We start from the raw sequence: 288,358 nt of genomic DNA on the forward strand, positions 1-288,358 counted from the left end.
GATGCCGCTACGTTGGATGGGTATATTGTTTCATCTGGGATGAGACCCATGGAAATAAAGGTAGTGCAGAGATAGGTACTTGCCTTTTGAAATACCTCAAAAGCTTACCTGATACAGTTTGCCACGTTGCATCATTTTCAGATACCTGTAGCGACCAAAACAGTAATAAAAATGTTGCGGCCGCAATGTTATGTGCAGTAAGTCACATCAACCACCTAAAAATTGTTGACCTGACGTTCATGGAGTCGGGACATTCCTATCTGGAGGCCGAATCAATGCATGCCACGATTGAACGAGCTAAGCGCCATAAAAAAATTTACTCAACTCGCGAGTGGTGTCTGCTAGTTCCGGCCTCTAGAATAAGACCAAATTGTGGAAAACATGAAATTTAATGATTTTTTTGATTTACAAAACCTGGTAAATAATTATGTTTTCAACACAACCATGAACACAAAAAAAAGAAAAAGTGAATTGGCTAAATATTAAATGCTTAAGATTTGACAAAGAGAAAGCATCTATAATACAATATAAATACTGTTTATCTCAAGAAAATTTTGAAGAAATAGAAGTAAATTGTAAGGGAAATGCTGGAAGAAAAAGAACAAGCACAAACCTTGAACTAAACCAAAAGTGTTTGACAAGACTACCAGTTTCACATAAAAAGAAAAAAGATTTGGAATATCTTTTAAATTCTAAAGTTATTCCCGAATATAACTCCCAGTTTATAAAAGACATTCCAGTGTCAACCAACAATATTCCAAGTCGAAATGAAGAGTCTGACATTTCAGATTAGACAATTCTCTATAAATATCCGATAAAAATATTAGTTTATAATTTTTTACTTTGCCTTTGATAGAGTATTATTTTTTGTATTTGTGTCAATAAAAATGATTATTTTTTTCAATGTGGTATTAACTTCCTTAAAAAAATTTTTGGTACTACAAAGGTGTTAAGTAACAGCAACAATTATTATTATTTCGGGACCCGCTAACATTTTAAGGCTCTTTAGAACTTACAAAAGGTCTTCAGATGTCACAAAATATGTGAGCAATTATTAATAGGTACATGATAAAAACTATAATTTTAATGAGATTTAAAAGCTTAATTTTCAATTATTGGAAAACCAACAAATTAGCACTTAGCACATTTGCACGCTAGGCCATCGACGGTGTGTTCTGACTCTACAAAAGTAATCCGGTTATTTTAAGTGAGCCGGAACACGTGACCCGAATCTCAAAATTTTCTTCACAACCTAAAGGCGGTGAAGGGGTAGGAAGGGGCGACATGAAATGACAATAATGACAATTGACAAATGACATTGACATTTGACATTCTCAATATAAAAAGAAGCCATAGTGAACTCTGAGTGAAAGGTGAAAGAAGCTCAATGCTTTTGTTTATTTGATTCTTTAGCTTATCATTTATCATTGTTTTTTTATTTTATAACAAGTAAAGAGGGAACGGGAATTTGTTCTTTTTTGAGGTTATTTTACAGTATTTTATAATTATTTCAAGATAAAGATATTACTGAAAGATATAAAATCATGTTTATTGGGAATGAAGTAAAACAAGAAGATGCTGAACTGACTTGCAAAAGGGAAATAGCTAATGAAGTAGATGAAATTACAGAGGATTCTTTGAAGATTGAAATTAAAGAGGAAGCTGTCTGGGAAGATACAACTGACACATTTGATTATTTAGATGTTAAGAAATGTTCTATAAAAGCTGAAATAGAACCAGATGATGGTAAGTAAATAAAAAGTTCTTCTTTTGGCATCATAACCCTGGATGAGTCTTTGCATGTCTGGATATGTCCTTCCATTCAGAGCTCTCTTGTGTCCCTCTCCTCCATTGTCTTACTTCATGGTTTTCAAGTCGTCTTCCATGTCATCCAACCATCTCGTCCTGAGCCTTCCCTTTTTTCACCTTCCTACCGGCTTCCACTGTAATATCTATTTTGTCGTTTTCGTATCTTCTTGTCGCTGAACATGTCCCAGCCATGACAGTCTTTGACAAAAAGTAGTGTAGGCTTTTATCTTCTGTTGTCTAGGGTTGATTAATTAATTAGCCACAGGTCGATTTGAGGATACAGCAAACACTTTATTGTAGAACTTGAACTTGTAAATTACAATGATAATATAACTAAACGGTAATTAACACTTGAAATCTAAAACGGTTTTATAGCAAGAATATGCAGTCGTATTTCATCATACATCGTTATAAAGATGAAAAAGGCCATCTGCCCCTGTCATCCACCATCTTACTGTCAACTCAACTCTACTCTGACTGACTGACTACTGTCACTTGGCAATGATATGCTCAACCTAGATCTATCGGGTTTTTTTGATTATTTGGCAAACACCACTTAACACATTCTCGGTCATGACTGCATATGAAGTCGTTTACTCCATAAGAATACGTGTATAAAATGACAGCATGTCCGCGAATGTGTTAACTGGCTTTCGGCTCGCGTTTATGATAAATAAAATAACTTAAGAGTTCGTAATGGAAAATATAAAGTATTGGTTAATGAATGCAATCCTACACTAGTTATGTACATTTTACCCATTTTGTGCGGGTGATGCATTTACGTAGCACCTTAAATAATATTTTTTTTATTTGGCATAACCCCCTCACGAGGATAATTCAAGTGGTTTTCACAAAATAAGGTTTACCATTAACTAAAAACGAATAAAGTTTATAATTTTTTAAAAATATGTTTAGAATATATTTTCATAAAAATGGAACTTTTGAACATGTGAAATTCAAATAAGCATAATTTATTCTGTAAAATAGATAAGTAGTTTTTTTGCTTTTACTTACTCCACAAGATGTTAAAGGTGATGTGTTTCATATAAATAAGTATAAATATACAAGAAGTGACTTTTTTCTAATCAATTTCAAATTTATGTGTTGTGTAAACTCATCACTGGTCAAATAGTAATATAAGGGGGAACGAAATTTTTAAGGCTAGACCTGCAAATCTGTTATGTTCTGGTTGGCATTTACCGCCATAATCTAAATATTTACTGTGAGTTTCCGATTGGTGTATTCAACTCAAATATGAGAAGGTATGAGTAAAGTTGCCAGTCAGTCATGCTGCTTGTAAAAATGGAAATTTCACAAAGAAAAAAAATAGCAAATCTATCATCAAATCTACCATGTGGAATCCAAGTATGCCACAATAGTACCTACTCACACACCAAAGAAGACAGAAGTATGAAGATGTCAAATTTGTCAGTCAGACAATAGGGAACTTGCACATTTTTTTATTACATAATAATGTTCAGATTTTTATAAGAATGAGATTTCCAAAATTTCACGCTTCAAAAACTCAATAACTTAGAAGTACAAATTTAAAGTCTTCTGTATTTTAAAATAGATCAAACGGCCTGTGACCTCACATAGTTTTACTAGATTGTTATGTTTATGGATATATTTAGTTATATTCTTCTTCTCCTTCTTTAGTTTATTGGCCTCCACCTACTTGGGTATTTGGCCAGTTCATCGTTGTGAAATAAGGGGAAAATACTTAATATTCTAATGGCAATTATCATATGTCATTGTAATAATATAATATACCAGTTTGTTGAGATTGGAGTTTTATACAGTTTTTGAATAGGTCTGGATCCCACGTATGAAAAAGAAGTTGATTAATAGCAAGCTGAAAATTTGTTAATATCCTAACAGTGTCTAGTCGGACAAACTTTGATATATGGGAACACTGGAACAGGGGCAGTTTTAATTGTGGAACAGGTTAAAAATTTGGAACTGTCAGACCACGAAAACGGCACATTTATTTTGTCCGACAGAACAGACTTAAACTCTCTGAACAGAGATTAAACTCTCATGCAAAAATCAGACTGCTATTTATCACCTGTTATAATTCCTGTCATTTGACATATTCTACATGTTCCACTCATTAAAACGCTCATTTGGTGAAAAATAGCAGTCTGATTTTTGCATGAGAGTTTAATCTCTGTTCGGAGAGTTTAAGTCTGTTCTGTCGGACAAAATAAATGTGCCGTTTTCGTGGTCTGACCGTTCCAAATTTTTAACCTGTTCCACAATTAAAACTTCCCCTGTTCCAGTGTTCCCATATATCAAAGTTTGTCTGACTAGACACCCTTAAGCTATTAACAAATTTTCAGCTTGCTATTAATCAACTTTTTTTTTCATACACGGGATCCAGACCTAGAAGGAAATGAAAGAAGGTACTATGGAAAATAAAACCATTTTGTAAAAGTACAAGTTTTCTATGAATAGTTCAAACGATCAAAAACACTTGTAATGTCACATAACTGTATTTTCTACTGATGTTTATAATGTCTAATTTAAAATTATATACAATTTTGTTTACTTTGTTTTTGCAATGTAAACATATAAACATATATTATAACCCAATGACATCACGACCCGTTTTGGGCTGGCTGGTATAATTTGAATTTTTAATCGTCTTAAGGGGCCAAACAAAACTTTTTTTTTCTTTGATACATATTTTAAATTATGTTCTGGTGTGATTTATAACATTTTTTCGAATGTAAAATTTTATGCAAGTTCCCTATTGAAGGCACGAGTAGATGAAGGTGCTATGTTACAAAGTTCAGATTTTGAGAAAATTAAGGTTAAAGTTTTTGTTTGTAAACTTTTCTCAAATGTACTGTTATTACATAAAAACTTCTTTTTGTCATTACTAATGTATGAAATGTGATTTAAGAAAAAAAAATCAACAAAAAAATTGTGTCTCAACGAAATTAAAAAAAAAGGTACATAATACCATCATCCACTATAAAATTCCAGAGAAATTAAAACAACTATTCTTTTATGAAAAATCATGTATTAAAAAAACTGATATAACTAGCTAACCAGATTTTATTGCCATAAGATAATAAGAGTAGTTTATGCCTGGTTGCACTAACAGATCTTAAGTTCCAGATTAGCTAAGCTCTACTTATAAATAGGGCCTCCTTGAGTATCACTTACGTTGCACCATAATTTTAGATTCTTACCTTATTATCAATTGTATCTATTATTATATTATGGTATTTTTATTGTAATATATTATAACTATATTATATTAATTCTTATGATATTCTCGACTTAAGCTTAAGATCTGTTGGTGCAACCGGGCATTAATAACACATTTTTTTAAGATTGGTTCATAGAAATATTGATATTCTGGCTTTACAAACTTAAGCTGTTCTTGGAGATTATCTTTTTTAATAAATGTTGGTTTTGCTTGTTTTCGATTCAGAGGGATGCACTCCCGCTGGACAGGCTGTTTCTACCATTGCAGGCGTCATCAGCAGTGTTCGTTAGCGTGCACTCCTCTGAATCGAAAAACAGCTGGACCATCAATTTAAAGGGAATCTGAAAGATAATTCAAAATCCCCATTAGGACGCGATACAGCGACATCTCTTAACAAATTGAAGAGTCTCAGATGCAGAATCCACCAAAAATGGTAAATATATATATATAGTGACTGTACACCCCGATATGGGGCTAAGTCGCGTAAGCTTTCTAGATCCTATTTCTTAGGGAGGATCAGTCCCTTTTGCTTATGTTATCTTCTTAACGATTTCTCTCCATTTTTTCCTATCTCTAGTTTTTCCCCGCCATTCTCTGACTCCTGCGTTTTTTAAGTCTTCTTCAACTTCTTGCAACCACTTTGATCTTGGTCTTCCTCTTTTCTTTCTTCCTCCTGGATTCCATTCTATCATAGCATATGTCACTGCTTCATCTCCTGCCCGCCAGATGTGACCTAACCATCTAACTCTGCATTGCTTTATTTTGGTCACGATATCTTCTTTTAGTACTTTCTTAATCTCTGCATTTGTTCGGCTTCGATATTCATTTTGCTCTGTTCTGATTGGTCCCAGTATGGTTCTCATGATCTTTCTCTCCACTATTCTTAAGTTTTCTTCATCTTTTTTAGTCATCGTCATTGTTTCTGCTGCGTATAATAATATTGGTCTAATTATGGTGTTATACATTCTCATCTTGGTTTTAATAGACAGTATTTTGCTTTTAAGTAGTGTTTTATTTGCAAAATAAGCTTTATTCGCTGCCAATATTTTTTCTTTTATTTCTGGTATTCTTTCACCCGTTTTGCTTATTGTCACTCCTAGGTATTTGAAATGTTCTACATCTTCAAACTCTGAATTTCCTATTTTGGTTTTTCCTTTTATTGCTGGTTTCCCTAGTCTTAATATTTTCGTCTTTTCTTCATTTAATGTGAGTCCCATTGTCTCCCCTTTCTCTTTTATTTCTTCTAGCATTTCTTTCATTATGTTTCTATTTTTTGCAATAATAACAATGTCGTCTGCATATGCAATTATTTGTCCACCTCTTGTTCTTAGGTTTCCTTTGTTTATATTTCGTAGTACATATTCTAAAGCTAGATTAAACAGTGTCGTGGATAAGGCATCCCCTTGTTTCACTCCTTTATTTATAATGAATTCATCTGTCTCGCCTCTTTGCGTCTTTATGCTAATTTTGGTAGTTCTCATTGTCATATTTATTAATTTTCTGAGTTTATGTGGGATTTTTAATTTTTCCAGGGCAATCATTAGTTGTTTTCTCTTAATCGAATCAAATGCCTGTTTGAAATCGATGAATAGCATTTCTAATTGCAGTTTGTATTCATTTGCTTTTTCCATTATTTGTTTTATTGTGTGTATAGCATCTATTGTTGATCTTCCTTCTGTGAATCCACATTGGTACTGTCCCACTCTCTTCTTCGTGATCTTTGACAATCTTTTTCTTATTATCGAAGTCAATATTTTATATGTTGTGCTTAGTAGTGTTATTCCTCTATAATTTTCACAAATTTGTTGGTCTCCCTTTTTATGTATTGTTATTACCTGCCCTATCTCCCAGTCCTCTGGCATCTTCTCTTCCTTCCATATATTTTTCAATAGTGATAGTATTTTTTCCTTCAGTTCCTTTCCTCCATATTTTATAAGTTCCATGTTAATTTCGTCTTTTCCTGGAGCTTTTCCATTTTTGCTCTTCTGTATTATTTCCTCGAGTTCATCTATTGTTGGCTCTTTTGAGACTGCAATGTGTATTTCGTCTGCTTCTTCGTCCACCGTTTCCTCTTCTTCGTACATTTCTTCTCCAGTGTATTCCTCCGTCAAGAGTTCTCTGTAGTGATCTGCCCATACCTGCCTATATTCATTGTCTTCTACAATGACTATTCCCTCTTTATTTTTTACTCCGTTTGTTTTACCTTTGTATTTTTTGGTTTGTTCTTTAATATTTTTATAGAAATGTTTCGTGTTTCTATTTGTTCTTTCCTGTTCTATTTCTTGCATCTTTTCATCTGCCCATCTTCTTTTATTTTGTCTTATAATTTTCTTAGCGTCCTTTCTTAATTTTTCATAACTTTCTCTGTCTTCCTCTTTATCCGTTCTCAGCCATTTAATTCTTGCTTGTACCTTTTGTGCTGTTAGTTCTTTACATTCGTTGTTATACCATTCGTTTTTTGTTTTCTTCTGGTGTTTGCCTACCTGCTTTTTTGCAGCTTCTTCTATTGACTTTTTGATCATGTCCCATTCTGATTTGATGTCCTCTGCTTTATATTTCTCTCTTCTTTGCACTGTTACTTCTTCTTCATATTTTTTTCTAATATCTGCATTCTGCAATTTATTGACATTCCATTTTTTCTGTTGATTTTTCTGTTTAGTTTGGATTTTAACTTTTTGTCTTATGGTGGCTGCGACCATATAGTGGTCTGAATCCGCACACGCACCTCTGAAAGTTCTCACGTCCTTCATTGAAGATTGTTTTCTTTTGTTTATTAGTATGTGATCAATTTGGCTATACGTTTTCTGATCAGGTGACCTCCATGTTACTTTATGCATTTTAGGGTGTTCAAATTTTGTTGAGCTTATTATCATGTTTGTTCTTGTTGCTAGGTTACATAGTCTTAGACCATTATCATTAGTGTTTTTGTGTACGGTGTGTTTTCCTGCAATTTGCTGTAAAAAATCTTCTTTTCCAATCTGGGCATTGAGGTCTCCTAGTATAATTATAACATCTTCTTTGGGTATTTTTTCCATCTCTTCTTCTATCTTATCATAAAAATTGTCTTTATCGTCTGTGTTGCTTGTTTCTGTAGGTGCGTATAGGTTTAATAGTGATATATTGAATGGTTTATTATTTATTCTTACATACGCAATTCTTTCACATATCGGTTTAAAGTTTATGACTTTTTCTCTTAGCTGTCCTAGAATCATGAATCCCACTCCTTTTTGTCCTTGCTTCTTTCCTCCTGAGTATAATAGTGTAAAGTCTTGTTTATCAATCTGTCCTTGTCCCTCCCACCGTATCTCTTGCAGTGCTGCAATATCTATTTTATACTTTGCTAGTTCTTTGCTTATTTCTAGCATTTTTCCTGGTGCCAACATCGTTCTTATATTCCATGTGCTTATTTTCAGTTCTTTATGTTTTTTATTTTTTTGTTTTCGTCTTGTATTTTTGTTTCCTTGTCTGCTCTTATTTATTTCTTTTTTGTGATACATCAATTTATCTGCACTCATTTCCTTTTTATTTGCCTCGTCCGTCGCCAAATAAGTATTGTCTTGTATTCTCTCATCAGTTGCTAGTTTTTTGAAACGTTTTGAAAAACCTCATCCAACTGATTCTGGTTCTTATTCCATTTCCTCTCCCGTCCATCTATTATCAATTTGTTGTGCTTAATTTGGACGCGTTTTCCTTTCTTTATTTCATCATTTGCTATTTTGACTATTTCTTTTTGTATTTGTAATTCCTCTTTCGTTAAATCATTGTTTATATATATTCTTTCTTCTTTTACTTCTTTAAGTTTTCTTTTATTTTCCATTACTTTTATTTTTTCCTCTTTGTTTGGCAATCTGACTAAACATGTTTTGTTTCCTAATTTCACAGCTTCTTCTATCTTTATATTAATATCTAGTTCTTTTTTCATAAAGTTCTCCATTGTTTCTTTTAGTAATCTTCTATCTCCCGTATCTATTGTCATTCCCTGTACTATAACATTATTTTCTTTTCTTGCTCTATCGAGTCTTTCAAGGCGCACTTTTACATCTTCCAGTTCCTTTTTCATATGTTCATTTTCTCTTCGCACTTCACCATTCTCTGTCTTAATTCTTCTAATTCAACTCGGAGTTCCCTCATTTCTTCTCTGTATTGCCTTTGCTCCTCTTTAATTTCTTTTACGTGAATTTTCAGATCTTGTGTCTCTTTCGTTAAGTTTGCCATCATATTTAATATTTGGTCTAGTTTGTCTTCCTCTGTGTTCCTTTTATCTGGGGTTCTTGATACTTTTTTGCTTTTCGAAAAAGACTGCTCTTCATTTTCTCTATATCTTTTCCGATTATCGTCGGATGTGTAATCGTCGGGGTTCATTTTCTTACCGAAATTACTCGCGATAAAATCACCCTCCCCACCTATCGCGCCGGAGGAAGATGATTTTCTCAAGCAATATGTTTCTCTTTCGAATGTGTTACCCCTAAATTGAATTAAATTAAACTAAATTATTTTACGTTATTTTGGAGCAGTTCGATTCAACAGTTCCCACCTTTAACTTTCAAAATTCCAGTTTCTGGATCTTGTAATCAACGTTCTAATGATCTACTTTTTTGGCTTGATGTTGAATTAAATTGTATTTGTTGTTTTAAGTTTATGTATTGTATTTAATATTATTGTACTTACAGTCTGTTTCAAAAGTTTATTTCTATAACTTCACTTAACACTAATCGTCTTTGACACACTGTAACTAAAATCACTTTAGAAACTATTTCTTATTCGCCAAAAAATTGAATTTTTAGAGAGCCTGATTTTTCACGTGTTGATCTGCCCACACTAGAGATGGGAATCAAATGGTAAATAGTTATTTAAATCTGAGACTATTCGTTTTGAAAGTTCTTTCTGGTACATCCTTAATCTGCGACTTTTTCAATTAATAAGACCGCAGACGACAAATATAGAAAACGAAAAGGAAACAATCACATTCTGCTTTCATTCATCTAGGAAAAAAGTACAGAAGAGGAACTTTCAGTACTCAAATCCGAGTAAAGATAGAAAAATAATAAATGATGGTTTTGCTTGTTTTCGATACAGAGGGATGCACACCCGCTGGACAGGCTGTTTCTACCATTGCAGGCGTCATCAGCAGCGTTCGTTAGCGTGCACTCCTCTGAATCGAAAAACAGCTGGACCATCAATTTAAAGGGAATCTGAAAGATAATTCAAAATCCCCTTTAGGACGCGATACAGCGACATTTCTTAACAAATTGAAGAGTCTCAGATGCAGAATCCACCAAAATTGGTAAATAGTATCTTTCAGATTCCCTTTAAATTGATGGTCCAGCTGTTTTTCGATTCAGAGGAGTGCACGCTAACGAACGCTGCTGATGACGCCTGCAATGGTAGAAACAGCCTGTCCAGCGGGTGTGCATCCCTCTGAATCGAAAACAAGCAAAACCATCATTTATTATTTTTCTGTCTTTACTCGGATTTGAGTACTGAAAGTTCCTCTTCTGTCCTTTTTTCCTAGACGAATGAAAGCGGAATGTGATCGTTTTCTATATTCGTCGTCTGCGGTCTTATTAATTGAAAAAGTCGCAGATTAAGGATGTACCAGAAAGAACTTTCAAAACGAATAGTCTCCGATTTAAATAACTATTTACAATTTTTGGTGGAATCTGCATCTGAGATTCTTCAATTTATTATCTTTTTTCTTCAGAGATAGTTCCATATTTTTCCCAAATTCTTTCAATAATGTTTTTGTAGCACAAATTAATATACTTCGTATTTTGCACTATCTAAAGCTGCTTTCTGTTTCTTCCAGGTAATTGGATCTCGTTTTCGTTTTTTGAAAACTTTTGCTGTAGTAGCAAAGATCTCTTGCTTTCTTTTTTTTAATTCCCTTGGTCAACCTCTTTAATCCTGTTAAAAGGATTATTATAGGCTTTTGAATAATCCTGCTCTACTATATGTCTCCAGAAATGAATGTAATTTCCACAAGGTTTTTACATAACCGCTCAGGTTTCTTCATTCTTTGTGTCATTCATTCCTGAGGAACTGCTTAATTCAGTGTTTGGAAAGTATTCAGCATCTCCACCGCTGTCTGACAAGAATGGTTGTGTACTGCTCCTGCACTATCTTTAACATTTGTTTACCCTTGGAACCAATTTTAAATGTTAACTAGCATTAATATTACGATATACCTGTAAAATACTGTAATAATGACAGAACACGTCCGCGCAATACTGACTCACCAAGTAAGACTAAGTGGCCAGTGAGTCGATGAAGGGGTTATGTGTGTCACTTAACACATTCTTCAGTGGATAAAGGGGTTATGTGTATCACATAACACCTTCTTCCACTGTTCAGTGGAAAATAATGTAAAATAACTCCTCCATTCAAAGAATGTGTGTGTACTTTGTACGCACGTAAGAAGTTATTCTTCTGTTATATAATTTTAACGAAGTAAATATACTTAACAGGTTATTTGTATTCTATTTAAATATTAAACTAATTGAACATGTGTCAAAAAATAGTTCCAGCAGTGGGTATGCTTGGAAGAATTGCAAAATTTATAAGTATCCCACAGCGTAAAATGATCTATCACTCTTTAATAAATTCACATTTGTCATATCTAACTATCCTTTGGGGTAATACAAATCAAAAACAGCTACATCCTCTCATGGTGTTACAGAACAAGGCTGTGAAATATATATTTCAACTGTCAAGACTTCATCCAACTGACGACCTGTACTATCAGAGAGGAATTCTAAACATTGAGTCGCTATACATTTTACAAGTTTGTATATTCATTTATCAAATTAAGCTTTCTCAAACACTTACAAATATTACTCTAAGACGTATAGAAGATGTGCATGACCATAATACCAGACAGGGAGGTAGTTTTCAAACCGTAAGAATGCGAACTACTGGTGCACAAAGAAGTATATACTCAAGTGGTCTAATTTTGTATAATAAGTTACCCACAAATATCAAAGACTGCAGGCTAGAAAGATTTAAAACTGAATTAAAAGAGTTACTTCTTACTAACTACTACAACAGATAGCTTTAATTGAATATAATTCTATAATAATTTAATAATAAATAATATTTTTAATCATTTAATTTAATACAATTCTTAAATGAATTTATATAGGAAAACTTGGCTAAAGGTTCTAAACCAAGGCCAGAATCAAACAAAAAAAAATATAGGAAAACTTAACCTTCAGTGTAAAATAGTCTAAAAAGTTTTTTGTTATGTAATCTGTTATTATTATATTTATGTTTATTATGTTACCACAAAACCAGCATAGCTACGGCTCTTAGTTTTTTTAATGTATTTTTTTGTATATTGTTATTATGTATTTTAATAAATGGAATAATAAAAAAAAAACTAACTTTCTTATCTACCACTTTCAAAATTGTTTTATTAAAACAGCCAAAAATAAAAAAATGAATCGTCCAGGATTGGAACCCGGGACCTTTCGATCTCTGACCGAACGCTCAACAACTAGACCACCGAATCTCCTGTAATTGACACGTAAGTTTCGGATATAATTACACAACACAGTGAGAAATAGATTAAGTGGTATCGTGATACAAATGTTATACCTACATATTTTATTATCTTACTACAGAAGAAGAGAAATTCAAAGACACAAAAATTATAATAAATAATACATTTACTAAAAACACTAATATATTCTTTTAATGACTTATTTGCGCTGATACAGATACTATCTTGAAAGATTAGAAACGAACTACATACTGTCTGTGTGCGCATGCGCGCAGATTTATGAAAAATTTTACTCTCAATCGCGCCTAAAGAAGAATAACTTCAAAAACCTAGACTTCTGTTACGAATCTTAGAATTTTAATGGAACTACGTGATAAATAGCTACATAATACCTTCATCAATACAAAAAAAACTGTTTTTAGAAAAATGTTACATAGCACCTTCATCCACTCGTGTCTTCAATTTATTAATGCAAAAAATGTAACAACAATCTTTTGGTACAATGTTACCACAAAATCGTTTTACTTATTTTTGGTACCACCTGAAATACCTATCAAATTAGGTAACACAATTAAATACAAATATGCTGGATTTTGGCTGTGTTTTGTGTACCATCACAAATAATGATATATACCACCAGTGGTACATGTACCACAGATTGAGAACCCCTGCTCTAGATGGTATAATTGTGTTAATCTTCTCAGTGAAGATTATTTCTGGTGTCATCATATCTGAGTTCATCATAAATATTGATTTCTTAAGTATAGTCCCAGTAGTGTGTGTGGCCATTCAATACATAATTCGGCCTACAAGTATTGTTTGCCTTGAGTCTCAGCATTTTTCATCTTCTAATATGACCTTTAGTAGCATTTCATTGATTTAATAGACAATTGTAATTTTAGGTTTCTCTTGTAAATATATGAAACCTGATGCCAGTAGCCTATTAACAAATCATGAAAGAAGTGGCTGTAATTTCAATCAATATGTAACTTCCACTACCAAAGTCAAGACTGAAGAACAACATTTTATATGTATCATTTGCAAGAAATCAGTGTCAAACAGTGATCGTTTAGAACATATGTGTATACAGACTGAGAAAAAATCCTTTGCATGTAAAGTTTGCACCAAACAATTTTCAACTAAGAAATATTTAAGAAGGCATATGAAAGCTCATACTGATCAAAATCTATTCAAATGTGAAATTTGCAATAAGCAGCTTTCAACGAAACAAGTTCTACAACGGCATAATATGAGAGTGCATACTGATAAAAAATTTAAATGTGAAATTTGCACCAAAGAGTTTTTAACGAAAGGGTCTCTAAAAACACATATGAGAGTGCATGGTGGTGAAAAACCATTTGAATGTGAAATTTGCACCAGGCAGTTTTCATTAAAGGGTTATTTAAGAAAACACATGAAGTTGCATTCTGATCAAAAACCGTTTGAATGTGAAATTTGTAACAAAAAGTTTTCATTAAAGGATTATTTAATAAAACATATGCAATTGCATTCTGATGAAAAATCATTTAAATGTGAAATTTGCACTAAAAAGTTTTTATTAAAGGATTATTTAAGAAAACATATGCAATTGCATTCTGATGAAAAATCATTTAAATGTGAAATTTGCACCAAACCGTTTCTAGAGAAACGGTACTTAGAAACACATATGAGAGTGCATACTGGAGAAAAACCATTTAAATGTGAAATTTGCGTCAAACATTTTTCAACGAAACTATATTTAAAAACACATATGATAGTGCATACTGGAGAAAAACAGATTGAATGTAAAATTTGCGTCAAACAGTTCTCAACGAAACAAGTTTTAAAATTGCATATGAGAGTGCATACTGGTGAAAAACCATTTGAATGTGATATTTGCACCAAAAAATTTTCAACAAAGGGCAACTTAATGTTGCATAAGAAATTGCATACTGATGAAAAATTTAAATGTGAAATTTGCAACAAACAGTTTTTAATTAAACAAAGTTTAAAAACGCATGCGAGAGTGCATACTGGTGAAAAACCATTTAAATGTGGAATTTGCACCAAACCGTTTTCAACCCAACGAAATTTAAAAACGCATATGACAGTGCATACTGGTGATAAACCATTTGAATGCAAGAAACCGTTTGAATGTGAAATTTGCGTCAAACAGTTTTCAACGAAACAAGTTTTAAAATTGCATATGAGAGTGCATACTGGTGAAAAACCATTTGAATGTGATATTTGCACCAAAAAATTTTCAACAAAGAGTTATTTAAATTTACATAAGAAATTGCATACTGATGAAAAATTTAAATGTGAAATTTGCAACAAACAGTTTTCAATAAAACAAAACTTAAAAACGCATATGAGAGTGCATACTGGTGAAAAACCATTTAAATGTGGAATTTGCACCAAACGGTTTTCAACCAAACAAAATTTAAAAACGCATATGAGAGTGCATACTGGTGAAAAACCATTTGAATGTGATATTTGTACCAAAAAATGTTCAACAAAGAGTTATTTAAATTTACATAAGAAATTGCATACTGATGAAAAATTTTAATGTGAAATTTACACCAAACAGTTTGCAATGCAACTACACTTGAGAGCAAAACAATTGACTCACTTGCTGAATTGTACAGGTTAGATGTCTTGAATTTCCTAAACCTATTGTCCGATTTGAGTGATTATTTTAGTATGTTGTAGCCTTATTATTTAGGAAAATCGATGTAATAATATTGTTGCCAGACAGGTAAATGTCATTTTATACGGGGTGTAACAATCATACTGTGTTTTTTCTTAAAGTTGGGAACACCCTGTGGAATAATCTAGCATAATATATAAAATATTTAAATTACAACTCAATTTTAGCCTTAGGCTTTGTTAAGGGGGGGGGGGATGGTTTGAAATATTTAATTTTTTTATTATTTCAAATAAAAGTGCATACTTTCAAGAATACTCTTTGAAAGTTTCGAATTGATCGGAGTAAAATTACCAGAGATACAGCGTGTTGAATATCCCTAATTTCGACTCGCTTTGCCGCGGCTTCGCGCCAGCACGTTTCAGCGTAGTGAGAAACGTTAAACAACTGTTCGCCTTCTCTTTTGAAGATTACTCCGCGATTCAAAAAACATATTCCAATGTGCACCACTTTATGATTTGGCAGACAAATAAGAAGATGAAGATGCAGTTGTCAAAACTTTAAACGCATTTTTCTCAAAACTACATTTTCAAATGCGGTGGACATTGTAACTGAAAAACTACTTGACCGATCTACCTGAAATTTTGCATAGATTTTCTTTAGACATTTCATGAGGTAACAACGTCGAGATATTTTTCGTTTTGCGCTTATTTTTTGTTCAACCATAATAAATCTGTCGATTTTCACAAAATTTTTACCAAAAATTTCGTATTTTTGACTTCTGAGTGTTACCAAAAATTCAAAAATCATCGAATTAAAATAAACTCGACGTTGTTACCTCGTGAAACTTGTGAAGCTAATTAAATCTTTTTTAATTTTTTGTTTGTTATGATCCAGTGACGAGTTCTGATGTCCACCGCAAAACCCATTTTTTTGTGAGCTGCCTGTCAAAATTTGTCACCGATGGCTTATTTTTCAATATTTTGGATTGATTTTTTTTAAATATTCTTTGAATTGTACTTAATATGGTTGTCTAATTTAAAAATAAAATAATTCTACCATAGCTTCGAAAAAAATTCACAAAAATGTGCTTGATATGTTGATTTCAAACCATACCTCCCCCTTAACATTTTGTTTTTTGATTAATTCGCTTATGTTCGATAATCAGGGCCGTGCCGTGCTATGATGCGGCGAGGCAGTCGCATCAGGCGGCATCACAAGGGCATAATCAGTAAAATAAAAAAAATTGTCAAATTGTGTAAAAATGTTGTCAGAAACTATAGAAAAAATGAAAAGTTACAGACAATATGGCTAACGACCAAATGAAAATTTAATGAAATTGCAGAAAATTTTGATATAAGTTCCGAATTTCCAGCTGAAAATGAAATTCGAGCCAGGAGAAAAAAGCGTTTATTTGACTACGAAAAATCTGTGGACGAGCTCTTAACAGATGAAGCTAAAGGACATCGCACACATCTTATGGAAAATATAATGTCACTCAAATTCAATAAAATTTATATGAATATATTCGTTTCAATTTAACGATCAATTCTTATCATTGCGCCAACTCTTAATTTTCAATAATAAGAGCAGAAATTGATATAAATCAATCTGAAATCAAATGGGTAGGTACATAAGTTAGAGAGAGAAAAAATATTTTAAAATACCCAAAATATAGTTAGTTCATAAATCTTCTCGAGCTCTTAAGCATCTTATTATAATAGTTTCACTAATCCGCTTAGGCCCAGCGGGGTTTAAGCTGTTTTGAATAGCACCCAGAGCAATAGTGATTATAACTGACACGTTTATAGACTCCAAAAATGTGATTTCGATAAACTTTAATTGCAATTTGCGCCGTAATTAATCATAATTAAGAGTTGGCGCAATGATAAGAATTGACAGTTAATTTAAAACGAATCTATTCGTATAAATTTTATTGAATTTGAGTGACATTATATTTTCCATAAGATGTGTGCGATGTCCTTTAAAATAAATTTGTTCATCTATATTATAGACATTGCGTTAATTATTCTAGATCGAGATTGATCGATTTTCGCTTCTAGAAACTCATAATTTAAAATTTTTATATGATATTTTTAAATTGAGGGAAATAGATGATGAAACACTAGAAAAATATTGTATGAATCTTCATTCAATACTTTCAATAGAAAAAGAAAAAAATCTGATTGATATAATGATCTTCTAGAATCTAGAAGAATTGCGTGATATATTTCAAATGATACCATAGTCCATGAAACCTTTAGAGGTTTTGAACTATTTGTGCGAAATAATGACCTAATTTCTTTATACTCAAATATAGTTGTAAACTAAGAAATGTATTAACACTCCCTGTCTGGGTAGCTAGTGGGGAAAGAAGTTTTTCAAAATTAAAATTTATTTACGAAGGTCCATAAGACAAACAAAACTAAAAAATTCAGCACTTATTTCAATAGAGTTCTTACTAGCTGCTACACCTATCTATCTATCCCCACTAGATACACCAATCTGATTGACGAGTTTGCCAAAATTAAAGTCAGAAGGGTAAAATTATCATTTTTGTAAATGTTACTTAAGAGCATAAGCGCAAAATTTGCTTGCAATGCTTTTTAAATTCATTCACTTGTTTTCGAATCCTGAAAAAACTAATAAATATTTTTGAAAAATTTAAACGCAGATTGAAAGGTTGCATTATTAACGAGGGCCGAAAGTTCCTTAGATTAAACGAAAGGTTTCGTTCGAATAAGATATTTGAAATTAAAAATTACACTCAATTTTCTCTTTTTTTTTTCAGCCTGTAACTTATTCAAATACACATTATAGAGATTTTTAGGGACTTTCGGCCCTCGGTAATAATGTAATATTTTATTCTGCATTTAAATTTTTCAAAAATACTAATTAGTTTTCTCAGGATTCGGAAAACAAAATGAATGCATTTAAAAAGCATTGCAAGCAAATTTTGCGCCTACCCACTTAATTTAGGGTTAATATATATTTCATTTAATTTAAAGTATGTTTTGTTTTTGAAATAAAAGTTTTCGTTATTTTGTGTAGTTTCTTTTAATAAAAATAAAAGTCAAATTTCAATAATATTTTAAGGAGCGGCATTTCGAAGACTTGCATCATATTGAAAAGATGTACCGCACGGCTCTGTCGATAATAAACGAGATATATACTTTTATTCGCGGTGTGCAAGTACTTAGAGGGGATACGAGAAAGGATCGTGCGCGAATAGCGGAGAAATCTTGCAACTTTCTTAAATAATTCAATGTCAATTGAAATTGACGAATATTTCATACCTACTGTCATTGCAGAAGAAAAATTGTATATTGCTCCACAATATTGATATGATATGCAATTATTATACAGGGTGTTTCATTGGGAAACGGAAATACTTGAATGGTGAATAGAGGTCACTGAGGCGGTTTTAAATATACCACATTTATTGCCTTACCGATTTTTTATAACTAAGTTACAGGGTGTTTTGTTGATTTTGCCCATAACTTTAGAACCACCCTGTATATTTTTTTGATATATGGTACACATATGTCTCATTTAAAACACAAACCATCCAACTAATCACAAAAAAAATCCAGGTCCGGACTAAAAAAAAATATAAATTCTTTGTGACCTTGAAACAACACCCTGTATGTTGAAATTTTTAAAATCCTTTTACATATTTGAAAAAAGCGCAAAAAACAAAGTTTAATGGTTTGCTTAAATTTTTCGGCCAGACAATTTAATGACTTTAATTTTGAAATTATATTGAACTTTTAAATAACTCTTAGATTAAAAAGCAGGTATTAATAACTTTTAATAATAAATTATTAAAATTAATGAACAAATACTCATTTTAAAAGCAATCAATACTTATTTGCTACATTCGAACGATCCATTTACTAATCATAAGAAAAATCCAGGTCCGGATTAACAAAAAAACATAAAGTAATTGTGACCTTGAAACAACACCCCGTATATTGAAAATTTCCAAATTGGTTTGCACATTTGAAAAGAGCACAAAAAACTGAGTTTATAGGTTCGTTTTAATTTTTTGCAGAGAAAATTTAATAAATATAATGTTGAAATTAAATCTATTGAAATTTTTTATAACTTTGAGACTAAAAATCAGGTATTACTGGTATTATTAACTTTTAATAATAAGTTAATAACTAAATACTCATTTTAAACGTATCATCAGTAATCATTTACTACATTGGAATGACCCATTTACTAACCACAAGAAAAATCCAGGTCCGGATTAACCAAAAAATTATAATGTAATAGTGACCTTGAAAAACCACCCTGCATATTGAAATTTTCAAAATCCGTTTAAACATTTGAAAAGAGTACAAAAAACTAAGTTTAATGGCTCGCTTTAATTTTTTGCGCAGACAATTCAATGAAATTACTTTTGAAATTATATCGAAATTTTTGTTAGAGTTCTTAAGGTGATACAGTAGCGATCAACAGGTAGCAAAAACGCGTTCCAAGATTGCGGCTGTAATTTTGAATATTTTTTCGAGATATTTGGCACACGTATTCGTAATATAATAAAAAATGGCGGTACAAAGCCCAATTTGAAAAATATATTAATATGTGGAAATTACTCTGTAATTAAATACAATATTAAAAAAACGAGCCTGCACCGCCATTAAGAAGAACAAAAAAATACACTTTCTGCAAATAAACTTTTTTATCCGATGCCTAGATTTTGTGCCATTTTGGAACTACTAAAATTTTTTATTTCATTAGTAGTTCCAAAATGACACAAAATCTAGGCATCGGATAAAAAAGTTTATTTAAAGAAAGTGTATTTTTTTGTTCTTCTTAATGGCGGTACAGGCTCGTTTTTTTAATATTGTATTTAATTACAGAGTAATTTCCACATATTAATATATTTTTTAAATTGGGCTCTGTACCGCCATTCTTTATTATATTACGAACACGTGTGCCAAATATCTCGAAAAAATATTCAAAATTACAGCCGCAATCTTGGAACGCGTTTTCGCTACCTGTTGATCGCTACTGTTTCCTCTTAAACATTTCGGCATAATTTCAAAATTAAAGTCATTAAATTGTCTGCACAAAAAATGGAAGCGAACCATTAAACTTAGTTTTTGTGTTCTTTTCAAATGTTCAAACGGACTTTCAAAATTTCAATATACAGAGTGTTTTTCCAAGATCACTATTACTTAACTTTTTTGGGTTAAACCGGCCCTGGATTTTTGTTGTGATTAGAATGTGGCTCGTTCCGATGTAATAAATAAGTATTAATTATTTCTTAATAGCCCGTTGGGCTATGACTCTGTCCCACTCATAAATGACCGTTTTGGAGTGTAATTTCTAGGGGCAACTCCGAATTGCATGAAAATTTGGATTTAGCTTCTACTTACCCTCCACTTCAAAGTTGAATTTGTGCCGTTGGTTGCTTTTACTTGGGGGGTGACATTTACCCTTTCTCGGTGGGTGAAAAACGCGTGTTTAAAATAAGGCCGGAAATGGATAAATTGACTTATTTTAAGCACCTTTTGTTCCATAAAGTTTTTTACGTAAGTCCATACTTTTCGAGTTATTCGCGATTTAAAATGTTGATTTTTCGACAAAAAAACTACGTTTTCAGACCGTTTTTTCCAAATAACTCAAAAAGTAAATATTTTATCGAAAAAAATATTTTTAGCAAAAGTGTAGCCTATAAAAAAACGAAAAAGTGTACCAGAAAAGTCTACGAATTGAGTAGAAGCAAAGTTGTAGCTCATGAAAAATACGTTCTTATTCGTCTAATTCCAAATCGAATAATTCAACTCGAAATCACCGAACAAAGAAGCGTTGAATTTGTGCCGTTGGTTGCTTTTACTTGGGGGGTGACATTTACCCTTTCTCGGTGGGTGAAAAACGCGTGTTTAAAATAAGGCCGGAAATGGATAAATTGACTTATTTTAAGCACCTTTTGTTCTATAAAGTTTTTTACGTAAGTCCATACTTTTCGAGTTATTCGCGATTTAAAATGTTGATTTTTCGACAAAAAAACTACGTTTTCAGACCGTTTTTTCCAAATAACTCAAAAAGTAAATATTTTATGGAAAAAAATATTTTTAGCAAAAGTGTAGCCTATAAAAAAACGAAAAAAATGGTGTACCAGAAAAGTCTACGAATTGAGTAGAAGCAAAGTTGTAGCTCATGAAAAATACGTTCTTATTCGTCTAATTCCAAATCGAATAATTCAACTCGAAATCACCATACAAAGAAGCGTTTTTCGGGAAAACCGTATTAACATTTTTAAAGTATCGAAAAAAAGCTTATTATTTGTTTTTACAAAAGTTTACAGCATCAAAAATAAACGAGTTACACTGAAAAAAAGTTGGCCCCTTTTTTTGGTAAAAAAAAATCGTGAAAACCTCCCTCTATTTAGCACCCTAAATGAAATTAATCGTTTGGATTTACCATCTATTTTAACTGTATGTGTATTGTTTATATGATCTGTAAGTTTGATTGGTTCGAAATGCTTATTTTTGAAAATATTTGGTTTTATATTAAAAAAAAAATTCTAAAAATTTTTGAACAATTTCATTTTTTCAAAATAACTTAAAACTTATTATTGATAAGAAAAATCTTAAAGAGTAAAAAATGTAGGTTTTGCTATTATAAATATGCTAGTTTCATTTTGTCTCTCCGTAAGACAAAAATTGGTTAAGATATGGCTGTTCAAAATTTGCATACACTCGTGATTAGTGACCCATTCAAGCTTTCTCAATTATAACCCTTTCAAAAATAAACACTTTAAACCGGTGAGACTGATAGATCATATAAAAAATAGATACATAGGTAAGTAAATTGTTTGTAAAGTGGTAGCGATTAATTTCATTTGGGGAGCTAAACACGGCGAGATTTTCATGATTTTTTACAAAAAAAAGAGGGCCAACTTTATTTTGAGCATAACTCGCTTATTTTTAATGCTAAAACTTTTGTTAACGATTAAAACAAATCTTTTTATAAACACAGAAGTTTAAATGGGTTTTTCCCGAAAAGTGCTTAATTTTTCGGTGATTTCACCTTGAAATAGTCGATTTGGAATTAGACGAATAAGAACGTATATTTCATGAGCTAAAACTTTGTTTTTATTTGATTGATAGACTTTACTGATACACCATTTTTTGGGTTTTTTATAAGCTACACTTTTGCTAAGGATATTTTTTTCGATAAAATATTTACTTTTTCAGTTATTTGCGAAAAACCGTCTGAAAACGTAGTTTTTTTGTCGAAAAATCAACATTTTCAACGGCAAATAACTCGAAAAGTATTGACTTACGTAAAAAATTCTATAGAACAAAAGTTGCTTAAAATTAGTCAATTTTTCCATTTCCGGTCTTATCTCGAACGTATATTTTTTCACCCCCGAGAAGGGGTGACTGTCACCCCCCAAGTAAAAGCAACCAATGGCACAATTTCAACTTTGAAGTGGAGGGTAAGTAGAACCTAAATCCAAATTTTCATGCAATTCGGAGTTGCCCCTGAAAATTACACGGTATCGCCGAATTTCCCGTTCATTTACTGGGCTATAAATACGTATTTAGTCATTAACTTTATTAATTTATGATTAACAGTTACTAATACCTGCTTTTTAATCTGAGTTCTAAAAAATTTCAATAGATTTAATTTCAAAATTAAAGTCATTAAATTTTCTGCGCAAAAAGTTAAAGCGAAGCTAGACACTCAGTTTTTTGTGCTCTTTTCAAATGTGCAAACCAATTTGGAAAATTTCAATATACAGGGTGTTGTTTCAAGGTCACAATTACTTTGTTTTTTTTAATCCGGACCTGGATTTTTCTTGTGATGAGTAAATGGATCGTTCTAATGTAGTAAATAAGTATTGATTATTTTTAGAATGAGTATTTGTTCATTGACTTTAATAATTTATTAATAAAAGTTAACAATACCTGCTTTTTAATCTAAGAGTTCTTAAAAACTTCAATATAATTTCAAAATTAAAGTCATTAAATTGTCTGGCCGAAAAATTTAAGCGAACCAATAAACTTTGTTTTTTGCGCTCTTTTCAAATATGTAAACGGATTTTAAAAATTTCAATATACAGGGTTCAATATTCAAGGTCACAAAGAATTTATAATTTTTTGTTAGTCCGGACCTTTGTTATTTGCACATGCTACTTGATCATCGGCAAATTGGAGGGTATGCAAACAAGTGTCATCGTCCACCTGTATGCCCATTCCTTTGCATTTCGATTTCCACTGGTGGAGAGCTTTACCAATATAGATTTTAAAAAGTGTCGGTGATATGCAGCACCCCTGTCGTAGGCCTTTATTGACTCTGAATGGTTCTGATATTCTGTTGCGTAATTTTATCTGGGTTTCCATGTTGTTGTATATATTCTGAACAGCCTTTATGAGTGTATAATTGATTCAAGTTTCCTGGAGTACCTGCCATAGTTTCGAGATAGGTATGTTATCATATGCTTTTTCTAAATCTATGAATGTAAGGTGTGTTGATCTATTCCGTGCTAGTTTCTTCTCTATAATTTGTTTCAAGCAGAACACTTCGTCTGTGCAAGATCTACCATCTCGAAACCCGCTCTGCTCCTCTTCCTTTTGGTTTTTGTATTCGTCTTCGATCATATCTCTGATTATTCTTCCATAATATATCCTACTCACCGTGCTCGTTACTGATGGCCCTCGGTAGTTATTGCAGTCTAATTTGTTACCTTTTTTATATATCGAGGTTATGAAAGCTGTTTTCCATTTCTCTGGGATGCTTTCTCCATTGACGTACTTTGTGAAATGTAAGAGATTTAAACAATTTCTGCGTTCCGTTTTTTATCATTTCTGCTGATATTCCTCCGGCGCCGGGGGATTTTCCATTTTTAAGCTGCTTTACTGCTTTAGTCACTACTGCTACATCAATTAGTACTTGTTCGCCTTCTATATTTATTTCATTTTGTGCTTGATCTTTGTATTCTGTTCTTTCTTCGGTAAGTAGATTCTTATAATGATCTATCCATTTTTTTGTTGGTATTAGCTGTATTGGGTTGTACGATTTTTTATCGACTTTCACATTGTTAATGAATTTCCATGCTTCACTGCATTGTCTACCTCCGATATAAGCATCTATTTCTTTGCACTTTTTATTCCATGTTTCTCTTTTTCCTTGCATGATCTTTCGCCTTGTGTCTTTTTTCTTTTCTTTGTATTTTCTGAGATCTTCATCTTGTTTTGTGTTTAGCCATTTTAGATATAGCTCATTCTTTCCTCTAACCAGTTCTTCAGTTTCAGTGAAAAAATCATTTGAATGAGAAAAACCATGAATGTGAACTTTGCATCAAACAGTTTTCAACGAAACAAAATTTAACAACGCATATGAGAGTGAATATTGGTGAAAAACCATTTGAATGTGATATTTGCTCCAAGCCATTTTTCACAAAAGCTACATTAAAATCACATATTATTATAACACAGCATAGTGATATAAAATACGCTCAAACATCATTCTTAGTAGACTAACCCCTTATACTAAAAATGTCCTAGGAGAATATCAAGCCGGTTTTTACGCTCAGATCAACATTATATCAACCATTGACGCTGAGACAGCTTCTAGAAAAGGGATGGGAGTATAACGGACTCATACACAATCTCTTCATAGACTTTCGACAGGCATATGATAGTGTAGAAAGAAGCCAAGTATGGAATGCCATGGCGGAATTCTCAATACCAAAGAAACTCATTCGGATGACTCAAGTCTGTATGGAGGGTGGAATATCCAAAGCTGTCTGGCAGCTTTGAAATTAATAGTGGACAGCAGTGGTGGATCCAAGGGGGGTGTCACGGCGGTCGTGATCTCTCCAGACGAAAGTAAATATTAATTCAATAATTGTATGTTGAACACAAGAACACAGTTGTATGTTGACTTGGGTTGTAAGATTGATTATAGTTACATGTTTGTCCAAAGACTCTTGATCCAATATTATGGGCAGTTAGATCCATCAGTAAACCATATTAAGTCTCCATTAATATGGTGTATTCCATGAATATACGACTGTTTTGGATTATCGCGACAACGAATATTTTAGTGTGCAACATACATAAGAAGTACGAAAGTATTTTGCTCTAATAATTACTTCATTAAACAACAATATAATTTGCAATTTACTTTCGTTCTTCATATTTTGCACAGTAAAATTTTCGTTGTCGCGATAATCCAAGAGGGTCGTATATTCGTGGAATGGGTATATTTGGGACCTTTTGTTCTCTAGATGGTATAATTGCGTTAATCTTCTCAGTGACGATTAGTTCTGGTGTCATCATATCTGAGTTCATCATTGAAACGAGTATGCGATGGACTACCCCAGCTAATTGAAATAATATTCGAAAATATTACCTCAATCAACTAAGATAGCCATCGTTACACCCTTAGCTTAGCTCAGTCACTCAGGTGTGTGTTCGTCTTGTCCTAACCTCAGATATGAACTATGAAAATTGGAATGGAAGCAAACAAAACAACAATTTTAACTAATCATGTTTATTGTTCATAAAGATATAATAAATAAAATGACTTACTAAATTGCATTAACAAATGTATTCAAATTCTTGCCAAAAACTAACAATTCTGGATTATACTTATGGCTTTTGGTATTCGGCTCGATGGTAACTTCTTGATGTCGTATGGTACTGCTGTCGACTTGTAGACCTGGGCAGGTGTTATGGCCCTAGGTCGCTGCAGCTACGGTCTTGGTGGTGTCTGAGATGTTGGCTGGTGTTGTCTGTCTAGAGATGCATAATTGTTTAGGTTGTCAGCCATCTGGTGCATCGCCGGGGATGGGCTTCATGCTCCCGAAAGGAGAAAGTGGATTTTATTCCCAAAAACTATAAGATAAAGACACATATCAATTATCAAGAAGAAAACCAAATTGCACCTTTGCCAAATAGTATTCAGAAATAGTAAATGGCAAGGTTAAATTACATGGAATTTAGATGAGGAGAATAGTTAAAATTTTGATTATTAAACGTGCATATTAATAGATGAAAAGAAATATAGAAACCAAACACATGGTTGAACATTTGAAGGTTAGGTAAAAATATTAGAAAAAATGTTATAAGAAACTAGGTATGGATGGAATATAATGACTGTAAGAAATTATTAAAAAAAAACTATATGTAACTCACCCCAAGAGGAAGATGATTTGTTGAAATAAAATGATTTATTTTTGAAGCTGCTCTGCCTTTTAAAACATTTCCACCTCCATTTTGAGAATGAGATACGGGGGTTGTCACTGTCATTAAAATGACATAACAACGAACCTTGGACCGAAATTTGAAATAACGAACATGGAACACAAGAGATGATACAATGTAAATAGGGTTGCCTATTATAGAACGGGCGCCAACCGATTTTTAAAGGGGAAATGGGTAAACCAAATAGAAGAAGATAATTATTAATGAAATATTAAAGGAAATAAGGTAAAATAATTATTTAAAAATAAAATATCCAAGATGTGATGTTTGTAACGTTACATCATAAACATTGATTTCTCTAGTCCCAGTAGTGTTTGTGTTGCTATTCAATACATAATTTGGCCTACAAGTGTTGCTTGCTTTGAGTCTCAGGTTTTTTCCTAATATGACCTACACAAACATATCCCTTCAACTCGGTCTATATTGGCCTTCTCCAATTATTATACATTACTTATTTCTCATTTAGTAGCATTTTATTCATTTAATAGATGATTGTAATTTTAGGTTTCCCTTGTAAAGATGTGAAAACTGATGCCAGTAGCCTATTAACAAATCATGATAGAAGTGGCGGTAATTTCAATCAACACATGACTTTCACCACCAAAGTGAAGACTGAAGAGCAACATTTTATATGTATCATTTGCAAGAAATCATTGTCAAACAATGATCGTTTAGAACATATGTGTATACAAACTGAGGAAAAATCCTTTGCATGTGAGATTTGCACCAAACAATTTTCAACAAAGAACTATTTAAAAAGGCATATGAAAGCACATACTGATGAAAAACCGTTTGAATGTGAAATTTGCACCAAACAGTTTTCATTAAAGGCTTATTTAAGAAAACACATGAAATTGCATTCTGATGAAAAATCATTTAAATGTGAAATTTGCACCAAACAGTTTCCAAAGAAACGGTACTTAGAAACACACATAAGAATGCATAGTGGTAAAAAATCATTTAAATGTGAAATTTGCACCAAACCGTTTCCAGAGAAACGGTACTTAGAAACACATATGAGAGTGCATACTGGTGAAAAACCATTTGAATGTGAAATTTGCACCAAGAAATTTTCATCAAAGCCTCATTTAACAGTGCATAAGAAATTGCATTCTGATGAAAAATCATTTAAATGTGAAATTTGCACCAAACCGTTTTCAGAGAAACGGTACTTACAAGCACATATGAGAGTGCATACTGGTGAAAAACCATTTCAATGTGAAATTTGCACCAAACAGTTTTCATTGAAACATACTTTAAAAGCGCATATGAGTGTGCATATTGGTCAAAAACCACTTGATTGTGAAAAAACATTTGAATGTGAAATTTGCACCAAAAAATTTTCAACAAAAGTACTTCTCAAATCGCATATGAGTGTGCATACTGGTGAAAAACCGTTTGAATGTGAAATTTGCGTCAAACAGTTTTCAACAAAACAAGTTTTAAAATTGCATATGAGAGTGCATACTGGTGAAAAACCATTTGAATGTTATATTTGCACCAAACAGTTTTCAACAAAACAAGTTTTAAAATTGCATATGAGAGTGCATACTGGTGAAAAACCATTTGAATGTAAAATTTGCAACAAACAGTTTTCAGCAAAGAGTTCTTTCAGAATACATGTGCAATTGCATTCTAATAAAAAATCATTTAGATGTGAAATTTGCACCAAACAGTTTGCAATATATTTATATTTAAAAGCGCATATGAGAGTGCATACGGGTGAAAAATTGTTCGAATGTGAAATTTGTAATAAAAGGTTTTTTTGGAAACAACTTTTAATTGCACATATGAGAGTGCATACTGGTGAGAAACCATTTGAATGTGAAATTTGCAACAAAAAGTTTTCAACGAAAGGGTATTTAAAAACACATATGAGAGTGCATACTTGTGAAAAACCATTTGAATGTGAAATTTGCAACAAAAAATGTTTAACAAGGGGTCATTTAACAATCCATAAAAAATTGCATAGTGGTGAAAGACCATTTAAATGTGGAATTTGCACTAAACAGTTTTCAATCAAACAAAATTTAAAAACGCATATGAGAGTGCATACTGGTGATAAACCATTTGAATGCAAGAAACCATTTGAATGTGAAATTTGCGTCAAACAGTTTTCAACGAAACAAGTTTTAAAATTGCATATGAGAGTGCATACTGGTGAAAAACCATTTGAATGTGATATTTGCACCAAAAAATTTTCAACAAAGAGTCACTTAATGTTGCATAAAAAATTGCATACTGATGAAAAATTTAAATGTGAAATTTGCAACAAACAGTTTTCAATAAAACAAAATTTAAAAACGCATATGAGAGTGCATACTGGTGAAAGACCATTTGAATGTGAAATTTGTAACAAAAAGTTTTCAACGAAACAAGTTTTAAAATTACATAATATGAGAGTGCATACTGGGGAAAAAGCATTTGAGTGAAATTTGCACCAAACAGTTTTCAATGAAAGGGTCTTTAAAAACACATATGAAAGTGCATACTGGTGAAAAATCATTTAGATGTGAAATTTGTAATAAAAAGTTTTCAACGAAACAAGTTTTAAAATGACATGAGAGTGCATACTGTGCGCTTATTTTTGAATCGAGAGAAGATTTTACTCCCTACTAAGCTAACTCGCTTTTCTACTCCTTAATTTCTCTCGACTTTAAAAAACTGTATTCTTGAACAGGGGGAGTAGAAAGTGAGAAGGGAAACTGCGAACAGTGTTGCCGGCTGTTTGTCGAAAATCTCAACCGATCACAAGAGTTAATTTTTAGCAAGTGACATTGACATAGTATTGAGATCCATCTAATTTTCACTTTCGCTTCTTAAAAAACAAAACACTTCTCTCAGCTTTTTTTAAGGTTATTTATTGTTATTTTCGTTCCCATTTCCCAATTTCTCTTACATACTATCAATAGAAATTGTTACTCCTTTGAGAAGGCACATTTCTCTCAAAGATTAAAAGAATTTTTTCAAGAATACAGCATTTTCAGTCTTAGTAAGCCAAGCACTTACTGTACCATTCTACCATTTTAACTTAAAGTAACATAAGTCACTTTCTCTTACCATTTCTACTCCCTGAAATTCAAGAATAAGGCCTAAGCATATTTGTATTAAACAGTTTTCAACGAAACAAATTTTAAAATCACATATGAGTGCATTTGAATGTGATATCTGCACCAAAAAATGTTCGACAAATTGTTATTTAACATTCCATAAGAAATTGCATACTGATGAAAAACCATTTGAATGTGATATCCGCTCCAAGCAATTTTTCACAAAAACTACATTAAAGTCACATATAACACAGCATAGTGATGAGAAACAAAATGCGCGAATTATAGAGAAATTTGACTCCTAAACACGGCATATAAAATCCTCTCAAACATCATTCTTAGTAGACTAAATCCTTATACTAAAAGTGTCTTAAGAGAATATCAAGTGGGTTTTCACGCTCAGATCAACATTATATCAACTATTCACGCTGAGACAGCTTCTAGAAAAGGGATGGGAGTATAACGGACCCATACACAATCTCTTCATAGACTTTCGACAGGCATATGACAGCGTAGAAAGAAGCCAAGTATGGAATGTCATGGCGGAATTCTCAATACCAAAGAAACTCATTCGGATGACTAAAGTCTGTATGGAGGGTGGAATATCTAAAGTTCGTGTAAATAATAAACTGTCTGACAGCTTTGAAATCAATAGTGGACTGCAGTGGTGGATCCAAGGGGGTGTCACGGCGGTCATAAATTCCAGACGAAAGTAAATATCAATTTAATATGTAATTGTATGTTGAACACAGGAACACAGTTGTATGTTGACCTGGGTTGTAAGATTTATTATAGTTACATGTTTGCCCAAAGACTCTTGATCCAATACCATGGGCAGTTAAATGCATCAGTAAACCATATTAAGTCTCCATTAATATTTGGGACGTTTTGTTCTCTAGACGGTATAATTGCGTTAATCTTCTCAGTGAAGATTAGTTCTGGTGTGATCATATCTGAGTTCATCATAAAGATTGATTTCTCAAGTATACCCCCAGTAGTGTTTATGTGGCCATTCCATAAATAATTCGGCCTACAAGTATTGTTTGCCTTCAGTCTCAGGACTTTTCATCTTCTAATATGACCTACACAAACATATGTTTTCAACTTAGTCTAGATTGGACTTCCTCCAATTATTATATATTATTTATTTCTCGTTTAGTAGCATTTCTTTGATTTAATAGACGATTGTAATTTTAGGTTTCCCTTGTAAAGATGTGAAAACTGATGCCAGTAGCCTTTTAACAAATCATGATCGAAGTGGCAGTACTTTCAATCAACACATAACTTCCACTACCAAAGTGAAGACTGAAGAACAACATTTTATATGTATCATTTGCAAGAAATCAGTGTCAAACAATGATCGTTTAGAACATATGTGTATACAGACTGAGGAAAAATCCTTTACATGTGAGATTTGCACCAAACAATTTTCAACAAAGAAATATTTAAGAAGGCATATGAAAGCGCATACTGATCAAAAACAGTTTGAATGTGAAATTTGTAATAAAAAGTTTTCATCAAAGCCTCATTTAACATTGCATAACAAATTGCATTCTGATGAAAAATCATTTAAATGTGAAATTTGTAACAAAAAGTTTTCAACAAAGGGTTATTTAAGAAGTCACAAAAAATGGCATTTTGATGAAAAATCATTAAAATGTGAAATTTGCACCAAACCCTTTCCCGAGAAACGGTACTTAGAAACACATATGAGAGTACATACTGGTGAAAAACCATTTGAATGTGAAATTTGTAACAAAAAGTTTTCAACAAAGGGTTATTTAAGAAAACACAAAAAATGGCATTTTGATGAAAAATCATTAAAATGTGAAATTTGCACCAAACCCTTTCCCGAGAAACGGTACTTAGAAACACATATGAGAGTGCATACTGGTGAAAAACCATTTGAATGTGAAATTTGTAACAAAAAGTTTTCATCAAAGCCTCATTTAACATTGCATAACAAATTGCATTCTGATGAAAAATTTAAATGTGAAATTTGTAACAAAAAGTTTTCAACAAAGGGTTATTTAAGAAAACACAAAAAATGGCATTTTGATGAAAAATCATTAAAATGTGAAATTTGCACCAAACCCTTTCCAGATAAACGGTGCTTAGAAACACATATGAGAGTGCATACTGGTGAAAAACCATTTGAATGTGAAATTTGTAACAAAAAGTATACATCAAAGCCTCATTTAACATTGCATAACAAATTGCATTCTGATGAAAAATCATTTAAATGTGAAATTTGCACCAAACCGTTTTCAGAGAAACGGTACTTACAAGAACATATGAGAGTGCATACTGGTGAAAAACCGTTTGAATGTGAAATTTGCACTAAACAGTTTTCATTGAAACCTAATTTAAAAAAGCATATACGTGTGCATATTGGTGAAAAACCATTTGAATGTGAGATTTGTAACAAAAAGTTTTCATTCAAACAAGTTTTAAAAGATCATATGAGAGTGCATACTGGTGAAAAATTTAAATGTGAAATTTGCACCAAAAAGTTTTCAATCAAACAAAATTTAAAAACGCATATGAGAGTGCATACTGATAAAAAACCGTTTGAATGTGAAAAACTATGAATATGAAATTTGCATCAAACAGTTTTCAACGAAACAAAATTTAACAACGCAAATGAGAGTGCATATTGGTGAAAAACCATTTGAATGTGATATTTGCTCAAAGCAATTTTTCACAAAAGCTACATTAAAATCACATCTAACACAACATAATGATAAGAAACAAAATGCGCACATTATAGAGAAATTTCACTCTTAAACACGGCATATAAACTCCTCTCAAACATCATTCTTAGTAGACTAAACCCTTATACTAAAAATCTCCTAGGAGAATATCAAGCTGGTTTTCACGCTCAGATCCACAATATATTAATCATTCACGCTGAGACAGTTTCTAGAAAAGGGATGGGAGTATAACGGACCCATACACAATCTCTTCATAGACTTTCGATATGCATATGATATAATAGTAGAAAGAAGCCAAGTATGGAATGCCATGGCGGAATTCTCAATACCAAAGAAACTCATTAGGATGACTAAAGTCTGTATGGAGGGTGGAATATCTAAAGTTCTTGTAAATAATAAACTGTTTGGCAGCTTTGAAATCAATAGTGGACTGCAGTGGTGGATCCAAGGGGGGGCCACGGAGGTCGTGACTTCTCCAGACGAAAGTAAATATCAATTCAATAATTGTATGTTGAACACAGCTGTATGTTGAACTGGGTTGTAAGATTTATTATAGTTACATGTTTGCCCAACGACTCTTGATCCAATATCATGTGCAGTTAGATCCATTAGTAAATCATATTAAGTCTCCATTAATATTTGGGACCTTTTGTTCTCGAGATGGTATAATTGCGTTAATCTTCTCAGTGAAGATTAGTTCTGGTGTGATCATATCTGAGTTGATCATAAAGATTGATTTCTTAAGTATATTCCCAGTAGTGTTTATACGGTTATTCAATACATAATTCGGCCTACAAGTATTGTTTGCCTTGAGTCTCAGGACTTTTCAACTTCTAATGAACCTACACAAACATATGTCTTCAACTCGGTCTAGATTGGACTTCCACAATTATTATACATTACTTATTTCTCATTTAGTAGCGTTTTATTGATTTAACAGAGGATTGTAGGTTTCTCTTGTGAAGATATGAAAACTGATGCCAGTAGCCTTTTAACAAATCATGATCGAAGTGGTAGTACTTTCAATCAATACGTAACTTCCACTACCAAAGTGAAAACTCAAGAACAACATTTTATATGTATCATTTGCAAGAAATCAGTGTCAAACAATGATCGTTTAGAACATAATATATGTATACAGACTGAGGAAAAATCCTTTGCATGTGAAGTTTTGAAACAAGTTTTGAAATCGCATATGAGAGTGCATACTGGTGAAAAACCACTTGAATGTGATATTTGCACCAAAAAATGTTCAACAAAGGGTTATTTAACATTCCATAAGAAATTGCATACTGATAAAAAATTTAAATGTGGAATTTGCACCAGTTTTCAATCGAACAAAATTTAAAAACGCATGAGGGTGCATACTGTTAAAAAACCAGTTGAATGTGAAATTTGTAACAAAAAATTTGCAATGAAACTATATTTAAAATCACATATGAGAGTGCATACTGGTGAAAAACCATTTGAGTGTAAGAAATCATACACGTGCGAAATTTGCACCAAACAATTTTCAAGAAAAGTACTTCTAAAATCGCATATGAGTGTGCATACTGGTGAAAAACCATTTGAATGTGAAATTTGCATTAACCCTTAAACGCCGAAGGGTGGGTAATATTCCCGTGTAACATATTTATTATGTGGGTGTTCCAAAATTTTTAAAAAATTATTTATTATTAAAAAGACAGCCCTTTATCGAATGTTAATTTGGTTCTATCGGATATTTTGATATGTTTTTATTAACACTGATATAATATTTTGAGTTAAATATGGATGGACACAAAATGTCCACCTTTTGTAAAGGTTTCTATATGATTTCTCGTTGGCAGGAACATAATCCACATAATTATTGATGTATAATTACATAATCGACATAATTATCCGCCACACTAATGAGGAGGCTTAAGGAAAGAATGTGGAGAAAGTCGACATATCTGAAATACTGACTTTTACTAATATATTAATTTTGATGTAAGTACTTCGTAATTTTGTTGAAGGCTTGTACATCGTTTATATTATTATTTTAGCAAATGCTGTGTTTATTAAGCATAAGATTCTTAAGTTTAAGCCTATTCTAACATTTGTAACAACTCTCTGTAAAAATATGTTAGCTATTTTCGAGGTGGACCTTTTTTACCCACCGTTTTGCATACATTGAACCTACATAAGGTTGGGCGTTTAAGGGTTAAACAATTTTCAATGCAAATCAGTTTTGCATCAAACAATTTTTGGTGCAAAATTACATATAACACCAGTTAACACCTATAGCATCCAGAAAACTTCTCGATCGAAAGTTTTGATCAGACAAACGAAAAGGGTAGGTATAAACTTTGAAGAGTGCTGTATAGTTGAACTCTTTCGAATATTTTTCATAAGCCGCTCTAAGTTGAAGCCTAATCCATCAATCTGTGTAGTATACGTTTTTTTATTAAATTTAATAAAAATATATTTCTTCACTTCTCTTTGCTTGTTTGAAATCGTACCGTTTCATTGAATCACCCCTTATAAGAGACGATTTGAATCAATCAGTTTAGTTATAAATTTGATGTTACGCGCGGCAAATAACTTGTAATTAAATAAAAAAATTAGATGTGTTAGCAACAATGGTGTTAGTTTTTAGTATATGTATAGTATTGTATACTGTGATTTATAAATTCTTGTAAATAAATAAAATATAAATTAACTGTATTTTTTTAAATAAAGTGTTAAAAATACTTTTAAAGATAAAAATAATTTTAAATAATTTAATGATTGATATAGTACTGCCAACACAAAGATCTAGTCATAACGAATACTTGCTATAAGCTACCACCCAGCAGGCTTTACACATGGAGGTCGCATTTAGACCGACATCGGGGCATTATAAGGAATCAAATAGATTACGTCACAATTAATAGAAGGTACAGGAATGCTATTACTAACGTCTCTGCATTACCTGGAGCAGACATAGGATCCGGCCACAATCTCTTAGTAGCAAATATTAAACTGCGGCTCGCTACAGCTAAAAGAAAAAACCAGCAGGCATCAGTAAACATTATAGAAAACTCAAAAACAATGATACAAGAGAAGCGTACACCGAAGAAATAAACAATAGGTTTTCTAATATGACAACTGAGAATGGTGTTGAAAAGTCATGGACCACCATAAAATAATTGACGATCTGAACAACACTTTTTTTTACGAAAATAAAAGAACTACAATAGAACTCGTTAAATACGGGGTGTTGATTAACTGGAGGTGAATGTTGGTTTTATAAAACACTACTTGTGCATACTTATTTATTGAACACAACTAAATATATTAGTAACGAGTTGGTGTGCTTACGATATAACCATCTGATGATGTATTTGCTTTACGAATGATAATAATTATTGATAACACATCCAATTAGAATAGAATCACGCTTCTTTAGCTGGATGTATAAGTAAAGTGTAAGGTGTTGTTTTGAATGCTGATACAGCGTGACCGTGAATTACAATAATATTGACTAGCTGACCAAGCGTTATTGCCGATTAGTGTACTTGTGTTGAGAAATCTGTGTCACCTACTTAATTGAAAACAAAAGTGGTGTTTGTTTTTCTAGGACATTTAAAAATTAAAAGAATATGTCTTGCTCTTATTTTTGGATGCTGATAATCCTGATACACTACCAAGAATGAGTGATGACAGAAGAAATATTAAAGTTTATGGAACAACGCAGGCAGTGTAAGATTAGACAGAACCAAAGTAGGATACCGAAATATACACAGTCAAATTCGTAAAGAAATCATAGCGGCGAAGGATATTTGGATGACAACACTTTGCACCGAGGCTGAAAACCTATGTAAACTCGGCGAAAGCTTCAATCTTCAGAAGAATATTAAGGAAATTGCGGGTATCTTCAAGAAAAAACAATACACTGATATACATAATGACCAAAATTAACTAATAACGGTTAACGGACCCTAGCGACATACTTAACGATAAGGGGTTAGATGTAAGAACAGACGTATGTTGACTGCTAAAGCTTATTTATAAAAATATATTGTTAGGTAACATACGAACTGAATCGCCCCAAATTTATTTTCTGTTACTTTTGTGTCTTTTTTTTTTGAAGATATTAATAAAGACCTTATCCAGATTTAGCCATACTGCTCACACTCCCTCTAAGAGGAAAATGGACTCATCCCAGATACCTACGGTACCTTTACTATTATTATTAAGACTTTTTCCAGATTTAGCCATACGGCTCACACTCACACTCCCTTTAAGGGGAAAATGGACTCATCCCAGATACCTACGGTACTTTACTATTTTTATAAGGACCTTTTCCAGATTTAGCCATACGGCTCACACTTTCTCTAAGGTGAAAATTGACTCATCCCAGATACCTACGGTACCTTTACTATTATTAAGACCTTTTCCAGATTTAGCCACACGGCTCACACTGCCTCTAAGGGGAAAATTGACTCATCCCAGATACCTAAGGTATCAAAAGGATTGAGCTCTGGTGGGACTTTTTCCATGTTATCGAGCCCTAGGTGACTTGGTATGCAGGTGTATCTCCCAAAAATTTTCGTACACTTCTGGCCGTCGCGAGTAGTACAGCTTTCTGGATGGTCTTATAAAGATTCATTGAGACCCAGCTTTTTTATGCTTTCGAAGAGGGTCTTCGGAATGACTCCAGTAGTAGACATAATAATCGGTATTATCTGGGTACTTTGCATTCTCCATTGTCTCCGTATTTGAATTTCCATATCTCTGTACTTGACAGAGTACTCTCCCACATATAACAATTTCATGTTCTTAGTAGATTCATAGAACATGTATATAGAACTCAGTATATACTGAGAATATGCGTAATTACCATTACGAGTGTGCAGAGCATATACTACATTATAGTACTTAAACGTTCTATGTATATACCCAGAATGTATTACCGCACTGCTTTTCAGTATACCAAGAATATACTTTTTAGAACATTCCAAGCAAGTGCTATAAACCTTCTATTTATATACTTAGAATATACTACCGCACATCTTTTTAGTATGTGTGAAGAATATACTTTTAAAAATATATATTAAGTATGTTTTCAGTTTTCAGCATCACCTAATCTCATCCTAGGCTCTACCAAGTATCATATTTACATATTCAAATTGCATACGAGAATGTAATTAGTACATTTTACAATATTACCTACTTAAAAAGTAAATAGGTACATATAAATTTTAGTTATTTGTATAAATATTATATAGGTAAGTATATATTATATTTTGGTATTATGTGCATATCAAAATAAACATGCTGAATATATAAACATAATACCTAGATATAAATATTATATATTTAGTGAAACTAAACTATAACTAAAATTTATATATTTTGTAATTACCTACTATATATTTAAGTAATATTGAGTTACCAAAATCAATTCAATATTTTCAAGCACTACAAACAAAATAAACAGATTATGTATGTTTCTAGTCCTAGTTTCTAGTATACTTTGTCGTTAGTCTTCCTCCTAACACAGAATTCAAGCATAGATTGGATACAAATGCCTGTACACTGTGCCTGTTTAGTGTTAGCGTTTTTATTTTCATAAAACCTTTGTTAATTCCTATGCAGGTAGAATGAGAAGGGTCATTTCCGTTATTCCGTTTGCATTATTTCGATCTTTTACGATCTGGTAATGGTGTATTCTTTTATAAACAGCAATTGCATGTATATCTAACAAATTCCAGCGATGTAAAAATACTCGTGGTAAAATCTAAATGGTAAATTCATTTCAATTATGAAAACGAAATTTTTTTCTTTAACCTTTAACTACACGCGCTGGCGTATTTTGTACGCCAGATATAAGAATTCTACTGCAAATATATTTAAAAATTTAATTTTTGACCTTGTTTATGTCTCTAACCTATCACTGGAATGTGCTTTACAATTTGGTTTTAGTTTCACTTTAATCGGCGTTCTGGGAAGATCGTAATTTACAGTTTATTGTTTGTCGTTTCGGGTGGTGGACAATATGCGCCACGATTATATTAATATAAGTAGTAATATAAGTACATATTTCAATTGTTTTTTAGTCATTATGACACAAAATATATTTTTCCTTATAAACAATACTTTTTTCTCCCGTAAAAATCTCATTTCAAAAAATTTTTTATTAGCAGTTTTATTTATCATGGAATCCAGTTATTCCGTGATTCCAGTTATAAATCCTAATTGGCTTACTGAGAAGGAACTCCAAGTATTCACTGATGCCGAATAAGGTTTGTAACAAACAATTAAGTGTATTTTTTCACAAAAAAAATAACAAATCCGCTGTTATTGTGTATTTTCTTGTGGCGTATAAAGTACGCCACGCGTGTAGTTATATGTCATAACTTGATGCGCGGGTAGTTAAAGGTTAAGACAAATTAACTTTTAAACTTTTTTACCATACCTACAATTAAAACAATTTTAAGAAATGAATTCGTCCGGGATACCTACATACATAAATTTTATTAATTATTCTAAAAATAGTAAGTTGATAATCTATAAGGCTAACATTATTCTTCCTATACATACATATTCTTTTTAAGATATTTTAAAAGTACATACGTACAAGTATGTGTTAAGCACATACTTTTAATGTATATTCGATGAAAGTATATTCCAATAATATACATTTACGAATTTTCTGAGATACTACGTACACGAATGTGCTCAGTATATTCGGTACGAGAATATTCTTTAAAGTATATGTAAAGAACATGAAATTTAGAATGTTTTTTAGGGTACATGCTATGCTTGTACTACGCATGTACTAAAAAGAATATACTCTGTCGAATGTTGGTAGTATATGCTTTGAAGATGATGCGAACATCATTGTTATGTGGGATGTATTTAAGACCTTTATTATTACATATTATTACTTAATACTAGAAAAATATACACAGCCAATTTGTTTAAGAAGCAGAAGATAGAAGCCACCGCAACTGGGAGACCATTTGTATGGCCCAAGAATCTTGAAGGCTGAGGTTGTACACGCGATCAAACTATTAAAAAATAAAATCCCTGGACCAGAAGATATGTATGCAGAAACAATCAAGTTACTTAGGGCTGTTTTATCGGTGCACCAAAACCTAGGGACAGTGTTTTCTCTGTTATTTAGCGATAAAATATCTCGCAATTTGGACAGGTTATTCGAGATTAGGTTGCATTTAAAATGATGGTTTTACTTTTTTTAAATTCTGTTGAAAAATTGGATTATACTGTTTAACGTGCTATTATAACCAAACTTTTTACGCCATCACTTGGAAGATTTTTTTTTCTGTAATCGTTGATTTTTTTTTTTCACCTTTATGTGTCCAGTAATAATCGAGAAAAGCGTGTTCCAACTTTAAAGAAAATTGCTAAAAATACTGAAATCTAATAGTGAAACGTGTTACTCATCATTGGCGCTTAATTTCATCGTTATCACCTTCGTGACGTTAAATCTCATGAACGTACGGTCAGTTCGCTTGAATCAGAATCCATTTTCAGTTATTCGTTCTTGTATTTTCTTCATCAACTTGCTTAGTGTTTACAGTACCTATTCATAGTTATTTTGAAAACATTAAAGTTCTTTAGTTTACGGGTATTATTAAGTAATATATTATTAGTTTAGTGGTAAGTTACAAGTTCTTTACTTTAAGCGTATTTTTAAGTATTACATTAGTTTAGTGATAAAGTTATACGTGACAAGATAAGAAATGAGTCCCAGTAAACGTCCTAGGCCAAGGAAAAGGAGAGGAATTGCACTACAGTAAGTATTTATTATTTATACAGAGGGAGTCTGTAATTTGGAATAAATTCAATATCTCAAATACTGATTGTTTTTTTGAAAAATGCTCACACCCGTCGATTAGTATTTCAAATTGTCCTTTTTGACATACAATAATAATGTATACAGGGTGCCCCAATTTTTAAATGGCAACAGTGTCATTTTGATAGCTATTTTCATAGAGTGTGTAAACATACCTTCAAAATATCAAATTTTTATTCCCTACCCTTTACAAGATAATAAAAAATAACAAAGTTATGTATGTAATTTGGAATAAATTTAATAATTCAAATACTAATTGTTTTTTTGAAAAATGCTCAGACCCGTCGATTAGTATTTTAAATTGTCATTTTTGACATACAATAATAATGTATACATGGTGTCCCAATTTAGAGATATGACGTCATCGTTGATTTTCTTAAAAGGCAACACTATCATTTTGATAGCTATTTTGATAGGGTGTGTAAAGTTATACATAGCTGCAAAAATTTGAAATTAATTTTGTTCTAAGAGCTACGATACACGGTGTAAAGCTGCAGCGATATCATTCAATGAAAGAGAGCATTACTTTAGTGACCTACATAAGAAAATGACCATGAAAAGTCCAGGAAAATATACAAACAAATACATAGAACAATTCAAAAGAGTAGGGAACAAAAGAAGACTGTGTAGAGAATTACACCCAGTAATAAAGAAAAAAAAAAAAGAAAAATTGCACCAGCTGAATAAAAATTACGGTGCATTAGATATAGAAATAACAACAAGAGAGAAAGTTTTGGAATCCTTACAAAAAAGTAATGAGGAGATTGCAAAAATAGAACAATCTACCAGGGGCCAATCTACAAATTTTTTGTGGAAAGAATACAGACAGAATCGTTTGACAGCCTCTAAGTTTGGAATTGTATGCAAATTGAGGAAATCTACAAACCCTGCAAACACTACAAAAAAATATTGTTTTCAGATTTTCACGGATCTGCTGCTACAAGGTGGGGACAAGACCATGAGGCAATAATTGCAAAACTGGAATTTGAAGCAAAATATAATTTAAAAGTACGCGAATGTGGATTATTCATTTCTGCAGAAAATCCGTTTCTTGCAGAGAGTCCGGATGGCATTATTGATGACGATCATATCGTAGAAGTAAAATGCCCTTATTCGGCTTGTAAGTTGTCCCCAGAAGAAGCTGTCAAATTAAAAAAAATTAAATACGTTCAAGGACAGCTAGCAATAGCTCAGAAAAAATATTGCTACTTTATTGTTTGGACACCTGGGTTTGTTTTGTATTGTTTGTTATGGGTTTCATTGTTGATAAGGTACATATTTATATTAGTTTATAAATGTATTAGAAACTTTTTTTTTCATGTCAGAATTTTTAAAATATTCAAACAATATTTTTATGATTACTATTATTATTATTATTTATGTATCATTATTTATCGGACACTTAATGCTGATACCTGCACATACTAAACTACACAAACTAATTTAAATATTTTCTAATTACAGATAAAAGCCGAGCCGGAATTCTGGAATCAAATACAGGCAAATTGTTATATTGAAAATATGTTAACACATATTTTAAGTACATAGTACAAAAGTATTTTCAGATTACTTTCTTCTAATAAAATACAAAACAGGATGTTTTAAAATAAGACAGAAAATTATACTACTATCCACGATTTGTGTTTTATTCATCAATTTGATACTTTTCTTATGTAACTGCACCCTATAAATATATTAAAATAATGTCTATTCCATTCAGAGGACTTTTTCCTCACAGTGCGTCGCCTAGGAATACTTGCTAGATAAATACATTTACTATTATGATGGTTTGGCAGGTACCAATTTTTTATAGATAAATGAAAATACTTTTGAAGATATTCTTCTTTAGCGGCGAATCGATTGAGGGTAAAATTTGATTGATCCCCGCGCATGCGCACACCGACAGTATGGTATTAGTGGTTATACGGGCTCTGATTGGGTGTTGAAATTTTGAAATGATCTGTCAATAATTGTTCAATATGGAGATTATCGGTAAACAAAAATATTGTATATTAGTTTTTATTGATGTGTGGACAGAAATAAAATCAAATTTATAATTATAGTGACTTTTTAAATAGTTTTGAAAGGCCGCAGGTACGTAATTCTAAATGTTTCAGTTGGAAATACCTAATAGTTTCAATACCTATCTATTTGGAAAATGTAAACAAAATAATGTAGTTACCTATTAGTAGGCAATGCTTTAATTTACATAATCTGATTACGAACAAACTTTCTACAAATCTTCATCTCATATATTGTTTTCTTACTCTATATTTTGTTGTATTTTATTTCGACAAAAATCAAACTAATAATTTTATTAAATTCATATAAATTTATGGTGTAAACGTTTAGTTTGTGTATATTCCCACATGACGTACACGCGAATGTGGTCTAGTTTGAAATGCCGTCAGCTTTCGTACGGCGCGGTAGACGTGAAGTGGGTTCAAGCCCCAAGCAAGTTATTATTTTTTTATTTTTTTTTATAGATTTTATGATTGTAAGTATATTATTATATAATTTTTGAAGATATTCTTCTTTTTTGAAAGTGGTAGATAAGAAAGTTAGTTTGATTTTTAAATAAAATAAGTACAAATAACCTTTTAAGTATATTTACTTCGTTTAAATTACCTATTATATAATAGAAGAATATCTTCTTACGTGCGTACAAAGTACACACACATTCTTTTTTTCTTTAATTTTTACTAGGCTAATATCAGTTTTCTCTAACAAATAAATAACTTCTTGGGATCATTTTCAAGCTATAACTGCGAAATTGTTTATTTGTTTGTGACAACAAATTGTAATTTTTTTATAATAATACACTGCGGTACAAAAAAATCGATCCACTAAAAATTTGGTCATTTTTGAAGTTTCGAATTTCCTAAACCTGTTGTCCGATTTAAGTGATTTTTTACCACGTTATAGCCTTATTCATTGACAATATCGCTGTAATAATATTGTTGCTAGACAGTCAAACTGTCATTGTATACCGGGTGTACGAATCAAACTGTGTTTTTTCTCAAAGTTCGCATCACCATGTGGATTATTCTAGCATTTATAAAATACTGAAATTAAAACACAACTATAGCCTCAGATTTTCTTAACATTTTTTCTTTCGATTCATTCGCTTATGTTGGATAATAAAAAAGTTAGGTACTTTAAAAACTGGCCATGTTCGTCATCAGTATAGGGTGTTTTCTAAATAAGTGCGACAAATTTTAAGGGGTAATTCTACATGAGAAAATAATGACAATTTGCTTTATAATCATATGCCCGCAAACGCTTCGTTTCCGAGATACGGGATGTTCAATTTTTTTTTACTAACTGACGATTTATTTATTGCTTTAAAACCATTTAAGATATGCAAATGAAATTTGATGGGTTTTAAGACGTAGTTATTGCACATTTTTTAACATACAATTAAAGATTGTATATTCACCATTGGCGTGCGTACGGGTAATATTATCGGTCATAATACCCGTTTGCGCGCCAATGGTGAATATTAAATTCTTAATTGTATGTCAAAAAATGTGCAATAACTACGTCTTAAAACCCACCAAATTTGATTTGTATATCTCAACTGGTTTTAAAGCAATAAATAAATCGTCAGTTTGTACAAAAGAATTGAACATCCCGTATCTCGGAAACAAAGCGTTTGCGGACATATGATTATAAAGCAACTTGTCATTATTTTGTCATGTAAAATTACCCCTTAAAGTTTGTCGCACTTATTTAGAAACACCCTGTACTGATGACGAACATGGCCAGTTGTTACAGTACGTAACTTTTTATTATCCAACATAAGCGAATGAATCGAAAGACAAAATGTTAAGAAAACCTGAGGCTATAGTTGGGTTTTAATTTCAGTATTTTATAAATGCTAGAATAATCCACAGGGCGATGCGAACTTTGAACAAAAAACACAGTTTGATTCGTACACCCGGTATACAATGACAGTATATCTGTCTAACAACAATATTATTACAGCGACATTGTCAGTGAGTAAGAATATAACGTGGTAAAAAATCACTTAAATCGGACAACAGGTTTAGGAAATTCGTAACGTCAAAAATGACCAAATTTTTAGTGGATCGATTTTTTTCATTGCAGTGTATTTTTATGTCAATTTAAATTTATTATAAATAAACACCATGATGTTTTTGCAGTCACGTTTCACAAATTTTTATTCAATACTATATTTAGCTAAGACATATAAATTAAAAATGTGATAATTTTTTTTAAAACATTATCTACTATAATCAATCTAAAAAGGTATTCCCGACAAAACTAATTTGAATGGAGAATAAAGCATTTGTTGTCATTAAACTACCCGTCCGCCGGCGCCACTGAGTAAAGATCGAATCAAGGTAACACTGTAGATTTCGATTTCAAATCAATTTCAAATCGAGCTGCAAGGCAACTAAAAGAAACACTTAGAAGACTTAAAAATAAATCATTCACAGAATATCTACAAAACTTATCACCCTCAGCCGATACTAACTATAGTCTCTGGAAAGCCACAAAACACCTAAAACAGCCACGAGATCAAATCCCACCAATTGGAAAATCTGATGGGACCTGGGCAAAAACAGATGGAGAAAAGGTAGAAGTTTTCGGTAGATATTTGGAGGAAGTATTTCAACCGTTACCATCTGCAAACGGAATTAATGACGACGAAATATATGCATTCCTTGAGGAAAACGAGCAACAAATGGAGCCTATTAAAAACTTCACAATGCAAGAAACTTACGACGTTATAAAAAATCACCTAGACCCCAAGAAGGCACCTGGCTATGACCTGGTTACCGGCCAAATATTAAACGAACTTCCTAGAAAAGCGGTCGTTATGTTGACGCAACTCTTCAACGCAGTTCTAAGACTGAAGTACTTCCCTGCACAATGGAAGGTAGCAGAAATCATATTAATTCATAAACAGGGAAAACAGCCAAATGAACCTAGCTTCTATCGACCAATCAGTTTACTACAAGTCTTGTCAAAAATAATGGAAAAGTTACTGATGAAGAGACTGATGGAAACTGTCGCAGCAAAAAGCTTAATCCCAGACTATCAATTTGGGTTTCGTCAGAAACACTCGACAGTAGAACAAGTGCATCGTGTTGTTAACACAATCATCAAAGCATTCGAAGATAAAAGTTACTGTGAATCAGCTTTTTTGGATGTGAGCAAAGCCTTTGACAAGGTGTGGCATGAGGGACTCACTTTACAAATTAAAAAAGCAGCTACCAACAACAATATATTTGATTCTAAAATCCTACTTAGAAGAACGATACTTCAGAGTCAGATACGAAAATGAAGTAACTAAACTACGCATCATCAAATCAGGAGTCCCACAAGGGAGTGTCTTAGGCCCAGTCTTATACCTACTCTTCACGGCTGATCTGCCATGTACTGATGACACAGTCACCTCTACGTTTGCTGATGACACAGCTATATTAGCAGTAAACAGAAATCCTGAAGTAGCAGCGACAACACTACAAATAAGTCTCAACAATATAGCAACGTGGGCAAGGAAATGGCGAATTACAATAAATGAAAGTAAATCTGCACACATAACATTCACAAAATGACATGGTGAAACGCCAAGCATCACATTCAACAATGAACGAATATCTAAAACAGACAGCGTAAAATATTTGGGGATACACCTGGACAAACATCTAACCTGGCGTACCCACATATGGAAAAAAAGAAAGCAGCTGGGTACTAAATGGAAAAAGCTGTACTGGCCCTTGGCAGAAAATCACAATTATCATTGCGGAACAAATTACTAGCTTACAATACCGTTCTCAAACCAGTATGGACCTATGGTATCCAGTTATGGGGAACAGCATCTAAATCGAACATTGCTATCATCGAGAGATTCCAGTCAAAAGCCCTGCGCAGTATAGTAGATGCTCCTTGGTTCGTAACAAACCGAGACATTTATAATGATCTAGAGATGCCAACGGTTACTGCAGTGACTAAACAGCTTAGCACAAACTACCTAGCAACATCCAAACACACTGGCAATTAATCTGCTTGACAACAGTGAAGAAACCCGAAGGCTGAAAATAAGAACACCCTTGGATCTACCACTCCAACAGCAATAATTGTATATATGAAATTAATTTTAAATTGTGATAGTTTTATTTTATTTTTTAATATCAATGTAATAATGTAAAGTTACAAATTTTTATTGTTTTTAACATAAATGTAAGAATGTAAAAGTGCATACAGAGAGTGGATCATTGGACAAACTCTCTTTCACGACATTGTACCAATCAACATGTATGCTTATTGTTATTGTATGACGTAACAGATTGCAAAATAAACATTAAACAAAAAAAATCAATTTCAAGTAGGGAGTTACGTAGGTCTGACGTACGCAGTGTAGAAAAGTAAGTGATACGCCCATTTCAAATCGCAGTGTGCTTCAACTGATAAAACAGCCTTAATGAAGAAAACCTAGACATTATTGTGTGAAGATCTTTAACGACATCTACGATATGGGCCAGTTTCCAAAAGATTGGCTTTGCTCTACATTTATCGCCCTTCCCAAAACACCACGTGGAAACTTTTGCAAGGACCCTTGACTAAAAAGCCTAATGAGTCACTTTTTAAAACTTTTCTTGAGAATTGGAGAATATTATAGACTAGACGATTTAAGAAATGTGAAGAGATCAGAGGCTGGAGCCAGTTTGGTTTCAAAACTGGACTTCGCACGAGAGAAGCGATCTTTAGTATGCAAACATAAATACAGAATTGTTTAGATCAAAGAAATGACGTTTTAATCTGTTTCATCGATTATCAATAGAAGAAGGTAGAGCTCCAGGACCAGACGGAGTCCAATCTGAATTTCTTAAACTTCTTGATGATGAATCTTTACGAATACTATGTAAAATCTTCAATAATATCTATGACACAGGCAATATCCCAAAATATTGGCTAGTTTCAGAATTTCAGAAAGGGAGCAAAAAAGTGCGGAGAATATAGGCTAATAAGTCTAATGAGCCATACACTTAAAATTATACATCGTAGAATATACAAGCTATGCGAAGAGAGAATACAAGACACACAGTTTGGATTCATGAAAGGCGTAGGTACAAGAGATGCACTGTTTAGTCTACAGGTTTTATTTCAAAGATGCAGAGATATGGCTTGCGATATTTACACCTGCTTTGTGGACTACCAAAAAGCATTTGATACAGTTCAACACCGAAAAATGATGGATATTCTAACAAAAGCCGAAGTGGATGATAAGACCGACGTATAATTCAAAATTTATACTGGAACCAATCGGCCATAATAAGAACGAATCCTGGTTCGGTGAACCAACGGAAGCGATCCAAATTCTACGAGACGTTAGACAAGGTTGTACATTTTCACCTATATTATTTAACCTATATTCAGAGGAAATATTTAGTGAAGCCTTGGAAAATTGCGAACAAGGAATACTTCTAAATGGAGAACGCCTAAACAACATCCGCTATGCAGACGACACCGTTATTTTTGCAGAGAGTTTGAACAGTTTACAGTAACTAATAAACAAAGTAAATGAAGTAAGTGAAAGATTTGGACTTCAGGTAAATATATCAAAAACTAAATTTATGATCATCAGCAAAAATAAAATTAGAGACGCCCAACTACTTATCAATAATACACCAGTGTATCGAGTAAAACAGTATAACTATCTTGGAACAATAGTAAACGAACAATGGGATCACTCACAAGAAATAAAATGTAGAATAGAGAAGGCTAGGAATGCATTCAGTAACATGGCCAAACTCTTTAAGGGCCGACTGTTCAATTGGAGATTATCTTCAGATTAAAAATAATCTTCAATTAAACTTAATATTGCATTGTTCAATACAAGTTTAACACTTAACCATCTGTTAACAAGAGATTATCTTAATCGCTCAGAAACGAAGGATTAACTTAACTAAAGATTTGTAACCTTACTTTCTGGTTTTAAATTAAATATTTTCAAGAAAATTCCAAATTTGAACAACCATAGTTATTGCACTAGCTAGATATGTATGTATTTTGAATTGTTCTTTCTATAAATTTTCATTCGTAGATAAGATTTGCAGTAATAATCTATTACAATTTCGTGTCTCTAATAATATAGGCTATTTCTCTTTTATTTTGATGACAGAGATATGACAGAGGACGAATATTTCTTAGCTGTTTTTAATATAATTTTTTTGACTTCAAAAAATGTGTTTCTTAAAAAATTTATATTATTATAACCCAGTGATATGCACATATAGCTAGAACAAAAATAAATTAGATCTCTCAGTGTATAGTACTTATGCTTTCTACAAATTTATGCATGATAATTATTATTAATTATTTATAAATGCATATTTCCAGAAGTTTCGCTTTTTTTCATTATGTTTAAAAATCAGGTAAAAACAAATTGGAAAAACTTTTAATGAAACTTTTGTGAAGGAATATGAATTATTTTTATAAGCTAAAAAATTAACATTACTATTTAAACAGGTTTTTTTACGCAAAGTTAGCAGTTGTACTTTTAATACTTTCTTCCATTTTAAATATGTTTAATAATGTAAATTAAAATCTCTGTCAGTAGTAGTTGACATGTACTAAACAATACATGTCAAAAATCATTAACTTAATAACACAGAACACATTTTTATGTACAATTTTCATTATAAAGTTTGTTCCAAGTCGTTAATTAATAACTGGCAACGTTGTCGCCGCTTCAGTACTCGGGTTTAATAAATCCGAAAGTTAACTAACATTGAACAACTTCTTAAAAAATAATCTTTGGATTAAATTTAATTACGGTTTACTTAATCCATGAGTTAACTACTGATTGAACAACTGGCCCTATAAGCCACAACCTTAATCTGGAGATAAAAATAAGGCTCCTACGATGTTATATCTTCTCAATATTGTATTATGGAGTTGAATCCTGGACACTCACTGAAGCAATGGAGAAAGAACTTGGAAGCCTTCGAGATGTGGCTATACAGGCAAATCCTAAGGATATCATGGACGGACAAGATAACCAACGAGACCGTATTACGAAGAGTGGGTAAAGAAAGAGAGGTAATGTATACCATTAAAAAAAATGTCAAATAAGAATGTCAAAAAATGTCACTTATAAATGTTTAAATTGTGAAAATTATGGTAAAAATGGATAAAACACCTTAAAAAAATCATTATAATTCTCATAGAAAACGAAGTTCGTCAGAAGAATCCCATCAGAAATTGTTTGCAATCCATTCTTGAATATTAAGGAGATTTTCGGAGGTCCCATAAACAAAATTTAACAGTAACTGAATTAGGCGAGAAGAGGAGCCCAAATTTGAAGTCAGATGATCGAAAAAGACTATATTTTATTCCTTTTTGTTAACCTATAAGATAAATTAATGTTATTTAATATGCTTAATCAAAATTTAACCCTCACACACAAGTTGTAGTCTATGTGACTAACAACTTCAGTGAGAAACTGGGTTTATTTATTATGTTGTTAGTTGCTACAAATAAACTCTATTATTATTATTATTATTATTAAAAAAAGGAGAAAGTTAGAATATCTCGGACACATATTGAGAAACGGCACTAAATACAGATTACTGAAGGTAATCCTTCAAGATAAAGTATTCGGAAAGCGAGTAATTGGGAGAAGAATATCATGGTTAGTTAAAGAACCTGAGGAAATGGTTCTTCACAACAACAACTAATCTATTGAAAGCATCAGTTAATAAAATATTTATAGCCAGAATGATCGCCAATATTCGAAACGAATAGGCACTAAAAGAAGAAGAAGAATCGATTATCAGAAAGCATTCCATAATGTAAAACACGAACTGATGATAAAATACAAACAAGAGTTGGGACTGGATGCCAAGCATTTACCAGCTATTTTTATTCCATTAAGTGGTTTCCATATTTTCTAATTTCATAATATAACCCTGTATTTTTCATAATAAAGTCTACATGATATAGTTAGTTGAAATCAAGTTGTTACGCAGCTTTTAAAAATATAAAAATATACATTGTGTTCCATTAAAAATAAAGGTTATGGATTATGCTAGACTTGCGTGAATCACCCTGTACATTTAAATTGATGTTTTAACAACGTACATTTACATATAAAAATCGACGGGTCTCAGCGTTTTTTTATAATTTTTAACACGATGACAGATATAATTTTATTCCATAAGTGCCTTCCACACTGTATAACATGACATTTTTCAGAAACACCATATATGTAGCCGTTTTGCAGCATTTTAAAAAATAAAAGACAGTTAGATTGAAAGTATATTTCAACTTATCTTTCTTATAAATTACAAAATTATCTTTGGCTAAAAGTAGTACGCTCAAAAACGCAACATTTCTTCTTTACATATAAAGTAGTCGGAATTCTAAATAAGTGTTAATTTTTTGTTCCTAATCTATTAATAGCTTTTATTATCCAAATAGGGTTTTTTTTACTTTTGCCTTTTCCTCTGCTTCCACTTTTTGTCTCTTACGCTTCTCGTATCCTAAAACATAAGAAAATATAAAGTAATGGACTTTTCACTTTTCCGATGTGTGTATATTATGATACAGGCGTCTTTCCGAAAGAATGGCTTGTAATGATATGATGCCGCAGCGGGCGATGGGTCGGTCGACCAGAGACGACCGTAGGAGTGTTCGTGTTGGCGCATCCCCTCTTCATAACTCCGCTGGGCTAAACCGGAGGAGAAGTGGCATCGAGAGCATATTTAAGACGAGCCTGGAGAATCATAAAATCAGTTGTTGCTAACGTATTGAATTAGCAATAGCTCGATGGCAGAGATGCACCGGATTTGAGGTGGTACTATGCCTAGGTAGGCACCAAAGTATTGACGTGGCGTTCAACCGTAACCGTTACCGCAGTGAGCGGTAGTAACGATGGACGGGTGACTGTGTGTCACTGTTCAATATTATCGCATTGAATTGAAATGCGATGTCTGGGGCTGAATATGTAGATTGTTGATTCCGCGTAGTGAGATAGTTATTGTATATAAACAGGGAACTTGCACATTTTTTTATTACATAATAATGTTCAGTTTTGTTTAAAAATGAGATTTCCAAAATTTCACGCTTCAAAAACTCGTAATAACTTAGAAATACATATTTAAAGTCTTCTGCGGTATAAAATAGTTCAAACGACCCGTGACGTCACATAGTTTTACATTAGTTATTATTATGGTTATATTTCGCTGTGTCTAGGTACACGCTAACGTGTACGCAAATAAAAAAGTTAGGTACACGCGAATTAAACTTCATCAAGCCAGTGACGTCATTATTTAGTGTGCGTAGTGACTGTATATTTTGGTACATGCTATTTTGATATGTTTAGTGTTTGTTTGATAGAAAAATATTTGTTAAGGGAAGGGAAGCAGAACTATTCAGATGTTTCAAACTTAATTGTAATAAATCAATGTATGTATATATAAAAGTATATATTTAGGTTAGCAAAATAAATATATGTATTTAGTTGACATGACACATACAAAATATTGTTAAAATAATTATACGTAAGTTAATTATTATAATCAACTATTCTAAATGGGAAATAAGACACAATTTAACTAAAAAAATGATTTTATTAACGTTTCGACGTCCAAATCAGATGTCATTGTCAAAATACAAATTTAGTCAGATTAGATAAATTATTAGAAAAAAATTTTTACTAAGCAACAACATTTTTGTTTAATTTAATATTTTGTATTTTGACAACGGCGTCCGATTTAGACGTCGAAACGTTAATAAAATCATTTTTTTAGTTAAATTGTGGCTTACTTCCCATTCAGAATAGTTGATTACAAAAATGCCACAAGGAAATAGCTTCAGAACAAGTTAATTATTATTGTGAAAGCTTTAGGTCTTTCTTTTATTTTAATTTTAGACGGTAATACTATTTCACTTATAACTAAAAAAATATATAATAATTTATAGTCTCTTAACTTTTTCATACTGTTTTAAAATGTTGTTAAACTCATTAAAACAACTAAATAATTGTCCACACTGCATAGTTAATTTAAAAACAAACACTAAACAAAGAAAAAATAAGAAATCTCTTTACTAATCAATATTAAAATTAAAGTGTAAACACAACGCGATTAAACAAATTCCAATACTCTGACACTCTAACTTTTTTATTTGCGTACACGTTAGCGTGTACCTAGACACAGCGTTATATTTAGGTATATTCTTCTTCTCCTTCTTTAGTTTATTTGCCTCCACCTACTTGGGTATTTGGCCAGCTCGTCGTCGGGGAATAAAGGAAAAATATTTATATTCTAATGACATTTATCGGATGTCGTTGTAATAATATTTACCAGTTTGTTGACATTGGAGATTGATACAGTTTTTGAAGGAAAAGAAAGAAGGTTTACTATTGAAAATAAAACCATTTTGTAAAAGTACAAATTTTCTATGAATAGTTCAAGCGATCAAAAACACTTTTAACGTCACATAACTGTATTTTTTACTGACGTTTATAATGTCTAATTTAAAATTATATATACAATTGGTGTAGAATGTAAACATACACCGGTGTGACGTCACGACGCGTTTTGGGGTGGCTGGTATAAGTTGAATTTTTAGTCGTCTTTAGGGGCCAAACGAAAGACAAACAAAACTTTTTTATCTTTGATAGAGGTTCTAAATTATGTTCTGTTGTGATTTATAACATTTTTTTCGAATTTAAAATTTTATGCAAGTTCCCTATTGTGTGGTGTATTGTATCGTTTTAATATTTCTACTTGTTCGAATGACAGTAATAAGCATAATGTTATTTTTTTCTTTGCAGAAGATAGAATTATATTTTTTAATTTATTTACTTTTAACTGTATATAATTACAGTACAACCTGCCATATCCGGACCTCCCCATATCCGGACGGTTCTGCCGTCCGGATCTACCGAGAAAGATAGTCCTGCTGTTGGACAACGCACCCTCTCATCCTGACCTAAAAGAACTAAAAGATGGCGAAATAATGTATTATAGAATCTATAAAACGTATCTATCGACGAAAGTTATTGACGGTGTTGATCACTGGAATGTATGAAGGAGAAAACGCTTCAGAGACTATAAAAGAAGTGGTCACATAAGTGGTCTTGATATCCGGATTTTTTCATATCCGGATCGGTCTGTCGCCACATTGATCCGGATATGGCAGGTTTTACTGTATCTTAAATATCCTCTCCTCCTCCTCAGTCGTTTCCTCATTGCTAAGTGTCGTGATTCCCTATAATACGAGCAACTATCTCCTTCCATCGGCTTCTGTCCTGAGCTTCCCTCATGGATTCAGATAATGTTTTTCCACTGGCTTTCTGTACTTGATCCGTCCACCGAGTAGGTGAGCGACCTCTACTTACCGACTTCTTAAATACCGCCATTCCATTTGTCGAGTGCTTTTCTCATTATATATTCCCCATAGAAATTAAAAAGACTTGGAAATAGAATACATCCTTGTCGGACTCCTCTACCTATTTTAAAAGGATCAGACTTATGGTTTTCAATTCTTATTCTGGTTTCACTGTTCTCATATAGGCTTTATTTTAAATATATTTACTTTGTTTTTAACCTGTGTTTTACTGCGTCTTAAGTCGACATTCGTAACTTTACCAAAAAAGCTAACGATAGAGCATGCTGTGACCACCGAGCCATTAGCTTAATAAGCCACATTCTAAAGATATTCTTGAAAATTATACATCAAAGCATTTTCCGAAATCTGGAGCAAAATATTAGTAACACTCAGTAACGGGTTCAAGAGTGACCTTGTTGGCCCTTAATGTAACGCCGCACAGATGTATAGATGTTAACCAACCTCTTTAAATCTGTTTCCTTGATTACAACAAGGCATTTGACAAAGTTCTACTTCTACTTCAAGATAAAATTTGGATATGAAAGATAGAATAATATCAAATCTTTACTTTAATCAAGTTGCATCTGTAAAGGTTAGCAACGAACTATCAGAAGAAATAGAAACACAACGAGGGGTAAGGCAGGGATGCATACTTTGCCCGCTGCTCCTTAACCCAAATGTATTCATAAAAGTGAGTTCAGAAAGCATCAAAGGAGACATCAAGAGAAGTTAAAGTCAACGGAGAATATTTACATAACATCAGATACGGGTTACGCCAATGATACGTTAGGAATCGCAAAGTTAGGAATCCTTATTTTAGTACAAAGTATATAATATATAATAGTATAAAGTATGTACTATTTTAAGGCACGGATGTAAAAGTTTCGCTTCGCTCATTCTGCAATTCACATGAGTGCCTTAAAAATGTACTTTTTAACACGTATATGATACAATATTTCTTCTACAAATGTCTTATATATCAACAATTATAATCTATTCATCCTCAATTACAGGACAACACCTACAAAAACTTTTACTTGAACTTGACTGACATTCCATTTTTATATTTTTGTTGACATTACATCAAAACTGTTAAAAATGCAATAATACAGTTTAAATTATATTTTAAAAAATCTTTTAAACCACCCTTTTCAAATTGCGCAAGTTGTACTAATAATATTAATGTTAATAAATGAAATATAAATATTTTGACGTTTGACAATTTGACAATTCACTTTTAACTGCGGTGCCTTAAAATTTTTAAAGCACTAGTGCTTTAAAGTAGCATTTTTAACGCTCCTATGGAGTGCTAAAAATTGCATTTTTAACAGGGTTGCACAGAAAATATATTAATAGAAAGATTAACTTACTGTGACAAATATTTTATATGGATTACTCTGTATTTAGACCGCTATATATTTTCAATTGTTATTATTAATAATTCAGAAAATAAGTGAGCCTAATTTATACACCACAATACACAAAAAAATGAAAAATAGATCTCAAAATGTAAAAACAATTCTGATTAATAAATCTTACGGCTTATTTATAAAATAAAGTAGTCTAATTTTAAATATTTAAGAATCTTTATATAACTCATTTTATGTATTTGTATATAGACGAGATTTAACAATTTGGTTGTAGAAGCCTTAAATTAACGACATTCACGCCTTTAGAAAGCGCTATACTTGACTTTTATGTGTAATAAACGTGTTTAATAAATATTTTTTACAATGATATTGGTTGTTTATCTTCAAAAATAATTTCTTGTAATAGCAAAAAATATCTTAGAAGAAAGTTTATTGTGCATCAATTCACTTTTTATAAAATAGCTAATACCGAAATACCGGTATTTTTATTATAAATACCGGTATCGAATACCGGACAAAAATCGTCCGGGATCCCGGAATTCCGGTATTGTAAGCCCTATCCTTAACGATAAGGCACCAAAAGATCTGCGAAATAACAAATACACCATTCGTGAATCTTTGTGGAAGTACTTTTAATATAGGTACTCTATCATTGTTTAAAAATGCTTACCTAATATTTTGTTTTCATTTTGTTTATACTGTTCGATAATTTCATCTAACGTCTTGTCTGCATCCAATACTAATACAGGAATGGTGTTGAATCTTTCGTCGTCAGACATTAGCCACCTTTCATGACTGTCGTGTAGTTCCTTAAGATACTCCAATGAAAGACTGTTTTCTTCAGGTCTCTTCCTCGCTTTTACTCGTTCATAAACTGTTTCAGGACTACTTCGAAGATATACTACAATATAAACTTATAATATTAACATCATCATCTCGACAATTACTTTATTATTTATTATTTGATAAAGGTATTGGAAACATAATGGACAGAAACAACAAAATAATAATTGATAGTGCAGAGAAAATAAATAGATGGTAAGAATCTACTGGGTGTCCAGAAACTCTACCGACAAACGAAGACAGGATAGTCCTCAGATAATTTTAAGACATTTTAACCCAATTTATCTAGTCCGAAAATGCTTCCTAAGGGAGCTAGAGATCTTTGAAGATGGCGTCGCGTAATTAGTTTTTCTTAAATACCTCGAGAAGTCTTCCATTTAGAAAAACGAAAATTGGTACGCATATTTATCTTCCAGAGATAAATCGATTTCATCTATTGCGAATTTATAATACCGGTCATATGTGTCCGTTTTGGGTAGGGGAACGGTTATTTTATCGCATAACTTTTATGTCTTCAACTTTGAAGCATTTTTGATACTGGATTATTAAATTGTGAGATATTCTGGTAATAAAAGGTACTCTTGCTTTAAGTCACTACGAGACTTTAATTACTATTTTTGCTAAATTTTTAATAACTTTTCTCAAAACGAAATAACATTAGTCATTTAAAATTCACATTTAATATACAAACCATATGCTAACAAGGGCCGTTAAGTTTAAGAAACGAAATGTATCCCTAAGCAGATTGTATAAAATTAATGTTTTTTTCAAGGAAACACTAATAGATTTCGAGGCCAGATTGCCACGCTCTTTATGTCAACTTCTTAAAATACAGAAAGGTGCTCATCTTTTTAAAACGCAGATGTAATTTATTGCTTTTCTAGCCATATTGTAAAACCGCAAGCATGGTGACATAATAGAGTGTCGTGGTCTCGCAGTATCGACACAGCAGGCGCGCGGTTCAGACACACCCTCTAGTCCAAGTAATGAAGCTTAAAATAGGACAAAACCTCGCAATTTTTACAGAATGGATCAATTTGCTTCAAAATTTTGAGAATAAGTAGTGGATAGTCCAAGGATCAAAATATATATGATGCCGAAAGGCGCTTTTACCATGGGGGTGGTTGCTACCCCATCTCGGGGGTGGAAATTTTTTATTATATTTTAATCGCAAAAGTTGGTAAAATCGTTCATTCTAAGTAAAAAACGTTCTATACATTTTTTTGATAAACTTGATAGTTTTCGATTTATTCGCTATCGAAAGTATTAATTTTATATCGAAAAAATCAATGTTTTTAATAAGTTTTCTGTTAATAACTCCAAAAGTTTTCGTTTTATCAAAACAACTTTACTTAACAAAAATGTACCTTTTGAAAGCATAAACAAAACCGTGCTTTTAAATTTTCTTTAAGACAAACAGTAATCGAGCTATACTTTATTATATGATGGCTCTTCTTCGTCAAATGCTAAATATTGTAGTTTCAAAGTCAAAAGACAGGAAAACTATGCATTTTCGAGAACAACTTGTTCAAACTAATTTAAAGTACTTAAAAATATCTATCTCCAGAAGTAAAAGAAAAGTCTCTAGCTTAAAAATTAAGTGACTTATAATGAAAAAAATGTCAGTCCCTATTTTTTTCAGCGAAAAAGTGATCACAAGCTATCCCCTAACCACCACCCTAATTATAATTAGTCATTGACCTTATTTGGTCTTTTTCATTTATGTATTATTAATAGGTCCTAGAAGTTTAACTGGCTTATAATGATTAGTTTTTAAAAAACTGGAGTTAAAATTGAATGACGAATTTTTGTAGTTTGAAAAAAGCCTATTTAATAGCTTATTTAATTCTTCAGAACATGGTTTGCAAAATTTTTTTCTAGGATAAAAATTGAGTGAGCTATTAACAATTAAATCTTGTAATAACATGCAAAAACCACCTTTACCAACCCTTTCAAAGTCACCTATTTTTGTGACTGAGGATTTTAAAAAGATTTAATATTAATAGTCTTATAGACGTTGTAAATACCTATCAAACTATTTTTACCAAACTTTCTAAGATAAAAAATAAAAAAAGTTACGGTAAAAAATCAATATATTTTTTTGAAAAAAAAAGGAGAAATCCAATTGGAAGCATAATAATGTAAGTTAACGGTGTTTTTAGTCATTGGCCTTATTCGTTCTTATTTATTTATGTATTAATAGATTCTAGAAGTTTGACTGAAATAGAATGATTAATTTTTAAAAAACTGGTGTTAAAAGCGAATAGCAAATTTTTGTAGTTGGGTAAAAAATGCCATTTTCTTCAGAATAGAAAGATTAGCATCAGAGATAGGAAAAAATGTTTCAATATAAAATTGTAGGCTATTTAATTATCAAGAACTTGGTTTTAAAAAAAATTTTCTACGGCGCAAAAATTGAGTGAATCATAAATGAGTAAGTATATCGAAACACATTGATTTTTTCTATACACAACTAACATTTTCGATAGTGAATAAATCGAAAACTATTAATTTTATCAAAAAAATGTATAGAACATTTTTTGCTTAGAATGAATGATTTTGTCAACTTTTGCGGTCAAAATATAATAAAAAATTTCCACCCCGAGATGGGGTGGCAACCACCCCCATGGTAAAAGCGCCTTTCGGCATCATATAGATTTTGATCGTTGGACTATCCACTACTTATTCTTAAATTTTCAAGCAAATCGATCCATTCTGTAAAAATTGCGAGGTGAAAAGCTTCGGTTCCTGGCCTACTCGCTAAAACAACAACAAAACCCTTACGAGATAATAAACGAAGCACGCTTGTTTTCCCAAAAATAAATAAGTATATTATTGACAATTGTTTGCGTTTTAATTAATATTATTTTATATAACTGTTTCCGTCAACACACCCACCAACGGAATATTTTCTAGAAAAATCGATTTGAAAATTTTTCTTTTTTCGAATTTCTAAAAAAAAAAGTACTTTGTACGCACGTAAGAAGATATTCTTCTATTATATAGGTAATTTATTAAGTATTATTGAGTAATATTATTAAAATTAAACTAACTTTCTTATCTACCACTTTCAAAAAATTTTTATTAAAACAACCAAAAATAAAAAAAATATATGAATCGCCTAGGATTTGAACCCGCGTCATTCCAATCACGGAGCTAACGCCCTACCAACTACACCAGCGAGGCCCTTTAATTGACATGTAAGTTTCGGATATAATTACACAACACGGCGACAAGTAGTGTAAAAATGTTATATAGTGTAAAATAATTATTTTACTACAGAGAAACACAAATCCAAAAACACAAGAATTATAATAAATAATACATTTACTAAAAACACAATATATTCTTTTAATGACTTATTTGCACGGATACAGATACATAAATACCAATCTTGAAAGATTAGCAAGGAACTACATACTGTCTATGTGCGCAGGCGCGCAGATTTATGTACAATTTTACCCTCAATCGAATCGCGCCTAAAGAAGAATATCTTCAAAAACCATTTAGATAAACGAAAACTGGTACGTTTATTTATATTCCAGAAATAAATCGATTTCATTAATTGCGAATTTCTAGTACCTGTCATGCGTCCGTTTCAGGTAGGTCAACGGTTATTTTATCGCATAACTTTTTTGTCTTTAATTTTTAAGGAATTTTGGCTCCAGATTATTAAATTATGAGGTAATTTAGTCCTAAAAGTTACTCTTGCTTTAAGTTTGTAAAATTCATCGTATTCTTTTGAAAAATTTTTCCATTTTTTTTTCAAATTCAATAAACGAAAAATTTTTAAATCGATTTTTCTAAGAAACGGTTTGTCCCACCGACTTAAATCAAGAGTACACAAAAAGATACGATCTATATATTTTTATATTCACACATATTGATGGAATACCCTCTATACTCAACGTTAATTGCAACTATGTAAAATAAAGTTTATTATAATATACTTAGCAGTTTTAATTAATGTTGTTATCAGTAACATATAATTAATTTTGCTGTACTTATAAAATGTGTTTTTTTCTTTATCACCTAATTGGTCAAATTAATTAATTCAAATTAATTCGTGCACTGTTAAGTGCACGGCATACACCATTCCAAGCATTTCTCGTCAAGTTTCTATCTTTATATATTTCTATTGTGTTGTCCCAAAGAACAGGTCTCGCTTCAATTAATGTTATTAATATTTCACTATCAATCTGAGACATCATAATATAAAATATATGCACCTACTTCAAACAGCCACAAAGTGTAAATGAAATAACAAACAAAGAACTACCTTCGTGCGACTGAACGACAGTATCATATGAAAGGATGCATTAACTCCTCTATGCTACGGGGTGCGTAAAGACGGCACGGCTGCCGTCTGTTGTTGTAAGCGAGGAACGGCATAAACACGGCGACTTCACCGAACGTTCTAGTGAGAAAGGCTCCATATGATTACATGCGCCACCACTGGAATGTCGTCGTGCGTTCTAACACTCGCACGTTTAAATTCTTATAATGTGAAACAGCACGAAGAATGGTTTTCTACTCAGCAACACTCACAGTGATAAAAGTTAACTATAATATGTACAAATATTAGGACTAACCTAAAAGTAACTATAAATGATAAAAGATGACCTACCTATCAAATCTAAGGCAATATCTTCATTGGCTCTTATCCACCTGTACCACTGATCTATAACAGCATAATCGGCACCGTGGATATACCCGCTCCTGTAAGCTTGCTCCAGAAAACAATATCGATTATTCTGTATCGATCTTTCGAACATTTGTACTGTTGTCGATGATGAGCTTGGTTTGGACGTTTGGATTTTAAGGCGAGTAAGCTGCACATAGGTCTGGAAAACTCGTAACCATTCGTGAACATCTGAATACATTAGGTCTAAGAGATTGTGTCCATCCACGTTCCGCCACCATTCTAGAGGTTCCTGTAAAAAGAAACAATGAAAATTGATGGCACAAAGGTAGCCAATTTAATCATATTTTTATTTGAACAAAGTGATATCTATCACAAATCTGTCTTGGTCGTTCAACATCTAATGAGGTCAAAGCTTATCTCAAGACGTGCCAAAATCCAAATGTACAAAACCATATAGTCCTTGGGCCCACATATATAAAATTATTATTTATGACCACACCTTCGAAACTTTTTGTACTTGTTTTTTGGGTGGAATCGGACAAATTTGGAGCTTGGCGCATTATGGTAGTGGGGCGTTTGTCTGTCAAGCTGTCACGAAGTTGTTAATTTTATGCAAGAAAAAAATGTATAACCACATTGGTCATTTTATTGTAATCAATGGTTTTTATCATATAAACAGCGAAAACAATTTTGTCGGACAAAAATATTGGACCATATGACGCGTCGGACACGCTAAATATGTCAAATTTATGAAAATAATAAATTTATTACCGCATGGCTAATTTTAACACAATCTACCATAAAACATTTTTACAATAATGTGGTAAATCTTGTCGGACAATTTTCACGGGGCTTATGCGCAGTCGAATGCGCCGAAGATGTCAATTTCCTGAATGTTTTTATTTGCAACCATTTTTCCGACAAAAATAGTAGGTTATAAGTAATTATATTCTAAATAAAAAAATCTAAGTGTCCGACAAAAATGTTGGGGTAAATCAACAGTCGGACAAAAAAATTTAATTTTTATTAGTAAACTATACTTTTAAACTATGCTGGGTTCGTGCATGCCTTATCCTCACAACCATTTTTCCGACAAAAGTAGTAGGTTACAAATAAATATACTTAAACCAAAAATGTAATTGTCTGACAAAAATGTTGGGGCAAACGAACAGAAAACTTAATTCTTTTAGGTTATCGACGCCCTTTTTTTCACGGTTATTTTTGAATCGATTTAGTTAACAATTGGTACACACACTAAGTACAACATTGAAAAGGGTGTGACGTATTGTTGTACCCAAAATTTTCCAAAAAATTTTCCGACAAGAGGGAAAATTTTGGAAAAATTTTGATCTGAAAATTTGTGTACATACTCTTTAAACAATGACAAACATCGTTCTGTAGTTTCTTTTCTCGAATTTTCAAAAAAAATTCCGACAAGAGTGAAAATTTCGGAAAGTTTTTTTGAAAATTTTGGACCCATTATTTTTGTCCGACAACTAATCCAATATGCATTACACATGTAAAAAACAGTACAAAATAAAAATGACATCTGTGGTACTAAATAAAAAAATTCCTGGAAATTGACATCTTCGGCGCATCAGACTGCGCATATGCCCCGTGAAAATTGTCCGACAAGGTTACCACATTATTGTAAAAATGTTTTATTGTAGATTCTGTTAAAATCGGCCATGTGGTAATAAATTTATTATTTTCATAAATTTGACATATTTAGCGTGTCAGACGCGTCATATGGCCCAATATTTTTGTCCGACAAAATTGTTTTCGCTGTTTATATGATAAAAACCATTCATTAAAATAAAATGACCAATGTGGGTATAAGAAAATGAATTAACTCGACCCCCAACGCTAGAGGAGGTCCAAACGGCAATCCACATACAAAAAAGCCATAAAGCACCGGGAATAGATAAAATACTGGCAGAACTACTCAAGCAAGGAGGAAGGAATTTGACACAACAGATGTATCAGCTAATACGAGAGATATGGATAGAAGAAGAAATCCCCCAACAATGGAAGAAAAGTATAATCTGCCCTATTCATAAAAAAGGAGACAAACTGTTGTGTCAGAATTATAGAGGCATCTCTTTACTTTGTTCGGGATACAAAATATTCACAAACATCCTTAATCGAAGACTTCAACCTCTCACGGAAAAAATCATCGGGGAATATCAAGCAGGGTTTAGGCAAAATAGATCTACCATTGACCAACTATTTACAGTTAAACAAATACTAGCCAAAGCATGGGAATATGACATGGACGTTTACAATCTCTTTGTAGATTTTAAACAAGCCTATGATTCAATAGATAGAACAATTCTACCTAATATATTGGAAGAATTTGGCATACCATCAAAATTAATACGACTAGTGCAAATGACAATGACAGAAACAGAAGCACAAGTATGTATTCAAGGACAGATCACTGATGCGTTTACGATAACGCAAGGACTGAAACAAGGCGACGGACTGGCTCCAACGCTTTTTAATCTTGTTCTTGAATATGTAATTAGACGGTTGACGGTAAGCGGAAATAACATACTTACAAACAAATCTACCCAATTAGCAGCATACGCGGATGATATAAACATAATGAGCAGAACAATGAATGCAGCGGAAGAAACCTACGTTGAGTTGAAACAGAGTGCAGAAGCAGTAGGGCTAGCAATAAACACAAATAAAACAAAACTACTCATACAAACCAGATCAAATAGACCGGCGCAACAACACTTTATTGACGATATAGAACATGTGAATAGATTCACGTACCTAGGAATGGATCTGGTTGCAAGCAGTGAAGAAGAACCGGAAATAAATAGAAGGCTTGTGCTGGCAAATAAAGCATATTTCGCGATGGGCCACATATTCAAATCGCGAGACGTACACCGGAAAACAAAACTCCGGGTATATAAAACAATAATCAGGCCCATAGTAAGTTATGGCTGCGAAACATGGGTGGTGACACAGAAATCTGCCAATGCATTAGATGTGTTTGAAAGAAAAGTATTACGTAGGATACTGGGCCCAATAAGGGAAAATAACAACTGGCGAATTAGGTATAACAGAGAAATATACGAGCAATATAGCGAACCAACTCTAGCACAACACACTAAACTACAGAGATTACGGTGGGCAGGGCACGTGGTCCGCATGCATGAGAATAGAATCCCCAGAAAATTGCTGAATGCAAGAATGCAGGGAAGAAGACCGGTTGGAAGACCTAAAAAGAGATGGGAAGACGAAGTCGATGAGGATGCCAGGAACTTCCTGGGAACGCGTTCATGGAAAAGAACAGCGGTAAATCGAAATGATTGAAGAAGCTTATTGAAGGAGGCCAAGGCTCGATTTGGGCTGTAGTGCCATTGGATGGATGGAATGTGGTTATAAATTTTTTTCTTGCATAAAATTGACAACTACGTGATAGCTTGACAGACAAACGCCCCACTATCATAATGCGCCAAGCTCCAAATTTGTCCGACTCCACCCAAATAACAAGTACAAACAGTTTCGACGATGTGGTCATAAATAATAATTTTATACGTGGGCTCAAGGACTAATAATACGACCAGACCAGCAGTGACATACGGAAGTGAAACATGGACGTTGAGAAAGAAAGGAATTAATAAACTATTAGTTTTAAGCCAAGTTGGGAAATAATAAGTTTGCCTCTGCTTCCACTCATGTTCGTAACATTAATTTAAACTAATCACTGGTTGAAATTAAGTTAACCAAAGCACAATGCGCAATGACCAAAAACAATAATAAACAAATGTCGGTAAAAAATGGAGCTGCGCAGGTGTTAATCAGATGTTAGTAATTACCGGTAAAAAACTGCTAAATACCAAATTAGCGTCATAAGGGAGAAATATAAATAGTACACAGTAATGTACTAATGGAATAAATGTGTGTCAACCAAATGTGTCAGCAAACAGCTGTATCTGTAAAGATACTACTTTTATATCTTAGTATATGTTGGTATATCTTAGTACATGCTGTACTACAAAGGTAATGAAGATAACACCAACAACGGAGTTGGTTTTATAATAAACAAGAGAATCGTTAGATACATACAATCCACCAAGGGTATATCAGACAGAGTAGCCTACATTATGCTTAAATTAAAAAGAACGTCGTTCACAATTATACAGGTATACGCACCAACAAGCACATTATAAAGATGAAGAAATTGAAAACTTCTACGAGGAAATAACACTCGCTGTGGAAGAAAAGAAAACTAAATTGACGCTAATAATTGGAGACTTCAATGCCAAATTAGGGGGAAGAATAGACGAAGACGAACACAGAATAGGACAATATGGATACGGCGAAAGAAATCATAGAGGACATACATTAATGAACTACTTGGAGGAGAGACAACTTTTTGCTATGAACTCATTTTTAACAAAAAACCGCAAAGAAAGTGGACATTGATAAGTCCCAACGGCAATACTAAAAACGAAATAGATTACATCCTTACAACACAAAAAGCCATCATCAAAGATGTTACAGTACTGAATCGTTTCTCAACCGGTAGTGATCATAGACTTGTCAGAGCCAAACTCAGCATTAATAGCCAATTCGAAACAAAAAAGAAAATGGAAAATAGATCGAAACTAGATATGGGAAAACTTAAGAAAGCAAAAGAGGAATATAAACAAAAAATAAGGGAAAGTATGCCGGCCACTAGAGATTTGGAAAACAAAAATATCGATGAAATAAATCAGCTACTAACCGATACATTAGCAAAGGCGAGAAAAGGTAGAGGTAGCACAAACAAGAATAAAAAAGGAAAACTATATATCCCAGGAAACAAAAAACCTCATGAGCAAAAGAAAAACATTAATAGAACAAGATAAGAGAAACACAGTAGATTACAAAGAGGTAAACAAAGCTATCAGAAGGAACATCAAGGAAAGTCAAAGGAGAGTACAGGAAGAAAAAATAGAAAAAATCATTGAACAAAATAAAAATATGAAGTGCTTAAAACCACAGCTTGGAAGCATACAGATTAATAGTATAAAGAACAAAGAAGGCATAGAGACCAATAATATAGAAGAAATTATACAAATAACACAAGAATTTTATAAAAACCTCTACAATACAAAACAGAAACCAACACAAGAAATCCTTAAGCAACTACAAATAAAAATAAAAAATGTCAATTCCGACTTACAACCAGAAATCAGTAAGAATGAGATAAAAAGAGCACTCAAGGAGATGAAGAATAATAAATCACCAGGAAAAGACGGGATAACTGTAGAAATGCTAAAAAATGGTGGGAAAACAACTAGAGAAGTTTTGTACACACTGATGAATAATATATTAATGACAAAACAAATACCCAACACTTGGAACGAAGCAGTAACATTGTTACTATTTAAGAAAGGAGATAAAAAGGATCTAAAGAATTACAGACCCATAACTTTACTAAATGTGATGTACAAACTATTAACCAAGATATTAACAAACAGATTAACAACTAAATTAGATGGATACCAGACAAGAGAACAAGCCGGATTTAGAAAGAGCTTCAGTACAAGTGACCACCACCTTTTAACGATGAAGATATTAATCGAAAAAGCTAACGAATATCATATCCCGCTATACATGGCATTTATTGACTTCGAAAAAGCATTTGATAGTGTGGAACACTGGGCAGTAAAGAATTCCTTACAAAACAGCAGAATAGACTACAGATATACCGACTTAATTACAAATATATATAATAAGGCAACAACAACTATTAAGCTAATGAAACAAACGGAGCCTAATAAAATAAACCGAGGAGTAAGACAAGGAGATACCATCTCGCCCAAGCTATTCAACCAAGCGCTAGAAGATGTGTTCAAACAACTGCACTGGGATGGCTTGGGTATAAACATAAACGGGCAATATCTGAATCACTTACGCTATGCTGATGATATTGTATTAATAGCAGAAAGAAGTGAAGAATGACAAAGAATGATGGTAGAACTAGATAGAGAATAGACAAAGATAGGACTGAAGATGAATTACAGTAAAACAAAAACCATGACCAATCAACAAGAAGAACTAGTAATTACAGTGGCACAAACAAGAATAGAACAAGTAAAAGAGTATATATATCTAGGACAAATCACTAGATTAAATAAAGAAAATCAGACCGAAGAAATAAAGAGAAGAATAAGATTGGCCTGGGCATCATTCGGAAAACTGTCTTATATTCTAAAGAACAGAATATACCCGCAATATCTAAAAAAAAGAGTCTTCAATCAATGTATACTCCCTGTTTTAATATATGGTTCTCAAAAATAGCAACGACAGAAAGAGCCATGGAAAGACAAATGCTGAACATTAAACTATCAGACAGGAAAAGAAACAAATGGATCCGTAACAAAACAAAAGTGAAAGATGTCTCTACCCAAGTAGCAAAGCTTAAATGGAAGTTCGCCGGACACACCCTACGACAGAAGGATGAAAGATGAACTAAGATACATTGGAGACCGTGGAACCACAAACGAAAAAAGGGAAGGCCACAGATGCGATGGTCAGATGACCTGAAGAAACACACTGGGTCAAAATGGATGCAAATTGCCCAAGATAGAGAGGCATGGAAGAAGGAAGAGGAGGCCTATATCCAAGGATGGATGTTTAGGGCTGATTAGATAGATAGATATGTTGGCTACACCCAATTTTACCAAGGAAAATAGATTGTGGTTCCTACCAACATACTAGAGGCAAAAAGTGGTAAATAGTGATATAATAAAGCAATAAAGGAGTATCTAACAAAAGCTAAAGGAAACAGCCGTATCTGTGAAGATACTACTTTTATACTTTTATGTCCGTTACACCCAATTATGCTTAGCAAAATAGGTTAAAACTGTAGATACGTCAAACAAAATATGCGATTTATAAAGAAACTATTTATATTTACGGCTAAAGAGCTTTATTAACTTATAGAGGAAGATCCAAGAATTTATTAGACATCAAAATCTCAATATACCCAAAAATGTTAGATACCCCCTTTGCGCTCAGTACGGCAGCATACTACCATGCAAATGTATAACTGCTAGGATGAGCATGAGCGTTAAGTCGTAAAAAGACAATTAAATACAGAAAAATACCAAACTGAAACAATTGGATTATGTAAGCAAGCTTACCAGTACCTATCAACAAATAATTGTAGACCTATAAAATTGGATAAATTACTAATGTTGATCTAAGCAGCATAAATTATATCGACCTTACTGAATGTCAAAAAAACAATAAAACTACACATTCAATAGTAAGGTCAACCAGTAATTTCTTATTAAATGTGTAATATAGAATTATAACATTTTGCTTGTGTCAATAAATTAAAAAAAAAAAAATAGTAATAAATTCTTGTTTATGCATTAATTAAATTTTGGTAACATTTTATTGGTTTTAATAATTATACAGTGACGAGCGCGAAAATAACCGGCAAAATAGCACAAAAGATGGAAAATGTATTAAGTTGTCAGATAAAAAGAAATGAAACTAGTCGAGCTGGAAAATTTAGCGATATTAATCTATACATTTACATTATTTGGATTGTTTCCCACGTTTAGACATATCGCACGAGTTTAGAAATTACCACGGTCACAGTGACAGTTTTAGTTGACATACTCCTCTGATACGTGTAAAGGTGGAAAACAGTCAATATAATGTAAATTTAAAGGTTAATATCGCTAAATGTCCCAGCTCGACTAGTTTCATTTCTTTTTATCTCTCAACTTAATACGTTTTCCATCTTTTGTGCTATTTTGCCGGTTATTAGCGCGCTCATCATTGTATGTTATCGTTAAAACCCGATTTTAGTTAAACCCGAATTTACTAGGAAAAACTAGTTTTAACTATGTGCTTTAGAAAATTCTAGTTTTAACTACTCAAAACTAGATTTGACTGCTAATGCTAAATTCAATTAAAACTGGAAATCCCGAACGGATTTCATTTAGAGTACCTAGTTTATACTACCTAGTTCAAACTAGTTTTTTCTGGAATTAATAGCGAATACATACCAGTTAAAATTGTTCCGAGAAGAGACAAGAACGTGAAAAGAACGTAAGATTTGTAAAATCATTTCCAAAACGGAAATGATTTTACTGTCTAGCTGCTAAGGAAGCCTGTAAGGCAGAAACAGCTGTCCAGGGATTGTGCATTCATCTAAATCGAAAGCAAGCATAAACCGTCTTTTTCTTCTCTTCTTCAAAAGTATACATTTGTTCTCATCTTGCTAATGCACGTCAAATAATATATCGAGTATACTATTTCTGTGACTTTAAAACGGTACTTCCGGTTGCAACTCTAAAATCGGAAGTCCGATGTTAAAGTTCTCATCTTTAATACTATCCTTGGGATATAAGCTTTCATTCGATACCCCATTTATCATTCTACCTGGTATAATGACGGAGGAGTTGAGTTTACGGATGGAGGGACGGACAGACGGATGTGGATAATTCAACGTTTTCAAAATTGGGTGAAAACAAAAATATGAGTCCCGACACTGAAAGGTAAAAGGGACTTAAAATACTATATACAGTATGTCCCTGTAAGTTGTATCCATATGGAAAACTTTTTATTACTAATTTTACGAAAAATAGTACATTGTTTACCGGGTAGGAAAAGCTTAACATTCCTGGACGACTGTGAAGATTGCTAAGTCGAGGCGCAAGCCGAGACTTAGCAACACAGAGTCCAGGAATGTGGCTTTTCCTACGAGGTAAACATACTATTTTTCCGCAAATCGTTTAAAATTCGACAGATATTGATTGATTTAAAAAAAACGCGATAATTTTATTCCCAAATAAATGGTGCTTTGAAATTCCTAATAAAATTACTTGGGTTACTATGGAAACGTATTGAGGTTGAATTGTCAAACTTTAAAAAACACTAACAACTGTACGGAAATATCATTTCCTTACAGTAAGGAAATGACATTTCCTTACAGTAAGGAAGTCCTGACTTTTTCTTCAAGAAATTTTGACAGGAATGTCAAAATTTCCTGGCGATTTGCGGAAAAAGTTATTCCTTATAAAAAGTTCTGCATGGTCCAAAACCCAAGATTCACCCATCAGATATCAAATTTTATGAATGTTATACGAGGTATGTCAAAAAATTTGAATTTCACTCAAGAGTAAAGTAGCTTTATTTTTCACAATATTGAAAATTACTATTATGAAAAGTTGTTTGGAATTAAAAACTGTATTCTAATATGCAATTACATCCTTTTAATTGAAAAAAAAATGTTTTTTGAAAAATTAGGGATAACTAACATTATTTTCAGTTATTTTAATTCTGATAATTCTTTTATTATTAATTTTACGAAACTCCCCTAAGAAAGTGGTAAAAGTGGTAAGAGCGCCTGCCTTTTGATCGAAAAAATCCGAAAGGTTGTGGGTTCGAATCTCACCAGGGTCAGAAATTTTTCATTTATTATAAATTAATAAATGAATATAGTTTCTGTCCTTGTGGGATCGGTACTCACCGGAGGGACCGCAGACGTTCGGATACAATTAGCGTCTCTTTGCAAAGACAATGACGTCGACTTTGCAAAGTAACAAGACACTTACTCAACACACACACTACACATGACACTAGGTACCTAACTGTTCAAAATTACCGTACCTACCATGCCAATGGCCATTAGTTGTCGAGGCATTAGCTAAATAAAAAAAAAATTACGAAAAAAAGTCATTCTTAATAAATAGGTCTAAAACCTAAAATACAACCATCTTATATCAAATTTTATCAATTTTATACGAGGAATGTCAAAAAAGATAAATTTAGATCAAAACTAAAGTACCTTTATAGTTCAGAATATTTCAATTAGAAGGATGTAATTACATACTGAAACATAGTTTTTAATTCTAAATAACTTTTCATAATAACAATTTTCGATATTGTGGAAAATAAACGTATTTTACTCTTGAGCGAAATTCATATTTTTTTACATACCTCGTATAGAATTGATAAAATTTGACATACGATGGTTGTATTTTAGGTTTTAGATCATGTATAACTTTTTATTAAGAATCACTTTTTTCCGTAAAATTAATAATAAAAGAGTTATCTTAAATGAAGTAACTGAAAATAGTTAGTTATCCATAATTTTTCAAAAAAAAAAAATTTCAATTAGAAGGATTTAATTGCATACTAGAATATAGTTTTTAATTTCAATCAACTTTTCCTAATAGCAATTTTCAATATTGTGAAAAATAAAGCTACTTTACTCTTGAGTGAAATTCAAACTTTTTGACATACCTCGTATAATATTAAAAAAATTTGATATTTGATGGTTAAATCTTAGGTTTTGGACCATGCAGAGCTTTTTATGGAATAACTTTTTTTCGTAAATTTAATAACAAACAAGCTGAAAATGCGAGCATTATCATAACGAAAATTTCGTTTATTTACGTATTTAAATTCATAATAATATGGAAAATTTCTATTATGAAAAGTTGTTTAGTATTAAATGCTATGTTTTAATATGCAATTATATCCTGATTTAAATATTGTGAACTATAAAGGTAGGTACTCTACTCTCGAACGAAATTCATACCTTTTGACATATCTCTAATAAAATTGATAAAATTTGATATAATATGATGATTGCATCTTAGATTTTAGACCATGCAGATCATTTTATGAAGAATAACTTTTCTTCGTAAAATTAATAATAAAAGAGTTATGAATGAAAATGATATTCGTATCCGTAATTTGAGAAAAATTTTCAAAAATTTTTTAATCTTTAGAAGGATGTACAAGTAATAATTGCATATTAGAACATAGTTTTTAACTCCAAACAACTTTTTATAATAACACTTTTCAATATTGTGAAAAATAAAGATACTTTAATCTTGATCGAACTTCATATTTTTTGACATACCTCGTATAATATAGATTTGATATCTAATAAAAATAAATACAAAATAAACAGTTTTCCGTGAAAATAGTGAACTGGAATTTAACATTACATTAACATAAATAAATAAAATTTGTTTATCTGACATTTCAATTTTATGTTGACGTTTAGTTGCGTCAAACGAAAACAAAGTAGAGTTGACGTTTCTATGTCGGAAGAAAATGACAGTTTAAAGTAAGACGCGGCTAAACACAGTATAGGTAATAGGTATTTAGTCCATTCCGAAGTTGTAGTTTTGTTTTGACATTTCCCTTCTGACATAACCTATATGTGTATCATAAAATAATATAATATATTATATACAGGCATATTATGCCTTTTTTGCCTTTACACTTACTTGTGAATTGATTTTTTGTTTTATTTATTTACTGAATATAGAGAGACTTTTAAACTGTCCAAGGTTGTTCTAGCTTTGTTGTTTTAAAATTTGTGATGTTTGTTATAATGATAATAGGAGTCTTATTTAAATTGGTGCATTAAAAGGGATTTATTATATTATTAGCAGTAATTCCAAATGCGAATATTAGAGCAGGGCATTTAGCACAAAATAAATCGATTTTTAAATACCAGCACCTAGAGATTTGCAACTTTTTGTATTGTGTTTAGGATGGTGTCAGAAAAAAGGTATACTATAGAAAAATGGGTGGAAATGACCCCCGGTGCTCAAAAATCCTCCACACTCCAGAAGACAACATGTCTTAGCAGTGATCTTGGGCACCAGGTAGTGCATCCAGAAGGTGACGTGACCATAGACATGTTTAAGTCTCTAGACACGAAAAGTTTAAAGTCTCTAGGTGCTGTATTTAAAAGTCGATTTATTCCTATGTTTTTAGTGCTAATGGTCTATATGTTTCAACACTATATCATGCCCAAAACACGCCATAATAATGTGTTTTGAAATGTCATAGAAACCTCATTTGTGACATTATTTACTTTTAATATTATATGACTACTGCATATGCATCCAATTTTCTGTAATTCTTGACGTTTTCGTAATCGAATTTTATCTGCACATTCTTTTGGCACCATCCCTAATTCCTCTAATTTAATCTAATAGCCTTTTAATAGTCTAATGAGATATGATGTAAGGTCCATCTGCACCGATCTGTTTAATGGATTAAAATTATTTGATGTAATTTAGTATGTTTACAAATTATAAAAAAAAGGGTGCCCGATATAATTTTGTTTTGACTATAATTAATGAATAATTAAAAAATTACTTTTTTTATATATTAAACAGTTATTTATGTATCAAGGGCATTAAATAGATGTTTATACCCTAAGGGCGACAAGCTTATAAATTACATAATTATGCATGTGGTGAATATAAAATTTTATGTCATAGCGGTTCATTGCGTCAGTTAAAGTTTTAATTTTATAATATAATAAATTAGAAGAAATACTGTATCGCAGCAGGTATTTAGTACTGTTGGTAGAAAAGTGATGTTGGTTAGCAATTTGGTATTAACATAAACAAAGTTTTTCTATGTGAAATTGTCAAAAAAGTCAGAATGCAAGAGCAATTCGATATTTCTGAAAAAAAGCCAATAAAGCGACTGAGAATCTATTACCAAATAAACGTATCTATGACAAGGAATACGCTAAATTTCAACCATGGATGACAGAAAATAATACTGAATGCGTAAATGAGACTGTACTACTGGCATACACTGTACAGGACGACCAAGAAAAACATGGAACAATAGGATAAGCAAGATTCTCAAAGAAAGAGGGAAGACATAGAGTGAGCCGAAGGAACTAGCTAGAGACAGAAAAGAGTGGTGTACATTTGTAGAAAAAAATTTAAGAGAGCTTGTACACCTCGACACCTTCGGGTAAAAGAGGTTTTCGATTATGTATGCATATTAATTATAGTCAGAACAAAATTATATCGGGCACCCCTTGTTTTTTATAATTGTTACCATACTAAATTACATATCCAATAATTTTAATCCATTATTAAACAGATCGGTGCAGATCGACATTATATTGGATCCTATAACTATAAAGGATTTCATAGTATGGTTTTGATGGCAGTTGTAAATGCTAATTATGAGTTCATAATATACGAATTTGGCGTGAATGGGAGAATTTGTGATGGAGGTGTTATAGAGCAAACAATATTTTACAACAAATTAAAAGAAAATACATTACAAATTCCAGTCTTTGATCGCCTCAGTGGTTCAGATAAAATGCTTAGTGACGTGTTTATTGGTGTTGAAGCTTTTGCCTTAGCTCCACATTTCTTAAAACCGTTTAATCAAAGAGAATTAACAAATGAACGCAAAATATTCAATTACCGCCTGTCAAGGACAAGGCGAGTTGTAGAAAATGCCTTTGGTATTTTAGCTAACAGATTTTGAATTTTCCATACCACTATTAATTTAAATCTAAAAACTGTATATATCATTGTCATGACATATTGTGTACTCCATAACTTTTTGAGAATTAAATATGCTTCAACCTATACTCCCATTGGAAGCTTAGACTTTGACAATAGGAATGGTTTAAGAACAGAAGATTCTAATCTCATTGATATGCAGAGATAACATTATATAAGTATTTCCAGAGACGCCAAGCAAACTAAGGATAAACTTTTTTTATGGTATTTCAATAATGAAGGTAGTGTACCATGCCAAAATAGCCATGGTGTAATTCATAATATAGTTTAATTATAGAATTTAATTTAAGTTCTAAATATTGTGAACGTAGATATAGTTTAATAAAGAAATTTTTTTAAATTAATCATGGTTTTTAATTGATAGAAACTTACAAAATACCTTTTCAGGTAGATATGATTATTCCACAAACGCAAATATGCAACAAATATGTGTGTCAAGTGTCAACAATAGAAATAGCAGGAAATTTCTTAGACAGTTAGAAATTCGATTAGCATCTTTTATTTCGACAAAAATTTGGCATCCATGCCCAAAATTCTGCTTAAATTTTTGTAGAGAGTAGAAAGACTTCCGGAGTGGAAATTGAAACACCAATCAGTAGTAAATTAAGAAATGCAATTTTATTTACACCTACAACAGTGGCTCAATCCCATATGAACATAATACTACATTAAATATGCCACAAGAAAACAGTGTCAGAACTTAGCAGAAATACATAAGTTGATTAATTATTATATTCTATTATTATAAGTATATAAATTTTTTTTGGCAGTAGTACCCCAATATTGGAAAATTAAATACTAAAATGGTAAAAGAAATTTATATGATTTAAAAGAATTCTCTATTTTAGAATGAACTAAAAATAAAATATTGCCTCTTAATTTTTCAATCATTAAAGTGTATGCTTCATTCTCTACTTTTCACCTTCCATAATGCATGCCAGCTCAAAAATTTGTACAACTCTTCAATTAAGAATAGGTTTGCAATGCTTCTAATATCACTCATTTCGACTGTCCACCTTGAAAACTTTTGCCGGACTGAACTTCTGACCACACTTCAAGTAAAACTGCACAGGTAAAATCTTCAGCATGTTGACGAGAGTACAGGCGGCGCTTGGAGGCTTACATGTGATACCGTCTTGATGCTCTTACCTGCGCAAATGAGTCTCTGCAGACATGGTCTCAGGCAAAACGTAGTGTGTAGCCAGTGTATTATACTACAGACCTCAAGGCTCTGAGGATAGTCAGCATAATTTAGATTGCTCAGATTTCTGCATTATCATTATGAATGATATATGTACAACGTTATGCTGTCATGACATTTGCAAAAAAAATTGTTTGTATTGATGGTACCTATGGAACTAATATTGGTGAAGGCGTTGCTGTGACATACATGATTTCAAATAGAATGAATACTACAATTTCTACCTAATAATATCACTACAGATATGTTTATGAGAGATATAATGGAAACTTTTTATAACGGATGGACAGCATTGATAATGTGACAGCTGTGTCTAATCGATTATTTTGTTCCTGGCACATTGATTGTGCCTGGAAAACTAATCTAACAAAAATTTCTGTAGTTGAAAAAAGAATGGAAGTATGTATACAAGTGCTTGAAATTTATACAAAGTACTTTAGAAGTTAACAACTTTTAAATAGATTTGTTGAATTTTCCAACTGGAGAATGATTCTGGTACTGTTAAATTTTATGAGTACCTGAGTAAAAATTATAGTTTGAATACTAAGTCGGGGTTCTACTGTTATAGAAAGGAATTACTAACAAATACAAATATGTACTTGGAGAGTATGCACAGTATTATAAAAAGGTGAAACAACTAGATAAAAGCATGCATAATTTGACACACTACACTCGAGATAAACAAGTGGAAAGACTAATTCAGATAACAAAAGGTTTGTAAATATGTTTTGATTTAATTTTGTCAACATTTTTGTGGCTTTCAGGAAAAAGGACTGATTGATTGACTGCCATTAATTGTAGCCACAAATTATAAATTTGATATTGAAAGTGTGGAAGGAAATGATGAATTTAAAAAATGGATAATTAAAAATAAAACAAACTCAAAAATATGTACTGTTACAGAGAAACTGTTTAATGTATGTTATCTTGTCAGCTACATACTATGTAAAATATGCTACCATTCCTACTCATGTACTTGCCTTGATTATTTTATTAAATTAAATTCAATCAAATCTTTAATTCAATCAAATATTTGCCAGCACATTCACTACCTTTGTATTACATGAGTCACACTAAATAATTAAGTTCCAAGCAGTGATATTTGGGAAGAACTGGAGTCTTCAGCACCTACGCACACATCAAAAACCGAGGGATAGATAGAAATTACATGAGATACTATCTGCTCAGCACTGTAAGTAATTGCATTAGGTCAAAAATGCAACAGTGAAGATATTTTAATGACAGCCGTTAATCAAATTAAAGCTGTGAAAGCCAACAAATTTCACGTTGATCCAAATATGAGACTTGAGAAAATTCAGAAAGGGTGAAACAGGTGTCATTTTCTACCAAGAAAAAGACAGTGTCTACGTCTGGTAAACTATTAAGGAAGCCCAATATCGCAGAGTCCTCCAATTTGAATGAAGTATCCTCTAAATGGTATGTATTTGCATAATGCCTGTACCTATGTGTTGTGAGTACACAATTAAGTAATCAGCAAACTGCATGTCCATTTCTTGTTTAAGTTCACCATTATCTATAAATAGTTTTTCGCAGATTTTAAAACAACAAAACTAGAACAACTTGCAACAGAACAACTCCTCTATATTCAATGAAACAAGAATCAATTCAATTTCAATATACAACTCCTTGTATACAACACAATAAAACACAAAACATAGGTTAGGTCACGGTTAGGTTAAATAAAACGGAAATGTCAAAACAAACTACAACTTCGGAATGGACTAAATACCTATTACCTATACTGTGTTTAACCGTGTCTTTTAAAGTAGGCTTGTGCAGAGTTACGTCAAGAATAGATCTGGCTAGGGATATGCTACTCAATGCATCGGGGTGTAACGTCGATATCAAGTACGGTGGTCTATCTATCTTTGTCTGTCGTGCGAGTGTGAGCGTATCTACCAAGAGGTGGGAGTAATGGAACGACAGTTACACAGAGGCGGCAGCCATCATATGCTATAGAGAGAGAGAGAAAGCTAAGCGCCAGTAGAGAGAGATAGATAGACCACGGACCCGAACTGCTCCGCGTTACGCTATTTTTCTGAGTTGGCCAAATCTATGTGTATAAGATCTTTGGGCTTGTGACGTCACAATGACGACTTTGAGGTCGGATATCTCGAAGATGGTTGAGATAGCGAAATGCCGTTTTCAGATTTGGATTCAGAAGACAAAACTACATACAGTCGGAAAAATGAAAGAATACCCATGAACGAACATATAAAACACGCTGTATTTTTCTATTACCGTGTCACAAAAAAATTGGCCAGCGCAAGTACATGTAATAATTATTATTACATGTACTTGCGCTGGGCAATTTTCTTTGTGACACGGTGACAGGGAAATACAGCGTGTTTTATATGTTCGTCCATGGGTATTCTTTCATTTTTCCGACTGTAGGAATCCATCGCTAGGTGGCCTCTAGATATTTGAGGAGCGGCAACGCAATAACACATACACACTTTTGCGAATTTATAAACGAAAAGTTTTCGTTGAAAAAAGTTTTCCATATGGATACAACTTCGTAAAGATATACAGACATACTGTATATCTATAATATACAAAAATATGAAATTCTTCAAATTTTTTTTCAGCAGTGTATTTTATAAAAAGTATCTATAAATTATGAATATTAAGCATTTTGTTAGACATTTAAATAAAGTTAATCGCGTAATAAAAAATCAGGTTTTGGTTTTGCAGACAAAAATTTCCTACATAATCGAAAACTATTACATAATACATTTAGAATTTTATTTACTTCCTAGAATAGTTAACAAAGATAATAATACAAAATTCATCTCCATATAAAAACAGGTAGAAGGAAGTGAAAAAATAACTACATATTTTTTTTAGTTTAAGACAAAAAATGAGCAGAATTCTGAACATTGTGGCTTCACATACAAAATATACGAAAACAAAATTAATTCCAGGAAAAACCAAATTCTCGTGTATTTATTCTAATAATAAGGATTTATTTTTGTTCCTGTTCCATTCATAGCATACTGTCTTCTATCTTTATTAAAAGGGTATTCTTGTTGCGTAATCATCTGTGTTATCTTCACATTTTTCCATTTTTCTTTTCTATTCATTTTACAAAATGTTAGTCAACGCGGAATAAAGAGAGGCATAGTAGCGGTTTTTTCCGTTCATTTTTTTTAAGTTTTCACTGTATAATCGCAGTTTTCTCTTTCTTTATTTACCAATTTTTCTTCGAAGTTCTTTCTTATCTTTTATTAGGTATCTAGATTTCCTCTCTAAACTCTTTTGCCCTTTTTTCATTAGATTAATTTCTTTTTTTATAGGACAGTTAAACTTTTCATCAAACTTAAAATTTTGTCTTAATTTGCCTGCCTTCCTTCTGTCTGGCTTCCAATTTTCTTACTTTTTGCAAAAAGTTCATAGTCATCCTCGTTCTCAGTTTCACCTCATATTCTTGGTGTATACTCAGCGGTTTTATCTTCATCTCTTTCCACTTTCTTCTATCGATTTTTTTAAACGTTAGCCATCGCGGAAGAAGAAGGGGCCCAAGTTCAGCCCGATTCCTATCTCCTTCTTTGTGTGCCATGCTTGTTTTCAAGCCTTGGCTATCGTTATATTAACAAACTGATGAAGTGTTTCTCGGTCGGTAGCTATATGAAAGAATTCCTCGACCGTTCGACCTGTCCATTGTCTAATGTTACGCAGCCAGGGGCCTGATTCTAATTCATTTCGATGTCGCAATTTAATTTCGAGTCCGCCATGACAGTCGCAATTTATAGCGATTCTTATTCATTTCGATATTAGTTCCAACTGGGGATATTAACGTTATCATTTTGACACTGCTCAGAATTTGGGTTGGTCCTCCTGTTTATTGGATTTATTGGCTATGCAACCACCGCAACGTTTGTTGATAGTCTGGAAAAATTATCGAAAAAATGTCATTTTGGGAAAAGTTATTTAGCAGCTATTTGATTGCTAAAATCGAATCTTAAGATTGCATATACATATTAGTAATATGGGGTATGACAAGTCCGCAAAACGTGTGTTATTTTATTTATAAACAAATCAGCACTCCTAAATCTTCTTTTTTTGAATTTATACTTCTTTACGCTTGATATGAGGGTGAATTTTAATAGGATTAAAATCTTTGATCCCGGCGCAGTCGCATTACAACTTTGTTCTGATTGGATGTTCAAATGCCATGACAAAAATTATCCAATATGGCAGCTGTAGCACAGCTGTGGGACTGTGGTTTGGTTATGTATGGTTGTTGCGTTTTAAAATTTGTAGGAAGAGAAACAACAAACAAAAAGTTAGTTAATGGTTATACTGCCTTTTTAAATAGTTTTCATATTATATTTTTGGACTTATTAACATAGATGAGATGATTGTTGCATGCCAATGTGAAAGCCCATCAAACTGTGACTAGTATGAGTGCCGCAAAATTACTGATGAAAACCCTATTAGCTCGAAGGCGTAGAGAACTGTGGATAACAACAATCAACCGGGACGATCTACGATCTCGCTTATTCAAAGCTAAAGAATCTTACACTGGTAAGTGTTTTAAAAATAGTTGATCAAATTTTGTTATGATATTTGAACATAGCCACTTTGCACGATGCAAGTGATTGCGAAATTTATTAGTCGTTATACGGGCTCTGATTGGGTGTTGAAATGATCTGTCAATAATAAATAATTGTTCAATATGAAGGTAAACAAATGTATAATATATTAGTTTTATTGTTGTGAGGACAGAAACAAAATAGTTTATAATTGTAGTGATTTTTAAATAGTTTTTAAAGCAACAGGTACGTAATAATTGTAAATGTATCATAGGTACTTACCTATTTGAACCTACCAAAATACATAGTATGTAATACTTTTATTTACATAATTTGATTACCATCAAAATTTCTATCAATATTCACCTAATATATTGTTTTCTTACTCTATGTTTTGTTGTATTTTTTCAATTTTAAATCATTTCAATTCAAAATCAAAATAATTTGATTTACATAATTCAAAAATGTCAAAAGTTTAATCCGTTTAGTTAGTCGATCTTCGCACATAATGACACACTGTCTCCGTGGCGAAGCGTTTAATGCGAGTGAACCCCAATACAACGCCAATACCAGCCGCGCTGGTAAGTTGGTTCGAATCCCAATAGAAACTTTTATTTTTTTATTTTTTTTTTACACTTTATGATTGTAAGTATATTTATTATATAATTTTATTTTCAGAAAATACGTATTTAGTTAAAAAATTTTCCGACAATTAATGTTCAGAAATCATTTGTGGCATTTTTAATGTGTTTGTGTGTGTTTTATTCTTTTATTATTTTAATTTTTGGCACTGTTTTAATAAAAATGTTTGAAAAGTAGTAAGTATAAATTAGTTTAATATTTAAATAAAATATAAATAAAACGTATATTAATTTGCGTCTGCGTAACTTGGGACCATATGGGAAACTTCTTTAATATCAATTTTACGAAAAAAAGTGATTCTTTATAAAGTGCTCTGCATAGTCTAAAACCTAGGATGCAATCATCAGATATCAAATTTTGTTAACAGTATACGAGGTATGTCAAAAAATATGAATTTCGCTCAAGAGCAAACAAACCACTTTTATACATATTTCAAAATATCAAAAAATTTTATAATGAAAAGTTATTTGTAATTAAAAACCATATTCAAATATGCAATAACAGCCTTCTACTTGAAAAAAAAATTCTGAAATTTTCCTAAATTACCGATTCCGAACATCATTTTTATTTATTAGACATGTAATAACTCTTTTATTAATAATTTTAGGAAAAAAAGTTATTCTTCATAACTAAACCTCAAGATGCAATCATCGGTTATCCAAGTTTGTTAATTTTATACGAGGTGTGTCACGAGGTTTGTGAATTTCTAAATTCTTTCTAAATTCATATTATTTGACACACCTCGTATAAAATTAACAAACTTGGATAACTGATGGTTGCATCTTGAGGTTTAGACCATGTACAGATTTTTATGAAGAATAACTTTTTTTCCTAAAATTATTAATAAAAGAATTACATGTCTAATAAATAAAAATAATGTTCGGAATCGGTAATTTAGGAAACTTTCAAAAAATTTTTTTTCAAGTAGAAGGCTGTTATTGCATATTTGAATATGGTTTTTAATTACAAATAACTTTTCATTATAAAATTTTTTGATATTTTGAAATATAAAAGTGGTTTGCTCTTGAGCGAAATTCATATTTTTTGACATACCTCGTATACTGTTGACAAAATTTGATATCTGATGATTGCATCCTAGGTTTTAGACTATGCAGAGCACTTTATAAAGAATGACTTTTTTTCGTAAAATTGATATTAAAGAAGTTTCCCATATGGTCCCAAGTTACGCAGACACCCTGTATAATAGAAGTATAACTTCTTACGTGCGTACAAAGTACACAAACATTCTTTTTTTTAAATTGGTACTCTGTAACTCCTAAGATTTTTCCTTTAAACCAAAAACACTCAAATAAAAATTCACCGCAATTTAGTTCTGCACAGTTATTTTTTTTTCCGATTTCCTTCAACAAAAATTTTACTCGGAACATCCGAGTTTTCCCAAAAAAATCTGCAATTTTCAATTAAAATTTTAGGAAAGTAATCATTTATCAATAATTAAATCAATTGGTGACATGAAAGATTTTTTATAGTAGATTATATATCAGGAGGACGGCGACAATCTAACTAATAGTTTAGCAATAATTAAAAGTTAATTAAAAAATTTCGGTCGAAATAATAACCAGAAAGATTATGATACACCAAAATAACTATGATTTTCGTATAAAAAAGCACTACATAGATTGATGTCACAAGTTATTTAATTATTGATAAATAATTACTTCCCTAAAATTTTAGTTGAAAATTAAAGATTTTATTTGGAAAACCCGAATTTTCCGAGGAAAATTTCTGCCGAAGGAAATCGAAAAAAATATCTATGCGCCGAATTAAATTACAGTGAATTTTTATGTGAGTGTTTTTGGTTCAACGTTAAAATCTTCTGAGTTACAGAGCAATAATTGAAAAAAGATTTCGGAGCGCTAATTTGTTTATAAACCAAATAGCACACTTTCTGCGGACTTTGCATAGCTATATTACTAATATATGAAATCTTAAGATTTGATTCCAGCATGTCCAGCAATAAAATAGCTGGTACATAATTTTCCTTGTTTTATACTAATTTTCCCAGATTATTACCTTACATCTTTCATTGAGTTGATAATTCACGTTGTGAACATTCTCAATTATTATATTTCTAATTTAATACCATTCTATCTAATTCCTCCAAAACCAACAAATTTCCATAAAACCCAGCAATATTAATACCTTTTGCTTTAGTTTTCCTTACAAGAAACAAACAAAACGCATCTCCTAAACTAAACCTAACCTCGTTTCTGCCATTCATTCATGTCCGTGTCTGCCGTATCACAATAATTTCGACTCGAAATTATAATATCAACCACTTTTTTGGAGTCGCTAATAATTTCGATAAGTCGCTATTTTATGACATCATTTCGTTAGTTCAACTAAAATTCACAAAGCTCGCACAGTCGCATTTCAACGTCGCCATATTGATTGCGGCTTGTTTTGAGTCGAAATTTGAATTAGAATCAGGGCCCAGGACCGCTATTTTGTTCCAAGCCAGCGTTTTCCTTCGAATTGCCCTGAATGATCAACCGGAGTAAGCGATATTTAGGTCCTCTCATTATATGGACGAAGTATTGAACCTTTCTCATTTTTATGATGTTGATCAATTCCCGCTTTTTGTGCATGGTCTCTAGCACACGTTCGTTAGATATGTTGCTGTCCACGGGATTCTGAAGCGTTCGACGGTAACACCACAACTTGAATGATTCTCTAATTTGTTAAGATTCTTCATTTTTGTTGTCCAAGTTTCACATCCATAGAACAAAACGGACCAGACGTAACACATCAATGCTCTTAGACATGTAGTCAATGACAGACTTCTTCTGCACAATACAAAAGGCCAGCTAATAAAGCTTTTTCGTGCAAGTTCTATTCTGGTCGAAATTTCCTAATCACTTTTTACCCTGCAGTCAATCCAGCTACCCAGATATCTAAAGTATTCCATCCTTTCCAGGATTTTATTATCTAATTTTAGTACCGAGTCTTCGATATAACTTTTTCCGACCACCATCCATTTTGTTTTCTTTGCATTGATTGTTAAGCCCTTTGCAGTACATTCGTTGTTTATAGAGTTCAACAGGGTTTTAAGGTCTTCTAAACTCTCTGCCATTATGGTGGTGCCATATGTGAAGTGTATCTGATTTCTATCGGTGAAACTAATTATTGGTTTATATGACACCCTCACAAAACAACAACATTAATACGGTTCTTCAAAAAGCACATGCTGACCGAAAATATTCCAACAGTAATAAATTATCTCACAATAAAAGACTGAAAACTTTTGTTTTCTATACTTCCCCAAAATTTATTATTTACAACTATGTGACTACAGCTGTTTCGGCAGAGTGCCTTTCTCAAGCGATATAATTTACAATGTGTTTACCTTTTTAAGTCTCTAACTGAAGAGGTTGAGGAGTGGGGAGCTGTTTGTCTCGAGTTGGTCATTCAGAATTATATCTGTATTTTTCAGTTTATTAATTTCCATAGATTCTAAAAAAGATAGCTTAAGGCCTTTATTTTGGATATGCAGGATTTGAAACTCTTCATTGAAAGAATGATTATGATCTAGAAGGTGAAGTGCGTATGTAGAAGTGTCTGTTTTTCTATTGTTGAAAGCCCTTTTGTGTTCTGCTATCCGTTTGTCAAAAGTTCTGCCAGTTTGACCGATGTACGTTTTCGGACAGTCACCACAAGTTAGTTTGTACACACCACTCTGTAGTTGCTTTCTCTTTCGGCTTTTATTGTTCTTAATATATTTGCTTAAGTTGTTGTTAGTTCTGAAAGCTGGTATTATTCCTTTCTTTTTTATGTATCTGGCTATTTTTGTTGTTATCTTGCCATTATATGTGAGAGATCATAGAGCAGAAGGTACTGGGTTCTTTCTGTGGTGGTGGATACACTAATTTCAGGGCTTTCTTATGGAGTTTTTTTATAAGAAAGCCCTGCAATTAGTGTATCCACCACCACAAAAAGAACCCAGTACCTTCTGCTCTCTCACATATACTGGCAAGATAACAACAAAAATAGCCAGATACATAAAAAAGAAAGGAATAATACCAGCTTTCAGAACTAACAACAACTTAAGCAAATATATTAAGAACAATAAAAGCCGAAAGAGAAAGCAACTACAGAGTGGTGTGTACAAACTAACTTGTGGTGACTGTCCGAAAACGTACATCGGTCAAACTGGCAGAACTTTTGACAAACGGATAGCAGAACACAAAAGGGCTTTCAACAATAGAAAAACAGACACTTCTACATACGCACTTCACCTTCTAGATCATAATCATTCTTTCAATGAAGAGTTTCAAATTCTGCATATACAAAATAAAGGCCTTATGCTATCTTTTTTAGAATCTATGGAAATTAATAAACTGAAAAATACAGATATAATTCTGAATGACCAACTCGAGACAAACAGCTCCCCACTCCTCAACCTCTTCAGTTAGAGACTTAAAAAGGCAAACACATTGTAAATTATATCACTTGAGAAAGGCACTCTGCCGAAACAGCTGTAGTCATATAGTTGTAAATAATAAATTTTGTGGAAGTATAGAACTTTTTCATATTAATGAAAGCTGGAACCCTAGTACAGAAATAAAAAGTAGAATTGCCAAAGCAAGAACAAGTTTTATGAAATTTAATAAAATCCTGTGCAGTCATGATCTAAATTTGGAACTTCGCATAAGAATGGTCCGATGTTATATATTCCCAGTACTACTTTACGGGGTTGAAGCATGGACACTGACAGAATCGCTTTTAAAAAACCTAGAAGCATTTGAAATTTGGGTCTACCGCCGTATTCTGAAGATCAGTTGGGTAGAAAGAGTCACAAACGAAAGGGTTTTGCAACGTTTGAATAAAAGTTGCGAAGTAGTGAACACGGTTAAAAGGCGCAAATTGGAATACTTTGGTCATATAACGCGTCACCCAGAAAAATATGACATACTTCACCTTGTCATGCAAGGTAAAATAATGGGAAAAAGAAGTGTGGGCCGCCGTACAACTTCTTGGCTTAAAAACCTACGCCAATGGTTTGGGAAAACTAGCTCTGAACTATTTCGTGCGGCTGTAAATAAGACAATGATTGTTAATATGCTGCGCAACATGAGAGCCAACGAACGACAAGCGGTCTCGGCACCTTAAGAAGAAGAGGAAGTATAGAAAACAAAAGTTTTCAGTGTTTTATTGTGAGATAAAATGAATTTCCATCAAGTAACGGTCGAATCCATCAATTAGTAATAAATTATTTAAAAGATAAAGAGTTATTCTACTTAATGTAATGTATGTAAATAAAAAAACTGGAACACACTGTGTCCTTCTTATTATCCTTTATAAAAGTGATTTGCTTCAAATCGTAGTGCGTGTTAAAAAATTAATTACATGTAAACAAGCAATTGCAATTAAACTTCTGTAAGTCCTAGGTTTGCACCCAATGTAATTGGAAGTAGAACCGGTATAATTATGATATAGGTAATTATAATTTATTATAATTAATATAACACATTGTGTAGTAATGAAATACTATGTAAGATATGGACCCTAAACGAATTCAGAACTATTTTAACTCAAAATTAGCTTTATCCAATATAAATTCAATGTTAAAAGGTTTTTGAATCAAACCCGCCTTGACAGTTCTGTGTGAAACCCATCTTTTTCCAACCGACCAATAGGTGACTTGTAAAGTGAGTGGAGGAGACTCCATGGAGACTCACACAGATTTAATCACTCTAATTGTCTGATACAACGTCGGTGTTTGTTTACTACTTATATCAGCTATCAACTTTTAATACTTATTATTTGCAATTTTTTTTTCTTTTAAAATAAGTAGTATTACAGAAATATTTTTCTTCTATTCGTAATAGATGTTCATGTGACTCCTGTAGGTCCTTAAAAAAAGGCAAGGAAAAAAACACTGATGCAAAATGAATGGGCAAAAACTAAGAAGAAAAAAGATTAAAAGAAGATTATAGGCATGATCTTCCAAGAACTATGCTGTCAGTGGAACCAATAAGATATGTTGTACCACTATCAAGCTAATTACTTTTATTCTATTAAAATGGCAAAAAACAAAAGTTGTAAAATTCCATCTCTAAAAAGAAAATGTTTCATAACCTGCTTTCTCCTAACGAGTTTGTTTCAAAACTTGCTTTCTCCAAGTTTGCTTCAAAATTCGTTTTCTCCAAACAAAAATGAGAATTATTATTTAATTATTAACGATAGTTGGATTTTAATTATTAGGTATGCAATATCAATTTCTATGGTTAAATTCTATAATATGTGATAACTGTAATGGTTTGTTTTTTATAAGTTTTTATGTTATCGACTTACCAAATATGTTTCAATCCCAGGCATATTCTGAAAATATTTGATTAGTGTGGACTTTCCTGCTCCAATATTACCTTCTACAGACACTCTAAAAGGTCTATCTACAGGTGTTTTGACATTTGTCAATTCTCTCATGGGCGAAATCCCAACAAAAGTTGTCTTTTTGTTAGGTGAGGCATCTATGCTTGCAGCTGGTCTCTTCTGACCACTTATAGTTGTTATGACACCCTCCATCTTGCTTAAATTCAAACTGAAATAAATAATATTGTTAAAATTTTGTAAACTGTAGTTGTAAAAGTGTTTTGAATAAAGGTAAGGTCAGTTGGGGTAAGTGCGATACAAAATTAACATAGTTAAAATATAAAGCATTCGAAGGTGCCCTAAAAATTTCCGGCGATCAATACAATTTTTTCCCATGAAAGATACACGCATTGACTACACCTTGAGTTCTTAATTTTTTTTATATATCGGTTTAAGAGAAAATTATATTATTTTTTTAAGGCAAGTGGTCGCACTTACCCCGCTCAATTGAGGTAAGAGCGAATTTGGAGATATATTTTTATATACGGCATATATACTTAATCTGGGGGAGAGCGTTTTACTTGAATCTTTGTTAATAAGAAGTTTTTTTGAAACTCAAAGTATTTTTATTTAAAAAAAAGTTACAAGCTCGTAAACTTTAAACAGAGGAAGAACTTAAAACGCAAAAAACAAAATATCTTTGATTTATCGTTAAATTGTAAAATAAATAGTATTTTTATGTTTATTTACGTAGAAAGTACACATGGTGATAAATTCTAAACAAAAAATTTTTTTTAAAAGGTATTCCACGTTATAGCCGCTAAACGATATTTAAAATGATATTTCTCCTCGCCTTCCGATTTCGGGATCCGGCAAGAGCTTAACAATGTCCGTTTCAAACACAATAGAAACGTCATCAGGAAATTTAAATATTGATTTTTTCATGAAAAATGCACTTTTTCTAGAAAACTTTATCTCTACCTCTTTATCTTTAATGTCTATTATTTTCCCTACATAATATTTAATATTTTTCTTTCCTGGAAATTGAACTAATACCCAATTGTCAACAGATAATTCACACAAGCTGCTCGTCATTTCATCTAACTCCTCGTTCTCTTCAGTCATTTGTTCACGTATATCTTCCAACGTATCTTCATCCTCTTCTGCATATTCGACTGTTTCTTCATCGTCTTCGTCGCTGTCCAAAATTTCCTTTAACCTGGAATTACCTGCTGCTTCATTGTTATTCTTCTTTGTACCTTTCCTTTGTTTTGGCCCCTTTTGTACGGTTTCTTTTTCTTTGATGGACTTTCCACGACTTCAATTGTGACTTCATTAGTATCGGAGATGTTGCTATTAGCTGATGTACCGGATGGACCAGTCTTTAAAATCTCTGGTTCTCTATTCGGATCTTCATCAGCTGTTACATGCATTGTTTCTGTTTGACTATTTTGCCATCTTTTGTATGCCGAAGGATCAAACTTGTCGGAGGCTATAACTTGATCATTAAAGGGGTAGATACCGGCTTTCCTAACTCCGTGTTGAATTTTTACGGGGTCCGTCTCTTTCCATTTTGTTTTGGTTAGCACCGAGAAGGTTTTTTTTAATATTTTCTTTCCTGGGTGTCCACGTTGCCATTGGACTAGCTTTGCATCCCATCTGTCCTTAATCGACTTAAACACGGCTATATCTAGAGGTTGAAGTGACTGGAGTGAGGTGGAAGCTTTAAAATTGTCACTCGTTCCTACATAGCTTCTTCAATCAAACTTATACTGATGTGTGTTGCCTGGCCATCATAGATTAAAAGTATAGGGCGCTTATCTTTAAAGTCAGAAATTAAAGCTTTGCTGAAATAGTTCTGAGAAACCTGAGATTCCATCCAACCTTTCTTTACCTGAGATTCCATCCAACCTTTCTTTGTTGCAGCATTAAAAACTTCAGGATTTTGGGGATCTTCCTCTGGAGCAGTCCACTCGTCGTAAATATGAAAGCCTTTAAAAATAATAAGGGGTGTTCCTTTTGACCCAGCTGCACTTTAAGTCATCAAAACTGTCGTGTTTTCTCTTCCTGGAGTGCTGATTGTTCTGGTTGCAGCAGTTCCAATGGCACCAAAAATTTTGTTTTTTTTGGGGTCTACACAAAAAGTCGTTTCATCTAGGTTCCATATCTGATCTGGCTTATTTTCCAGACCAAGCTCAATAATTGTACGCTTTAGCAGATCAAAATAGTCGTATATTATAAATGGATCTACACATTTTTTTCTTGCCATTTCTACAGCTTGGGGTTTTTTATTGAGAGTCGGTGTCTTTTTCGGAAGCCTATAAACCAATCAGGGCCAGGGACGCCGTCTTTAAATCTTGTTTTCAATTTGTTTTTTATCACATATTGTCCAACTTTTTCAAGCACCTCTGATCTGTACAAACCAAATCCGCCCTTTTCCATTAACTTAATGGCCTCTGTAATTTTTTGTTCGTCTTCATAAGGAATATCCAAGTCTCTCCCCAAACGTTTGCTCTTGGTGACCCTACGCCCTGTGACATGGTCCAGAATTGTCGTCTTTGGTATTTTATAAAGGGAACTTGCTTTTCTTAGAGACAATTGCTTACTTTTAACGCTTTCTGAATGGCATCATGGCATCATTCTCAATGGCATGTTTCTGAAAATCAGAAAAATCTGAACATGATATTGAAACCAAGAAAGGGGGTAAGTGCGTTACGCACGTGCACGCACTTAAACCTTCCACACATTTTTCGGGGTAAGTGCGTCCACATCGATAACTAAAAAATAACAGCTTTTATACGGCAAATAAAACAATTTCCCATTAGTTTATTAGGTTTTTATATTACTTATACCATAAAAGTAGAAGAATAACAATAAGTTTAAGTAATATCGATTTTTAAAAAATTACTCACCTACTTGATCTGCAAGTTGAAACGACTATGTGAGGTTACAATTCTGACAGCTGACTGCTCGGTTAATGGGCCGTTGCCATATTACCCTGGCTTAAAAAGTGGTGAACATGTTGTCACAGTGTTGCCGACCCTAACTGTTAATATCGCTCTATTGTCCTGTGTGGTCGCACTTACCCTAAATACGCTCTTACCCCAACTGACCTTATTTATAATTCAAGGATGAAATCGCAAAGATAACAATTTTAGGACACATAAAAAATAGACGAGTTATGTGAAGGTAGGTTAAAGACCAACTTTCACATAAGAATATCTTCATAAGAGCAAGTGTGCAAAGGCATCTTCCTTTTGCATGCTGTACTATAAACATAAACCATAGAAATTTATAATTTATTTCCACTTCAAAAAATTCCACTTACAAGAAAAATTCCATAGCAAATCTAAAAACAACATGCAAATGGGATTACTGAAAGTATAAACACATTTTATGACAAAACGAGAAGCTATTCTTATCAAAAAAATTGGAAAAAATCCCTTGTAAAAGGTATAAAATTTTTATTAAAAATACCTTTAAGGGCTACATCATAACAAAACGTTTTCGATTTTATAAAAAATCATCATCAGTGTTAGACCTAAAAGTAAGTAGGTATGACCGTTTTAATGAATGTAAAGTTGATATTTAAATTTTGACTAAGATTAAAGCAAGTTGGTTATACTTAGAGATTGGATGCCAGCTGAGACACCAAATAAATATTCGGGTAAAAACTCTTTAAATATAATATGGATGCATTAACCGCTTAACGTGCTTACCCGAGTTAACTCGGTTTTAAACTACGTTTCTATTTTCGCTTAACCGAGTTAACTCATGTTTAAAATATTTGTACGATATATAAGGCGCCTACGTGTTTTAACTCCTCTAGCGCTAAATAACGGTATCCCCACTTGCATGGGCGGCCATACCTATGGGAAAGTAGAATTCTATTTTGCTGACGTCACGTTCTGCCCTGACTGTGACGTACCTCTGTGTGTAACCCCTTGTTTTAGAGTGTATCACACTGTTAGCAATATTTAACATTATTATACTTGAATAATTGCGATTTTCTTCTCTTACTTTTAGTATTTTGTATGTAAAAGTTACGACCGAGTTAACTCGGGTGAGCGCATGAGGGTATTTGATATTTTTCTAAAAAAATATGCGTTTTTTTTACTTTAGATTATATCTAGTGACAATAGTCTTGTTCGTAGTTTATTTTACTGTAATAAAATAAATAGGTAATTTTTTGACGTATTTTTGCAAATAAATGTGTGCGTTAAGCGGTTAAAGGTCCATACTTAAATAAAATGCCTTAGGATGGATACATGGCAACAAGGATAATGCCCTTAGGTAAGGTATTGAATTTCCCAGCACATGGAATGCAAATTGAGTTATACTTACTTTTAGGTCTAACACTGATGATGATTTTTTATAAAATCGAAAACATTTTGTTGTGATGTAGCCCTTAAAGGGAATTTTAATAAAAAATTTATACCTTTACAAAGGATTTTTTCCAATTTTTGTGATTGATGGTATATAGCCAACTACAGGGAAAATTTTTCTTTTCCTTGTGGATTTTCTATCTTATCAAGGCTGTAGCCCACGGTATGCTTTAAACTTTGAATACCTCTGCAAGAGTTATATTATCAATGTGAATTTTAACAGCAACTAAATGAGGATTTAGTAGGATAACAGGAACTTTTCAGGATTTCATCAGTGTCAACAGAAGAATAATATGCAAAAAGGTTAGCTACTCATGATCCAGTATCCCAGCACTTATTATCTACGAGCAAATTATTGGGAATATCATAGCCTTTTATAAGTGAATTAACGATATTCCAGAATTTTTTGGCATCATAACTAATATTTTGGTCCAAACCAGTAACATAAGCTTTATAACACTCTCTAGTCAAGTTTTTAAACTGATACCATAAATTAGAAAAAAAAAAAAGAATGTGTGTGTACTTTGTACGCACGTAAGAAGTTATACTTAACTGTTTATATTTGCATTTTATTTAAATATTAAACTAACTTTCTTACCTACCACTTTCAAATTTTTTTTATTAAAACTACCAAAAATTAAAAAAAAACGTGAATCGTCCGGGATTTGAACCCGCGACCTCTCGATCTCTAGTCCAATGCTCTACCTCTTATCTGTTTCCTCTCCAGAGTTCGGAGCCGTTTTTTAATTCTGAACAATTCATTGCAACTAAGTACATACTGTCTGTGTGCGCATGCGCGCAGAATTATGAAATTTTACTCTCAATCGCGTCTAAATCAATGGGAAAATTTTTCTTTTTGCTGATGATACCAGTATCACTTGGAGCAACTCAACTATTGCATCTCTTCATGAAACTATAACTTCGGATCTACTGACGATAAAGACCTGGTCTGACTCTAATTTACTCTCTTTTAACGTAAATAAAACAGTAGCATTATCCTATAAAGGAGCTCTTCAACCTTTGCCACTTCATAACAGCCAGATCAGTACCGTTGATTCTGTAAAATTTCTTGGTATTTTTTTAGACAGCAACCTCAAATGGTCCCTTCATATCGATTCGTTAAGTAAGAAACTCGCCTCAGCTTGCTATGCAATACGATCTGTCTCAAGGGAACTCAATTTAGCATCTTCTAAAATAACATATTTTTCGTTGTTCGAGTCTCATCTTCGATATGGTCTTCCTTTTTGGGGTTCTAGTACAGCTGCTCAATTTGATGTCATTTTTAGATTGCAAAAAAGAGCAATAAGATATTTGTTTGGCCTCAGAAGATCTACACATTGCAGAAGTTACTTCAGAGATCACGAAATTTTAACACTTCCATCTTTATATATTCTAGAAACGGTTTGTTTAATTCGTAAACACCTTCATGTCTTTCCATCAAGGCCCAATCATCTTTACTCCACCAGAAATTCAATCTTTGATATTTATTTACCGATTCCATCCACTGAGTTAGTAAAGAAATCTATATTATATTCCGCAAAGAAACTGTACAATCATCTTCCGTTACAACTTAAATCTGCAACATCTTTCCCTAAGTTCCGAAAAATGACAAAAGCCTATCTATCCAAAAGACCATATTATTCAATAGAAGAATTTCTTAATGAATAACTAAGAAAATTGGGTTCCATGCGCAGTAGCATAAACTTGTCAGTTCCTTATGTTGTACCTATTTTATTTTATTTGTTGTATGTTCAATTTGCAATTTATATATGTTTTGCAATAAATTGTTTTTGTCTTGGCTTTTATATCTTATACTGTACATTGTTGACGATTTATCTAATTTTAGTAAATTGTAGTTGTTATTTGTTATTTATATTATGTTTTTCTTTTGACTGTATGTAAGCTTTGTCCATAAAATTGTAAAAATTTTCAGTGGCAATAAAGCATATTTCTATTCTATTCTATTCTAAAGAAGTATAACTTCAACAATGTAGTGGTTTTGGGAATGACAATTTTTGATGTTCATATGAGCCTTCTTTTCAATAAGACATATTTGAGATAGGGAGGGAAGCTAGAAGAAACAAATTTTTTAATGGGAACAAAATTTGTAATAAATACTTAGTGATTTAAAAGTTTGTTTCAAAATAAGGTGTTAAGAGTGTGGAATCGGGAGTGGAATGATTCCAGTTCTAAACTAAGAATCATCAAAAGTGACATCTTTCCATGGAAGTCCACTGCCAGAAATAGAAGATCTCAAATTATTAAGTCTAGAACTTGGACACTGTAGGTATAGTCGCACCTATCTCTTCTCATACGTCAAATAATTGTCAAAGTGTGGACACGAATTTTTATTCTCCGCATTTTAATAGTTTGATTTTAACGATACAAACGAGCAGTTCTCGGTGTATTGTGTGTTATTGTGTTAATTAGTGTTCCTTTTGTTAATTTTCTTTATTGTTTATAATAGGTAGGTTAGGTTAGTGATTAAAAAAATATATAATGGATGAGACCTCGGGTGGCACTTCGCCACCCGAAAATAAGGACGCAGAGGAGGATAGGTATGTAAATAATTTTATAGATTTAAATAATAGATATAGAACTGAGGATAAAGGTCCATATTTTGTATATATTGAGAGTACTGATAAGCATTTGGGAAGAATTTTCCCAATCCGGATTGGTCACGTTTTGTTGACTGACAATTATATAAAATCCGATGTTCTTGATATCAAATCGATTGGTCTTAATCGCGTTAAAGTTATTTTTAAGTCTTATGAAAAAGCTAATTATCTAGTTAATAATAAAATTATGTCTAATAATAACTTAGTAGCGTATATACCCAAATTTTTTACACACAAGAAGGGTGTGTTGAGGAATATTGATACATACTTTTCTGAGGAATATTTAAAAAATGCCATAATATCTCATAAAGAGGTGGTTCAAGTCCAACGCATGAAACGAAAGGTAACAGATAAAGACGGTAATATTTCATATGTAAACAGACAAATGGTTATTGTTCAATTTGTAGGAAATGAACTTCCTCAAAATATAACAATTAATTTATGCAATTTCTCTGTAGAACCATATATATTCCCCGTTGTTCAATGTTTTAATTGCTTGCGATATGGGCATTCTGCCAAGCAATGTAAAACCAAATCTTCTCACTGTCGAAACTGTTCTAGCCTAAATCATACGTCAGACTCTTCTTGCGAAAAATTCTGCATTTATTGCCAAAATAATGAACACTGCTCTACATCCAGAGATTGTCCAGTATATAAGAAACAAAAAAATATCAAACAACTCATGGCCAGGGAAAATATTACATTTAAAGAAGCTGAAAGATTGCATGATAATCCATCTTATGCCAAGATTTCTACAAATAATAGATTTTCAGTTCTTAATAATTCCACTAATTTTCCCTCTCTGCCACTCCCCAGTACGTCCCAAACTCCAAATTCTAGCTTTTTGCTACGTAAACCCATTGTTCGAAATACTTCACCCAAAAGACAAGTGAAAAAACGTAAGCCATCTGCTCCGGAGTCTCCACCTATTTCTCCGTCTCTGCCTACTTTTTCCCCTTTTCAATCAAAAAAAACAAAATCTTCACATAATCCCATCATACCAAATCCTCACAGAGATGACTTTATCCAATATAAGGAAAAACTAACAAGTCAGATAATAACCGTAGTTAAACAAGTAGTTAATTCAGATTCATCCGAAACAAATTACAATTTAGAAGAAAATATTAGAAATATGATCTCCTCTATATTAAGTCCTTCAAATCTAATTCCAGAAATCGATATTGAATCTTGTTCTGATGATTCAATCCACTAATAAGATAAGTACACCCAATAGTAAAAACATTAAAGTTATCCAATGGAATATTCGTTCTTTCTCTAAAAACCATCCAAGTTTATTAAATTTTTTACACGATAATCCTGTAGATATTATAGCTTTATCAGAAACCTTCAAAAAACCAAACCATTCTTTTAAACTAAAAGGGTATAAGATTATCCGACAGGATCGTGCAAATGGCTTTGGCGGTGTTGCCATTGCAGTTCGCCAAGACATTAAATTTATAAATTTTCTATTACTTTTGCATATAAAAAAGATTTAGAACTTTGCGCAGTTAAATTTCCGTCCTTAAATATCATACTAGTATCGGTGTATAAACCACCTAAATTAAATGTTTCTAAATCAGATTGGTCAAATATCTTTCGGCAATTTAATTCTCCTGTTATCTTCTGTGGCGATTTTAACAGCCATCATACACTTTGGGGATCTCATATTAATAAAGCTTGTGGTAATCAATTAGTAGAAGCCTTAGATGACAATAACTATGTTGTTCTCAATAATGGTAAACCAACTAGAATTTCTCGTCCAGAAGAGCTACCTTCGGCGGTAGACATTACATTTTGCTCTGCTGGTTTGGCTAGTGATTGTTGTGTATGGGATGTCGTACCAGATGCGTTAGGTTCAGATCATTGCTTAATCAAATTTGAAATTATTAGGGATAGAGTTATAATAAATAAAAATCCAGCATCTAAATGGAATGATAAATTAGCTGATTGGTCTGCATACTCCACTATACTGGAAAATTCGTTAATTAGGACAAACCAAAATCTAAACTCCAATCTACTAAGCTTCTCTATTTTTATGGAAAAGGTCTCAGATGCAGCATCCGCAACTATTCCCCTAAAAAGAGCAAGACAACAAGTAACTCAACGTCCAATATGGTGGGATACCGAATGCTATGATATGTTTCGTCGCAGAAAAGAAGCCCTGAACCAGTATAAACGTGTCTCAAACTATACAAACTATTGTCAATATCAAAATGTAGCTAGTCAAACTAAATTACTATTTTCTAAAAAAGCTCGAGATAGCTGGATATCTTTCATAAGCAATATTAATAAAAACACGCACCCTACTAAAATTTGGCAATTTATAAAAAAAATATCAAACAAAGACTCAACGGGATCGGGCAGTATATCAGCTGATATGGTGGACGATTTTTTTGAGTTTTTTATTCCCAAATTTGCATCAAATAAAATCGACTTCAGTAAATTCAATAGTAATGTAGCATGCAATGAATCATTTTATATGCCTATCAGTTTGGAGGAATTACGATTAGCAATCAAACAATCTAAAAGTACAGCACCGGGATTTGATAGCATTACATATAAAATGATTGAATACTTGCCTGAAATTGCTAAAGGAATTCTTTTAAATATTTTTAATAGTTGGTGGTTGCAAGGATTATATGACCAAAGTTTAAAAAAAACTGTAATTTGCTTACTTGCTAAACCCAACAAAAATTTAAGTCTACCTAACTCTTACAGACCAATTTCATTAATATCATGCATTACAAAAACATTTGAGAGAATTATCAAATTAAGAATTGAATTGCATTTTGAAAGTAATTGTTTATTACCTATTAATCAGTTTGGATATCGCAGAGGCAAAGGCACCTCTGAAGCATTAGCTCAATTAGTTTCCGACATTCAGAATGCACTTTCCGTTAATCTTATAACGGCATGCTTGTTTTTAGATATTAAAGGGGCTTATGATACTCTGGATATTGATATTTTAACTGTTCAGCTCATAAAATACGGTCTAAATTATAAATTCGCACAAAGAATCACATATTTGTATAGGGACAGAGAAGTTTTCATTCGAGATTCAGAAAATCACATTTACGGCCCTCGATTATTATCAGTCGGAATTCCGCAAGGTTCAGTCCTAAGTCCAGTACTTTTTAATATCTATACTGCAGAATTGCATGACATGTTAAATGAAACAAATAATACAATTAAAATTATTCAGTATGCAGACGATTTCTGTATATACAGCAGCCGTAAATCATATAATGAGTGTTTATGCGATTTGGAACTGATAATGCAATGTGTAAAAAGATGGTCTATGGCTTTTAATTTCACGTTATCCCCTGAAAAATCTAGCATCACCTTTTTCACTAGACATAGGTTAAGTTCCCCTGCCAGTATAAATTTAAGTAATGTTGATATTAATGTATCCTCTCACCATAAGTATCTGGGCGTGGTTTTGGACAAAAAACTAACCTGGACACTGCATGTGAATCACATTATCAACAAATGCGAGAAAGGTTTAAACATGCTTCGTTGCATATGTAAAGCTAGATGGGGTGCCGACCCAAAGATAGCATTAATGTTCTATAAATCGTATATTCGGTCAATCATTGATTATGGATGCTTTTTATATGGTTCATCGTCAAAATCTAATTTATCAAAAATCGATCATATTCAGTATAAGGCAATACGTATATGTATTAGTGCGTTTAAGTCAACGCCATGTGCTGCAATTCTAGCAGAAGTGCAGGAACCTCCTCTAAACCTTAGAAGAGAATTCTTGTCTAATAAGTTTCTATTAAAGACCAGGACTTTAGATTCACATAAATTATTAAGTAAAATTAACAGTCTCACTGAATATAACTTAACAAATTCTTATTGGAGAATTAAAACTTCTCCCCCTCTTACAGATGCTTATCTAGAAACTAACAACTTTAGCATTAACACTAAACAAATATTACCCATATATAACCTTTCTATTGAGGAAATCGCAATCTTTCCAAAGATCATAAAACCTACATATAGAAACTTACCATGCCAAAACAATAAAATTATAAAATTAATCTTATCTGAATTTTCTAATTATAAATACATCTATACAGATGGTTCAAAAACATGTAATAGTGTAGGTAGCGCTTATTATGTTTCTAATATAAAAAGTGGTAATTCTTTTAGACTGCCTAAATGTACATCTATCTTCACTGCCGAACTTTATGCTATTGAAAGAGCCCTAACTTACGCGGTTGAACAGAACTTTGGAGACACGGTTATACTATCAGATTCTTTATCTGCTCTTGAGGCAATATCACAACCAATAACCAAAAAACACAACAATGAGTTGTTATGCCATATTAGAAAGACAATCGCTCGATTTAAAAATAATAGTAGTGACTTGGTCTTTATCTGGGTAAAAGGACATGCTGGAATCAAAGAAAATGAGATAGTGGATGAAATGGCAAAGAATTCGGCAACTTTAAATGAAATAGTAGATTTAACAATCTCCAGCGATTACATTCCAGAATTGCATAAAAAATTAAGAAAGAAATGGGAAACTATTTGGCTTAAGTTTGTACAAACTTCGAGGAATCCATACACTTACATATACCCACAACTTCCGCAAAATATCCCACATATATTTGATTATCACGTTACTCGGTTTTATTCCACATCCCTAAGTCGCTTAAGATTAAACCATGGAAATTTTCCTGCACATTTAGCTAAAATAGGAATGCGTATCAACTCTCTCTGTTCATGTGATAACTACTCTACTGCAGATTTAAATCATATAATCTTTAATTGTGAACTTAATAAAAACCATACGAAAGCACTAATTGCTAGACTTCAGGAGCGGAATGTAAGTTTACCGCTGAATATTTCACATCTACTAAGCTTCAATACCAAAACTATTAATGATATTATCATACAATTTCTTAAAGATTCTAAAATAAAAATTTAATATGACATCTTCAATCTTCAACTTTCAAATATCTGTGGCAAAAAGTTTATCTAATGCCATCCCCTCTTTGTGAACACACACACACACCTATCTCTTCTCAAATAGCAAATCTTCAATGTGTGAAACTTGCAATGTAGTGGACAGTATACAGCACTTCTTATACACTGTCCTAAATATGTAATTCTAAGACATTCTTACAATTTTCCAAATAACTTGAAATCACTACTCGATAAAAAATTTGTTCCGGACAATTTATTAGGTTACAAGAATGTCGCTAATAACCTTTGGGTTACTATCCTGATGTGCAAGCCCAAAATAATTATTAAGAGCACAATAATCAGCATTTTAAAAGTTCAAGGATACAGTGAATGAGAGCAGGTTAAAAGAAGTACCTCGTGTGTTTAGCATGTGTTTGCAACAAAGTTTAAAACATTTAGAATGTTAATAAAAATCTGATAGGTATATCCCATAATTGGTTGAAAGACAATATGACCATATTTTAATGATAATATACTGTAGAACCTCGATTATCCGTCAGGGCACTGGACCAATGGTATGACTGATAATCGAAAAGACGATTAACAGAAAATTAAAAAAAAAAGAATGTGTGTGTACTTTGTACGCACGTAATAAGTTATACTTCTATTATATGATTTCAACGAAATTAATATACTTTAAACAGTTTATTTATATTTTATTTAAATATTAGACTAATTTTAATACTTACTACTTCTCAAAATTTTTTATTAAAACAGTGCCAAAAATTAAAATAATAAAAGAATAAACATACACAAACAAACACATTGAAAAATGCCACAAATGATTTCTGAACAATGTAGGAAAAAATTTTAACTAAATACGTATTTTAATATACATATACAATCATAAACTGTATAAAAAAATAAAAGTTTCCATTGGGGTTCGAACCTGCTTATCAGCGAAGTTAGTATTGAAATTCATTCACCTTAAACTTTTACCCACAGAGACCATGTGTCATCATGTGTGAAGATCAACTAACTAAACGGATTAAACTTTTGACGGTTCTGAATTTAACCAAATTATTTTGATTTTGAATTGAAATTATTTAGAATTAAAAGAAATATTAAAATACAACAAAACAGAGTAAGAAAACAATATATTAGGTGAATATTGATAGAAATTTTGATGGTAATCAAATTATGTAAAGCAAAGCATTACATACTCTTTTGGTAGGTTCTTTCTAAATTTTCCAAATAGGTAGGTACGAATGAAATTTTTTATTAGGATAGTGAAACATTTACAGTTATTACGTACCTGCCGCTTTTAAAAACTATTTAAAAAGTCACTACAATATTATAAACTTGCTTTTTTCTCTGCCATCACAACAATAAAAACTAATATACACAACATTAATTTGTTTATCCAAAATCTCCATATTGAACAATTATTGACAGATGATTTTAACACCCAATCAGATCCCGTATAACGTTTATACCATACTGTCGGTGTGCGCATGCGCTCAGTAAAATAAAAATATACCCTCATGCCTAAAGAAATATAACTTCAAATATTAAAAATTCATAGTACAACACAGAATCATTTGTATGGTTCGTTTGACAATATAAGAGGGATTTGTGTTCATACAATCAAATCAATTTAAAATATTCTGAAATCTTTGTTTTACTGTTGCTTCACATTTTGCGACGGCTGAATGTCTTAATTGGCATCAGATCATGCAATCTACTTTATTGGCTTCTTCTTGTTGAGAATACCACTCGATAAATTATTGCATATGCGATGCAGCTTCTCTAGATTATTTACGCAAATCTTTGTCAGTTACAATAATTAATAGGTTCATCAACATAGCTACAGTCAAATTCCAAGTCTGTGTCAGCTTCTGAATCTGTTTGGTCCACCTTTGTTGCCATTTCAATGATTTCTTTATCTGTCAGCAATGGATAGCCGTTTGTGTCCTCATCACAAATCAAATTAACTTCTTTTTATTTTTTTTACATTAAAATTTTTGCTTAAGTAATCAATACAACTTCTGTATGTACCCTTTGGGTTGACGGTTATCAGAGGTGACAGTTAATGGAGAGACGGATAATCGAGGTTCCACTGTATAACCAATTTGTATAATCCAACTAATAAGTGAATTAGGAACTTGGTCAAAACAACACCATGTCGAACTAGTGTAGTTTACCTCTGAAGTCCAGAGTTGTTACTAACGGATTATGATTACAAAATAATAAATCTAAGAAAAACATCAGAAGAATTATAAGATATGAGAGAAAGTTAAAATTTTAATTTAACCTGTTAACTTATTTACAGTCGGAAAAATTAAAGAATACCCATGAACGATCACATCAATCACTTATTTTGTATTTGCTATCTTTTTCTATAACAAACGTTTGTTATTTATAGAAAAAGACAGCAAATACAAAATAAGTGATTGATGTGATTGTTCATGGGTATAGGGCTTTTCATTCACAGTCAATTGTTTCAAGCTTCTGTCATGTGTAACATAATATTAATATATCTACATCATACGTTATTGGTATATACCAATGATACAAACCAAAGACGTATGGCGTAGATATATTAATATTATGTGACACATGACAGAAGCTCGAAACAAATGACAGTCGATGAAAAGCCCTATTCTTTCATTTTTCCGAGTTTACTTATTTTGTTTTTTTACAATGATTATTTCTTTTGTTTACTTGTTTAAAGCTACCTTTAGATTAGATAAAAATGGTTTGATACAATCCTTTAAAAATATATTACCAAATTACATAAAAATACATCTTTTATTTAAGGCCATCGGTACATAATTCGCAAATATTTTACGGCTATCCCTACTTTTTCTGTCTTTACACGGCACATTATGTGTAGTAAAATTCACACTGGTATGGATATGTAAACATTACTAGAATGTCATTCTACTTGACAATATCATCATTAACTTTAAAGAGATGGCTTTTGAATGTTCTTGGATAACTTATTTGTATAATTGCAAATTATTAATTCAGTTAATAAATGTGATAATTTTTTCACTAACTATGTATCCAGTGATGGTAATAATTTATATGTACAACAAAAACTAATACTCAATCGAGAAAAGAGGAAAAGTGTTAGGGCCATTCCATTTCAAATCACTCAATTTTGGAGCAAAAAAAATTTTGGACCTCCGATTTGTCTGAAAATTGGTATATAGCTTCTACGGGACATAAAAATAAGATATTTAAGGTCAAAAAATTTTCTTCTTCTTTTTTTCTCAAAATGTTATTTTATGCGATTTTACAGTGATTTGGTGTTTATTTATACAAATTTGCATTTTCGATCGTAAAGTATCAATGGAAAACATAATATTTTAAAAGAAGGGACTCAAAAATGTCATTATATGGCATTATAACAAGTTACTTTGATTCAAAACAAGCTTTTGATCAAATTTTATAGTGTAGAAAACGTTAAAATACCGTTTTTTACATTTTCCTCCATTCCCAAAATACATCATAATCGATTTGGCTGAAAATTTGCCCACATATAGACAAAACATAGGACTTTAAGTGGTGAGAAGGATTTGAATTATATTACAATACCAAAAAAGTTACATGCAATATTATAGTCAAAAATATAGGCGTCTACTGTAAGTACAATTAACTCGAAAATATCGACCTCACGACAAAAATTGTTAAAAAGAAATTGTAATAATTGTAAATACGATTTATTTGGAACAATTTCAGTTCCTACCATTTTTGTCGAAAATTTAAAAATGGCGGAGATATTGAGCAAAACAGATTCTCCTTTAAAATCAAGATGGCTGCTAACGTAACGGAGGAATTCATTCGTGATTTTAAATTTAGGCTACTATTGACTCCCCTAAAGATCAGAAAAATAAAATTTTGGGCAGCTCGGCATTCAAGGTCAAATGCTATCCCGACTGGACTAATATATACTTTTGAGTCTGATATTACTGCATGTAACTTTTTTGGTATTGTAATATAATTCAAATCCTTCTAACCACTTAAAGTCCTATCTTTTGGCTATCTGTGGGCAAATTTTCAGCCAAATCGATGATAATGTATTTTGGGAATGGAGGAAAATGCAAAAAACGGTATTTTAACGTTTTTTACACTATAAAATTTGATCAAAAACTTGTTTTGATTCAAAATAACTTGTTATAATGCCATATAATGACATTTTTGAGTCCTTTCTATTAAAAATATTATGTTTTTCATCGATACTTTACGACAGAAAATGCAAATTTGTTTAAATAAACACCAAATCACTGTAAAATCGCATAAAATAACATTTTGAGAAAAAAAGAAGAAGATTTTTTGACCTTAAATATCTTATTTTTACGTCCCGCAGAAGCTATATACCAATTTTCAGACAAATCGGAGATCCAAAATTTTTTGCCTGAGTGATTTGACATGGAATGTACCGTTAAAGTGATTTTTTAATAATATATTGTTACTATGGAACGCTTACAATTATTTTGAACATCTTTAACAACAAAATACTTGGATCACAGAATATAATCCTGATGTATTCTCTGCTTGGATCTTCCATAAATAACAAACAATAAATAACTTTTTATTAAGTTCATGTCTTAAATCAATTATTTATCAAATACATTATAAATATTATATAACCAACAACTCAAAATATTCCCGGTACCATGTCAAATATTTAAAATATTTAAAACTGTCACTAGAGAGTTATTGCCAACGTCTTTTAAGTCGACCTGTAATAAAAGATCCTTTATTTTGACATATAAGCATGCGCAGTATTGCGTCTTTTAATAAAATACAGGCCGCCTGTATTTAAGGAAAATTAGAGGACACCTTTATTTTAATAAAAGTTCCTTTATTTTGACATAACGTGTCAAAAATGTGAAGAAAGGTCTAACTTCACTTGTATTTTGAATTTATCTTGTCGCTTCTTTGGATTGATAATTTATGTATTGTGAGATTGATATTTGATTAAACTTTCATCATTAAAGTTGTATGTTGGGTTTTATTTATTAAAAACAACTCTAAGTAATATTCTGAGATATAGATTATTTATGTTTTGACCCAAACGAATATAGAAAAGAACATTTTATTGAAGCTTGAGTTATTACAAGAAGTTGTAAAAAGGAATATTATGTAAATAATTTTAAATTGTTACTAATTACAATGATCAGACTTAAAATATCAGTAACTCATTTATTAAACTCAATATATTTTACATTTTTCTATAGAAATAAATATTTATTGAAGATATAAGAGATTGAAGATATAAGATCAATAAATTTTAATGAAAGTTGGGATTTGTTAAAATTCTAGATTCAAAATAGAGTTCTATTCAACAGATATATAACAACAGGTTAACAAAATAAAACAAAGGTTCAAGTATTTATTTTTGAAAATTTAATCTTTTATAGATTAGAATCTATAAAGTTTTTAATCAAAAGTATTAATACACTTTCATTTTCATGCCATCTTCTTCTTTTGGTTCTTATCCGTTTCGAATGTTGGAAATCATATAGCAATCGTAACCTTGCTAGCTGCGATTCGAAACAGTTTCATTGATATTCTCCCTCTACCAGGTCTTCGCTTACCTTTGACTGTACCTTGCAATATGTACTGCAGCAGGGAGTAACGGTGCTGATTTATCATATGTGTCCCAGATACTGCAGTTTTATGCGTTTAACAGTAAACACAATCTCCAATTCCTTCTTCATTCCTCCTTGTTCGTGATCCATTTCATGCCATCAGTATTTGTTTATTTAAACATTGCCAAAAAAATTAATAAAAACCAGCATAAAGCCTAATTCTTCTATTATCTTTTTGTATATCGGGAAGTTTATCTGACAGATTAGAGGTCTTTTCATTTTCAGATAACTAATTATTGGGAAGTTTATATAACAGTATCCTTAGTATCTGTCTTTTCAGCTCCGGATAACTAGTTAACGGGAAGTTTTTCTCTGTCAGATATCTATTAGTATCTAATCTGTCAGATAAACTTCCTGATAACTAGTTATCCAGAGGTGAAAAGAAAGAAAGAGAGGGCCATAATGGATAAAAGATCAAACGCCAATAGCATGTATGTATATATTTATAAATTTATTATTTAAAACCTGCTAATGATCATAAAATACTTAAAATCAGTCACCAATATAATATTTATATTTATTTATAAATTTATTAACAAACTGCAGTCCAATAAAAATAAAATTAGTTTAAGCGCTAGCTTTAAATGTCGAACAATAATTTTAAACAAACACACACACAATTTAGTGGCATTAGATTAGCTTCTGGTTGAAAATGTACTGCCACAGCTTCTATATCAATATCAACAGCACACTCATTTGCCAGTATTTCAACGTTTTCTCTATTATGTACTACTGCAATATGTAAAACTGAACAAACTGATATTATTCTTTGAATAAAAGGTAACTTGCATCTCATTACATATGGTAAAATGGGAAATCTCTTCACAATACCAAATGTTCTTTCAATAACAATTCTTGAAGGGATTTGTGATGGATTATAAAAACACAACTTCTGTCTGAAAATTCTGAAATGGTGTCATTCGGTAGTTGTAGTTGAGGAATGGATATCCACTATTCCCTAATAATATATTCTCCAGAAATTCCCCATTACATATACCCATAATGCAAAAGTATTTAAAAACTCCTAAAATAGTATTTCCAATTTATTGCACTTCCATTTTATTGAACGATGAGTATTATGGGATATATTATGTTGTTCTCTAAACATCTTTAAATGACAAAATAATTAAATTTAACGTTTTACTCTTCAATTATCTTATTTTAATTTATATCGACAAATGGAATTTTATAGGTTATTTTTATATTTACAAAAATATTTCATGTCATTTGTCAAAATAAAAGATTCTTTAACTGCGTTTGCAATACCACTCTTTTAGACCCGTCCTGTATTTGTCCTTTATTAAAGTATCCTGTAATAAAGGATCCTTTATTTGCCGGTGGCAATAACTCTCTACTCTCTTGTCATCATATTCTATTTGACTCAGTGCGTTGTATGACAAAGATAGCGAATGTTCGATTTGGAAAATATCACCACAGACCACATCCATTTTTTTCGAATCCTCAAGAAACTACTTAATAAATGTTTTTAAAAAATTTAAATGCAGAATGAAGGACTAAATTATTATCGAGGGCCGAAAGTCCCTTAGAATAAATAAAAAAGTTTCTTTTGAAGGAGATATTTGAAATTAAAAATCACACTACATTTTCTCTTAGTTTTTCACCCCTGTAACTTATTAAAATAAACATTATAGAAATTTTCAGGGACTTTCGGCCTTCAGCAATAACGTAATCTTTCATTCTGCATTTAAATTTTTCAAAAATATTTATTAGTTTTCTCAGGATTCGAAAAAAATGAATCCCCATTTGAATAGCATTGCAGCCGAAAATACGTACCTATCCCCTTAACATTCTGATAGATTCAAAATCAAACATTATTAAGTGAAACTTAGAAAATATATGAATTGTGTAATAATAAAGGGGACAAATTTAATTACTCGATTATACATCTCTGATTTTGAAACTTTCATATTTCATCTCATCACAATATTATGTTAATCTTTAAATACGGTACTGCACACTATTGATTGTTGTGAAACAGCATCAGAGTGACGTTTTATCTGAATCTGATAGTGTTTTTTTTTGGTAATATGTAAAATATAGTGCAATAGTAATATCAATAATAGCAAAAATATGATCACAAAGTATTAAATAAATAAAGATCAAAGTGCATTAGTTATCCACGCGTATTTACCATCTTTCAGTTACATAAAACTGGTTTTGTAAGTTTGTAACTATTTTCAATACTACAGAAAATAGATCGCTTCCTTGATTTTAATTTTAAATTATTCAATCCAAAATCAGAAAACGTGATTATTAGCATTTGTGACCTCATTATCATACAAACAGTCGAACAAGGGAAGGTAGTTCAAAGTCAAAAACAGCTTTATTAGAAATAAGTTACTGAAGAGAACAGTTTTCGCGCCAAACAGTGAACTCATGTAATATTAAAAGTTAAGTTATTCAAAATGTTTTGGTCCAACAACACTTCAAAACTCTTACCTACAGCCAGCGGTAAGTCTCTTCAAAAGTAATGGTAACTTCTTAAAATAATGCACTTTTCTAACCATGAATTGAATTGAAATTTCACTTTTTCTTGTTCCACTTTATTAAAAAATACACTACCACAATGAAGTTAGCAACACAAACATGACAGCTGCTCTTCTCTCTCTCAACAGAAGGGTTAACTTTTGACAGTGACAGTAGCCTCTACCAAAAAGGCTTACTGGCTAATTTTTATTTGTAATTGAATGTACACACAACCAAATTTATATGGAATCATCTGATATTTATTTCCAGTGATATGGATATTTCTTATTATTTCAAGGGATTTAAAAAAAGCCTACATATTATGAAGTCAAACAATATTTTTATTTTAAAGCAATTTAATCATCAATACATAAAAATTAAATAAAAAAAAATAAAGTCTTGAAAAAACAAATTGAAACAATTTGTTTAAAATTGAATTTCAAGTGAAAACGAATAATGTTTAAATTGTTTTTTAAATTACTTATGTTTTTTAATAGTCAAAATAAATTTGCCTTAAAATCAAATTGTCAACATTTTTTCTGGTAGGTTGTTCCATTCTCCAAGAGCAGATTGTACTATAGTTGATTTTTTAACCAAGAGAAGTAAACTAAAAAGACAGATTCACACCCAAGAAAGTTACTAGAGAAGTCACCAAATTATCTTCTTTTTTTGTTGATCATATCGGCTTTCGATGATAATCCATATATATTATATTGTACTAACACATCGCTAAAGAGTTCTAAAAACAATTGTTTTATATTATTATAAAAGTAGACTAAAAATCTAAAAATTAAAGGAATAATGCAGAAAACACAAAAAAATCGCCGACCTATAAAATGACAGAAGTGCCAAAATTTCATAAATGTCATTAGTGTCAAAATTTAATAACAGTGGAGTAAACTTGCCTGCGGTTGGACCAATTAGAAACAAGCATTACGGCGCGGTAAATTTGAATCACTCCTCTTGGTTAAAAAACAAACAATAGCAGTGCAGTTTTTTGTGGATTATACCGGTGAGCTCTGATTTAGCTTTTAACCATATTCCACAAACGTTTTTGTTAAGTTAAGTTCGGGTCAGCAAGCAGGCCACTACAGAACAGTGATATCTTCTGCTTCAAGGAAGTCTGTAGTCACTCTCCAGAGTCTCCAGGCATGTGGAGGTACAATATCATGCACGAAAATAATAATTTTCCCATTGCACCTCTCCAGAGTCTAACTACAGGTTCTAGAACCAAATCAACAAATCTGCGAGCTGTAAAAGTGCTTGAATGAAAATTAAAGGAGGTTTTTTCCCAATCACAATGCCTCCTCAGAACATGACACTTCCTCCTTTATATCCGTGAACAGATCTGACAGTTTTCGTTCTTGCTTGTCTTCATGAATTCGTCGGTCATCTGATTTTAGACAAATCCGGGTTTCGTCTGAAAATATCACATTTTGTCAATTCTCAATGTTCCACTTTTGCCGTGGATGACACCAATTTATGCGATCAATCTTGTGCTGTCTGGATAACTCGAGCACCCGTAACTGTCTCCTGCTGTATACTCCTCGGGCACGAACATTTTCTCTTATGTTTCAACTGAAACACTTAACTTGTAGCTTCCAAAAGCTGCAGGTGAGATTTGTCTACGTGTTTCAGGTCTATCAGTTCCTTCACTCCGTCTTTATATAGTACTATATAATTACCTTTTTTAGACCATAAGAATCATTCCATTTTTTTTGAATAAGTTTCATTGATTCACCTTACAAGGTCATGTGATTCGTCTCTTATTATATTGTAATTGTCTTAGCTTAGATATGCTTGTTGTGCCTTAGTTATTATATATTTCGAATAAGCTTTTTTCTTTTGTTTATATTTTCCTTCACTTTTGTGTAGAACTATGGACTGTTTTCGCCCTCGGATCAGTTTATATCTTTTTATAGATTCTTTCTCCAAGAACTAACTTAGCGAAGTCCAAAATATTTGCTTTAATTTTTGCTCAGCTTTCTTTAACTTTATTGAGTGAAAATCAATTTCCTTAAGGAAACAAATAACAATATTCTATTGTATTCGTACATTGTTAAGATAATAAGGCTAATAGCCTTTGCATGTACAGTCGAACCCGCTTATTGGATTGGCCTTCGCCTTCCTGCTAATCAAAACTATTCCTACAACCGCGATATTCTACAGTTGAGTCCGCGAGTCTTTACCCGTGCGTCATCACTTAAAGCATACGAAATAAGTCGGAAATCTATTTCACGCAACAACAACTGACAGAAAGTGGCTACTGTTCCGATTACGGGTTTTATTATAAAATTTGACGTTATCAAATATATAGAATGTCAAATTTAAGTTTTGCTTCAAAATTTTTGCGCAGAATTACAGCTACATTTGAAGTAGCTTAATAAATTCTTTTATTATTATTGATTAATAAATAAATAAACAATTTATAAAAAAATCCAATAACATATTTTATTTTTATTATTTTATTCACTTTGACGGAAATCTAAACACAGTCATTTCTTTACTGTGTGAATGACGTTAGCTTTGTATGTTTTAAATATTAATTGCCTAAATATAATTATTTACCTTAAAATTTCAATGCCCAATATAAAATTAGTTGTGAAAACAACTGTTTGTCTAATATAAAGAAACTTCAAAACGCAAAAATTCGACAAAAACCGCAAAAAGTTCAACTGACTGACAGCCACAAAATTAAACAAATCAGAAACGTCAAACAAATTGTGCTTAAAATATGAAAACATACCGAATCGTCTTTTTTTGTACCTATCTCTTTTCAATGCACTGGTCTAGATGGTTCATAAAAATAACATGTGTTGTTACTTAATAACAAACGGCAGCTGGTTTGTCATGAGTTTCATGCATGGAAGAGAATGATGCTAGATAAAAAGTATGTGTTTTATCTCGCCAGGTATAGGGCTTTTCATCGATTGTCATTTGTTTCGAGCTTCTGTCATATGTTGTATAATCTGTGTATAATATTAATATACACGGATTATACAACATATGACAGAAGCTCGAAACAAATGACTGTGAATGAAAAGCCCTATTAATGACGCACGGGTAAAGACTCGCGGACTCAACTTGTAATAACCGATCATTGGTCGCTAGTAGAAACGTTTCGGGACCTCAAATTTTTATTCCTTAAACCGGGATATTCCTTTAAGAGGTATTCTAATAAGCGGGTTTGACTGTATTCAGTAAATTGGTAATGCAAATACCGAGTTTATAAACTAACCTTGGAATAGTATTTCTCTTAGTAATCTCCAGTAATATGATGCATATCATTATACAGACTGATACACATATTTTATGTTTATGCACAAACGTTATTTTCTTTTATGGATACAATGGATGGATACGATGGGTGCAACAGTGTAATAAAACGTATCTATTTTCCAAAAATTATTGTTACTTGACGTATTACAAATTTTTAATGTTCATAGTCAAACATTAATATTTCAGGGCCTTATACTCCAGGATGCTCAGATGTTATGGTTGGATATGGGAAAAATGGACTATTTTTACGATTATACTACCCAACTAGTAGTCCAAAAATCGCAGAAGTAAGTATATCTACGCTGAATTTACTATTAAAAATATTGTTTTTAAAAATTAGAAACATTGTCGCTCACTATTAGTTAGCCATAGAATGGACACAAAATCGATCTCGATGTCAGAAAGAATAGATACCTGCCCATGTTTAGAATTTTATGCCAACTAGGATAGATGGCGCTCGTGTAGTTTTATCCATTCTGCACCGAGAAATAGTTCAATTTTTGATTTTTATTATTTTTCTGGCTTCTTTAAATCACCCCAGATTTTATTAAATCGATTGGATATTTGATAATTCTTCTTCTAATTCTTCTTCGCGCGACTAGGATTACTCCTGTTTGTCTGCCTCTTATTCTGTTTCAGTTGTTGTTGACTGTACATTGTCTTTCCACCTTTTCGGCGGCCTTCCAACGGGTCTTCTGCTATACGGCTTGTTGTTTTTACAGATGTTCGCTAATCTATCTGGTTCCATTCGATTTACATGTTCGTTCCAGTTTTTCTTTCTTGTTTTTATCCACCTCTTAATATTTTGAATTTTGCAACGTTCTCGTATACTTCTGTTGCTTTGTCTGTCTCTTAATGATATGCCCGCTATTGATCTTAATACTTTCATTTCGATATTGTTGATTTGTTGTTTCGTCTTTCTTGTATCGGTCCTTGTCTCCGCTGCATATGTTAGAATAGGTCTTACTGTTGTCTTCTATACTTTTATTTTGCTTTCCATGGTCAGATATTTGTTTCTCCATATGGTTTCTCGGAGGCAACCACTTACTCTTGCCGCTTTTGTCGCTTGTGTTGTGGTCTCTGTTCTTATATTCCTGTCACTAGTGATCTCTACTCCTAGGTAATTGAATTTCATTACTTGTTCTACAATTTTGCCGTCTATTTCTAACTTGCATGTACGCGGCTCTTTACTTATCACTATACATTTAGTTTTTTCTACCGATATTCTGATATTAAATTTATTTGCTGTGATATTGAAAGTGTGGAGCTGCCTTTGTAGGTCATCCTCGTTATCAGCAATTAGTACTGCATCATCGGCATAGCATAGTATCGTGATTTTATGCGCTCCCATGTGGTATCCATGTCGTTTTCTGACTTCGTGAATTATTTGATTCATCATCATATTGAATAACAATGGGCTGAGCGAGTCTCCTTGGCGGATTCCTCCCTTTAGTTCTATGCGTTCTGTTTCTCCTGTTGACATTATAACTCTGGTCTTGTTGTTCTTGTTAATTTCCTTAATTAGCCTTATTATCTGGTGGTCTATTTGTTCAGCTTGTAATAAATTTAAGATATCATTTCGCCTCACCCTGTCAAAAGCACTTTTTAAATCTACAAAGCACATGTATGCTGGTTTTCCATATTCAATAGACTTTTCTACTATTTGCCTGATAATAAAAATTGCATCTATTGTGCTGCGGTTCTTCCGGAAGCCTTGCTGTTCATCTGCCATATTCGCTTTTTCTTCGATTTTATCTTTTATGACTGCCGTCAACAATTTTAATGTGCTGTTCATCAGACTAATGCCTCTATAAGTTTCAGGATTTTTCGAGTCTCCCTTTTTGAGTATCGGTAGCAGGAGACTTTCCTTCCATTCCGCTGGTACTACTCCGATATTTATTATATCGACAAATAATTTTAGGAGCCATTTGAGTAGTGTTCTTCCTCCATATTTTAGCAGTTCATTATTTATCTTATCAGGACCAGGTGCTTTTCTATTTTTTAATTTTTTTATTCGTTCTTGTAGCTCTTCTTCTGATATTAGTACTCTATCGTGGGTTTCATGAATGTTTATTTCTCTGTTCTCTTCTTCTCCTTCTCCATATAATTTCGCGAAATGCTCAGTCCATTGTGTCTCCGTAATGTTATCTATCCGTATAAATTCATTCATTTCTGTTTTTTTGTCTCCTTATCATCTTCCACACCTTTTTCTGGGATCCATAGAGGTCGTATTCCATATCTTTGGTAAATTTCTCCCAGTGTTCCTTTTGATGTTATCTATTTCTTGGTTTACTCTATTCCTGATTGTCACGTAGTCGTCTCGTGCCTCCGGTGTCTTCACTCTTTTGTATGTTAGGAAAGATTGTTTCTTTTGATTTGCTAGTGCTTTCACCCTTTCGTCGTACCATGGAGTTTTGTATTCACGTTTATTTTTGTTGACTTTTCTTTTACCTAAAGCTTCTTCTGCTGCTTGTAGGATACTTTTTCTAATAATTTTCCAGGTTTCTTCTATATCCTTTTTAGTCTCTAGGTTATGGCTGTTTAGCTTTTCTGATAGTCTGTTTCTGTACAAGTTTTGTGTCCCTTGGTCTTCTAAGCTTTCTATGTTTAACTTTTCTTCGACTTTTGTATTTCGTTTGCGTTGTGTGTTGATTTCTATATTTATTTTCCCTAGTACCAGGCCATGTTCGGATCCTACATTGGCGGACGATAGAGTGCGCACATCTATTATATCCCTGGGGTGTATTTGTCTGTTTGTTATAATGTAGTCAATCATAGAGTTACGTTCTCTTGTATCTGACCAGGTGATCTTATGCTGTATTGGATGGTCAAAGTATGTGTTGTTAATTCGGAGGTTATTCAATAAACAAAGTTCTAGGAGTCTTTCTCCGTTGTCGTTGAGCGTTTCTTCACTAAATCTTTATGTAGCTCCAGCCACAGGTATATTGCCGACTCTGGCGTTTAAGTCGCCGAGAATTATTGTTTTACTACCGGCTATTGTGGTGTCCAGTAGATCTTGGAGCTGTCCATAAAAAGCATCTTTTTCTTCCTTGTTTTTGTTGTTATCTGGGGCATATACGGGGATAATATTAAGTGTCGTGTGGTGAAGTTTAAGGCAAACCAGCATCATGTGTTCGTTGATGTATCTTATTTCTTGAATGCTGCTGCTATATTTATTGTGCATTAAGAGGCATACTCCTGCCTGTGCTCGATATTTGTAATAGCCTTTGTAATAGCCTGTGCTATTTGATAATTTTAGTTTGATATTAAGCAGTTGTCTCTCCATGGCTCTTTCAGTTTTTACTAGTTTTTCCATGATTTAGGACTGCAGGTTTAACCTCAATATTTAAGATAGGACAGGAGTCAATACAGTTTGTGTATATTAATATGCTTGATTGGATAGCTTAGGTTTAGGAAATAAAGCATGTCCCTGTTTTATTCCTCGGTTTATTTTCATAGACGTTAAATAAACGTTTTTATTTATATATCTCACTCTTCTTCTTTTTGATGTGCCTATCCGTGATGAATCTTGACGATCATCATGGCAATGTTTATCTTATCAGCAGCAACACGGAAAAGCTACACAGATGTGTTAAGTGTTAAAGCAGGTTCTGAGGTTCATTAACCAGGAGGTTCTTCTTCTTCCTGGACCTCGCTTTACAAACATTTTCCTTGCAGGATGGCTTGGGTTACGAAAGGTATCCGCATATCAGCCAAGAATATGCGTTCACTTCTATACATCAAGAAATTTACTACCAATGTTTCTGTCACTGAATATATCACGAAGTACAGGACAACTTATCTAAAAATTGTCAAATCAGCTAAAAAAGCCTATTATCAAAATCGTATGGGAAGCTCTAAAAGTGTTGCAAAAGAAACCTGGTCTATAATAAACGATCTTCGAAATAAAACTCACACAGCTCAATCATTTTCCCTTCCAAATCCTGAGAGTCTAAACGATTACTTCGTTAATGTCAGTAAAAATATAACATCAACTATTTTGCCGCAAAAAGATCCCATTTCCTATCTCCCTAATTCAAGAAAGGTCTCGAATTCATTCTTTTTAAAACCAGTCGATAACTCTGAACTGACCCAAACAATCAATAGTATCAAAAGCAAATCATCCTGTAGTACTGATGGACTATCTATAAAAATTTTCTCTAATCTCACAGAAAATGTGTTGGAAATCCTCGTCTCACTAATTAATGATTCCTTCGAAAAAGGTCAATTTCCAGAGTGCCTAAAGACAGCCATTATTATTCCTCTTCATAAGGGTGGCGAAAAATCTAATGCCTGCAACTATAGACCTATTGCCTTACTACCGGTACTCTCCAAAATGATTGAGAGACTCATTAAAACTCGACTTATGTCTTTTATCGTTGATAACAACATTTTATCTCAAAATCAATTCGGCTTTTTAACTAATAAATGTACCACTGATGCCATGTTTTCTGTACTACATGAGGTTTATCAAGCACTAAACAATAATTTTTATACTGCCACTGTTTTCTGTGACTATGCCAAAGCTTTTGATTGTGTAAATCACGACATCTTGATTAAAAAACTAAATTTCTATGGAATTAGAGGTATTTCTTTGAATTGGTTCCAATCCTACTTGAATAATAGGAAACAACTAGTTAGAGCAAATGATACTGACTCTAGTCTCAAAAACATTGTATGTGGAGTACCGCAAGGTTCAGTATTGGGTCCTCTTCTGTTCCTTATCTTTATAAATGACATCACTAATTTAAAAATCGATGGGAAAATTTTTCTTTTTGCTGATGATACCAGTATCACTTGGAGCAACTCAACTATAGCATCTCTTCATGAAACTATAACTTCGGATCTACTGACGATAAAGACCTGGTCTGACTCTAATTTACTCTCTTTTAATGTAGATAAAACAGTAGCATTATCCTATAAAGGAGCTCTTCAACCTTTGCCTCTTAATAACAGTCAGATCAGTACCGTTGATTCTGTAAAATTTCTTGGTATTTTTTTAGACAGCAACCTCAAATGGTCCCTTCATATCGATTCGTTAAGTAAGAAACTCGCCTCAGCTTGCTTTGCAATAAGATCTGTCTCAAGGGAACTCAATTTAGCATCTTCTAAAATAACATATTTTTCATTATTCGAGTCTCACCTTCGGTATGGGTTTCCTTTTTGGGGTTCTAGTACAGCTGCTCAATTTGATGTTATTTTTAAATTGCAAAAAAGGGCAATAAGGTATTTGTTTGGCCTCAGAAGATCTACGCATTGCAGAAGTTACTTCAGGAATCACGGAATTTTAACACTTCCATCTTTATATATTCTAGAAACGGTTTGTTTAATTCGTAAACACCTTCATGCCTTTCCAGCAAGGCCCAATCATCTTTACTCCACCAGAAATTCAATCTTTGATATTTATTTACCGATCCCATGCACTGAGTTAGTAAAGAAATCTATATTATATTTCGCAAAAAAACTTTACAACCATCTGCCTTTACAACTTAAATCTGCAACATCTTTCCCAAAATTCCGTAAACTGACAAAAGCCTATCTATCTGAAAGACCATATTATTCAATAGAAGAATTCCTTAATGAATAACTAAGAAAATTGGGTTTCATACGCAGTAGCTTAAACTGTCAATTCCTAATGTTGTATTTTAGTTGTTGTAAGTATGTTCAACTTTCAATTTGCAATGTATATAAATTTTGCAATTAATTGTTTTTGTCTTTGGTTTTATATCTTATTTACTGTATATTGACGATTTATCTAATTTTATTGAATTGTAGTTGTTATTTGTTATTTCTTGTTGATATTATTTTTCTTTTGACTGTATGTAAGCTTTGTCCATAAAATTGTAAAAATTTTCAGTGACAATAAAGCATATTTCTATTCTATTCTATTCTATTGTAGGGGGACATATCTGGATTCATTTCGCATAATGTGTCCGAACTTTCGAGATTTGAAGGGAATTAGTACCTCTTTGTTCTTCTTCATTCTTCTGAGGGCCTTCTCATTTGTGACCAGGTCAGTCCACGGGATTTTAAGTATTCTCCGATTTATCCACATCTCAAATGCTTCCAATTTTCTACACATACCTAGCTTCATTCAAGATCCACGATTCATTATCATAAAAAATGCATCGCAGCATTCTTACTTTTATGCCAAGACAGAGATTGTGGCTCTTGAAGAAAGCCAACATCAGATTGAAGGTGGATCTAGTTTTTCCGATGCGCTCCCTTATCTCTTGGCTTCTTGTCCAATCTTCATTTATTATGGTGCCAAGGTAGTTGTAGTGCGTTACTCTTTCTACAGGGTTTGGTTGATGTAAAGTTGACCTTATATTACCTTTTTTTTGCTAATAATTTTGACGATCTTTTTCTTGCTAGTATATATGATAAGTTATTTTTACAATTTATTTTTCTACCAGTCATCATCATCTACATCTACCTGCCTATATCTACCTATAGCTTTGTTTTCTTTAAAATTTTATTGAGTACATACTGGTGATTGTAATACGTGATTTTGATCATAAGAACTTGTAGGTCTTCTAGTTTATCCGTAAATACTATGGTGTCATCTGCATACATGATGTTGTTTAGCGCGTACTCATTTAATAGAATACCTTTTTCAGTTTCATGCAAAGCTTTGATAATTTTTTCCGAGTAGTGGTTGAAGATTAGTGGAGACAAAATACAGCTTTTCCCCACTTCACGCATGATTTTCACAATATTCGGTGTGTTCATCTTCAACTCTGCGGTTTGCAGTCTGGTTCCCGTAAAGGCTTCTAATGATCTTCAGATCTTGGTTGTTAATTCCTGCCTTTTTAGTATTTGCGTCATATTGGAGTGCTGTACTGGATCAAACGCTTTCTCGTAATCAACCAGGCATGCGCAATTGACGTCTCTGCATCTCTGGAATAAGATTTGTATTCAGAACAAAGTCTCCCTCGTACCAATTAATAGCATTTAATGAATCCGAACTGGTTGGGGAAAATTTGACTTCCACTCAGCTGGTAAATTCCCTTATGGATTGTCTTTAGGAACCATTTTAGGAGATGACTCATCAGGCATATCGTACGGTATTACTTATTTGCATTTTTTGGCCCCTAGTTTTCTCTAAGTGGAAATATATCTTATACAATAATCAAACCATTCTCATTATGACTCATTGTAATGTACATGTTCATCATGTTATAGATAAAAAATATGGAGAATCCGCCAATATTCACTACCATACCCTGGAGGCTTGTCAGTCTTACATCTCTTCTTCTTCTTCTTCGTCTATCCATTCACGTCCACATCTGAACATAAGCCTCTTCAAGGTTTCATTTCCATTGTTTTTTGTTGTACGCTACTTGTAGCCAATTTTTCCCGGCAGTTCGTTTCAGATGATCTGTCCATCTCATAGGAGGTCTGCCTCTGGGTCTTTTTAGTTCGTATGGTCTCCAGATTAGAATTGTTCTGTGCCATTTGTTAAGATCGCTCCTAGCTACATGTCCAGCGTATTCCCATTTCAATTTTAGTGATTTTTGAACCAAATCGGTGACTTTGGTTTTCTGTCTTATCCATGTGTTTGTTTTCCTGTCCTTAAAGCGCTAGTTTCCTCGAAAGCGGTGCCGACAACCTCCGATCGTAACACTGCGATGAATGACATCATAAAAAACTGTACCATGCAAAATAATAGCGTTGGTTTCCAAGGATTCGATCGCTGTTTGTCGGTGCCGCTTTCGAGGAAACCCAGGCTTAAGTGATATGCCAAGCATTGCTCTTTTCATCGCGTGTTGAGTGACTCTGAGTATGTTCATATTCTTTTTTGTGATTGTCCATGTTTGTGCCCCATATGTTAGTATCGGAATAATGCATGCATCAAAAAGTTCAGATCTAAGCTGTAGTTGAATTTGCTGATTTCTGAGTATATAGTTCAGTTTGCCGAATGCTGCCCATGCTAACTTTCTTCTTGTTTTTATTTCTTCCGTTTGAATTTCCCTATTTAGTATTATTTTTTGTCCTAAGTATATATTATATTCTTCAACTTTTTCTATAACTTTGTTGTTTAGTATTGTCATCGTTTCTTCGGAGTGCATGACTTTTGTTTTGTTTAAATTCATTTTCAGTCCTATTTTAGAAGATTCTGTGTGTAGTTCTGAAAGCATGGTTTGTAGTTCTTGTAGGTCAGTAGCTATAAGGATTATGTCATCCGCAAATCGTAGATTACTGAGGTATGATGTTTATTCCCTTATATTTCCAATTGAGATTTTTAAAAACGTCATCCAAAACTAAGGTGAACAATTTGGGTGATAGAGTGTCTCCCTGTTTGACTCCCCTGTTTAATGGTACAGGATTCGTGTATTACATACATACAGTCTTATATACTTTACTACAATATTATATATATATATATATATATATATATATATATATGGTTTTTTTATTTTATTTGCAATATTTTTAGAAAACATCCAACCAAAGATTTTTATGGTTTCCAACAGATGATACAGAGCTAATAGGAATTGCAAAAGTTTTAAAAATTCCTTATTATATACTTAAGTTAGTGATTTGGTGGAAAGGTAAGTTTCCAGTTTCTTATCACTTCTGACAACAGTCTTTAACAGCAAGATTTTGTTTAAATTTTCAGTGAATCCCACAGTACCAGTACTATATGGTCAGAAAGTAAGGACTGAAAAAGATATGAAATGTATAATTATGTCACATGGATTAGGTGGGGGTAGATATATTTACTCAAAAATATGCTACGATTTGGCATCACATGGTTATTTGGTAGCTTGTATTGAACATAGGTATGTTACTATTTCAAAAAGTTATAATAAGTATTAAGATAATTTTAAGCTGAGATTGGAATTAAAACTAAATCAAAATATATTTTAATGTAATCACGTATAATTCGACAGAAATACCTGAAACTGCCAGGGTCAGAGCATTCGAAAACTTTGGTTATGCGACGTTGTCAGATCAATCGGGTTTCAAAGGTTTTTAGGTTTTTTCTTTATTACCCGTTTCGCAGTAAAATTTCTTACTGCTTCCTCCTGCGTAAATTTTAAAATACTGTGTATAATTCAACCATCCACAAAAATTCCAGCAAGGATCAGTGTGAAAATTACAGAGGAATTGCAGTGGCGGATCTACGGGGACGGAAAAGGGGGAAAAATTAAGGTTGGGAATAAGTAGGTCTTGACGTAACTAAGTAAAATCTCTAGGGGCGGAACGCTGCGTGCCCGACAAAGGGGTCGGGGTAGGGGTGAATATAAAAAATATAAAGGGTTTTTTGCGACATTCGTGATTGAGATAGTGGACCAAAATTTGGGAATAAGTAGACCATGACATTACTAAGTAAAATCCCCAGAGCCGGAAACCAGAGTGGGGGACGAGGGTAGTTATAAGGGTCAAAGTCGTCGTTTTTATTATTTTTTTTTGTGACGCTCATGATCGAGATAGTGCACCAAAATTTGGGAATAAGTAGATCATGACTTAGCTAAGTAAAATCCCCAGAGACGGAATGACCAGAGTTGGGGATGAGGGTAGTTTTAAGGGGTCAAAGTCGCAGTGTGTATTTTTTGTCTCCACAACTTTTGTGACACAACATTTGTCTCCCACGCAGCGTTCCGCCCCTGGAGATTTTACTTAGTAATATCATGATATACTTATTCCCAAATTTTGGTGCACTATCTCGATCACGAACGGCAAAAAATCCCCCATATATTTTTATACTCACCACTGCCTACCACCCCTTTGTACCCCAAGCAGCGTTCCGCCCCTGGAGATTTTACCTAGTTATCTCATGACCTACTTACTCCCAGATTTTGGTGCACTATCTCCATCATGAGCGCCACAAAAAAAAGAATGTGTGTGTACTTTGTACGCACGTAAGAAGTTATACTTCTATTATATGATTTAAACGAAATTAATATAAAAATGAATAACCATTTTCAATTTCGTTGCAAAACGAAAATACAGCCGAACCATATTCCAGTCCAATCAGAGAGTGCTGCAAGCACCTCTACCGGTTTCGAAACTTATTAGTCTCTCATCAGGAGGCACATATGCTGCTCTCCCTGATCCAACCAAAACAAACCCCAGCGTGCAGTCCCGAATTGCAACGAACGAAATGGCATAGATGCCCTAGCGGCAACTGCTAGCAAAAGACTAAGTTTTCACTCTAATGGCATACAACATATCCCACCAGAATGAAAACAATTCAAACAACGCAAATTCAATGCAAACAACGAAATTAATATACTTTTTATTTATATTTTGTTTAAATATTAAACTAATTTATACTTACTACTTCTCAAACATTTTTATTAGAACAGTGCCAAAAATTAAAATAATAAAAGAATAAAACACACACAAACACATTAAACAAGCCACAAATGATGTCTGAACATTAATTTGTCGAAATTTTTTTTAACTAAATACGTATTTTCTGAAAATACAATTATATAATAAATATACTTACAATCATAAAATGTATTAAAAAAAACAACAAAGAAAGTTTCTGTTGGGACTCGAACCAGCGCTGATAAGAGCGGTTGGTATTGGAATTCATTGGCCTTCTCCGCTTAGCCACGGACACTACAATATGTGTCATTATTTACGAAGATCGACTAACTAAACTGATTAAACTTGTGATATTTTGATATTTTGAAAATTGATCAAATTATTTTAATTTTGAATTGAAATGATTTAGAATTGAAAAAATACAACAAAACATAGAGTAAAAAACAATATATTAGGTGAATATTGATAGAAATTTTGATGGTAATCAAATTACCTATATAAATAAAAGTATTACATACTATGTATTTTGGCAGATCAAATAGGTAGGTTTATACCCATGATACATTAACAATTATTACGTACCTGTTGCTTTTAAAAACTATTTTAAAGTCACTACAATATTATAAACTTTTTTGTTTCTGTCCTCACAACAATAAAACTAATATATTATACATTTGTTTACCTTTACCTTTACCTCCAAACCACAGCTGCCATATCGGATAATTTTTGACATGTCATTTGAACATCCAATCAGAACAAAGTTATAATGCGCATGCGCCGGGCTGATAGGTTTTAACATATAAAAAAATCACCCTCTATCGCCGGTAAAGAAGTATAACTTCAATAATAAAAACCGCGACTTTTACCCCTTATAACTACCCTCGTCCGCCACTCTGGTTATGTTATGGTCTACTTATTCCCAAATTTTGGTGCGCTATCTCAATCACAAACGTCGCAAAAACCCCTTACATTTTTTTATATTCACCCCTGCACCACCCCTTTGTCGGCCACGCAGCGTTCCACTCCTGGAGATTTTACTTAGTTACGTCATGACCTACTTATTCCCAAATTTTGGTGTACTATCTCGATCATGAGCGTCTTAAAAAAAAATAATAAAAACCGCGACTTTGACCCCTTATAACTACCCTCGGCCCCAACTCTGGTTTCCGGCCGTTGGTGAAAGTCATGTACACAACTAATTCAACATATCCCCGTAGTTTTTCCATATTACTTATCACGCACAAAATCCGCTCCCAGCTCTTAGATTATAATCGACGATTTTATCTGGCAATGTCGCAAAATTACTGATTTCGTGTACAATGCATTTTAAATGGATGTTTAATCTTTGCACCAACGCGCTGAACTGAGGTCCCCTCTCCTTAGTTTGCTACCTGAGTGACAGCGGTTTCAGATTTTTCTGAACAATTGTACACGATTAACCCGGTATTTTCACGACATAAATGTAAATATAAATAATTTTAATATCAACATTTAGTATATTCTGTAACATTTTTTAAGGGACAAATCAAGCTTTTGCACTTACTATTACGAAAACCAAGATAATGCAGAAAAAGACGTAAAAACTCACATCGATTTCGAACACATTCCTCTAGGAGGAAGCCATTTCAGAGAACGACAACAACAGATTCAACATAGAATGGCCGAATGTTTACGTGCAATAGACTTCATTGTGCAATTAAACAACGGCATTGTTCCTGAGAATGTATTGGATAATGTACCGAAACGCCGAAACAATGAGTTTAGGTTAGAAGATTTAGTAGGTAAAATAGACGTGAATGATTTAGTTATGATGGGTCATTCTTTTGGTGCAGCTACGGCGCTAACGACGTTTTCAAAGTCGCCCAATTTGAAGTAAGTATCCAGACACATTTTTACAGTTACAGTCGTTAATCAACCAATACAAAATCAATGACTCTAAACTTTAAAACTATTCTTCAATCTTGTGCCAGAATAGAAGAGGCTAGAGCAAATTAGAACAAAATGAGAGGAGTGCTCTACAGTTCTGTGTGCTCTACAATAAGTTTGAGCTACACTCTGGGCTAATTAGTAAAATACAAGGAAAAGTTATTTACCAATAATTTTATTGCTGAAATCGAATCTTATGATTGTATATATTAATAATATAGGTATGCAAAGTCCGCAAAGAGTGTGTTACTTTTTTTATAAACAAAATGGCGCCCGAAAATCGTTTTTTTTTTCCAATTTTTGCTCTATAACTCCAAAGATTTTAACTCTACACCAAAAACACTCAAATAAAAATTCACCGTAATTAAATTCTGCATAGAGACGTGTTTTTCCCGATTTACTTCGACAAAAATTGTCCCCAGAAACTGCGGGTTTTTTTAACAAAATCTTAAATTTTCGACTAAAATTTTAGATAAGTAATTGTTTATCAATAATTAAATAACTTAGTAATATAAAAGCTCTTTTCATATAGATTATAATTCCAGAAGCCGATGGAAATTGAATGAACACTTTAGCAACAATTGAATTGTTAATTAAAAATTTACGGCCGCTATAATAACCACAATAATTATGATACATAAGAATTACCATGATTTTTGTATAAAAAGACACTGTACCTATCTAATGTACTTTACAGAATTGAAATTCGACTATTTAAGAGACCTCACGAATATTTTAAAATTATAAACAATTTTTGGGCTTATAAATAAATAGAATATCTCGGGAAATATTAAATTAAATTAAATCATGAATACGGTATTGGAAAAAAATCGGAAGGATGCTTCTTTTAAAAGAAAAAACGTTTAATTGTGAAGAGTGGTTCCTGAGATACAACCGGTCAAAGTTGACCGGCATTTACAGTAAAGATATAAACAATAGGATAATAATTTTCGAACCATCACCTTTTTATTTTGGTCCTCTTTCTCCACACCAATTTTCATATCTTTAAAATACTCATAACATATATTGTTATAATAAAAACTATCGATATTACGAGTGAAAATTGCCAAAAATAGCAAAATTCTAATCAAAAATTAGGTTGGAGAAAATGTAATCTCAAAGTTCAAAATCGGTATACGTTAAAAAAATGCATTTTCTCGGCTTCCCATTGAGCGATATTCTTCATTCTTTTTTTGTTACCAAGTAACTCGAGTAGAGCCATCAAACTTACGCATTATTAAATGTCTAAGTTGCTTTTGTTTTGTTATAATAGATTAATTTATTAGAAAACTACATATTTTTCCAGTTGTAAGTAGACTTTTTTTTAGATAAACTTACTGCAAGTGTACCTTTTAACGTTAAAAACACAAATATTCTCATTTGAAAGCTGTATAATTATTTAAACAATCTTTATTTAAACAAATTAAAATTTTTTGTTATAATAAATTAATTTATTATAACAATCCAAAAGCAACTTTGACATTTAATAATGCATTAGTTAGATGGCTCTACTCGAGTTACTTGGGAATAAAAAATAAATGAAGATAATTGCTCCATGGGAAGCCGAGAAAATGCATTTTTTTAACGTATACCGATTTTTAACTTTGAGATACATTTTCTCCAACCTAATTTTTGATTGGAATTTTGCTACTTTTTGGCAATTTTCAATCATAATATCGATAGTTTTTATTATAATAATATATGTTATGAGTATTTTAAAGATATGAAAATTGGTGTGGAGAAAGAGGACCGAAATAAAAAGGTGATGGTTCAAAAATGATGATCCTATTGTTTATATCTTTGCCGTAAATGCCGGTCAATTTTGACCGGTTGTATCTCAGGAACCACTCTTCACAATTAAACGTTTGTTTCTTTTAAAAGAAGCATCCTGCCGATTTTTTTCCAATACCGTTTTCATGATTTAATTTAATTTAATATTTCACGAGATATTCTTGTTTATAAGCCACAAAATTGTTTATAAATTTAAAATATTCCTGAGGCCGCTTAAATAGTCCAATTTCAATTCTGTAAAGTACACTAGATAGGTACAGTGTCTTTTTTATACAAAAATTATAGCTATTCTTATGTATCATAATTATTGTAGTTATTATAGCGACCGTAAATTCTTTATTAACAAATAAATTGTTGCTAAACTTTTCATTCAATTTCAATCGGCTTCTGGAATTATAATCTATACGAAAAGAACTTTTATATTACCAAACTATTAAATTACTTATCTAAAATTTTAGTTGAAAATCAAAAATTTTGTTGGAAAAACCCGCATTTTCCGGGGAAAATTTTCGTCGAAGTAAATCGGGAAAACCACGTCTTTATGCAGAATTTAATTACGGTGAATTTTTATTTGGGTGTTTTTGGTTTAAAGTTAAAATCTTTGGAGTTATAGAGCAAAAATTGAAAAAAACACGATTCTCGGGCGCCATTTTGTTTATAAAAAAGTAGCACACTATCTGCGGACTTTGCATACCTATATTATTAATACATACAATCATAAGATTCGATTCCAGTAATAAAATTGCTGGTAAATAACTTTTCCCAAAAATGGCCTATTCTCAGATAATCTGCCCAGACTACTAAGAGTTAGGTTGGCTAGGTGCTACGTTTTCTCGACTTTGTTTTATGGGATGTAAGCTTGGACCTTGAATGCTGCATCAATGAAAAACTGGAATCATTCGAGCTGTGGGTGTACAGAAGACGAATTCTGAAAATATCGTGGACAGAACACGTCACAAACAAAGAGGTTCTGAGCAAGATGCATATTCGCGATTGAAACGGAATATAGAGGGCAGGTCGAATGCAGGAAAATGGCCGATATAAATGGTATAAACAAACATCCAATTAAGGAATAGAATAATACTGATTTGATTTAAAATATTTTAATGTGCTCATAATGCTGAAATTTACTAAAAATTTTTAAAAAGTGACCAAATTCCATTCAAATCAACAATTTTCTGGTTTTTTATACCACTTATAGTGGTTCAAATTTATTCCATCAGAGGTCAGATACTTTGTTTTTCATCGCGAATAGAAATGGAAATCTGAAATACCATCAAAACAAGAAAATTAGAATATCTCGGACATAATTCACGTGAAGAGAGATACAACTTGCTCCAATTGATTATGCAGGGAAAGATTCAAGGAAAAAGAAGCATAGGGAGACGCAGAATGTCTTGGCTGCGCAACCTGATAGTCCAGAAAGCTACTGCGCATCCGCTAGGAAAAATATTCTAATTCGGATTTTTTGCACAATGTTACTCAAAAAGGACTCCTTTTAACAAATTTGCATGTTGCCAGGACCAAAAGGTGGTCAAAAATTTTTTAAACGTTTTTTTTTGTTTTTTTCCTAAAATTATGTTTTTTTGCATGGAAAAAAGTTTTTTTTAGGTTTTTTGGATCATTCCAAACAGAAAAGGTCTTTAGTGACTTTTCTCTAAAAATGATAGTTTTTGACATATTAGCGATTAAAAATTGAAAAATTGCGAAATCGTCCATTTTTAACCCTCAAAAACTATGTGAAGAACTGAAAATTTGAATGTTGCCAAGGTAGGTAGATATTCTTTAAACATCGATTGATGGAATGCCTAAGAGTTTTTTGCAATAAAATATTCAAAACTCCTTTGTTTTTTAATTGCTAATCAAGCGTGCGCGACTAAATTCGCTATTTCGTAAACCGGCGACTTTAAGGAAAAATCCCGAAACAGGTCGATTTTTATTTTTAAGTTATAATATTGTGGCATATACGGTATACTAGTGACGTCATCCGTCTCGGCGTGATGACGTAATCTATGATTTTTTTAAATGAGAATAGGGGTCGTGTGGTAGCTCATTCGAAAGGTTCTTCAATTCTCTATTCAGTAATGTAAACATTTACATAATTATTTATAATATTGTCCTTCTACTTCTTTTTTGTCAAATAATTTAATTTAATAAAACATTTTTGGACACCCTGTATAAATAATTATGTAAATGTTTATATTACTGAATAGAGAATTGAAGATCCTTTCAAATGAGCTAGCACACTACCCCTATTCTCATTTAAAAAAAATCATCGATTACATCATCACGTCCAGATGGATGACGTCACTAGTATACCATATATGCCACAATATCATAACTTAAAAATAAATATCGACCTGTTTCGGGATTTTTCCTTAAAGTCACCAGTTTACGAAATAACGAATTTATTCCTTTCATTTGCACCATACTGTCGGTGAAAAATAGTGTCGCGCGCGCTTGATTAGCAATTAAAAAACAAAGTAGTTGTGAATATTGTGTTGCAAAAAACTCTTCGGAATTTCATCAATCGATGTTTAAAGAATATTTACCTACCTTGGCAACATTCAAATTTTCAGTTTTTCACATAGTTTTTGAGGGTTAAAAATGGCCGATTTCGCAATTTTTCAATTTTTAATCGCTAATATGTCAAAAACTATCATTTTTAGAGAAAAGTTACTAAAGACCTTTTCTGTTTGGAATGATCCAAAAAACCTAAAAAAACTTTGTTCCATGCAAAAAAAATAATTTTAGGAAAAAAAAAACGTTTAAAAAATTTTTGACCACTTTTTTGTCCTGGCAACATGGAAATTTGTTAAAAGGAGTCCTTTTTGAGTAAGATTGTGCAAAAAATCCGAATTAGAACATTTTTCCTAGCGGATGCACAGTGGCTTTCTGGACTATGAGAGAATGGTAAGGATATAATAATTAATAAATACGGATAAATAATACGGAACAAAGCTACTGAGAGTAACAATTTAAAAAATCACTTTAAATCTTCAAAAAGTTTGCTGTTTATCTACTGATAACGTGCAGGTCTATTATTCAATTCGCGAGTTATTTTTTACAACACACCTCTTCTCCACGTATTAGTGCACATTCATCAATAATTCTTTGGTTTCAAATCCTAATATTAAATAAAAACAAAAAATCTAACGGATTAAGGTCTGGAGAATGAGCAGACCACTCATGGATTATATAAGTCCAGTCCATCGATTTGGAAAATTCGCATTCAAAATTTTTTTAACCTGTTGATAATAGTGGGGAAGCGCTTCATCTTGTTGAAACCTAAAAATTTGTGGTAATAACTGGCCATTCTGTTGAAACACAGGAAACAATAATTTGTTAATGTTGTTCTGAAGTTATTTTCTTGTGGCCTTTTTATAATCAATTACTTTTAATGGGAAATAAGCCACAATTTTACCAAAAAAATGATTTTATTAACGTTCCGAAGCCCAAATCGGGTTTCGTTGTCAAAATACAAAATACTACTCTATTTTATATTATAATATAATATTAAATACAAAATACTCAGTAGTATTTTGTATTTTGACAACGAAACCCGATTTGGGCTTCAAAACGTTAATAAAATGATTTTTTTTGGTAAAATTGTGGCTTATTTCCCATTAAAAGTAATTGAATAAAAAATTTGTTATTCGGTAAATCTAAATACTTAGCACCAGCCAAGTTTTCGTCTGTGCTATGAAAAATGGGTCTATAAGCTTATTTTGGACAATTTCCATCCATACATTAAACTTTTCCGGTGTTGGTCTCAAACGATCACCATAGCCGATAATTATTAATTAAATTTAATTATTAAATGAACTATTTTTATTCCAAAACTTATTACTGTTAATTGGTTTGTTAACAGTAATTACCTGCCAGATACTCATTTATTTCTTACTACATTCTTTTAATAGAAACAACATAGTTGAAACACGAGTTTACTTATAGTAAATAAATTAATAGGCTTACGATAATTACACACACCGATTTTGGACGGTCGATTGTATATCGGTCGTCCAAATTCCAACAGTGAACCACATGTGAGAACGGGACGTTGCACACACGCGATTTGGAAGTAGAAATATAAAGCCGTCATACGACCAATAGCAACATATGAAGCGGCTAGTTCACCTTTCTGTAATTTGAAACCACTCAGGGGTGTTGTTCGGCATAAACTAATTAATATGAAGAAATTAGGAATTATTGACGGAACAAGAAGTTTTCAACACATTCTTTATTCAACTAGTAGATACTTAATTACATCTTATTGCTTATATCTTACTATGTAACCAAATTAATAATTTATAACTTTGAAAATTAAAATCAGCGAATCAGGAATCGATGCTCAAGCCAAGAAAAAAAAAGAATGTGTGTGTACTTTTTACGCGCGTAAGAAGTGATACTTCTATTATATGATTTCTTAAAAATAAATATACTTTAAACAGTTTGTTTTAATTTTTTTAAACAACAAACTAATTTTGTGCTTACCGCTTTCAAAAAAATAAAAAAAAAGTATATGCTTGCTCCGGACTCGAACTCAAGACCTCTCGATCTCTGGCCGAATGCTATAAATACCAAATAGGCTACGAGGACTGTGTCTGTATCGGTTCGGACGTACCTAATGACAATTCACGGTAACAAACAGACAAGGTGCAGTATAATAAATATGCAATAAAATGTTTTAATAATACTCATCTTACTCCTGAGGAAGACAAATCCAAAGACACAAAAATTATAATAAATTTATTTACTAAAAACACTAATATATTCTTTTCACACCTTTTCTTGCACTCATATATTTATACAGAACTTGAAAGATTCAGCAACTAAACGCCATACTGTCTGTGTGCGCATGCGCGCAGTATTATGAAATTTTACTCTCAATCGCGCCTAAAGAAGTGTAACTTCAAAAACTGTGGACTTAACTGAACTTTCCCAGGAGTTCCCGTTGTTGTGGACTCTGGTCGACAGATGTTCGGCCGACTTCTCCTGCTTCTTTGGAGAATCGTTCAATATTTGATATGCGATCATAAATATATATTTACAAAATTAATCTACATCTGAACGATTCATGTTAACGAAATTTATTAAAACTTATTACAGCAAGCTTGTGAAAAAAAAAAAGTTAACACAAAAACTCAATATGGTTTTTACCAACTAACTGAAATAAAAATTATTAAACAAATATTGTCACAGTGCTCATGTTAACAATTATTGGTATAAAGAAAATGTAGAAATATTTTCTATTACTTACCCAGGTTGGCAAAAAGACCTGGCCACGAAATAATTCTAACTTAGTATATTATTATGTATTTTCTCTATGGAGAAAGAATTGGAAAATTATTCGTATCGAGTACTCATCCTATAGGAAGCCTCTCTTTTGGTGGGGCTTTTAACGCTATGTGACAGCGCCGAAGCAGATATAGTCACTGAGTAGAATACGAGGGGACTTTAGAAACTAGTCAGAGCATTTATAGGAGATAGAAATAAGAAAATATAGAAACGGACGAATAGAAGTGAAAATTAAGAAAGGAAATTATTGTAAACGAGAATTAAATACCATGGGCCGAAAATAACTGAAAGTGTTTAAATATATATAAAAAACAACGGTGTGACGTTCGAAACGTTACACATATTATGGCGTAAAAACATGGATCATGACAGAAAATACAAAAAACGTTATTAATACTTTTGACAGTAAGATATTAAGGAGGATATTGGGACCCACTTGCATTAATGGTAGGGGAGACCGGGGCAAAACGGGACACTTAAGAAAGAAAAATCATAGAAAGAAAGCTAAACTGTGTATTAAAAATTAACAAAGTCAGACAAGATCACTTGCTATTAAACTTCATATAACTTACTTCATTTATAATCCAAATTGCTTAGTTATTTGGTTATAAAGAACTTAACTTATCAGTCCGAAATTCCCATTTTGCCCCGGTTACGCAACCACAATCTTCATCATTTTTCATCAGTTTTAGTCAGATTCTTCTGACAAAGTTTAAATGCTGTAAAGTAGTGGCAATTTAGGAGAGCGGGCAATATGGGATAATATCCCGTCTTCCCCCGTCCGCTTTGCCCCAACAGACATAATTTCAAATAAAATTAGAAATTTCTAACGTAAAAGATATAAGACGGTTCAAAGCACGCAATATTAAAATTCAGTAACGTATCTATCATATTTGAATGAAAAACGTGATAAAACTTGCTTACTCACCTTATAGCACTTCTATAAATATCACCAAAATTTTTAACAAAACAAAAGAAAACGGATTTTATGTCTTTAAAGAAGCACACTAGGTGATTAGAAGTTTCTTTCTAATGACTGAAGTGAGTCAACCCACGTTCGTTCGAATGGCGCTATAAAGAGGGAGAGGGAGTAGAAATATTCACTAGAAACGATATTATGTCTTAGATTATTAATATATAGTTTTGAAACGAAATAAAAAAAAGGCGATAGACTACCCCAGCTAATTGAAATACCATTCGAAAATAATACTTCAATCATCCAAGATAGCTATCGTTCACCATAGCTTAGCTCAGTTTCTCAGGGTGTGTTCGTCTTGTCCTAATCTTAGATATGAACTCTGAAAATTTAGAATGGAAGCAAGTTTTCTCCAATAGTATCTTCTCGATTTTGCCTTTTATGATGACTCGGTCTCCTCTAAGCATTCTCTAGTTATTAAATTTTTCTTGTTTTAAAAGTTTTCCACAACCCAAGAAAGGTAATTATTCTATTTAATATAGCTTCGTTGGTCTGTATCGCTATCCAGGACATTCCGAGCATTCTTCTATACAAACACATTTAAAATGCCTCCAGGCGATTCCTATGGCGATGTTCCTGGTACGAAGCTGCATTGTTCTTTGGCTATCTTTGAGAAATGATAACGCTATAGCTTTGATTCAGTAATGATGTAGCTGCTATCTCATTCCATGTTCTCAGTTGATCCACGGGTGCTTATTTGGTTACACCTAATTCGCACCTGCCCTACATATCTGTAGGAGCATTCTTTATCAGCCATTGGATCGCGCCATGTTCTGCGCCTAGTCTATCTTCCGCGAGGATTTAAAGAGCCCCTACTCAATTCAGAACTGTTCCTCCACGAACGCTAAAACCGGCCACGATGATATAGAGATACAAGAATAATTACAAGAACAATCAGAATCGAAAATAATAATAGCGGAATTCTTCTTCTGTAAGTTACCTCTTCTGTCAACTAAATGATGTTATTAAAGCCATATATACATTTACCCATATTTTTTGAAATAAGATTTTTTACATCTGGTTTTGGTAACACTTTAGAAAAAGTCACGCGTCGCCACCGAAGCAAATAAAACAGTATTATTAACCAATCATGTTTATTGTTCAATAAAGATATAATAAAAATATGAATTATTAAATGCATTAACAGATATATTCAAATTCTTGCCAAAAACTAACAATTTTTAAATTATACTTATGGATTTTGGTATCTGGTTCAATGGTAAATTCTTGATGTCAAATGGTACTGCTGTTGGTTCTGCAACGGGCTCTGGGGTTGTAGGTGTTCAGGGCCACCAGGCCTACAGGTGTTGGTTGTTGCAGTCCAGATGAAGTTCATTGTTGCAGTCTAGATGATTTTGTCCTCATTGTTGTATCGCCGGCGATTGAGGATTCTTGAAGATCCCAGCGGGAGGACTGTGATCTTTATCCCAAAAACTATAAGATAAAACGTGTATAAGTCAAACATCAAGAAGAAAAACCAAAACGAGCCTTTGCCAAATAATCGTAAAAAGTAGTAATTGGCAAAGGAAATATCATTATAGAATTATCAGTAGTAATTGCACAAGAGCTCTAAAATTATTGAATTTTTCCCGAGTGACAGTTTAACAGTTTTAATTTCACGAGCCAAAGGCGAGTGAAATTATGCCAAAAGTGTCACGAAGACAAAAATTCTACATTAATTTTAGAGATCGAGTGCAATTTGTTGCGATTATTTCATGAATAAAACTGTTCAAAACCATAATTTTATTGTAATTTATTTATGTAAGTACAAATTAGTACAATTAAACACACAGCTGTTATAAATATTTTACGGTTGAAAGTCATCACTTTTATAATTTTTAAAACATTAATTATTGTCATTAATGTCACTGAATGTATTTTTTCGTAGCAACGAAGGGTATCTGACGTAATATACTTGACGACGGGAAATTATCAAAAATTATCGATTTAATTTAGATTTATGTACTAGTTTTCTATTGGTCAGAATCTCCTTTGAATGAAATAATCTGAATTATATTCCTGTTTTCCATATTATCCATTTATTTCTATTTTCAGGCAATGTATTGCATTAGATCCATGGATGTTTCCCATTAAAGACGACGACTTGCACGATAAAATTTTCGGGAAGCCTGTACTTTTTATAAATACGCAAACATTCCACATCACCACCAACGTTAACGCAATGGCCAAGTTTATGGAAAATCACAAGTTACAAATGTATACAATTAGGTAAGAGTCTTAATATTAGTATTTATTCAAATCCAGATTAAGCCATACGGCTCTCACTCCCTTTAAGGGAAAAATTCACTCAACTCAAATCAAAAGGATTGAGCTTTGGTGGAACTCTTTCCATGTTATCGAGCCCTAGGTGACTTGGTATGCTGGAGTATCTACCAAACATTTTCGTACATATCTGGCCGTCGAGAGTAGTACAGTCTTCTGCATGGTCTTATAAAGATGTTTATTCAGATGCCGCTTTTTTATGCTTTCTAGGAGGTTCTTCGAAATGACTCAAGTAGTATAGATAATAATAGGTATTGTCTGGGTACTTTGCATTCTTCATTGTCTTCGTATTTGAATTTCCAGATCTCTGTACTTGGCGATCTTTTCAGTGTATTTAGTATTTAGTATGTAGATTGTTGTTGTTAGGTATGGCCACACCAAATTAATGTTGTTTATGAGATCTAGTTTATTATGTGCTATTGGCTGGTCTGTGGGCACTGTGTGGTCCCAATATAGCTTGTAGGTTCTATGCTCAAGCATTCCATGCTCACCAATGTATTGCTAATATGGGGATTGGAGAAGTTCCTTGATAAAGGATCTTTCTTATCGAATCATACTATTCCTTGTATTCATTTATAGAAAATTCCTGGCAATTCCCGGTAAGATGTTGGACGGTGTCTTAAGATTTACATCTATATACGTATTTGTTGTTTTAGATCTAACGGATTTTGACGATATATTTCACGTAATTTTTGGTTGGTATAACGTGATCCTGAATGATGAGCAGTAAACCTTCATTTTGAAAGAGCGAGTTGAGGACATGGGACATGGTTCACGAAGGCGAAGGTGATGCGAACTGGCCACTCTGATCGTGCGATTTGACCTCGTTGGACTTGTTATTTTGGGACTTCTTGAGTTGAAGATATATGAGAACAAACCATAAACTACAGCGGTTCTCAAAGCCAATATAACCGATGTCTTCGGTCAAAATGAAAAATGAGATATATCTGACATTTTGCCTACTTAATGATATCGAGAGGCCTTTCAAACGAATAAAAATGGGAAGCGCTTAATGGAAGATAGGGGAACCTGTGTAGCAAGCTATTTGGAATTAGTTTTTACTTCAAGGAAAAGAAAGCACATATGAGTATAAGAAGAAACAGACATTTTGACCCCAAATTAGAGGTCCTCTGTCCATAAAGAGAAGTCTATGAACGACGTTTTTAGGACTTTTTCTTCAGTACATATGTAGAAATGGAGTGTGATTATGAGAACATAATAAATAGTTATTTTTATATATTTTTTTAATTGTTATAATATATTTTTTTGTATTTTTTTTCTAAATGGTGCTCTCAGAGTTCCACATCAAAAACTGCAACATTCTTCTTTAGCCCTCTACTTAATTCGAAAGCTTTTTACTATGGACTGTCCAAGTTCGTCGTTCATTTTTATCTACATATTTTTTTTATTATATTTTTTTAATTAATATATTTTTTTTCAATCATTTTTTTTATATATTTTTTTTGTATATATTTTTTTATATGTTTTACCTTTTATTTTTTTTATTATATTTTTTTCTTTTATAACAATTTACAAGAAATACTTACTCTATATTTTACTTGTAGGATTTTTATGTACTGGCCTAAAGTGCATTTGCATACGCTACAGTCACTCAAAAGGTTTAATTTTAGAAAATTCTTTCAAGCATTACATCAACTGAAATAGTTTTGAATAGAACATTCGATTTATTCCGAATCAATTAAATACAATGCTCAATAACAAAAATCGCGAATACTTCAAGTTTTTGGACACAGTCCAGTGAGTCCAGACGTCACCGGAAGAAGTATCAAGAAATCGGCTGTAACACAACTCTTTGCTGTATTAATAATCCGATTATAGTTTGTTTATTTTCTTGTTATTGGTTCCACCCATTTTACAACATTAAAAAGAATGACCGTGAAAAAATGAATGACCTATCCATGTCTGTCTGTCCATCACTAAAAGTAGACAACATAAAGAAGTAGGAAGCATTTGAGATGTGGTGCTATAGAAGGATTTTGAAAATACCATGGATCCAACGAGTTACGAATGCAGAAGTGTTAAAAGAAGACTACAAAAGGATTGCGAGGTGATAAAGAAGGTCAAAACAAGAAAGCTGGAATATTTGGGCCACATTACTAGAGGTGCGAAATATGAGATATTATGGCTCATAATGCAGGGCAACATTAAGGGAAAAAGATCCATAGGTAGAAGAATAATTTCCTGGCTGAGAAACTTAAGAGAGTGGTATACTTGCAGCTCAGTAGATCTTTTCAGAGCAGCCGTCAATAAGGTACGGATAGCTGTGATGATAGCCAACCTCCGATGGGAGAAGGAACTATAAGAAGAAGAAGTTTTCCGTCCATTTGTCTGTCTGTGAGCGCAAGTCCTCCGTTATTAAAACATATATAACGTCAAATCAGGTGTCAAATGAGATCTTACCACCCAAAGATGACACTAAATGTGAGAAATTTGACTTGGGATTTCCGGTTCCAAGGTTTCAACCGGAAGTACTGTCTTAAAGTCTTCAAAATAGTACAAGCCATGTATCATTCCAGGCGCTTTAGCAAGACGAGAACAAATATATACTTCGGGTTAAAAAGATTGGCAAAAATGACCGGACTTTTGACAAAAATTACCTGAAAATAGTGAAATCGTATATCAATCGACTAGGCTATTGATTATGTATTTTAGAAAGGAACTACAACGTTAACAGGGTTTTATTGTTTCATATAGTCAATGGACCTCTATATTTGGAAAAACCGCGGAGTGCTACCATTTGGATGGGTGCGTTTTTGAGACAGGGGTGAATTAGTCCCTAGGCACAGGGCGAATTAGGGTGAGTTCTATGCACATTTAGTGCAAACACGTCTATAGGAAAATTGTTTCAGGTTGAATTTACTATCGAATTAAAACATTTTAATGTAAAACATGTTGTTTTACAAAAATATGTCCAAAAGAAAAGCAAGAAAAAAACATGAAAGATAGCAATTTTGTTTTTTGCCCCATAACTTTTTCCATGGGGATAAAGGTATAGGCATTGCTTCACAGAAAAAAAAAAACTTTTATCCTTTTTCTTTAAAATGGCGTTTGGTAGAAGTCCCTGTGATTTACAGGTTCCAAAATATGATTTTTCAAATTTCGCCACTCACAGCGATTTTGGGATATTTTCTTTGTTACTTCGCAAACATTGTTCTGTAACTTTTTTCTACGCATTTTTGGGTATACGCAATGGTACATTTAGTAGAAAGAGAAGTAAATTACCTTTAAAATGATCTATAGTAGAAGGCCGTATAGCTATATTTAAGCAAGATATGGTTTTTCAGTTTTATACTTTTAATGATTTTTGATATATTTTACGATTATTTTTAAATTTCTCATTATATTTTTTTTATTGTATATTTGGGTATATACATTGTCGAATAAAAAGGAAAGCTCATTTTCTTTACTTTAAAATGGTGTACTGTAAAAAATTCTAGGACTATTTTTAAACAATATATGCTTTTTCAAAGTATACACATGCAATAGTTGGAACCATATGGAACACTTTTTTAGTATTAATTTTATGAAAAAAAGTTATTCTTTATAAAATCTTCTGCCTTGTCTGAAACCTAAAATGCAATCATCAGATATAAAATTTTATTATTAGTGTGCGAGGTATGTTAAAAATATGAATTTGCTCAGGAGTAAAGTACCTTTATATTTCACAATATCGAAAAGTGTTATCAAGAAAAATTATTTGGAATTAAAAATTATATTATAGTATGCCATGATATTCTTCTAATTGAAAAAAAAAAAAATAAAAAATTTTAAAATTTTTTCAAATTACTGATACTTTTGGATATCCTACGGATATCTTGTTTAAAAATAGTGCTAGGTTTTTTTGGAATACACCATTTTAAAGTAAAGAAAATATGCTGTTTTCTATTATACAATGTATATCCCTAAATTTACAAGAAAAAAAGTCATAATGACAAATTTAAAAAATAATCATAAAAATATCAAAAATCATTAAAAGTATAAAACCAAAAAAAAAGCAGAACTTGCTTCAAAATAGTCAAGCAACCTTATGCAAAATACCATTTTAAAGGTAATTGTATCCTCTTTCTAATAAATGCATTGCATATACCTATAAATGCGTAAAAAAAGTTACAGAACAATGTTTGCGAAATAATGGGGAAAATGACCTAAAAATGCTGTGAGCGGCGAATTTTGAAAAATCCTATGTCGAAAAATGTAAATCCCAGAGACTTCTACTAAACGCCATTTAAAAGAGAAAGAGTGTAGGTTATTTTTTGCTGAAGCAATGTCTATACCAATATCTCCGTGGAAAACAGTTATGAGGCAAACAACAAAATTGCTTTCTTTCGTGTTGTTTTTTTGCTTTTCTTTTGAATATATTTTTGTAAATAAAAAATATTATTGACTATAAAATGTAATATTTCGATTGAAAATTTAACCTGCAACAATTTTCCTGTAGACGTCTTTTTACCAAAAGTGCATAGCATGCACCCTAATTCACCCTGTGCCTAGGGACTAATTCACCCATTTCTCAAAAACGCACCCATTTAAATGGTAACACTCCGCAGTTTTTTCAAATTTAGAGGTCCATTGACTACATGAGATAATAAAATCCTGTTAACGTTGTAGTTCCTTTTAGCTCTCTTATTTTGAACATAATCAATAGCCTAGACGTAAAGTTACAGAAAGAGTTCAAATATCGACTTCCGGTTGTAGTTCTGGTCAAGTTGAATAAAAATTTAAGACTTACGAAGCCCAATTGCTTATTTATATTCACATTTTTACTTTTTTTAGGCAAACTACACACGAAAATCAGACTGACACCGTTCTAGTCTCTGGATATTGGCTAAACCTCTTTATGAAGAAACTCGATCCACACGAAGCCTTGAACATCAATAATGCGTTAATTTTTATGTTCCTAAATGAGCATGTCGGTGTTCCAAGGAACGTCGAAACTTTTAGAAAATACCTCGAAGTGAAAAGTGATCTTTATGAGAAAGGCTTAACGAAGCCTTGGCAGCAGTAGTTATAATATTTTTAATTGTTGTTATTTAATGTTAATGGTTCTAATAAATATTTTGGCATACACATTGTTTAATTTCCGAGGCATAATCCTGTTTCTATGAGCTATGGTTTTAACGCCTATCAGTAGCGTGCTAACCTGGCTGTAGACCTCCTCCTCCTTTATCCGGGCTTGGGACCGGCAACAGTTCTGTCGAGCTACTCGATCACATCAAACAAAACTGCAGGCGGAGTTTTTTTATCACTGGGAACGTTTTTCGAAAGAAATGGAACATGATTTTTATGGTCTCCAAAAGGAAATATGGCGCTTTATAAGAGGTCAAAGAACGGAGGTAAAGGAACTAATAGAACCAAAACACATAGAAAAGGATACATGGATTGACTATCTAAAAAAGCTCTATGCAGAGGAAGAACAAATGATGCTAGAACCGGAAACACCAGAAATTACCACAAATGAAGATGTTAATATAAGTGTACAGAAAGTACGAAAAACACTCGAAAAGCTGAAGAACAGAAAAGCTGCAGGTAAGGATGGAATACCAAACGAATTACTGAAATATTGTGGAGCAGCAATGACAGAACAATTAACAACATTAATTAACAAAATCATAAAACACATAAAACAAAATCATAAACTAAAATCTTACAAGACGTAATGAATCAGAGGATAAGTTTAGCAGATGAACAACAGGGTTTTCGTACTGAAAGATCGTGTACAGATGCAATATTCGTCATAAAGCAAATTACTGAGAAATCACTAGAGTATAATAGACCAGTATTTCTATGTCTGATTGACTTAAAGAAAGCATTTGACAGAGTAAGACTCAAAGATGTAATCCATCTTCTGTATAATAGAGAAGTCCCTCTAGATATCATAAAAACTATTGAGAACATCTACCAAAACAACAAAATGGAAGTCAGAATAGATGGACAACTTACAGAACCTATAGATATAGGCAGCGGAATAAGACAGGGAGACTCATTGAGTCCTATGCTTTTCAATTTAATCATGGATGAAATCATCAAAATCGTCAACAAAGGAAGAGGATATAGAATGGGAAACAAAGAAGTAAAAATACTCTGCTACGCAGACGACGCAATATTGATAGCCCAAGATGAAGATAGTCTGCAAATATTAGTCCACAGATTTAAGATAAGAGCAGAAGAATTCAACATGACAATTTCATCTCAGAAAACCAAAACAATAGTAATCAGTAAAGAACCAATCAGATGCAAAATAGCAATTGATGGTATCAGTATTGAACAAGTAATGGAAGTAAAATTCCTTGGAATTACATTGTCAAGTTACGGAGACCTAGACGAAGAAGTGAGAAATCAAGTACAAAAAGCAAATAGATTGGCAGGATGCCTTAATAACACTATATGGCGAAACCGACATATTAACACATAGGCGTAACCAGGATGATCCTAAGGGGGGGGGTTACAACTACCTGAAAGGGGGGGGTTACAACTACTGGAAGGTCTCTGAGGGCTATGGTGTTAGTGTATAGAGCTCAAAGTACATCCCAATGGGGGGGTTATAACCCCCAAAACCCCCCCCCTGGTTACGCCTATGTATTAACACTGAGATGAAGTCAAGAATTTATAAAGCCAGTGTAAGACCAATAATGATATATGCATCAGAAACAAGACCCGATACAGCCACAACACAAAGACTACTGGAAACGGCAGAGATGAGAGTACTGAGAAGAATTACAGGAAATACACTGAGAGATCGAAAGAGGAGCGAAGATATTAGAAGACAATGTAACGTACAGTATATAAACGAATGGACACTAAATAGAAAAAAGAATGGAACAACCACATAACCAGAATGGGGGAGACACGTGTAGTCAAAATAGCACGAGATAAATCACCAATCGGTAGAAGAAGTATCGGCCGACCGCGCAAAAGATGGAGTGACAACCTTCCATAGAGGTATCAATCCGCCAATGAACAAGCAGAATTGCTTATAAAGAGGAAGAAGAAGAAGAAGAAGAAGACATTGTTTAATTTAACAAGTATTTAGGTCATCGTTTAACGCCAAGGGGAGGGTTACGTCCAGAGTGGTCACTCGAGTTGTTAAAACAAGAAGATAGAGACACGAGAAGAATCTATTGAAATGTACTGTATTTTTCTTCTTCTTCTTCTTCTTCTTCTTCTTCTTTTTTTGTATAGACATGGCCACTACAAGTGGTATGATTTATTTCAATGGAAATAATCTTCTTCTTCTTTTTATGTAGACATAACTTTGTCTGTTAATAATCTCTGCTGTTTCTAACATTCTGTTCATCCTCTCTGTGTTAGGTCGTGTTCCTGCCGCGTATGTCATTGGTTTGATGACTGTTTTGTAAATTCTGACTTTCATTTCGTTTCCGGTATTTTTATTTCTACATGCTGTTACACCCAGGCAACTTTCTGTTGATCTAAAAGGTTGCCATAAGAATTGAAAACAAGACGTTCAAGATAGAAACAGATTGAAAATTATGAGAGGGATCTCTATGTTCAGCAGTGGACAAGCGAATATTGAATGATGATATTTTAAAAATACGTTCATTTTGACGCTTCTATAATGAAATGGATTGATGTTCACTTATTTTAACATTTAATGGTCTTGATATTTCGCCTAAAGGAAATGTTCATAACATCTCATTACAGCAAGCCATCTCATTTTTAGGGAGTAGGTACCGAAAGTTCATAAAGTGATTACACCACTTAAACCTATTTATAGTACCATGAAGTGTTCTTGTAGTGAACTGTCAAAATTTTTAATAATTTTATACATCATCAATCATCAACAGCTATTCCATCGAATGTTCTTTCATTCCGTCGAATAGGTGTTCCCATTCATTTCTGTTCATTGTTTTTCGCAACAACCAGCAAGTCGCTCGATCAAGTCGATCTGGTTTGAGGTCTGCCTCTACTTTCCTTATTTGCCCTTGGTCTCCATTGAACAATTCGCTTCGTCCAACGGTTGCCTTCCATTCTTCCACCTTCCGATGGTAGGTTACGGAATCAATTAAAAATAAGTGTAAACAATGAACAATAATATATTTATTTGTGTCGATAAAAGAGGTGTTTTGCTTATATCTCAAAAGAATGTGTTGTTGACGTATCGCGTCTATCTCGACGCCCGCTGGGGCGTGACTCAATCGTTCGCCTGCTGTGTCGATACTGCCGCTGTGGCTGAAAAAAACCACAAACGCTAATATGTTTGTGTTTCTACAATATGGCTAGAAAAAGCAATAAATTACTACATCTGGGGTTTTAAAAGTTGACAACCTTTCTGTATTCATTTCCTTAGGGATACATTTCCTTAACGGCCATTGTTAGCATATGGTTTGTATATTAAATGTTATTTCGTTTTGAGAAAAGTTATTAAAAATTTAGCAAAAATAGTAATTAAAGCGTATCGCTATACTTCCTATGTGTTCTGCTCAATTCCATATTAAAATGGCAATCTTTTGGACTACATCTGTTACTTTTGATCGTCTTATTATGTTTTCATTGAATTTGCGATCGCTGAGCTTAATGCTTAGCATTATCTGTTGCAAACATTATGCAACCATTTGAAAATAATAATGACACATTTATAAAGGTCTATTCTACTATTGTCCAGACATTCACAATAAAACAGATAATGAAAAACTGCTATGAGTTGCATCGTGAGCTTTACCAGATGTTCCTGGATTTTAAACAGGCATATGATATAGTATGCAGAGCTAGAACTGTGAGTAGCGATGCAGGAACTTGGCTTTACAAAAAAACTAGCCAGTTTGATACGAATGTGTATGGAACAGTTACGATGTAAGGTGAGAGTTGGACAACAATACTCGGAGACATTTGAAATAAACAATTGACTAAAACAAGGAGCTGTACTTTCACCATAACTCTTCAACTTAGCTCTGGAACACATAATCAGAAGAAGTACAAGAACCAAAAAACAAGAAGTACAAGAATCAGAAGTACCAGAATCAAAAAACCGATTTCCTCAGGGTCGAAGGGACGAGAAGGAAAAAATAAAAGATGGGGCTCAATAAAAATAAAACTAAATATACAGGGTGGGGCATTAGTGTGCCAAAGTCCAATTACTAGTTTGTCGTAAGAGTTACGAAATAAAGTTATTAAGGTAAAAGTTGGAGCACAGATAGGACCATAACTTAAAAAAATATTTTCAAATATACAGGGACACCCGTATGGTCACGGTGAGACAAACTTATGTTTTTTTTAATGGAATGTTTTCGTTCTTAAAATATAGGGTTTTGTAACATTATGCGAGGTAGTTTGAAAGATAATTACGTTTTTTTGTTAATTTCGTAACAATATTCACACCCTGTAGAATTGTAGTGATTTCACATCAAAATTTTTATTTATGTTCAAACGATTTTTAATATAGTCTACTATTGTTACACATTAATAGTTGAGTGATAAGATAATTCAATAGTTGATTGAATAATTGATTAAAAATCACGAAGGGTTGTAACGCCACGGAGTAAGTAAGTAACATTTATAAAGGATTCACAACATTTTTTAAATAAATTAACAACACAATTTCATTAAAATTTCTGTTATTTCACTGGACTGGATATTGCATTTGCAATGTTTGATGCGTGTCACCAGTGTCATAAAATGTATCTCGGTGCATTTTATTGCATAGTATTTTCATTAAACAAGCAATTAAAAAATGAGAACCTTTCTAATCAGTAAATTAAAGCTAAATAGCAATTGTAATAATGCTTATAAATTGAGTTTGTGCGAATCAATTAATGTAATGGATTGTACTACTAGATTAAAAAACTTTCATGCTAACATTTAGATAAAAATCTTTGTGCGTGTTGCAATATATTCTGGCAAATTTCTACAGTCTATTTAACTTGTTAAAGGTTAAGGTCTATCGGGTCTAACAAACAGCGCAAAAATGAAAGAGATCAAAATTGTATAAAATATAATTCTCTCCATTTTAGTTTATGTACATTCAAGTTGTAAAATTAAAAAAAAAAACGAGATAATTCAGTAATCATGCTTACCCCCATAACCACTGTTTTCTCCCTAACTCGGAAAATATCGACTTTTTTATTAATTACCATAACATTTTATCGGCCAGTTATAATCTAACCTAATTTATAAATATTCAGGTAATTAAATTATTTTTTATTACTTTTCTAGATCTCTATGTGTGAAAAGTTATAATATTTATCATATGTGATGACGGGGATTAGAGAGTTTTTACATTAGTCCAGTCGGGTTAGATTACCTTGCATGACGATCTACCCCTTTTAGTAGGTATCCTAACCTTTGAGGAGTGAATAGTAGTGTAAATTTAAAATCGCGACTGAATTCCACAACCGCGTTAGCCGCCATCTTGAATTTCAAGGAAACCGTTTTTACTGAATATTTCTGATATGTTCAACTTTTCGATAAGAATAGTAGGAACTGAAATTGTTGCAAATGCGATTTCCTAGAATTTATTTTTTACAACTTTTTTCGTGCGGTCGATATTTTACGAGTTAAGGAGAAAATAGTGTAAAGTCCTTCTACCCTATGGCGGCCGATATGCAATTAAGAGATGATCAGTGGGTCTCAAACAGTGGGGCGTTATTATTTAATTCCGATCGCTTGAAAAGTAAAAATATTTAATTTCTTGTATTTTATGTAGTAAGAATATTGGATTTTACTCTATCAAAAGCAAATAAAATGAATATAATATGATATACAGGGCCTGTTAAAAGAAGTGGGACGGAATATTTCGAATACTCGAAATTATTTGTCGACATCAAATGTTCATTAAGATCTCTATTTTGCGTAAAATGAAAATTATACGAATGGTTTTGCATGCAGTAAAATTGGAAAATACTTGATAAGTTGCTGGTATGTCTAAATTTGAATAAAATGCATCCAGGACTTTACTTTCTACAGACACTGTATTAAATATAAAATTGAAACAAACTGGCACTAAATAACTTTCGAGTTTTCAACAAACAAAAGGTTTAAACAAGTGTAGTGATTGCACAAACGGTTCGCATGTTTTAAATAATATTGTTGCTGATTATGTATTTTGCTAAACTATTAAATAACACCAATACAATTTTTTACATGTATAAAGGAGATTATAATAATTATGATACATGGTACTCCTTATATTTTTTAAATAATATTGTTTTGTAAAGGTACTCGTATAACTTCGATTATTGGCTAAACCTACATTATATGATACGTCACAAGAAATTAAAAAAAAATTAACATGTAAATTCACTGTTTAAATAAGATACATTGCGCTGGAATAAGTGTTACCCCCCTTAATAACTTATTTATTTCTAGCACAGTATTCAAAATAATTAAAGTATATTATAACACCAATGTTTCGAACTTTACGCGATTCTTCTTCAGGTGACAGGCAAAACTTTGATTTTTTTAAATGGGAACGTACATCATGTGATAGCTCATTTAAAAGTGTTTGAAATAATATACTATAATATACTATGATTATTTTAAAAATCGACCTGTCCGAGCGTTTTGCTTATGTGCTAAAAATTAATAAATGATTAAGGGGGTAACACTTATTCCAGCGCACTGCATATTCCGTACTATTGCAATAAAATATTAAAACGAATAAACGAAAACAGTTTCATATGGTAAGGTTTCTTGACCTTACCATGATCAAATATTCGTTTTATATAATGTAATTTTTCGTGTGAGAGTCCTTTGTACTTGTAATAGATGTTTTTAACTTTTCCGACCCCAAAAACAACAGCAAAGCATTTTTCAACAGTCAGACAAGGTTTTTTCCATTTTTTTCCGTAAATTAAAAAAAACTGCATAAGAAAATAGAAGTATTTTTATATCGTACATGAAATCCATCTCTCTTCATAGTGGTATTTTGAACCTTTTGACCATAGCTCTGAAGATGGCTTTATAAGCCGAAAGCGCTCAGCTAGGAATTATTTAATTTACACACTTCAAAAATACACTTCTCCCTATTTACCTGTAAAATTAATTCTGATTGAGGTAAAGTAATTTGAAAGAGCTTCATACTCTTTAAGGACAGAACCCCGATCCATTGCAGGACTCTGGACATACTTATTGGATAGGTTAACTCTTTCTAAAATATTTTGTCAAATGACAGCTAATAAAGCCGTATCAAAAGTGTCCAAAAAGCATGTAAAAGGGCTTTTTTGCTGAAACCAGTGTATAACGCTTTAGTTGCGTCCGCCCTTGTAGACCGGGTGATATTATACAGAAGTTCAGCCACGATTTTCTAAGTCCTGCCTTTTGCAATACTGGAAGGGTAGACGATGTACTTACAATCTGTGGAAACATCCACAAATTTCCTGTGACATTTTCCTGTAAAAATTAGATTTTCCCAAAAAATAAAAATAGGGTTTTGCGATGAATTTCTAAGTCCTGCCATATCCGTAGATAGACAGGATACTATCGATTTTATGAAGAAAATTTTTTGGGCAGGAGGGTTGCAAGCGGGGTAACGGAGTATATATGTATACAAACATGTAAGGAAAATAATGAAATTTTCATGATTTTCTAGGTCCTGCCAACTAAATAAACTAAACATATTTATCTCAAAATGATCAAAATGATAATGTTTAAGTATACTTGTCCCTTGGAAAATTCTGCGGAAAATTTTCAAACTGATTCCGTGATTTTCTTAGTCCTGCCTTTAAAAAGTTATAATGCTCAAATACAATCAATACTTTTTCGGTACTCGGCAGGAAGGTTAAACGGTTCTTGTAAGGCGGCAGGAGTCCTAGATTTGTAAGAAAATTCGTGAAAAAGTCAAAGATTTTATGAGTCATGCCATTTTGCACATGTTTCAAGAATCTTAATATAAGTCTATTTACAAAGAGGCAGGATGGTTTTATGGTTATTTTGTATACAGGGTGGGGCATTAGTGTGACAAAGTCCAATTACTCGTTTGTCGTAAGATATACGAAAAAAGTTATTAAGGTAAAACATGGGCCACAGATAGGACTATGATTTCACAGTATTTTCTAATATACAGGGCTACCCGTTCTCACAGGGGGACACAAATTTATGTTTTTTAAATGGAATACCCTGTATATTTTTACATTTTTGGATTCTACTTGATGTTCTTTTTAATAAAATATAGTGTTTTGAAATATTATACGAGCTACTTTAAAATATAATTACGTTTTTTTGTTAATTTTGTAGGAACATTCACACCCTATACATATTGTTAGTGATTTGATACCCAAACTTCTATTAATTTATGTTTAAACGATTTTTATTATATTCTACTATTGTCAGTTATTAATAGTATACCAAAATGTTTAATTTTAGTATACGGGGTTGGTTGAAACTCGGAATGAGTATTTTCTGAGTTTTCTTAAATGGGACACCCTGTATTTTAGTATTATAATAAAATGATATTTTATGGTACCTTTTATTTGTTAAGCATTTTCTATACCATATTTATATATTAATTTCGGCAGTAAATTGATACAGACAGATTACTCAGGTGGTTTTTTGGAGTTTCTGAACAAGAATGTCACATTAGAACAGATCTTCACCTAGTGCTCAGGGTGACTAATATACACGCCATATTCTTAAATTTCGAGGCTTTTAGACAAACTGGTCCGCCTTTTCTTCTTCCAGAGATAAATCGTTTCCATCAATAGCAAATCTCTAGTACCGGTCATAGGAATCTTTTTTGTCTTTCCCTTTTAGGTATTTTTGACACTAGATTATTAAATTGTGAGGTATTCTAGTACTAAAAGGTACTCCTGCTTTAAGTCAGTAGGATGCACGGTTTTCTGGAAAATTCCATTTTAAAATTTTTCGTTGGTTGAATTTGAAAAAAATTTTTAAAAAATTTAGAAAAAAACGGTGTATTTGCCGATTTAAAGCAAGAGTAACTTTTAGTACTAGAATACCTCATAATTTAATACTCTACTCTCAAAAATGTCTAAAAATTTAAAGACCAATAAGTTATGAGATAAAATATCCGTTAATCTACCCAAGACGGATGCCTATGACCAGTATTAGAAATTCACAATTGATAAAATCGCTTCATCTCTGGAAGAGAAATAAACGTAGCAGTTTTCGTTTTCCTAAATAGAATTTTTCTAAATTCTTTTAAACTCAAAAAACCAAAAAACGAAAAATTTTTCAAATCGATTTTTCTAGAACACTGCGTATTCTTCTGAATTAAAGCAAAAGTACCTTTTAGTACAAAACTATCCTAGAATTTAAAATCCAGTGTCAGAATCAGAAATGCTTAAAAGTTAGAAAGAAAAGTTATTCAATAAAATATCCGTTTCCGTACCCAAAACGGACCCCTATGACCGGTACTAAAAATTGACAATTGATAATTGACATTTGACAATTGACCTCTGGAAGATAAATAAGTGTACCAGTTTTCGTTTTTCCAAATAAAATCGTTCTGCAGCTATTTTAAAGAAACTAATTACAAGACTTCGATATGCTTCTTCTAGACGAAGCATATCGAAGTAGAGGTCGTCCGCCAACCAGACGGTCTGATGACATCAAACGGATCGACAGAAACTTGATGCAAACAGCACAGGACAGAAATGCATGGAGAAGACTGAGGGAGACCTATATCCAGCATTGGATAGATCCGGGTTGAATTATGACGATGATGAATTACGAGACGCCATCTTTAAAGACCTCTAGCTTTCCACGGAAGCATTTTTGAACTAGGTGAATTGAGTTAAATTTTCTTAAAATTATCTGAGGAATCTCCGGTTTTCGTTTTGTTATGAGAGCTTCTGGACACCCTGTATAATATAATGGGTAGGTAAATTCCCTACTATAACCAATAAATTGTAAAAATTGTTTATTTACTTTTATTGCGTTTACGTAGATAAAAATATGATCTAATGACTTAAAATAAAGATGTTACAGTTTGCTATTAGATTTGAAAAGTGTTTAAAAATTCCGAGACATTATTCAGGAAAATATTATTTAATAGGATACGATTGTTTTAATGATATACAAATTAATTTTTTGTATTATTCATCTTTGCGGTTATCCTGCCAAGTTGTAAACGGTTTTAGATTAGTGTTTTTTAAGCATACTCGACATGGTATGACTCAGATAATTATGGTGCTATGAATATGTTTGTATAACACCCTGAAATAATTTTACAGACACACATTTAACTTTTTTATACGAAATAACTATACAACCATCCTGCCTCTTTGAAAATAGATTTATATTAACCTTCTTGAGATATGTGCGAAATGGCATATCTTAGAAAATCGTGTAATTTTCCACGAATTTTCTTACAAATTTTTTAACTATATATAGTAAAAAAGGTGTAATTAAACATCCTGCCATTTTGAATAATGTCTACTGAAATTATTTATTTTATAACAAAATCTATTTTATGACTTAGAAAATCACGGAACCAGAGTGAAAATTTTATACAGAATTTTCCAAGAAACAAGTGCAGTTAAACATTAGGTGACGTCATGCCAACATTTTTTTGGTCATTTTGAAATAAATATGGTTAATTTATTAAGTTAGGACTTAGAAAATTATGAAAATTTCATTATTTTCATTACATGTTTGTATATCTGTATACTCCCTTAGTCCTTTTGCAACCGTCCTGCCCAAAAAATTTTCTTCATAAAATAGATAGTATCCTGTTATTCTATGGATATGGCAGGACTTAAAAATTCATCGCAACTCCAAATTTTTTTTTCATGGAAAATCTTATTTTCACAGGAAAATGTCACAGGAAACCCGTGGATTTTTCCACAAATTGTAAGTACCTTCTCTAACCTTCCAGTATTGCAAAGGGCAGGACTTAGAAAATCGTGGTTGAACTTCTGTTAATATCTCCCGGTTTATTGCGGACCACCTAATTCACTAAGACATTTCACAAGTGATTTTAAGTTGTCTGTCAAAATTTTCCATCTATATGTGGAAGCCGAGCAAAATATATATAATTCTTGTAAAAAAATGGAAAAGGGAGTGGCGTTCAGACAGGATTCTGCTACTAAACATACTACCAAATTGAGAGAATATCCAGAGCAAGGTATGTACTCAGCAAGTTTCTTGTGATTTTTTATTATTTGCCAGACATATTGGATGCGTTATCATATGACTGGCCGCGACAATCACTTAAATCAATGGTACATTCCTCTGAAGTCGAAATCACTGTCGATTCCAAAGCAGCAGATTTGTGACCTTTGACATCAAAAATAAACTTATATCTACAATGGTACTTCCTAGTTTGAGTATAAATCAAACCAAATAATGTGCAAAATACATTTACATTGAAGTGTTCAATGACCCACCGCCTTTGTAGTGCTGCCGGCGGCCCAATAATCCCTAAATTTACTACTTTGTCTTTTTTGAATGAATAGTGTTAAGAGAATGCAATTTGTTTTCTAGAAATGAATGTACACTTCTATTCCATTGATGGATGTACTTAAATGTTATTCGATTTTAATTTTTATATATAAATATTTTTTTGTACAGTATTTTTGCTGCCCCCTTATAATTTGTCGCCCTAGGCAGCTGCCTATATTGCCTAACGGATAAAGCGGTCCTGCATAAGCGGAATGACAACAACATATTGAATAGTAAGGACGGCGAGAAACGGTTCCCCAATAAGACTATATGATAGTTTGGTGGTGCTGTGCACTATTTAATTCTATTGTTACGTCAACCTCTTCATATAAAATAAGACAAGAACAGAGAGTAGATTCTGATTTGGTAATAGAATGTTGTTAACCGGTTTTATACAATAAAGAACACAGTTAGTAAAGGAACAATCGGATTTTATTTGAACAATCAAAAGAAATAAAACAATAAATCTCTGTACTCTTTTTTATAACACAAATTTTGTTTATCTAATTTTCATAGACTGCGACAAAAATTTTTTAATTAACACCTATGTCGGAAATAAGGTTTTTACGATAAAACCGATAGCATACTTTATTTTAGGAACATTATAAACACATAAACAATTTTTATTTACAAACAAGCGATAATGTTTTCATATATTTTCTTTTAAACAAATTAAAGGAAATAAATCAAAACATTTTCCAAAAATGAAATTTTGGTATTAACGCTATGAATAGCGTTTTTTTCCACTCGTTCGATACTGAACTGGCCTAAAGGAAACTCGCGTGCCGATATAGAATTTCAGCAACAGTTCAATTCTGATTAGCGCGTTAACTCCTCATTACAACAGTTGGTAAGTTAGTCGCTAAAATTACGAATCTTTCAAATTGTGGTGGCGCTCTATTTAGATGGAATCTAAAGTGGATGATCATGATCACAGAGTAGGTAGCCGCGGAAGAAATACACAAAAAAGTACGTGCCGGAGTGCTTATACGTACTTTAAGGAATATTGTAATAGTACCAGTATCCATGGATTTAAGTATCTGGCAGAAGAAAGATCCTTGGGAGAAAGGTAAGGAATTAATCCATTTAAGGTATATGAAATTCATTGCTTGTGATATTCCCTATATCCATGTTTTTCTTACTGTTCTTCATTTCCTGCGATTTGACGCTATCCACTTTATTAATCTTTTTAGTATTTTTGTGCCGTGCTTTTTTTCTCCAAAGCTTGTCTCTATTGCTTAAATATTTGTTATATATCTCTTTCAGTATTTTGAGTAACACTACATCATCAGCATACACCAAGGACCAGGGAGTGTTACCCTATAGTTTTGGCTGTTATCTTATCCAACACTAAATGTAATCCTGCTTTTACATGAAATTTATCAGTCTCTCCCATACCTGTTCTAATTTCTTCTTCTACGGCACTACAGCCCAAATTGAGCCTTGGCCTCCTTTATTTTTTGCCTCCACCCTTGCTTGTCTGTGGCTGCTCTTCTCCATACACGGAATACAAAAAGAGCTTGTGCGTCGCTGTTTACTGTGTCTTCCAAGTGCTCTTTTTGGTAGCCTATCCTCTCCCATTCTTATCACATGTCACAATTTTTGTATTCTAATGAAGTCTGACAGGGTTGCTTCCTTATAAAGTTGATAAAGTTCGTTGTTGTATCGACTTCTGAAGATTCCGTTTTCCCTCACAGGTCCTAGTATTCTCCTCAGTACTTTCCTTTCGAATGTGTCGAGTTTGTTTTTGGATGTTTCTTTCAGGACCCAGGCTTCACTGTCATAGTAGTCTGGGCTGATTATCGGAGAATAGGCCATTTTTGGGAAAAGTTATTTACCAGCAATTTTATTGCTGGAATCGAATTATAAGATACTATATATTAATAATATAGGTATGCAAAGTCCTCAGATAGTGTGCTACTTTTTTTATAAACAAAATGGCGCACGAAAATCGTGTTTTTTTCAATTATTGCTCTATAACTCCGAAGATTTTAACTTTACAACAAAACCACCAAAATAAAAATTCACCGTGATTAAATTCTGCACAGAGACGCGTTTCTCCCGATCTGCTCCGACGAAAATTTTCCTCGGAAAATGAGGGGTTTCCCAACAAAATCTTTAATTTTCAAATAAAGTTTTAGATAAGTAATTATCTACCAATAATTAAATAATTTGGTGACTTAAAAGCCTTTTTGGTTTAGATTATAGTTACAGAAGCTGATGAAAATTAAACGAATATTTTAGCAACAATTCAATTGTTAATTAATAATTTACGGTCGCAATAATAACCAAAATAATTATGATACACTGATCAAGCTTTGAAATCTTATAAAGATGAGATGCCTATTTAATATTTTGTCGACAAAATATGAATTTTTTATTTTTTTGCATAATCTTTAAATGTTTAAAAAAATAGTTATAAACACATTAACGTTTCTCAGAAAGTTTTTATTATATTATAATTTTAAAAAATAGCTAAAATGCGCATTTTAAATATCTTTAAAATAAATGCTTTAAAACTTTTTTGCAACCATTTGTAAAAAAGTTATGAAACAGCAAAGTAAACATGCGATTATTACTGTGTTTATAATATTTTTTAATTCTTTCAAAGCGTAGAAGTGAGTTTAAAGTACAAGCTAATTATTTACAAAAAAATATCGATTATCAGTTTAATAGTTATATTTTAATTAAAGATTATAAATATATTTTTTTGTAATTTACACGCGCGAAAGTAGAGTAACACAGTACTGTAGCTAAAATTCTCACTCGGAGCGACGACCAGCCGCGTGATGTACACTTTTAATAAATAATGCATGCTGCGTGTCAGTCGCTTCGAGTGAACATTTTAGCTCCGACTCTGTATCAGGCCTACGTTTGCGCTAAAAATTACAAAAAAAAGTATTTTTAATCTTTGATTAAAATATAACCATTTCACTAATTTTCGACATTCTTTGTGAGTTATTAGGTTGTACCATAGACTAACTTTTAAGCTTTGAAACAATTAAAACAAATTATAAACAACGTAGATTTGGTATATTTACTTTGCTGATTCATAACTTTTTTGCAAATGGTTGGAAAATTTTTTTAAAGCATTCATTTTCAAGACCTATGAAATACGCATTTTAAGTATTTTTTTAAATTAGAATATAATAAACAATTTCTGAGAAATCTTAATTTGTTTATAACAATGTTTTTTAAACATTTAAAGATTATGCAAAAAAATGAAAAATTTATATTTTGTCGACAAAATATTAAATAGGCATCACACCTTTATAACCTTTCTAAGTTTGATCAATGTCTCATGATTATTTTGGTTGTTATTGCGACTGTAAATTGTTAATTAACAATTGAATTGTTGCTAAAATATTCGTTTTATTTTCACCGGCTTCTGAATTTATAATCTATAACAAGAAAGCTTTTATTTCACCAAGCTATATAATTATTGATAAATAATTACTGGCCCAAAAAATTTATTTGAAAATTCGAGATTTTGTTGGGAAAACCCACGTTTTCCAAAGAAAATTTTCGTCGGAGCAAATCGGGAAAAACATGACTCTATGCAGAATTAAATTGGGGTGAATTTTTATTTGAGAGTTTTTGGTGTAAAGTTAAAATCTTCGGAGTTATAGGGCAATAATTGAAAAAAATACGATTTGTCGGCGCCATTTTGTTTATAAAAAAGTAGCACACTATATGCGGACTGGCACACAATAAAATTGCTGGTAAATAACCTTTCTTTGTACTTTACTAATTAGACCAGCGTATTATAACTATTTTTTTTCAAAATTGAAAGATTATGCAAAAAAAAGAAAAATTTATATTTTGTCAATAAAATATTAAATAAGCATCTCATCTTTATAATCTTTATAAGTTTGATCAATGTATCATGATTATTTTGGTTATTATTGCGATCGTAATTTGTTAATTAACAATTGAATTGTTGCTAAAATATTCGTTTAATTTTCACCGGCTTCTGGAATTACAATCTATACCAAGAAAGCTTTGATGTTACTAAGTTATTTAATTATTGATTAATAATTACTTACCTAAAACTTTATTTGAAAATTAGAGTTTTTGTTAGGAAAAGCCGCATTTTCCGAGGAAAATTTTCATCGGAGCAAATCGTGAAAAACATATCTCTATGCAGAATTTAATTGCGGTGAATTTTTATTAAGCTGTTTTGGTTGTAAAGTTAAAATCTTCGAAGTTATACAGCAATAATTGAAAAAAATACGATTTGTCGGCGCCATTTTGTTTATCAAAACAGTAGCACACTATCTGCGGACTTTGCATACCTATATTATTAATATATACAATCATAAGATTCGATTCCAGCAATAAAATTGCTGGTAAATAACTTTTCCATGAATTTTGCTAATTAGCCCAGAGTATAGCATGTTATTGGTCGAATTAAAGTTTTATAGATTCTCATCTTTGTATTTCGGTGGACACTTTTAGACCGAAATATATGGGAGAGGACAAAATAAGCTCTGTTTGCCTGGGTTATTCTCTTCCGTATTTCTCCGTCTTCTGATCCGGCGGCATATATTTCTACTCCCAGGTATGTAAACTTTCCAACCGTTTCAATGTCGTCTTTATGTATAATGTTTTGTGGGACTATATTTCTTCTCGTCCGAGTCATTATTTTTGTTTTTTTCTGTGTTAATTTCCAGACCTAGCATTTTTGTTTGTATTTTTAACTCTGCGTATGTTTCCTGTGTTCCTGTTGATGTTCTACTCATAATATTAATATCATCGGCATAAGTGGCCAGTTAAACCATTCGGTTGGTCAGTAGGTTTCCTCGTCCAGTTTGCATTTGCCTAACCGCATACTCCAGTGCCAGGTTAAACAATGTTGGGGCCAGCCCATCTTCCTGCTTTAGTCTCTGCGAAATTTTGAAAAAGTCTGTCCGGTGGTTTTGTATTCGTACACATGCCTGAGTTTCATCCATTGTGGCTTTAATGAGTCTTATTGGATTGTGTCGTATTGCCAATTCAGCCAATATATAGTATAGTTTGTTCCTTTTGACTGAGTCGTATGCCTGTTTGAAGTCTACAAACACGATGTTAACATCAAGATCGTGTTCCCATGACCTGTTCTAACACTAGTTATTAATCTCTCATATATCTTTCTCACAATCTTCACATATTCATCGGGAACTCCTTTCTTATTGAGCTCCACCACAGATTCTCTCGAGAGACTCAATTATATGCTTTCCCAGCATCAATGAATATCATATGAGCGCTTGTTTTTTATTCTGGTCTTTTTTTATCTGGTGGAAAATTTTATAGATTCGTTCGCTTCGTTCAACAGCGGATAAATATAGGCTAATTGATGGTCATCTTTTCATGAGCTTCTTCCAATAATACCTAACTGATTATCAGATATGAAGAGATTAACGAATTAAATAAAGGCCACCATTTTGTAAGATTTGTTAAATGTCAGAGACTGCCATAGCTGTGACATATCCAGAAACAAGAAAATACAAAGTCAGCAAAGAAAATATTACAACGGAAATCAATAGGAAGACGAAAAAAGGAAACACCTAGAACAGGATGATTGCATGACGTAGAAGACGACCTGAAAATTATGAATGTAAGACAATTGAGGAGAAGGGCACAAGAGAGAGAGAGAGAGAGAGAGAGAGAGAGAGAGAGAGAGAGAGAGAGAGAGAGAGAAACAGCCGAAAATGCAAAGACTCATCCAGGGATATAATGTCAAAAAAGGAGAAGAAGCTTATTCGAGAGAATTTCAAGTACCTGCGATAATACTTTGTTGACTACTCAAGCCAATTCAGAGTAGAGAGAAGGGTTAAACAAGGAAGCGTTTTGTCACCAAACTTATTCAATATTAATGGTGAACATGTCATGAGGTGATGAGGATGGCTTGAGGAGGTTGGATTAGTGGAGTAACGGTCATCATCATCCAGCCTCGAAAGTCCACTGCCGAACATAGGCCTCCTCCCTTCGTTTCCAACCCCATCTATCCTGCGCCGCTCTCATCCAGTTTTTATTTACCTTTCTTAAGTCGTCAGTCCATCTTGCAGGCGGTTGATCGACGCTTCTCTTGTCTTCTTCTTGGCCTCCATTCCAATAACCTCTTCGTCCATCGCCCATCTGTCATTCTGGCTATGTGTTCTACCCATCTCATGACGTAAGTCACCTTTGTTCTTCTCCTGATTTCTTCGTTTCTGATTTTGTCTCGCAGAGTTATTCGTAACATTGACCGCTCCATTCTTCCCTGCGTGACTCTTAGTTTGGTTGCCGAGGCTTTAGTTAAAGTAAGTGTTTCTGATCCGTACGTCAAGACTGGGAGGACGCACTGATCAAATACATTTCTCTTTAGGCATGTGGGCAACTCACATTTAAAAGATTCTCTCAGTTTTCCAAATGCTGCCCACCCAAGACCTATTCTTCTCTTCAGTTCACGAGTCTGGTTATCCCTGCTAATCGTAACTTCATGTCCCAGTATTTATATCTATCTACGAGTTCTATTTCCTTCCCAACAATACTGATGTTCTGGTTGGGTACCAAATTTGTCATTATTTTTGTTTTCGTGATGTTTATATTTAAACCTACATTTTCTGTAGCCACAACGAGTTCTTGTATCATCTCTCTTGCCATACCTAGATCCTCAGCTACTAGAACTATATCATCGGCGAAGCGTAAGTTGTTTAGGTATTCTCCATCTATTTTTATTCCCTTTGTCATCCAATCCAAACTTTTGAAAGCATGTTCTAAGACCGTATTGAAAAGTTTAGGTGACATTGGGTCTCCTTGTATAACCCCCCCTTTCTATTTTTATGCGATTACTGTTAGTATGTAGTTTGACAGTGGTTGTTGCCTGTAAGTATATATTTTGTGTAATAATTTTGTATACCTATAAACTAGCCTGCATTTTTTAAGCGCCTGTAATATTTTGTTAAGCTCAACTGTGTCAAAGGCTTTATGAAAATCGATAAAAACTAGAACTAGAGTTTTAACGGTGGCTGGTAGAAAAATCTTACACTTATAGCCCTACACGTACAAAGAAAAGCATTAAAGTTGGTTTTAAAATTAATAAAGACAAGACGAAAATTGTTTTAATAGATAGATTCAGCACTATTTGGCTGAGTACCCACTTGTAGGAATACCAAGTAGTAGACAGCTTTAATAAAATTATCTCGGACCTAGTATAACTTGAAGAACTTGTATAATATGTACTTATTCCCTATCCTTTTAAGTTTTCCGATAAGTTTACGTGACGTGTTATCTCTTATATCTTATTTTTCATTCACCTTTTTGTGAGCGTTTCTGGATTTATGGAAAGTTGCAGTATCTTGAAAATAAAATAGGTAAGATAATGGTGTAGGATGTTTATATTGATAACACGTGGAAAAATAAGTGAAGAAATAATATTCTCATTCTCATTCCAATATTCTTCATCTAGGGGGGCCTCTATGGCCACCTGTATTCTGGCATTCTTTGTTATGCATCTACCACAGCAGGGCTCCATTTTCCAACTTTTTTGTAATTGAACATTCTATTTCATTCTTTTTTCCATAATGCCTCTGTTCTTATTCTATATTCTATCCCCTTTGGTGATTTTTAGACATCTTATCATCAAGCTTAATTCAACTGTTCTTATTTTATTTCGTATTGTTGTTGTCATTGGCCATACTTCCTCTCCAAATAAAGTTACATTCACCACTATGCTATGAAATATCATATTTTTGTCTTTTTTATTAGTTAGGTTAGGCTGTTGTTCCATATCACTCCCTGGAATGCTCTCGTGGCTTGCTTGCCCGTGCTATTTTCCTTTCTATATCTTTCATACAAGTACCGTCTCGGTTGATCATTCAATCAATCTATCAATCTATCAATCAATCAATCAATATTCTTTATTTCATCTGACTTTTACAAGTATTGAAATGCGTCAAATACAATCTATGATCAGTAAAAACTATAAGTTCATACAAACAGTTAGCATAAAAACATATAAAATATATATTGCATAAATCAAGACTATTTTGAATTCAATAATCAAATATACACAAACAACAGTGCAGGACTTATTATGGGTAATCCTCTAAGCCCATTGCTATCAGATATATTTATGAACCAACTTGAAACAACAATTTCTAAACATCCCGTATTTAAACAGTTCTTATATTGGTGGAGATACGTGGATGATATACTAGTATGCTTTACAGGAACTAACAGACAACTTGACCAATTTCTATCATATATTAATTCACTTCATAATAATATTGAGTTTACAATAGAAACAGAACAGAATAACTCCATAAACTTTCTAGATGTAACGATTTCCAGACTACACAACAAACATGAGTTCTCCGTATATCATAAACCTACCCATACTGACACAACTATACACAATTCATCATCCCATCCTACACAACACAAATTAGCAGCCTACCATAGCATGATACATAGACTGACAGAAATTCCCATGACAAAAAATAACTTCGAGATAGAACTAAACATCATTAAACAAATAGCAGTAAACAACGGCTATAACGAACAAACAGTTAACAAAATTTTAAACCAAAAACTCCATAAGAAAGCCTTGAAATTAGTGTATCCACCACCACAGAAAGAACCCAGTACCTTCTGCTCTCTCACATATACTGGCAAGATAACAACAACAATAGCCAGATACATAAAAAAGAAAGGAATAACACCAGCTTTCAGAACTAACAACAACTTAAGCAAATATATTAAGAACAATAAAAGCCGAAAGAGAAAGCAACTACAGAGTGGTGTGTACAAACTAACTTGTGGTGACTGTCCGAAAACATACATCGGTCAAACTGGCAGAACTTTTGACAAACGGATAGCAGAACACAAAAGGGCATTCAACAATAGAAAAACAGACACTTCTACATACGCACTTCACCTTCTAGATCATAATCATTCTTTCAACGAAGAGTTTCAAATTCTACATATTCAAAATAAAGGCCTTAAGCTATCTTTTTTAGAATCTATGGAAATTAATAAACTGAAAAATACAGATATAATTCTGAATGACCAACTCGAGACAAACAGCTCCCCACTCCTCAACCTCTTCAGTTGAAGACTTAAAAAGGCAAACACATTGTAAACTATATCACTTGAGAAAGGCACTCCGCCGAAACAGCTGTAGTCACTTAGTTATAATAAATTTTGTGGAAGTATAGAAAACAAACGTTTTCAGTGTTTTATTGTTATATAAAATATACACAAAAACATACAAATTGTTAAAAAGATGCCTGCAAGTATTCCTCTAACGAATAGAAACTGTTTATCAGAAGTAGGTCCTTAAGTGTTCTCTTAAATATATAAATATTTGACTCTTTAACATAATTAGGTAATTTATTATACAAACGAACGCATGTTGGGTACGGACCCTTGCCCACAACGGTCAAGTGGCGAACAGGGGTCACCAAATCATTTCTGTAACGAAAGTTGTAGCCACTAAGGAAACATCATTTCTGCAAATAAAATTGCATCTATGTGACTTTACATAAGTTTTACAGTTAAAATATTTAATTATTTAAAAACTGGTCTACAGGAATCCAAGCGCCTTCTTAACGTCATGGAACGAATAATTTTTTTTTGAAGAACAAGCACCTTATTAATTCGCGGGCAATTTCCCCAACACACTAAGTAATATTGCAAAATTGACTATACAAGAGCAAAATAGTAAAGTTTTAAGATATCTAGGGAGACAAAATTCCTAAGTTGCCATAGAACATAACAGTGCACAGACAATCTTCCCACAACATCAACGTGAGAGCTCCAAGACAAATTAGAATCCAGGTAAACGTCTAACAACTTAGCGGAGTGGCTATTTACCACTGACCCATTGTCAAGTTTTACTAATGGACTCATCTGCATAGTAGAAGGTGAAAAGGTTACCATATTGGTCTTTGATCCATTTAAGATTAGGATATTATTTAAACAGTAATGAGTCATACTTTTTACAAGACAGTTTGCTTTTTGTACTACATGAAAAAAAATATTGGAATTTAGTGCAACTGTGGTATTGTCAGCAAATTGAGTGACATAACAGCCTGATTGCTATTCCACGTTTTCTACTCGAACGCTCATTGCATCAGAAAAAATATCTAATGGATTCCGAACCAAACATGTTGAGGTATCGTTTATCAGTTAATTTAAATCATTGACGAAAATCAAAAATAAAAGAGGACCAATGATACTTCCCTGTGGAACTCCGGAGAGGACACTTTCTTCTAAAGAAAATATTATATTCCCATTCACATTGACCTTAATTTTTTGAAACCTTTTCGATAAAAAGGTGTGGATCCACTTTAACGCAGTTCCTCTAACACCATTATGATAAAGTTTTTTCAGCAGTATTTGATGATCTACTGTTTCAAAAGCTCGTGCTAAGTAAAAAATAAACAGATAACTTTATTACCCTTATTAAAGTTCGATAAAATATGATTGCACAGCGCTAGTAGTGCATCTTGCACACTTATACCTTCAAGGAAACCAAATTGAGACTTTTCTATAATGTTGTGCTTGTTAATATACGAGAGGAGACGTGTATGAAATGCCTTCTCATATATTTTTGAAAACACAGATAAAAGTGATGGGCCTCAATAGTTATCAAATTTTGATTTGTCACCTTTTTTATGTACCTATAGGCACAACTAAAGCAGTATTTAGAATTTGAGGAAAAATCCCTTCCTGAAATGAGAGGTTTACTAGAAATGTTAATTGTTTATATAATATGTTATGAGATACATGTGTTAATATAGAATACGGGATCTCATCCAGTCCAGCCGAGGATTTTTTTGAGATATCTTTAATTATACTTTTTATTTCTTCATCACTAACAGGATAAAGGAAAAGAGAGTGTATAGGCGAAGAAAGATTCTTAGGATTATAGTCAGGTGTAGTTTGACAAATTAAATTTTTTACTGAATTCGAAAAATGTTGACTGAAAGATTCTGCTATGTCATGAGGGTCATCCACAGAAATTCCCAAATTATTTTTAAATTAACTTGGGTATTTAGAAGAGTTTCGATTTTTACCTCCGACAGTGATAAAGAGTCTCGATATCCGCCATAATGGTCCATTTGTTGTTCAATTTTGTCTTTTAATTGTGGAATAGATTTTTGCTATTGAAGGCATTACACTGATCCCTCTATAGTTATTTGTTGTCACCTTTTTGAAAATGGAGGGTATTTATGATAGATGCCACTCATCTGTAATCTCCTGTTCTGCTTAGATTTTAATGAACAACACTCTTATACACGCCGCATGGGCAGACTACTTCCGATCTCTATTTGCTAAAGCCGACGAAAATGAACCACTAATATATGAAGTTACGACAAACGAAGAAATAAACATCGAGGAAGGAGAGGTAGAGGTAAAGGAAGCATTAAGAAAATTAAAAAATAGAAAATCTCCAGGAGAGGACAGAATATCGAACGAACTCGGAACTCCTAAAGTACGGAGGACAAGATATAGCTAAACAACTATTAAAACTAATACAAAAAATAATAGAAAAAACCGAATACCACAAGAATGGAGATCAAGCATCCTAATACCTCTCTTCAAAAAAGGAGACAAATCGGACCCGGATAATTACAGAGGAATTAACTTATTAAACACAACAGTAAAATTAACAGCCAAAGTGATAACAAACAAACTGAATGAAATTATTACATTAGCAGAAGAACACTAGGTTTTAGGTCGGGAAGATCATGCACCGACGCTATATTTATGAGGCCGATTCAAGAAAAATCGTTAGAATACAACAAACCGGCATACTTATGTTTCGTGGACCTTAAGAAGGCATTTGACAGGGTCAAATTAAAGGACGTTATCCATGTATTGTACGCAAGAGAGGTACCTATAGGAATAATTAAAACGATCGAAACTATCTACCAGAACAACACAATAAAAGTGGACGATGAATTAACTGACCCAATTGAAGCCGGCAATGGGATAAGACAGGGGGATTCCTTGAGTGCTTTATTGTTTAACCTGATCGTGGATGAAATAATAAAAAAGTAAGAACTAAAAAGGATACCAAATGGGAGAAAAACAACTTAAAACAATCTGTTAAACTGCAATAAACTAATCTGCAATCGCAGTTTGCCTTAATGACACAATATGGAGAAATAAAAATATAAGAAAAGAAATAAAAGGCAGAATTTACAAAACAGTCATTAGACCAATAACATACGCGGCAGAAACACGACCCGACACAGAGAGGACAAAAAGGTTGCTCGAAACAGCGGAGATGAAAAGCCTTCGAAAAACCAATGGTAAGACTCTACGGGACAGAGCTATTAGAAGTATAGATATACGACGGAGATGCAAGGTGGTCAACATTAATAACTGGGTAAGAAACAGAATAGAAATAGAATAGAACGACCACATAAGCCGAATGACAATAAATCAAGTAGTAAGGACGCGAGAGACGGTTCCCCAATAGGAAGACGATCAGTGGGAAGACCGCGAAAACGATGGAACGACAACTTACTAGCAGAGGCGGCTCTAGTCCATGTAGCGCCCGTGTGCAGTCGATGCCCTGGCGCCCTTTGGTAGGCGCGCAGTCAAAATGGAATATTAGTCGAATAGGTATCTACCTAGTAATAGTACATAGGGTATTAGGTACGCTTAAAATCCAGATGCAAATAGTGCAATATTAAATGATGTCGGGAGCCAATAGGTATTCACGGCGTCAGAACAACCTACCCAAATCTGTTAAAAATATTTGATTAAAAATGAACTTTTTTATCTATAACGTAAGGTTGAAAATTGGCTGAGGAAATTTGACAGGTTTGAGTACAAGAGTAAGTATTACTTTTACTAACGAATTGGTTAGATGAATAAAATAGAACAATTTTGTGATTATTTAAAAAAAAATAATTTATTAACGAATTATTACAGGATGCACATACTACAACATATAATTATAAAAAAGATACTTTTCGTGCTATTGCATTATCAAAATCTTGAATAATATCCCTTACTTCAATTTTTATTTCATGTTCAATACTGTGCGCTATTCAATACTTTCACTGTGCGCTACTGTCACTGGCAATGCGAGGTAAATAATTCTAAGAGCAGTGAACAAATTTGGGAACACTGAAAGTAATTTATTTGTATACAAGTAATATAAAATATCCAAAGGTGTAATAGAATCATTAATAAACATTGGTAATAATTATAGTTCATTAAAGAGCTCAAACCTATCTACATCTGAAGAGCCAATATGCCACAATTTATTTTCTAAATTAGAACAATATGCTCTTTTTGTATCTAACTCTAAATCCTTCCAGTGTTTTAATTTTTGAAGGAACGAAAAAGTGTCTTATTTTGCTTTAAAAGTTCGAAGCGTTCCTTAAACTTAGTTATTGCGGTATCTAATAGATAATAGTAAAAGTTTACTTTAAAATGTATTTTTGCGTCAATTACATGTTCATCTTCCGCCTCATAATTAAAAAAAAATTTACGAGCACGAGGGCGAGCAGGTGTGAAAAATTCTGCTTTTGCCTCGACTTCTTCTGCTACAATTTTCGCAGTATTAATGAACTCCTCGAAAGCATACTCATGGCGTAATCCAGACAAACTTATTTTTGCATGATCAATCATTTTTACGGTTTCTGACAATTCGACATCTGACTTTTGAAGAGCCTTGTTAACTACATTTATCTTCCGTAAAAACGCCGTACCGCCCGAGAGGCCCACCACTATACTATACTATACTATAGTAGCACCAATACTTTTTAGTTACTCTTACTTTTATTACTAAGTTTTGTTTATTTTTAAGTTACTTGTTTCTTTTTTCAACACAAGAAACGACAAAAGTAATTTCATAAAAAAGAACTTTTTGATGCATCCAGGCATTTTGATAAAGTATATTACACACTAAATACACTAAACTACACTAAATACAATAACATAAATACCGAGCAAACGTCACAGTTATTCGACACGCACAACTGGCAATGGCAAACTGCATTCAAAGCAAACGGGCGAAAACGATAAATGTGGCCTGTAAATCGAAAGAGTTGAGAATATACATATCTGGGTACGAATTTAAATAGCGAATGGGACTACTCAGAAATTAAACAGCGAATAATAAAAGCGAAAGCAGCATACTTTAGAATGAGACCCATTTTCAACAGTCGAGACATATCATTAAAAACAAAATACCGTCTGTTGAAATGCTATATATTCACAGTTCTGCTCTACGGAATGGGAGCTTGGACACTAACTGTATGAGTCGGCTCGAAGCTTTCGAAATGTGGTGTTATAGGAGCATCTTACGTATATCCTGCGTTGACCGAATTACTAACGTGGAATTCCTGCGTAGAATGGGGAAAGAGTGTGAATTTCTCATAACCATCAAAACAAAAAAATTAGAATATCTAGGACATGTAATGAGAAATCAAGAACGTTACGGCCTTCTGCAACTGATTCTCCAAGGGAAGGTATGTAAATGGTAAAAGATGACCGGGAAGAAGACGCATTTCCTGGCTTCAAAATTTACAAAAGTGGTATAATACCACTACCACTGAACTGTTCCGCGCTGCGGTAGACAAAGTCAAGATAGCCATGATGATCGCCAAAATCCGGAACGAATAGGCACTTTAAGAAGAAGAAGGAGTATCGTTTAATTAAAAACTGGTGTAATTTACATAAGCAGGCTATCCTTCCGGAAGAAAGGCTTGTTATAACATTGAGGTAAGTAGTTTTGTTGTAAATTTATTTTTGAAGTACTGATTTAGTTAATAGTTAATACTGGAATGGTTTTAAAAATACCTAAGTCACACAAAATTACGGTTTCAATAAGATTGACTTTATTACTTTTGTTTATTATAATGTACAATTATTTATAAAATTAATCCATGGAGAACTATTAATTCTTATTATAAAAGAGCGAATAAACTAAATTATCATTGCAGTAAACATTAAAACCGCGCGGAAAAAACTAAATTCTCATTCTAGCAAAAGCGGTCAGGCGGGTTGAGGCGGTTGGACCGCGCTGACCTGCTTTGACTATGTTCGTGTACATTTAAAGACGTGCATTCTTTTTGAAAACGTTTAAAAGCGGGTCCCGCTAGCGTTGCCCGCTAGCGGAAACCGCCTCCACTGTGTGCGCCGACTTTGTGTATGTACCTGATACAATCGTCTATTAATTTGTGTGGCCACTTGGTCTTTGTCTCTAATGAGGCCCGAACTTGAATGTGTTAAAATTTCAAACCAGATAAGCAAAGAGCAGGTGAATATAAATGACTTAATTTTTGCCAATATTGAATTTGCCATATTTCTTGACTCTGCATCTTTGGTGTTATCGGAATATATGCTAAACAAGGCATCATACACTTTTCCCAGATTAAAACGGAGAGGTTTTACTGCTTCAACCCTGCTCTCCTATCGAGTATTTGAGAGTGGTTTTAGACTTAAAGTTGGCATTTCTTTAGCAAGTATTTGTCATCTATATGCGGGATCTAGAAATCGCGCTTAAGTCCCAATGTAATTTTTCATTAATCGTTTTAAAGCATATTAAAATATATGTTGAAATATTATGTTGAAACAAAGTAAAGTACCCCAACATCCCGGCGCCCGTGTGCACCGCACACCCTGCACAATAGGTAAAGCCGCCTCTGCTTACTAGAGGCACATTGAAGGAACAGAGTCATGTCTATACAAAAAATAAGAAGAAGAAGAAGAACACTCTTATAAAGATACGATCATTGTGCCTCCATATTTCAGCAGTTTCAATACGATAGACATTACAAAGGAAAACCAACGTTTTGAGCTCTAAATTTGCATAATGTGATTTTGTTTTGTCAGGTGGACCAATAAATAAACATAATCCGTTCCAAAAATGATTTTCTTAGGAAAAATTAATGAGGCGGAAAGTAATTAGTTTTATTATTATTAATTACGGCTTACATTATTTTGACAAAACATTTGACAAAGCTATAATTAGAGTCTGTTTGAAGGTGTAGGGATTAAAGCAGATGATTAATTATATATATAGTACAAGTTTGCCAAGAATCTTGCATGTCTATTAATTGAAGGTGTTGAGCAACGCGTCATAAATATAAACTATTCAAGACGCCACCATGCATTTTTCATGTACTTATATACATGTCTGCAGTCAGTAACAATAGGTTTATAAGTATTTTAGGAATGGTGTTTCAGAGCTCAAGTATTTCTTGGAAAAATATGTCAAAGGTTTCATATATCAGGAATTTTTGCATCAACAAACATGTAACATTTCTATAAAAGCATCCAAAAGGAAAATAAAATTCCTGTAATGGGCTGTATACCATAAATCACAAAAATACTAGATCCGTTGTAAAAGGTATATTTAAAAGTCCCTAAATAAGGGTTACATTACATCACAGAACGTCTCCGGATTCAAAATCTATCATCAGTGTTTAAAAAAGCCCTAAAATAAGTATAACAATATTGTACATGCCTGAGACACCAAAATGTCTTTGGTAAAAACCCTTTAAATGTTGAAAGGTATTATTATATTTACATATTTTTAATAATATTAAGATATTGCAAATATTCCTGAATATTACTCAGGGCAACACAGGACTCTTCCCACGTGGTTGGAATTAAAAACTGCCAACGGCTTTTCAACTCCAATATGTGACCTTTCCTTTCAACCCTACTTAAATTCCAACCACGTGGAAAGATTCCTGTGTTGCCCTGGGTAATAACCAGGAATATCATTTGCAACATCTTAAAATATCATTAAAAATATGTAGTATATGTATAATAATACCTTTCAACTTTCAACATTTAAAGGGTTTTTACCCAAGACATTTTGGTGGTTCAGGCATGTACAATATTGTTATAGATACTTGTTTTAGGGCTTTTTTAAACACTGTGCGGATTCGTTCTTTATGGTGAATCACTAAACATTTTTCTATTACTTAGCAGATTGTCGTGTAATTTGGCATTCGTCACAAATTGTTTCCATTCTTTTTTAATTTTTGAGTGATCCAAGGGAAGATGGAAAAGTCCTATTTAATAGATATTTAGAAACTGGAAGAATCATGGAATAATGCCATTATGGTACTGATACAAAAGAAGGGCAACCTCTTTCAATTTGGTCGGACTATCGTACTCTTGGTCTTCTCCCGGTAATATTTCTAGAAATAATAATTAATATCTCTAAATTATGGCTACTTCTACGAACGTCGTGAACAAAAAACTGTAGAATTAACTGCAGACACTTCGTTTCAACACGATTCTGCTTATACGGCCGCCAGCTTCACCACTTTACACAGACTTCTTACTTTTCAAAAACTGGACTGCTCTCCTCAGATCTTCATTGCACAGTGAAACTTTTTTTCTCCTCAAACTCAGATTCAAACACTCTATTCTTCCTCCATCCGTCTCTCGCCAATCACAAAACATCCTCTCTACACATTACATCCATACTTTAATTTCTTAAGAACAAATTATTTTTGTATACAACTTTGCCGTCTTGTCAAATTCCAGGAAATACCAAAATTACTTTTGTTTTTCTACATGTTAAACAAAAAACCTTATATTCTAAAACTCAATAATTGTGTTTATCGTCTTCCTTCTAAGAAGCATTTAGAAGCGTTCCATTGTCCATTCCAAAGCGAAGACATGCACTTTCTAATCCGACCGTATTAGTTGTATAAGTCCGTTCATAGAATTATTAATACAGAACTTTTCCTCTTTCCACGAAACACTGTTTACTAACTAAATTATACTATTTACAATTTTTGGCCATACAGGGCGATGAAAAATCTATGAACTCGTGGTCTTTGACATAAATTAATTTTCTAAATTTTTCCCATAAATTATATAACAGTATGTACAGAATTCTTATCCAATACCACAACCCAAAGGCATCACTTCTTTCGTTCGTGTGGGCGAATAGTTAAAGTTTCATATGGAAATATTGAGAATACAAGTGGATTTACCAATCTCATCTTGATTTTTTGAGAGATATATCTGTCTCTCAAAATTTTAGTTAGGCGACTTATCGCATTTTCTGCCATACCAATGCGTCTTCGAACTATATTTTATACTAGGTCCAAGATAATTAAACCTATCTGGTATTCCTGGAAGTGGTTACTCAGCTAAAAAATAGTGTTAAATCTGTCTAGGATTATTTTCGTCTTATCTTTATTAATTATTAAGACCAACTTTAAAATCACAACAGTTAAAATATCCAATAAACTGATATCTATTCTGTCCAAAACCAGACCTAACATCACACAAGAGGGATCAAAGAATTGCATCTATAAAATACCCAGTAAATGCAACAATGTACCTAAATATGCCTAGAGGAATTAACACAGAATACAATGGAAATATTCACGAATATTCACGAAGGTAACAGATACGAGAAGAAAACAGAAAAATTAAAGAAGAAGTTCTCAGTGAAGCAGCACTTAGTGAAGAAAAATAAATAGCAAACACATCAGCAGAATGTTGCAGACTCTTGTTGCGAACACTAAAAGAAGAAGTCAATACAATAAAATAGGAGACACACATATCCAAATTATTACCCATCAGATTACTAAATAAGACAAACATTCCTTTAACTAAAAGACTAAGTTTTCAATCTAATAGCACATAAAACAATATTAAAAATATTACTCCACATCCCACCAGATTGAAAACAATGGGAAACTTATCTGGTTACACCTCCGAAGCTTCTAAAATTTGCAAGCCATAACGGATGCTGAGACTAAAGAAAATGAGGGAATTTTATAGTTTATAATTCATTCATCTGCTGAAAATGGTTATTCATTTTTGATTCCCTTAACTGTTTATCTATTTTGTTTCAGGTTGTTATGGATATCGTTGATTACATTGGCTTTCATGGGCGTCGGATACCTCATTAGCCAAATATATGCTAAATACACTGAAAGTCCTGTAATAGTATCCTTTGCAACGAAAGAGTCACCAATTTATACGATTCCATTCCCTGCAGTAACCATCTGCCCTACCACAGTAGCACAGAAGAAGCTGTTTAATTTTACTGATTTTGTAAGGAAGAAGAAAGCTAAAGAAAAGTTGACAAGCACTGAGTAAGTGTTAATTTTTGAAGTTATTCTTCTTTAGGCGCGATTGAGAGTAAAATTTTTCATAAATCTGCGCGCATGCTCACACAGACTTTCAAGATAGTAGTTGTATCAGCGCAAGTAAGTCATTAAAAGAATATATTAGTGTTTTTAGTAAATGTATTATTTATTATAATTCTTGTGTCTTTGAATTTCTCTTCTTCTGTAGTAAGATAATAAAATTTTTGTAGGTATAACATTTTTATCACAATACCACTCAATCTATTTGTCACCGTGTTGTGTAATTATATCCGAAACTTACGTGTCAATTACAGCAGACTCGGTGGTCTAGTTGTTGAGCGTTCGGTCAGAGATCGAGAGGTCCCGGGTTCCAATCCTGGACGATTCATTTTTTTTATTTTTGGTTGTTTTAATAAAATTTTTTTGAAAGTGTGAGTTTTGTGAAAGTGAGTTTTTATGGTGTCGAATCGTGGACCTTGAAAGAAGATATGTGCAGAAAATTGGAAGCTTTGAGATGTGGCTATATCGTAGAATTCTTAAAATCCCGTGGACTGACCGGATCACAAATGAGGTGGTCCTCAGAAAAATGAAGAAGAACCGAGAGGTACTGAACACCATCAAATCTCGAAGTTAGAATACTTTGTACACATTATGCGAAATGAATCCAGATATGCCCCACTACAAGACATAGTGCAAGAAAAAATATTTGGAAAGCGAGGTCCAGCAAGAAAAAAAACATCCTGGGTAAAATACCTCAGAACCTGGTTCAGCACAACATCTGTGCAGCTTTTCCCCTCTGCATATCTCGGATATAGCTAAGATAAAGATTGCCATGATAATCGCCAACATTCGTCACGGATAGGCACATCACATCGTTATTTCCTTTAAAAATATATACATATTTTAAAATTTTACATCATTATTTAATTCTTTTAACGAAGGCTGAAGCTGTATAATTCATTTAATTCTTTAAACAAATCGGCTCCCTCTAAAATATATAGTAGAGAATCCGATATATCGATTTGCACCGATCTGTTTAATAGATAAAAATTATTGGATATGTAATTTAGCATGTTAACAATTACAAAAAACAAGGGTTGCCCGATCTAATCTTGTTCTAACCATAATTAATTAATAATTAAAAAATTACATTTTTTTATGAATTTAAAAGAAATTCGACCCGGGCAGATATTATTTCAGATTTTTTAGGTCATTCTAAATAAAAAAAGGCTTGTGTAATTTTTCTCTAAAGTTGATCGTTTTCTAGTTATAACCAATTTAATACTGAAAAAAGAACGAAAGATGACGATTTTCAAGGCTCAAAAACACAAATAAAAAATATCATTTTTGTAATCATCAAGTATATAAATTCAAGCTCAAACCTTTTTCTATCAGGTCTCTATAAGAATTTTAGGAATGTTTTATTCTAAAACATATTTTTTTAATTGTTAATGAGGAAGGTTTCTTATGGGGAGACGGCATTAACAACTAAAAAACAATATTTCAGAATGAAATAAGTCCAAAAGACTTATCAAGAACTGATAGAATAAGGTTTGAACTTGAATTTAGGTACTTCGTAATTTCAAAAATGATATTTTATATTTATGTTTTTGAGCCTTGAAAATGGTCATATTTCGTTCTTTTTTCAGTTTTAAATTGTTTATAACTAGAAAACGATCAACTTTAGAGAAAAATTACAAGACCTTTTTTGTTTAGAATGACCCAAAAAAATCTGAAATAATATCTGCGCCAAGGTCGAAAAAATATTTTTAGAATTTATAAAAAAAATGTCATTTTTTAATTATTAATTAATTATAGTTAGAACAAGATTAGATCGGGCAACCCTTGTTTTTTGTAATTGTGAACATGCTAAATTACATATCCAATAATTTTTATCCATTAAACAGATCGGTGCAAATCGACCTTATATCGTATCTTAGACTATAATATATACATGATCATTAAATCTCAGTTTTTTTCCAAATATCTACACAAAAGTTTTAATTGTGAGTTTTCTGTACTGTCGTTGAAATTACCTATACAGGGTGTTTCATTAATAATTGTCCATATAGTAACTGGAGAAACCTTAGCACAAAATACGAAGATTTAACCTAAAACACTTAAATAAAATGTGGTTTTTTACTGAGTTACAGGGTGTTTTATCTAAAAATTTAAAAATTATTTTTGCTTAGCATTTAAAAACTATTCGACGTATCCTTTTCATACTTAGCAGGAAGTATAGGTACTGTACAAACTACTGAATTATGATAAACAAACATTTCTGCCTGTTACCAGAGGCGTACGACGGGGGAAGGTGAATGGTTAACCCTTTCCAAATTCTACGCCACTGGCGGAATTGCTATTTTAGTTCAATTTTTGGATTCTCCAACACTTTCTATGAAAATAATATACTCTTCATTCGTAACGATAAAGTCATTAGCTTTCGAGATCTTTGAAGTTAAAAATGAAACGACACGGTTATTTTGATTAATGTATTGTGTCGCTTCATTCTTAGTTTCAAATATCTCGAAACCTAATAATTGTATCGCTACGAATGAAGAGTATATTATTTACATAAAAAGTATTGAAAAATAAAAAAATTACACTAAAATAGCAATTTCGTCAGTGGCGTAGAATTTGGGAAGGGTCAACCAGCCAGTATCCCCTATCGTACGCCTCTGATAGTAGCTAGAAAAGTTTATTTATCTTAATTTAGTAGGGTGTAGAGTACTTACACTTTCTGCCAAGTATGATAAGGATACGCCAAATAGTTTTAAAGTACTGGGTACAAATAATTTTTAAATTTTAATCACATGAATCATATCATAAATTAATCAAAATAACTGTGCTGTTTCATATTTAACTTCAAATATCTCGAAAACTAATGACTTTATCGTTACCAATAAGGAGTATGTTATTTACGTAGAAAGTATTGGAGAATCTAAAAATGGAACTAAAATAGTAATTCGTTCAGTGGCGTAGAACTTTAGAAGGGTCAACCATTTACTATCCCCTGTCGTACGCCTCTGGTAGTAGCTAGAAACGTTTGTTTATCACAATTTAGTAGGATGTATAGTAGACGCACTTTGTGTTAAGTATGAAAATAATTTGTCGAATAGTTTTAAAATGCTGAGCAAAAATAATTTTTAAATTTTTAGATTAAACACCCTGTAACTCAGTAAGGAACCACATTTTATTTAAGCGTTTTAGGTTAAATCTTCGTATTTTGTGCTAAGGTTTCTCCAGTTACTATATGGACAATTATTAATGAAACACCCTGTATAAAAATTTGAAAGAATTAACATGATTTTCAATATGAAAATCTTTCGTTTACTGACATTAATGCTTGCTCGAGAACACAATGAAAGAAATTAACTTTGTATGACATTTTAGGATCCAAAATCGATTCGTCTTCGTAATCGTGTTCGTAATCGAACTATCAGCTTTTTTCGGAAGCCGTAACTGTGTGACTGGTTGATAACTGGGCTCCACATCCAGTTTCTCTACAGTTTCATTTGCTGTAGTAATTACATCATTAAATTTGATATCTGTCCGAAACTCTAGCAACAGTTGTTTAATCTCTTGTAAAGCATTTAAGGCCAGCTCTGCATATTCATTGTTTTTGATTGAACAATCGAAGTTAACTTTCATCACAACTTTATACCATAGGTATGTAGACTGCACAACTGAGCATATGCTAAATATCTAGCTTGATAATTTCAATCACAATCTTTCTCCTAATGCGTTATATCATAATCACATAAAGCATAATAAATTTCTGACAAATTTTTGTATAATGGCTTTAAGGTTTAAAGCATCAATTCTGCTGGACCAGCCAGCTTGTATCAGATAAATGCTTTAAAGCCAGACTTGCAATGTGTTGTTTTATGATATCCCAACGTTTGGTAAAAGCTGAAAAAAAATGGGTAAGTGTTATTTTGATCCGGCTAAAATTTTTGTGAAAACTCTAGTGGCGCCCCTTAATTGCTGGCGCCTGTGTGCGCCGCACACATTGCACACGTGGATGGCGCGGCCCTGTCCTAACTTTGCTTAGTGCTATTTGGAATAGTCCGGTTGTAGATGTATTCATAAATCAGAGAATATACTTTCTCAGGTTTTGAAACCAATCTTCCCTATGGTCCTCTCTTTCCAAATAATTTGCCCTGAAGAATGAGTTGTAACAAGGCATATCCCAGGCAACCAAGGCAACCAAGGTTATATAAATAACGTAGTTTTATGTTGTTTTTAGATTATTTTTCATTTTATGGTTTTAAAAATACATAACAATTATTCGTATGGGCATTGTAGGTATTGCAATTTTTCATTTATCTGTTTTAAATTTAGCCCAAAGGCTGACAGTAAAACCAAATGGGAGACTATCTAAAATGTATAGAATTACAATACTCTCAATGCAAAAAATATAGAATTTTCACTTTTTATATAGGTATACTTACTGTATCAAAACTGAAACAACATATAAACTAATAAATTATTTATTAACAAATTAATTTAATTAAACTCAATAACACATAATTAGTTCATTAACAGAAAATGAACACCAAAACAAAACGAATAACATAACCTCAAACAGTTTTCAAGAAGAACTATTCCATTGAACTAACTCACTTGAGAAAATCTAACAAAAACTTCTTCAACTAAATATCTAAATGAAAAGACTTATTTTACCACACAAAGCATGTAAACAATAAATGAAAAATATCTTATGGAAATTGTTTGGAGTCATTAAGTTTTTAAGCTCCTCCAAATTTTGTGACGGCAGACTTAGGCTATCAAATGAAAACGTGTTTTTAAACGTATTTTAACGTCATTAATCTTACGTATCAAAACGTTTCATCAAACGCATTACGCATCAAAAAATGACGTTTCCTCGACGTTATTGACGGCACTTGGTTGCCTGGGATCTCTGTTCATTCCTCATAATATGGCCAAGATATTCTAGTTTGCGCTCTTTGATGGTGTTAATAATCTTGCATTCCTTACCGCTTCTACGTAGAAAATATATAACATCTGATGATAGAGATTTTGGTACCAAGTGCTAAATGATACTGACTACCATGTCTATAATATATCCAATCCTGTTACTCCGTGAAGGAGCATAGGGTATCCACAAATCTTCTCCATTCTCCTCTATTTCTGGCCATGGTTGCTATTTCTCCTCAGGTTTTTTTCATACGTTTGTGGTCTTCCTCAATGGTACTCCTCCATGTTTTGGTCGGGCGTCCTCTGCTTCTTTTTCCTACTGTATTAAACTCCTGACTGACTACCATGTACTTAATTTTATTCGTATTGAGGTCCATAATGTTCTCATCGTATATCTGATACGCGCGACATTATTATTTGCAAACCATCTAAGCTTTAGTTCAAAGATAGTCTTATAATCTCGAGATAGAGCCTAGCAGTACTAGATAAAGAGTTACGGAAGAGACGAGTACATATGTCCAAAAGTAAATAGAAGACGGAATTATATTGATAGATATTTCTTTACACTATTTATTTTCACGTTTTTTTTATTATTTTAGAGAACGATATGCCAAGTATATCTCCTACGTTTGTGACACGGACTATGACTATTTTCCAAATGAAGAGTATTTCACAGAAGATTTTTATCAAGCTTTGGATGAGGTATAGTATAATTCTTTCAATTAAAAAGATATTTATATTTTCCAAATAATGTTGGGAAAATGTAACATTTGATGAGTCTTACTTTGAGGTTATTGTTAATATTCTGTCCATATAATACTTTTTTCTTTCGGAAGAAACACTGCTCTGACTTTTTCCATAAGTACGAATTTTTTATCTCTTTGCTCATATCCCAATTCCAATTTATTGTAATTTATATCTGAATCCAGATAAGTGATTTTTTTTCTATTCCAGTACCATATTATAGTGTAGTCGTCTACCGGTGTTTTCTGACCACCATTTAATTAATTTTTAAACTATTAGGTTTTAAGTCGACTCTTTGCATTTTCCAGTAGCACTATCAATAATTAACAATTTATTGTAGTTCTTCCGCAGAATACCCAAACAACATAGTATCATCCGCATATCTCAGATTTCTGATCTTAATTCCCTTGATCGTAATACCGACATCAACATTGGCGAGTGTCTCTTTAAATGCAAGTCCAACCCTGTCTAACCCCACGGAAAATTTCAATTGATTCAGAAGTATCTAGGCCAATTCTGACATTTACTTGCTGGTGATAGTATAGAGATTTTGTATAATTCTTAAATCTTTCCACAAGGAAAAAGTTTTCCTCTAGTTGGCTGTATACCATATAACACAAAAAAAGGGCTACATCACAGAACTAGTTTTCGATTTGTTGACCAATCATCATCAGTGCTTACCTAAAATAAAATTTTTTTAAACATCCTTTATTTATTGCAATCTGTTTCTACAATTAAAAAACAATAATCAATAGGTTTATCACATAAACATAGTGGAAATCCATCCAGTGATGAAAATCCTCTGCGATACATTTCTGATAAAAATATCTGAGATATAAATAACAATTTACAAAGACATATTTTACGAACATATAAATAAACATCAATAGTTAAAATACACACACATTAAATTATACAGGGTGTCCAGAAACTCTAACGACAAACGAAGACAGGAGATTCCTCAGATAATTTTCAAACATTTTAACCCAATTCACCTAGTCCGAAAATGCTTCCTAAGGGAGCTAGAGCTCTTTGAAGATGGCGTCATGTAATTAGTTTTTCTTAAATACCTCTAGAACACTTCTATTTAGAAAAACGAAAATTGGTATGCATATTTACTTTCCATAAATGAATCGATTACATCCATTGAGAATTTCTAGTAGCGGTCATAGGCGTCCGTTTTGGGTAGGGCAACGGTTATTTTATCGCCTAACTTTTTTGTCTTTAATTTTTAAGCATTTTTGACTCTGAATTATTAAATTGTGAGGTATTCTAGAACTAAAAGGGACTCTTACTTTAAGTCGATAGGATACACCGTTTTCTAGAAAAATCGATTTGAAAATTTTTCGTTCTTTGAATTAAAAAAAAACTATTTAGAAAGATGAAAACTGGTACATTTATTTATATTCCAGAGATTAATCGATTTCATCAATGGCGAATTTCTAGTACCGGTCATAGGCGTCCGTTTTGGGTAGGCCAACAGTTATTTTTTAACATAACTTTGTTGTCTTTAATTTTTAAATATTTTTGACACTAGATTATTCATTTATGAGATATTCGAGTACGAAAAGTTACTCTTGCTTTAAGTTGGTAAAATACATCGTTTTTTTTAATTTTTTTCAATTTTTTTTTTCAAATTTTTAAAACTAAAAACTTTCAAATCGATTTTTCTAGAAAACGGTGTGTCCTACCGACTTAAAATAATAGTATCTTTTAGTACTAGAATATCTCACAATTTAATAATCCAGTATCAAAAATGCTTAAAAGTTGAAGACAAAAAAGTTATGCGATAAAATAACCGTTGCCCTACCCAAAACGAACGCCTATGACCGGTACTAGAAATTTGCAATAGATGGAATCGATTCATTTCTGGAAAGTAAATATGTATACAAATTTTCATTTTTCTAAATAGAAGCGTTCTAGAGGTATTTAAAAAAAACTAATTATATGGCACCATCTTCAAAAAGCCCTAGCTCCCTTAGGAAGCATTTTAGGTAGGTTCCACTGAGTGAGACAACGGTGTCTTTAATGTTTTGGATCTGGAGGTCTCGATGTATAACATAATTAGGCACATACCACGGTGCGTTGGTAATATGGCTCAAGACTTTTGATTGAAAACGCTGAAGTTTCAGTAAATGGGAATTAGATGCAGTACCCCATATCTGAATACCGTAAGTCCAAACTGGCTTTAGGATAGATTTATACAATAATAACTTATTGTATAGACTTAATTTGGATTTTTTGTTCATGAACCAATACATTTTCCTGTATATTAATCCGAGTTGTAGTTGTTTTTTCCAGATGTGCTTTCCCCAATTTAATCGGCTGTCAAAATGTATTCCTAAGTATTTAACATCATTTCTTTTGGGTATGATGGTATTGTTTATATGCACAGATGGTACACTTTTCCTGCATAAAGTGAATGTTATATGTGCAGATTTGTTGCCATTTACTTCAACTCGCCACAGTTTTAACCATTTCTCTAAACCATTTAAATGCTGTTGTAAATTTTGGCACGCTGTAACTGAAACCGAGCTAGATGCCATTATAACAGTATCATCTGCGTAGGCAGCAATTGTGCTGTTTGCTGTTGGGGGAATATCTGCTGTGTAGAGTAAGTATAAAGTTGGTCCCAATATACTGCCCTGGGGTACTCCTGATAGAATTGGAGTTATGTTTGATACTGCTTCATTATGTCTAACCTGGAAGTATCGATTGGTAAGATAGGATCTTAGAAGTGTATAGAGAGGATGGGGAAAATGAGTTTTTATTTTAGATAGCAGCCCATCATGCCACACCTAAAATAAATATATCCTGATAAAATAATGCAAAGGTTTTAAAATTTTGACTACGGTTAAGAAAAGTTGTAGGTTATACTCACATTCACGTGATCTAACATGCTAACCACCAACATATAATATTACAAAAATATGAGGGAAAAACCCTTTAAAAGTAATCCGTCAAGGAAACATCGACTAAACATGCGAACTTAAGCATGTATGTTTAAAATATTCCATTTAATACGCTCTAGGGCCCATCAGATGTTACCTAGGACGTATTAAATGGAATATTTTAAACATCCATGCTTAAGTTAGCATTTTCAATCGATGTTTCCTTGACGGATTAGTTTTAAAGGGTTTTTACCCACATATTTTTGTAATCTTATATCTTGGTGGTTAGCATGTTAGATCACGTGAGTATAACCTACAACTTTTCTTAACCGTAGTCAAAATTTTTGAGGGAAGGAACAAGGAAGCAAAGAATGTGGAGTCGCATTTGTGGTGGATAATGATTTTAAGTCAAAAATCATCGACTTCCAGGCAGTCAGTGAAAGGATGTGTAAGTTGAGAATTCGCACCCACTTCTTCAACCTAACAATGATAAACATTCACTGTCCAACAGAAGATCAAGAGCAACATACAAAGGAAAGCTTTTACCAACAGCTGGAGATAGTATATGATAATGCGCCAAAAAATGACATCAAGATTATAATGGGTGATATGAATGCTAAAATAGGCAAGGAACCGCAGTTCTATGGCACAATAGGAAAACACTCTCTGCACAATGAAACAAGCGAGAATGGGGAGTTTTTGATAAATTTTGCCACCAGTAAAAACATGGTTATAAGTTCCACATGCTTCCCACATAAAGGCATACACAAAATGACATGGATTTCATCAGATGGAACCACAACCAATCAAATTGACCATGTGCTGATAGACAAAAGGGCAGCCAGTAGTATCTCCGATGTGAGAACACGACGAGGACCATGCTGTGGATCAGACCATCTTTTAGTACAAACCAAATTTAGATGCAGAGTTAACAGCAAAAGAAACGAAAGACAACAAAGAACAAACAAACTGGACCTGGAAAAACTGAAGATTCAGGAATGTAAAGAGAAGTTCGAACAAGAAGTCGCAAATGAGTTAAGGACGCTAGAACTGCACTCCATAGAGGGCAAATGGACTAATATCAAAACAGCACTACTGACAGCAGCAGCGTCCACCCTGGGAAACAAGAAAAAGGAGAGAAGAGCAGCATGGTTTGATGACGAGTGCAGACAATCAATCGAGGAAAAAAATGAAGCACACAAAATGTACATAACAAGAAGAACACGGGAAAGACGAACATTATTTGAAGTCGCAAGACGGAAAGCAGACAAGACATGTAGAAATAAAAAGAGAGCCTATGAAAATGGACAAATAGAAAAAATGGAAGAACATTTCAAAAACAACGAAATTAGAGGGGCTTACGAATACCTAAAAAAGATAAAAAGTGGGTATAAACCTCAAACAAGTCTATGTAAAGATGAAAGTGGGCAAATAATCAGTGACCAACAGAATAGTCCTGTCGCCAGGGGGGGTACAACGGCCTCCTGTATTCAGATGGACTTACCCAAGTTCTTTTTATGTATTTTGACCCGTAGAACACGAATTTTTTGGGTAACAGTTGATCCGGATGTCGATAAGATTGTTATAAACAAAGAAGTTGAGGAATTACATAACAGCGATTTCTCGCAAAACAAGACATGTTTTTGTATTTTTTGGGCCATTCTAACCAAAAAGTGTTCCTACAAATTTTTTCGTAGGATGCATAGTTTTCGAGATAAACGCGGTGGAACTTTCAAAAAATCGAAAAATTGCAATTTTTGTACCTGAATAACTTTTGACTAAAAAATAAAATAGCAATTCTGCTTACCGCATTTGAAAGTTCAAGTCAAAGTATATCGGTTTTAGTTATTTGCATTGCTAAAAATTTATTATTTTATTGTTAAACAAAAGTATAAACACCTAGTGCTGGAGTGATGTTTTCAATGATTTCTCATTTAAAATCGAACGAGTAGGTAGAGTAGGTACAAGTGCAAGCGAGGCTATTTCTACGTAGCATGCATGTAAACGCATGTATTAGGCACGGGAAACACTATGTGTTTATAGCTTTTTTTAGCAATAAACACATAAATTTTTAGCAATGTATATATTCGAAACCGATAGAAGTTGACTTGAACTTTCAAATGCGGTAAGCAGAATTGCTATTTCATTTTTTAATCAAAAGTTATTCGAGTTCAAAAATTGCAATTTTTCGATTTTTTGAAAGTTCAACCGCGTTTATCTCGAAAACTATGCATCCTACGAAAAAACTTGTACAACATTTTTTGGTTAGAATGGCCCAAAAAATACAAAAGCGTGTTTTGTTTTGCGAGAAATCGCTGTTATGTAATTCCTCAACTTCTTTGTTTATCACAATCTTATCGACATCCGTATCAACTGTTACCCAAAAAATTCGTATTCTACGGGCCAAAATACATAATAAAAACTTGGGTAAGTCCATCTGAATTAAGGAGGCCGTTGTACCCCCCCCCTGGCGACAGGACTAGAAAGTCACAGAAACCTGGAAGCATTATTTTCAGACACTACTTGAAACTCAAGTAGACATGGAAGATGAAATGGGTATGATATACGCAGAAGAGAATGGAGTAGAAGCTCCAACCATAGAGGAAGTTCTCGAAGCCATTAAGGCCCAGAAAAACAATAAAGCTCCGGGAGTTGATGAAATACCAGCAGAACTATATAAGGTAGGTGGCGACCACCTAGCAAGTCACATCCACGCGCTCATCAGAGACGTATGGCAAGAAGAGAAAATACCCGACACTGGAAGAAAAGTATAGTATGCCCGATCTATAAAAAAGGAGACAAACTCCAGTGCAAAAACTACCGTGGAATCTCTCTACTATGTACAGCATATAAAGTCCTCACGTATATTATAAACCAGCGGCTCCAACCACTAGCAGAAAATATTATTGGAGAGTATCAGACGGGCTTCCGACGGGGAAGATCGACACTGGATCAAATATTCACAGTAAAACAGATCTTGAGCAAAGCATGGGAACACGATATTGATGTTCACAACGTGTTTGTAGACTTCAAACAGGCATACGACTCAGTCAAAAGGAACAAACTATACTATATATTGGCTGAATTGGCAATACCACACAAGTTAATAAGACTCATTAAAGCCACAATGGATGAAACTCAGGCATGTGTACGAATACAAAACCACCGGACAGACTTTTTTTAACATTTCGCAGGGACTATAACAGGGAGATGGGCTGGCCCCAACATTGTTTAACCTGGCACTGGAGTATGCGGTTAGGCAAATGCAAACTGGACGAGGAAATCTACTGACCAACCGAACGGTTCAACTGGCCGCTTATGCTGATGATATTAATATTATGAGTAGAACATCAACAGGAGCACAGGAAACATATGCAGAGTTAAAAACACAAACAAAAATGCTAGGTCTGGAAATTAACACAGAAAAAACAAAAATAATGACTCAGACGAGAAGAAATATAGTCCCAGAAAACATTATACATGAAGACGACATTGAAACGGTTGAAAAGTTTACATACCTGGGAGTAGAAATATATGCCGACGGATCAGAAGATGGAGAAATAAGGAAGAGAATAACGCAGGCAAACAGAGCTTATTTTGCCCTCTCCCATATATTTCGGTCAAAAAGTGTCCACCGAAATGCAAAGATGAGAATCTATAAAACCTTAATTCGACCAATAACATGCTATGGCAGTGAAGTCTGGGTGCTGAAAGAAACATCCAAAAACAAACTCGACACATTCGAAAGGAAAGTACTTAGGAGAATACTAGGACCTGTGAGGGAAAACGAAATCTTCAGAAGTCGATACAACAACGAGCTTTATCAACTTTATAAGGAAACGCCCCTGTCAGACTTCATTAGATTACAAAGATTGCAATGGGCCGGACATGTGATAAGAATGGGAGAGGATAGGCTACCAAAACGAGCACTGAATGCTAGAATGCAAGGAAAGAGACCGGTTGGGAAGCCACGAAAGCGCTGGGAAGACACAGTAAACAAGCCCTTTTAGGAGTCCGTGTATGGAGAAGAGCAGCCACAGACAGGCAAGGGTGGAGGCAAAAAATAAAGGAGGCCAAGGCTCAATTTGGGCTGTAGTGCCGTAGAAGAAGAAGAAGTCAAAATTTTAAAACCTCTGCATTATTTTATCAGGTTATATTCATTTTAGGTAAGCACTGATGATGATTGGTCAACCAATCGAAAACTAGTTCTGTGATGTAGCTCTTTTTAGGGATTCTAAATATATATACCCTTTATAAAGGATTTTATTGTTTTTTTTCTTAAATCTTTGTTGTCTACTCCTAGTCGTCCAAAATTTCCATAAGTTTTCCATGTCTAACTTTGTCGAATGCTTTTTCAAAGTCTACAAAGCACATATAAACAGGATGATTGACGTCTATACACCTCTGAACTAGTACTTGCACGCTGAATAGTGCCGCTCTTGTTCCAAGATTATTACGGAAACCAAATTGCGTATCACTAATTTATCCTTCAATTCTAGCATATATTCTGGAGTGAATTATCTAACGAAAGACTTTAAAACGCGACTTATAAGACTGATTGTCATCAACAAGTTATTCTATACTTATATGTTTATTAAAAAGTTTATTTTTACCATTTCAAAAATGCAGTTGCCTTCGTTATTTCAAGTCACCAGAGAGTTTTTTGGACGCTCATTAAGCTGGAACTTTTTTCGTTTATAACTTTGAAAGTTCTGAACGAATTTGAAGAATTTTGGAAAAGTGCTAAAATACTACCCTTGTTGTAGTTTTTAAACAATTGTAATTACTATGTTTGTATATATTTTCAGATAAAAATACCAGTGGAACATTTCATGGAACAATGTAAATTTATGTCGCTTAGTGTTTCGTGCAGTGAATGGTTTACTCCAATAATATTGGATGATGGTGTTTGTTTTACCTTCAATATCCTCGACAAATCCGCAATATATGACTCTACAGTGTAAGCATGAACAATATAAACCTTATGAATTATCTTTAGCCTCATTAGTAACTTAACGTCAATTTGTATTTTTTAAATGAAACTGTATTAGATAATTTCTTAATGTTGTTCTGAAGCTATTTCCTTGTGGCATTTTTATGATTAATTATTTATATGGGAAATAAGCCACAATTAAAATGAAAAAAATAATTTTATTAACGTTGCATTTGGTTCTCTTTTTAAAGACAGATCACATGCTATAATTTTTTTGTGACGGATATTCTTGAGTTGGGGTTGATTTCATGTAATCGAATGAACTATCTTTCAGTAAGTCGTCCCAGGAACGCAACTCATAAATATTGGCAATATCAATTTAAAGTCTTCTACTTTAAAATGTATAATATATGTCTAAATTGCCAATATAAATGAGTCAGATTAAATAAATTATTAGAAGAATTTTTTTGCTTAGCAACAACATTTTTGTTTATTTAGTAATATTTTGTATTTTGACAACGGCACCCGATTTGGGCGTCGAAACGTTAATAAAATTATTTTTTTCATTTTAATTGTGGCTTATTTCCCATATAAATAATTAATCATAGATAATTTCTATTTATTTTCTATTTACTTAGCTTAAATGTCTCGACAACTAAGGCCATTGACTGGTACAGTTGATTTTGCAATAAGATTATAGTCTAATGCGTAGTGTGTGTTGAGTAAATGTCTTGTTACTTAGTAAAGTCGACTTCATTGTCTTTTAGACCAGGGCGCATCTGTAAAAATATTAGTACATTTGGATGTTGAGAGGTGACTCAAATTTTTTTGCAGAAATTGCTTGAAAATAACTCATATAATATTATTTGAGTTATCCTCCCACTCAAAAAGGTCCAGAACATTGTCCAAATAATAAAAATTTCAAAAAATGAATGGAAAATTCGATTTTTTTCTTGGTTTTTGATTATAACTTTAAAAGTATTCGTTTTCGAGAAAAGTTGCACCGACATAAAGGTTTCGTAATTAAATTTCCTACAATATAGGATTAACTGAAAATTTTAAAAATTGTCACCCTTGTTGAAAAATAGCAATAATTTCGGAAAAACCATAAAAAAACAAGTATTCAAATTTTACGTTTTTCAACCATTTATGCTACACTTAGGACCTTCGTATTTGACTCACAAAAACTTTATGATATGATAAAAAAATGCTGTAAATTTCATTAAGATCTGCTTAATAGATTTTGCAATCCAGCTTTGGCAAAAAAAATTCATTTTTTTCAAAATGTTGCAGCACTGAAAATAAAGCAGAGAGCAAGTTGAATTTTTTTCTTACATATAAAAGAATACGGTACCTTTCACATACAATTTTCAAAATTAAAATCGGTTAATTACCACGGCGTCAGGAATTTTTTTAAATAAACATTAATTTTTGGTGCTACGCGCAGGACAGCGGATACGTTCGCTCTGATTGGGCATTCCAATGATCTTTGATAATGATTGATAAATTTTAATTTTTAGTACATTGCGAAATAAATAAATAAATTTGTTTATTGCAAAATAAAAACACATACTCTGTCCTTTGAAATAACACGTTTTTTTAGCAAAAACTTTCTTTGTTCATATATTTTAACTTAGAAAATAAAAAAGTTTTATCTAAAAACATATGCAATTGTTTAAAACAATTTTTCACAAACAATAATCAAATAAGTTTCATTTTTGTGAAATTAAAATATGAACATACAACAAAATATAGAGTAAGAAAATAATATATTAGATAAAGATTGGAAGAAATTTTGGTGGAAATCAACTTGTGTTAATCGAACACCGCTATCCTGCGGTGTTCGATTATATCTCACTGTGTACTGATTTTCAGCCTTAGTAAATGGATTTAATTACCTTCGTAGGAAAGCAACTTTGACACCCTCTTAGTAATGAGACCCCTCAAAAATGATTTTGTAGGATTTTTAAAGAACTACAAGACTGTGTAAATTAAATTCCGTAAGATGCCTTAGTTTTTAATTGGGGCGGGTTTAAAGGTCTCGAATATGGGGGTGTTTGCTGGTAAATAAAGGTTTTAAATAGCTATATCTGGCTAACTATTCACTGTAAATAAAATATATGTACAGGGTAATTTTAGTCGCTAAAAAAGCTACAATTTAGTAGTTTATAATTTTTTTCATATCTTCAGTATTTTCGGAGATATTTTGAAGTAAAAGGTGAAAAATACCAAATTGCAAAAAATAAATTTTTCTTTAAACACCAATTTTTCCAAAATTAGGCATTTTAAATAGGTCAAACTCCTTGAGTATATTGATAATATAAATATAAAAGAAACTACAGAAAGGTGAAGACCAATTTTGAATTAGGAAGGTAGTTGGGGGGTTGTTTTTACTGATTTTTTCATAGAGAAAAGCAGGTACCTACATTTTTTTGTAAGTCGCTTAATTTTCATGCTAGAAACTTTTTATTATTATTTTTTAAAGGTCTAATTGTATACTTGAAAAAAGATTATTTAAGTTTTCCTCGAAAAATGCAAATTTTTCCCATTATTTGGCTTTGAATATTTCAAATTGTGCATTTGACTTGACAAAAAAAGCTAACCTTTAACATGCCGTATCTCGGTTTGTATTGGTCTTAAAGATATTATAGGAAAATAATTTGGTTTGTGTTACTGAAAGGTACAATTTCGATATATACAGTTTTTTTGATTAAATGCATATTTTTCGAGGTCACAAAACCCTCTAAAAAAGTCGATTTTTTCGTCGAAAAAGTAGAATCACGTTTTACATCGAATTACATGGTTAAAATTTAATAAAAAATTCCCACCCCCGAGATGGGGTGGCAACCACCCCCAAGGTTTTAGCGTATGATAGCGGCATGATATAGAAAATGATCCTTGGACTATTCCCTACCATCTGTGAAAATTTCAAGTAAATCCATGCTGGACGAAAAAATTGCGAGCCAAAATGCTTCATTTCCTCAATCGACTATTGCGGCCGACCGACCGGCTCTGTCCCGTCATACACCTGACCGACTATAATAACTTTTATTTATATTTAATTTATAATGTGTGTACTGATTTTCAGCCCCAGTAAATGGAAATAATTACCTTCGTAGGAAAGCAACTTTGATACCCTCTCAGTAACCCCTGTTCTACGTTTCGCTTGACCGACCGCAGTATGTTTCTCTACACACTCACAGTAATCAATTGTGAAAAATCTAGCTTTAGTAAATTCAAATAGATTTTTCAGCGCTGCCTCTTGGTCTATAGCTTGAAAACCATAGAAAAAACTAAATCACAAATTAGCAACTTAATATATGTATTATTTTTTAGAGTACAAGTTAAAGATTACCACAAGTCGTGGAAAACAAAATGGAACGTAGAGGACGGGTACAAAAATGTTAACAGTTCGGATGAGTACCCTTATAGAGCCTTTATGGCTGGAGCTGATAATGCATTAGAAATTATTTTGTATCAGAACGAAACAGATCTGGATTATTTGTGTGTAGACGATTTTCAAGGATTTAGCGTAAGTTATTTCTCAAAAAAGTTCTTATTATGGTATTATGTATTTGTCCAATGGCCAGATTTTTTCTTTCATTTTTTTCTTTTTCTATGGCTCTTCTTTCCATTTTACTTTTGTTCTCTTTTTCTACATGTTTACTTTTATATTATGTGAACCCCTTGTTCTAAGGCACTTTCTAGCTTCTTTTGAGGGATTCAGTGCAGACTCGGTGGCAGACCCATAAAATGGAATAAACGGAGCAGAGCTGGGACTGACTCTCTTGTTTTTGTAAACAGGTACCAACGTTCTGTTAGTGCAAGTGCTTGAAGAACTTCATCGTTTGTTTCAACTGATTCTCTGGTCAACGACGGATCCAGCAACCTTGCAAGGTGGGGGCAATGAAATAAAAATTTTCTTGTGACTGGCGTACGCAGGATTCTTTTTCAGCATGGGCTGTTATTTTCTTATTCTTCATGTACCATATCCTTTCAAAACGTTGGTTACCATCATAGGTATCTTAATTTTATTTATGGCCACCCTAAATCAACCATAAAGTTCTTCTTCGTCCTGGACTGCGTTTGTCTGCTATTTTCACTTGAATAAAATTTTGTAGCAACCCATATTTGGAACCTCTCATTAAATATCAGAAATAATCCAGCTATCTCTTCTTGATGCTTTTTATAATCGCAGTAGTCTTGCGAAGACATTCTAGTATTGTGGTGTTTTGAATCTTCTCCATCCAATAAACTCTTAAAATTCTTCTATTGCACCACATTTCGAGAGCCTCAAAGCGATTTAAATCGATTACGTAGCAGCGAAGTAGTCGGATCCTTAATGCCAATGTTAGGTCTCTGTTACATAATACTTTGGACATCCTTCTAAAAGCGGCTCTTATTCGGGGGGTTTTATTAAATGATCAAATTACCATAACATAGCACCGACAATTAATATTTTTATCTGGTATCTGACATTGAATTGAATATATGGCAAGAAACAGATTTATGTGGGACTTTTTCATTTATTTTGTTCCAAAGACTTTTAATAATTTTCAATTCCAAGGAATTCTACCATATTTATATTTCAGTTATTCAGTTATCAACAGGACACAAAATTCACTATTTATGTTCAATCGTAATCTCTTTCTTAAAAACAGTTTCAGTAGACAATAGGCGAGGTCTCAAGGAGGGGGCAATTCACTCCATTGACCTCCCCTTGGATCCGCGCCTGTCTCTGGTAAATTCTGTGTAAGTATTACGCTTCTGCTTTAGCTTTTTATAAAGTCCCTTTATTCTCAGACTTCTTTCCTGATGTTTTTTTAAGTATTTCAATAAATATACCCCTATTAATCTATCTATCAATTAGCCTTGTGACATCCAATATTGGACATAGGCCTCCCCTTCGCTCCTCCATCTTTCTCTATCCTGAGCCATGTGCATTCATTTTGAGCCGGTTTGGTGTTTTAGGTCATCAACCCATCTCATCTGTGGTCTCCCTCTCTTTCGTTTATATGTCCATGGTCTCCACTCTGTAATAATTTTATTCCATCTTTCGTATTTTTGCCTAATCGTATGACCGGAGAATTTCCATTTTAGTTTAGCTGTTTGACGAGTAGCATCTTTAACTTTTGTGATATTTATTACCCAGAAATTCCATTTTCTATCTGACAGTCTTACGTTGATCATTTGTCTTTCCATTGCTCTTTGTGTTTTCGCAATTCTGTCTATATTCGCTTTCGTGAACGTCCATGTTTGATATCCATATGTAAGGACCGGAAGAACACATTGGTCGTAGATTTTCGTTTTTAGATATTGAGGGTATTTTTTGTTCTTCAATATGAAGCTGAGCTTACCAAACTAGGCCCACGCTAACTTCGTTCGTCTCTTTTCTGCTGTTTGGTTGTCTCTATTCAATTTTATTATTTGTCCCAAGTATATGTATTCATTCACTTCCTCTATTTGGTTTTGTTTAACTACGATTCTTAACTCATCTTCTTGATTTGTTATCACTTTGGTTTTGCTGTAATTCAAATTTAATCCAACTTTACTGGCTTCTTGGTCTAGTTGTTGTATCATTATTTGTAGTTGTCCCTTGTCTATAGCGATAAGGACGATATCGTCAGCGTATCTTAGGTGATTTAAATATTGGCCATGAATGATGATTCCATATTCTTCCCATTGTAATCTCTTGAAAATAGTTTGACTAGTGCTTGGTTGAAGAGTTTCGGCGAAATCGTATCTCTCTTTCTAACGCCCCTTTTGATGGGTATGGGGTGTGTATTCTGTTCAAGTTGGATCGTAGTTGTGGCCTTAATTTATATATTAGAAATTAGTTCTGTATACCTGTAATCTACTCTGCTATTGTGTAGTGATTGTTTCACTGCCCAGTGTTCTATGCAGACAAATGCCTTTTCAAAACCTATAAATACCATATATGGGTATTTGGTATTCATTTATTTTCTCAATAAGTAACTTCATTGTCAGTAGGTGATCACATGTACTGTAGCCTTTTCTGAATCCTGCATGTTCTTTGGTCTGATAATTTGTCGAATTTAGGAGTTAGTCTGTTGGTTAATATTTTAGTTAACAATTTATACATAACATTAAGCAAGGCAATCGGTCTATAATTTTTCAGATCTTTTTTGTCTCCTTTTTTAAACAATAACAGGGTGATTGCTTCATTCCAATCACTGGGTATGTTTCGTGTACTTAGTATTTTGTTCAATAATATATATAAGACTTCCCTTGTAATTTTTCCGCCATTTTTAATCATCTCCACTGTAATGCCGTCTCTTCCTGGTGATTTATTATTTTTCATTTCTCTCAGGGCTTTCTTTATTTCTGATTTGCTAATTTCTGGTTGTAGGTCAGAGTTAGCATTTTTTATTTTAGTTTTAAATTTTTGAAGAGTTTCTTGTGTCGGTGGTTGTTTTTCTTGATATAAGTCTAAGTAATACTGTTGTGTTATTGCTAATATTTCATGTATATCGTTGGTCTCTTCTCCCTGAGTATTTTTGATGGCATTTATTTCTGTTTTTCTCAGTTTTGGTCGTAAGCACTTCATATTCTGTTGAATAACTTTTTCAACTTGTTCTTCTTGTTTCTTTTTTATCTCTTCTTTTATCTTTTTCTTGATGCTTTTGTTTATCTTCGAATACTCTGCTGTTGTTCTCTTGTTTTGTTGAGCTAGTGTTCTCCGTTTTTCCATTAATGTGTGTCCTCTATTAATACAGGCCATATTTCTCCACATTTTTTTGATTATGTAGGTACTTTTATCCTGCATATACCTTTTTTCTCATCTTTTAACGTCCTCCACTTAATTTTTTGTGGTGTCTGGTATCTGTAATATTTTAGTTTAGTTTCACTCTTTACTTTGACGACCAGTACAAGAAATTTATATTGTTGGCTTGCAGTTTCACTATCATTACCTTGTAGTCCTTTCATTCCCCATTTTCAAGTAAATTTGTTAATATATAAGATAATATGATCGTACAACTAAAGCTGGGATCTAACGGAACGTGGTGACCCACGCCAAGAGAAATAGAAAATATATAATAGAAAAAGATAACGTGAAATAGCGTTATTTCCCTCAAAAGTTGTGATTTACTGGCCTTGGGCTAAGAATGAACTTATTTTGATGTCTGCAAAAGAAAAATAAAATTAATATTATTAAAATAAAATATCCTTACACCTCACTACAGTGTAAGGCACAAACAGTCATGCAATCAAAATATTAAAAATTATACGGGCATCCAAATCTAACACAAGTAGAAGAAGAAATTTTAACTTCAGAAAATGTCAATGAAAAATGGAATAAAATACAGAAAGCATTGCTAAAGGCTGTGGAAGAAAATTTAAAGCCTGCAAAGACGAATAAAAAGCAGAAGTGGATGACTTCGGAAATTCTAGCATTAATGGAAGAGAGGAGAAAGCCAAAGGGAGAAATGAGCCAAAACACGAAGAACTACAAAATAAAATTAAAGTAGAAATAAAAAAGGCAAAGGAAAAGTGTTTACCAGAACAATGCAAAGAAATAGAAGAGTATGACAGAAAATACGACAGCTTTAATATGCATAAAAAAATAAAAGAACTAACAAGTACCAAAAAGCGAGCACACTATGGGATACTCAAAGATGACAACGGTAAACTCATCGCAGACATCAAAGATAAATTAAGGTTTTGGCAGGAATCATAATGAAACTATTCAACGATGATAGAATGATACAAGAAGAACCACAGGAACAAACAGGACCGAAAATAATAATGTGCCAATTAGAACAGGCAATTAGAAATGCAAAGACCGCAAAAGCAGTAGGCCCAGATCAGATACCCACTGAGCTAACTAAATGCATTGACGAAGAAACACTGCATATACTTTTAGATCTGTTCAACAAGGTATAAACAACAGGAGTAATACCCCAGGATTGATTGCTGTCCACAATTGTAACATTACCAAAGTCAATACATGCGACAGAATGCTCCCAGTACAGAACAATTTCTTTAATAAGCCACACACTTAAGATATTCCTCAAAATAATACATGTAATTTTTGCGGAAGTGGATTATACAGCAAAACAAATTAATATTCAATATAAATAAATAAAAACTTTAGAAATGGAAAATAAGAATTAAGTTATAACCTTACGTTAAAGTACATAATAAAAACATTAAATATAATGAAACAAATACTTATAGTAAAGAATATAAACAAATATGAAGTGTCATCACCGCAACTGTCAAATAAATATTACCAATTTATGCCAAAATATCACCTTCGTTCGATTATTGTTACAGTGTATTCCGAACAAATGTGCTTCATAAAAACGCTTTATAATCCATTTATACAAATTAAATTAAACATATTATTGTATATTTCTTTAAGTTAACATTAATAGAAATCTTTAAATATTATTTCTACGCGTATATAATAAAGTATGCCTAGTGGCTGTAACGCCAGTGTACTCGGCAAAGTGATTCTAAAAAAGAACACACCTACCGCCTAAATATTTCGTGTTGGTATCATGTGACGTCTCAAGATATGACGCGGATGACGTGCAATGGTAAGTAAATTAGATGGAGTATAGAGTGCTCTAACGAGGTTGTGTTGGAATTTTTATCATTGTATGAATTAACCAACTTCTACTGCCAACTCTGGTGGTGCACTCTCGATATTCGAGTGGATACGTTACATCGAAGCGTTTCGACTCAATTCATCAAAAGGTAGATATTTATTAATTTCAAGGTAACGTGGGCCGCCACTGTGCTCTTGTTTATTTTGGGCGGGCATGTTTTCGACGCTAAAGTACCTGAGGGTCTTAAAAGTACCCGTGTTTTGGACGCTGCCAGAAAGTAAAGTTAGGACCGAAGGGTTGGGTCTTCCTCCTTTGGGTCTTTTAAATTTAGCGTCCAAATCATGCACATCCAACGGGTTGTATAAATTCCACTGATGTAGAGTAAGAGGTAGAATAGGATTTATTCGGTGAGACATTCTGTATAGTAACAGCTGACGACATATTGATAATTTATTTACGGTACTACCGAAACTAATTACTTTCGTTTCCCGCAAAAAATAAACTGGTAATTTGTTTGTAATCCATAAACCTGTGTCGTAAGGTGCGTAAAACGGTCGTGTAAAGCGAAGATATTCACGAAATGGCCAGAAAAGTTAGTGATTCGAAGTAATCTAGAACATAATCACAAGTGTGATATCAATGAAAAATATATGGCTGAAATATATTTTTGGGCTGCCATTTTTACCTCCCTCAGAAGTCGAAGAATCTTTCATATATGATTTTATGGCTATTCAACCAAAGGATGCAATAATTGAAAAGTTTTCCGACTACTTATTGGACAACTACATTGGCGACCACGCAACATTTCCGCCGGAGATGTGGGCTACGATGAGTGAGAGTTTAGAATTAACAACTATAATGCTTGTGAATCGTTCCACTCGCGTTTTAATGATAATTTTTACCATGCTCATCCAAATATTTTCCATTTTGTTGATGTTTTAAAAAAATTTTAAACTGAAACTTACATTAAAATTAATAGTGTCCATGAAAGTAATAGACTTAAACATCCAAAGAGTAAAAAAAAAATTATGTTCGTTAGATATAGGATACATGAGTATCAAACTAACTGTATCGATCGATACCATTTCGTAAAATGTATGTCGTATTTATTTCAAAGTGACAAATAAACCTTATCAAGCTTAATCTGTAGAATTTGATTACCTGACTTTCCATTTACATTTCAATTTGACCCAGCGTCCAAATCATGTATGCAGAAACAGGTAATTTTATTTTTCAGCGTCGAATTTTAAATTTAGCGTCCAAATCATGCACGCCCTTTATTTTAACTATTATCTCTTTTCTATTTCTCTTTGCCGACGTAAACTGTTGAAGAGTGTCACGCCACACTCCATCGGATCCAGGCATAAGATTAGCTCTGTTGAATTTTAAATATGTCTTGAAAACATTTTTTACATTTCAGGTGATTCTACACGCACCGTTTTCTATTCCACAACTAAAAAGTCAATTCTTTATGGTTCCGTTTAACAGGGTAGTTAACGCTCTGGTTCTACCAAAGGTAATGTCAACGTCTGATAAAGTTAAAATATACAAACCTAAAGCACGTGAATGTTATTTTTCAACTGAGAAAAAACTGAAATATTTCAATATATACGCACCAAGAAATTGCAAGTTAGAATGTCTAACTGAGTTCACTTTAAAAATGTGTGGATGTGTAAATTTTCACATGCCCCGTAAGTACCCTCATCATTTATTATTAAAACTTCTTCAAAACAAACAGAATGACAAATAAAACCGGGATGAAATAACAATTTTTAAAACGTTTTTATATACTTGACTTGTAGTCCGTTCTTTAACGGCAAAATATTGCAAAACCTCTAAATTTTAAAGAACCGTTTGGATTGGCATGAAATTTGACATACACATACAGTCGGAAAAATGAAAGAATACCCATGACCGAACATATAAAACACGCTGTATTTTCCTGTCACCGTGTCACAAAGAAAATTGTTCAGTGCAAGTACATGTAACCATAATAATTATTACATGTACTTGCGCTGTCCAACTTTTTGTGTGCCACGGTGACAGGAAAATACAGCGTGTTTTATATGTTCGTTCATGGGTATTCTTTAATTTTTCCTACTGTAGCTAACAAGTCAAAGAAAAAAAGTGATATTGTGCCGATATGTGCTTTTGCCCTGGGGGTGGTTTTCACCCCCTCTTGGGGGTGAAAAAATATTCGTCCAAAGTAAGTCCGGAAATGGATAAACTGACTAATTTTAGGTAACTTTTGATCTATAGAGTTTTTTCACTAAATCAACACTTTTTGAGTTATTTGCCAGTAAATATGTTCATTTTTTCAACAAAATAACCACGCTTTTAGACGGTTTTTCGCAAATAACTCAAATAGTAAGTATCTTGTCGAAAACATTCTTAGCAAAAATATTGACTGTATAAAATTTAAAAAAACCAGAGTTATAGCTAATGAAAAATTGGTTCATATTCGTCAAATTCCAAATGGAATATTTTAACGTGAAATAACCAAAAATGAAGCACATTTTGGGGAAAAGTTATTACAACTTATTTAAAGTGTTTAAAGAAGCTTCATTTTTGTCTTATAAAAAATTTCTAGCATCAAAAGTAAACAAGTTACGCTCAAAACAATGTTAGTCCTTTTTTTTTGGTAAAAAAATCGGCAAGATCACCCCCTAATTAGTATCTCAAATGAACTTAATTGTTACGACTTCACAAGTTTTTTGACTCGTGTATATATTTTTTATATGACCTGAAAGTTTCATCGGTTCAAATTCATTATTTTTGAAAGGGATTTAGTTAAAATGGGTTGAACGAGTCACTGAAGACGAATGTATGCAAATTTAGAAACACCAAATCTTAATCAATTTTTGTCTAACAGAAAAACAAAAAAATACATGAGATTTAGGAAAGCAATGCTAACTTTTTTGTTTTTCGAGATTTTTGGTATCTCTAACAATTTTTAAGTTATTTTGAAAAAAAGCATATTTTTCAAAATTAAAATTTTTAAAAATTTTACTTTAAAACCAAATTTTTTTAAAAATAAGCACTTTGAATCGATGAAGCTTACAGATCATATAAATACAACATTAGTAAAATAATTTGTGGAGCGGTAACGATTAATTTCATTTAAGTTGCTAATTAGGGGGTGGTTTTCCCGATTTTTTTTTGCCAAAACAAAAGGGACCAACTTTATTTTGAGCATAACTTGCTTAAATTTTATGCTAAAATATTTTTATAAAAACAGAAATAAAGCTTGTCTTAAACACTTTAAAAAAGTTATAATGGTTATTCTACAAAAGGTGCTTAATTTTTTGGATATTTCACGTCGAAATATTCTGTCACGGTCCCAGGCCGGTCCTGTCAACGCCAGAACTCTCTGGCGCCGAAGTGTCTGAAACCTTGTTCGTCGGCGAGACAGCTATTTACGTATCGGCATATCTTGACAATCACCGAATACACCTTTTTTTATTGCTTTGTAAATAATACATATCTTTCGATTTTTTCTGGAAATCAGTAGAATAATTTTTATAACTATATAAAGAGACATTTTTAAAATCAGAGTTAGTTATAAATTTGTAGTCGTCGGTCGAGTAACATTTTTTGATGTTCGGACGCGAAATAAATGTAAATGTAAATTGTACATATTAGACATTTAGATAAATTGTTGTTTTAGTGTAATCTTTAATAAAGCCGTGGTTATTTTGTAACGAATAAAAATAATGTAGTATTTTAATGTTAAGTTTGTAAATTAGTGTTATTAAAGGATATAAATTCAGTGTTCTTTATTTCTTTAAGTGTAAGTTATTAAAAATAAATAAAGTCAATTAAATTAAACTTAGTGCCTAAAAACATAAACAATAAAATAGTAGAGTCAACCACGTAAAAAGACAAATATGCTACAATTCTATTTGAAATTTGGGGAATATGAATCTATTTTTCATTGGCTGTAACTCTGGTTCTACAAGGTCCAGAGACCTAACGCGTACACCATTGTTTTACTTTTTTACAGGCTATATTTTCGCTAACAACGTTTTTTTCGACAAAATACTTACTTTTTGAGTTATTTGCGAAAAACCGTCTAAAAATGTGGTTATTTTGTTGAAAAATGAACTTATTCATTAGCAAATAACTGAAAAAGTGTTGACTTAGCGAAAAAGCTCTATAGAACAAAAGTTACTTAAAATTAGTCAGTTTACCCATTTCCAGACTTATTTTGAATATATATTTTTTCAGCCCCAAGAGGGGGTGAAAGTCACCCCCAGGGCAAAAGCATACATCGGCACATTATCACTTTTTTTCTTTGACATGGAAGCTATGCGTATGCCAAATTTCATGTCAATCCAAGCGGTTCTTTAAAATTTAGTGCAAAAACCGTGAAAGAATGTACTATTGGCTTTTGTCCTTGGCTTTGGGACCATTCTATAGAAATCAAATGTAGGATGGAGAAAGCAAGATCTGCATTTAAAAAAATGGCAAAGTTGTTCAAATGTCATGATTTGTCGATACCCATAAAAATCAAATTACTACGATGTTATATCTTTCCTATACTGTTGTACGGAGTTGAGTCGTGGACTCTCACAGACGCCACCTGCAAGAAAATTGAGGCTTTTGAGATGTGGCTTTATCGTCGAATCCTGAAGATATCTTGTACCGACCACATTACTAATGAGGGTGTTTTGCTGAGAATGCAAAAAGAAAAAGAGCTGTTAATCAAAATAAAAACAACCAAAATCGAATACCTCGGTCACATCATGAGGAACAGTGAAAGATATGGACTGCTGCAACTGGTCTTACAGGGAAAAGTAGAGGAAAAGCGGGGACCAGGAAGGCGAAGGATTTCGTGGCTGAAAAATCTACGTACGTCGTTCAACACAACCGCTACAAATCTTTTCAGAGCAGCAGTGTGCAAAGTACAGATTGCCATGATGGTCGCCAACATCCGAAACGGATAGGCACTACAAGAAGAAGAAAGCGTTTGTCACTATGTCCGGAAATTCTCGTAATCCATTACAAATATATCGAATATAGCTAAGTTGTAGAGCATTAGACTGCAGATCGAGAGGTCCCTGGTTCAAACCCAGGTGTTCCGCGCTGGACAGATGAGTTGAGAATTGTAAATTGTAGAATTCCTTCATCTTCATGCTCCAGCATCCGTTTGGCTTGCGATTTTAGAAGCCACGGGAGTGTAACCAGAAAAATGTTCCAAATAAAGTTTTTCAATTTAATATTATTTTATATTTTATTGGATTGAAGACTTTATAACTTTGACTTGTTTTTAGTAGATATCGCTTAGATACCCCTGCCATTTCGTTAGTTGTAATCCGAGGTTGTGTGCACACACACAGTGTGTCAATTTGAAAAGTTGCCACCCCTGGTCCCTATAGAAAATCTAAAAATATACAAAAACACGTCAAACTTATTTGTGAGGGAGACATTTTATAGACCAGTTGTCAACCAAATTACAACAACCCTATAGCGGGGCGGACACAGCCCCCAAAATCTTAAAGGGGAGTTGAGTGATACCTCATTTTGAAGCTCATTAAATTACCTTTTCAAAAATACCACATGCCTTATATTTCTTTTGTATACTTTTGGAAAAATCTTGGACTCAATACTCAATAAAAAAATTTGGGAGTTCTGAACTCGACACTTAATATCTTTACGGTTTTACTTGATTATTCAAAAAATACTTCAAAAAAACACTCTAAATACTTCAACACCCCAAAAAAAATTCAATTTGGAGTTCAATACTCCAAAAAATTTTTTGCAGTTCTGAACTCGATATTTAATAATTGTACGTTTCACTTGATTTTTCCAAAATTACTGAAGAGAAATATAATGAATGTGGTATTTTTTGAAAATGTAATCGAACGATCTTTAAAATGAGGTATCACTCAACCCCCTTTCTATTAAAGATTTTGGGGTTGTGTCCGCCCCCGCTAGAGGGTTAGTGTAATTTGGTTGAAAACTGGTCTATAAAATGTCCCCCTCACAAATAAATTTGACGTGTTTTTGCACATTTTAGATTTTCTATAGGGACCAAATTATAGGGGGTAGCAACTTTTCAAATTGACACCCTATATGCACCCTCTGATGATACTCTAATAAGTTTTGAAACCGGTTAGGTTGCTTGTAGCGCTCTCTTAACGAACTAAAATATAAGACGGCTTAGGTTTCGTTTTGCAACTAAATGAAAATGTCTATAACATTTTTCGTTTTAAAACTAATATTTGTTTTTGATTGCGTTGTAGGAAAAAATGATACAGCTATATGTGGAAACGCTAAATTTAAATGCGTCAAAGACGCTGAGTGTAAGTATAGTAATTATAGTAATTTACATAGCTATTCTGACTAATGAACTGTAACAGTTTATTATACAGGGGGTGCAGAAACTCTCCTGACAAACGAAAACAGGAGATTCCTGAGATAATTTTCTTCTTTCTTCTTCTTATATTAGGCTTCTTGACCTGTTCTTAACCGATTTTGAGTTTGTATTCGTAGCTGTGATGTTGACTGTCAGCTATCTCGCCACTTTTAAAGGGCCTTGCTATTGGTCTTTTGCCTGTTGGCTTTGAATCACTGGCTATACGGGCTATTCTCTCTCTGTAATTCATGTCACATGCTGATTCCACTCTCGTCTTCTCTGTCTTTCCCACCATACTATGTCTTGTATGTTACAGAGATCTCTTATTGTGTCGTTCGATATTCTGTCTCTCAGTGTTTTCCCAGTTATTGACCTCAACGTTCTCATTTCTGATGTTCTCAGTATCCTCTTGGTTTCTGCTGTGCCACATCTTGTTTCTATCGCGTACGTCATGATCGGTCTTACACTTGATTTGTATATGCGTACTTTTCCTTCCAGCCTTATATCTTTATTTCTCCAGATGACATCCTTCAGATATCCTGTAAGGCAATTGGCTTTATTTGCTTGCTTTTGGGCGTTCTCTTAACATCTCCATAACCTAGATATTTCGACTCCTGTATATTCGAATCTCGAGACTTGTTCAATTAGTTCGTTGTTAATTATTACTATATTGCATCTTATGGGTTCTCTTCACAAAAATCGTTGGATATTATCAATGCGGATTTAGACCGGGCCGCTCTACTATTGACCAGATATTCACAATAAAACAGATAATGGACAAATGCTGCGAATTTGATCGTGAGCTTCATCAGATGTTCATAGATTTTAAACAAGCATTTGATAGAGTATGCAGGGATAGACTGTGGACAGCGATGCAGGAACTTGGCTTTCCAAAAAAACTAGTCAGGTTGATACGGATGTGTATGGAACAGTTACGATGTAAGGTGAGAGTTGGACAACAATACTCGGAGACATTTGAAATAAACAATGGACTAAAACAGGGAAATGCACTTTCACCACAACTCTTCAATTTAGCTCTGGAGCACATAATCAGAAGTGCAAGAATAGAAAAACCCAATACAGTATTTCATCTAGAAGGACCAAACTTACTACTGGCATTTGCAGACGATATCGATCTAATAGGTAACACACGATTAAGGATGAAGGAGTCTTTCGTGAGGTTCGAGAAGGAAGCAGAGAAGATGGGGCTCCAAATCAACGAAAACAAGACGAAATATATGTATATGAGCCGCAATAACCAAAGCAGAGACAGAATTGGTCAGAATATCACCATCGATGACTTTTACTTAGAGAATTCAAGTATCTTGGAACAACAATAACTGAAGACAATAACGGATCACAAGAAATAAACAACAGGATACAGGCCGGCAACAGATGTCTTTTTGCCCTCCAAAACCTTATAAAATCAAAACAATTAACAAGACGTACGAAGATACAAGTCTATAAAACAATCATACGACCCATTGTGATGTATGGAAGCGAAACGTGGACGATAACAAAGGCAAACGAAGAGAGGCTACTTGTTTGGGAAAGAAGAATCCTAAGGAAGATATTTGGTCCTGTGCTGGATGAAGCATCAGGACAATATGGGATAAGAACTAACAAAGAGCTCGAAGAACTTTACCTAGAGGCCAACATCATAATAGAAATAAATTCCAGAAGACTCCAATGGGCGTGACACCTTAGAAGACATTCTGCATTCTGACCAAAGAACAGTTAGACTGGTGTGGGAGGAAGTCCCAACTGGAAGGAGACTGCGCGGACGCCCTCGACTCCGGTGGCGAGATAATATAGCAGGAGACCTAAGAGCGATGGGCGTGGAGAATTGGATGTAGGTTGCTCAAGACAGAAAACAGTGGAGGCATGTTGTCGAGTCAGCTAAAAGCCACGAAGGGTTGTAACGCCACGGAGTAAGTAAGTAAGTAAGGTTCCCTTGACACTACCAGGGATTTGGTCTTAGCTGTTGATATTGTCATGCTGTAGTTCTTCGCCACTATATTGAAAGTCTATGTCATTCGTAGTAGGTTGTCCATCAATTCACCTATTCCGAAAATGCTTCCTAAGGGAGCTAGAGCTCTTTAAAGATGGCGTCTGTTATGTTCGTATGTACTTCCTATATTGTAAATATAGTGGTCGATGCTTTTGGAAATAAACTCCTAATTCGTAATTTATACTTTATTCCAGTAATGTAATGTAATGTATCTACACAAATTGTATATTTTGCATGACACTCTCTCGACAAGTGACAAAATGTCAGCAAGTGACATTCTGTGTTCCGTATATATAATCTGAAGATATAACAGCGTCTTATAATTAGTTTTTTTTTAAATACTATGTTAATTACGGAAACCAAACTGTGTGTTTAGAGACCAAACTAGAGATAGAGAAAATTTTCTATAGGTCGGAATTTTATTACCTATTATGCCTAGTGGGACAGCCAAAATTAGTTGACTTCGGGATACACCACAGACTGCTCTGAAGACACTGAAAAGTAGAAACCTTGGTCAGCCGATGGTGGGGCGCCATCCAAAACATATAACTCATATGTATATGACTCTACCTTAGCGACAATAAGTCTACGAGAAGTGCAGGGTAAATTGAAGATGTAATTAAAAAAAAAAAACTATGGAAAGTCATGCAAAACTCCAACATTAACTTTACTCTCATAAAAGCTGTCCAAAATTTATACAGTGACATGAAATCTGCAGTAAAATTAGGAAACACAATAACAGATTTGTTCACAGTCAACAAAGGTCTACGACAAGGATGTTGCATGTCACCGAGTCTGTTTAAGATTTATGTCGCCAAAGCCCTTACAATATGAAAAAGAAAATGCAGTGAAATGGGCATCCAAATCGACGACAACACCTGCCTGTACACCCTTCAGTTTGCAGACGATCAGATAATATGTGCAAACGATAAAGAAGATTTGGAATATATGACTCGCAAATTGAAGGAAGAATACGAAACATGGGGATTGCAGATGAATGTAGAAAAAACACAATATTTATGCCTGGGGGAGGATTCAACTGATATGATATTGGACAATAATCAGAAAATAACTAGCTGTGATAAATATAAGTATCTGGGCATTAATTTCAACAAGGAAGGTACTGACGATGCAGAAATTAAGAGCAGAATAAATAAAGCAAGAACGATAATTAAATCATTGAACGAGTTTTGTGGAGTACCTAGATAGGGAAACAAAGAAAAACGAGAATATACAACACCATGATTAAGAGCACATTGGTATACGGATCCGAAACATGGAGAATAAAGGAACACCAAAATCGAAAAATATAAGCTACTGAGATGGACGCCCTAAGAAGAGCAAGTAGAACATCGAGATTGGACCGGGTTAGATATGCCGAAGTAAAGCGAAGAATGAATTTACAGGAAACGGTTGTAGAATGTATTGAGAAGAAACAATTAACGTGGTACGGACATGTTCAGAGAATGGGGGAGGAAAGACTGCCAAAGAAAATTATGAAATGGATACCTACAGAAAACAGGAAAAGAGGAAGACCAAGAACGACATGGATACAAGGAGTAAGACGATCAATGAGTGTACGAGGATTAGAAGATGAAAACTGCAATGATAGAAGATATTGGCAACAAGGCATCGGACAACGTCGGAAGACGTTTTTAACCCGAATTTATATATATAATTACAAAAAAAAATATGTATGTCTTTGTATTCACTTTATAATATTCAAAAAATTACGTGATCTGGATTTCAATGCATTTTTGTTTTTATAATTCTCGTATCAAAGTTGCGCGTGAAGTTAGGCATTATCGATTTTGGGGGCGACCCACGATGGTGGTGGCCCCCTAATCGAATTAAATCTAAAGCTGTCTTTCCTTATATTCATATTTACTGGGTGTTGGATTTTCGATGTCAGCCAGTGTATGTGATTTGTAACAACCTCGGTGTTCCTGAACTACACCTAATGTAGCATTTCCCATACACTCAATGAACTGCACTGCATTACGATGAATTTATGTTATTAGATTTATTAAAACTGCAACAATATAACCTTCAAATAGAAAACGAACAGATGGACTTCTTTTGCGATTGTAAACCATTATGTACGGATGTCAGCTATGACGTTGAACAATCGCAAGCACCTTGGGATCAAAAAGAACAATATAAAGCTGCTGGAGACATGAAAGCTTTTGATGCGAGGTAAGTAGGTATTTAAAATTGTTGTAATAGTGTAGGAAACAGAGGTTGAACCTCGCAAAATGGACACAAGTCCGGTTTTATTTTTTTTCTTATTATATTCTTATATTCTTTTGCTTATTATAAGGCTAACTTTTTCTTAAAAAATTTAGCCCCGGAACCCCCCTTTTCATCCCTTTAAAGGGAGCAATTTGTGGTTTTTGCGAAACGTAGCCCTTCCTGTACGTTTTGCAAAAAATTTACTTAATAGTAAAATGAAGAGAAATATATTTCCTACTGTTTATTTCCCGACAGCATATGTCTACGACCCACCGTTTAGCGGGGGTGGCGCCCCAAAGTTGACAAGTTTTTAAAAAAGATGTTTTAAAAAAATATTTTTCCCTAACTGTAATGAAAATTAAGAAGCAACCCTGGGGATATTAATCACAAGTAAGTGGCTGATTTTTTGGTATAGGTTTTATTTAAGGGCAATTGCCCATTTTTTAATTATAGGGTGTTACCTTTTAAAAAATCCCTTTTTATACCATCTGAACCGCTTATACTAGAGTAAAAAAACCTTTAAGCGATTATCCGCGTACTGCTGTTATTTACAAATTTCTATAATGCACCCCCATTTTTTTCGGGACCACCCCAAAAAAAGGAGAATTAATAAAGAAAGTGATTTTCTTGAAATCCACCATGCCCTTTATTAAAATGCCTCATATATCATTTTGTGCACGTTTTATTACCCATTCATGGACACCAAAAGCGATTTCTTAATGTATCCAAAAACAAATAAATAAAGGGGGGTTGAAATTTTTTTTTTTTTTTGCTTTTTGACCCATATGGAGATATGCTCCATCAAGAGGGTTTTTCATAAATATATATGATTATTGCAACATCCCTGCGAAAACTACCCCTATTCTTGAAAATGAACTGCAGAAACTACCCCTATCCCTTGGAGAGCATGTTTTGACGATTTTCTCATTACCTACGCATTTTTTAAAACAAAACTTATACATAATTAAAGACCACTATTTTCTCTACAAATAAGGTCCTATGCATTCTTTTCGTATAAGCAACCGTTACGGCACAGTGGCGCCGTAAACCTCAGAAATGCTTTGGCAGGCTTCAGTTTTTGTTTTTTTTTCGTCACCTATTCATTTTATTGATAACGTACTTATGGAAAATAAAAAAACACACTGTCTGCTACACATTATGACCTATGTATATTTTATTTTCTTTGCACCCTAAAGCCACAGTGATGGCCCAAAATCAATTTTTGATTATTTTCTTTATTAATTCTCCTTTTTTTGGGTGGTCCGGGGAAAATATGGGGGTGCATTATACAAATTTGTAAATAACACTAGTACGTGGATATTCGCTGAAAGTTTTTTTACTCTAGCATAGGTGGTTTAGATGGTATAAAAAGGGGTTTTTAAAATGTAACACCCTGCAATTAAAAAATTTGTAATTGCCCTTAAATGAAACCTATACCAAAAAATCAGCCACTTATTTGTGATTATTATTATTACCCCCTTTAAAGAGTTGAAAAGAGGGGTTCCGGAGCGAAATTTTTTAAGAAAAAGTTAGTTTCATAATACGCACCCCTTGATATACCAGAAAAAAAATAAAACCGGATTTGTGTCCATTTTGCGAGGTTCAACGTTCAACCTCTGTTTCCTACACTATAAATAAATACGACAATAAACAATTTCTCGTTTATTCTTCTTCTTCTTTTTCTTCTTCTTCTTCTTCTTCTTCTTCAAGTGTCTCATCCTTTAAGGATATTGGCGATCATCACAGCACATTTTACTCTGTGTGTAGCAGTTCTGAAGTGTTCTATTGTTGTTTTTCCATTCCACTGCTTTCAATTTTTCAACCAAAACGTGCGTCGTCTTCCTGGTCCCCTTTTTTCTTCCACTTTTACTTGTATAACCAATCGCATCAACTCATATTTTTCATATCTTACTATGTGACTAAAGTAGCTCAATTTTTTTCCTTCATGTGTCCATGATATTTTCCACATTCTTTTATAACACCACATCTCAAAGCTGGAAAGTCTTTTCTTAGTTGAGTCCGTAATTGTCCAGGCTTCAACTCCATATAAAAGTACAGAGAATACGTAGCATATCAATACTCTAGTTCTAATTTCTCTTCCCAGTTTTCCATTGCAGAATACTGTTTTCTTCTTATTGAAGGCACTTCTAGTCATTTCAATGGATCGTTTTATTTCAAGGTTGCGGTTTCATTATTCATTTAGTTCACATCCCAAGTAATTCTATCTGGGTTCTTTTCTTTGGAATACTGTGTGGTATTCTGGGATGAAACACACCTTGTTTCTTACGTTCTTTATTCCAATGTTGTATGCGATGTCAGATCTAAAAGTGTCAGATCTTTATCATCTATTTCAATCAATTCTAGATACTCAACCAGCCTATCATGTTACACCCATTCAAATGCCTTTTTAAAATCTATAAAAAGACGTAAATAGGCTTCTGTACTTTGCATGATCTTGAGGTAAAGCAAATATACCTATACCTACTGTAAATATACAATTGCTATTCGTAATAAGTTTATACTAAATTTACAATCAAGATGCAGTAGAAATAAACAAACCAAGACATGTTGAATGCTATTCTTTTTCTCATGATCATCTTTCAGTGAGTCATAGTTTTTCGATTTCTTTCTAACGCATTAAATTGTATGTGACAGAAAAAAAGGCACGTCGGTGATTACATTTCGTCGGTGACATTTTTATAACATTTATTCTAGTTGTCGATAGATGGCGCCATAATAAAAAAATAATTTTTTTAAATTAGATTACAAATATAATCTGTATAATTTATAAGACTATACAAATCAAAGAAAATACCATTTTATAAATGCAAGAAACACATTTGATTTGTTTTTATTCCAAATTGAAAATAAAATGTGACAACTGTCAGATTTAACCAAAATGTCATGTTATAATAAATGTCATAAATGTGTATTATCACGGACTTACCCTTTTTCCTATCATTTGTTACGCACTGAAAAATGATCATGAAAAGGACAATACTAGGAGCACTCCCGAATCATAATTTACAATGTGTATACATTGTAAATCCCAAATCATGATTTCCAAAGTTTATACATTGCAAATTATGATTCGGGAGTACTCCTAGTAGCATTTAACTTGTCTTGGTTTGTTTATTTATATTGCATCGTTTATTGTAAATGTAGTATAGAAATAGCTAACTTTTTGTTTGTTTTAGCATACGTTACTCCAAACTTTCTGTATTTTTCAAACAAGATTCTTTCTTAACCTCACAAAGAAACGAGCTCTACGGCCCAACAGATTTCTTGGCCAATTTTGGTGGACTAATGGGATTATTTACAGGATTCTCTCTGTTATCAGCTGCAGAAATTTTGTACTTTTTGTCAGTTAGATTGTGCTGTAACTTTAGATTATATAGAAGTGCGACAGGGATCGGCGTATAAAGGATTATTGTACTTGTGAAAGTTGTATTTGTCACTTTATTTATTAAATTAGGAAGCTTTATTAAAATAATTGTGTTAAGCCATTTAAGTTTTTTTAATTTTAAGAACTTTAAAATACAATATTTATCCAAGTATCTAAAGCTTAGATAGCTGGATAAACACCATATAACACCTCAAGGAAATAAGTTCATTTAGAAATATTATAAAAAATACGAATTTAATTGTTTTTCAACTTTTCCTACACTAATACCCGGTTTCATAATCAACTTAAAGTAAACATTAACCAAAGTTCACGTTAAGGTTGACATTTACCCATAACAATTCCATATTATGGCTTTTCATTCACAGTCATTTGTTTCGAGCTTCTGTCATGTGTCACATAATATTAATATATCTACGTCGTACGTTATTGGTATATACTCATGATACAAACCAAAGGCGTATGACGTAGATATATTAGTATTATGTGACACACGACAGAAGCTCGAAACAGATGACAATGGATGAAAAGACCTATTGATAAAGGTACCAACTTAAAATTTTAAGTCCACTTTAACGATTATGAAACCGGGCGTAGATAAAGTTTTTACGGAATTATTGCTTCCATAATGTAGGCAACATATCATACAATTTTAGTTCTTTATGGCAGTAAAAAGCGATTTTTAGAATGTAAATAATAGTCCTGTCGCCAGGGGGGGTACAACGGCCTCGTTAATTCAGATGGACTTACTCAAGTTTTTTTTATGTATTTTGACCCGTAGAACACGAATTTTTTGGGTAACAGTTGATCCGGATGTCGATAAGATTGTTATAGACCAAGAACTTGAGGAATCAAATAACAGCGATTTTTGGCAAAACAAAACAATATTTTGTATTTTTTGGGCCATTTTAAGTAAAAAATATTTCTACAAGTTTTTTCGTAGGATGCACAGTTTTCGAGATAAACGCGGTTGAACTTTAAAAAAATCGAAAAATTGCAATTTTTGAACCCGAATAACTTTTGATTAAAAAATAAAATAGCAAGTCTGCTTACCGCATTTGAAAGTTTAAGTCAAATTATATCGGTTTTGATTATTTGCATTGGTAAAAATTTATTTTTTTATTGTTTAACAAAGCTATAAACACGTAGGGTTTCCCGTGCTTTTACATGCGTTTTAACGCATGTAACGTAGAAATAGTCTTGATTGCACTAGTACCTATTCTACCTACTCGTTCGATTTTAAATGAGAAATCATAGAAACATCACTCACGCACTAGTTGTTTGTAGCTTTGTTTAACAATAACACAATAAATTTTTAGCAATGCAAATAATCAAAACCGACATAATTTGACTTGAACTTTCAAAGGCGCTAAGCAGAATTGCTATTTTATTTTTTAATCAAAAGTTATTCGGGTTTAAAAATTGCAGTTTTTCGATTTTTTGAAAGTTCAACCGCGTTTATCTCGAAAACTGTGCATCTTACTAAAAAACTTGTAGAAATATTTTTTGCTTAAAATGACCCAAAAAATACAAAATATTGTTTTGTTTTGCCAAAAATCGCTGTTATTTGATTCCTCAAGTTCTTGGTCTATAACAATCTTATCGACATCCGGATCAACTGTTACCCAAAAAATTCGTGTTCTACGGGTCAAAATACATAAAAAAAACTTGGGTAAGTCCATCTGAATTAACGAGGCCGTTGTACCCCCCCTGGCGACAGGACTATAAAGTTTATGACAATTTTTGTTTATAATATAAATAAAATATTATAGATTTGTTCGCAGAGACAGTCCGTGATTGATTTCTGACTGATTCGCATGCGCAATAGGGAACTTGCATAAATTTTTAAATTCGAAAAAAATGTTATAAATCACAACAGAACATAATTTAAAACATGTATCAAAGATAATTAAGTTTTGTTTGTCTTTCGTTTGGCCCCTAAAGACGATTAAAAATTCAAATTAAAACAGGTGGTCCAAAACGCATCGTGACGTCACTTGGTTTTACATTTACATTTTTCCAATAAAGTAAACAGAATTTTAAATTAGACGTTATAAACGTCAGTAGAAAATACATTTATGTGACGTTACAAGTGTTTTTGATCGTTTGACCTATTCATAGAAAATTTGTACTTTTACAAAATGGTTTTATTTTCAATAGCAAACCTTCGTTCCTTTCCTTCAAAAACAGTATAAAACTACAATTTTAACAAACTGGTATATATTATTACAATGACATACGATAAATGTCATTAGAATATAAATATTTTTGACTTATTCCACGACGATGAGCTTGCCAAATACCCAAGTAGGTGGAGGCCAATAAACTAAAGAATGAGAAGAAGAATATACCTAAATATAAGATTGTGTCTAGATATACGCTAACGTGTACGCAAATAAAAAAGTTAGAGTGTCAGTGATTTCATATTTTTTATTTGTTTAGTGTTTGTTTTTAAATTAACTACGGAGTGCGGACAATTATTTAGTTCTTTTAATGAGTTTAAGAACATTTTAAAACAGTACGCAAAAGATAAGAGACTATAAATTAATATATATTTTTTTTAGTTATAAATGAAATAGTATTACCGCAAAAGATTAAAATAAAAGGAAGACCTAAAGCTTTCACAATAATAATTAACTTGTTTTGAAGCTATTATCCTTGTGGCATTTTTGTAATCAACTATTCTAAATGGGAACTAAGCCACAATTTAACTAAAAAATTGATTTTATTAACGTTTCGACTTCTAAACCGGATGTCGTTGTCAAAATACAAAATATTATTAAATTAAACAAAAATATTGTTGCTTAGTAAAAAATTTTTTCTAATAATTTATTTAATCTGACTAATTTTTGTATTTTGACAATGACATCCGATTTGGACGTCTAAACGTTAATAAAATAATTTTTTTAGTTAAATTGTGGCTTATTTTGCATTTAGAATAGTTGATTATAATAATTCACTTACGTATAAAAATTATTTTAACAATATTTTGTACCTACATGTCATGTCAACTAAATACATATAATTATTTTGCTAACCTAAATATATACTTTTATATATACACATTGATTTATTACAATTAAGTTTGAAACATCTGAATAGTTCTGCTTCCCTTCCCTTAACAAATATGTTTCCATCAAACAAACACTAAACATATCAAAATAGCATGTACCAAAATATATAGTCACTGCGCAAGCTAAATAATCACGTCACTGGCTTGATGAAGTTTAATTCGCGTCTACCTAACTTTTTTATTTGCGTACACGTTAGCGTGTACCTAGACACAGCGAAATATAACCATAATTAAAAACTAATGCAAAACTATGTGACGTCACGTGCCGTTTGAACTATTTTATACCGCTGAAGACTTTAAATATGTATTTCTAAGTTATTACGAGTTTTTGAATTTTGAGTAAAATTTTGGAAATCTCATTTTTAAACAAAACTGAACATTACTATCTAATAAAAAAATGTGCAAGTTCCCTATTCCGTTTTCAAGCGCTTGAAAACGCTATAGTACCTACAACTATTTTATTTTTAAATGAAATAAGCATATTAAGTACAGTTCAGAGAATATTCAAAAAAAAATTTCAAGGAAAAATATTGAAAAATAAGCCAACAGTGGCAAATTTTTACAGACACCTCAAAAAAAATCAATTTTGCGGTGGACATCACAACTCGTCACTGGATCATGTGAAATAAAAGCATGAAAAATATTTTATTAGCTCATGAGTTTCTCGAGGTAACGCTGTCGAGTTTTTTTATTTGTAAAGATTTTTAAGTTCTTGGTGTCACTCGAAAGTAAAAAAAGTGAAATTCTTTGTAACAAAAGGGTAAAAATCAACATATTTATTATCGTTAAACAATAAGCATTAAAACAAATATATCTCGACAGCATTACTTCACGAAATGTCCAAAGAAAATCTATGAAAAATTTCAGGTGGATCGACCGAGTAGTTTTTGAGTTACAATATCCAGGACCTTTGAGAGAACAACTTTGAAAAAAATGAGTTTAATGATAACTTTTTTTTTCAATTTCTTTTTGTCTGTTAAATCGTAAAGTGATGCACACGGGAATATGTTTTTTGAATCGCGTAGTAATCTACATAAGAGAAGGGGAACAGCTATTGCACATTTCTCACTACGCTCAAGCGTGCTGGCGCGGAGCCGCGGCAAAGAGGGTCGAAGGTAGGGATATTCAACACTCTGTATCTCTGGTAATTTTACTCCGATCATTCTGAAAATTTCAGAGAGTATTCTTGTCGTTATGCACTTTCATTTACTTCAATAAAAAATCGAAAATTTCAAACCATACCCCCCTATTTATGAAGAAAATCTACATTTATCTCCCTACTTAAAAAACTACGGGCAAAATTATACAAGGACCACTGACTAATACGCCTAATAAGCTACTTTTCTTTAGAATACTACACACATAATTATTAAGAAATGTGAAAAGGTCAGTAGCTGGAGTCAGTTTGGTTTCAAAAATGGACACATTGTCAGTCTTTTCTTTTGTTTTCTTTTCTTTTCTTTTCTTTTCTTTTCTTTTCTTTTCTTTTCTTTTCTTTTCTTTTCTTTTCTTTTCTTTTCTTTTCTTTTCTTTTCTTTTCTTTTCTTTTCTTTTCTTTTCTTTTCTTTTCTTTTCTTTTCTTTTCTTTTCTTTTCTTTTCTTTTCTTTTCTTTTCTTTTCTTTTCTTTTCTTTTCTTTTCTTTTCTTTTCTTTTCTTTTACTGATAATTTTCTTTTACCATTTTATTTTCGGTGCATTTATTATCAATCAGCATTAACAGTCCCGGATTAAGAATCTTGAGGCCCTAGGCAACCCAAGCTATGAGGCCTCTTAAGGCCTCTATGCTGTCTCCCTCCAAAACCTCGGTTAACCCCTCCATCTCCATCTGCAGTTTTAAGTGCAATCTCTTTTCTCTGTATATGTAATGATTTACTTACAGCGTTGATGCGTTCTAAAATGTGCCCAAAATGCCAAAACTCATTCATTACGAATGTTTCTTTTTTGACATTTCTTTCGACAAACACTTAGCCTCTTCAGCCTCTTGAACTATTTCATCCTTTTGATTAGTGTTTTCAGCAAGAGAATGCACAGCAGATTTAAAGACGTTATAACCTTTAGACAAAGCTCTTGTTACGTCAGCCTTTGCACTCCATCTAATGCTGCTTGTTCTTTTAATGACTAGATCGTGGCGAATGGGATCGCTTAGTGGGGTTTCATTTAAGCATTTGATCACAACTTTCCAACTGTGGGTAGAGGCTGAAAAAAGTTTTACACGGACTGAACATACCCAAAATACGATATTACTCCAACACAACTTTCAGCAGCACTTACTCCAACTAAATTATTTTAAGCGAGTGTGCGGCAAAAGGAATGTAAATTGCAAGTTTGTTGATCTTAGATAAATGAGCCTGGATACCATTATATTTGACTGACATGTTTGTTGAATGATTGTCCCCTCATGTTTTTATCAATGCAGCAGTCGTTTCAAACGATTAAAACAGCAAAAGAAATATTTTCTCCAGTATGGCTACTTATGGGTATGACTGTGAGAAAGCCCTCATACACTTTACCATCAGTTGGATTTACAGATCTTAATAAATAGTCGTCAACTGGTCAATATGAGACCAATCTGATATTGAATCGACACTTCAGGAGTAGTATTTGGCTTCCTTAATTTGTTTAACAATTGTATTCAAAACGTGTTTTCCCATTACTTCTATTATTTCTTCCCAGATCTTTGGAGATGAGTAAGAAGGCTTTCCAGTACCGTTATTGCCATACTTAGCTAAATGAGAGCTTAAAGAGGATCGTATTTTGTAAATACATAGCTCTAAAATGCCTAAGTAGTTCGCCAAAAAGTATACATAGAGAGCAGTAAACATTTCCATTTGAGGGAGAGTACGTTAGCCAATCTCTTTTAATTTTTGTTACACTGATATATTTTCGAAAAACCATAGATTGTGTAAAACATCTTGTAATGCCCTCAAAATTTCTTTTTGAAGCTGAGAAACTTCCATCAAGATTTTTACATTCTGAAGAACCTTTCCCAATCCAAAATTTCCATATTTCTTCAGTTATGGTATTCCATAATCCTATGTTGTTTTCGAATTCTGTGCCCAATTTACCTTTTAACTTCAATTTCTAACTTAGTTTCGGTTTCTGGTTCTTTTTTTGAACTGGAATATAACTGTCATTGTATGTTTTTTCAGCTTCTCCAGTTACGGAAGCTATGTTTCCCTCGGCTATTTCTATTTCACCACGTGCATTTTCATTGGTTGCAGCTTCACTAGTTGTGGATTTCCGTGTGAAATCAAGTTTATGGTATTTGAATTTTTCAACATATTTATATTTGATTTATAGTTTTTATTTAATTCCAATTATTATTTTTTCGTTTTGGGCCCTACGAGGCCCCCTTTGGGGCCGAGGCCTCTAGGTAACTGCCTACTTTGCCTAATGATTAATCCGGCATTGAGAATTAAACTTAAAAGGTACAGATAAAAGAGATGTAATATCCGTATTTTTAAATGTATTAAAAATATAAGTAAGTACATAAAAAATATTCGACATTTGCGACTTTCTTTATATAAGTACTACTTTTATTGTTGGAAATAAATTGCGTAATAAAAAAAGAAGAATGTACAGAGACTATGATTTCCAAATCCATCTCTGGCGAAACCTTTTACATTTGCCTGCAAGCATATTCACCCTTAAATCAAAACCAATTCTTGTTGAGTAGGAGCAATTAATAATCCGACATATACACACTTATGTACCCATACGCATAAATCGCACACACACACATGTCAACCCTTATCGGTCGAAGGGGCGGAGGGGGAAGAGGGAGAAAACAGGCGAGATCGAGGGGCACCCCTCGAAAGCGCCGCCGTCGCGTAGCAACGCGGCCGCCCTAGGCCAGACGTTGCCAAGCAACGCCCAGGTGTCGCGAGGTCCAATCAACACAGGCCATCTCAAGATCAATGTTTACATAGAGTGGATGTCCTGGACCTGTGGATGTGTGCAATTTGTCGCTAGCAGGGCGAGAGCCGGAGGGGTCGGGGGGATGCTCTGCCGACGCGAGTTCCGAACAAGAGTTAATTCCCCCGAGGCGAACTTTGATTTGATTTGATAGCTGTATTTTAAGCGTGCCTCGAAGGCTTATCGAATTGAAAATGAACACGTGATTGTTCTCTCGTGTGTCTCTTGGCTTGGCTGTGTGGAAAAACAGGAAACAAACGATTTATTTATTCAATTAAAATTTTTTTAAGCGAGAAAATGGAGTCCTGAAATATGTATAGGTATATCTTTTCTATTCACTTTTTGTACAAACATTATAGAGATTGACCATTTAAAAATTCCTCGCCGTTAATATTGGTATTCTCTGTAAATAATAACATGTAAAACCTTGGAGACAAAAAACCAGTTGATTTAACAGAAAGACTTTCAGTTAGTGATGTTGAAAAAGTAATTATTCGTTACAAAGTGCTCGTTACTTACGCGAATTCGCCAAAATATGAAATATGAATTAACTAATATTTTTAGGCAATACACTTTCAAGCAAAATTATCGATAATTTTGATGCCCTTGTATAATGTGTAATTACTCCCGATAATGGTTTAGTGGTTTATAACGATAACGTGTTATCAAGAAACATTACATTCAAGTTCGTTAAGAGTATATTTAATTTGTCAAAGGTAATACCACGAGTCCTCTAAATTTTATCGATAAATTTTTTTGTTTTCACGAGAACTTCTTTATTTGGTAAAATTACGAAAACAAACCGAATGATAAAATCACGAGTCCGAAGGATGAGTGATTTTATCCATTTCGGTTTGTTTGAGTGATTTTACCCTAAATAAAGATAGTCCTGTCGCCAGGGGGGTACAACGGCCTCCTTAATTCAGATGGACTTACCCAAGTTTTTTTTTATGTATTTTGACCCGTAGAACACGAATTTTTTGGGTAACAGTTGATCCGGATGTCGATAAGATTGTTATAAACAAAGAACTTGAGGAATTACATAGCAGCGATTTTTCGCAAAACAAAATATTTTTTTGTATTTTTTGGGTGATTCTCAGCAAAAAATGGTCTTACAAGTTTTTTCGTAGGACGCGTAGTTTTCGAGATAAACGCGGTTAAACTTTCAAAAAATCGAAAAGGGGCCATTTTTGAACCGGAATAACTTTTGATCAAAAAATAAAACAGCAATTATGATTAATGGATTTGAAAGTTCAAGTCAAATTCTATCGGTTTTGATTGTTTGCATTGCTAAAAAATAAGTTTTTATTTGTTAAATAAAGGTATAAACACATAGTGTTTCCCGGGCCCAATGCATGCGTTTTAATGGACGTAATGTACGTAAAAATTCTGTATGCGCGCCTACTCGTTCGATTTCAAATTAGAAATGCATTGAAAACATCATTCAATCACTATGTGTCGATAGCTTTGTTTAACAATAAAAAAATTAATTTCTAGCAATGAAAATAATCAAAACCGATAGAATTTTACTTGAACTTTCAAATTCGGTAAGCAGAATTGCTATTTTATTTTTCAATCAAAAGTTATTCGGGTTCAAAAATTGCAATTTTTTGAAAGTTCAACCCCGTTTATGCCGAAAACTATGCATCCTACCAAAAAACTTGTAAAATAATTGTTTGCTTAGAATGACCCAAAGAATACAAAAACATGTTTTGTTTTGCGAAAAATCGCTGTTATGTGATTCCTCAAGTTCTTGGTTTATAACAATCTTATCGACATCCGGATCGACTCTCACCCAAAAAATTCGTGTTCTACGGGTCAAAATACATAAAGAAAACTTGGGTAAGTCCATCTGAATTAAGGAGGCCGTTGTACCCCTACTGGCGACAGGACTAAGAAGTTTAAGTATGAAAACGAAAAAATTTATCAAGCAAAATTTAGAGGACGAGTGGTATTTGAAAAGATTATTTTGTGAACCAATATGTATTATTAGTAAATACGGGCATCTGTGAAATATTTTTAAGAAAACTAGGATCAATGTCTTAAGTAGGTTATAGATAAATTATTTTATGATTTAAAAATGAACCAATTTATTTATTATATTGTTAATACATAAAAAACTGTTTAAATCGAAAATGAACAATTATTAAAAACACAATTTTTATAACTAATATGAGATTTTCCGATGTCGTTCGTAACGTATTATGTGAAATTTAGGGTACCTTAAGTTTTTTCAGGGAAGAGACTGTTTTATCAAGGAAGAGGCTGTTTTATCAGTATTACACTCAATGATTGGCTAGAACGACGCGTGGTGATTGGCTGAAAAAGCAAAAACGTCAGAATTTGAGAGGTGAAAAAAATAATCTATACAAAACTTTGAAAAACTCCTGATACAAGAATAAAAAACCGCGAAACAAGGTAAAAATGAGTGACGCACTGACGCATACAATAATCCAGCTACAAAAAAGCTGATATGAATATTACATAGAGAAAATAGTTATTTTCCTAACTAGTGCGGAAAGTCATACCTACTTTTCCGCACACGATTGCAGGTTGCCTAACGACGCGGAGCGGAGTTCAAAAGAGACTTTCCGCAAGAGTGGGGAACAATATTTTTTCTACAAGCGTTTAAAAAATGACCAAATCTTAATCAATTAATTGAATTAAAAAATAACGTTAATAAGTTATAATAATCCCGAATTAAATCAATGCGGTGCCTAAATACCTGTTATGCAGTAATGAGTGGTGTATATTAATACAGTAAAACCTCCGTTAACCGAAACCTTTTTAACCGAAACATCGTTTAACCGAAATGGCTAACAGTTTCAGTAATTTCGTCAATAAAAAGTGAATTAAAAAAAAAGGTATACAATTTGGGAAAATTAACATGTTTAGAGTGTTTTTTTAAGAAATCTTCTAATTTCTTTTGTGTTTTCTTTTGACAGCGATGTTTTGCAGCTATATCTCTCCAATATCATGTAATTTGATACAAAAAGAATGCAAAAAACAATGTTGTTTTTAACCGAAATTCTTGTTATCCGAAACGGCCTTCCCCCCAATTTTTTCGGTAACGGAGGTTTTACTGTACAGGTTTTAATATTTTAAAGCCATAACAACGATGTCAAACAAATAAATTATTGTCAAAAAGCACGTTACATACTTTAAAATTTCCACGCATATTTACTTACGAATTTTAAAATAATTCAGTGATTTAGTTGGCGTCAAGTGACGAAGAACTACTTCCATCTATTCTCGACGTTGTCAATATAGGCCAGGGTACTAAGACAAAAATATACCCTGTTCGTGACACTTCAGCAGCCAGGGTACTGAAGCATTTTTTCGACAGGTAATACCTATAGGAACAAATTATAACTATTTCCTGCTTAGGATCTGGCGGCCATTTTTATTTATAAACAATTAACTGTCGAAAAATGGCATTTTCCCATTTTTTTTTTCAAATCAACAGAAAATAGTGAAGCTTATGATTTTTTTAGTAAAAATATCTTCGAGATTATGGAAAAAGCTTTAAAATGACGTACTACAACGTTTGATATACGGATTTATTGTTAATATAATTGCGAAAAAAGGTCAGAATTGCAAAAAAAAATATTTTCTCAGTAACTGTTGTAAAAATTAGTGTACAGCTTTGAAATTTTTGTCAAATAAGGGTTCTTTGGTGCTTAATATGTGATAAAAATTTCAAAGCGATTCATTCAATTGTTTAAATGTTATTCAAATTGTTTATTCCAGAGAGCATTTTTTTTGCAATAACATAAGTCAGAAAAAAATGACCTTAGAACCATTCCACAGGTGTTAAATGAAAGAGCATGAGCTATATTTTCAACATGGTTTAAAAAGTGAATAAAAAAGAATGTGTGTGTACTTTGTACGCAAGTAAGAAGTTATACTTCTATTATATGATTATATGATTATAAATGAAATTAATATACTTTTTATTTATATTTTATTTAAATATTAAATGAATTTATACTTACTACTTCTCAAACATTTTTATTAAAACAGTGCCAAAAATTAAAATAATAAAAGAATAAAACACACACAAACACATTAAAAATGCCACAAATGATTTCTGAACATTAATTGTCGGAAATTTTTTTAACTAAATACGTATTTTCTGAAATTAAAATTATATAATAAATATACTTACAATCATAAAATGTATAAAAAAAAATAAAAAATAAAAGTTTCTATTGGGATTCGAACCAACTTATCAGCGCGGTTGGTATTGGCGTTGTATTGGGGTTCATTCGCATTAAACGCTTGGCCACGGAGACAACGTGTCATTATGTGCGAAGATCGACTAAATAAACGGATTAAACTTTTGACATTTTTGAATTACATAAATCAAATTATTTTGATTTTGAATTGAAATGATTTAGAATTGAAACAATACAACAAAACATAGAGCAAGAAAACAATATATTAGGTGAATATTGATAGAAATTTGGATGGTAATCAAATTATATAAATAAAAGTATTACATACTATGTATTTCGGTAGGTTCAAATAGGTAGGTACCTATGATACATTTACAATTATTACGTACCTGTTGCTTTAAAAACTATTTAAAAGTCACTACGATTATAAACTTTTTTGTTTCTGTCCTCACAGCAATAAAACTAATATATTATACATTTGTTTACCTTCATATTGAACAATTATTTATTATTGACAGATCATTTCAACGCCCAATCAGAGCCCGTATAACGACTAATATCATACTGTCGGTGTGCGCATGCGCACATATCAATATAAATTCACCCTCAATCTCAATCGCGCCTAAAGAAGTATAACTTCAAAAAATGCACTTATTAGTAATAAATAATTAATAAAAATGTATACCATTTTTATTCATTCAGTTGCGGTGCGAAACCAAAACTGTCTTAATTTTTACTCAGATCAGAGAGTGCAGCCAGCACCCTTATCGACGATTTCACCTCTTGTTAGAGGTTCATCAGAGACTGCATAGGCTGCTTTTCTCTGGCCCAGGTAAAAATCTTCGACATATCCATCTCCCACCGCAACTGACGAGATGGTAGTAGGTGCCTAGCGGCATCTGCTAAATAAAAGACTAAGTTTTTCAACCTAATAAAAATATTTGTAAATTAAATATTTTTAAAAGATTTTTAATTGAAAAACTTTATTGGCCCATTTCCTGGTGACAACCTCCAAGGCTTCTACAATATGCAAGCCAAATGGATGCTGCAGTGAAGACTAAAGGGAAGGAACTCTACACTATGCAATTCACAACCCCCGTCTGGAGCGTGGTAAAGTTCCAACGGAAAATGGACCTAGTTACTCTATAGGAGTAATACTAATACTCTGTGATAAACAATTAGTATTACTCCTATAGAGTAACTAGGTCCATTTTCCGTTGGAACTTTACCACGCTGCAGACGGGGGTTGTGAATTGCATAGTGTAGAATTCCTTCCCTTTAGTCTTCACTGCAGCATCCATTTGGCTTGCATATTGTAGAAGCCTTGGAGGTTGTCACCAGGAAATGGGCCAATAAAGTTTTTCAATTAAAAATCTTTTAAAAATATTTAATTTACAAATATTTTTATTAGGTTGAAAAACTTAGTCTTTTAATAAATAATTATGCAAAAGTATCGTCAATTTTTCTTTATAAAAGTTTTGAATAACTTTTTCCAAAAAAATTAACTTTTTTACCCTGATTTAAGTGCACAACTACCAAGTAATGTTATCTACATCATAATTGATAACAAATTGTAATAAATATGTATAATTTCTTATATAACAAAATAAAAAGTTTATAAGGAAAGATTTACGATACTTTTGCATAATTATTTATTACTAATAAATGCATTTATTATTTACTTTTTTAAACCAAGTTGAAAATATAGACCATGCTATTTCATTTGACACCTGTGGAATGGTTCTAACGTTATTTTCTTCTGACTTATGTTATTGCAAAAAATGCTCTCTGTGATAAACAATTTAAATAAAATTTAAACAATTGAATGAGTCGCTTTGAAATTTTTATCAAGTATTAAGTACCAAAGAACCCTTATTTGACAAAAATTTCAAAGCTGTACACTAATTACTGCGAAAATATTTTTTTTTGCAATTCCGACTTTTTTCTCAATTATATTAACAATAAATGAGTATATTAAACTTTGTAAAACGTCATTTTAAAGCTTTTTCCATAATCTCGAAGATATTTGCACTGAAAAAACCATAAGTTTTCCTGTTTTCCATTGATTTGAAAAAAAATTGAAAAATGCCATTTTTTGACACTTAATTGTTTATTTGCGCTTTATTTATAAAAACGCTTCAGTACCGTGGCTGTTCAAGTGTCATGGAAAAACCTTATTACCCTGGACTAATAATCTTGATCTGTTACCGGAAAAATCAACAAACAGGTACAAGAAAGAATACATTTTTATGAGTTGGTGTAAAGAAAAAAGTGTAAATAGCTTAAAAGAAGAAGTGTTTTTAGCTTATTTTATTAGTCTATCCAAAATCTGTAAACCAAATACTTTGTGGTGACGCTATTCCACGCTCAAGGCAGTATTAAAAATTGACAAAAATGTCAATATAAAATATGTATGTAAATTCAGTGCGGAAAAGTAATGCGGAAAATTATTGCGGAAAAGTAAAACTTTCCAAACTAAAACGCGTGAGGAAAAGTAGACTTTTTGCACGCTCGTAGAAAATAGTTATTTTCCTAACTAGTGCGGAAAGTCAGACTTTTCCGCAAGCGATTGCAGTTTGCTGAACGACGCGAAGCGGAGTTTGGCAACCAGTCGAGTGCGGAAAAGAGACTTTCCGCAAAGTTAGGAACAATATTATTTCTACGAGCGTTTAAAAAATGACCAAATCTTAATCAATTATTTGAATTAATATGAAAATACAGAAATTAATTCTTTGACAAGGTTGTCAAAACCAAACTTTCAATATAATTGGTTACCACGACGACGATCTTGGTTTCCATGACGACGATTCAAAACCACTGTTTTATCTACTGATTTGACTTTCGAATATTACGTCAAAATAATTTTACTTCATCGAATTGTCGCGTTAATTTCATTAAATCATGAACACAATAGAATACATTTGAAATAAATTAGTAAATAATATCTAAATATTAGTTTATTACTTCTATTAAAATTATTTTAAGGCCATATTAAAATATCTAAATTCAGTGCGGAAAAGTAATGCGGGAAAGTAAAACTTTCCAAACTAAAACGCGTGCGGAAAAGTAGACTTTTTTACACGCTCTTAGAAAAAATGTATTTTCGTTTTGAAGGAAAATAAAATTATAGTCTTATTTTGAAAGATTTTCCATATTATGTACTAAATTTGAAGTAAAACGCGCCACAATAGAATCTCAAACTTCAAACTTTATCAAAGGTAATACCTACTTTTTGTCGGACGGTTTACTTATGGAAAAATCTTTCAAAATAAAACTAAATTTTATTTTCCAAAAAATTGAAAATACATTTTTGCGCCACGTAATTCGTTTTAGCCCTTCTGAAGCTGGATTATTGTGTGCGCCATTCATTTTTAACTCGGTTAGTGGTTTTTTTATTCTTCTATTTATTTATACTAAATTTACACTCAATATGCAGTAGAAATAAACAATCCAAGACACGTTAAGATGCTACTTGGAGTTGGAGCACTCCCGAATCCTAATTTACAATGTATTGTTATGATCTGCTTCTTATTACTTTTATATTAATTATTATTTACTTGATCAATTATTTAATTAACGCAAATCATACATAAAAATTAAGAAAGAATCTCAGGGTGCCTATTTATAATATAAAAAGATGTCTAAATTATCTTATGTAATACTTATCTTCTCTCGTGGTTTCAGTATCTCTTAGTTGATCCTTATCGGGATAAAATAGGAAAAGGAAATAAAAAGAAAAATCATAAATAAAAACATACAATTACCTTTATTATCAAAAGCAATGTTCTGTAAATTTATCAATTAAATTCTGTGGGCATAACTGTCCAAAAAGACTTTTACCATATAAATTAATCTAATTGAAACAAATATTTATCGCTTTGTTTTTGATACCATTAATAAACCCAGCTAAACAAACAAATTTGGTATTCGCAAAATTACTTATACTTCCTATTAAATTTTTGAAATGTTGGAATCTTAAATTCATATGCTTTTACGTAAAAAAATTAACTTCTGATTATAAAAAAAATCTATCACATAGGTTATTGACTGACCTTTTGATTCACACACAATGATGTCTCCTCTTGACCCAAAGAGCTCCTCCTTGTTGATTATGTTAGGCTACCAATTAAAGCCCTCTCCGTTCTCAGCAAACAATCCAGCAGGATACCAGCAACTATTTCTCCAAAACACAAGCCAGGCTTCCTTTGACCAGGACTCGTTCAATAAACTCCAAAACTCTCTCCTCTCTTTCTCTCAACAATAATCTCCTGAGACCCAAGTATCTTTTTTACTTGGTGTCACAAATAATTCTAATAACGATAATTCTTGTAACTTACTCTCTTGGACTTTACAGAATCAAAGAGGTATTTCTTCTCGATTTGATTTGTCTCTCGTTCCACTTTTCAGCTACTCTCACTTATCAAACACAACCACTAGTACTTGCTTCTGAACTACTCACGAAAACTTTTGACTGCTCCTCTCGGCTGCCGATCTACAATAATCCCTCTTTCCAAAACTATCTGAAAATTCAAACTTCTCTCCTTCCCATTCCAAATTGCCTAAACCAATCAGAGACATTTCTTCTTCCCCATTCTTTTTTTCATTCGAAACACCCACTCATACTTTCAAAAATATTTCTACCATCATACTAATTACTTTCGGGAAATTCTACAAAATTTACTCGGGGTTAAACAAAAAGCTTAAAATTCCAAACTTTCTTTACTTTAATTTTCTAAGAACAAATTACCTATGGCTTCTATATTTCCCGTAATAAACAATCGGTTTAAAATACTAATCCTAAATAACTTTCACTTCACTTTTATTTACAAAAATGTTTTTAATATTCTTCATGGAAAAATTCATTAAGGAGAAACCACTTTGCGTTGAAAGCTAACTTCTAATAAATATTTACAAATCAATATACAGGGTGTATCAAATTTATGTGCCCGCGTTATATTAAAAAAATTAAAAATTTTATTCTATCTTTGATTGATAAATTGAAACACAATAGTATATACATTGTAAATTCCAAATCATGATTTCCAAAGTTTATACATTGTAAATTATGATTCGGGAGTGCTCCTAGTAGCATTTAAAGTGTCTTGGTTTGTTTATTTCTACTGCATCTTGATTGTAACTTTAGTATAGACACCTTTCAATTTTTTCGGGCCCATTTTTCGCAGGCAATAAAGAGGAAAATAATGTTTTTTATATTCATTAGTAAAGTATCTAAATATCCACGTATAAAAGTGGTGAATATAATATATCACCCGCAAGAACTTTTCTAATTTGCAATAAAAAGCATATTTTCAAATAAAAAACACTGATATAAAATCGGTTCTACGATCAGCCTCATATCCCGAACAATCGCAATCGCCTTAATAAAAAACTTGAGAATCCATTACGATTATAATTCAAACCGATGCATCGCCGTATTACAAAAGAATAGAAGGAAAAAATGAAAAAAGGGTAATTCCTCTAACTCTATCCATCATCAGAAAACTAGAAAGAGCCCATCGAGAAGGGAAAACAACTGAAGTGCTATCTGCTCTATTGTTTTCTGACAAAAGCACTGCAAGATTAGAGTGTGCTGTGTTGATAGAAATGCTTGCGGATGCTTCGTTGTCATCGAAATACGTGCCACTTCTCTTTTTGTCTACAGTTCTCTAGTAGGCGTTTTTCTTTTTTTGGGTATAGGGGCGTACTAGTCAGGAAAATAATTTATTCTATTCATATTTAAGTAAAAATATTGTTCTGAAGCTATTTTGTTGTTACAAATTATGCGAATTTACTATTTTAATTGGAAATATGCCACAATTTGAGTCTGGCATTAAATGTATTTGACGTTTCGATTTCCACTTTAAAAATCGTTATCAAAATACAAAACAAATAATAAACAAATTTTGTTTTTGATGATTAGGCTAATTATTATTAATATAGGCCTAATGACACTACGGCCATTAGGACAATGCTAACTTACGGAGCCATTGCTTGGGCACCAAAAGTGCTGCAGGCAAAAGCGATCAACAAACTAAACCATATTCAACCGATGGCTTGCCTAAATATAACAGGTGTCATGAAAACAACACCAACTGCTGCAATGAATTGCTCATTGGCATCACCCCTCTAGACATATATGTCAAAGAGGTGGCGCTGATGACGATGATGCGATTGCCCTCAGCGGGTACACACCTTGATGTACTACAATTTCTACATGCAGGCCATGGAGGCGAATCAATTAAAATTACGTTTGTCTTCTATAAACCCTACAAAATCGAAACAAGACAATATAGGTAGATAGTCAAACGTGGCAAATAAGTCAAAGACTGTCACGGCTGGAACATGTTCAGCGACAAGAAGACATGAAAACGACAAAGAAGGTGTTACAGTGGAAGCCGGTAGGAAGGCGGTAAAAAGGAAAGCCCAGGACGAGATGGTTGGATGACGTGGAAGACGACCTGAAAACCATGAATATAAGACAATGGAGGAGAAGGGCCCAAGAGAGATCTGAATGGAAGGACATAGGCAGACAGGCAAAGACTCACCCAGGGTTATGATGCCAAAAGAAGAAGAAAAGAAGTAAAACGTGGCAAATGCATATTGCATCTACGCCGATGGCTCCAAAATTTAAGAAGGCTCAGGATGCGGAATATACTCCAGATCACCGAACCTTAGTATAAAATGGGGTATAGACAAAAGTGCCAGCGTATTTCAGACTGAACTGGCTGATATCTCCATAGCCGCAAAAGAGAATCCGGAAAGTTATAGCCGGCAAAACCATAATAATCTGCACAGACAGCAGACAAGCGCTACTAACTCTGAATAGACCACGTGTCATATCAGTACTAGTAATGTAGTGTCATGAGTCAATAGCTCAAGCTTCGGATGGTAACAGTAACATCCTGAGATGGGTTAAAGGACAAAATGGAAATAAAGGCAACCGCATTGCTGACCATAGCTAGGAAGGCAACAGGCCTAAGACTCTTAGAACCCGGTGATCTTTTTGGAAAAGTACTTGAGAATGACCATGAAAAACCTACGCTTGACAGTTGATTTTTAACTGGCCATTATTAACTAATCAAACACCTCCACAAACTGGGGTTAGTACACAAACCTCTGTGCAGGAAGTGTGTACGAGATGACGAAACTGTCGAGCTTGTCTTATGTCTTATGTGAATGTCCGGAGTTATGGTCAATACGAGTGTATACATTCGACGAGCCTTGGCCTACACCTGCCGACATAGGGGAGATATCCCCTGGTGACTTGTCTATATTCCTGGAAATGGCAGGTTGGACAATGAGCTAAAGACGACAACTCTCTGTGAGGATGCACAATGGGTCAATTGTGGCAGAAGTGCTATGGGACTTGACTCGTCCTCTCTTGTGTTACATATACAGAGATACAGATACAAATAGAAGAAAAAAATAAAAAAGAGGTAATTCCTCTAACTCTATCCATCATCAGAAAACTAGAAAGAGCCCATCAAGAAGGGAAAACAACTGAAGTGCTATCTGCTCTATTGTTTTCTGACAAAAGCACTGCAAGATTAGAGTGTGCTGTGTTGATAGAAATGCTTGCGGATGCTTCGTTGTCATCGAAATACGTGCCACTTCTCTTTTTGTCTACAGTTCTCTAGTAGGCGTTTTTCTTTTTTTTGATACAGGGGCGTAGTAATCGCAGATATCGCGGAAAATAATTTATATCTAAAAAGTGTAGAAATTGCTATTAAAATATTTGGTGGTCAAACGGAGTGTAATAAAAATAAACGAGAAGAGAAAATTATAAAAAGACTGGCAAAAAATGAGGTTAGCTTTGTGTGTTGTAAAAATTAATGGCAAAATAATAAAATACACTTTCAATAAAATTTCAAACTCCAGTATACAATTAGTTGTGAAAACAACTATTTGTATAATATAAAGAACTTCAAAATGCAAAAATTCGACAAAAAAAAAACAGCAAAAAATTCAAAATACTGGCAGACACAAAGTAAAGAAACCAGAAACGTCACAAATTGTACTTAAAATCTGAAAACATCCCCAATTGTCTTTTTTTTGTTCCTATCTCTTTTCAATGTAGGTACTGAGTCTAGCTAGAGCGTTCATAAAAGTAACATGTGTTTTTACTTAATAACAGGTGGTAGCTGGTTTGTCATTAGTTTCATGCGAGGAAGAGAATGATGCTAGATAAAAAGTATGTGTTTTATCTCGCCAGGTATTAATGACGCACTGGTAAACAATCGTGGACTCAACTGTATATACACAGGGTGTAACAAACATGCAGGTCATAAATTAAATCGCATATTCCAGGACCAAAAATAGTTCGATTGAACCTAACTTACTTTAGTACAAATGTGCACATAAAAAAAGTTACAGCCCTTTGAAGTTACAAAATTAAAATCGATTTTTTTCAATATATCGCAAACTATTAAAGATTTTTTATTGAAAATGGGTATTTGGCATTCTTATGGCAGGAACATGTTAAAAAAAATAACAGTGAAATTTGTACATCCCATACAAATTTTGTGGGGGTTTGTTCCCTTAAATCCCCCCAAACTTTTGTGTACGTTCCAATTAAGTTATTATTGTGGTACCATTAGTTAAAAACAATATTTATAAAACTTTTTTGCCTCTTACTATCTTTTCGATAAGCCAGTTTTTATCGAGATGTGGCTTCTTTTTTAATATGTTTACATAAAAATTTTACGGGGGTTTTGTTCCTTTAAACCCCCCAAGTGTTTCTGTACGTTCCAATTAAACTATTATTGTGGTACAATTAGTTAAACACAATGTTTTTAACACTTTTTTGCCTCCTAGTATTTTTTCGATAAGCGACCTTTTATCCAAATGTGGCTTCTTTTTTAATATGTTTCAAAATATACCTAAAAATGTAAATTATAAATAAATTTTCAGATTATTAACAGGTCTCTATAATCATACTTAACACGTTGACGGACAGAACGTCTATAGACGTCTAATTTCGATTGATGTAATGTAACATGACGTCTATAGACGTTGCATTTTCCCTATTCTACTTTGCAAAATACCCCCATAAAATTTTTATGGGGTGCACAAATTTCACTATAATTTAAGATGTTTCTGCCATAAGAATGCCAAAGGTACATTTTCAATAAAAAATCTATAACAGTTTTTGATATATTTGATGATTTTCATTTTGTAACTGAAGCGTTTATTGTATAAAGGGTAAGTCCACAAAACTTAGTTTTGAGAAAAACGAAAAAAACTATTTAGTTTAGAAACTTGATGATCTATCAAATTTTGTTCTACAGATGAAATGTAGGAGACTAGTAGAGTGACATGTGATACAGCAAACTTGGCTTTGGGAACGATTAACGCCAAAAATTCGTTTTTAAAGGCTGGGACTTGATTCCTTTATACAATCAATGAACAAAAGACGAAATAGTGCTGCTTCTCTACAGTTAAATTAATTAATTTATTAATTTATAAAGAAGGTTTATTATTACAAACAAGACCTATAATACATCGTAAGACTAACTAACGTAAGATAACCGAAGTAATAAAATAAACGACAAAGTGCCACAAACGATGGTGGCGCCACAAGAATTATTGTATAAAGGTAATCAGTCCCGGACTAGTTCCCTTTATACGCTCAACAAAAATTTTATCGTGCGATATTTCGCGTACGGTGAGAGATACAAATTTCCTTTATAGAGTCATCGATCCGTCCACGTTGGTTTAACAAAATGTATATCTCACTTTCATTTCACTAATTTCACTAATTTCGTACGGAAGTGGACTTATTCCTTTTATACAATGAGCGATTCAACTTCAAAGGGGTATAACTTTTTTATGTGCACATTTGTACTAAGGTAAGTTAGGTTCAATCGAACTATTTTTGGTCCCAGAATATGTGATTTAATTTATGACCTGCCTTTTTGTTACACCCTGTATATTTTTTAAATTCAATGTCAAACGGTTAAAATATTGTGTATTTGCACTTTACGCTTAGAATAAGCTAATTATTTATAAGTGTATATTATACTTTTTTTTAAATCATGAAAACCAACCTTACGAAGAGAATGAGAACAAAAAGACTTTCTAAATATTGACAAAGCACCTGTACATCCATTTGAAAAGTCGTTTTTGAAGTTATAGTTCTTTAGGCGCGTTGGCAGTAAATTTATATAGTCCAGAAAGCCACTGCGCATCCGTTAGGAAAAATATTTTGATTCGGATTTTTTGCACAATCTTACTCAGAAAGGACTTCTTTTAACAAATTTGCATGTTGTAAGGATCAAAAGGTAGGTAGTCAAAAATTGCTTACACGTTTTTTTTGTTTTTTTCCTAAAATTATTTTTTTTGCATGGAAAAAAGTTTTTTTTAGGTATTTTGGATCATTCCAAACATAAAAGGTCTTTAGTGACTTTTCTCTAAAAATGATAGTTTTTGACATATAAGCGATTAAAAATTGAAAAATTGCGAAATCGGCCATTTTTAACCCTCAAAAACTATGTGAAAAACTGAAAATTTGAATGTTGCCAAGGTAGGAAGATATTCTTTAAACATCGATTGATGAAATTCATAAGAGTTTTTTGCAATACAATATTCAAAACTCCTTTGTTTTTTAACTGGTAATCAAGCGTGCGCGACACTATTTTCCACCGACAGTATGGTGCAAATGAAAGAAATAAATTCGTTATTTCGTAAACCGGTGACTTTATGGAAAAATCATGAAACAGATCGGTTTTTAATTTAAAGTTATGATATTGTGGCATATATGGTATACTAGTGACGTCATCCATCTGGACGTAATGACGTTATCGATGATTTTTTTAAATGAGAATAAGGGTCGTGTGCCAGCTCATTTGAAAGGTTCTTCAATTCTATATTCAGTAATGTAAACATTTACATAAATATTTATACAGGGTGTCCAAAAATTTTTTATTAAATTAAATTATTTGCCAAAAAAAAGAAGTAGAAGGACACCTTCTGTATAAATAATTATGTAAATGTAAATTACTGAATAGAGAATTGAAGAACCTTTCAAATGAGCTACCACACGACCCCTATTCTCATTTAAAAAAAAATCATCGATTACGTCAACACGCCCAGACGGATGACGCCACTAGTGTACCATAAACGTAACAATATAACTTAAAAATAAAAATCGACCTGTTTCGGGATTTTTCCTTAAAGTCGCCGGTTTACGAAATAACGAATTTATTCCTTTCATTTGCACCATACTGCATACACATGCAACACGGTGGAAAATAGTGTCACGCATGCTTGATTAGCAATTAAAAAACAAAGGAGTTTTGAATATTGTATTGCAAAAAACTTCTCGGGATTTCATCAATCGATGTTTAAAGAATATCTACCTACCTTGGCAACATTCAAATTTTCAATTTTTCACATAGTTTTTGAGGGTTATAAATGGCCGATTTCGCAATTTTTCAATTTTTAATCGCTTATATGTCAAAAACTATCAGTTTTAGAGAAAAGTCACTAAAGACCTTTTCTGTTTGGAATGATCCAAAAAACCTAAAAACACTTTTTTCCATGCAAAAAAAAATAATTTTAGGAAAAAAACAAAAAAAAAAAAACGTTTAAAAAATTTTTGACCACCTTTTGGCCCTGTCAACATGCAAATTTGTTAAAAGGAGTCCTTTTTGAGTAAGATTGTGCAAAAAATCCGAATTAGAATATTTTTCCTAGCGGATGCGCAGTGGCTTTCTGGACTAATATGTGTGCGAATTCATCAAAAGTTTTGGTCCTGAGCGCAGCTGAAACGTTAAACGTGCTCCGATTGGGTAATTACAATGAACTATGAACTGTCAACAAAATTGTTCAATATGTCGGTTATGAGTAAACAAATGTTATGTATATTAGTTTTTATTGTTGTGAGGGCAGAGAAAAAAGCAAGATTAAAATTGTAGTGACTTTTTAAATAGTTTTTAAAAGCAACAGGCACGTAATTCTAAATGTTTCAGTATCGTAATAAAAAATTACATAGTTACCTACCTATTTGGAAAATGTAAAATAAACCTACCTGGTATGTAATGCTTTGATTTACATAATTTGATTACCAACAAAATTTCTACCCATATTCATCTAATATTGTTTTCTTACTCTATGTTTTGTTGCATTTTAATATTTAAATTCCACAAAAATCAAACTAATTTAGTTAAATTCTGAAATGTCAAAAGTTTAAAACGTTCAGTTGGTCTATCTTCCAACATAATGCATATGTCTCCGTAGCCAAAATCTAAAGATACTTGAATTTCAAAACTTACCGCGCCCATGGTCCGCGGGATTAATCCCCAATACAAACTTTTATTTTTTTATTTTTTTATACATCTTTTGATTGTAAGTATATTATATAATTTTTTTTCAGAAAATACGTATTTCGTTAAATTTTTTCCAACAATTATTGTTCAGAAATTATTTGTGGCATTTTTCAATGTGTTTGTGTGTGTTTTATTGTTTTATTTTTGAAGTTATATATCTTTAGGCGCGATTTCATTGAGGGTGAAATTTTATTGATTTGCGCGCATGCGCACACCGACAGGATGGTATTAGTCGTTATACGGGCTCTGATTGGGTGTTGAAATGATCTGTCAATAATTGTTCAATATGGAAGTTATCGGTAAACAAAAATATTGTATATATTAGTTTTTATTGTTGTGAGGACAGAAATAAAATCAAATTTATAATTATAGTGACTTTTTTTAAATAGTTTTGAAAAGCCGCAGGTACGTAATTCTAAATGTTTCAGTTGTATTCCAATAAAAAATTATCTTCATACGTATCTATTTGGAAAATAAAAAAAAAATAATGTAGTTACCTATTAGTAGGCAATGCTTTAATTTACATAATCTTATTACGAACAAACTTTCTACAAATCTTCATCTAATATATCGTTTTCTTACTCTATATTTTGTTGTATTTTAATTCGACAAAAATCAAACTAATAATTTGATTCATATAAATAAACAAAATGTCAAAAAGTTTATGGTGTAAACGTTTAGGTTGTGTATATTCCCACATGACGTATACGCGAATGTGGTGTAGTGGGAAATCGCTTCAACTCTCGTACGGCGCGGTAGACGTGAAGTGGGTTCAAGCCCCAAGCAAGTTGTTATTTTTTTTATTTTTTTATAGATTTTATGATTGTAAGTATATTATTATATAATTTTTTTCAGAAAATACGTATTTAATTAAAATTTTTGGCAACAATTTTTGTTCAGAAATCATTTGTGGCATTTTTCAATGTGTTTGTGTGTGTTTTATTCTTTTATTTTTTTAATTTTTGGTATTGTTTTAATAAAAATTTTTGGAAAGTAGTAGAGAAACTGTTTAAAGTAGGTATATTGATTTCGTTGAAATCATATAATAGAAATATAACTTCTTACGTGCGTACAAAGTACACACACATTCTTTTTTTAATTTTTGGTATTACTTTAATAAATTTTTTTGAAAAGTAGTAAGTATTAAAATTAGTTTAATATTTAAATAAAATATAAATAAACTGTTTAAAGTATATTAATTTCGTTGAAATCATAATAATAGAAGTATAACTTCTTACGTGCGTACAAAGTACACGCACATTCTTTTTTTTCTTAAGTGTTATTAAAACACCATGACGCAGTAAAAATTTCGATACCCACGAGATGGTGCACCTTTTCTATTGACTTCCCCAGATATTTCAGTTGAAAAATTCGTTTTGCGAAAAATTCGTTTCGGTAAAAACGAAGTTTTTAGTTTTTATACTTACTTTTTTATTTAAAGTGTTAATTATGAAATGATGGCAAGTACTTTTCCTTAACCGTGTTGTTCTAGAAGCAAATCCGTATCATCGTCGCGGCGGTGGCGGTGATTATCAACAAGGTTACCTCATCGCGAGAGGAGATCTCGGCGTAGAAAGTTGAGTCGGCGTTGCTATGGCGACGGCGGCGGGTGTGTTGGTGTCGGTGGCGGCGACGTCGGCACCCGCGGCGAGGATCGAAGTCGGCCGTGTCAGAGTTACCACCCCACAGTGTACATACGCCGGCTTGTACACTCTCGGCGGTGCTCTATTATGTACACTGTTATTAACAAGCCACTGGGAATTTAGGAGGTTTAGAGTTTAGACGGAGACTGTAACACTCAGGATTGTAATGCACGATTGTGGTGGTTAATTCATCCTCTTATTCAACAAGTTTCTTATTCAACATTTCAGTAACTGGAACTCGAAGGAAAGATAGAGGGTAAGAGAGGCCTAGGGCGTAAAAAGATGTCATGCCTGCGCAATATTGGCCAGTAAACAGGAATCCAACATTTATGACATGGTTTTGTAATGCTGTTAAAAACAGAAAAATTTAATCCTATCTACGCAGAAATGCACGGCACATTAAGAAGAAGAATTCCAGTTTCTTAGCTTCTAACTGGCATGGCAGATTCTAATATTGTAATAAGTCCGGTACTAACAAAAAAAAATCATACAAATATACTTCGATTTAATTGAAGTGGAGCATTATTAAGCAACATTTTTAAATTAATATCGATGTATCATTTAAATTAAATCTTCTTTGAAAATCATCAAAAATCAGTCATATAAAATATCTAGGTCTACTTCTTCTGTAATATGTATGTTCTTCATAGTGACTAACAGACACATTAATCCACTGCAAGCTCTAGATGTCAAAACTCTGATGTCGGTACTGACCATTCACTGTCATTAGGAAAATTCAGAGTAAAATTCAGATCACAAAAAAACTAAAACCAATAGACGTAGCAACAAAAAATTAATGTAGAGGATCTATAAGACACTACAATAAAAGAGCTTTATAAGAAGAGTTAAAAGAAAAAAAAAACAATGCAAATAGAAAAACGGAATTGATCTCAATTGGAAAAAACTAATGAGAAATATTAGCAGCGTCTGAAGCTCTTGGTACGAGAACACTTCATAGCAAAAACAGTAGAACAATAAAGAAAATGTCATGGTTCTATTCAGAAGTTAAACAAAAATGCAAAGGAAAGAAACAGCACCATATGCTAAATAGCTGAAAACAGAAAACGAAACTTTGACTTTGGTGAAACAAACAAAAAATCAATACTGGGAAACCTTTTCCAAGAAGATGGAAAATGACTTCTATGGTGTACAGAAATAGGTGTAGAGTTGGATCAGATCACAAAGAAAAGAAGTTAATTAACTCTTTGACACCAATCAAATACCTAAGAAAGAATGGATCAATTAGCCCACTGAACTGTAGAATATAGAAGACACATAGGTACATATATAGAGTTTAGTCGGCTTGTACACTCTCTGCGGTGCTTTATTTTGTATACTGTTATTAACAAGTCACTGGGAATTTAGGAGATTTATGCCCGATTTCACCAACGATACCTAAATATTTAAGAATTACCTAAGTGGATTTAGGTACTTCCTAACTCTAAAACTGATTTCACCATACGATAAGAATTGCCTAAACCGCTTAAGCATTACCTTACGTTAGGATACGGATTTCGATCTCCCTAAACTTTAGGTATTACTTATCGTTGACAGTCGGGTTATATTTTTACAATTTTGACTAATGTACTTGTGACGTTTGTCAATAATTTGCTTCTTACCTTAATTTTTCTGTTATTCTGTAATATTAGGTATATTATTAGTTGTAATTTTGTATTTTCTTTTATATTATTAATTTAATATGTGTTGGAAAATATAGAAAATCCTTTGGAGTTTTTTACAGGTCTGTTAACAAAATTATGTAGTCTACCTACTACCTAACAAACTAGTGTTGTGTTTCAAAAACCCATTCATGATATAACTAAAAGTGTGTCATAAAAAAATTAATAATAAAAAGCAATTTTTAATATATTATTTATTTTAAAATTATTTCATTAATGACAATTCAACTAACTTAATTTTTCGTCATATGTGAAATTTACAACTCTTTTATTTTCCTCCATTTCACTGTACATATACAAATAACATACAAGACTATATTTATTATATACAAACTTAATGCACAAATATCTAACTACTAAATAAGATAACTATAACAGTACAAAACTGAACAAAACCAAATTGGCAAACTAACAATAATGACAAATAATCGAAAAAGTAAGGAAATGTCATCTTATTCTTCTTTTTATTTATCAAAAATAGTTCAAACGTACCCTAGGTAACAACTAGGAAAGCATTTCCTAGATAAGCACTTCTTTTAGTTGTGAAATGCAATTGTTCCTAAGTATTGACTTAAGAAGTTCCTATCGATAAGAATTACTTAATAAGGCAACTGTTTAGGTATCCTTGGTGAAATCGGGCATTAGAATTTAGACGGAGACTATAACATTCAGGATCGTAATGCACGATTGTGAACGTTAATTCATCCTCTTATTCAACTTTATTATCTTAAACCCTTATCGTATAACTTTAGACAGAACTAATGACAGAACTGACAATAGACGCACACACCTTCGAAGAGGTTGAATCGTACAAACATTTGAGTGTATTAGTCAATAGAAGAAATGAAAGTGTAGATATTAAAAGAAGTAAAGAAAAATTCAAACGGGAAATATAGCGTTCTACAGAAATAAAAAAATGTTTAGAGGTAAGAAGATAAACCGAAGCACAACAATTAAAAAACTACAAAACGACCATAAAACCAATAGTGGTATATGCTTTAGAGACATTTACATTAACAGCAAGAGAAGAAGAACAACCGAGAGGAAAATAATGAGAAAAATACTGGGACCAAAGAGGGAAAAGGAAAAGGATGAATGACAATGGATGAATGACGAAATAGAAGAATGTATGGGTCAAGAGAACAGTAAGAGCAATAAAAGCCAAGAGATTTAGATGGTATGGATATATAAGAAGAGAGAGAATGGATACCACCAGGTAATGTTAATGTATAATCCGTATTCCACTTTCATGTGTAACAACCGGGTGAATAACTGACATGTACAGTCTTAATTTAAATTGATTTTTTTAGCAGCTTAAATCTTAATAATGATAGGGAATATAATGCTTTATTCACTACAGCTATTCTTGAGGAGACCTCTTTTTCTACATATATGGTTGTCATCTGTTATTACTGCTCGCAGATGTTTAAACTACTTACTACTTCGAAGTTGTGGTCATTAATACCTAGTTATATTATGTTCTGCATAACTCTTGGTCTTACAATTTTAGTTACTATACCTCGTTTTTTAAATAGGAGGAGTAATTCAAAAGGAGGAGTAATGCTAGTTTGTAATTTGTCCAACCACAGGCAAGTTTACTCCACTAAATTATAAAAATTTGTCACTATTGACATTTACGAAATTTTGACACTAATGACATTTAAAATTCATAAATTAATTAAGTTATATCGACGATTTTTTTGTATATTCTGCCATATCTCTTTAATTTTTAGATTTTTAGTCTGCGTTCATTTAAAAAACAGTTGTTTTTAAAAGTTTTTAGCGACGTACTAGTATAATATAATATTTACGGATTAATACCATCGAAGACCGACATTCTTCTTCTTCTTACGGTGCCGAGACCGCTTGTCGATCGTTGGCTCTCATGTTGCCCAGCATATTAACAATTATTGTCTTATTTACAGCCGCACGAAATAGTTCAGAGCTAGTTTTCCCAAACCATTGGCGTAGGTTTTTAAGCCAAGAAGTTGTACGGCGGCCCACACTTCTTTTTCCCATTATTTTACCTTGCATGACAAGGTGAAGTATGTCATATTTTTCTGGGTGACGCATTATATGACCAAAGTATTCCAATTTGCGCCTTTTAACCGTGTTCAATATTTCGCAACTTTTATTCAAACGTTGCAAAACCCTTTCGTTTGTGACTCTTTCTACCCAACTGATCTTCAGAATACGGCGGTAGACCCACATTTCAAATGCTTCTAGGTTTTTTAAAAGCGATTCTGTCAGTGTCCATGCTTCAACCCCGTAAAGTAGTACTGGGAATATATAACATCGGACCATTCTTATGCGAAGTTCCAAATTTAGATCATGACTGCACAGGATTTTCTTAAATTTCATAAAACTTGTTCTTGCTTTGGCAATTCTACTTTTTATTTCTGTACTATTGTTCCAGCTTTCATTAATATGAGTACCCAGATATACAAGATTACTTACTCGTTCAATTGAGTCATTACCGATTGTTACGTTATAGTTATTATTATTTACGGCTGCCTGTTTACTAATAACCATAAACTTTGTTTTTCTTGCGTTGAGTTTGAGTCCATATATCGCGCAGAATGCCACCATTCGGTTCAATAACGCTTGAAGATGTTCAATTGATCCAGTCAGCAACAAGGTGTCATCTGCGTATCTGATCTGATATTGTTCATAAGCATACCATTAATGAGTATTCCCTCTTTTGCGTTTTCCAACACTTCATTTAAGATTGTTTCAGCGTAAAGATTAAACAACATTGGTGAAAATATACAGCCTTGTCGAACTCCGCGCTTGATTTTTACTTCTTCAGAGCACTGATTCGCAACCTTAATACATGCAGCCTGGCCCCAATACAAATTTGCGATTATTCTAATGTCCCTACCGTCCAGACCGGTAGTTTTGAGAATATGTAGCATTTTTTCATGGCGAACTTTATCAAAGGCCTTTTCAAAATCAATCGCGCACATGAAAACGTCATGATTTACATCTCTGCATCTTTGAATTAAAACTTGGGTTGCGAATAGTGCATCACGCGTTCCAAGGCCACAGCGAAAACCGAATTGAGTACTTGAGATTCTTTCCTCAATTTTTCTATATGTTCTTTGATGAATTATTCTGAGAAACGTTTTCAATACATGACTCATTAGGCTGATGGTGCGATAGTCGCTGCATTTTGTGGCTCTGTGTTTTTTAGGTAGTACAACAAATGAGGATTTAAGCCAATCTTTAGGAATTTTTCCGCTTTCGTAGATTAAGTTGAACAATTTCGTAAGTATCTTAATGCCCTCGGCACCTAAAAGCTTTAGTGTTTCTACGTAAATCCCATCTGGTCCGATCGCCTTGCCGCTTTTTGCGTTCTTTATAGCATATTGCACTTCTTCCTTAGTTATTGGAGGACCGCTTATGTCATTTAGCGTTTCTAGTTCGCTTCTTTCATCATCGAATAATTCCTTTATATATTCTGTCCATCGTATTAGTTGACCTTCGATATCGATTATAATTTTTCCGTTTTTATCTTCGATTAGTGGAGGATTACATTTTTTATTCAGTCCTGAAACTTCTTTCAGTTTTTTGTGCATATTGAATGCGTCATAGATACGCTCGTAGTTCTCAATTTCTTTACATTGTTGTTTATGCCACTCTGACTTAGCTGATCTTATTTTTCTTCGAATTATACTGTTTAGCTTTTTGTATTCTGTCAGATTAGCATTCTTATATTTTCTTCTTGCATCCATTAAATTCAATATCTCTTCTGTGATCCACTGTTGCTTATTCCTACGCTGATTTTCCATTAGATGGTCTTCTTGGACTTTTTCCAATGTTTCTTTGCATGACTCCCATAATTGTTCTTCTGAGTTTTTATTTCCCAAATTCTGAAACTGATCTTCTAATTTATCGGTTACTATTTCTTTCACTTCCGCATTTGAAAGTTTATCTTTGCTGATCCTAGGAGATATTTTGGGTTTTTTAATCTTTTTAAATTTAAGTAATACTTTAGCTGCTAGTAAGTTGTGGTTGGAGGGTACATCCGCTCCTGGATATGTTTTGGAGGACAAGATAGCATTTCTATATCTTTTTGATATACAGATATAATCAATTTGATTTCTTACTATTCTTCCACAAGTGTCCATAGGAGATTTCCAGGTGTAAAGTCGTCGCTTAGGCAAGTCAAAAAAAGTGTTGGATATTACTAATTGTTTTTCTACACAAAATCTAATCATTCTATCTCCACGGTCGTTTCTCGTTCCTAAACCAAACTTGCCAACGACATCTTCTTCACTACCTCTTCCAACCTTGGCATTGAAATCCCCCAATACAATGTTTATATCTTGGCTTCCTGTGAGTGATAATAAATAGTCTAGATCTGAATAAAAGCTTTCGACAACTTCATCGTCATATTGTTGTGTAGGTGCATATACCTGAATGATGTTTAAGTCTGTACGATTTGTTTTTATTTGTAACATTATTAATCTATCTGAGTATAGCACGATATTTTTTACTGATTTTGCGACATTTTGTTCTAAAATAAATGCCACACCATTTCTATGTTGCGGACCTTCTTCACCAGAGTAGTAAATTTCATAATTATCTATCGTCATATGGCCAGAACCCGGCCACCTCATCTCGCTTATACCTAAGATATTTATATTTAACCTTAGCATTTCCTTGATCGTATTGTGAATCTTTCCAGATTCAAACATACTTGTAATATTCCAAGTCGCTATTAAACATTCTTTATCTATTACCAAATTTGATGAATTACAGGGAATTCGCTTGCTGACGACTGGGGAAACCCTGCTGTTTCCCACGCCGAATCTTGGATTCCGAGTCCCATGATTAGTAAATATATTTACATTATTAACATCTGTCATCATGAGTTACTAGGGAAGTTATAATCAGACCGACATGATCAACCAAAAAAGAAGAATTATCTGGTAATTTTTTTAGTAACATTATTGGGTGTGAATGTGTCGTTTAAGTTTACTCCTCCTGTTTAAAAAAATTAACCATAGCATGTATTTCTTATTCTCTTCATTTATTCGAACGGCTCTTGTAGAATGAGCGACGACATCTAGATCATCACCAAATGCCAACAATAGTTTTGATCCTCGATTCGCAAAACCCCAATCCAATAACAGACGATCCAGGACTGATCCAGAAAGACAGATCCAGAAAGCTCCAGAAATATGGAAAAGAGAATAGACAGCAACACAACATTAAATCAACACTCTAGCAGGTAGTGTTTAGCGAAGAAAAAGAAGAAACAAATCTGAATTATATCTCCAACCTTCCAATGAAGAACATAATATATTGTTATATTTCTATTTGATATGAAAATTAAATTTTGATAATTATAAACAGAATTCAATTTAATATAAAATATTTTCAATTTTCTCAACCACGGGCATATAAATTTAGAACAACCTGTATACAACAAATTGTTATATTTAATTTTAAGAAGTGATTAAATAAGACTCAAGTGAAATCGATAATAGGTCATTATCGTTGTTCGCGGAAGGTTCGATCATTAGCCGATGCTAAATAAGACTTACTGAAAGTAGATAATAGATCATTAAATTTTGTAATTAGTAGAAAGTAATTTTAGAATGGGAATTAACTATTTTTCTTTTGAAATCCATTAAGCATATTTAGAAAGATTAAAAATTGTGTTTGAGGAATACTGCGAATGAGAGTTGGTGGTGGAATTTTGATTTGTGAATCTGGAAGGGATATTTAGAAAGTAGGGGAATGAATGACAAATAGAGGGCAGAATGTTTTGAGCTGTCGAGAAGTGAAGTCGAGTAGTAGACGGTAGTGTACGGAGAGTGAGAAAGCCGGTGTAGTTCCGTGAGTGTGGAGTATCTATCGTGGAACGAGAAGTAGGCCAGGTCGAGAGTAAAAGAACCTCCTTGAGCCAAGAGTGTCCCGGTAGCTGATAGCAGTTTCGAAAAAGGTAGAACACAGCATCACAACAGAAGCAGGAACGAGAACTATTCGAGCTAGTTTTACAAAGGAGAACATTACTGGAAGCCAGGACGAGGTTTGATCGCAGCCAAGGATAGCAGGAAACGGGTCTTGTGTGAGGACATTTTCAGTTCACCAGGAAAAGGTCAGTCTCATTTGTTTGGACATGAATGTATGGGTTTTTCGTATTAAATTCCACATAAAAAATTGAATAACATAATCAATAATATCAGAAAAGCTTCATCAAACTTAAATAGAGTTGTGCTAATAACTCCTAATAGTTAAATGTTAATAAAAACTTTCAATTGAAAACTAAAAGGAAATAAGATTCCCATTTGTAAATGTTATGTTTAAGAATAATAAGAAATAGCAAATATTAAGCATTGAATGCCTTTTAAATAAAATAAAAAATATTTTGATTATAATTGTAACCCATATATGTGTATTTTTTTTACTCTTTTCTTTTCTATCCCGATTAGGAACCATTAAGAAATATTTGAAGCCACGAAAGTAAGTAATTAATTTATAATTCGCCCTGAGATTGAAAACATATTGATATGTGATCTGGTTAATTAATTAGATTAGTATTAATACATTGATTAAATTAAGTGACATATAAGAATATTATCTCATATCAATAATCAAGATCACATCAATATGTATATCCAAATCTGCATTTATATTCGTTACAAATAAATTAAAGAAATAAAATGTAGTATAGGTTATAAAAAAAATATATAATTTTATACGATTTTGTACACTTTTCGTGTATTTTAGTCGTCATTGTCGCATATTGAAAAATTTATAATAGATGGAACAAACTAAAAGAAAAGAAAGAAAACTAATAAAACAAATAAAAAAACTATTACCTTACTAAGAGTCCACTTAAAAGTTTGTATAATTTATTCACCTACAATTTGTTTTCTTTATTCTACAAAACACGAATAAAACTACGCTTATGAACATTTCTTAGTTTCGAAAGTTAGAGAGTCTCTCGAGAATTTAGAGCTAATTATTTTACCCAGATTTCACCTCAAATAAAATTCAGACGCGCTCAAGATTTTGGTTTAATGTAGTCCTCGAGCTGCAAACAAAAACACGATCTAATTTAAGAAAGGGCTGTGTCGAATTTTCGCTATCTTGGGCACATTTTGTTGTGCTCGTGTGTTGGAATTTGTAATGAAGGAAAACAAAAAATCGGACGTAGTTAAAAACAATTTTTGAGCCTCAATCCGTCTTAAAAATTTGTAAGAGAAAGCAAAATCGAAAGCAAAAGAAACTAATACCAATAGGTATACTCTTCATCCATGGCCCTAATCAACTTAAATTGATTTACACATAAGTCATTAGACAAATATTACTAAATGATAATATTAAATATTAATACATCTCTACATCGCGCCATTTGCGCAGTAGATGACACAACACCGATCAAACTGAGGGAACCAGATATGCGCATAAACCACCTCACTAAAGATGAAAAAATGCGCACCAGGATGGGTAAACCTCTGCAGGGGCGACATCTCAATGAGGTCAGCCAAGACTATGTCGGCAATACAGCGTCGAACTATTGGTTGACATCAGGAAAGATGTTCCCTGAAACGGAGGGTTCATTACTGGCCATTCAGGATCAGGTTATACCAACCAAAAATTACCTGAAATATATCATTAAAGACCCTCAGGTCCAAAACGACAAATGCCGATATGGATGCCAAACCCAAGAAACCATCCATCTTACAGGGGACTGCCAGGCATTTGCTGCAACTGAATACAAGGAACGGCATGACGCAGTGGGAAAAATTCTTCATCAAGTGATAGCTATCAAGCTGGGACTTCTCCAAACGGACCATATTCCATATTATCAATATGTCCCTGAGAGTATGCTTGAGGATGGCAACTACAAGCTATACTGGGACCGCACTGTGCTCACAGACCAAACAGTGGCACATAATAGACCAGACCTTGTACTAGTTAATAAATTAACAAGACAAACAACACTAATTGATGTGGCGATACCTAACAACAATAACCTACGTATTAAATTTACTGAAAAGATCGCCAAGTACAGAGATCTGGAAATTCAAATACGAAGACAATGGAGAATGCAAAGTACCCAGACGATACCTATTATTATGTCTACCACTGGAGTCGTTCCGAAGAACCTCGTCGAAAGCATAAAAAAGCTGGCTCTAAATGAACATCTTTACAAGACCATGCAGAAAGCTGTACTACTCGCAACGGCCAGATGTGTACGAAAATTTTTGGGAGATACACCTGCATACCAAGTCACCTAGAGAGCTCGATAACAAGGAAAGAGTCCCACCAGAGCTCAATCCTTTTGATACCGTAGGTATCTGGGATGAGTCAATTTTCCCCTTATAGACCGGGAGATACTATACAGAAGTTCAGCCACGATTTTCTAAGTCCTGCCTTTTGTAATACTGGAAGGGTAGATGATGTACTTACAATCTGTGGAAACATCCACAAATTTCCTGTGACATTTTCCTGTAAAAATTAGATTTTCCCAAAAAATAAAAATAGGGTTTTGCGATGAATTTCTAAGTCCTGCCATATCCGTAGATAGACAGGATACTATCGATTTTATGAAGAAAATTTTTTGGGCAGGAGGGTTGCAAACGGGGTAACGGAGTATATATGTATACAAACATGTAAGGAAAATAATGAAATTTTCATGATTTTTTAGGTCCTGCCAACTAAATAAACTAAACATATTTTATCAAAATGATCAAAAAAATATTGGCATGACGTCTCCTAATGTTTAAGTATACTTGTCCCTTAAAAAATTCTGCGGAAAATTTTCACCCTGATTCCGTGATTTTCTTAGTCCTGCCTTTAAAAAGTTATAATACTCAAATACAATCAATACCTTTTCGGTATTCGGCAGGAAGGTTTTTGTAAGACGGCAGGAGTCCTAGATTTGTAAGAAAATTCGGGAAAAGTCAACGATTTTCTGAGTCATGCCATTTTGCACATGTTTCAAGAATCTTAATATAAGTCTATTTACAAAGAGGCAGGATGGTTTTATGGTTATTTTGTATAGAGGGTGGGGCATTAGTGTGACAAAGTCCAATTACTCGTTTGTCGTAAGATATACGAAAAAAGTTATTTAGGTAAAACATGGGCCATAGATAGGACTATGATTTAACAGTATTTTCTAATATACAGGGCTACCCGTTTTCACAGGGTGACACAAATTTATGGTTTTTTAAATGGAATACCCTGTATATTTTTACATTTTTGGATTCTACTCGATGTTCTCTTTAATAAAATATAGTGTTTTGAAGTATTATACGAGGTAGTTTAAAATATAATTACGTTTTTTTGTTAATTTTGTAGGAACATTCACACCCTATATATATTGTTGGTGATTTGATATCCAAACTTCTATTAATATATCTTAATACTTCTATTAATATAATCTTATATACTCGCCATATTCTTACATTTCGAGGCTTTCAGACAAACTGGTCCGCCTTTTTTTCTTCCAGAGATAAATCGATTCCATCAATTGCGAATCTCTAGTACCGGTCATAGGAATCTTTTTTGTCTTTCAAATCGATTTTTCTAGAACACTGCGTATTCTTCTGAGTTAAAGCAAAAGTACCTTTTAGGACAAAACTATCCCAGAATTTAATAATCCAGTGTCAGAAATACTTAAAAGTTAGACAGAAAAGTTATTCGATAAAATATCCGTTTCCGTACCCAAAACGGACCCCTCTGACCGGTACTAAAAATTGACAATTGATAATTGACATTTGACAATTGACCTCTGGAAGATAAATAAGTGTACCAGTTTTCGTTTTTCCAAATAAAAGCGTTCTGCAGCTATTTTAAAGAAACTAATTACAAGACTTCGATATGCTTCTTCTAGACGGAGCATATCAAAGTAGAGGTCGTCCACCAACCAGATGGTCTGATGACATCAAACGGATCGACAGAAACTTGATGCAGACAGCACAGGTCATAAATGCATGAAGAAGACTGAGGGAGACCTATATCCAGCATTGGATAGATCCGGGTTGAATTATGACGATGATGAATTACAAGACGCCATCTTTAAAGAGCTCTAGCATTCCACGGAAGCATTTTTGAACTAGGTGAATTGAGTTAAATTTTCTAAAAATTATCTGAGGAATCTCTGGTTTTCGTTTGTTATGAGAGCTTCTGGACACCCTGTATAATATAATGGGTAGGTAAATTCCCTACTATAACCAATAAATTGTAAAAATTGTTTATTTACTTTTATTGCGTTTACTTAGATAAAAATATGATCTACTCACTTAAAATAAAGATGTTACAATTTGCTATTAGATTTGAAAAGTATGTAAAAATTCCGAGACATTATTCAGGAAAATAATATTTAATAGGATACGATTGTTTTAATGATATACAAATTAATTTTTTGTATTATTCATTTTTGCGGTTATCCTGCCAAGTTGTAAACGGTTTTAGATTAGTGTTTTTTAAGCATACTCGACATGGTATGACTCAGAAAATTGTGGTGATATGAATATGTTTGTATAACACCCTGAAATAATTTTACAGACACACAATTTAATTTTTTTATACGAAATAACTATACAACCATCCTGCCTCTTTGAAAATAGATTTATATTAACCTTCTTGAGATATATGCGAAATGGCATGACTTAGAAAATCGTGTAATTTTTCACGAATTTTCTTACAAATTTTTTAACTATATATAGTAAAAAAGGTGTAACTAAACATCCTGCCATTTTGAATAATGTTTACTGAAATTATTTATTTTATAACAAAATTTATTTTATGACTTAGAAAATCACGGAACCAGAGTGAAAATTTTATACAGAATTTTCCAAGAAACAAGTGCAGTTAAACATTAGGTGACGTCATGCCAACATTTTTTTTGGTTATTTTGAAATAAATATGATTAATTGATTAAGTTGGCAGGACTTAGAAAATTATGAAAATTTCATTATTTTCATTACATGTTTGTATATCTGTATACTCCCTTAGTCCTTTTGCAACCGTCCTGCCAAAAAAATTTTCTTCATAAAATAGATAGTATCTTGTTATTCTATGGATATGGCAGGACTTAAAAATTCATCGCAACTCTCAATTTTTTTTCATGGAAAATCTAATTTTCACAGGAAAATGTCACAGGAAACCCGTGGATTTTTCCACAAATTGTAAGTACCTTCTCTAACCTTCCAGTATTGCAAAGGGTAGGACTTAGAAAATCGTGGTTGAACTTTTGTTAATATCTCCCGGTTTATTAGAGGGAGTGTGAGCCGTATGGCTGAATCTGGATAATAATACTAAATAATTGTAAATACTAAGCTATTAATTTCTGTTTCATAGTGCTAAGACATAAACCCGGCTCAACACCTCGGAGATTTGTGTGTGTATTTCTTAAATTTTTTTTCTTCTTTTTTACATTCTATTTTATATTAGCTATACTTTATTTTTTATTATTTATTATTTTTAAAATTTCATTAATTCCTTTTTTTTGGTGGAAGTATTATAAATATATAATAATTTTAACCACAATTAAAACGCATGGTGTATTTTGATAAAAATATACATTGTTTATAAAAACAAGTAGGCAGTAACGTGAAATCACTCACAAGCTTTGTGTTCTCGGTTCGACGCTTTAACATTTAACCACGAGAGTTACTGAATTGACGTTTCGAAAATTGAATTTATACAAACGTCGAAGAATTATAAGTAAATAATTAAATTTAAAATCTATTTAAAATAATTACGATTGCAAATTAACTAACTATAAAATAAATGTCTGATAACCTCCATAAACAAATAATGCGAATCTGCAGTATTTTTGCTTATACTTAATTATAGTCCTGTCGCCAGGAGGGGTACAACGGCCTCCTTAATTCAGATGGACTTACCCAAGTTTTTTTATGTATTTTGACCCGTAGAACACGAATTTTTTGGGTAACAGTTGATCCGAATGTCGATAAGATTGTTATAAACAAAGAACGTGAGGAATTACATAACAGCGATTTTTCGCAAAACAAAATATTTTTTTTTGTATTTATTGGGAGATTCTCAGCAAAAAATGGTCTTAAAAGTTTTGTTGTAGGATGCATAGTTTTCGAGATAAACGCGGTTGAACTTTATAAAGATCGAAAAAGTGCAATTTTTGAACCCGAATAACTTTTGATTAAAAAATAAAATAGCAATTCTGCTTACTGTATTTGAAAGTTAAAGTCAAATTCTACCGGTTTTGAATATTTGCATTGCTAAAAATTAAGTTTTTATTTGATAAAGAAAGCCATAAACACATAGTATTTTCCGTGCCCAATGCATGCGTTTTAATGTACGTAATCTACGTAGAAATTGTCTATATGCGCGCCTACTCGTTCGAATTCAAATGAGAAATGCATTGAAAACATCATTCAATCACTATGTGTTTATAGCTTTGTTTAACAATAAAAAAATTAATTTTTAGCAATGAAAGTAATCAAAACCGATAGAATTTGACTTGAACTTTCAAATGCGGTAAGCAGTATAGCTATTTTATTTTTTAATCAACAGTTATTCGGGTTCAAAAATTGCAATTTTTCGATTTTTCTTTAAAGTTCAACCGCGCTTATGTCGAAAACTATGCATCCTACGATAAAACTTGTAAAAACATTTTTTTCTTAGAATGACCCAAAAAATACAAAAAAATGTTTTTTTTTGCAAAAAATCGCTGTTATGTGATTCCTCAAGTTCTTTGTTTATTATAACAATCTTATCGACATCCGGATCGACTCTCACCCAAAAAAATCGTGTTCTAGGGGTCAAAATACATAAAAAAACTTAAGTAAGTCCATCTGAATTAAGGAGGCTGTTGTACCCCTCCTGGCGACAGGACTATTAAGTTTATCTATTAATCATGTTAAACATACTACATACTAATAATTTTAATCATAAATATTAATCATTTTAAACTTATTCCTTATATATTTAAAATTACTGTCAATTGGAAACGAGTTTTAAATTCTTTACACCCTTCACACTCATAAGAAAATCCGATTTTGATTCTGCCAGGTATAGATCTGAAAAAGTTAAAGCTAAAATATTCTTTTCGTACCAAAAAAGCGTAGGCAAACCCTTACAACAATGTCGGCTGCTCTACTTCCTCAGGTTTTCCCAAACGCTTTCTCGATTTTTCCGACAACCTCTCTCCCTTAAAATTCCTCGTTAAAAATTCCGTTTAGGAAGTAGGCACTTTCCTTTCTACATTATGCCGCCATTTGCTTCTCCTTGTCTTTTTGTCGCAGCTAAAAACCCCTATCCCTTTCCCGCCCTTTCGTTTAGCTCCCTTGAGTACTAGAATAAAGCCGCTGCCTGAGATGGATGCATTACATGACCAATTTATTTCCTTATTTTCAGCACTCTCTCCCTTCATTATAGCATTTTTGGCATATCGTATATCTTTTATGAACAGTAGCGTAGACATTAGATCAGTTGACTTTTTAAAAATAAAACTTTAGTCGTCTCAGTGCTCTAATATTTTACTTTATCAATTTATAATTCCAGAGCTTTTTGACTTAAGTCTACATTCCAAGCTTATGATATGACAAGAAATTAAATAATTTAATTTTAGTTTTTAAAAAGGATAATTTACTTTTTCCAAGAATATATCTATCTACGCCAAATTTTGAAACTTGACAAAGAAATCAAGTGCGAAAATCACTAGAATGAAAGATTAATGATAGATACGACTGTCAGATAAAAAGAGGAATAACTGAATAAGATCCACAAAACAAAATAAAGGATATCACAACAAAAATTGCCACACTCAAATTGAGCTTCACAAGCTGTTAGACAAAAAGAACAAAGATAGATGACCATGAGGAAGACCACAATATGAGATGGGCAGATGACATAAAAACAATAGCCGGAACAAATTGAGTTATATTACTCAGGATAGAGATCAATGGAAGGAGTTGTGAAAAGCCTATGTCCAAAAATGGACGATAGAATGCTAAGATGAATTAATATTTTCTAATTGATAGTGTGAAAGTTATAGTACGAGCAAAGGTATTTATTAAATTTATAATGAACAGTTTTGTTCAATACTTACTCCAGTGAAATAAGCTAGAAATAGACCATGTTCGGAACACTCAAAGATCCAGGTAGCTGACTACTTTTTCAGTTATTGTAGACCTATGGGAAGAAAACCTACCTGTTTCCTGCCTAAAGTTCGCGTCAGTTTTTTAATTATTAACAATTTAGTGCAAAAATCGCGATTTTTTCGATTTTTTGCACCCCATTCAAAAGCTAAATAGTTGACATAAAACTACAAAATTTAATTTTTTAGAACATTGAAAAACCTTCAAAATGCCGATTTTTGAGAGTTAAAAAGTTAATTTGTTGCTGTGCAAAGTGCAAAATAAGTGAAAACCGTTATTTATTAACAACTTTCATTAAAACAGACAGAAAATAATGAAGATAGGGCAATTTTGCGTATGTCAAATGAAAGTAAAAAGTGATACTATCAAAATGTACTAAAAAGAGATAAAAGATTTACTAATATAGCCAAAAATCCTAACGCCAAATTTTTGAAATTTTGTAGTTTATAAATATTTAGAATAACTTTAAAAATGTTGTCCGTAGAAAATATCATTTTACATATTCAAAAAGTTGATATTTTACATGAATTTTAAAAAAAGTAGTTCAATTGGTGACCAGTCTTGATAAGTGAAGGGGGAGCTGGGAGCCGACAAATGCATGAGTTCAAAAACTAAAAAAGGCAACTTAAAAATACTATCATTTTCTATATCTCTGGATCTACTGAATATATTTTGATCTTTATTTCTTTAATTCGTATGTAATTTTTTGTACATTACAAATATGCAATTTGTCTATTTGCAGTTTGACATTTATTAATTAATAAACAGTCTAATTTGTTTAAACAATTTTTGAAGAAATAATTTATCCCAAAAGCTATGATTTTAATCATACTATCATTATTAATCATAGAAAAAGTTAAGGTATACTTTAATAAATAAATTATCTTCAATAAATAATTATCTAATAAAAATAATTGATTTATTAAAGTGTACTTTAATTTTTTCTATGATCATTAATGATACTATGATTAAAAAAATATATTTTTGCAAAAAAAATATTTTTTCAAGAATTGTTTAAACAAATTAGACTGTTTATTAATTAATAAATTTATAAACAAATTGCATATTTGTAAGGTACGTAGAAATTACAGGCCAATTAAAAAATGAAAGATCAAAATCCATTGAGTTGATCTGGATATACAGAAACTTGTATTAGTTTGAAATTGCTTTTTCGGCATTTTAATTCGGTGGATTTGTAGGGTTTTCCTAGTAATCGTTTGAACTACATTTTTGAAAAATCATAGAGGGTGCTGTGAAGGTACAATGTTTGTGCAAATTTTTTAAGAAAAAAGACAAATCCCATTCTTTAAAATAGCATTAATAAAATTCCTTGATTATTATAAACAAAATAACTGTGAATTAAAAAAACACATGGCTAACTTTGTCCCAAATGAACCCAGGCTAAATTTTTTTATTTGAAAATTAGTGTTAAAATTAGTGTTTCTACGGACAACATTTTTAAAATTATTCTAAATGTTTATAAACTACAAAATTTCAAAAATTTGGCATTAGCATTTTTAACTATATTAATTAATTTTTTATCTTTTTTAATACAGTTTGATACTATCACTCTTCTACTTTCATTTGACATACTCAGAATTGCGTTATCTTCATTATTTTCTGTCTTTTGTTATTGCAAAATAAAGGTCTCTGGGATAAACAAATATAATAACTATTAAACTAAGTAATGGATCGGTCTCAAATTTTGAGGGTTTGTTAAGTACCCCAATTGTCGCCAATACCCAACTTTGGGTGAAACACTAAAGTTTTGAGGTTATTTTAGTAAAAGTTATTAACAAATAACGATTTTCACTTATCGTTGTTTGCGTAGCAACAAATTAACTTTTTAATTAAAAAAAACGAGCCTTTGAAAGTTTTTTAATGTTCTAAAAAATTGAATTTTGTAATTTTATGTCAACTATTTAGCTTTTGAATAGGGTGCAAAAATCGAAAAAGTCGCGATTTTTGCACTAAATTGTTAATAATTAAAAACGGACGCGAACTCTAGGCAGGAAACAGGTAGGTTTTCTTCCTATAGGTCTACAATAACTAAAAAGTAGTCAGCTACCTGAATCTTTGAGTGTCCCGAGAAAATGCTTATTACCCTGGCGTAACTCCCATGGAACATGGAGTACTTTACGAAGTATTTTTCATATAAGTCGTTGCATAGTCTTAGAGTTGGATGGCTTGCTAGATTCCCATCAGTGCCGGCGCTAGGGTATAAGGTGCCCGCCTGCAAAACTAGCACAGGCGCCCCCTCCCCCCACATACACACATACACAAATATACTCGTACAACCCAAGCCTCGGGGGCATTATGTGTGTTCTAATGGAACAGTGAGACCCACATGTCCGAAGATCAAACCGGTCACACTGCGTAACCTGAAGTGGTACGTATCTGACCTCCCATAACCTGGAGTGGTATCTATCTGACCCCCAAGGTATACCACCACCCCTCCCCATCGCAGTACATAACGAATGAGGAGGCTTTCTACTGAACGTTACCTTGGATGCCCTGGGTAATGGGACATCCTCTGTATTACTTTATGTGGTTAAACCACCTGATTTCAGGGGTAGCTAGAAGAGCTTTTCTCTCTATTAATGACTTGATTTTGGACTTATGTCATACAAATGTGTGTTCCGGGCAGAGAGGCACCGACTAAAGTCTCTTAAGCCACCCCTCCCCATCGCAGTACATAACGAATGAGGAGGCTTTCTACTGAACGTTACCTTGGATGCCCTGGGTAATGGGACATCCTCTGTATTACTTTATGTGGTTAAACTACCTGATTTTAGGTGTAGCTAGAAGAGCTTTTCTCTCTATTAATGACTTGATTTTGGACTTATGTCATACAAATGTGTGTTCCGGGCAGCGAGGCACCGACTTAAAGCGCTGGTTTCCTCGAAAGCGGTGCCAACAACCTGCGACCGTAGCACTGCGATGAATTACGTCAGATTACGGTGAAAAATTCAAGGTTCTTCACTCCGGCAATGGAATGTGCAAACTCAGCAAGCGGTGGCTTCCAACGCATCCTTGGAAACCACCGCTATTATTTTGCATGGTACAGTTTTTATGATGTCATTCATCGCAGTGTTACGATCGCAGGTTGTCGGCACCGCTTTCGAGGAAACCAGCGCTTTAAGTCGGTGTCCCGCTGTCCGCAAATGTCCCCGGTAAATAAAGTTCGGTTACAGTTTTATTGGGCCCATCATCTGACAAAACAACTTCACTTTAACTTTTTTAAGAAATTGGCTAAGAAAACTAAGACTGTTTTTTGTCATTTCTGCTTTTTCGTCTTTTCTTTTTCCATTTGTGTCTCAGATATTTTTTTTTGATTCCATTTTTATTTCGTTAAATAAAAATGGAATCAAAAAAAATATCTGAAATTTTTATTTAACTAAATAAAAATAATAACTTTATAACCTCAAGATTATGCTTCTGCAGTAATGCGAAACCGTAATTTAATATTAGTACTGAGTACTTAACAAATATAATTTTATATTAATTGAATGCAACACTAGATTCTTTCACTGCAGAGTAGAATTGACAAACTATTCTATATTATAATCACATGAAATAATACTAAATCCAAAAGAGTTCTAAACTAAATTTTATGTAAAATGTTTATTTTAAATATTACATTTTTATGGGATTAATACTTAACTTGATACCTCTTAATAGGTAAATAATATTTAAATTAGACAGGCTGCAAGAAAACAGTATCACAATCTAGATTATTTTACTGGAAATCATTCAGTTCCTCTATATTTTAGAGCATAGTTGTTTGGTTAAAATATGATATCTTTGACCAATAAATTATATTACATACTACATGTGTGATATGCAAAACTAACAAACACAGGTTAGGGTATTACAAATTTAAACCACATTTAAAAAATGATTTTTTGTATTGAATAATTTTCTATTTTTCATAATACCAGCAAAAAAAAAAGCTCATTCTGGCGCCCCCCGAACAGGGGCGCCCGCCTGCAGTGCATCCCTTGCAGGCCCGTTATCGCCGGCCCTGATTCCCATAACTAAATCCCGTGTTTCAATATTAGTTTAAACATGCATTTGTACATAAAAACTTTGTTTTCCAGTATGGATGTGAATATCTTGTCAATTAACCATTGCATCTGTCTGATCTTATTATCAATTTTTTATTTTTGGATTTCTATAGAGGAGAATGCTTTAATTGGTAGACTTATTGGGCACAGTATATTTAGACAACTTACAGAAAGTGACTACTCATTTCCTAGCTTCTTGTGAGACAAAAATAGACCAAGAACAATTATACCAAAGAAACAAGGGAAAGGCAAATAATCAGAGAAAGTCACTTAGGAAAAAATCCAGAAGTGCATTCTAGAAAAAAGGTAATAAAACCAGCAACTGTCATCTTCCGAATAGGCGGTGAATGTCTTAACGTTAGAAATACTACTTCTAGTAGTAGTATGTTCAATACTCTGGAGTAACCACATCAATTGGAACACAAAAATTAGGAAATAAAGAAATACCATAGAAAGTATTGGTATATGGTTCAGAGTTTCTTAAGTAATAAATAAATATGTTAATACATTGTTATCTAATAAAATAGTAGGAGAAACAATTGCTATTGTTATATATCTTTTATTTGAATTTCATAAATTAATATACATATTTTTCGAAAACCTATTTTCATATTGTTTTTATTCTTCCAGAAGATCGTGCAAGCTACATTGAGTAACAAATACCGACGCCGCCACTGTCTCCCCAGTGACGCTTCAACGACGCCCTAGCTGTCCGTTGCAGACGCCATTTTGGACGCCATCGCTCGCGTCCTTTGTTCGGCAATAGAGCTTTGTGGTACATGGCATGTCATGTCATCATGTTCAAATATGCCCCGGAGGTAACCGGACTATGCTTTGTTCCTTCTACTCTACCGGATGTCCTCAATCGAAACGTTATAAATCAGAAGTTAAAGTGCTAACTATATCATGATAATGTCTAACGGAAGCTGTCAAAACAATAATTTTAATAGTTATTTATGATATAAGTGTTAAAAGTACAATTTTAAGGCACGCATGTGAAAGTTTGCAGAATGAGCGAAGCGAATTCTGCAGTTCACATCAGTGCCTTAAAAATGTACGTATATCATACAATATTTTTTCTACAAACGTTATAAATTTATAAAATACAATATATTTCTTAATTGCTGAAACCATGAAACCTATGACCCGTAAAAGGTAGAACTGGTTGTCTACACTCAAGGGGAATGTCTAAAAATTCTTAGCGAAAATATTATCATCATCATCATCAGTAGCTCGACAACCAACCCTTTTCGGGTCCTGGCTTGCTCTAGGATTTTCCGCCATTGTTCTGTTCCTTGCTTTGTTCTTCCAGTGGGTAATCTCAAGTGTTTTCAGATCTTGTTCCACTTGTTCCATGTATCTTAGTTTGGGTCTTCCCTTTGATGACCTTCTCCCTACTGGTGTTTGCCTCATTATATGTTTTGGTGTTTCGGTCTCCAACATCCGTTCAACATGGTCCATACAGCGCAGACGTCCGAACTTTATGGATGTTATGACGTCGGGTTCGTTGTATGCTTCGTATAGTTCAAAATTATATCTTTTGCGCCATACATCATTCTCTTTCACCCCCTTATATATGTGTCTAAGGATTTATCGTTCAAACGTACCTAATAAGTTATCTCATCGCTTTTCGACAGTGTCCATGTCTCTGATCCATATAATAAGGACCGGTTTTATCAGGGTTTTGTATATTTGCATTTCGTTTTTCTCGTGATGTTGTTAGGTCTTAGAGGTTTAATTAGTCCATTATATGTTTTATTAGCAATATGTATTCTTCTCTTAACTTATTCGCTGACATTTTTATCTGCGGTAACTAGTGAACCTAGATATGTAAAAAATTTACGCTTTCGATGTTATAGTCTCCTATTGTCAGTTTCTGTAGGTTTCTTTGGCCTGTCGATTTGCTGGCCTTCATGTATTTGGTTTATATTTCATTAATATTTAGGCCACTGTTTTGTGTCACTCTTTCTATCGCATTAAATGCTTCTATCATTTCTCTTTTGCTTCTAGCTATGATATCAACATCATCTGCAAATGCCAATATTTGAACACTTTTTGTTATTATTGTTCCTCTGGTATTGACTTTTGACTCTAATTATTTTTTTTTATCTGATGTTGAATAGAATACAGGATAGGGCATCTCCCTGTCGTAGGCCCGTTCTAACATGGATTGTATCTGTTAGTCGTTTTGAATTCGAATTTTGCTTTGTACTTTAAGTGTTTCTTTTACAATATCAATGAGTTGAGTTGGAATATTAAACTCTTTCAGGGCGTGGATCAGATATTCTCGATGGATACTATCATAGGCACTCTCAAAATCAATGAAGAGATGATGTGTGTCTATATTAAATTCACTAGTCTTTTCCAAGATTTGCCTCAAGACGAAGATCTGATCTATGTGGACTTCTGCCTGCAGAAACCACATTGATATCCCCCAACTATTTGTTCCACATATGGTCTCAATCGCTCATACACAATATTTGACAGTATTTTATATGCCACAGTCAGTAGCGTTATTGCTCGGTAGTTTTTACATTCAAGCTGATCTCCCTTTTTATGTAGTGGAATAATTACTCCGGTATTTTATTAATTCTGCGCTAATATTGTCTAATCCAGGTGACTTGTTGTTTTTCAGTCTGGTAACTGCTTCTTGCACTGATAAGATTGGTTAAGATTCCAATGCGTAAAGTCGTTTGCAAAGTCGAAATACAGGTCGAACAATCACAGAGATGCGCTGGCGTGTCTCCTCTTCAACATAGCTCTGGAAAAGGCGGTCAGAGATGCCCGAATAGACAACAGAGGAAATACTTTTAATAAATCATCCCAAATTTTGGCATATGCAGATGACGTGGACCTTGTTGCCCGCACAACACGCAAACTAGAAGAAATGTATACCACCCTTTCAAATGCCTCAAAAATATGGGCCTGAAAGTAAACGAGGAGAAAACTAAGATGATGGCATCAACACCCAACAATAGAGCCAGAAACATCGGTCACCAATTCACTGTTTATAACTCTACCTTTGAAGTGGTGGACAAATTCACATACTTGGGCTCCCTGATCACCAAAGAGAACGTCATGACGAAAGAAATCAAGCGAAGGATAACCTTGCGAACAAATGCTATTTTTGACTGAGTAGACATATGAGAAGCAGAAACTTAAATCAAAAAATAAAAATAACCATATACAAAACCCTTATACAACCAGTGTTGACATATGGATCGGAGAAATGGACCATCTCCAAGGCAGATGAAAACCTTCTGCTTATATTTGAACGAAGGATACTGAGAGGAATATTCGGTGACATCTGTGAAAATGGTATTTAGAGGAGGAGGTACAACTACGAGGTATACCACAGATTTAACCATATATTTGGTGGTAAAGACGTAGTATCTCTTATAAGAATAGGAAGACTAAGATGGGCAGGGCATCTAGCAAGATCACAGCATAACAATCCTCCTAGAAGAATCCTTATGTCACAACCTGTGTGAAGTACAAATAGGGGTAGGCCAAAACTTAGATGGAAGGATGGTGTAGATGAGGATGGAAGAAAAATAGGCGCAGCAAACTGGCAACGGTTGGCAATGGATAGGACGGACTGGCGTAATAGACTTGGGAAGGTCGAGGCTCTTTCATAGGGCTGTAGCACCATTGACGATGATGAACTGCTTCTTGCATTTCAGCTTCTGAAGGGGGGGGGGTTGTTTCTCTGGTATCCGTTTGATCCAGTATAATTCCATTGTTCCATCGTATAGTGGATCTTCGTTTTGTTCAAACTTTTTTTTGAAGAATTCAGTCCATCTTTGTAGTATTTCACTCTGTTGAGTTACTATATCTCCTTCTCTGTCTCTGCACATCATTGTTCTTGGTTTAAATTCTTTTCTGCTTTTGTTAAGTTTTTGGTAGAATTTTCTGGTTTCTGTTGGTTTATTTAATTCTTCAATTTCTTGGAGTTCTTTTTCTACATGTTCTCTTTTTTCTTTGATGTATTTTCTTCTCTTCCTTCCTTAGCATTCTATATTCCTCCTCTGCCTGTCTTGTTCTATGTCGTTGTTGTAATCGTTGATATGCATTATTTTTTCTCTCTGTTATGTTACGACACTTGAACCACTTCCCTTCATTTGTTTGATCTTTTTTTGTAGACCCAAGGTCTCTTTGGCAGCGTCTTGTATGATGTTTTTACACGCTTCCCATTCTCTGTTTATATCCTCGTGCTTTTGTCTGTTTTCTAGCCTTCCTTTTATATATTCTTTGTATTTAGCCTTTTTGCTGTTGTCTGTTAAGTTTTTATTCCATATTTTTCAATTTTGGATCCGTTTTCCTTTTTTTATGCTTGAGATTCTGGCTCTTATCCTACTTTCCACTAGGTAGTAATCTGAGTCGGCATTTGCCCCTCGTCGTACGTTTGCTGTATACGTTTATTACGTCTGAGTGATGTCTCGAGTCAATAATAACATGATCGATCATGTTTACCGTAACTCCACCTGGAGATCTCCAAGTTCCCTTATGAATATTTTTCGCTGAAAGCATGTGCTGGCAATGACCATGTTAAGGGAAGTTGCTAGATTTATTAGTCTGATGCCATTGTCATTGGATACTTCATGGAGGCTGTGCTCCAGGTATTGTTGCTATTTTCCTATTTTGGCGTTGAGATCAATACAGTTTAAACTAAATTTTAAAAAACCCTTTAAACCACCATCGGTTGAACGTGAATTGAGAAAGACGACTTTGACTTTAAACTGACGTTTACTAGAAGTTCAGGTTAAACTGGAGTTGAACTCGATATGAGAAATTGGCCCTAAAAAATGCCGTCAAAACTGGATACTTTTTTTAATTTTTGGTGTCCGATCGCAATGTAGGTAGACGTTAATAGTAAAATTATAAATAGCTTTAATTACAACATCGTTTTTATATGAGAAGAAATATTTTTATGTGAAAGACAGAAAAATATTCATCTCGGCTTGTCAAATGGCCGCGCTGTACATTAAACATCGCCGTGAGTATAATGTCGGTAACAGAAAGGCCTTTCTGTGTTGCGCCCTGTTCTCGGTGTCTCCCTCTGCTCTGCATGAATGACGTTCCCTGTTCAATTAGGCAGCAATATCCGCATTTAATTAGCGAAACTCTATTACACCCTCTCTCTGTAGCTGTAGCTCTGTAGCTCTACATCTCCCTCGGTATGTACGTGTAATATAGTGGCAAGGGATAAAATAGAGGAAATGTTGTTTACCGGGCCAACGACGGAGTTAAGGGAGATAAATTCCAAGAATATTTTTGACGAAAATTCAATTAAGATCTCTGAAAATAAGATGAAATTAAATTTGTGAAAATTTATGAAAATAATATGAAAGGGGTGAATTTGATATTATACTCGTATTTATTATAACATCATACAGTGTACAGTTTTGAAGTTATTTAAAAATTAAGTAAAAAATCGACTTTTAATAGTTATTTATGTATTAACAGCGAAAAGTGATACATTATTGCTTGAGAGTAAGAGTTACTTACTGCTTGAGAGTAATTACTCGAAAGCAATAATGTCACTTTGCGCTTGTAATACCCTCCTAAGTCCATAGGTCCAGCCAGCTGGACAATGTTTACTAATTTATTACATGATGACTATTCGGGTTGGGCATCGCTGCGTCCTATATTGCAGCATATTGGACTTCCTATTTATCAGTCAAATTTACTCGTTTGAAAAATTTGACAACAGCGTCTACCTCGGTAGTTTGTTTTTACATGTGGTGAAATTTTTAAAGTTATGATGGTGGTTTCACAAAAATACAGTAAGTTGTAGTGTTTTTCTGTACTTTACAGTATTGATTGTTCTTAATGTATGTTACCTGATGATTGGGCGTATTTGTGGTAGATATATATTTGAAAATAATTACAACTGGACGCGTCAGGGGTCCTCTAAACTTTTTGTCCAGCATTTTGGACATTGGGACTTAGTTAGCAAAATATATTACCATACTCACGTTTTTTAAGTTTAGTTACAAATAGTTAAAGGATATTGATGGAACGTGAATTGGAGGCTATTTTGACAGATAACAACTTTTTAGTCAGTGAAGATAGCGATAATGATCAAAGGAATTGGATTTACAGGAATTTGAAGATGTATGTTGGAAGGTCACTAGCTCTAGGTGGTAAGCCTGCAAATGGGAGACAAGCTAGTGCGTCTATTTCAAGAGAACCAGACATCTGAAGATGAAGTGCCCATAACTCCTGTAAAATGTCTACAGTTTTCCAGTTACCGCCTATAGATGTAAGAAAAACCAGTAATGTCCATTTGCCAATATTCCCTGTCAGCAATAGAAATTCTTATCGCGTTGCCTAAACCACTTGGATGCACTAAGAAGACGAGATTCTTTTGTACAAAATGCAAAATCTACATGTGTATTTCTCATGAACCAGAATGTTTTTTCAGTTTCATATTTAAATTATATGAAAGCTAAGTCCTGATGTCCATTATGCTGGACCTGTCATATTATGTGTGTCAAATAATGTTTTTATGGATTTTCGTTTATTGTTTTCACAAATGACGAGAGAAAACAGAAAATATTATTAACATAATAAAAACTTTTTTCTTGGGCTGAAGAGGATACATACAACATTTTTTCTACAATCATTTAATAAAATGAAACTTTTTAAATCATTAACTTTATTCTAACTATTTTATATCTGTCAATATAATGTCATAACATTAATTTTTTTCATCTTTCAGTTTGAATGTTCAATGTGTTTGTATTGTATGTGCATGGTTGTACGGTTGCTACGGACGACGAGCGTAAAATCAAACTTTACTAGAGCGATAAAGTGACAGTACGCAGTAAACGTCAACTTTTCGTTGCCATTGACAAGCGAAAAAGTCTTCTTTATCAAGTGATTGTAGAAAGAAGATATTTGCCGTTTTGCCGATGATAATTTTAGTACATTCATACACGCACACATCGACAAACTACAGGCAGCGGGTACCACGATAAAGATGGGAGTAACAGTTTCCTTGGCCCTTTAATTCGTCCAATTTTGAACATACGCTTCCCCCAGTTTCCTCTATTCGCTTCTGTTTAGTGCTTTCTGTTTCCAGAGCGTTCCTCCTATCTTTTTAATGTCGTCTCCTATCTCATCTGGGGTCGTCCTCTTGATCTCTTTCCTGTCCGTGGTCTCCATTTTTGTATAGTGGTATTCCACCTATTGTCCGTTTGCCTAGCGTTATGACCTGCGAAGCTCCATTTTAGCCTGGCTATATGTTGTCCTGCGTCTTTGATTTTTGTTTTATTTCTTACCAGTTGTTTTTCTTTTTGTCTGTTAAGTTTACTCCTAACATTGCTCCCTCCATAGCTCTCTATGCCTTCATAATTTTATCCATGTTTGCTTTGGTCAAGGTCCATGTTTGGCATGCGTATGTGAGAGTTGGGAGTATGCACTGGTCAAACACTCTTGTTTTTAAGTATTGTTGTATTTTTTTATTCTTTAGGATCCATTTTAATTTTCCAAATCCTGCCCAGGCTAATCTGACACTTCTTTTTACCTCCGCTAATTGGTTTTCTTTATTTATTTTTATTATCTGTCCCAAATATAATCATTAACCGCTTCTATTGTGGTGTCGGTTAGTATTACGTTTCTATTATCTTGTGTGTTTGTCATTGTTTTCGTTATGGCAAAATTCAGTTTTAGACCTATTTGATCGGATTCATGTGCTAGTTCGGTTAGCATGGTTTGTAGTTCTTCAAAACTTGATGCTATTACTATACTACATCGTCTGCATCTCTAAGGTGGTCTAGTTTCTTTCCGTTTATGTTTATTTGCATGTTTGTCCATTCCTTTGTTTTGAAAACATCTTCCAGTAACAGTTTAATTCACGGTTAAGGTCACCGCGAGTGATTCCTCAATTCTGAACCGCTACTCGATTGGTTTCAACCCAATACGTTAAAGCCCGGTTGATTCTCGCTAGATCCATGCTCCATCTTGAACCGGTTGAGTCTTTTAGATCAGTACTCAATAAGACTCCGATTCGGCGTCAACTCAGTACGTTGAAGCCCAGTTGGCCACCCGGCGGTGGCCCAGTTAAGTTCTCACCAGATCAATTCTCCAGCTTGAACTAACTTTGAGCGCTATTTTATAAAATTTCGGCGAACCCCATCATCAGACCAATAATGACGGCATAAACACGACCTGATACAGAGAGGGCAAAAAGATTGCTAGAAACACCAGAGATGAAAATCCTTCGAAAAATCGATGGTAAGACTCTAAGAAACAGAACAGTAAAATGGAATGACAACAGATATAATAATAAGGGCAAGACGATCAGTGGGAAGACAACGAAAACTATGGAACAACAACTTACTAGAGGCCCATTGAAAAAACAGACAGAGTCATGTCTATCCAAAAGGAAGAAAAAAAAGAGACGACACCGGATCAGTACGTGTTTTATTTGGTTTTAATAAGAGGATTTTAATGGCCTCAGTCAATTGTCAATTTGGAGGAAAATTCATGGCTGCTACATATTTTGTCTATGCTACACTTTAGTCCAGGAACCAAAGCTTTTCACCTCGCAATTCTTACGGAATGGATCGAATTTCTTGAAAATTAGAGAATAAGTAGTGGATAGTCCATGGATCAAAATTGATATGACGCTGAAAGGCGCTTTTACCATGGAGTGGTTGCCACCCCGTCTCGGGGGTGGAAACTTTTTATTATAATTTGATAGCAAAAGTTGATAAAAACATTCATTCTAAGCTAAAAATGTTCTATACATTTTTTTGATAAAATTAATAGTTTTCGATTTATTCGCTATCGAAATTGTTAGTTTTCTTGTATAGAAAAAAATCAATGTTTTTCGATATACTCATTACTCATTTACGATTCACTCAATTTTTGCCGTCGAAAAATTTTTTTCAAATCAAGTTCTTGGGAAATAGATAACCTACAATTTCATATTTAAACATTTTTTCGTATCTCTGATGCTAATCTTTCTATTTTACCAAAATACAAAAATTCGTTATTCGCTCTTAACTCCAGTTTTTTAAAAACTAATCATTCTAAACCAGTCAAACTTCTAGAATCTATTAACAATACACAAATAAAGCAGAATGAATAAGGCCAATGACTAAAAACACCGCTTACTTACATTATTATGCTTCCAATTGGATTTTTCATTATTTTTTTTTTCAAAAAAATATATTGATTTTTTAACCGTAACTTTTTTTATTTTTTGTCTTAGAAAGTTTGGTAAAAAAAAATTGTAGGTTTTTACAAGATCTATAAGACTATTAATATTAAATATTTTTAAAATCCTCAGTCGCAACAAGAGGTAACTTTGAAAGGGTTGGTAAAGGTGGTTTTTGCATGTTATTACAAGTTTAAATTGTCAATAGTTCACTCAATTTTTGCCGTAGAAAAAATTTTGCAAATCAAGTTCTTGGGAATTAAATAAGCTACAATTTCATATTTAAACATTTTTTCGTATCTCAGATGATAATCTTTCTATTCTGAAGAAAAGGCCATTTTTTCCAAACTACAAAAATTCCTTATTCGCTTTTAACTCATTTTGTTTAAACTAATAATTCTAGGCCAGTCAAACTTTTAGAACCTATTAATAACACATAAATAAAGAAGACCAAAAAAGGTCAATGACTAATTTTAATTGGGGTGGTGATTAGAAGGTTGCTTCCGATCACTTTTTCGCTGAAAAAAATAGGGACTGTCATTTTTTTCATTATGTCACTTAATTTTTGAGCTAGAGATTTTTTATTTCTGGAGATAGATATTTTTAAATACTTTAAATTAGTTTGAACAAGTTATCTTCGAAAAATGCATAGTATTCCCGTCTTTTGGCTTTGACACTACAATATTTAGCATTTGACGAATAAGAGCTAATATATAATAAAGTATAGCTCGATTACTATTGGTCTTGAAGAAAATTAAAAAAAAAACGCTTTTGTTTATTTTTTTTTAACAGGTACATTTTTGTTAAGTAAAGTTGTTTTAATAAAACGAAAACTTTTGAAGTTATTAGCAGAAAACTTATTAAAAACATTGATTTTTTCGATATAAAACTGACACTTTCGATAGCGAATAAATCGAAAACTATTAATTTTATCAAAAGAATTTATAGAACGGTTTTTGCTTAGAATGAATGTTTTTACCAACTTTTGTGGTCAAAATATAATAAAAAAATTTCCACCCCCGAGATGGGGTGGAAACCACCCCCATGGTAAAAGCGCCTTTCGGCATCATATAGATTTTGATCCTTTGACTATCCACTACTTATTCTTAAATGTTCAAGCAAGTCGATCCATTCTCTAACAATTGCGAGGTTTTGTACTATTTTAAGCTTCATTACTTAGACTACTTTAAAATTTTGTGAAATTTATCAGTTTTCAATTTGTTAATATTTCGAGTAATGCTCTGAAAAGCATAAAATCTAATATACAGATAAGGACTCTCATTTCTGTAGCTTGCTTTATACCGACAAATCTCAAAGGAAATAATTAGCGGAAACTGCAAAATATATCATTAATTATGCCTCTCTTAATAAAACCATTTAGCAGGTATGCATTTCACAGACGGGACCGCGACCCTTTGCAATTGCACCGCGGAACAATAAAAATGGCGATGGCCAAAGCACCGCCATCTTTATACACTTCCGGTTAAATATAGGGATTGTATTCGCTAAACTGTTGGGAATTAAAAAGGGTTGTGTGTATGATCAGTAGGGTATTAGATATATTTCACATACCATCATATCGCGCTCGGTTTTTTACTCCAATCCTTTTCGATGTTTTCTAATTTCATCACGAGGTTCTTTATAATACCGTTTTTTAATTATTTATTTTATTAAACTCTTTTCTTTACTTCAATAGTTTGCATCAAATTTTAGACGTTAATTTGACTGACTTTTCTTCAATGCAAATGAATGAAAATTTGCAGACATATGCATTAGCGGGAACAATACACGAATAGTCAATAAAAACAAATTTTTTATGTTTATTAATTGTTTAAATAAAAAAAACGATTATAATGGAAAATGCTTAAATTCTCTTGTTTTTTACAATGTAGAAACTTGAAACTTTCACGGATTGTAGCTAATGATATGAACTATACATAATTTCACTTTTTACGTTAATTGTTTACGTTATGCTTCATAAATAAACAATAAAGTTTTAAATTTTGTGTCATTGTTTTCTGTGTTTATTCGTGTCAAATTTCAATACGATACGAAACAAAACTTCAACCAAAACTCGAATTTAAAAAATTCGTGTTTTTATCGTAGTCTTAGAAAAACCACCGGTAGAGACGTTTTGTGCTAGAATTAACATTAGAATTTTTTTGTCGTATTAATTAATTAAAAGCTTTTTTTTAGTTCAATCGTTTGGGTAAAATCGTTGGACGTTGACTGCCTTTGCTTCAATGGAAATGACTAAAAATTGGCAGACGTATGCATTCGTGGGAAAAATACACGAATAGTCAATAAATTTTTTTTTGGTTTATTAATTGCTTAAATAAAAAAAAACGATTTTAACGAAAAATTCTTTAATTCTCTTGTTTTTTACAATAAAGAAACTTGAAACTTTTACAGATCGTAGCTAATTATATGAACTATACATAATTTCACTTCTTACGTTAATTGTTTACGGTATGCTTCATAAATAAACAATAAAATTTCAATTTTTTTGCTGATACCGACTACTTTTCATGTTTGTACATCATATGTTTTATACAAATTTTAATAAGTTTGAAAAGTGTAAGACTGAAAAGTAAAAAATAAAAAAATATGAAAAAAATATTTTTAAGAATCGCTTTTCTTTAGTTACGAGTGACTAAAATTAAACATATTATAAAAAAATCAACTAAAAAGAAAAAAATAAAAAAAATTTAAAAAATCCAACACATTCGTTAAAGAAAAGCGTGGTGCGAAAACCGTTTATTCGATGAAGACGCTTATGAACCACGCTTTTCTTTGACAAATGTGTTAAGATTTTTTCAATTTTTTTTATTTTTTGCTTTTTCGTTGATTTTTTTATATGTTTAATTTTAGTCACAAAAAAGAGATTCTTAAAATTTTTTTTTCATATTTTTTTTATTTAGCGTATGGACTTTCACAGTACGATAAATGCACAAATATATAATATCGTCGTATCAAAGCAACAGTAGGATATCTTAAATAATGTAGTTTCGAGAACAACGTAATTGAAAATTTTACGAAATTTCAGTACTTAATAACTTTTTTATATTTGAATGGATTTTCATGGAATTTTGTTTGAGTACCTAACTTTACAGGTGTCACCTAACAAGTTATATTAATTCACAAAAAAGTGAAAAATAATTGGGAAAAAAGTTACTTGTCTTACTGTTGCCCTAAAAGATTATTATATTGTTTAACGATATCGGTAAATTTTTGTTATATAAAGTTATATTGCACAGAAGTTTTGTTTAAAATTTTACCCCTTCCAAAACAAAATAGAAAACAATTTTGTGGTTCAAACATTTTATTACATAAATTATAACATGAACATTATTTTTTTTTCCAAAAATTTAAGAATTTGACAATAAAGCTAATAAACAAAATAAAATGAAACAATAATTAGAATCAGTTTTGGTAATAGCAGATGCTGAAAGTTGTGAGAGTAAAAACATATTGCATTTTCTTAAATCAGTGCGCGAAGTTTCTAAAGGGGAATTTATCATGTATTGACACTATCTGTAAATAATTAATAATTTTACTTGCCTTTTTCCTGTGCTTGATAAATTCTACATGGCAAATCAAAATCCGTATCATTTTTCTTCGCTAAATACACTAAATACACTACATACTGGCTTTTTCTAGATACAACTTAAATTGGCTGAATTATTCATTTTTAGTCTTAAGAGGCTACCGTAGCGATCAACAGGTAGCAATAAACGCGTTCCAAGATTGCGGCTCAAATTTTGAATATTTTGTCGAGATATTTTGCACACATATTCGTAATATGATAAAGAATGGCAGTACAGAGCCCAATTTCAGAAATATGTTATTACGTGAAAATTACTCATAACTAAATAAAATATTGAAAAAAGGAGCCTGTACCGCCATTAAGAAGAAAAAAAACTTTCTTCAAATAAACTTTTTTATCCCATGCCTCATCATCCAGCCTCAAAAGTCCACTGCTGAACATAGGCCTCCTCCCCTCGTTTCCAACCCCATCTATCCTGCGCCGCCCTCATCCAGTTTTTATTTACCTTTCTTAAGTCGTCAGTCCATCTTGTAGGCGGTCGACCGACGCTTCTCTTGTCTTCTCTTGGCCTCCATTCCAATAACCTCTTCGTCCATCGCCCATCTGTCATTCTGGCTACGTGTCCTGCCCATCTCCACTTCAACCTGGCTATCCTCTCGATGACGTCAGTCACTGACGTGACTGACGTCATCCCATGCCTAGATTTTGTGTAATCTTGGAACTACTCAAACTTTTTATTTCTAACAAGAAATCGAACATATTATAACTAAATAACTAATTAAGCAACATAGAGAAATTATCACTAGTAATACCACTAGAGGTCAAATTATTTCCGGAAATTTTTTTGAGATCATGAATATTTTGAAAATTTCCCGAGTCGCAGAGGAGGGAAATTTTCTAAAAATATTTATGATCAAAAAAAAATTTCCGGATATTAATTTGACTTCGCGTGGTATTCGATAAGAAAATTCCACACCAAATTTGCATTTGAAAATCCAAAGCTGCATGAACAGATTAATAGCGCGCCATAGCTTTCTCAGCAATTATTTAGGCTTTCAAATTCGTAATTTCTACTCATTGTAGTTGCATGGGAATACCATTTCAAGATAGAAAATAGTATATTCTTCAATTTTACATAAGTTTTGAGTAACTACAAGTGATAGAAAATGAATCAAAACTAAATTATGTAAACAAATAAAAACCAGTCTGTCAAAAATGTTCTGTTATTGTAAACGTCAAAAAATTTCCAATATAATTCGCTGTTGGATACCCCACGAGCCAAAAATTTCCGATAAAATACCTCCGTTGCCATGGTGATCTGTCAAAATAACGTATTTTGATTGGTTCAAAATTGCAGGTGTGGAATTTTCACTGTAATTTTCACAAACCTGCGTCAGATTTTCTCTAATGTGTTCTGTCATCTTTATCGATATCTGTTCAGTGCAGTATTGTGTTAATTTAAGAATTCGTTTTTGTTGTTTCATAGGAAAGTAGTGTTTATTGATGGTTAATTTATTATATATTTGTTGTTGTTGTATAAGTTGTTGGCCTCTTTGAAATAATAGATTGTTGTTAATTGTGAGTTTTAGTTATATGTAGGTAGGTAAATATATTTTACGTAAAAATATTTCGAATTCTAATGCGAGTATATAAAGTTTTAGGAGGAATTTTTATTCTAAAAATATTATCAATAGTTTAACAAAATGGAAAAAGTAAATCAAAAGTTCATTAAAATCCGTGCCAAAATTATGCGAAAATCTAAATTTGTTTCGCTTCACAACAAAAAATGATTATTTATTATTGTTTTTTTATAGTGGAGTCACTGAAGGTTTTCACCTCCGATTTCGTTGAACCTTCATCGATTTTCATGAAAATTGGTGAATAGTTAGAAGATACTTCAAGGAATAAAGGTGACATGATGCCAACTTGCGTTTTTACCCTGGGGGTGGATGCCACCCCTTCTCGAGGGTGATATTTTTTTCATTAAAAATATTACCAGCAATTGATAGAGGGGTAACTTCTAAGCAAAATTTGTTATATTAAGTTATTAACATAAATCAATACTTTTCGAGTTATTAAACATCAAAAATGTTATTTTTTCTTAAAAAAAATGCATGTTTTAAAGCTGTTTTTCACGTATTACTCAAAAACTATGTTTTTGTAAAAAAGTTATTACAGTCGAACCCGCTTATTAGAATACCGGTTAAAGGAATATCCCGGTTTAAGGAATAGAAATTTGAGGTCCCAAAACGTTTCTACTAGGCACATATGATCGGTTATTAGAATATCTCTGTTATAGGAATACTTTTGCTTGGCACGAAGGCTATTCCAATAAGCGGGTTCGACTGTATTACCAAAATAAAAGATAACAAAAAATTTAATACACTCCCCACTTAAAGAACTAAACTAATGTTATTTCAAAATGTGTTACGGGCAATTGAATGTCTATTTTTTTCGATGAGTGCTCAAATTTAAGTATTCAAGCTTACACAACGGGAAAACGATGCATTTTATAGAATATACTTGTGACGTACTTGTCAAAGTACTTTGGAATACCTATCAAATAAGCTCCAGTAGAAGTTATTAGCATCAAAATTAAGCAAGTTATGATGAAAATAAGAGAACCCTTTCGATTTTTTTAGGAAAAAGTGAAAAATAAAACATACGTCATTTCCACAAAAATTAAAACTTGTAGTAATCCTCACGAGAATTTTTTTAGGTTAACATAGTTAATGATTTCAAGAATTTTCACTGGTTTAGAATGCATATTTTTGAAAAAAAGATATAATTTAAAAAATGAGAATTTTTAAAATTATCCTACTTTTCATTTTCTTTTGATAATAACTCCAAAAATACTCAAGTTTCGTAAAAAATGATATATAACTAAATTTCAGTTTTTCCTGTTCCAAATACTTTAACCATTTTAATATTTCCATATAGTAAAAAATAACCGAGATAGAAACGTTTAAATTTTCAATTTTGCTGCGAAAACCATGTAACCGGGCCCTTTAAACTTTTATTTTAAGAAAAGTAAGAGGTTTAAAAGACTAAATTTGACGTTTTTTAATAGCTCTTAGAATCAGATATTAACTAGTTTTTAGATGAACCTGATATCTTAAAAATTAACGGAATTATTTATAAAAAAACCATAACATTTTTTGGAAAAATTTTTAAAAGATAAATTTTGAAACATTTTTGGTGCATAAATTTTAATGCTATTAACTTGTTCGAGGGCTTATTTGATAGATATTTCTAAGAACTTTGACAAATGTTTAATAAATTTATGTTATAAAATGCATCATTTTCCCGGTGTTTATTAATAAATTAAAATCTTTGATCTTTAATAACTCAAAAAGTTTTGATTTACTTTAATAACTTTATATAACAAATTTTGCTTATAATTTGTCCCTTTATCGAATTATGGGGTTATTTTTAACAAAATAATTTTCACCCCGAGGAAGGGTGACATCCACCCCCAGGGTAAAAGCGCAAGTTAACACCATGTCACCTTTGTTCCTTGAGATATCCTCTAAGTACTCACCAATTTTCATGCAAATCGATGGAGGTTCAACGAAATCGGAGGTTATAGTTCATATCCACCTTCAGTGACTGCACTATTATTAGATATTTCATGCAAATACCTTTCTAAAAAGCTATCTTAACATAAAATTTTCACCCATTTTGGTTTATTTTTATAAATATCTATTTATTAATAATACAATCGTTTTCTATTACTTCCATTTAGCGCGACTATAATATTGTCAAAATATTAATCTTAGATAATGTCAAAGATTACCACTGTTGCCAAAATTTATGATACTATCTCCCGAAGTTATATTTTGTTGCTACCTGTTGATCGCTACTGTTTACTCTTAACATACACTTTTTAATATGAATGTAATAGTATGTATGAGTTTCTTATTCTCAAATTTGTATAAAATGCTTTACTTTTTAGTAATAGAAGAAAAAAGCGAAAATTTACCGTTTTTGATCTTCATTTGTTTATAACTATGTATATCATCAAAATCGGCTGCAGGAAACATAATATAGGTTATTAATATAGATGTCCATACTACTCAAAAAATTTGGTTTCGGCCTGGAGGGAGATGTGTCACGAGAAAATTTTTATTTCTCTGGACTACATAGGAAAATACACCACATGGGAAAGGGACAAACCGAAACAGCTGTAGTGAAATTAACTTACTTACAATATATTGTGTGGAAGGATTGAGAAACATTTAGAAGAGTTAGAAACATTTAAAAGTAAAACAAATGCAAAATATCAGCTATCAAAGCTAATAAAAATTTATTTTGTTAATTTTTAATAAAATTCGAACATTTTCGCTAATATCTAACTCCAACAACTATTTCCTACATCCTTCACAAGATATACTTTTCTGCTATAACGCTGAAAGGTATAACTTACTCATAATCCAAGGAAACAATCAATTAGGATCCACACCCCTTCGAGGATCCAAATACCATCTAATCCGGGATACTTTATTAGAACACCCCCATGCAAAAGATAATGCCAATTCGTATAAAACTTACCCCCAGGAGATTACGCTCCACTCTCGATCCCGTTGATTTGTCAGGAAGGAATTGAAAGAATGCTGACAAAGGATGTACAAAAAGGCAAGAACCTTTTAATGAAGAGGGTAAGGATAGGAGTGAAAAGTTTTGAAGTGCTTCAGAATAATCTAATAAAATCAACAACAAGCCCCTTCTTCCTGAAACTAGCATAATTGCGTTTTTTACCATAGATTTAATTTTGATTTTTTAGTTTTTTTGCATGGACGTTTAAAAAGCAACGAGAAACTATTAGCTACCACCGCTAGGCAGCGTTTAGACACCACGATAAATCTGATCAATTTATCGATATCCATTGAGTTGTTTCACTTTATCGTTTAACATCGCAGAGATTTAACGGAATTGGAGTTGGTATCGTATTGCATCAATTTATTGTAACGATCGAGTTGTTTCAGTATATAATCAATGGCGTCATATCATCCCTGCCATTTCCAACTATCGAATGTGAAAAGAGGTACTTTTCAGGAGAGCAAAATAACTCTTTTTAGAGACTCCTAAATCAGCGCATTGACAAATGGGAAATTTTTTATATTTTTTGTATGTAATGTTTAATCCTTGTTAGATTGATAACAAATTTAAACTGTTTATCATTTTTTCTGTACAAAAAATGACATTCGTTACTTTGCTTTTTGTATTAATCAAAGATTTCTTTCGGTCCGATGATTCAAAGAAGCGAATGTATAATAGCGAATAACTGTATAGTCAAATAATGAAAATCCGTTAAAATGAAATCCTAAACTGCCTCACAAGAATTTCTTGGAAGCGATACTGAAACAAAATTCGCACAAATTTTAAACACGTGCATTTAATTCTTCTCAGCAGTTTCGTATTTTCAGATTATAATCAGTTTACAGATTATAATTGAATACCTGTTGAATAAATTACAACACAAACTAACAAATGTGACACATTCGACAATTAGCGTTATACAAAATATACCTTTAGTTATATTTATACAAAACAAAAGTATCGAATATAACCATTTTCGTCAGTTTGCAGTCAACCAAATGAAAAAATGTTCATATTCGATGGCTGAAACAGCATAATACCGGGTATCCACTTATATTTTCCCCCATTTTAACTGCCTATAACTTCTAAACGGCTCAAGATAAAAATATGCGGTTTTCACTGAAATGTTTTATTTTAGTAAAAGTTTTGTCTGAATGGATTGAATTTTTTATATCGCTTTCAAATACGAAATAAAATATGGCGGATTTTTGAAAAAAACGTTGTTGACTTTTTTTAATGGAACACCCAGTATATTCTTTTGTAAATTGAAAAAAAGGTCATTCACCTATCTAGCGATATAAAGTTTTTCAAAATCGCTTGTCAAATCACTGAGTAATTAATTTTTAAAATATGAGGTGCAACGTGGATATCACATACCTAAATAACATAAGTTATGTGATTTCCACATTCCATCTCTCATTTTAAAAATTAATTGCTCAGTCATTTGATAACCGATTTTAAAATTTTTTATATCGCTGGATAGATAAATGACCGTTTTTTCAAGTTTTTAGGTAAGTGACTATTTTTTATATCGCTTTTAAATAAAAAATGGCGGATTTTTAAAAAAACGTTGTTGACTTTTTTTATTAAAACACCTAGTATATTTTTTGTATCTTGAAAAACCGGTCATTTACCTATCCAGCGATATAAAAATTTTTAAAATCGCTTGCCAAATGACTGAGCAATTATTTTTAAAATGAGAGATGCAATGTGGAAATCACATAACATGGATAATCCTATCATTTTGCTCAGTTATGTTATTTAGGTATGTGATATCTACGTTGCACCCCTCATTTTAAAAATTAATTACTCAGTGATTTGACAACCGATTTTGAAAAACGTTATATCGCTAGATAGGTGAATGACCGTTATTTCAATTTACAAAAAAATATACTGGGTGTTCCATTAAAAAAAGTCAACACCGTTTTTTTCAAAAATCCGCCATTTTTTTTTCGTATTTGAAAGCGATATAAAAAATTCAATCCATTCAGACAAAACTTTTACTAAAATGAAACATTTCAGCGAAAACCGCATATTTCTATCTTGAGCCGTTTAGAAGTTATAGTCAGTTAAAATGGGGGAAAATATAAGTGGACACCCGGTATATCCCGCGCTCCTAATCAAGCTACAATAACGAGAATTTGCCACAAGATGTATCACGTATAATGCGATTGCAAGGTATCGAATCTGAAAAACCCGATTTTTGACAGTCGATGTCGATAGTTGGAAATGGTAGGGACGATATATCGCAGCGTCTAAACAGCTTTAAAAAAAAATCAATAAATCGTTTCAATTGATCGTCACAATACATTGCTCGCATTTATCGCGGCGTCTAAATACCACTTTATACACACCATACAAAGAACTTGACATCATAAATTTTATAAAGACACGTTAAAGACGTTTGCGCTGGATAGGATACACTAGCGTACTGATAGATTCGCGGGCCCTGGTTCCAGTTGTTATGCGGGCCCCCGCCCAATAATGCACCCCCCCAATAATGCAGGCCCCCGCTCAATAAAAACACACATTGTATATTAAAAGTTTTTAATAAACATTAAATATAAATCATCATATATTTATAAAAACTCAGCTAATTTAAAACAGTAAATTAATATTAATCCTATCGTTTTTCATACTAACATAATTGAATACTTTACTCCAACAGTTTTTATAAATAATGAAAATCAAAAATTTTCTATACCTAAATCTCCAGTTATAATTAAAAACCTTAATATCGAATAACTAAAACAGCTTTTAAAAAATGAATATTAGAATGCAAATTACATCACAAAATATATTCTCAAATTGTAATAAGTTAAATAATTAAATACAAACCTCTAGAGAGATAAAACACTTAAATGAAAAAATAGCAAAAATAAAACCTTGGATAACTGTGGGGTTGATATCTTTGATCAAACGAGATTTCTTAAAAAAAATTAATAAAACAACTTTCGCCAACACTTAAACGGATAGGCGCAAATTTGAGCTCCAATGCATTTTAAAAGCATTCATTTTTTTTCTCGAATCCTGAGAAAACTAAAAAGTATTTTTAAAAAATTTAAACGCAGAATGAAAGATTATACGTTATTACCAAGGGCTGAAAGCCCTGAAAATTTCTATAATGTTTATTTTAATAAGTTACAGGGGTGAAAAAAGAGACAATTTAGTGTGATTTTAAATTTCAAATATCTCATTCAAAAGAAAATTTTTATTTATTCTAAGGGACTTCCGGTCCTCGGTAATAATATGGTCTTTCATTCTGCGTCTAATTTTTTCAAAAATGTTTATAAGTTTTTTCTGTATTCGAAAAAAAATGGACACCATGTCTGTGTCATATATTTTCCAAATCGAACATTCGCTATCTTTGTCATACAACGCACTCAGTTGAACAGAATGTGGTGACAAGATAGTGACAAACAAGTTTACTAAATATTTGACACTGATACGCCTTTAGGAATATTTTAAATTGTTTATTAAATAATATTGATAGTGTATTTGATACATAATTGATCTGTGATCCATGTATTTTTTTGTCAAAGACATTCAAAATTTATCTAAGCGTTCCATAGTAACAATATATTATTAAAAAAATCGCTTTTACTCTTTTCTCGATTATTAGTTTTTATTGTATAGTATATAAATTATTGTAATCACTGAATACATCTTCTTCTTTAAGTACCGTGCCCAAATTTTTAGGCGTGGGTAGCTTCCATAACAATTTGCCGATATCGTTCTCGATCTTGTGCGGCATGTAACAATTGATCTGCTGATAAGCCAGTTCATTGACGAAGGTTTCGGAGCCATTAATATTTCTTTCGACCAATTCCTCTTTTTCCGTCGATCTTTCCATTGAGTATTAACTGCAGCATCCTGTATCTGCTACCTCTCATTATATGCCCCAGATATTCAAGTTTTCTCTTTTTTATCATCTTCATTAAGTCACCTTCGCCTTGACCTACTCTGTTTAAGACTTCTCTGTTTGAAATGCGTTGAACCCAAGATATTCTGAGCATTCTACGATACGACCACATCTCAAAGTCCTCTAATTTGTTCATCATGTTAACCTTCATGATCCAGGTTTCACATCCATATAGTAATACAGGATACACATAACATTTTAGGAACTTGATTCTTAGTTGTAAGTTCAGCTGAGAGTTGCTCAGAATAGATCTAAGTTTCATAAATGCTCCTCTTGCAATTTCTATACGAGTTTTAATTTCTTCATCCGGATTTAGTGTCTCGTTTATCCAACATCCTAGGTATTTGAAATGGTTAACTTTTGTTATTGATTCATCACTGACAATTAGTTGCATATACATAGTTAGTGAAAAAATTATCATACTAATCAAATGAATTAATAATTTAAGCGGTAATACAAGTAACGATTATCCAAGAACATTCAACCATCTCTAAGTTAATCATGGCAATGTCATTGTCAACCAAAGTTTACGTCTCCGTACCAGCGAGAATTTTACTACACGTAATTTGCTGTGTAAAGAAAAAAAAAGAAGGTATATTCGTAAAAACTATAGAAATAAGGTTAATAGTTTGTTCAAAGCAAAAAAAAAAAAACGACTTATATCAAAATAAAATCCATGAAACGGGTGCAAACACAAAAAATTTGAAATGCTATAAATAGGTACCCCGTCAAAATAGCCCCGTCAAAAAAGCTCCGACAAAATAGCCCCGACATAATATCCCGCACACAAAATAGCTCCGACATAATAGCCTGCAGACAAAATAGCCGCGGAATAATAGCCCGCCGACAAAATATCCCCGACAAAATAGCCCCGACCAAATAGCCTCGACAAAAAAGCTCCCTTCAGAATTCATCATGAAATAATCCCTTAAAAATACATTTTTTCGGAAATGGTAATTATCCTCTATTCACATCTTAACTAAATCTTAACCACATTAAATAAAAATGGTCTTTTCAGAGAACTCGAGCACTGTCTTCTCTGCCTCTTGGAAGTTTGAACATTTAATTTAAGCGAAAATCAATGTTTATTTGTGATATAAACATTTTTTTCTGTTTTCGGGAAACAGTAAAAAGCATTTTAAATTAAATAAATTACATACATTCTTCTTTTTTTGTCAAATAATTTAAATTAAAAAAAAGTTTTTGACGCCTTGTATAAATAATTATGTAATTGTTTGTATTTCTAAATAGAGAATTAAATAACCATTCAAATAAGTTAGCACACGACCCCTATTCTCATTAAAAAAATCATCGATTACGTCATCACGCCCAGATGGATGACGTCACTAGTATGACATATATAACAGAATATCGTAATTTAAAAATAAAAATCGATCTATTTCAGAATTTTTCCTTAACGTCGCGGGTTTACGAAATAACGAATGTATTCCTTCCATTTGCACCATACTGTACGTCGATCTGAATGGTCGATATGAATGAGTCAGATGAAATTAAATTATTAGAAGAATTTTTTTACTGAGCAACAACATTTTTGTTTAATTTATTAATATATTATATTTTGACAACGACGTCCGAAGTGGAAGTCAAAACGTTAATAAAATAATTTTTTTTAAGTAAATTGTGGCTTATTTCCCAATTAGAATAGTAATTTAAAATAAATGGTACGCTCCGTTAAAAGGTAAAACTTTATATTGGAGGTGTTTTCAAAGAGGTTGTTTTAGCCGGGGCTATTTTAGCCGGGGCTGTTTTGACCGGGGCTATTTTGTGTGCGATCTATTTTGTCGGGGCTATTTTGTTTGCGGGCTATTTTGTCGAGGCTATTTTGTGTCCGGGCTATTTTGACGGGGCTTTTTTGACGGGGCTGTTTTGACCGGGCTATTTTGACGGGTCACGCTATAAATAATATCTCTGGTCGGAAGCAAACGTCGAAAAAGTTGAACATTATATCAATGATCAGAGTATCAGAGTAAAGTTTAAATAAATATTGGTATTATATTTTTACTATCAAGGTATTCAAACCCAAAGAGATCTTAGAAATTTTAGATCACGGTCAGCTCTTAAATATTTCAAACTGTGTATTCAACTTACTGACTTCTTCCACACATGAAGGACGGAAGATCTGATACGTACCTGTTAGTTCATTTCAGTTATCAAGAATTATTAAAAGTAAAAGTAAAGAATGATAATGCTATAAATACAAAGAAAAGAAGGATTTTTCGTCGAGTTTATTGTTTGGGGATTAGGTATTTTTATAACACTCCTCAATACAAGTATAAAAGTTGCAATGACTGTGTCAATTTGCAAAATTTTACAACTTTCTAGTTTACGACTAATCCATGAAACGTGCTGATATAAATATAAGTTTTTGAGTTAACAGGTACTATAGGCGGTAATTCTTTAAATGTGTTGAAAGCAAAACTTGGGTTCTAGTCACTTTTAGTAGATAAAACAAGTACAGGACCTTCGAAAAGCTTTCCTTGTGTCTAATAATAAATTCTGAAAAACATAAAAAATACGTAATTATAAAAATGCCACAAAAAAATAGCTTCAGAATAAATTCTGGTTTCAAATTTTTTTTTATAAATAGGTATTCTTCGTTTTCATTTATAAGTACCTACACAAAAATAAAAATTTATTATATTCCATAAAGCCACTGCGCATCCGCTAGGAAAAATATTCTAATTCGGATTTTTTGCACAATCTTACTCAAAAAGGACTCCTTTTAACAAATTTGCACGTTGCCAGGACCAAAAGGTGGTCAAAAATTTTTTAAACGTTTTTTTTTTCTAAAACTATTTTTTTTGCATGGAAAAAAGTTATTTTAGGTTTTTTGGATCATTCCAAACAGAAAAGGTCTTTAGTGACTTTTCTCTAAAAATCTTTTTTCTTGAAAAATTGCGAAATCGGTCATTTTTACCCCTCAAAAACTATGTGAAAAACAGAAAATTTGAATGTTGCCAAGATAGGTAGATATTCTTTAAATATCGATTGATGAAATCCCGAAGAGTTTTTTGCAATACAATATTCAAAACTCCTTTGTTTTTTAATTGCTAATCAAGCGTGCGCGACACTATTTTCCACCGACAGTATGGTGCAAATGAAAGGAATAAATTCGTTATTTCGTAAACCGGCGAATTTAAGGAAAAATCACGAAACGGGTCGATTTTTATTTTTAAGTTGTGATATTGTTGCATATATGGTATACTAGTGACGTCATCCGTCTGGGCGTGATGACGTAATCGATGATTTTTTTAATTGAGAATAGGGGTCGTGTGGTAGCTCATTTGAAAGATTCTTCAATTCTCTATTCAGTAATGTAAACATTTACATAATTATTTATACAGGGTGTCCTTCTACTTCTTTTTTTGTCAAATAATATAATTTAATAAAATTTTTTTGGACACACTGTATAAATAATTATATAAATAGAAAAAAAAGACTAAGTTTTCACTCTAATGGCATATAAAACAACATAATGCTATTCTACATCCCACCAGAATGAAAACAATGGGAACCTTCTCTGGTGGGATGTAGAATAGCATTATGTTGTTTTATATGCCATTAGAGTGAAAACTTAGTCTTTTTGCTAGCAGTTGCCGCTAGGGCATCTATACCATTTCGTTCGTTGCAATCCGGGACTGCACGCTAGGGTTTGTTTTGGTTGGATCAGGGAGAGCAGCATATGTGCCTCCTGATGAGAGACTAATAAGTTTCGAAACCGGTAGGGGTGCTTGCAGCACTCTCTGATTGGACTAGAATATGGTTCGGCTGTGTTTTCGTTTTGCAACGAAATTGAAAATGGTTATTCATTTTTAATTATATAAATGTTTATATTACTGAATAGAGAATTAAAAAACCTTTCAAATGAGCTAGCACACGACCCCTATTCTCATTTAAAAAATAATCGATTACGTCATCACGTCCAGATGGATGACGTCACTAGTATACCATATATGCCACAATATCACAACTTAAAAATAAAAATCGATCTGTTTCGCGATTTTTCCTTAAAGTCGCCGGTTTACGAAATAACGAATTTATTCCTTTCATTTGCACCATACTGTCGGTGGAAAATAGTGTCGGGCACGCTTGATTAGCAATTAAAAAACAAAGGAGTTTTGAATATTGTCTTGCAAAAAACTCTTCGGGATTTCACAATCGATGTTTAAAGAATTTCTACCTATCTTGGCAACATTCAAATTTTCAGTTTTTCACATAGTTTTTGAGGGTTAAAAATGGCCGATTTCGCAATTTTTCAATTTTTAATCGCTTATATGTCAAAAACTATCATTTTTAGAGAAAAGTCACTAAAGACCTTTTCTGTTTGGAATGATCCAAAAAACCTAAAATAACTTTTTTCCATGCAAAAAAAATAGTTTTAGAAAAAAAAAACAAAAAAAAAACGTTTAAAAAATTTTTGACCACCTTTTGGTCCTGGCAACATGCAAATTTGTTATAAGGAGTCCTTTTTAAGTAAGATTGTGCAAAAAATCCGAATTTCCTAGCGGATGCGCAGTGGCTTTCTGGACTATTAAGAAGTTACATTTTATTGTGTACTTGTGTAGTGCAAAATGTCCCCATCAAATTAGAAAAAAAAGCAAAGAGCACACTAGAGCGGGCCCTGGTTTCGCGAAGCCCGCGGAACCATGCTCAGTACGCCACTGATAGGATATGTCTAACGGATGTAGAAAAATAAGAAATAGGTCAAACAAGACCCAAACTTAGATTGGCGAAAAACCATCGAACAAGCTAAGATCCACATATAGACCAGTGAGGATCTGTTTTTAGGTGGATGTGAGAGGTGGCATTCAGATTTTTGCGGATAAAGTTAGGTGATAAGTTCGTTAATAATAATTGATTTATGCTCCTTCTCAACTTTGCCCGGAACATTAATAAAAAAATAAAATATTTAAAAATTTCGTTTTTTTTTCTATTTTTTTGCTTATAATTTAAAAACTATTCATTTTAAAACAAAGTCCTATAAGAATAAAACAAAGGTAATGAAATTTCATATCAGATGCGATTGGTTAAAAATGTCTTAATTTATCACCCTTGCTTCAAAATAGCAATAAATATAAAATAAGGGGGCAAAACAAGCCTGTCTTTATTCAATGATTTTCCATCACTTAGGTTACACTTGGAACCTTCCTAATTCGCCTAGAAAATTTTTGTAAGCTGCTAAAATCGTACACCAAATTTCATTAAAATTGAGTTACTAGATTTTGCATAATAATTTTCCAATCTAAACTTTTTTTAAACATTTAAAATTTTTTAAAATCTTGCACAACAAAAACTAGAACATAAAAAGATTTGTAAATTTTTTTACGTATAAATAAGTATTCTACCTATCTAATGCACTTTATAGAATTGAAATGGGATTATTTAAGCATCCTCAGCAATGTTTTAAAGTTATAAACAATTTTTTAGCTTATAAACAAATTACTGCTGTGGCCAGGAGGGGATGCTACAGGCTCCTTGATTTAGATGGACTTACCCTAGTTTTTTTTATGTATTTTGACCCGTAGAACACGAATTTTTTGGGTAACAGTTGATCTGGATGTCGATAAGATTGTTATAAACAAAGAACTTGAGGAATTACATAAAATCGATTTTTCGCTTTTGTATTTCTTGGGTAATTCTAAGCAAAAAATGTTCTTACAAGTTTTTTCGTAGGATGCATAGTTTTCGAGATAAACGCGGTGGAACTTTCAAAAAATCGAGAAATTGCAATTTTTGAATGCGAATAACGTTTGATTAAAAAATAAAATAGCAATTCTGCTGACAGCATTTGAAAGTCTAGGTCAAATTATACGGGTTTTAATTATTTGCATTGCTAAAAATTAATTTTTTTATTATTAAGCAAAGCTATTTGTTTATAAGCCAAAAAATTGTTTATAAATTTAAAACATTGCTGGGGCCCCTTAAATAATCCGATTTTAATTCTGTAAAGTGCGTTAGATAGGTAGAGCACCTCTTTATATGTAAAAAAATTAGCCAACTTCTAAATGGTCTACTTCTTGTTCAGAAAGATTTTAAAAAATTTGAACTTTTTTAAAAACATTGAGATTGCAAATATGCAAAATTTATTAGGTCGATTTTTAAGAAAATTTGGTACACGATTTAAGTACAGTAGGAAAAATGAAAGAATACTCATGAACGAACATATAAAACACGCTGTATTTTCCTGTCACCGTGTCACACAAAAAATTGGCCAGCGCAAGTACATGTAATAATTATTTTTACATGTACTTGCACTGGACAATTTTCATTGTGACACGGTGACAGGAAAATACAGCGTGTTTTATATGTTCGTTCATGGGTAATCTTTCATTTTTCCGACTGTATGTAACAAAGAATTTCCTAAGCGAATTACTAAGGTTCTAAGTGCCACCAAAGTGGTTAAAAAATATTAAATAACAACAGACTTATTTTGCCCAATTTTTTTATGTATTTATTGATATATTGCTTAAGACATTTTTTACCAGTCGTGTATCATACAAAATTCAATTATCTTTATTTTATTTCTCTACGACTTTGTTCCAAAATGAATCGTTTTAAAGTTATAAGCAAAGAAAGCAGAAAAAAATCGATATTTTTCGAAATTTTTTATATTTTAATTTTTTTATTAATGTTCCGGGCATATTTGAGAAGGAGCATAAGTCAATTATTATTACTGAAGGTGTCACCTAACTTTATCTGCAAAAATCCGAATGCCACCTCTCACAACCAAAAATAGACATTTTTTCGCAGATCCTTACTGGTCTAATAATGAAAACTTTTAATTTGCTTTAAAAATGGTATTTTGGAAACAGTACACCGTTTATATTACTAAGAAGTCCGTTAAAATTTCATTTTTACCATTTAAAAATAGTTAATAGATACTAAAATTCGTTAAGGTGAATTTGAGTTTCTTTGAAGTTATTACAGATGCTCCCATACTTTCAGTCTTCAGTTGATTTTGAACCATCTGTAAACGTGTTCGTGTTCCCTTTTTATCCTAGGTAAAATATCCTGTTTCCAAATAAGACCTATTCAATTTCATTTTTACCTTCATAATTTAAAAATTGGCCGTTAGATAGAACAAAAAGGCACTACACATCATTATTGAACAGAAAAATATGACGCAAATCGAACTGACGTATCCGGCAGAGTGTAAAATGAGCTATTGAAAGATTTCGATCGCTTCATACACGTCGGATATTCGTCGAAAAAAATAACAAGCTTTTAAATTCGAACAGTGTGGATTTTTAGCCCAGTAAATGAACGTGAGATACGACTATACCGTGTAATTTTCTTTACTTGGGTGGTGAAGGCCACCCCTTCTCAGGGGTAAAAAACAAACGTTCAAAATTAGTCTGACAATGGATAATTCTAAGCAACTTGTGTTCCATAGAGTTTTTTAATTCAATACTTTTCAAGTTTTTGTTTTCACCCAATTTTGAAAAAACGTGAAAACTTTGAATTATCCACCACGTCCGTCTGTCCGTCGGTCTGTCTGTCTGTCTGTCTGTCTGTCTGTGAACACAACTCCTCCGTCATTATACGTGGTAGAATGACAAATAAGGTGTCAAATGAAAGCTTATAATCTAAGGATGGTACTAAAGGTGAGAAATTTGACCTAGGCTGTCTGTCCGTCTGTCCGTCCGACCGCGAATACAACTCCTCCGTCATTATACCAGGTAGAATGACAAATGAGGTATCAAATGAAAGCTTATAATCCAAGGATGGTACTAAAGGTGAGAATTTTGGCCTAGGACTTCCAGTTTTAGAAATGCGACCAGAAGTACTGTTTTAAAGTCAGCGGAATAGTACAAGTGATATATTATTCGACTCGCTTTCGCAAGACGAGAACAAATCGCTGCATTGGAATAACAAAGTTCTAACTGCCTCAGGTGCCATTTTTAGTTATGACTGTTAAAAGTTTCTATGTTATGTATATATTTTACTATTATCGCCACTTTTATGTGTTAACAACGTAAATTTAAAAAAAAATTAATATATTTTTATTAACAGTAAAAGGTTACTTCAATAGTTAATACAAAGGAGTTCTGATTTGAGAAATGAATTAAACTTATTTAATCAAGTTCAATTTTCCACATATTATACCTTTGTTTAACAATTAGTATATAATAAAACAACTTCTAGTTATTGAAGTTATACTTCTTTACGATCGAGAGTGAAATTTTATAATACCGGGCGCATGCGCACACAGACAGTATGTAGTTCGTTGCTAATCTTTCAAGATATGTATGTATCAGCGCTGTCAGCGCAAATAAGTCATTAAAAGATATATTAGGGTTTTAAGTAAATGTATTATTTATTATAATTTTTGTGTCTTTGGATTTGTCTTCCTCGGGAATAAGATATTTTATAATAATAGTACCTAAGTTTATTTAAAGTATTTTTGTATACTTCACTTGGTCTATTAAATTTGTCAGTATGTAGTAGAAATCTTGTAACCTGTCAAAGCGAAGGGAATATAGCTCAGTGGGAGAGCGTGTGACCGGAGATCGAGAGGTCCCGGGTCCAAATCCCGGACGATTCATATTCTTTTTTTTTTTTTTAATTTTTGGTATCGTTTTAATAAAATTTTTTTAAAAGTGGTAGGTAAGAAAGTTAGTTTAATATTTAAATAAAATACAAATAACCTGTTAAGTATATTTATTTCTTTGAAATTATATAATAGAAATATAACTTCTTACGTGCGTACAACGTACACACACTTTCTTTTTTTAATAAAGTCTTATTGTTAACTTATAAACACTTTTAGTTCTTTCAGATAGGACCTTGTGTACTTAGTTGACTGTTTTCTATGTCAGTTAGAAGCTTGTTAACTTAGCAACATTTAAAATTCTCTCAGATAGAACCTTGTAACTTACGTATTTTAGCCACCTGTTAATAGATGTGGGTGCTAGTATCATATTAAGGTGAAGAACATAAAGTAGAACCAAGTTACATAAAAATCTCAGTTTAGACAAAAATTGCAGATAGAACCTTGTTATTCTGACGCAACGAAATATATACTACGGGTTTCATGACTGTCTGTCCGTCTGTTTGTCCATCCGTTATTAATACAGATAGAATGACAAATGAGGTGTCAAATGAAAGCCTATATTCCAAGGATGGTACTATAGGTGAGAATTTTGGCCTAGGACTTCCAGTTTTAGAAATGCGACCAGAAGTACTGTTTTAAAGTCAGCGGAATAGTACAAGTGATATATTATTCGACGCGCTTTCGCAAGACGAGAACAAATATATACTTCCGGTTTCATCACTGTCTGTCCGTCTGTTTGTCCATCCGCGAATACAACTTATCCCGTTATTAATACAGATAGAATGACAAATGAGGTGTCGAATGAAAGCTTATAATCCAAGGATGGTATTAAAGAGAAATTTGACCTCGGTCTTCCGGTTTTAAAGTTGCAACCGTAAGTACTGTTTTAAAGTCGAAAATAGTATAAGCGATATATCATTCGACGTGCCCTAGCAAGATGAGAACAAATGTAAAATTTTGGTTTTTATATCATTTCCGGTTAAAAAGTTCTAACCAGAAGTGCCATTATATAGTCGCAGAAATAGTACATGTAAGATATCAATCGAAGCGTATTGAAAAGTTGAGTTTGAACCTTCAGTTCTGGTTTTAAAGTCGTTTCTGTTTAAACAATTATGACCCAAAGTTTGGTAAAAATGACTCAAAATTAGTAAAATCGTATATCAATCGACGCAAAGTCACAGGAAGAGTTCAAATATCGACTTCCAGTTCTATTTTCGATTATTTTGGGTGAAAACCTAGGACTTATAAAGTCCAATTACTTGTTTGCGAGTAAAAATTTTCATTTTTCAATAAAAAAACACGCTTGTAGACGGTTTTTCGCACATAACAAAACATAACAAAAGTTATAACAATATTTTGTTATCAACAAAATATTGTTGCAGCTCATGAAAAGTAGGTTCTTATTCGTTAACTTCCAAATCGAATATTTCAACGTGAAATAACCAAAAAATAAAACACATTTTGGGAAAACTCATCGAACCAATTTTAACGTGTTAAATAAAGCTTTATTTTTGTTTGTTAAAAAAGTTTCTAGCATCAAAAGTAAGGAAGTTACGCTCAAAATAAAGTTGGTCCTTTTTTCTTGGTAAGAAAATCGTGAAAACCACCCGTTAATTAGCATCTCGATTGAAATTAATCGTTACCGCTTTACAATTTACTTTATAGACCTGGATCCCGCGTACCAAAAAAAGTTGATTAATAGCAAGCTGAAAATTTGTTAATAGCTTATCGGTGTCTAGTGGAACAAACTTTGATGCATGGGAACACTGGAACAGGAGAAGTTTTAATTGTGGAACAGATTAAAAATTTGAAACGTCAGATTACGAAAACGTTCCATGTATTTTGTTGGACAGAACATCCAATTGATTTGTTACCCTTTCATTAAACTCTCATGCAAAAATCAGACTGCTATTTTATTAACCAACATGATTCTTCTCATTCCATAATGTTGTTCTGAAGCTATTTCCTTGTGGCATTTTTATAATTACGTATTTTTTATGGGAAATAAGCCACAATTTTACTAAAAAATTTACGCAACTCATAAATATTGGCGATATCATTTTAAAGTCTTCCACTTTAAAATGTATAATATACGTCTGAATTGCCAATATAAATGAGTCAGATTAAATAAATTATAGAAGAATTTTTTTTACTTAGCAACAACATGTTTGTTTATTTTAATAGTATTTTGTATTTTGACAACGAAACCCGATTTGGGCTTCGAAACGTTAATAAATTCATTTTTTAGTAAAATTGTGGCTTATTTCTCATAAAAAATACGTAATTCTCATTTCATATGTTCTTCGTGTTCCACTCATTAAAATGCTCGATATCTATCAGGCGCGATATTAGAAAATCCAAGAAAGAGAAAATTATAAAAACAATAGAAGAAAACAAAAGCATGGAAGCATTGAGCAGAAAAATTAAAAATGGCATAAAAAATCTTCCAAATTAAAGACAAAAATGGAAATATTGTCGCAGATAAACCAGGAATACATAAAGTTGTTACATAAAGTGGAAAGTTTCCATGAACCGTTATATAAAAATGAAGTTATTCCAGAGCTCATCGAACAGCCAATATAAAAGTTACAGAATGTAGGATCCGAAGATATACCAGATATAGGTATCACGGGAGGAAATTCAACATGCCCTCAAAAATATGAAAAATAATAGAGCTCTGAGGGAAGATGGTGTAGTCGTTGAGACAAATTAGAAGATTCACTTTTGATGTCACGAGGAAATTATATCTTTAAAACTATAGACCAATTAGTTTACTAAACCACTTACAGAAACTCTCTACTGGAATACTGACAAACAGATTAGAATTAGAACCACAAGAATGGTTGCTGTCTACGTTTGTTACCATACCGAAGAAAACTAAGGCAGTGCAATGTTCAGATCATCGAACAATCTCCTTGATGAGTCACCTGCTTAAAATATTTCTTAGAGTCATCCACAACCGAATCTATCAAAAACTAGACATCGATATTAACGATACACAGATGGGATTCAGAAAAGGATTAGGTACAAGGGATGCTCTCTTTGCCCTGAACGTTCTAACACAGAGATGCCTAGATGTTAACCAAGAGGTACACGCCTGCTTTATAGACTTTGAAAAGGCCTTTGACAAAGTACGCCACAGTAAACTCAAAGAAATCCTGGAGAGTAATAACATTGACACCAGAGACATACAAATAATATTAAATCTGTACTGGAATCAGCGAGCTAATATAAAAATAGAAGACCAAACATCGGACGAAATAGAAATACGTAGAGGGGTACGACAGGGTTGTATATTGTCACCGCTCTTGTTTAATATCTACAGCGAACAAATATGCCAAGAAGCTCTCTCATATGCAAACGAAGGGAATGCAAACGAAGGGAACAGTCAATGGAGAAGTTATCAATAACATTCGATATGCTGACGATACTGTGATAATGGCAAGAACAGCGGAAAATCTACAACATCTAGTTGAAAGTATGAATGAGATATGTAATAACTACGGCATAAGGATGAACGTCAAAAAAACCAAATATGTGACCTTCAGTAAGAATCCAATAAATGACACTAGTATCACAATAAACGGTACCCAACTTGAAAAAGTAAACGAATACAAATACTTGGGAACCCTTATCAATGAAACAGGTGACCAAAATCACGAGATAAAAAGACGTATTGAAATTGCCAGGTCTACTTTTATAAAAATAAAAAAATTATTTTGTAATCGTGATATTAGTATTCATCTACGAACTAGAATGTTAAAATGCTATGTATTCAGTACTTTGCTCTACGGTGTTGAGTCATGGACTCTTAAACAGAGGAATATTAAAAATCTTGAAAGCTTTGAGATGTGGTGCTACCGCCGTATACTAAGAATAAGTTGGGTGGATAAAATTACACATGAAGAAGTAATACGCAGAATAAATAACAAGCCAGAAGTTCTACTGAATATAAAAAAGAGAAAACTTGAATACTTAGGCCACCTGATGAGGGGACAAAAGTACACATTCCTACAAAACATAATGCAAGGAAAAATCCAAGGACGAAGAAATCCAGGCCGTAGAAGAATGTCCTGGATGAGAAATTTGAGAGAGTGGTTTGGCTGTACCACTAACGAATTGTTCAAAACAGCAGTAAATAAAATTAGAATCGCCCTAATGATATCCAATCTCCGATAGGAGAGGCACTCAAAGAGGAAAAAGATTAGAAGCGAAACTCGATTTCTATCAGTCAGAAAGCAGGTAGTATTTCGATAGGGACACGGAACAAACGACCATTTGCAATGCCTTAAAAGTCTAGTTAAAATTTATCTACTATTTATATAATCGGTCTATACAATATAATAGACCACTTGCTCTTATCTTTAACGACTTCCACAAAGCATTTGACACTGTGGAAACAGCTGCAATCTTAAAAGCACTATATAATGCAGAATAGACCACAGGTATGCGAATATTATTCGAAATATATACTACGAACATGCGACAACAACAACCGTTAACCTCCATTGCATGACTAAGAAGATAAAAATTGGCAGAGGGGTGCGACAGGAAGGTACCTTGTCGCCAAACACTAACAAGTATTGGCGATATGAAAAATCTTGAAGAGTAAAAAAAATGTAGGTTTTGTTTTTATGAATATACTAGATTTTTTGTTTCTCTGTAAGACAAGAATTGATTAAGATATGGTTGTTTAAAGTTTACTAACACTCATAATTAGTAACTCGTTTAAGATCTTTCAACCACAACCCATTTAAAAATAAGCACTTTGAACCAATAAAACTTACAGATCACATAAACAATACATAACTAAAGTAAATTGTAAAGCAATAATCATTAATTTCATTTGGGATCCTAACTAGGGGGCAATTTTCACCATTTTTTTTTATCAAATAAGGGACCTTATTTTGAGCGTAACTTGCTTAGGTTTGATGACAGAAACTTTCGTAAAAATCAAAAATAAATATTTTTTAAAATACTTTATAAAAAAGGTTTGATTAGTTTTCCCCGAAAGCTGTTTTATTTTTGGTTATTTCACGTTGAAATATTCGATTTGTAGTTTGACGAATAAGAACCTACATTACATGAGCTACAACTTTGCTTTTACTGTTTCTATAGATATAGACTTTATAAATGCACCATTTTTTTGTTTTTTATAAGCTGCACTTTGCCAAGACAATTTTTTTTCGATAAAATACTTACTTTTTGAGTTATTTGCGAAAAACCGTCCAAAAACATGTTTCTTTTTGTTGAAAATAGACATTTACACTCGCAAATAACTCGAAAATTATTGACTTGTGAAAAAACTCACTGTTTCAAGCAAACCCGTCATGACGAGAACAATTACACTCCAAAACGGCCATCTACTGGCCTAAAATTCAAACCGTGTGGATTTTTTCCTATTTGAATGCACAGCCAAAGCGATAAATAGAGACTTATTATGAGCCATATTGCTTTATTTATTGGCCGGCTTCGGAGAACAATGGATACCGTTTAAAATTTTTGAGCACCACAAATGGATTTGGAAATGTATACGCGCCTCTCGAAAATAACGTAACTAACAGGGGCAGATTAACACGGGGACTGTACTCATAATGGCGATGTAGGGAATCAAGAGGGATATTGACACTAAATATTTTTACCTCTTTAAATATTAGACAAAGAATTTTGGAACAAATAAAATTGGACAATAAAATGTAAACGTATAAAATGGCGAAACATTGCAAGGTTTATTTGAAAGGAGAAACGATGACAGTTAAATACATCCCCAGAAAATAAAATAAAGTTTATTAAGGAAAGGCAATAAAAATAATTAAAAATTGTATTTTTAGTTGACGATTTTTTACGAAATTGACAAAATGTAATCGAAGCTCAAGCTGGTTTGTTTCATTCGAGCCGAGCCGAGCTGAATTCGAAACGAGCCGAGATTTCCTTAACATGCTTGTCAATATTTTAGCTAATGCTCAAATACTTTGTCTAATTCATTTATTTCTGCTACGACTGATACTTTTGATTGATAATAAGTAATTCAGACTACAAATATTTATTTTAAATATAGAGTGTGTCCGTAAATTACTAGGAATGTTACATTTTACATTCACTATTATATTTTCGGCTCGGCCCGGCTCGAACGAGCCACGGGCCGAGCCGACACGAGCCACGAGCTCAACTTGCAGCTCGAAGTTCAAGCCGAGCTCAAGCTTGTCAAAACCTCGGCTAAACTCGAGTCGATTCCTAAAAATGTCTTTAGAGTTATTGTTTGGGCAGCAAGCACAGTTGTTTAAATAATCGCTTTCCATGAAAACATATTGAATAATTTACAAACCATTTTGGTATATCTTGCAGATATTTAACACATTTCAGTAACTCATTAATTGCCCTAATGTATTTTTTATTATTCTTGGATAATTTTTCATGTATTTTACTATAGAAAATCGCAGAATTAAATAAGTTTTTAAGATCTATAACTTTTATTCGAACCATTTATCTCTAGAATATAAATAAGAAACGTTTTCTAGGCAAAGAATTATTTTTTCACTTTTTACGATTGTTTAAAAAGACAAAGGTAAGTTAGCTGTACATTGTACATCTTCAAGGATTTGTCATCGGTATCCCTAATATAACTTTTATAAGACCTATATAAGATCATTTCAGCTGTTTTTTCTTTATTGTATAATTTATATACAACTTTCAACTGTTTTTTATTTTCCTTTGGAACATAATATTTTACTTTTTGACTTTTAAAAAATAAATGTTTATTACATCAAAGTATCTTATTAAATCTTTTATTGCGAGCCCTAAATACCCTATTTTATCTTAGCAGTTTATTTGTGCGGAGGAGGTTAGAAAGAACTGGCAAAAGATATAATTTCGATGAAGTGAAAAACATTTTTTCGCTGCGGCTTCGTATTACGGTCTCGGGATATAGAGACACTAAGTCCCAGAATCATTTTTGTTGACTCCATGGAGTGTCTGATTATGTAATATCCTGCCATCCTGCCATGCAAACTCCCCAGGGACACTTAATTTTCTTCAATTCTCCATTTTCCCTCTTTCCGGACGGACGGACGATTGTCAATTGCGCACATTGAGAAATAAAGAAAAATGTTTATTCTCAACTTTTCCTGACAATATTATTTACAAAATTGTACAACTTTTGTTTTTGTATTTTATTTAAAAAAATTTTCAACACCAGATATTGAATTAGATAATATACATTGTAACAAGATTAAAATAGGGAAACTAAATAAGGGACATCTACCAACATAAAATAAATAAGACACTACAGAAATACGAAAAAATAAAAAAGGGGCGCACTAGATGGAAAAAAATTAAAGAAGTAATACACGAAACAGCTAAATAATTAACAAAATAATGAAGACCCAAAAACGAACCAGGTGGTGGTCAAACACAGTAAAAGTGGCTATCACTGATAAAAAGGAAGCATGGAAAATGTATGTGGAAACAAAGAATCCAAGCGACAAATAATGTAAAATTGACAAAAAAGCAGTAAGACATGCGAAATCAAAAATACTGGAAAGAATCCTGGAAAGAACAGCTTAAATGAAGTTTATAGAAATGATAGATCCTTTTGAACGAGAGCATTAAGAGGGCAAACGTGGACAGAAACATACGACATGAAAGATGAAAATAAAAAGATACAAACCACACAAGAAATAGTAAAATCTGGAATGAGTATTACACTTGGAAATGAAAATTAGAAGAAAAAACAAACACAAGCCTGAACTCAAATGACACTTCAAGCTCAAGGAAAGAAGAAAACGGAACATGGAGAATAAAGAAAGAATAGAAGTTATCAATGCAACAAACAAAATGGCATAAAATTAGAAATTTAAAATGAGAATATGGGCGAGGAAGCCATAAACTTGTTCAGGGGCGGCTCGTGATAGTACAAGATGGTGAGGCACACTACACTTGAGGAATATTACAGTAGACTCTCTCTATAACGAACACGGGTATTACGAACTTTGGCTTATAACGAGGTATGTCCAACATCTGTGTGCTTACCGAGGCCAGTGCTGTAATAAATTCCACCGCCTGTAACTTCCTTCCTATTTATCTGTCAACCGATATTGAATATCGTAGGAAATTTACAATTTGCGATGGCCAAGTTTCATTGTTGAAGTCGATGATCGACACCTAATAAACTATGTAGGAGGTTTCAAAACATTTCAGTAGTGGTGATATGTACTGTTTTAAGTTCCTTTCGTCATGTAAATCAAATATTAAACAGTATTGTTCATACAAATCTTTATTAGCAATCAAGAAGCTACAACTTACAAGTTACATGACGCTAGCCAGAATGGCGTTACGTCGCTGACATCTGTCTGTCGTTGGTCTTCTTCTTTTACAACCTAAACATAATATATTACATAATATTGTTGTCTGATATAACGAGATCCGCTTATAACGAGGTAATTAGTACGCCATTTCAGCTCTCGTTATAGAGGGAGTTCCCTGTATTATTATGGTTAGCTTTTCTTTAATAGCCGGAAGGTAGATTTTGTGGCGTCATAATGTCACAAAACGGCACCGTATTTATTTTAAGGCTTGCAAACGATATTAAATAACAATTATTTTATTCGCAAAAGAAAGTCGAAAGTTCTAATTCTATAACATCGTTCATACACTTTTTAGCTGTTTTTTTAGCTAAAAATAATTAATATGATACCACATATCAAAACAGTGTGAGTCAGATGTTTCGTCCTTTCTTGGTCTCATCAGCGTTGTACAGTCATATTAAGCAAAATTTACGTTATATACTACATGACAAGAACGTACAACTGATTTCAGTGGCGTAACCAGCGGGTTTTTAGGGGTTATAAGCGCCCCATACCCTTAACATCCTCCTTAATTCCATACCCCCAGAGACCCATACCCCCTTAGGATCATCCTGGTTACGCTGTTGACTGATTCTTTTATTATTAATCATTTGCCAAAATGAAATTATTGTGCGCAATCAATAATTCAAACACGTGATAATTTCAGTTGGAACCAATCTTATATTGTAAATGTATTGAATATATAGGAAATAAAAACAAGCAAGTAAGCAAATTACTGTTATATTATAAGATTGATTTTTTATGTTAAATAAACTAAGGGTTAAATTTAATTTTTTTGGTTTTTTATATTTTTTATTAAACAGCGTGCTTAAAAGTAAAATTATTATGAAAGAAATCATAATTTCTAATTTTTTTATTAATTTACTTATTTAATTGACATTTGGAAAATGGCATACAGCTAGTCACAGCATGATAACATATTCTAAACATCTAATTATACTAATAGTAAGTAACCAGAGTGTAAGAAGGCCAAGTACACGTAACCAGAACAAACTGCTTTAACAAACTACCTAACTAAAACTGCAAAACCACGCTAGAGGCATATTTTTGCCAGCCTCTGAAAGGATATTTAATCCCGGCTCCAGCTCCAAAAATTATTCTCAGTTTAAATTTTATTGCGGCCGGCCGATCACCGCCGGCTTCGTAATATGCTAGACAAGGACCCATCTGAGGCAGTGCTTCTGCTATAATTTGAGAAAGTGAGAATGAGACGCATATATACTCCCACGTAGGGTAGGTACCTACCGATGTATTTATGAAGAACGCTTAACTACAAAGATACGGGGTCAGGGCCGTACCTACCTATTTTTATGTTTTATCATAAAAATAAAGTTATTAAGTTTTATAATAAAAATTAAGTTATTTAGCAACTTTCAAAAAGTTCAATTGTATTTAAATAATTGATGATGAAATAACGAAAATAAAGTTATTTAGCAAATTTCAAACAGTTAAATTGTATTTAAAGAATTGATGATGAAATAACGTA

The 288,358-nt window shown here is 32.7% G+C and overlaps 4 protein-coding genes across 6 annotated transcripts; 3 read left to right on the forward strand and 1 right to left on the reverse strand.

Moving 5' to 3' along the window:
* The first annotated feature begins 1,355 nt into the window (after window positions 1-1,355).
* Window positions 1,356-34,834, forward strand: LOC114326338 (gastrula zinc finger protein XlCGF57.1-like). Of its 3 annotated transcripts, XM_028274675.2 has the most exons (3): window positions 1,356-1,746; window positions 26,892-30,149; window positions 30,635-30,856. In XM_028274675.2, exons 1-2 carry the CDS (start codon window positions 1,545-1,547, stop codon window positions 28,817-28,819), a joined length of 2,130 nt encoding a protein of 709 aa, XP_028130476.2. In that variant the 5' UTR covers window positions 1,356-1,544; the 3' UTR covers window positions 28,820-30,149; window positions 30,635-30,856. The 3 variants fall into 3 exon arrangements, with proteins under 3 accessions (XP_028130476.2, XP_050502129.1, XP_028130483.2); XM_050646172.1 differs by lacking the exon at window positions 26,892-30,149 and having other exon boundaries at window positions 30,635-34,834; XM_028274682.2 differs by lacking the exons at window positions 26,892-30,149; window positions 30,635-30,856 and adding an exon at window positions 13,430-18,195.
* A 15,425-nt stretch (window positions 34,835-50,259) lies between these two features.
* Window positions 50,260-106,488, reverse strand: LOC114326361 (thymidine kinase 2, mitochondrial). Its single transcript, XM_028274702.2, has 5 exons — window positions 106,321-106,488; window positions 86,260-86,506; window positions 60,191-60,497; window positions 55,391-55,621; window positions 50,260-50,496 (listed from the first exon to the last, which is right to left on the reverse strand). The coding sequence occupies exons 1-5, from the start codon at window positions 106,386-106,388 to the stop codon at window positions 50,423-50,425; spliced, it is 927 nt and encodes a 308-aa protein (XP_028130503.1). The 5' UTR covers window positions 106,389-106,488; the 3' UTR covers window positions 50,260-50,422.
* Window positions 105,921-137,270, forward strand: LOC114326354 (platelet-activating factor acetylhydrolase). The gene is made up of 7 exons (XM_050646173.1): window positions 105,921-106,332; window positions 109,813-109,913; window positions 118,067-118,181; window positions 118,250-118,412; window positions 121,429-121,782; window positions 131,957-132,130; window positions 136,979-137,270. Exons 1-7 carry the CDS (start codon window positions 106,287-106,289, stop codon window positions 137,208-137,210), a joined length of 1,185 nt encoding a protein of 394 aa, XP_050502130.1. The 5' UTR covers window positions 105,921-106,286; the 3' UTR covers window positions 137,211-137,270.
* A 12,011-nt stretch (window positions 137,271-149,281) lies between these two features.
* LOC114326366 (pickpocket protein 28-like) lies at window positions 149,282-203,811 on the forward strand. The gene is made up of 9 exons (XM_028274718.2): window positions 149,282-149,627; window positions 167,383-167,625; window positions 173,160-173,262; window positions 181,004-181,155; window positions 184,465-184,660; window positions 191,125-191,395; window positions 195,950-196,009; window positions 200,095-200,269; window positions 203,503-203,811. The coding sequence occupies exons 1-9, from the start codon at window positions 149,464-149,466 to the stop codon at window positions 203,726-203,728; spliced, it is 1,590 nt and encodes a 529-aa protein (XP_028130519.2). The 5' UTR covers window positions 149,282-149,463; the 3' UTR covers window positions 203,729-203,811.
* The last annotated feature ends 84,547 nt before the right edge of the window (window positions 203,812-288,358 follow it).

Source organism: Diabrotica virgifera, chromosome 3, assembly GCF_917563875.1.
Source record: "Diabrotica virgifera virgifera chromosome 3, PGI_DIABVI_V3a".
Taxonomy (NCBI): Eukaryota; Metazoa; Arthropoda; class Insecta; order Coleoptera; family Chrysomelidae; genus Diabrotica; species Diabrotica virgifera.

Coding starts and splice junctions, on each gene's coding strand:
- LOC114326338 (XM_028274675.2), top strand. CDS start 1,545: ATGTTTATTGGGAATGAAGTAAAACAAGAAGATGCTGAACTGACTTGC. Junction 1,747..26,891: donor TGAAATAGAACCAGATGATG/GTAAGTAAATAA, acceptor TTGTAATTTTAG/GTTTCCCTTGTAAAGATGTG.
- LOC114326354 (XM_050646173.1), top strand. CDS start 106,287: ATGTTTTGGTCCAACAACACTTCAAAACTCTTACCTACAGCCAGCG. Junction 118,413..121,428: donor GTAGCTTGTATTGAACATAG/GTATGTTACTAT, acceptor ACATTTTTTAAG/GGACAAATCAAGCTTTTGCA. Junction 132,131..136,978: donor TTACAAATGTATACAATTAG/GTAAGAGTCTTA, acceptor TACTTTTTTTAG/GCAAACTACACACGAAAATC.
- LOC114326361 (XM_028274702.2), bottom strand. CDS start 106,388: ATGGTTAGAAAAGTGCATTATTTTAAGAAGTTACCATTACTTTTGAAG. Junction 86,507..106,320: donor AGACTTACCGCTGGCTGTAG/GTAAGAGTTTTG, acceptor TATTTATTTCAG/TTTGAATTTAAGCAAGATGG. Junction 50,497..55,390: donor AAATGAAAACAAAATATTAG/GTAAGCATTTTT, acceptor CTTATGTTTTAG/GATACGAGAAGCGTAAGAGA.
- LOC114326366 (XM_028274718.2), top strand. CDS start 149,464: ATGGAATCTAAAGTGGATGATCATGATCACAGAGTAGGTAGCCGCGGA. Junction 191,396..195,949: donor TGTAAATTTTCACATGCCCC/GTAAGTACCCTC, acceptor ATTGCGTTGTAG/GAAAAAATGATACAGCTATA. Junction 200,270..203,502: donor ATGAAAGCTTTTGATGCGAG/GTAAGTAGGTAT, acceptor TGTTTGTTTTAG/CATACGTTACTCCAAACTTT.